At 40.0% G+C, this 288,358-nt stretch overlaps 1 protein-coding gene across 2 annotated transcripts; it reads right to left on the bottom strand.

The window, feature by feature from the left end:
- Positions 1–92,989: 92,989 nt before the first annotated feature.
- On the bottom strand, positions 92,990–222,724 carry CYYR1 (cysteine and tyrosine rich 1). Of its 2 annotated transcripts, none has more exons than XM_049858476.1 (4): positions 222,308–222,724; positions 216,361–216,463; positions 114,286–114,443; positions 92,990–95,605 (listed from the first exon to the last, which is right to left on the bottom strand). In XM_049858476.1, exons 1-4 carry the CDS (start codon positions 222,378–222,380, stop codon positions 95,475–95,477), a joined length of 465 nt encoding a protein of 154 aa, XP_049714433.1. In that variant the 5' UTR covers positions 222,381–222,724; the 3' UTR covers positions 92,990–95,474. The 2 variants fall into 2 exon arrangements, with proteins under 2 accessions (XP_049714433.1, XP_049714432.1); XM_049858475.1 differs by having other exon boundaries at positions 92,990–95,608; positions 222,308–222,722.
- Positions 222,725–288,358: the final 65,634 nt, after the last annotated feature.

The raw sequence follows: 288,358 nt of genomic DNA, 5'->3' as shown, positions 1-288,358 counted from the left end.
GTTAACAAGCAATTCCTAAAACAGGTTTTCTAAATTCATCTTTCATGAACCTATACTTGGTATTACAGATATCTGTTTATTCTCTCCTTGAATGTCACAAAAAAACACTCTGATCCTGTATCGCGGCAGACAATTTAACAAATTCAATTGTGTTTGTTCTACATCTGCTTTTTCTTTGCTCTGTTTCAAGGCAGAATCCAGGCTTTGAAATTTCTTGGTGCATGAATGTTAGCCTGACAGAAAACATAGCAACCTGAAATCCAAAGCTGTTTTTCAGTTTCATATAAAAATCTCAGCCCTTTAGAAGAGATGATGGGAAGAACCTCGGTGTTGATGAGGAGAGGGGGAGAAGGCTGGGAAAGAGCTGAGTCAGAATGGGAAGACAGAACCACAAGCCTGTTACAGTCTCGAGTGTAAACCCAGCACGGAGAGTGACAAATCCTCAGAAAGGAATGGCCAAGTGGTTCCCAGACTCACTCGAATCTCATGCCCTCAGTGACTATAGGGAAGGGTTTTCTTTATTTACCAGCAGCAGTTATCCTCAAGTCGATTCCGATTTACAGTGACCCCACGTGTCAGAGTAGAGCTGTGCTTCATAGGGTTTTTAATTACTGACTTTTTGGGGGTATTTTGCCAGGCCTTTCTTTTGAGGTGCCTCAAACCTCCAACCTTTGAGTTAGCAGCCAAATACATTAACTGTTTGCGGCACCCAAGGTCTCGGCTTTCCTCAAGGAGACGGTAATAAATGTGCTCAGAAGCAGAGTGAAAATCACCTTTGGAGGGCATTCCTAGTAGCTTGTCTTTGATAAGAATATAATGTCTTCATCTTATCCTTATTTTTGCCTTATTAGTGCCTTATCCATGAATTTGTATGTGTGAGTGCTGTGTATGTCTTGGGGGAGGGCTTGGAGGATAGGGACAAACCCAAGTGATAATTCCAATGGGAAGGGCCTTAGAACTGAAAATAAATTGTTTTAAGGAAATGAAGATGTGATATTTCTCCCATACCAAAGTTTCTGGACTACTGTCATATCCACCAGAGTTGACCATTAAGGATTACACATAAAGAATCAAGTCTCCTGGCTATAAATGGAAGCCACTGGTTTTCCAGGAAGATAAACACATCATGTTTACCTCCCAAAAAATTACCTGATGTCAAGTTGGGCATCTAAAATATCTGTTAACTACTCTGCCGATGGAGGTGTCATTTTTGGTATCTTCACCTCCTAGGGAGGTGTAGTGAATGTTATCCGCCCCCCCCCCCCCAAAAAAACAACTGTTGTTGAATTGATTCTGACCCACAGTGACTCCATAGAGATTCCAAGGCTGTAAATCTCTACAGAAGCAGACTGCTACATCTTTCTCCTGTGTAGCCACTGGTGGTTTTGAACCACCAACTTTTCAGTTAGCAGTCAAGTGCTTTAGCCACTGCACCACCAGAGCTCCTTGTGGTGAATGTTACTCTTTGCCAAATCTCAAAATGCACTGATTCACTTTTAACAAATGTTTACAGCCAGTATTTACATGTCTACTATACATCAAGCACTCACCTATGTTCTGGAATATAAAGACAAAAGGTATATCTTCCTGAGGTCTTGTGCAGAGAGTCTATTTCACTCCTAAATTCCTTATCCTATGAGGGACAACCTTTGTCTTTAATGGAGACCAGCCAACAGCCCCCCAAGTGGAATGTTTAGCCAAGGGAGTGTTTATCACTCCCACTCCTCTTGAAGATAAATTTGAACCTGGGCAGATAATGATTCCCATTTGCCACCATGCTGTTGGAATGCATTTAACAGGCATGATGAATAAGAAATAAGACTTTTCCCCAGAAATCAACAAATCCTTATATTTCTATATGGGCTTACAGATCTCCATATAACATGGTTTCAAGTAAACTTACATAATATGGACCTGCCATCTCTTAAATATATGCTGTACTGGCCAATATCTTTGCCAAATAGCTCTTAGACAGAAGTGATTATCACCATCTACAAACAGCTTCTGGTGTTTTCCTGTCTTTCAGCAATTTTTTTTCCCAACAATTTCTACATATACAATTTAGTGACATTGATTACATTCTTCATTCCTTTTCCAAATTTTTTATTCTCCATTAACATAAACTCACTGCCCCCAAGCTTCCTATCTAACCTTTTGAGTTGGCTTTGTCAATTTGATTCCATATATATAGTTCCTTAAAAGAGCACAATGCTCAAATTCTGTCTCAGCTATCTAGTACTGGTATAAAAGAAATACCACAAGTGGATGTCTTTAACAAAAAGAAATTTATTTTCTTATGGCTTACAAGGCTAGAGGCCTGAATTCAGCGTACCTGCTCTCAGGGAAGGCTTTCCTCTCTGTGTGCTCTGGAGGAAGGGCTGTGTCGCTTTTCTGAGCCGTGTCCTCCTTCAGACCTCTCTCTGGCCCTCAGCCTCTCAGCCCCTTGGTCCCTCAGCCCCTTGGTCCCTCAGCCTGGTTTCTGCCCTGCTTCGGAAAGTGTTACAAAGCTCTTTAGCTTCTCCAATAAGTGCCCAGAGGCACCCCACTCTACAGGAAGCCTCCTGCCCAAAGGCACTCAGCTCTCTCTCTCTCCGTGAGTTGGTTCTCACACTGGTCCCCTGGTTCCGCTGCTGCCTTTTCTTTGCTGCTGCTTCTCACCATCCTTCACCATCTCCAATGTTATAGTTCTCTCTGTCTCCTGGTTCTAGGAGGACCGTGTCCAAATGACATACTCCGCTCCCGTTTCTTCTTCTTGGTGGTATGGAGGTCCCCATACCAAGTTCTTTACTAATGAAGCTAAACTATCATTTGGTTTAAAGAAGACTTCAGGGGATATTTTCGATTTAAGGATTAAGGTATAAAGATTATCTCAGGGCAATAGTTTCAGGGGTTCATCCAGTTTCAATGGCTCCAGAAATTCTGAATTCCAGGAGCATTTTAAATTCTGTTCCACATATCCCCCCTTTTGATCAGTATTATTATAAAAAGTCCAGTAATGGTAGCCAGGCACCATCCAGTTTTCTTCTGATCTCATGACAAAGTAGGCAGTTGTTCATGGAGGTAATTAGTCATGTATTTCTTTCCTACTCCTATTCCTGACACTCTTTCTTTCTCTGTTTCAGCAATCTTGATAGCACACCCAGTATGTGCCAGGAACTGGATCAGGTGGTGAGGGTCAATGATGAAGGCCATCCTTTCTACTTTTGTTAGACTTAATATCTTTTCTTGGTTATATCAGCATTTTCTCAACTCCTTTCATTTAAAAAATAAATTTGATTAAAAAATATTTAATTATGATTCAGCAATACAGTAACTTGAAGTAAAGCTTGCAGATGTTTTGTCAGTGGTATTCTGAGCCAGGCTTTTGCCCTGAAGACTTTTTCACTCTGCAGCATTTATTTTCTCTGTTTCAAGATGCCTGCAGCAGAAAGAACAACTTGGAGATTAAACATCAGTGTTATTCTAAAAGCAATCATCTGAAAAATTTAGATTCTCTTTACAATGACTGCCTTGAAAAATGAAAAGTTCAGTCACACAATTGGTTTTTTAGTCCAGAATATCAAATAGTTTATTTGACTGACTTTCACTAAACTGTTTAGTCACCGTTGAATAACATGCCTGTAGGTAGGACAGTTTGAAAAATTGTTTTCAAAGCATTTGGGACTCACAACTCTTTCACCCCAATTTTCAGCATGGCTCCAGGGCCATCCATTTAGCTATCAGGGCATCTTCTAGACATTTCCACACAAAGGAATGATCATTCTTCTCATTCACTGAGTTCTCACCCGAGTGGCATTTCAAGGTCACACAACTACTTATTGCAAGAAAACAGGTTTCACTTTTCACTTTTTAATCCATGAGTTTTCTCACTGAAGTCACAATCAGAGGTCAAAATGTTTTCATTCCATTGTTCAGCATTTTCACTCACCTACTTTTTTTTTTTTTTTTTTTACAGTGACTGTCCAAAGGTAACCTGGACACTGTTCACAGAGAAACAATGATGATGTAGTACATGACACTATATATATTTTTTGTGGTTAGGTGCTGTCAAGTTGGTTTCAACTCAAGCAAGCCCATCCATGTACAACAGAAAGAAACACTGCCCTGTCCTATGACATCTTCACAATCATTGCTACTTTTGAGCCCATTGTTGCAGCTGCTATATCAATCCATTTTGTTGAGGGTCTTCTTCTTTTTCTTTGATGCTCTGCTTTACCAAGCATGATGTCTCTCTAGGGACTGGTCCTTTCTGAGAACATGTCCAAAGTATGTGAGACGAAGTCTCATCATCCTCGTTTCTAATAAGGAGCGTTCTGTCTGTACTTCCTCCAAGACAGACTTTTTTCCTTCTTCTGGCAGTCCATGGTTATTCAATATTCTTCATCAATACCATAATTCAAAAGCATTGATTCTTCTTTGGTCTTCTTTATTCATTGTCTAGCTTTCGAATGCTTATGAGGGAATTGAAAATATCATGGCTTGGGTTAGGTGCACCTTAGTTCTCAAAGTGACATCTTTGCTTTTCAACACTTTAAAGAGGTCTTTTGCAGCAGATATGCCCAGTGCAATACGTCCATCATCTTATTTCTTTACTGCTGCCTCCATGGGTGTTGAATTGTGGATCCAGGTAAAATGAAATCCTTGACAACTTCAGTATTTTCTCCATTTATCATGATGTTGCTTGTTGATCAGGTTGTGAGGGTTTTTGCATCTGAAATATTTAAGAAATATTACTTAAATATTTTTACTAGATTATATATATATTTTGCGTATGAAATATCTTCAGTTCCATTGTTAGCCATGTTAGGACACGCTACTGTTTCGCACAATATCCAGTTAAGAAACAACAAACTCAAAAGGACCATTGAAGAGAGTTTAACAAAGAGTGTATTTATAAGAATGTAGACATCCCTGGATGGCTCAAATAGTTAAGTGCTCCATGACTAGCAATAACGCTGGCAGTTCCAAACCATCCAGAGGTGCCTGAGAAGAAAACCCTGGCAATCTGCTTCTGAAAGGTCACAGCCTTGAAAACCCTAGGAATAGTTCTACTCTGCACACATGGGGTGACCCCCACACACAGTGGTTTTCTGGTCTGCCCTGATCAGTTGAAGATCAGGCCACTATGGCCCACGGGGTTTTCATTGACTGACTTTCAGAAGTAGATTGCCAGGCCTTTCTTCCTAGTCTGTCTTAGTCTGAAAGCTCTGCTGAAACCTGTCTAGCACCATAGAGCAGAAAACCCTCCAATGACAGGAGGATAGTGGCTGTATATGAGGTGCATTGGGTGGTGTTATAGATTGAATTGTATTCCCCAAAATTGTATGTCAGCTTGGCTGGGCCATGATTCCCAGTATTGTGTGATTGTCCACCATTTTGTCACCTGATGTGATTTTGCAATGTGTTGTAAATCCCATCTTTATGATGTTAATGAAGTGGGATTAGCGGCAGTTATGTTAATGAGGCGGGGCTCAATCTACAAGATAGAATTATATCTTGAGACAATCTCTTTTGAGATATAAAACAGAGAAGCAGGCAAAGAGACTTAGGGGACCTCATACCATCAAGAAAGAAGTGCCAGGAGCACAGTGTGTCCTTTGTACCTGGGGGCCCTGCACTGAGAAGCTTCTAGTTCAGGCGAATATTGATGACAAGGACCTTTCTCCAGAGCCGACAGAGAGAGAAAGCCTTCCACTGGAGCTGACACCCTGAATTTGGACTTCTAGCCTGCTTGACTGTGAAAGACTAAACTTCTGTTTGTTGAAGCCATCCACTTGTGGTATTTCTGTTATAGCAGCACTAGATGACGAAGACAGACGTGAACCAATGTCTCCAGCATGGAAGGAGAGATTTCTACCACTGAACCTTCACTGTGTGTGCTCCTATCATCAGCCCTTTGCTTTAGGCTCTTCCTGTAGTGGTGAAAACATACCTCCCAGGATATCTCTAGGCTTTCCTTGACTTCTGTCCTCGTTGACTGAAAGCAATAATCCAGACAAGGTTGCATCTTTGTGCAACTAGAAAACAACACTGAAGGCAATTGGTGGAGAGGTGCACTTGCCCAGTAAAGGAGTCCCGGGTGGGCAGAACATCTATGTTGTTGTTGTCAGGTGCCATAGTGATGCCATGTAACAAAATAGAACTGCCACATAGGGTTTCCTGAACTGTAATCTTAATGGGAGCAGATCACCAGGTCTTTCTCCCGTGGAGCCACTGGGTGGGTTCGAACTGCCAATCTTTCAATTAGCAGCCGAGTGCTTAACCACAGTGGCACCAGGGCTCCTTAGAATGTCTACTCTATACATGCAAACTTGTAGACAGAATCTTCCCCATCCATGAACACTTCCAGGTTCTAATTTCAGGGGCTGAATATATCTTTTACCATGTAGCAGAACACAGTACAGCATCTTCTCTTTGAAGAGACCCTATGGAGCAATTGGATAATTGGCATAGATAGGCTGACTCTGAAGAAAATTGTGAAGTAGAGATTTGTTTACAAATATGAGTCTTTGGAAGCTCCCATCAGAAGTCTTCTACTTATCCATCTTTTTTCCTCCCCTTCTAGCTTCCTCTATCCATTGCTGTTGAGTCTATTCTGACACATACTGACCTTGTAGGATGGAGTAGAACTGCTCCATAGGGTTTCCAAGGCTGTAACTTTTACAGAAGCAGACTGCCATATCTTTCTCCCCTGGAATGGCTGGTGGATTTGAACCACCGATCTTTTGGTTAACAGCTGAACACTTAACCCCTGTGCCAGCAAGGCTCCTTATATCATCTTCTACTTCATTCGTTTCTCTTTAACACTTCTAGGATTATTCTGAGACCTTTTCCTACTTGGCTTTACTGTCACAAGAATGCTAAGATGTTAGCTGAGGTAGTAGCTGACAAGATTTAATCAAGGATGACATTAAAAATATTTCTGACACATAAACTTACCAATCAGTAACAGCCAATCAGAATCTATGATTGATGGAGTTTCCCTACTGTAAACCCATTGCCATAGAATTGATTCTGACTCATAGGCAACCCTGTAGGGCAGAGTAGAACTGTCCCATAGGGTTTCCAAGGAGCAGCTGGTTGATTCAAATTGTCGACATTTTGCCACCAGGGCTCCTTCCTACTGTAACAAGAGTTAGTTGCTGAATCATTAGGAGATGAGAGTAACGGGGACAGAGCTTCGGCAGCTGAGGTAGGGCTCTGGGTTGGGGGATACTCAGGGCACAAGTTGATTTTTAACATGTTGGGAAGTATTTCAATAATTGTTATAGTTATACCAGTTCTTACTGACTAAATACCAACCTGGGATAGTTGCCGCCGGCATTATTTGTTGTTTTTGCTTTAAGTAAACTCTTGACAATTGTGGCCTTGAATCTTATGGATCAACCCTTATATCAGTCCCTCAAATCACAAAAGAGGTCAGAAAGTCCTAAGCCTGGGCCTAAATTCAATTATAATCATAGCCTACTATAATGGGCTGGGTTCTATAACTTAAGCAAAAATCAAGATTTTCACAAAACGTTTGCATCTAGTAGACAAGAAAATTAAATAGGGATGTATTAACATACTTATTACTGCAAGTCATTATTTATTATACATTTTGACAGCAAGGTGGCTAAGCACTTTGTAATCACAGGCTATAACCTTGAAGAAAATGGATAGCAGACGTCGTAGTTGGTATGTAAGTAGTCCATGATTTTTCTATTCATAATTTTTTTCAACTGTGGCACTTTAAGGCACAGTACTGCTAATTTTTTTTTTCTGGCATCATTTGTAAAGTCTCCTAAAAGCCATCACATTCGAGAGCAAAGTCTAGACAGTTATTATGATACAATCAAAAGGAAAGCCAACAAATAAAGAGAAGGAAATTGAATAAAAGAGCTGATTGAAATAAAAGTACAGTTTATATGAGGCTTCTTTTTAACTTTGTATTTTCCAAATTTTATTTTTTGGAAGACTCAAATCACACTAAAATATTTTAGCACTGGGTGTCAGCTTTATTTTACAGCTCTCAAGAGGCAAAAGTAAAGAGTCGAACTTATTTCTCCACCGAAATACTTTAGCACTCTAATTAAATAAATATTTTAGAAGAACATTTACATAGTTTTCTTGTCAGTGAGGGGGGCAATGCTCTATTTCCCTCAAGCCAGACACTGATATTAGTGTTGAAGAAGGGCAAGTCAGCCATTGTTAAGTGAATGGTTTTGTCAAGTCTATCTGATTTGATGAAGTCAATGTTTTTATGGGAACTAAAAATGTGAAGTGCACATTAATCCAGTTCCTATACACTATCTTCCCTTTAACTTGCTGGAACTCTGATTTCAGTTTTAGAGCCATCCGTGGTTGTCTTTTGCCATTCTGCATGTGGATAGACAATTTCTCAGGGTGCAGTTAAATATGAAGAAATTACGGTGTAAAGGGATCTGAAAAAGCTAATCCATAAATGATAACATCTGTGAAAAGTATGGAGAAAGGGAGACAGACTCATGCAAATTAGTCACAGGCTGCCAACACGGAAGTCCAAGTTACAAGAAAGCAAGCTGAATGGGAAGATGATTTACGGAACGCAAATTCTTCCCTGTCAAAGGGGTAGGAAGGATGAATAATTGGGGTAGTCAGGTGCTTTTTGGTGGCATGGCAGGGAGAAAGCCACTCAATCAATTCTGGAGAAAAACAAAATTGAACAAAACAACTCAACATGAATGAAAAGTCTAGTTAAAACTTTCAGATCCTAGATTCGAAGTGACTCAGTTTGTTAACACGTAATTCCATCAAGCCATCTGTATCATCTGGGAGATTGTCTTTTCTTCACAGAGATCCTTGTTTTTGTTGTTTTCCAGCCTCCATATTACAACCCCCTCTTTCAAATCACTGCCTGATGAGTGTCATAGCTATCCTTTTCCTGGAGGTGGGCTCCAGTCCTTTATACGGGAAAGTAAAAAAATTTGGCTAAGTATGAAGAGATTTAATTTCACTAAAAGCTTATACAGAGGTGGTATTCTCATATTTAACACAAAGGCTGCCTTCTGGACGATTAATGTAACTTTTATATCCTCTTCAATTTGGCTCTAAAATACCTCTTTCAATTACCATAATTCTCTGATTGATAACTTTTAACTTTTTCTGATGAACTTTTTAAAGTGTAATAATTTTTCACCGCTTCAGACTAATGTTGAGAAAGTTCTTCCTTATGTCTCTGTTTTGGTAGAAATTCCAAAATAATGTGTCCTGGGTCTTCAACATGTTACTTTTAGGGTCACCTTGATCATGTACTGCAATGTTTGGACCATAAGTCCCAAGCAAAGGATTAAGTTGGGGGCGGTAGCATCCGCTCATGTTATTTCTGTATCTTGGATTGTCTCTTATCCTTCTTACACCCACCCACCTTTCCACCTCTTTCAAGATCCAACCCAAATCTCATTTCCCACTTTAAACCTTTTTCTAACCACTTTAGTGAGCCCTGGTGGTGCAGTGGTTAAGAGCTTGGCTGCTAATCAAAAGGGCAGCAGTTCAAATCCACCAGCCACTTCTTGGAAACCCTATGGGGCAGTTCTACTCTGTTCTATAGGGTCACTATGAGTTGGAATCGACTCGAAGGCAAGGGGAACACATGAGAAATGAAAAATGGCCCTGCTGGCAGCTCCCAGAAAAATAGATGATCAATGCATTCGCAGAATATATGCAATGTTCAGACAGGGCTGTTCTGTGACCATTTTGGAACCAGACAGAGACAAGGCCACTCTGCAAACAAAAACATCACTGAAGATCTCGCTCTTCTGTCTAATGTAAGTGATGATTTCTTCAACACCCATGACAACTCTAACCTCAATTTAACCTTCTTCTGGCCTCCTAGATAAAAATCGACAAGCTTATCAGTCATGAAACTACTTTACTTCTTGACAACTTACAATTTAAACCTCTTTCTTACTTCCTTAAATCCCCGTCAGAACCCTCCAACATAAATCCACATCATATGAGGAACTTCTCCCAGTTACTTCTAAATGTCCTGAGATACCCGCGATTCCTCTGGAGTGTGACTCACCTAGGGGGCAGCAAGCTTAATAATGAAAACTTTTTGACCACATGTCTATTCCAGGAGCTGTTTGGTTAGTGGTTCTTCCAACTTTATGTTCCTTGCACCATTCTTCTATACCGTTAATATCTATTCCTCCAGAATTTTGTCTGTATAAATTAGGAAAATCATGTAATTCTTTGGAGAGCAGCGCACTCTTTGTGGGCCATATTTTGTGCCTCACCTTTCAGAGCTTGCTGGGACTTGGGTCTAGTTATAGGTCTAGAAGCAAAGATGGTGGTACAGGTGGGCCCTGAGAACAATAAGCAGTGTCTTTTAAGGCATCTGCCTCAGGGGAGGCCATTAAAGTTTCCTTGGACAAAGCTCAATTAACCTTCTCAGATGGTGGTAGAAGCGCTGCTTCTGCTGGCAAGGAAGACTTGGAAGAATTTAGGGGTTCAATGTCCCCAGCTTCATCAAGAATACTCATAAGTCCTAATTCTAATTTTCAGGATCCTATTTCTTCTCAATTAATGCCCCCCCTTTAACATCAGACACCCTCAAGTTGGGAATTTAATTTTTGTTGCATTTCTGCCACTAGTAGGATAAGACTCTGGGTTCAATTTTCAGCAATTTCAACTCTGTGGCTATAGGAGGTAAAGTTTTCTTTCAGGACACATATAGCAACTTTCAGGTCATTTATGCTGCACCTGTGCGGGAATTTGAAGCCCTGAGCTCATCCTTTTCTTTCCACACTTTGTCCAGTAAAATTAGGAGCAACCAGCCAATGTCATTATACTTGTCAGTTTGATAGAAGTGTCCTAAGGTATCAAATACCTGGTCACCTAGAACACTGTTCCTTCTAACTATTTGGTAAGTAGTAACTAATGGTGGTATTTTGCACATATCTATTGCTATGTCACACCCAGTGCCCTATTCACTACTGGAAATTGATTTACTGTTGCCTTTAAATTTAATTAGGTTAGAGAACCAATTTCAGAAACTCTAAAACCAATTCAGAAAACTCATCCTTAAGGTTCTATTCCTCTAGAACCACTCCTGGTATCAAAATCTGTATTTGTCAGAGTTATTCAGAGAAACAAAATAAACAGAATATCTACCTACCTACTACCTACCATCCATCCATCCATCCATCCATCCATCCATCCATCCATCCATCCATCCATCCATCCATCCATCCATCCATCCGTCCGCCCGCCCGCCCGCCCGTCCACCCATGCATCCACCACCCACCCACCCATCCACCCATCCATGTTTCTTTCTTTCTATCTATCTATCTGTCTGTCTGTCTGTCTCTCTGTCTCTCTGTCTATCTATCTATCATCTGCTTGCCCGCCTGCCTGCCCATCCGCTCATCTGCCCACCTGCCTGCCTGCCTATCTATCTATATCTATTTGGAAACCCTGGTGGCGCTGTGGTTAAGTGCTATCGCTGCTAACCAAAGGGTTGGCAGTTCGAATCTGCCAGGCACTCCTTGGAAACTCTATGGGGCAGTTCTACTCTGTCCTATAGGGTCCCTATGGGTCGGAATCGACTCAACGGCACTGGGTTTTGGGTTTTATCTATCTATCTGTCTATCATCTATCATCTGTCTATCTATCTGTCTGTCTGTCTAAGAGAGGCTTATTTATTTATTTTAAGGAATTGACTCATGTTTTTGTGGAGGCTGGCAAGTCCAATATCCATAAGCCAAGCAGACTGGAAACTCTGGCAGTGTTAAGTCTGAAATCTGTAAGTCAAGCAGTATGTCTATGCAAAAACCTTGAGGAAGAATCACTTTCTTCTCAGGAAACCTCAGTTTTTGCTCTTAAAGTCTTCAACTGATTGAATAAGGCCTACCCACATTATGGAGGGTAGCCTGATTTACTTAACATCAACTAATTATAAATACTGATGAGACCTACACACTTTCACAGCAATATCTAGACTAGTGTTTGACCAAACAACTGGGCACGATAGCCAAGCCAAGTGGACACAAAATTAACCATCACACCATGCTACCTTAACCTTCCAGGGGCATGCATTTGAGCAAAAAAAGGCATTCTCTTCTGTTCTAGTGTGGCTTATTTTCCTTCCCACCTAGACCATAATGTCTTTAAATCCAGAGATCATGTTACGTATTTCTCTAATATACCCCTTAGCTAGATCTAGTGTAACATTGAACACATAGTAGGCCCTCAATAAAAAGTCACTGATTGATTGAAACTCATAAATATTTCTCAGAGAAGATGAATGGAAGATACCATTTTAAGACAGAGGAAGTTTTTTTTTTTTTTTTTTTTTTAATCTTTGTTCCACAATCCCAATACTAGAGGCTGTTGTTACTTTAATTCTTCAGGGAGCTTGATATCAAAGCATTTTCCATGCTTAGCAATTGTTATGGTTAGTTTTATATGTCAACTTGGCTAGGCTGTAGTACCCAGTTATTTAGTCAAATACTAATCTAGGCTAGGTGTTGCTGTGAAGGTATCGCAGATTTGGTTAACGTTTACAATCAACTGACTTTAAGTAAGGGGATTATACTTGATAATGTCGTGGGTCTCATTCAATCAGTTAAAGGTCTTAAAAGCAGAAACTGAGATTTGCCAGAAAAGAAGTTCTGCCTCAAGACTGCCGCCTAAAATTCTGTATGAGTTCCCAGCCTGTTGGCCTGCGCTATACAATTTGGACTTGTCAGTCCCCACAATCATGTTAGCTGATTCCTTAAAAGTCAGTCAATCAACCCATCTCTCTCTCTCTATCATCTACATAGCTGCTATTGGTTCTGTTTCTCTGGAGAACTCTGACTGATAAAGCAATACTTTCACATTTTTCTTTTCTTCCTATGGTTTCTGCATTGGAAAAGGTCAGAGGCTCATACTTCATTCCCTGTTAGCTTTCTGGAATTTTGTGGGTATTTAAAAAATGCACGTCCAATGTACGGCAGATGCTATGACACATCATTTATGCACCCTGAAGAGAAGTCTCTGGGTGGCGCAAATGGTTAAATGATTGACTATTAGCTTAGAGGTTGATGGTTCGAACCCACCCAGAGACACCTCAGAAGACAGGCCTGGCTATCTGTTTCTAAGAGGTCACAGCCTTGAAAACCCTGTGGAGCAGATCTACTCAGCACACCCGGGATTGCCATGTATCAGAATTGACTTGATTGTAAGTGACAACAACGCCCTGCGGGTGATCAAAAGGGTAGCTGCATGGCTGGAGGGGCTCCTCAGAGCCCCACAGGGCTTCTCAGGGTTTCCTCTTGTCTTAGGTTCCTAGTGTTGTTGTAACATAGATGCCACAGTGGGCGGCTTTAAAGAAGAGAAATTTATGTTTTCAAAGACCAGGAAGCTAGAAGTCTAAATTCAGGGCATCACTGTAGGGAAAGGCTCTCTCTCTGTCCATTCTGAGGGGTTACATCCTCCCCACTCCACCCCACCCCCAGTTCCTGGATTCCTTGGTGATAGTCACATGGCATCTCTCTTCCTCCATCTATGCTTCCTTCTTTGGCTAATCTGCCCTTTTGAGAACTCAGAAGTGATTAAGTTTAGGACACACTCTACACTGATATAGCCTCATCAACATAACAAAGAAACCCTTGTTCCCAAACGGAATTACATTGCCTTACATAGGGGTTAGGATTCCAACACATACTTTGGGGGGACATAAGGCAATCTATAACACCTCCATAACTGCATTGATTTCTGATAGCCAGCCTCTCCTCAAAGCAGAGTAGACCGTTTATTTGCTTTTGTAATACTGTGTATGATCTTATTCACACACATCATTACAGCCCTCAGGTTTGCTTCTTATGCTACTGGGAATCTCTGACTTCTGCTCGTGTTCATGCAAAGATAGTTCTTTCCCTTTAACCCAGGAACCCTGGGATGTAGTGGTTAAGAGCTCAGCTACTAACCAAAAAGTTGGCAGTTTGAATGCACCAGCCCCTCCTTGGAAACCCTAGGAGGGCAATTCTACCCTGTCCTACAGGGTTGTTGTGAGTCGGAATCTACTTGATGGCAACGGGTTTGGCTTGTGGTCAAGCCTGGTTCTAATGATCTTAGTAGTCACTGGTTGATTCCTTGAACCTTCCTTTCTTCTCTGGAACTAGGAGCACAGACCTTCCCCTAATCAGCATCAGTTTGACTGTGATGTCCACAGAGGCAAGCAAGGGACTCCATTTGTGCCTGAAAGTGTCCTGTCAGATAAATCCCAGGGCACGCCTTGGCTCGAGGCCTCCCTCCAGAGTTTTCTCAGCAGGACAAATTTGATAAATCACCTCAGCAAATCCCATCAGCCTTGCCCGATTTGGAACTGTGTGTGAAGATAGTTTATAGGGGCTATAACAACAGAAATGTCCTCTCTGCCCATAGGCAAATAATTTCTTCTCTGCTCCAGTCCAGTACTATTTCCTTTAATCTTCTTAATGTCTAGGAAACTGTGCTGCTTCTGTTCTTAAAGCCAGCTTTCCCCCTAAAGGTTAATGTGCCAAATTGAAAGTAGGCCCTCACTTTTTGCTCTTCTAGGCAGGCACCCTATTTACTTGAGTTTCATTTGTCATCATATTAAAATTGCTTAGCGTTGAAACACATGGTTCTTATACTCTGATGGTCACCAGACATTTAAACCTGGACCAGATTAAGCTAAGATCCCACGTTGCTTCATCAAAGGGCCCACTGTGGTCAGTGATTCCTTTAAGACAGAGCCAAGCTGGCCACCTGAGCCTTGCTCAGTGTCTAGCCCCCTGGTTGTTGTTGTTAGGTGCTGTCGAGTCGGTTCCGACTCATAGCGACCCTCTGCACAACAGAATGAAACACTGCCCAGTCCTGAGCCATCCTTACAATCGTTGTTATGCTTGAGCTCATTGTTGCAGCCACTGTGTCAATCCACCTGGTTGAGGATCTTCCTGTTTTCCGCTGAGCCTGTACTCTGCCAACCATGATGTTCTTCTCCAGGGACTGATCCTTCCTGACAACATGTCCAAAGCATGTAAGACGCAGTCTCGCCATCCTTGTTTCTAAGGAGCTTTCTGGTTGTACTTCTTCTAAGACAGATTTGTTCATTCTTTTGGCAGTCCATGATATAGTCAATATTCTTTGCCAACACCACAATTCAAAGGTGTCAGTTCTTCTTTGGTCTTCCTTATTCACTGCCCAGCTTTTACATGCATATGATGTGATTGAAAATACCATGGCTTGCGTCAGGCACACCTTAGTCTTCAAAGTGACATGTTTGCTCTTCAACACTTTGAAGAGGTCCTTTGCAGTAGATTTACCCAATGCAATGCATCTTTTGATTTCTTGACTGCTGCTTCCATGGCTCTTGATTGTGGATCCAAGTAAAATGAAATTCTTCACAACTTCAATCTTTTCTCCATTTATCATGATGTTGGTCACTGGTCTAGTTGTGAGGATTTTTGTTTTCCTTATGTTGAGGTGCAATCCAAACTGAAGGCTGTGGCCTTTGATCTTCATTAGTGAGTGCTTCAAATCCTCTTCACTTTCAGCAAGCATAACTCAGGTTGTTAATGAGTCTTCCTTCAGTCCTGATGCGCCTTTCTTCTTCATATAGTCCAGCTTCTTGGATTATTTGCTCAGCATACAGGTTGAATAGGTATGGTGAAAGAATACAACCCTGATGCACACCTTTCCTGACTTTAAACCAATCAGTATCCCCTTGTTAAGTCCGAACAACTGTCTCTTGATCTATGTAAAGGTTCCTCATGAGCACAATTAAGTGTTCTGCTATTCCCATTCTTCACAATTTTATCTATAGTTTGTTATGATCTACACAGTCGAATGCCTTTGCATAGTCAATAAAACACAGGTAAACATCCTTCTGGTATTCTCTGCTTTCAGCCAGGATCCATCTGACATCAGCAATGATATCCCTGATTCCACATCCTCTTCTGAAATCAGCCTGAATTTCTGGCAGTTCCCTGTTGATATACTGCTGCAGCTGCTTTTGAATGATCTTCAGCAAAATTTTGCTTGCGTGCACTATTAATAATATTGTTCTATAATTTCCACATTGGGTTGGATCACCTTTCTTGGGAATAGGCATAAATATGGATCTTTTTCAGTCAGTTGGCCAGGAAGCTGTCTTCCATATTTCTTGGCATAGACGAGTGAGCACCTCCAGCGCTACATCCATTTGTTGAAACATCTCAACTGATATTCCATCAATTCCTGGAGCGTTGTTTTTCGCCAATGCCTTCAGAGCAGCTTGGACTTCTTCCTTCAGTACCATAGGTTCCTGATCATATGCCACCTCTTGGAATGGTTGAACATTGACTGATTCTTTTTGGTATAATGACTCTGTGTATTCCTTCCATCTTCTTTTGATGCTTCCTGTATCATTTAATATTTTCCCCTGGAATCCTTCACTATTGCAACTCAAGGCTTGAATTTTTTCTTCAGTTTTTTCAGCTTGAGAAACACTGAGTGTGTTCTTCCCTTTTCGTTTTCCATCGCCAGCTCTCTGCACATGTCATTATAATACTTGACTTTGTCTTCTCTAGCCGCCCTTTGAAATTTTCTGTTCAGTTCTTTTACTTCTTCAGTTCTTCCTTTTGCTTTAGCTGCTCGATGTTCGAGAGCAAGATTCAGAGTCTCCTCTGACAACCATCTTGGTCTTTTCTTTCTTTCCTGTCTTTTCAATGACCTCTTGCTTTCTTCATGTATGACGTCCTTGATGCCATTCCACAACTTGTCTGGTCTTCGGTCACTAGTGTTCAATGTGTCAAATCTGTTCTTCAGATGTTCTCTAAATTCAGGTGGGATACAGTCAAGCTCATATTTTGGCCCTCTTGGACTTGCTCTGATTTTCTTCAGTTTCAGCTTGAACTTGCACTTGAGCAATTGATGGTCTGTTCCACAGTCGGCCCCTGGCCTTGTTCTGACTGATGATATTGAGCTTTTCCATTGTCACTTTCCACAGATGTAGTCAATTTGATTTCTGTGTGTCCCATCCGGCGAGGTCCATATGTATAGATTTTTAGCAGCTGCTGCAGTCTGAAATTGATCAAACATGCAATCAAGATGCATTGATAATTACTGGTAATAGGAATGCAAAAGTTAGAAACAAAGAAGAAGGATCAGTAGTTGGAAAATACGGCCTTGGTGATAGAAACAATGTCGGAGATGGAATGATAGAATTTTGCAAGACCAATGACTTCGTCATTGCCCCCTGGACATGGCTGCTAATAACCCAGTGGCTTACTCATTTGACTCTTGCTTCTGCTGGACTCCCAGATCTCAGTCCCTGTTGGTGCTGACTCAGCTGGGTTTCTGCTGTATTGGTGTTTCCCCCCATATTTCCGGCCGGGTTTTTTCTTCCATTTCTCCCTACATGGAGTCTCCTGTTACTTCCACCCTTCATTGTGGTTGTTAGTTGCCACGGAGTCAGCTCTGACTGATGGAGGCCTTCTGTGTAACGGAATGAAGCGTCGCCTGGTCCTGGGCCATCTTTATTATTGGTATGTGTGAGTCCGTTGTGGAGACCTTTGTGTCTGTCCATCCCAATGACCCTCTGCTTCAGCAAACATGATGTCTCTTCATTGACTGCCCTAAACAAGACCTTGCTTCAGTTTTCAGACCTCACACCAGGCAGCTGGCATTTTCATCTCTGAGTACTGCCTTGTTTAGGGGAAGAAGGTGCTAAAAAGGGCCTCCCAAAATCTTTAGTGACTCACTGTAAATAGATTCTACTTCTCTTCATTATTTAACCAGTGCCCCGGTTCTTATTTTAAGAAACCTACTTTTCTGTTTAAAACAGTTACTGAATTTAATAGAGAAAATTTACAGTTCTGCCATACCTGTTCAACTAACTTCTGTTGTCTTCTTGGATGAAGACGGGTTTTACTCTGCTACCAACGCTTGTGATGAAAAGGACCTGGGTACCTTAATAGGATGTCCACTGCCTGCAGCCAACCCTCCAACCCCGACCCTGGAGTCTACCATTTCCACTATTTTTTCTTTCCAGAATCATTTTCTTAACATTTTATTGCATGCATTTATATGGGTGTATGCCTGCACGCACGCGCGCACACACACATGTATTTGCCCCTCCATTATCCAAGAATAGAGGATTTATAATGAATGCGATTGTCTTTTTTTTTTTTTTTTGTAACTTAAAGGTAATCATTTATATGGTACGTGGATAACCAGAACATAAAAATTTAGCTCTAGAGATTATTTTTATTAGTTACCATTTTTCTCCCCTACCACATTTTCATGGAATTGGTTAGTTTCATTCATAAAGAGGGTATGTATTGGTGAGATTCTTAAGATAGTTAAATTGCCTTTTTGGTTATCCTCTTTATATTCACTATTAACGTCTGGATTCAAATGCTGTCAGGAGTTTATGGAGGTTTAAAAAAGAAATACCCAGCAGATATATTTCAAAAGAAAATGGGGTTGGAAGAAAAGCACCTCTGATCCCCTCCAGCTGTGTGGTCCAGTTAGTGTGATGTTGTTCCGGTCTCTCTGGTTCTCTGGACCTTAGTTCATTATGAACAAAACTAGAGATTTGTACTGGATGACTCTGAGATTCCTTTTCGGTTCTAACATTCTCTGTCTCTGATGATGACCAACATTTTGAAATTTGGAGTTAAATGTTTTAAATCACATTCAAACGTGTTGTTACAATTCTTTTTGTTCAGAAATATTTTTCTTGCACCCTACTTATTGAATTGCTTGAGGGAAGGTCTTCTAAATGAAATTCAGTTGGGAGAGGAGAAAGGGAAGGAAGAAACAGAATAATTCAGTTATTTCAAATAATTACATGACTACTCCACAGATTGTAAACAGCTACTCTCCAGTGGGCCCTGAATGCTGGGAAAAAAAAAAGCTATGGGAGAGTTAAGCTAAATATTGACTAGAACTTCCTGGTTCTAAAGTGAGTCGAGTGTGTGTAAGGATTCTACTCTTGATCTTTTCTACTACAATGACCTCATTACAAAGGATTTCTCCACCTGAAATGATGACCATGTGACTTTGACCTTTAATCCTCAGAATCTTTCTTAATAATATGTTTGGTAGAGCATTTTACACATGCACATACATATATGTGCATACGTATTCATGTGTGTGGAGCTCTGGTTGTGCAGTGGTTAAGAGCAACGGCTATTAACCAAAAGGTTGGCAGTTTGAACCCACCAACTGCTCCTTGGAAACACTGTGGGGCAGTTCTACTTTGTTCTATATGGTCGCTATGAGTTGGGAGCGACTCGATGGCAATGGGCTTTTTGGTTTATGTATGTGTGTGTGTCTATATATGCATGAAAAAAAATCCAGTGCCTTCGAGTCGATGCATACACACATTATATGTCTCTGTTTTGCTTGCTGAATTACTCTAAATACAACATTCTGTTATTTATTCTAGTTGGAAATAGAAAGCTTTCTGGAGAACAGAGAGTTGGCTTTTGTAGACCTTTATTTTCCATATCAATTCTTCTTCTACACTTGCTTCTAATCTGGATCCAGGTAGATTTCTCTTTTTGAACTTCTGATAACTGAGAACATTTGTTTTTGTTTTTCTGTGTTATCTCTTCAGACCTTATAATCAAGGTGAGAATGCCTACCTGACACAGGGATTAATCATTAATCCCCGTAATAGGCCTTTCCATGAACCAGTCTTTCTCTTTCCCAGACACTTTCTATCTGTCTGGACATGTTTCTTTCAACAGCTGTCTAGAGCTTTTAAGGATTTTCTTTTTATACTTGATTTATCTCTGCCTGCTATTGTACTCCTTGTGACCACCCACAGCGTTCTTTTCCCTTTATCCCCATACTTCCACCGCCCTCCCAGCCCGCTGCCCTCTGCCCCAAGCTCAGGCCTTGGCCTTCAGCTCAATTCACATTTTCTTGCCTCACTGACTTCTCAGACATTCAGTCATAATTTTAACATTTTTAAACATCATATTTATAATTAATGTTATTTCCACCTAACACTAGAGCTGGTAGTGTTGTTGTCAGTTGCCGTCAATTTGATTGTGACTCGTGGCGATCCCATGGGTGCAGAGTAGAACTGCTCCGTGGGGTCTTCAATACTGTGATCTTTAGGAAACACATCATCAGGCCTGTCTTCTGAGGTGCCCCTGGATGAGTTCAAACAGCCAACCTTTTGGCTAGTAGTCAAGTGCTTAATTAACCATTTGTGCCAACCAGGGACTCCCCCAAAGTATACAATAATATATTTTGGTCATATATCTATGTATTTTAGGAAGAGCTATTTCTCCCATAGACTCTGAAAGAGCAAAATTTTCTTCAGTACTGAAGACTGATTATCTAAATGAGATAATGTTTTTCAACCTAGCTTAGAGCTGGACGTCTAAAATGTACTCTGTAAATCATAGTTCCCTCTCTCCCTCATTGTGGAATTTTCATAAATCACACATGGTGAATTGAGGGAGTCTTTGCTCAAGAAGGTGTTCTTTCCTGAATCTCTTGTATTATATTGTTGGTGTTTATTCTGCTTATTTTCCAGGCCAGTAAAGGTACAGTGTGAATTATTTAGTAATCTTTCAGCTGCATGTGACAGAAACCAAAAACAAACTGTGTTAAGCAAAAAGAAGCATGGGAAGATAATATGGGGTCTCTAGGTGGAGGATCCCCACGCTTCTGTCAGTTTGTTGTACTGTGGTGGCTTGAGTGTTGCTGTGATGCTGAAAGCTATGCCATAGGTATTTCAAATACCAGTAAGGTCACCCATGGTGGACGGGTTTCAGTGGAGCTTCCAGACTAAGACGGACTAGGAAGTAGGACCTGGTGGTCTACTTCTGAAAAAATTGGCTGGTAAAAGCCATATGAATAGCCTCGGAACATTGTCTAGTATAATGCTGGAAGATGAGCCCCTCAGGTTGAAAAGTGCTCAAAATGTGACTGGGAAACAGCTGTTTCTTCAAAGTAAGGTGGATCTTTATGACATGAATGAAGTCAAGCTTTCGGAACCTTCATTTGCTGAGGTGGCACCACTCAAAATGAGAAGAAACAGCTGCAAACATCCATTAATAATTAGAACACGGAATGTAGGAAATATGAATCTAGGAAAATTGGGAGTTGTCAAAAATGAAATGGACTGCTTACAGATTGATATACCAGGCATTAATAAGCTAAAATGGACTGGTACTGGCCATTTTCAATTGGACAGTCTATGGTCTACCATGCCAGAAATGACGAAAGGAAGAGAAATGGCACTGCATTCATTGTCAAAAAGAACATTTCAAGATCTATCCTGAAGTACAACGCTGTCAGTGATAGGATAATACCCGTACATCTACAAGGAAGACCAGTTAATATGACTATTATTCAAATTTGCACAACAAATGTTAATGCTAAAGATGAGGAAATTGAAGATTTTTACCAACCTTTGCAGTCTGAAATTGATCAAACATGCAATCAAGACACACTGGTAACTACCAGTGACTGGAATGCAAAAGTTGGGAGCAAAGAAGGATGAGTAGTTGGAAAATATGGCCTTGGTGATAGAAACAATGCCAGAGATTGCATGATAGAATTTTGCTAGGCCAACCACTTCTTTATTGCAAATACCTTTTTTCAACAATATAGATGGCAACTATACACGTGAATCTCACCAGATGAAATACACAGGAATCAAATTGACCGTAAAGATTACAGCCTCGGAAACCATATTGGGTGGTTCTTCTCTGCCCTATAGGGTTAGTATGAGTCAGAATTGACACAAAGGCACACAACAACAATACACGTAAAGCACAAATTCCTTTCTTTTGCTCCTTTTACAAATTGTTCTTTTGTTCTTCTTATAGTAAGTGCACCATAAAAAGTCAAAAGGATAAATCTTCCTGGAATTAATAAAGAATCACTTGTTAGGATGAAGACCTGAAGATCCTGGTGGATAAAAAGAGATGGAGGCAAGGATTCCATCTAATAGGGAGAACAGAAGCAGAGATATCGGGCAAATTGTTTGCAGAGAGATGAAGACATTGACTCTGTACATGGGAAGTTATAACATCTCTTGCTGCAGGACAATGGGGAGCGATGAGCTTTCAAGAGCTGAAGATAAAAGATTCTAGAATTTCAGCAGAGTAAGAAACAGCTTTGTTTTCCCTTATTTTCTGTCTTCCTATTATCCCTGTTACTCCATTCTTTCCTACTTCCTTCCCTTTCTCCCTTCCTTCCTTCCTTTCTTCTTCCCTCCCTCTCCCACCCTCTCTTTCTTTCATTCTACATGCACTGAACACCTACTATGTGCCAGGCACTAGGCTGGATTCCAAGATGAAGACATAGACCAGGTCCTTAAACCTATGGAGTTTATGGCAATAGCTTGAAAGTGGTGGTGGGAGGGAGGAGGCAGTCAAGTGCAAGACAGTCAACCTAAGGAGCACAAATAGAATTCAGTGATAAAAGCATTGAGGTAGATATACCCAGATGTAAGTATACTAGGATGTTACTCCCATAGCATGTGGAAAAAAAAACATGTGGAGGAACCTCAAAATCAGACTGTGGGGAGAGGGGACATTTCTCTGAATTGAATTTTGAGATTAGAGCTCGGTTTTAAAGAATGAACCATAATCAACTAGCTGATAAAACATAGAAAGGCATTCTAGAGAAGACAGTAATGTTGATACACTGAGGATACAGCAACAAGGCATGCTTAATCCCATTGCTGTGAGTCAGTTCTGACTCATAGTGTTCCTACAGGATGGAGTAGAACTGCCCCATAGAGTTTCTAAGACTGTAATTTTTATGGAAGCAGATTGCCACATCTTTGTTCCACAAAGTGGTTGGTGGGTTTGAACCACTGACCTTTTGGTTAGCAACCAAGTACTTCACAATTGTGCCAAGTATACTTAAAACAAACAAACCCGTTACCATCGACTTATAGCGACTTATTTCAACATATAGCGACTCTATGGGGCAGAGTAGAACTGCTCCATAGCGCTTTCAAGGAGCAACTGGTGGATTTGAACTTCTGACCTTTTGGTTAGCAGCCTGAACTCTTAACCACCGTGCTACCAGGTCCCCAAAGTGCGCTTAAACCAACCAACCAAACAACCAAACAAAAAAACAAAAACAAAACATTGCTGTCGAGTCGATTCCAACTCATAGCGACTCCATAGGACAGGGTAGAACTGCCCCGTAGGATTTCCAAAGAGCACGTGGTGGATTCAAACTGCCAGCCTTTTGGTTAGCAGCCATAGCTATTAACCACTACACCACCAGTGTTTCTGGAGAGTATGCTTAAAAAGGGAACCATTATTATCTCCATGTATCTGGAAAAGAGACGGCAAGTGTTTAAGGAGATGAGGCTGAAGGTAGAAAACAGCCAGAGCACAAAGGTCATAGATGCTAAAATGAGGAGCTTGAACTTATCCGGGGTGCTCTGGAAACTAATTTTAGAATTAGAACTAGGAAAGTAAAATAATGGATAAAACTTTTATTAAAGAAAGTTAATATTAATAAAATGAGTTTATTTATTAAGGGTTTATTATGTACCAGTAAATGTTTTCAGAGCTACTTAAATAGCACTTAATTCTTCTAATAATCCTCTGCAAAGAGAATTATTAGGCTCATTTATTAGACTCATTCTAGAGATTAGAAACTTGAATTTAGAAAAGTTTTCCGTAGAGACATGACTAGTATGTAGTCAGAATTCATGGACCTCTGTCTGACTCACAGAACTGGAGCTTTAACTAACCACTATTGTAAACCCTGGTGGCATAGTGGTTAAGAGCTACAAGCTGCTAACCAAAAGGTCAGTGATTTGAATCCACCAGGCACCTCTTGGAAAACTTCCAGGTAAATGAGATGGTACTATGGAGTTGCTATGAGTCAGAATCAGCTCGATGGCAATGGGTTTGGTGTTTTGGTTTTTTATAGTAGTGACTAGAATAGAGGTTGAAGGGGGAGAATGGTACTGTGGATGCAGGGAGATGAGTTAGCATATTATCTCACTAAACCTGCAATAAAATGAGGAGTGTGTTAACTAAAACAATGGCAGTGGAGACTGAGGGAAGAGACAAACTAAGAAGATAGAATTTGTGGGTTGGTGACTAACTGGAAGAGAAGTAAAAGTAGAGTGTTTAGGATGGCTCTGGGATATATGGCCATGGTAACTTCGTGGAAGGTTGGGCCATTCCCAGAACTATAGAAGGATCAGTCTTGGGAGAGATAGTAGACTTGTTTGGGTGTGTTGAATTTGGGGGGCTTATAGGACATGGGCAGTTGTATATATTGTTGTTGTTAGCTGCCGTCGAATCAGCCTCTCACTCATGGCTACACCACTCTCAATGCAGGGGGACCATTGTGATCCATAGGATTTTCACTGACTAATTTTTCAGCAGTAGATAACCAGGATTTTCTTCTTAGCAGTTGTAAATGCATCATTGAAACCCAGTAGAGTGTTATGAGTTAAAGGACAACTACTAACACATAAATATGGATGATAGGGCTGATGTATAGTTGGTAGATAGATTAGAACAGAGGGCTTACAATAGAGTCTTGGAAACATAAACATTTACTAAGTTCAGAGAGGAAGAAAGCATGCAAAAAAGACTCTGTAAGGGAACAAAGGGAGAAGTAGGAATAAAACTAGGTTGGAGCGATAACCCAGGAGCTGATGGAGACCTGGTGGTGCGGTGGTTAAGAGCTCAGCTGCTAACCAAAATGTCAGCAGTTCGAATCCACCAGCCGTTCCTTGGAAACCCTATGGGGCAGTTCTACTCTATCCTGTGGGGTCACTATGAGTCAGAATCGATGCGACACCAATTGTTTTTGGAGGAGGGAGTCCAGGTAAATGAGGTGGTCAACAATGGAAAATATCACAATAAGAACAAATAAGGACAGAAATATGTCTTCCTTATTTGATGGTATCAGGGTCATTGTTAAATTTATCAATAGAAATCAACTTGTTAAGGAAGCTAGACCCAACTATGGCAGATGGAGAGTAGATGGAAATGGAGCAGCCAAAGTGAAGGCTAAAGGCAGTGTGGGATGGTGGCTAAGACAAGATGGCGGTCACGGAAAATATTTTCAAAATAGTAGAAAGTTTAGCATATTTAGATGCAAATGAGAGAGAACAATTAGGGAGACTGAAGATACTTGATGTGATTGTTAAGTCTGTGTGTCAACTTGACTAGGCTATGATTCTCAGTGCCTTAGAAGTTAAAAAAAAAATTTTTTTTTTTTTTAGAAGTTATGATGTATTTTGGCAATCATATGATGATGTGATCATTTCCATGGTAAGATTTAATATAATGTGATCACCTCCATAATGAGATCTGCTGTGAGTAGCCAGTCAGTTGAAAGGGTGTTTCCTTGTAGGGGGGGGATGTGGCCTGCATCAAATATAAGTGGACTTTGTGGCAAGGCTCTCGGGTTTTTTCTGGCTCTGGATCCTGCAGCTAGTTCCTGTTTGTCTGACCTCCAGTTCTTGGGACTTGAGATAGCAGCTTAAGTGCCGTCTTACCTGCCAATCTTGGGATTCGTTGGTCTTTGCAGCCTGTGAGCCAGACCCTGCTATCCAGCTTGCTGATCTTAGGTTTGAGCCCCTACAGCTACGTGAGTCAGGAGAAGCCTCCAGCCTGATCCATGTTCCAGCCTCTACAGTCACATGAGCCATTTCCTTAATATAAATCTCTCTCTACATATTTATGCACTTGACAGGTTTTGCTCCTCTAGAGAACCCAGACTAAGACACATGGGGGAAAGGATGGTTCAAGGAATAATTTCACAGATGATTTGGGAGAAAGATGGATGGACTCCAAGGAAATGATAGAAAAATTATCTTTGGATAATGATTATGCTGAGAGACAGAGGTAGAATATTGGTTTGTTTCAAATGAACATGTGAGAAGGACAGACATTATTTATATCCTTTTGGTTTTATTTAGGCTTACAACCTAGACAAATACTGTTACCTCTTTAAGTAGAAAAGAATCACAGAAGTTTGTAGAATAGAAGTTCTTCTGATCTTAATTCCCCACTAGTAAATGATGTTTTTTCCCCACTGAAGTAGATTTCTTTTACAGAAAGTTGGTATTAACAGCCCCAGCCATAATGCTGCCAGGAGAAATTTTGAGCTGGGTTAGGGTGCGTGTCTGACATAGTGCTGTATCCAGAGTTATTGACAATGTAAAATTGACTTTCTATTCCCTTAAGTTTTATCCTTCTTGCAGAAGCAGACCAAATCCTCTATTCTGGTTTCAGTTCCCTTTGGATGAAAGACAAAATAATGTGATATTTCAGGCATTTAAATACAAGAATCAGAAAACAATTTCTTCCTTTTTTTTTAAGTAGAGGATGGCACAGGCATTTATAATCATATGGAGAGACCAGGGTGAACATTCTCATCATCTTGTGTTCAAATGTAAAGACCATAAACAAGATGGCAATCATTGGTTTTGGAAGCATTTAATTGCCAGGGGGCGGTGGGGAGAAAGTGGAGATGGTGGTAGGTCGGAATAGATCAGGAAGCTTTGTCAGATGGAGTTTTTAATGCATTGAGGACATTAGAAGATATAGAATCCCTGGTTGGCTCTGCTCCTTTGGTATTTGTATGAGGACTTCAACTTTCCCAAGAGCAAAAGGGGCAAGATAAACTTTCTCCCCATCTGAGTGCCAGTGGCTTCACTTTTAGGCAGAATCAAATGGCTTGGAACCAATGGGGTTTGCTTATTCTGCAAGAGGTTCATGTCAACCCTACCTAGAATCTATGCTCATTCGGGTAAGGAGGACTTAGACCAGTTGGGCACCACTGAGCGGCTAAGCACTCAGAGAAATCTCTACTGCTGGCTGCTGCGGTTGATTAAGGATAGTTAAAAAGCTGCCCCTCACTGACCTAAACCTGTAGGCCTGTCAATCAGTGTTTTGATGCCTTTAGCTCAACTTGACAAAACTATGTGAGTTAAATTGTTTGTCACATTCTAGAACTGAGGATTGTCTATCCTCATGCTTTCTCAAGAAGCCCAGAGCACCAAAACCACAAGTTGCTTTCGTTCTTGCACCACCCTCACTGATTATTAAGGATAACAACTGAAATTTGTGGTATGCCTTTTGTTTTACAAATCACTTCCCCATATGTTACCTTATGTGAACCTCACAATAGATTTGTGAGGAAGGTAGTTATTACTCCCAATTTAGAGATAGAGGTAAACAAGGCTCAGAATGCTTAAGTGATGTGACCAAAATCACAGAATCGGTAAGAGGCAAACGTGGAACTTGGTTTTCTGTCTTCCGTGGCTTTATTCTGTCTGTAGTTGCTCCTGTCCCATTGTCAAGAATCTTTCAGTATTTTTTTAGCAGTCATTGAAGTCAGCCAGTTCCTGGAATTAGGAGTTTCAGTGCAAAGAGCTTGGGAGGTTGATGGACAATGGGTTTCTTAGCATCCTTGAGGTCAGATGCAGTAACGGTAGCACTACAGGTGATCCCCAACTTGCGACTGGGCTTCTGCTCCAAAGACTATTCTGTGGTAAGTGTTCTGATGTAAGTCAGGTATATCATTTTTTTTTTTAATTTCAGTATTATTGCCTTTTATTATCAGTATCTTTATGAATCCGATCTTCATGTGTGTTGGGGGTTGGCACGAGAGTGATAACATCAGCAAATTAAGAGCTGCAACATAGTGTGTAGTATGTATTACTAACAATAAGATGTATCAAAAACAACAACAAAAATACAGATGGCCAGTTGTAAGTGGGTTCCTAACTTGAGTATGCGGTATGTAAGTTGGGGACTACCTGTGAATAACTTTGTCATCCTAGGGCATCTTGTGCCTCAAAGTAATAAAATTCTGTCAGCTCCAAGCTGACTTGCTCTTAGGTCTCAGGAAGGTCTAACAAATTATATGTTAATGTAAGTGATAGAAGCTTAAATATTTTTACATACATTACACAAAAATGTATAAAGGAGAATGAAAATAAAAATAATTAGAGTAATAATCAATAAATTACCAATAAAGATATTTCTATAATTGAAGCATAGAATTTTCATAGGTCATACTCCTAAAGGAAACAGGGTTTTACAATGAAATAATCGTTTAACATGTGGTCATTAAAAATAAAGTATTGGTTAAATAAATAATGGTACATCCACACAATGAGACACTACCAAAACCAAAACCAAATCCACTGTCTTCGGGTCAATTCTGACTCATAGTAATCCTATAATACAGAGCAGAACTGCCCCATAGGATTTCCGAGGCTGTAAATCTTTACAGAAACATACTGCCACGCATTCATCCTACAGAGCAGCTGGTGGGTTCAAACCACCAATCTTTCAGTTAACAGCCAAACACTTTGTAACCGCTGTGCTGCCAGGATTTCTATGAGACACTACAGCGCATTTAAATTCGATAGTATTGGAAACACCTAATGAAACAGAAACACATGCACAATATATTGTGAGGTTAAAAAAAAAACCCAGCATATATAATAATATGAGTGTGTGCGTAAATATGTACGTGGACGTTAAACTTGACCTCGCCCAAAGAGAAATTCTGGCCTTTGCTCTTGGCTTCTGGACCCTTGAAAGGTTATACCTGATAGGAGCATCTTTTTTTGCCAGGGGTCTGTGTCATATTGAATAATCTAACAATATAATTTAGTGCTAACCATGCCAGAAAGACCAACAGTGTGGCTTAGGGTGGGGGCTTTGGGTCAAATGGTATCAGTTGACCTGTAGACTAAGATCAACCACCTAGGTAATCAATCAATCAATCAATCTTGTCCTGCAATAGAGCTCCAATAGAAACTCTGAACACTGAGGCTTAGGTGAGCATCCCTGGTTGGCAATACTCTCTGCATATTGTCAACATCAATGGATTCTGAGAGAATATTGAATCTTAGCTCTACGGAGAGAGAGCAACAGAAGCTCCTGTTTGGTACTCTGCTGAACTCAGCCTTATGTTCTTCTTTCCTGGGCTGATTTTAATCAGTATCCTTTCTCCATAATAAACAGTAAATATTATAGCTTTCGATGAGTTTGGTAAGATCTAGCAAATGATAAATCCTGATAGTGATTCTGGGAACCTCCAAACTTGTAGTTGGTGTTAGAAATGAGGCCAGTTGTGCGGACTATGCCCTTTAACTTTGGTTGGCTTCAACTCCCAGAATGTGTGTGTGTGTGTGAATGTGTGACAGAGAGGGAGAGAGATTGGAAGAATAGACACAATATCTCAACAGTGGCTACCTCTGGGTTCAGGGGTGTGCTGGTTGGCTTATATATGCAGTAGGCAGTGATAGAGTTAGGAGTGCAAAAAGACTGTTGGGAAGTAACGCCTGTCAAAGAAAGGAGGAGAAAGAAGAATTAGGCAGGGAAACTACCAGACTGCAATGGAGTCTTTTTGTTTTTTTTGCATTCATTTAAAAAATGTTTATTGCACACTGACTACATGCTAGGTACTGTTGTAAGTGCTCATGATACAGCAGCAGATAAAACCAAACAAAAATTCCTGTCCTCAGGGAGCTTTGCTTCTAGTAGCGGAAGATGAGAAATAAATAAAACACATAAGTGGAGTTTATTTTCCTGTTGTTTGATTTTTTTCTGCATATTCCACTTTTCAACAATGAATAAAATTGAATTTTTTTGTCTTTTTTTAAATAATTTTTATTGTGCTTTAAGTGAAAGTTTACAAATCAAGTCAGTCTTGCACATGTAAGCTTATATACACCTTACTACACTCCCATTTACTCTCCCCATAATGAGTCAGTCTGCTCCCTTCTTCCAGTCTCTCGTTTCATGACCCTTTTGCCAGTTTCTAACCCTCTCTACCCACCCCTCTCCCCACCAGACAGGAGATGCCAACACAGTCTCAAGTGTCCACCTGATACCGGTAGCTCACTCTTCATCAGCATCTCTCTCCAACCCATTGTCCAGTCCCTTCCATGTTTGATGAGTAGTCTTCGGGAATGGTTCCTGTCCTGGGCCAACAGAAGGTTTGGGGACCATGACCACCAGGATTCTTCTAGTCTCAGTCAGACCATTAAGTCTGGTCTTTTTATGAGAATTTGGGGTCTGCATCCCACTGTTCTCCTGCTCCCTCAGGAGTTCTCCGTTGTGTTCCCTGTCAGGGCAGTCATCGGTTGTGGCCGGGCACCATCTAGTTCTTCTGGTCTCAGGATGATGTAAGTCTCTAGTTCATGTGGCCCTTTCTGTCTCGGGCTCATAGTTACCGTGTGACCTTGGTGTTCTTCATTCTCCTTTGATCCAGGTGGGTTGAGACCAATTGATGCATCTTAGATGGCCGCTTGTTAGCATTTAAGACCCCAGATGCCACACTTCAAAGTGGGATGCAGAATGTTATCATAATAGAGTTTATTATGCCAATTGACTTAGAAGTCCCCTTAAGCCATAGTCCCCAAACCCCTGCCCTTGCTCCACTGACCTTTGAAGCATTCAGTTTATCCTGGAAACGTCTTTGCTTTTGGTCCAGTCCAGTTGAGCTGACCTTCTGTGTATCGAGTATTGTACTTCCCTTCACCTAAAGTAGTTCTTATCTACTAACTAATCATAAATAGCCCTCTCCCACCCTCCCTCCCTCCCCCCTCTCGTAACCGCAAAAGAATGTGTTCTTCTCAGTTTATACTATTTCTCAAGAACTTATAATAGTGGTCTTATACAGTATTTGTCCTTTTGCATCTGACTAATTTCACTCAGCATAATGCCTTCCAGGTTCCTCCATGTTATGAAATGTTTCACAGATTCGTCACTGTTCTTTATCGATGCGTAGTATTCCATTGTGTGAATGTACCATAATTTATTTACCCATTCATCCGTTGATGGACACCTTGGTTGCTTCCAGCTTTTTGCTATTGTAAACAGTGCTGCAATAAATATGGGCGTGCATGTATCTGTTCGTGTAAAGGCTCTTATTTCTCTAGGGTATATTCCAAGGAGTGGGATTTCTAGGTTGTATGGTAGTTCTACTTCTAACTTTTTAAGAAAATGCCAGATAGATTTCCAAAGTGGTTGTACCATTTTACATTCCCACCAGCAGTGTATAAGAGTTCCAATCTCTCCGCAGCCCCTCCAACATTTATTCTTTTGTGTTTTTTGGATTAATGCCAGCCTTGTTGGTGTGAGATGGAATCTCATCATAGTTTTAATTTGCTTTTCTCTAATGGCTAATGATCGAGAGCATTTTCTCATGTGTCTGTTAGCTGCCTGAATATCTTCTTTAGTGAAGTGCGTGTTCATGTCCTTTGTCCACTTTTTGATTGGGTTGTTTGTCTTTTTCTGGTCGAGTTTTAACAGAATCATATAGATTTTAGAGATCAGGCCCTGGTCAGAGATGTCATAGCTGAAAATTTTTTTCCCAGTCTGTAGGTGGTCTTTTTATTCTTTTGGTGAAGTCTTTAGATGAGCATAAGTGTTTGATAAAACTGAATTTTTATTTAGAAAAGAATTAAAAGTTTTTATTTTAATATATGGCAATTAGTAATCTTAACTGTTAAGCAATTGATTACTTACTAAATATCCAGTTCAGATTATTACGTGCAGATTCCTATAATAAACACAGTCCATCATAATTAATCAAGAAGTTATTATTCCTTTTGTGAAGGTGAAAGAAATGACTGGGCAAGGCCATGGTAGCAAAAGTAATGCTTTTCTTGGGACAACCCTACCCAATGACTGAGCAAGGAAGTGGTACAAAGGACTGAGCCATTTCCACCCAATGTCCACTTTTCCAATGGGAAATCTTTGCTTCTGAGCTCCCCATTGGCCTAGCAGTCAATGATTGTTCTGCAGACTTAGTTGCTATTTGTCAGCTTGATATTGGTATGAAATAGACATCAACTTTAGATATTGCTAACTTTAATTTTACCCTATATCTCTACCACAGTGTAAAAGCAATACAAACGGATCATTGTAAATATATCGACCACAATGCATAGACCTTGGGAAACATCACTTTACTATCTGTTGAAACAATGTAGTTCTTGTAGCAGGGTTAAGACAGTGGTGGAGACTTCCAAGGCAAGAAAGGATGGAAGAAGCCCACGCAGTAGGCTCATATCATCCAATAATGCTTGTAAAGAATTGTCAGATCCGTACATGAAAGGGATCTTCTAAGAACAAGATGCAAGTGAAATCATCAGAGTAAAGGCTCTTTTAGGTTTAAATTATTTATGGCTTATGTACCTGGATCCTGAGCATTTTGGTGTCAAGAGGGCTTCATTCATGAAAGAATAAAGATTTCCTAATTTCAATGAGAAGAAGGTAGGTTAAGGGAGACAGAAAATTACAGAGAGAATAGTAGACCCAAAGGCTGAGAGAAATGCAGGGCGCTTGGCTTTTCTACATCTGTCAGGACTAACTGTACTGTGGTGTTGGAAATTCATCCATGCAAAATTACTTGAGTAAAAAATTACTTTCTCCTACAAACTCACAATATAGAGGATCAATAAACTGCCAGGAGATAGAAAATACTGAGTAATCACATGTATCAAACCAAAGCTATTGCTCTGTATGTTTCTGAGACTCAGCGTTATATCTAATTAAGCAACTGAACTGATTTATGGACTATAACATTTGCTTTAAAAGTGGAATTTGAAGGGCAAATCTTTTTTCTCTGGACTTCACCTGTGTAAATAGGAATCTTCTGTCACCAGTGTCGAGACTCAATAAAATCTACAGTTAACAACTCATCTGGGCTTGGATAAGGCTAAACCAATCAAAGGCTAATTTACTAAAACTTGCAAAGCCTTTAAGCTCTCGTAACCTTATGGGGATTTAAGAAGTTCATTATTCTTTATCCAAAAAAACATTTATTGCATGCTGACTACAGACTAGGCACTATTCTAAGTGTTTGTGATATAAAAAAACTAAAACCAAACCCATTGCCGTTGAATCAATTCCAGCTCATAGAGAGACTATTGAACAGAGTAGAACTGCCTCATAGAGTTTCCAGGGAGCGCCTGGTGGATTTGAACTGCCAACTTTTTGGTTAGCAGCTGTAGCACTTAACCACTATGCCACTAGGGTTTCCATTTGCGATAGAGCAGTCAATTAAACCAAACAAAATTCCTGCCTTTAGGGAATTTAGCTTCTAGTGGGAGAGGATAAGCAAAAAATAAAACAAAAAAGTGAATTAGTTGGCAAATTAGAGGTATATTAGAGGACAATAAGAGCCATGAATTAGAATAAAGTAGGCGTTTTAGTCACCTGTAGCTGTCGTAACTGAAATGCCACAAGAGGTGGCTTTAAAGAACAGCAGTTTATTTTCCCTCAATTCGGAAGGCTAGAAGTCTGAATTCAGGCTATGCTCTAGGGGGAGGTTCTTGCTTGTCTCTTTCAGCTTCTAGTAGCTCTTAGCAAGCCCTATTGTTCCTGGCTTTTAGATACAGCTGTCTACATCTCCTCTTTACCCTGTGTGTATCTCTCTGTCTATTCTGCTTTTTTTATAACTCAGAAGTGATTAGGTTTAGGACCCACCCACCACTGGTATGACCTCACTAATGTAACAAAAGCAACCCCCCCATTTCCAAACAGGGCCATGTTGACAGGTATAGGGATTAAGATTTTAACATATTATTTTGTGGCCACACAATTGAAGCCATAAAAGTAGGGAAGATGTGTAGGGAAAAGATGGTGAGGAGGAGTGCAGTTTTAAGTCATTAGAACAGGAAAGGCTTCATTGAGAAGGTGACATTTGAGCAAAGACTTGGAGGCATTGGAGCAAGCGGTACACACATTTCAGAGGAAAAGGCAAGTGCAGAGGTCCTGTGTCCATCAGAGCAGGAGACAGATGCCACAGGCAAAGTGGGTATTTTCAGCAGAGCTGAAAACAAAGTGATTACAGAAATGTGGGTGGGTTTTAGGGAAATGACAAGGGACAATACAGTATTCAGGAGCCGATTGGTGGGGTGCTATAGTCATCACTAGGCCTGCAGACATGAGCAGTAAATGGTTATTAGGACTTGGAATCAGAGACAGCTGTGTGGAGAGTCTGCCTGACAGGAACCATGACTTCAGGTTGAGGGATGCAGCAGCCTGCACCAACAATGCAAGAAGGAAGTGGAGGAATAAGTACTCTGACCTCATTCTCTTCCCTCCCTCAGATCTTCTGCTGGGCTTCCCATTGGCTAGATCCAGCTGGAAGCCAGAGGACCAGGGAAACCATTGAGGTAGGTTGTAGAGGTCCTCCTTCCAGGGCACAGAGGAGGGTGGAGAAAGGTGGGGAGTGTACATGGGGGTAGGAGATGGGGGCAGATAGAAAACACCTTGCTCAAGCCCTGAGGCAAGATCATGGCTGGCATGAAGATAAATAGCAAGGACATCACTGTGATTACAGAGGAGCGGTCCAGGAGAAAAGCACAAGGAGATCAGATCAGAGAAGTAGCAGGAACTTAGAATTTGATGGACATCAGTAGGTTTTGGAAAGGTCTTGAATTTTACTATGAGTTAAACAGTGAGCTGTTGGAGAACTCTGTGTGGAACAGTGATGTGAGCTGGTTTTGTATTTATAAACTGACATAACTGAATACTGAGTTAAGGATGGGCTGAAGTAGGTCAAGGGTAGAACCAGGGAGACCAGTTAAGATACCATTGCCTATTGCCTGATTCAGGCAGTGGAGATGGTGGCTTGCGCAAGCGGTGGCAGCAAAGACTGCAAGAAACGGTGGGTTGTGTGGTAATTCTATGGTTAACTTTCTTTTTTTTTTAAATAATATTTGATTGTGTTTTTGGTGAAGGTTTATACAGCAGTTTAGGTTCCCATTCAACAATTCCTATGCAGATTTTTCAGTGACATTGGTTACATTCTTCACAATGTGTGAACATTCTCAATATTTCTGTTGTATTTATTCTATAAATCTAGTTTCCCTGCCCCCTTACATTCTCATCACATTTGTTTTAAATTGATTATTGACAACCTGGTCTCACATAGATGCTTTTTTAAAGGAGCACGCTACTCACGGATGATATCCTTTATTTTGTATGTGTTTAACTTTTTGAGGAACGGCCAAATTGTTTTCCACAGTGGTTGTACCATTTTACAATCTTACCGGCAATGGATGAGGGTTCCAATTTTTCCATATCTTCTCCAGCTTCTGTGGTTTTCTGTTTTATTTGTTCTTTTACTGTAAAACAAAAAAAACAAACCTGTTGCCGACGAGTCATTCCTACTCATAGCAACCCCATAGGACAGAGTAGAACTGCCCCACAGAGTTTCCGAGGAGAAGCTGGTGGATTCGAGCTGTTGACCTTTTGGTTAGCAGCCAAATGTTTTATTGTTTTAATTAATTAATTTATTTATTGTGCTTTGAGTTAAGTTTACAGACCAAGCCAGTCTTTCATACAAATAATTACACACCTTGCTATGTGCTCCTAGCTGCTGTCCTCCTAATGAGACAGCATATTTCTCCTCTTTTTTTTTTTTTACCATGTATTCCCTGTGTCCATTCAACCAGCACCTGCCCCATTCTGCCTTCTCATCTCACCTCCAGACAGGAGTTGCCCACATAGTCTCTTGTGTTTACCTGGGCCAAGAAGCTCACTCCTCACCCATATCATTATCTATCTTATAGTCCAGTCCAATCCCTGACTGAAGAGTTGGCTTTGGGAATGGTTCCAATCTTGGGCTAATAAACGGTCCAGAAACCATGACCTCCAGGGTCCCTCTAGTCTCAGTCAAACCATTAAGCCTGGTCTTTTCACGAGAATTTGAGATCTGCATCCCACTGTTCTCCTGCTCCATCAGGGATTCTCTATTGTGTTCTTTGTTAGAGTAGTCATCAGTGGTAGCCAGGAACCATCTAGTTCTTCCAGTCTCAGGCTGATAGAATCTCTGGTTTATGTGGCTTTTCTGTCTCTTGGGCTCATCTTTACCGTATGTCTTTGGTGTACTTCATTCTCCTTTGTGCCAGGTGGGTTGAGATCAATTGATGCATCTTAGATGGCCACTTGCTAGTGCTTAAGATCCCAGATGCCTCTTACCAAAGTGGAAGAGCAGCCAAACTCTTAACCGCTAAGCCACCAGGGCTCCTCTTTTATCATAGTGATCTTAAAAACAAAACAAAAAACCCGCTGCCTTTGTGTCTATTCTGACTCATTGCAACCCTATAGGATAGAGTAGAACTGCCCCATAGGGTTTCTAAGGAGTGGCTGGTTAATTTGAACTGCCAACATTTTGGTTAGTAGCTGAGCTCTTAACTGGGAAGAATTTCTATTTCATTGTGTGTCTGTGTGTTTAATAATAAGATTTTAATGCGTTTTAGGTGAAAGTTTATACAGCAAATTAGTTTCCCATTTAGCAATTGTATACAAATTTTTCTGTGACATTGGTTACATTTTTCACAATGTGTCAGCATTGTCATTGCTTCCATTCTGTTTGTTCTGTTGCCAATATCTCATTGTGGTTTTGATTTGCATTTCCCTGAGGACTAATGATGTTGAGCATCTTTCATGCTTGTCCCAAAGAATTAAAAGCAAGAATGCAAACAGATATTTGTACACAATGTTCATTGCAGCACCATTCACAATAGTCAAAAGGTGGAAACCACCTAAGTGCCCATCAGTGGATGAATGGATAAACAAAATGTGGTACCTACATACAATGGAATATTACTCAGCCATAAGAAGAAATCAAGTCCTAATATGTGGTTCAACATGGATGGACCCTGAAAACATTATGCTGAGTGAAATAAGTCAGTCGCAAAAGGACAAATATTGTATGATTCCACTTACATGAAATATCTAGAATAAGTAGATGTGTGGAAACTAAAATATATTAGTGGTCACCAGGAGTGAGAGGGAGGTGAAAGAAGGAGTCATTGCTTAGGGGACACTGAGCTTCTGTTAAGGGAGATGGAAAAATTCAGAAATGGATAGTGGTGATGGTTGCACGTGATGAATGCAACTTTACCATTGAATTACACAGGTGAAAGTGTTGAAATAAAAAATATTTTGTGATTTTTCTCTCTATATGTATACCACAAAAAAAAAAAAAAAAAACAGAAATAGTGGGATACTGGTTACATTTTAATAGTACCAAGCCAAACCAAACCCATTGCTGTTGGGTTGATTCCAACTCACAGCAACCCTATAGAACAGAGTAGAACTGCCCCATAGGGTTTCCAAGGAGCTCCTGGTGGATTTGAACTGCTGACCTTTTGGTTAGCAGCTGTAGCTCTTAACCACTATGCCACCAGGGTTTCCCTTAATAGTACAGCCAATGGGATTTGCTGATTGAATGTGGACGTGAGACAGAGAGGAGACAAACAGTAAAAGGTGACTCTGAGATGGAAGAACAGAGTCACCATTGATTGATATGGAGAAGGTTTTGAGCAAAAGTGCTTTTTTTTTTTTTAGGGAAGTTCAGCAATCAGTTTTAGACATATCTAATTTGAGGTGTCTGTTAGGACATGGTGAGTAGGCAGCTAGCTGGTTTTATGAGTCTTGAGTTTTGGAGGAAGAACTTGCCAGGTTGGAGATACTTTGTATATGTTGGCATATCATTGTTACTCTCTTTAGTTGCTTTTGAGTAGTCTCCTGCTTATGGTGACCTTTGTTGCCTGATCCTGTACCATGTTTATGACTGCTGATATTGTTGATGTATAGATGGTAACTAAAGTCATCAAACAAGACGAAGTCACCAGGGAGCAAATGTGAAGAGAAAGGAAAGGAAGCCCAAGGACTGGGCCTGGAGCACTCCAACACTAAGGAGAAATCAGCAAAGAAGTCTAATAAGAGTTGCCAATGTAGTAGGGAGCAAAAAATTAAGAAGAGGAGAAGGTGATGTACTGGAAACAAACCGTTGGACTTTGTAGCATGGAGGTAATCAGTGACGTTGGCAACTCCAGTGTTTGGAGGTAGTGAGGCAAAAGCTGATTAGAATTAGTTTAATGAGAATGGGAATGGAAAGATATGAGATGGAAACAATTAGGATAGATTTCTATTAAGAGTATTTTGTTGTAAAGATGAGCAAAGAAATAAGGTAGTAATTGGAAAGGGAAACGAGGTCAAGAGAGTTTTTTCTTTTGAATAAGAGATAGAATGGCATGTTTTAGGAAAGTGAGAGTGGTCCAGTAGAGAAGAAAAATTGATGATAGGAGAGAGAGTGAAGAGAACTTCTGGACCAATGTCTCTGAGGAAGCAGGTGGGAGGAGGCAGTTGAGAGAAAGGAAGGAGACAGAGGATTTGGCCTTAGATGAGCGTATAGATAGTTCATTCACAGATGTTTTCAAACTTGGCTGCATATCAGAATCACCTGGGGGAGATTATAAAACTCCTGATGTCCAGGTATTACTTCCTAAAAATTAAAACAGATTATCTTGGGAAGGACCCAGCATAATTAAAAAAAAAAGTTTCCCAGATGGCTCTTAAACTTTAGCATGTATCAGAATCACTTAGACAGCTTGTGAAAACACAGATTGCTGGGCTCCACCCCCAGGGTTTCTGATTCAGCAGGTCTGGGTAGACTTGAAAATCTGAATTCCTAATATCCCAGGTGATGCTGATGCTGCCACAGTGGGGGAACACACTCTGAAGGTCACTGATATATAGTAATAAGAGAAAATTCACAGTGTATGGGTGTAAATACTGGTAGGTGGGTCAGTGTAGTGGTGGTGGGAACTTTGAAGTTCTCTTCTGTTTGTTTAAGCAATTCCTGTGGAGTTAAAGAAAAGGCCATCATTTGGGAGTGAGAGTGCATGGGAAGATGTTACAGACTTGAAGAGAAGGTATCCTATTGTCATTTGGTAAATGGTAGCATGAGTGGAGGAGTCCCTGAGTGGCACAGGTGGTTAAGCGTTTGACAAGCAATAGGTTGGAGATTCTAACTCAGAGGCACCTTGGAAGACAGATCTATCTATTTCCAAAAGATCACAGCTTTGAAAATTCAATGGAGCAGTTCTACTCTGCACACATGGGGTTGACATGAGTCTGAATCAATTTGACAGCAACCAACAACATGGTGGAAAAGGAAGACAAGAGAAAGGTGAGTAACAGTGGACAGTAGGCAAGGTCAAAGCCATGAAGATTTCATCGGAGCGGAGGATTTTGGAGGTTAGAAAAGAGAAATTAAAGGAGGCCTGCATTTATTTACAATGACAATGTCTGGGCTATGATCATGTAGTCTGTGGTTGAGGAAGGGTTGAGATCAAGATTACAAAGGAAAGAAGTTTAACAAGTTGAGAGTCCAGGTTGTTGGAAAGATACTGAAATCACTAAGATTAAATTTAGAAGTAGTTTTGGAGAGAGAATAACAGTAAGTTGGCAGCTAAGGTTGTGGAGAAACAAGGAGATTCAAACCTTGGGGTTTTAGGAAAGAGAGGGATAATGGTCTAGAAGTGGCAATGAGAAGCAAGGGGACACTTCCCCTGCTCCCAACCTGGGTTATGGGGAGTATGGGTGAAAACATAGCATCTCTTGAGAGGGGTCAGGGGAAGTGTACACTCAAGGAGATTTAGGTTTCCATTAAGATTAAACAGGTCAATAAAACCCAAGAGGAAGGTCTCAGGTGGTTGGGTGTGTTGGTGATGTCTGACCTGAGTTTCAGAGGATAGATATAGTGGAAAGGTTTCAACAGTTTTTCTGGGGAGAAGTCAGAGATTTGGACAGAACCAGAGATATGAGAGTTGTGGGGGATTAGAAGGCAAGAGATGAGGAATCACCTAAGAACTGTAGCTTCTTATAGTGACTGATATAGATAGTGGGAAGGGCCATAACTAGATGAATCCTGGTGGTTCATGACAGAGAGTAGGGTTGAGTCTGTGAGTGTTGGAGGTAGTGAACGAAGTTTGGAGGCCAGGGAGAAGTGGTCTTATTCTAAGTCTCTCTGTTTCATTAACACGTAATCTTGGGTGTATGGAGAAAACCAAAATCAAACCCATTGCCAGTTCTGACTCATAGCAACCCTAGAGGACAGAGTAGAACTGTGCCATAAGGTTTCCAAAGCTGTAAATCTTGACGGAAGCAGACGGACACATCTTTCTCCCTTGGAGCGGCTGGTGGGTTCAAACCACAGACCTTTGGTTTATCAGCTGAGCCCTTAACCACTGTGCCACCAGGAGTCCTTGTGTATGGACAGGGAAGGTATAATTTGGAGTGCATAGGCAAAGATATTTTAATTATAGGAAACAACATTGTAAATGTCACCAGACTAAGGAAAAAGAAATTCAAAACAATTTCACAGAGAATGAATACAGCATGTTGGAGAGAGTTAACTCCTTATTTCTGGTATATAAAATATAAACAGTGAAATAAAAATGTAGAGGAAGTCCAACAGCCTACTTGTCTCTTAACTGATTTCGGTTTAATTTTTCTGGCTCCTACCATTTTTTTAAAAAGGTGTTTCATATCCAAATTGTGCGTGTAGTTGCTTTGCTTTGGCACTATCTTTTTTTGGTCAATCTGGTGGTTGAGATTGCTTGTCAGAACCATAGTCTGTACGTCATGTTGGAGCTTTTGTTTTGGTGTTCCTTTAAACTTTTAGTTTCTCTGGATTTGGTGGGGCGAAATGCAGTCTGACTAGCATTTATCGAGGGTTTTTGTGTGCACAGTAATGGGTTATGTCCAATGGGAGATGCGAAAGAACTCTAAGATGCTTGGCAACTTAGATGAAACGAAATGTTGCTTTGTGTTTCTCAGCATTTTTTCCTGCTGAACATTCCCAGATAATAACAAAAGTGTATCTTGAGTATAAACAGCCATTACTAAAATTCAAATTTATAATTTAAGAAAAGGCCTGTATATTTAGAAACCCTACCTAGGAACATTAAGGGGGTTGTAGGCAAGGAACTTATTTTATAGTTGTGACTAGAGGTCTAGAATATCTCAACAGCCTTCCCCTTCAGCTACTGTCCCATATCTCTGTTCTTTACAGCAAAAGCCCTGGAACACGTTTTTTATACTAGTTAGCTACATAATCATTACCTTCTACCCTTTCTCATACCTACTGTACCCAGACCTTGTCCCTATCCTACATGGAGACCCTCTGTGCTCTCTGTGTTGTCAGATTTTAGCTCCCATCTTGAGCTCCATGTGATCAATTCTTAGCTCTCAACTTGCTCTCTCTCCACACTTGACCCAGTTGATTTTTCCTTCTGTTGTCACATTCTCCTGGTTTACCTCTGACCCCATTGGCCATTCCATATCAGCTATGTTTCCTGGCTCCTTTTCCTCTTTCAGGTCTGCCAACTGTTGTAAAGCCCCAGGGCCCAGGCTTCAGCTTTCCTTTTCCTCTTGTTATGGACACTTGTTTCTTAGATGAACTTATCCCATATCATGGCTTTAACAATTATCAGTAGGATGATGTTTCTCTAGTTTGTATTTCTACCTCCAAGCTCTCCCTGAACTCCAGACCCATATCTTCAACTATTTCACATCCCTACTGAAATAAAAAAAAAAAAAAAAAAGTTTTTTTTTTTTTTTTATTGAAATGTCTGGTGTGGGTAACTCACATTTACCACGCCCCAAGCTAAACACTGATTTATTCCTCCCTCCCTCCAGTTTCCCCATTTCTGTAGATGATAGCCCCAAACACCTGGTCACTCAGCCTCAAATCTTGATGATTCTTTTATGCCCAAGATCTTCCTTATTCATCATCCAGCTTTCACGTGCATATGAGGTGACTGACAACACCACGTCTTGGGGTCAGGCGTAATTTAGTCTTCAAGGTGACATCTTTGCTTTTCAACACTTTAAAGAGGTCTTTCGCAGCAGATTTGCCCAATGCAATGCATCACATGATTTCTTGACTGCTGCTTTCATGGGTGCTGATTTGCAGATCCAAGTAAAATGAAATCCTTGACAATTTCAATCTTTTCTGTTTATCATGATGTTGCCCATTGGTCCAGTTGTGAGGATTTTTGTTTTCCTTATGTTGAGGAGTAGTCCATACTGAAGGCAGTGGTCTTTGATCCTCATCAGTAAGTGCTTCAAGTCCTCTTCACTTTCAGCAAGCAAGGTTGTGTCATGTGCATAAGACAGCTTATTAATGAGTCTTCCTCCAATCCTGATGCCCCGTTCTTCTTCATATAGTCCAACTTCTCAGATTATTTGCTCAGCATACAGATTGAATAGCTATGATGAAAGGACACAACCCTGATGCACACCTTTCCTGACTTCAAACTATGTACTAGCCCCTTTTTCTGTTGGAATGACTGCCTCTTTATTTATGTATAGGTTCCTCATGAGCACAGTTAAGTGTTCTGAAATTCCCATTCTTTGCAATGTTATCTATACTTTCTTTTGATCCACACTGTTAGATGCCTGCCTTTGCATAGTCAATAAAACACAGGTAAACATCTTTCCAGTATTCTCTGCTTTCATCCAGGATCATCTGACTTCAGCTATGATATCCCTGGTTCCATGTCATCTCCTGAATCTGGCTTGAATTTCTGGCAATTCCCTGTCCATATACTGCTGCAGCCACTTTTGAATGATATTCAGCAACATTTTACTTTCATGTGATATTAATGATATTGTTTGATAATTTCCTTATTTGGTTGGATCACCTTTCTTGCTAATAGGCATAAATACAGATCTCTTTCAGTAGGTTGGCCAGGTAGCTGTCTCCCATATTTCTTGGCATAGATGAGTGAGCACTTCCACCACTGTATTCTTTTGCTGAAACATCTCAGTTGGTATTCTGTCAATTCCTGGAGCCGTGTTTTTTGCCAATGCGTTCAGTGCAGCATGGATTTCTTCCTTCAGTACCATCGGCTCCTGATCATATGTTACCTCCTGAAATGGTTGAACATGGGCCAATTCTTTTTTGGTATAATGACTCTGTGTATTCCTTCCATCTTCTTTTGATGCTTCCTGCATCACTTAATATTTTACCCATAGAATCCTTCAATATTGAAACTCGAGGCTTGAATTTTTTCTTCAGTTCTTTCAGCTTGAGAAATGCCAAAGGCGTTCTTCCCTTAAGGGCAGCTGGAAAAGAGGCAAGATTGGGTTATGTTAAAGATGATTAGGGTGGGATGCAACACCGTTACTCAAGTTACATCCCTGATCAGATGTAAGGGGAGTTTCCCTGGGGTGTGACCTGAATCACGTTTTACTCACAAGAGATAAAAGGAGAGAGAAGTGAACAGAGAGATAGGGACCTTATGCTACCAAGAAAGAAGTGACGGGAGCGGAGTGCATTCTTTGGACCCGTGGCCCCTGTGCTGAGAAGCTCCTAGACCCAGGGGAAGACTGATGACAAGGACCTTCCCCTAGATCTGACAGAAAGAGAAAGGCTCCCCTAGAGCTAGCACTCTGAATTCAGAATTCTAGCCTCCTAAACTGTCAGAGAATAAATTTCTGTTTGTTAAAGCTACCCGTTTGTGGTATTTCTGTTACAACAGCACTAGATAACTAAGACAGATAGCAAATGACGCATAAAAGTGACCATTTAATACTGCCATTTTGCTTATTGGATGAGATTCAAATTCTGGTATGTCCTTCCTTTTGCTTCATATTTTTCCATTCTTGTGCTTGACCAAAAACTGTCTGCACAACAAGCCTTGTCATGCCTGGATGCTGCAAGTCATACATTAAATGTTTATATTATGGATCTTCACCTTAACTTTCATCCTACTTCCGTGCAGATGATAATGAGCCTTACCTCTGAAAACTGCTTTAAAAATTCTGTTGCAAGCCTGGTACTGGTACAACAACAGGCACATAGACCAATGGAACAGAACTGAGAACCCAGATATAAATCCATCCACGTATGAGCAGCTGATATTTGACAAAGGACCAGTGTCAGTTAATTGCGGAAGAGATAGTCTTTTTAACAAATGGTGCTGGCATAACTGGATATCCATTTGAAAAAGAATGAAACAGGACCCATACCTCACACCATGCACAAAAACTAACTCCAAGTGGATCAAAGACCTAAACATAAAGACTAAAACGATAAAGATCATGGAAGAAAAAATGGGGACAACCCTAGGAGCCCTAATACAAGGCATAAACAATACAAAACATTACCAAAAATGATGAAGAGAAACCCGATAACCGGGAGCTCCTAAAAATCAAACACCTATGCTCATCTAAAGACTTCACCAAAAGAGTAAAAAGACCACCTACAGACTGGGAAAGAATTTCCAGCTATGGCATCTCAGACCAGCGCCTGATCTCTAAAATCTACATGATTCTGTCAAAACTCAACCACAAAAAGACAAACAACCCAATCAAAAAGTGGGCAAAGGATATGAACACACAGTTCGCTAAAGAAGATATTCAGGCAGCCAACAGATACATGAGAAAATGCTCTCGATCATTAGCCATTAGAGAAATGGAAATTAAAACTACCATGAGATTCCATCTCACACCAACAAGGCTGGCATTAATCCAAAAAACACAAAAGAATAAATGTTGGAGAGGCTGTGGAGAGATTGGAACTCTTATACACTGCTGGTGGGAATGTAAAATGGTACAACCACTTTGGAAATCCATCTGGCGTTATCTTAAACAGTTAGAAATAGAACTACCATACAACCTAGAAATCCCACTCCTCGGAATATACCCTAGAGATACAAGAGCCTTCACACAAACAGATATATGCACACGCATGTTTATTGCAGCTCTGTTTACAACAGCAAAAAGCTGGAAGCAACCAAGGTGTCCATCAACGGATGAATGGGTAAATAAATTGTGGTATATTCACACAATGGAATACTACGCATCGATAAAGAACAGTGACGAATCTCTGAAACATTTCATAACATGGAGGAACCTGGAAGGCATTATGCTGAGCGAAATTAGTCAGAGGCAAAAGGACAAATATTGTATAAGACCACTATTATAAGATCTTGAGAAATAGTAAAAACTGAGAAGAACACATACTTTTGTGGTTACGAAGGGGGAGGGAGGGAGGGAGGGAGGGAAAGGGTTTTTTATTGATTAATCAGTAGATAAGAACTGCTTTAGGTGAAGGGAAAGACAACACTCAATACATGGAAGGTCAGCTCAATTGGACTGGACCAAAAGCAAAGAAGTTTCTGGGATAAACTGAATGCTTCAAAGATCAGCGGAGCAGGGGCGGGGGTCTGGGGAACATGGTTTGCGGGGACTTCTAAGTCAATTGGCAAAATAATTCTAGTATGAAAACATTCTGCATCCCACTTTGAAATGTGGCGTCTGGGGTCTTAAATGCTAACAAGCGGCCATCTAAGATGCATCAATTGGTCTCAACCCACCTGGATCAAAGGAGAATGAAGAACACCAAGGTCACACGATAACTAAGAGCCCAAGAGACAGAAAGGGCCACATGAACCAGAGACCTACATCATCCTGAGACCAGAAGAACTAGTTGGTGCCTGGCCACAATCGATGACTGCCCTGACAGGGAGCACAACAGAGAACTCCTGAGGGAGCGGGAGATCAGTGGGATGCAGACCCCAAATTCTCATAAAAAGACCATACTTAATGGTCTGACTGAGACTAGAGGAATCCCGGCGACCATGCTCCCCAGACCTTCTGTTGGCACAGGACGGGAACCATCCCCGAAGACAACTCACCAGACATGAAAGGGACTGGTCAGCGGGTGGGAGAGAGATGCTGATGAAGAGTGAGCTAATTATATCAGGTGGTCACTTGAGAGTGTGTTGGCAACTCTTGTCTGGAGGGGGGATGGGAGGATAGAGAGAGAGGGAAGCTGGCAAAATTGTCACGAAAGGAGAGACTGAAAGGGCTGACTCAATAGGGGGAGAGCAAGTGGGAGTACGGAGTAAGATGTATGTAAACTTATATGTGACAGACTGGTTGGATTTGTAAATGTTCACTTGAAGCTTAATAAAAGTTAATAAAAAAAAATTCTTTTGCAGTTAGGTGGCACCACGTCTTGGTATTATGCATTTATTTTATGCTTCCTTACACACTGTTGGAGCCCTGGTGGCTGAGTGGCTAAGAGCTCAGCTGCTAATCAAAAGATCACCAGTTCAAATCCACAAGCTGCTCCTTGGAAACCCTATGGGGGGCTGTTCTACTCGGTCCTATATGGTCGCTATGAGTCAGAATCAACTTGACGGCAGCAGGTTTGGTTTTTGGTTGGAACACACTGTTGTTGTTGTGTGCCATCGGGTCAACTTTATACTCATAGTGACCCCATGTAGCAGCGTAGAACTGCCCCGATAGGGTTTTCTAGGCTATACTCTTTACAGGAGGAGATCTCCAGGTCTTTCTTACACAGAGCTGCTGTGAGGGTTTGAACTGTCAACCTTTCCCTTAGCAGCTGAGCACTTAACCTTCACACCATCAGGCCTCCTTCCCAACATACTATGCCTATTGTAATTATGTCATTCTTAACGTTGTCCCCCATACATGCATATACCTGTGACTGTTTGGGTCTTGTTTCAACTCATTTGTAATGTTCTTTTTCCTGCTGCTGTCTATAGGACTTCAGTAGATTTCCATTTCTTCTATAAAGCATTCCTTAGCAGTCCCAGTCAACAGTGACCATTTATTTCACTGCACCAAGTACTGAAAAGTATAGATGACAAGCCCTTTGTAAATGTTTATTGAAAGAATCAAAAACTCATCAAGCACATAGCACATTAGTACATTAGATTTGGTAATTTTTTCTTCTCCCCAATTCTAAGTTTCACGAGGACAGTAGTAATTACGTATACAGCAGAAAACCAAAAAAAAAACAAAAGCAAAAAACATTACTGTCAAGTTGTTTCTGACTCATAGTGACCCTATAGGACAGAGTAGAACTCCCCATAGGGTTTCCAAGGAGCAGCTGGTAGATTTGAACTGTTGACTTTTGGTTAGCACCCAAATGGTGAACCACTGTGCCACCAGGGCTTCATACAGGGCAGAAGGATCTTTTCAATGGAAGACTAATCTTAGGGCCCAACCCATATAATTATTCTAAAGTAATTTTTTAAATGAGTTTTTATTAAAAAAAAATCACACCATGGCAATAATTTACTAATAGTCCACTTGGATTCAAGGGAAGGATGCATGGTGGAAAAGTGTTAGAACACATCCTACTGGATGCATGATCTGTGGTCAGGTGCTGGAGTTTTGATGTCAGTCTATAAGCAACAGGGGACCACTGGAGGACTTTGAACAGAGAAGCCTGATGACAATTGAACTGGAGAGTGAAAGGCTGAAGGAAGGAAACAGGTAAAAGAGCATTGAGAGAGCTACAATTAAAGATGATAAGAACTTGAGATAGAGAAATGACAATAAAAGAGGAAGGGGGAAGAATGGAAATATGTTTAAAAATAGATTTAGTGGCCAATTGGGTATAAGATATGGGGAATAGGGAAAACTCCAGGACAACTTAGAATTTTAAATTAAAATATTACAAATATTCCAAACTCTCCAAATTTCCCCATCTCAATTTCCTCTTCCTCTCTGTTTTCCCTTTCCTGAAAGTGTTGAGAAAGTCATACAGCCAGAGCAATGGCTTCAGGATTTGTCTCCATTAGATGAAGACTTTGACAAATAATAAACATTGTCACTGTATTAAGTAGACATTTAAAAATAAGGTCTATTCTAATAATTTCTCAGTGTATAACTGAGTGACTTTAAATTCTATACACCAGGATAAGAAGACTCACTTGGCCAAAAATTAGACAAATTATACAATTTTGAGAGGAGAACAAAGTAAAATGCAGAATGTGGGAGGGATAGAAAGGAGAACAGGGGAAGAGATGTTGGTAACTTCTCAGTGGTATTGATCCAATTGTGCAACCTTCTGCCAATGATGAACCTGAAGTATCTAACAACTGCTCTTAATGAATAGTGCTCCTGTCCTGCGCCGCCCTCACAATCGTTGCCATGTTTAAGCCTTTTGTCACAGCCGTTGTGTCAATTCATCTCATTGGGAGTCTTCCTCTTTTTGGCTGACCCTCTGCTTTACCAAGCATGATGTCTTTCTCTAGGGACTGATCCCTCCTGATAACATGTCCAAAGTATGTGACACGATTGTCTCTTGTATTCCACCTCACACACCGGAGCTTGGACGGCAGCAGTGAGAGCCATTCTGCAAAGTGAGTTGAGTCAAATTTCATTACCAGCCGACTTGCCATAAATTTTCAGTTGCCCCAGGCTCTCTCCTTCATTGTCTCTGACTAGACAAAACAAGTCTTGGATACGTATTTGGTGCTTTTTAAATGTCTAGTTAGGCACTGGGGTACTGGCACCCTGAGGTGCCAGTGAGGAATATCTGGTCCAAACCCTGAGTGAAGTATAACTTTTCTCTAGAGCTTTAAGAATGAAGCTGTAATGGAAAAACAGATCTAGTCATTCCCCATTTCCATGGTTCCCCCCTGTTGTCAGTAGGTCACCTTGATGGTACACCTTTGGGTCCCAGTCTGACTCTGGTTCAGATAAAGCTCAGCTTTGCTCTGACTCAGCCAGCTGCTGCTCTGACTTGATTGGTTTCTTTAATTCTTCCCTTCTGCTCTGCTGCCCTGGTATCAGGGTCGATGCCTACTCTGCCTCTTCAGCAGTTTCTAGCTCCATGCATCTTCTGGCTTGCTGCCCTACAACCACTCACCTCTCTGGTACAACCGATTAACTTGCCTGTTTCTGTCCCTTGTGCAACCCCAGATTTCCCAGTCCTCATGACAATCCTTATCCAGCATGTAAAAAACCTAGGTCATTTTGCTCTCTTAATTTAAAATTTGTCCCAGTGCTTGCTGCCATGTTTTGCCTCTCCTCCCCACATCATGCTCTCTGTAGCTTTTATCCCATCCATGTTTTGGCTCATGGTAAGGATCTTACTTTCCTCAATATTATAGTATGGCCACCATCTTCACCTTTTGGGGGTGAAGTCTTCTGTACGTTATTCCTGGGGCTTGCCACTAAGGATTAAAGTGGTCCAAAAGGAAATAGGAACTAATTCAAACAATTTGAGTACAAGTAACAGTTATCTAGCCAGCTCCAACTCATAGAGTCCCCATGTGTGGTGTGTCAGAGAGGATCTGTGTTCCATACGGTTTCAATGGCTGATTTTTTTGAAAGTTGATTGCCAAGCCTTTCTTCTGAGGTACCTCTGGGTGGAACCGTCTGCCTCATGCTGGAATCTCCAACAGTTAAGTCAATGGGAGAATGGGGAAGCCAGGATGGAGAGGAACCAGGGATGGTTGCAGACAAAGGTGGGTGACAGCTCTAATTATGATGCTCAGAGGGATATGACCATCTCAGCTTGATCTGTGCTGGTACAGATTCCCTCTGAGGAATGGGTGGGGTGTTTGGAACAGTGAGGGGAGAGCCTAGTCTGGGGGTTGCTGCACAGCAGAAATATAAAGGGAATAGTGAACTCACTACCAGGTGGGAAGTGTGATTGCTTCAAAACAAGACTCCGGCCATCATCAAGGAATACAAGGGACAGGGACAGCCCCCATGGTGAGAATGGAGGAAGAATGTGGCAAGTCGTTATATAAGTAACTGGTAAGGGGGCTATAACAGGATTTCAGACTCAGGACAACTATAAATCTCAGTGGGTGAGCAGCCAGCCAAGGCTGTCCCCAAGGCCGTTAGATGGTAACAGAGAGTTAGAACCAAGACAATTCTAGGCTATAGTTTCTTATACAAGATCTGTCTTTGTTGAGATTGATTCAGTTATGTGGTGAAAGTGAGCCTTCTGATTGAAGGAGCTAATAATACCTCTAGGAGATTAGTGCTGTAGAAGAGAGTGACTGGTGTAGTATTAGGGTAAGATGGGGGACCAGCCATCCTGGTTTGCTAAGACTGAGGAGGTTTCTGGGACATAGGACTTTGAGTTTTAAAACTGGATTGTTGTTGTTGTTAGCTGCTGTCCAGTTGGCCCCTGACTCACGGCTACCTCGTACACAGTGAAAGCAAAGGCCGCACAGTTCTGCCTCATTCCCACAATGGGTTGTGGATTGAACCATTGTGATGTATTGGGGTTTTCATTGGCTGGATTTTGGAAGTAGATCACCAGACCTTTCTTCCTAGTCTGTCTTAGTCTGGAAGGTCAGCTGAAACCTGTTCAGCACCACAGCAGCACTCAGGCCTTCACTGACAGACAGGTGGTGTCTGCACATGAGGTGCACTGGCCAGGAATCAAAACCAGGTGGAGAACTCTACCACCACCCTGAAACTAGATTAGTCCCTGTCAAAGGAGGACAATCCAAGGAGAGCCAGGGTGGGCTGGTCATCCTATGAGGAAATGTAGTTGATAGTTTTAGTCAAGTACCTGCTCAGGTGTTGCTCAAGGTTAAATAAGCAAAGTAAGTCTCTATATGAGTATATATAAATTTGAAGTACATGGGCTTATTAGTACTCTTGGAGCAAAAGTAATATTCACACGCTTCTTACTGAGAGATATCTAATCATGGAATGTTAGACTTTCTGCATGGAGACGGAAGCTAGATGTCATTTAATCACCTCGTTTTTGGATGATAAAATTGAGAGCCAGAGAGATTAGATAAATAACTCATTTGGGTAGCTAGTCACGCCTTGCCTCATCAAATTCTCCTTTAATCTCTTGGCATGTAGGCTAGCAGTCTTTGCTAAGTTCCTTCAATCAGCCCGTTTCAGAAAGTTATAGTGAAGTCTACTGCAGAACTATTGGAATATTGGGTTGTACTGTTGCTATGACAATTGTTACTATAGCATGACTACCACTACCATCTAACTGTAGTAAGCGGGGAATGTCAGACAACATTTGTTTCAACTTCCATTTCTTAAGCAAGTGAAAACGAAGGACACCATGAGTTCGAGACATCCAGCAATACTTCTTGGGTACTAGATATCTCCTGAGGATCCCTACTGTAAATCTCTGAGGTGGATACTTAGCTCTGGGGTCAGTTCATTTACTCTTTCCTACATGTTGTCACCGTGATTACTGACTTGGCTATAAGTCATGTTCAGGTATTGCATTTCTGCAGTACAAAAAAAAAAAAAAAAAAAAAATAGAGTACTGCACAGTGAGCAAAGCTGTAAACTTTTATAAGAGAATATCATGCCTGCAGAGGGAGTGAAAATGACAAATAACTCTTTAAGGTTTAAAATAACAGATCGATTGCAACTGGAGGGCCAGTTTGGCATTTTTCATTCCGTATATTGTCACGTCCATGATGTCTAACATGCTCCGAGCAGCTCCTGGGGGTTGTCTGCTCCTGAGAGTCACAAATGGAAGGATGTTTTAACAAGTCCATGGATAAACGGGGTTCATACCTTAAAGGTACTTCAGATGACTGCTGGAGAAAAACAAATCCAGATTCTTCACCCTTTAAAATTTACTCTAGACGGAGCGGGAGAACAATGTAGAGCAAAATTCAAATTCACATGAAAAGACCAGACCTACTGGTCTGACAGGTACTAGAGGAACTCCTGAGACTACGGCCCCCAGACACCCTGCTAGCTCAGAACTGGGATCACCCTCAAGATCCACATTTCAGCCCCGGATTAGACAGGCCTATAAAATAAATAACAACACACATGAAGATTGTGCTTCTTAGTTCAATCAAATGTACAAGACCAAATGAGCAACACTTGCCCAGGAGCAAGGATGAGAAGGCAGTAAGGGACAGGAAAGCTGGACAAATGGACACAGAGAACCCAGGGTAGAAAGGGAAAGGGGGAGAGTGTTGACACATTGTGGGGATTGCAGCCAATGTCACAAAACAACTTGTGTATAAATTTTAAGGACCTTCCCCCAGAGCTGACAGAGAGAGAAAGCCTTCCCCTAGAGCTGGCATCCTGAATTCAGGCTTCTAGCCTTCTAAACCATGAGGAAATAAATTTCTGCTTGTTAAGGCCATCCACTTGTGGTATTTCTGTTACAGCAGCACTAGGTAACTAAGATACTCATAACTCCTAATAGCATCAAGTCATAGGAAGGGAAGCTGGTGTTTTAAAACTGAATGTTTTGTCCCCAGAATTCCAGGGAATGTTTTTCTAAATCACTGCGAAGCCTACCTTCTTATAGCAAATCTCCAGGTAATTCCAAAATGTCCTTTGATGATCAGTAGATAATCTCTCAGGGTAAATTTTCTTTTCTTTTTTTTTCCTACTCTTATGTAAGCTCCAAGTTCAATGTTACATAAGTGGTAATAACCAAGAGTTTCAGCCTTCAGTAAATATGAGGTCTATTAAATGCAAACTATGTGAGGTTCATTGTTTTGCTGTTTAATAAACTTTTAGCCTAAAATAGTCACCCTGTGTTTGCATGTACTTGTTAAAGACAATTAAAAATTACTTTCATGAAAATATCAAATTTAGGTGGTTAATAAACTCCCGTTGGGAGCTGGTAGATTGCTTTCTCAGACAGAGTAAGAGTTTTTCTTTATAATATATTGTTTTCAATAAAGAATCAGTCCCTACATTAACTGCCCCAATATTCATTATGAAGGAAAACATAATAAAACATATCTTGTCAGATGAAGAAGCTCCTGAATCAATGTTCAGAAGATGAAGTGGAGCTTCTGAATAAACAGATTATATTTTGTAGGGCAGCGCCAGCAGGCAATCTTAATTATGCTTTCCTCTTGCATGTGATAATATTTGCCATGAATTATTGTGGGCAAACATTGGGACGGCAATCAATGGCATAATTTTTCAGGTAGCTGCATTGTGTGGTGCTTCTTTGCTTTTCTACTGTGCTTAAGAATGCCTAGTCTTATCACTTTTTCCTCTATTTGTTCTGACTCATATTAGATTTTGTAATTTCATCAACAATAAAACCCTATCTAATCAATACGGCATAGACAGAAAGCAAGAAGAATATAGCCAATGGTTTGGCTATAGCACCAATGAGCAACAACTTCATTTTGGGAAATACAATCAAAGTTGAAAATCTTTATATATTTTCTTGTACTGTCACACTGTGAGTTGGAATCGACTCGAAGGCACTGGATTTGTTTTCTTTTTTGGTTTGGTTTTGTCATACTGTGTGCAACAAGCAATATAAACCTATCTTATAGCTTGCTTTTCCGTGTGTAAAAAAAGAAAAAAAAAAAGTAGTACTACTTTTAGAAGGATGCTGAAAAAAAATTGCCTACAGTAATAAAAAATACTACATTTGTGCTATGAACAACAAAATAAACAAGAAAATTGCCTACAGTAATATAAAATATTAAATCCACGCTACAAACAAACAAGAAAAAGAAGTTACTGGGCACAAACAGTTAATGCAGTTGGCTGCTAACTGAAAGGTTGGCGTCTACCCACGGGTGTCTTGGAAGAAAGGCCTGGCAATCTACTTCTGAAAAGTCAGCCGTTGAAAACCCTGTGGAGCACATTCCTACTCTGACACACGTGGAGTCACCACAAGTTGTAATCGGCTCAATGACAACTGGTTTTACAGGCAAAAATATTCCTGAAAGTGTTCAATACAAACCTACATTACGTGAATAAAAAATTAAAGGCATTGGGAGAGTTGATTATTTGAAATTTCATTGACTAACCTTCCTATGAAGCATATTTTTATATCTCATGCCTGCTTAAGGCACAGCAGAGGGCATCTGTAAAGGAAGCCACCGTGTTTATAATTAGGATGTACAAAGTTTTCATATTTTGCCCTCAGAAGGTTCTAGATCTTAGATGAACACAGTTCTCCAATTAAACATGAGGCTGAGGATTGGGATGAGAATAGCCCCCTTGGTTGGTAATTTGCTAGTGCTTTCCAGTCGGCTCTGGGTATCTGGGTTTCCAGTCTAAGCTCTGCCGTCCAAGCTGATCATTCTGTTTCAGGCTGCAGCCTCGGCACAGGCATGTCCAGTGATTTCATGGCAGAACAGCTCAACTTCACTGACTCACAGAGAATTTACCAGGACATATTAAATTCTGCTGTGTCCTGTGGAATTCCAGAATATTGCAGCATTCATAATTCTGGTATACCTTCATCACCATGCTTTTATGAGAAATTTTATACTTGCGAATAAATTAATATACTCTCCCCAAAGAAAAACAAGCCAAAACAAAAAGCAACTTGGCATTTATATAAGGGTAAGGGAAGGGAATCAACTTTTACTCAGTACTAACTTTTGTGCCAAAAACTATGCTTTTTTTTTTTTTTTTTTCATACATTACTTCACATGAGTGAACAGGATATGGTAAATTGATTTGATTCAAACCTAAAGATAGGCAGAGTTATTGTTGTGAACAAGGTAATTAGATATAAATGGAAAGGCCTAAAGACCATCTCTACTTAAATCATAATTTTGAGCTGGACCAGTGAAGCCAGCTAGCTCCAAAGGAGAAATATTCCACTCATGGCAATTACTCAACATGTGGTGAGGGCAGAAGATGGCATTCCTCGGTGTGGTAGGCAGAATTGTAAGATGATCCCTAACATTTTTGTGCCTTGGTGTGCCTGTTGCCTTATGTGGTGAGATGGTTAAGGCTGTGTGTCAACTTGGCTGGGCCATGATTCTCAATGGTTTGGCAGTGTTAGGAATAGAATTGTATCCTCCAAAAATATGTGTACCAATTTGACTAAGCCATGATTCCCAGTATTGTGTGATTGTCCACCATTTTGTCATCTGATATGATTTTCCTATGTGTTATAAATCCTATCTCTATGATGTTAATGAGATGGGATTAGTGGCAATTATGTTAATGAGATCAGATTGTGTTTTAAGCCAATATCTTTGAGATATAAAAGAGAGAAGCAAGAAGAGAGACACGGGGATCTCATATCCCCAAGAAACAAGTGCCAGGAGAATAGCTTGTCCTTTAGACCCAGGGTCCCTGCACTGAGAAGCTCCTCAACCAGGGAAAATTAATGACAAAGACCTTCTCCCAGAGCCAACAGAGAGAAAAAGCCTTTCCCTGGAGCTGGTGCCCTGAGTTTGGATTTCTAGCATACCAGATTGTGAGAGAATAAACTTTCGTTTGTTAAAGTCATCCACTTGTGGTATTTCTGCTGTAGTAGTACTAGATGACTAAGGCAGGCAGTTATGTAATGATGTAGTTTGGCAGTTATGTAATGATGTAATTTGGCCGTTATGTAATAATGTAGTTAACATCCATTTTGTGATATAATGTAATCACCTCCATGATGTGATCTGATGTGATCAGCCAATCAGTTGTAAGGGGAATTTCCTTGGGGGTCTGGTCTGCATCCAATATAAATAGATATTCTAGCAAAGCTCACTGGCTTTTACTGGCTCTGGATCCTGCATTTGGCTCATCATCATCTAACCTCCGGTTCTTGGGACTTGAGCCAGCACCCTGCCATCTGACCTGCCAATCTTGAGTTCATCTGCCCCTGCAGCTACATAAGCCAGAAGAAGCCTCTAGCCTGATGTCTGACCCATGGACTTGGGACTTGCCAGCCTCTACAACCACCTGAGCCATTTCCTTGAAATAAATCTTACCCTCTATATGTATATTTATACATCGTCACTGGTTTTGTTTCTCTAGAGAATCCAGCCTAAGACATATGGTAAAAGAGAGATTATTAGGGCAGGCCTGATTTAAATCTTGGTGGTGTAGTGGTTAAGAGTTCGGCTGCTAACCAAAAGGTTGGCAGTTTGAATCCACCAGGCGCTCCTTGGAAATTCTATGAAGCAGTTCTACTCTGTCCTATAGGGTTGCTATGAGTCAGAATCGATGGCAATGGGTTTTTTTTTTTTTTTTTTTTAAATCCCGAGAGTCCTTTAAAAGCAGAGTTTCCGCTGGCTGATGGCACAAGACAAAGTCAGACAGAGTCAAAGCACAGGAAGAATTCAGCATGCTCTTGCTTTCTTTGAAGATGGAGGAGGCCACATACATGAACCAGAGAGCAACGTCTAGTCACTGAGAACAACCCTTGGCTGATAGTCACCAAGGAAATGGAACCTCAGTCCTGTGGCTGTATGGAGCCGGATTCTGGCATCAATGTGAGTAAGCTTGGAAGTAAATTCTTTCTCAGAATTTCCAGATAAGAGAGGCAAACCCAAGAGACACCTTGATTTCAGTCTTAAAAGACTCTAAGAGAAAACCAAGTTAAGCCAGCCCAGACTTTTGACCTCAAAATTGTGAATAAAGGGTGTTGAGTCAGGCCTAAGTTCGAGGTAATTTTTTTTATGCAGTATAAAAACTAATACGCTGGTGTATTATTCAGCCCAATATTATCCAAATGAAAATTGGATAATATTGGGTTGAATAAGACTAAAACACTTAAGAGAAAACCAGTACTTAAAAAAAATTGGAAATTCACCTTGTTTCTGCTTTATGTCTCCTTAGGAAAAACCTAACTCTTGGGATTTCCAGCCTGGACTAAATGGAGACTGTTAAGGCAAATTTTGAGTCATTGTTTCAATAACAGCTCAGCAGAACTGACCTCTGTTCTTGGCCATGGACTGGACATGTGGAAGAATGAATAATCTGACTCGTCTTGTTTGCCCAGGTCTTCAAATTTTCCCATTAGGTCATCTTTAATGAACCACACGCACTGTTCAGTCTGCCTCTTTGCTTGTGGCAGATGATAGCAACAGCTCAGTTACAGTCTCTATACATAAATTTCTGAAATTGAAAAAAGGAAATGAAAGGAAAACACAAATTCAAAAATAATGCCAGGCAAGTTAAGTCCAATAGCTGATTAATCGTGAGTTTTACAGCCAAAGCCTGACATGGCACTAGAAAAACTTGCGCAGTTTTGTAAAGAAGTTTGCCAAGACCAAGGGATTCTTCCTCTGAAACGGCCTCACAAGAATCTGCCTGGATTTACCTAAATGTGCTTCTAGATCAAGGCTTCTGGGTAAATATCACCAAAAAGTAAAATGCCTTTGTCGTTATCATACTAGTTCAGTAGTATGATGTATGATATACACCTTTCCATTTTCAATATATAATCAACTTGAGGGCACCAGAAATAGCTTCTAACCACGTAGCTTCATTCCAACATTTCCGACATATGCTGTCTAAAATGCGACCAAGATAATGCGATGATTGCTTTCTCAAACACTAATGGTGTTTCCTTGATAAAAAGCATCCTTTACAGGCAGATAATCTGTAACAAGCTTGGCTTTCTCATGTGATTTCTCAGAGTGACAACCCTGCCATATCCAATTTAAATGTTTTTTTTTTTCTCCCAATATATATGACTGGAATCAGTCTGAGTATTTAGGTCTTCTCATGTCGAATAAGAGTTTCTAACATTAAGGAAGGATAATTTCATTTTTTAAATTAATTAATTTTATTTAATTAAAAAAATAGGCAATACAATCACTTGGTTCAAAATTCAAAAGGCACAAAACAATATGCATTGAAAATTCTCCCTTCAACTCTGTCTTTCTGCTACCCAGTTCCATTTTCTGGGAGCAACAAAGTCATTAGTTCCTTGGGTATCTTTCCAGAGGCATTCTATGCTGCATATACAAAACAAAAACAACATATATGTTATGCATAGAAGTATATATCTGTGTGTGTGTGCATTCCCTACCGTTTATAGAAATGACAACATTCTACATACTATATATATACACCACACAGTGCCTTGCTTTAAAAGAGATCTAATTTGAAGATTGTTCCAGATGAGTACATAAAATATTTCTTCATTTTTTAATGTTTGTATTGTTTCCATTGCATGGTTGTTCCATTACGTTTTTAACTGTCATTAGTTGCTGTTGAGAATGAAACATTTCCCAGTCCCCAGCCATCTTCACGATCATTGGTACGTTTGAGTCCTTCCCGTCAATCCATCTCACTGAGGGCTTCCCTTGTTTTCGCTGGTCCTCTACTTTACCTAGGAAAAAACCAAAAACCAAACCCAATGCCACTGAGTCAATTCCGACTCATAGCGACCCTATAGGACAGAGTAGAACTGCCACATAGAGTTTCCAAGGAGCACCTGGTGGATTCCTACTGGAGACCTTTTGGTTAGCAGCCATAGCTCTTAACCACTATGCCACCAGGGCTTCTGCTTTACCAAGTAGGATGCCCTTTTCTAGCGACTGGTCTAGATAACAATGTGTCCAAAGTAAACAAGTCAAAGTCTTGCCATCCTCATTTCTAAGGAACATTTTATTTGTGATTCTTCTAAGGCTGATTTAACTAGTCGTCTATTAATGGATGTTAGTTGGTATTCATTATTTTACAATCATTTAGCATGGTTCGTGTATATCTGTAAGATAATTTCCAAAGAGCACTTGTTGGGTCAAAGGGTGTGTGACTTGTAATTTTTGTAGATATTGCCTAATTGCCCTTCACAGGGATATGTGGATTTTTCTTTCCACCAATCACATGGATATGCTCCTTAGCAAGATGGTATTATCAAACTGTTAGACCTTTGCTAATATGCTAAGTGAAAAGTGGCATCTCAGGGTAGCTTTATTGGTATTTTTCTTCTTATGAATAAGGTTGTGTATTTTATTAAAGGTCCCTGGATGAAACCCTATGGGGAAGTTCTATTCTATTCTATTCTATAGGGTCGCTATGAGTTGGAATCACTCAATGGCAATGCGTTTGGTTTTTCTGGGTGGTGCAAACGGTTTACGTGCAACTACCAACCTAAAGGTTTGGTGGTCCAAACCCACCCGGTAGTGCCTTGGAAGACAGGCCTGGTGATCTGCTTCCGTGAAGATTACGGCCATGAAAACTCTATGGAACAGTTCTACTCCATAACACATGAGGTTACCATGAGCTGTAACTGACTTGACAGCAATGTTTTTTGTTGTTGTTTTTTGGTGCATTTTATTATGTTCAGAAGACGAGGGTCTAACAAGGGTATAAGAAGTGACATGGGAGCACATTTGCTCCCATCATTAATCATAAACATTCTTCAGAATGCTTATGGTACCAATAGGGCATGACACAGTGAAAGACAGGGAGATTACCCTTAACAAAGAATTTCAAATGAGGCTGATAAACTGTACAAATTACAAGGATCTGATGCTAGAGATAGTTATAGAGACTTTTAATCGTGAAAATCGCAAGAACTTTCTTTTGCTATTTTGTGAAGTTCCCATGTGTAGATGACATATATAATTAAAAAGGTGGCATCTTAGGCTTTCTTAGCTTAAGTTCTCCCTCTGCCCCCACCTAAAAAAAAAGCAGAGGCTCAGAGAAGGGCTTACATGAAGATATTTTATGTTGGCAAGTGATCTCAGAGAAAAAAAGTAGATGACTGTTGTTGTGTGCCATCGAGTAGGTTCTAGCTCACAGTGACCCTGTAGCACAGAGTAGATCTGCCCCGTAGGGTTTCCTAGGCTGAAATCTTTACAGGAGCAGATCACCAGGTCTTTTCTTTTGCAGAACATGTGGTGGGTTCAAACTGCCAATCTTTCAGTTAAGAGCCGAGCCTTAACCATTAAGCAACCAGGGCTGAAACAGAGAAGAAAGGAAAACTAATTGCAGAGTATGCTATTGAGCCAGTCATGGCAGTGGACACCTGGGGCTCAGTCTTGTTGGGGACTCCGATGAGCCATGTAAAATGTGCCTCAGAGTTGCATGGTGTTATGGAGACTCTATGGGGCAGTTCTACTCTGTCCTGCAGGGTCGCTACAGGTGGAATCGACTCTCCAGCAATGGATTTTGGTTCTGCCTTTCAGTGAGTTTGTGCACAGGCTGGTACAGTTGCTGTTTTCCTCCTCCAAATTCACAGCTCTTTAAAACATGTCTTGGAAAAATTCCTAGACGACTCCTGATAACTGGGTATTTCTAATGGCATGAATACCAAGTACTAGAATGCTGAGTCCCAGGATGTGAACAATTTTCCTCTTTTTTTTTAGGATGGATGGAACCTTCTGTCTAATGGTGCTATACTGCACAGTTACAAACTCATATTCCTGCAGCATCAAGTCTATGATCATTGGTGGACACACACACACACACACAGTCACATGGACAAACCATTGGTCAAAGACCATGATAGAAAATATTTGTCAAATGTCTCTTTTAATTATAAATGAGTTAAATCAGAGTCAGTTTCCATCTTGCACACACGGTAGTTTATAAGCATCAGAGTAAATGCTGCAAGTTCTTAAAGCATCTTGTCTTGGGTATTTTACAAATGACAAAATTTTACTAATCTCACATGCTCATAATAAAAATCCAATCTTCTGAGGTCTCTGGGGAAATAACTTGCTACTCTGTTTTCTGAGCATGTGACTTTTCTTAAAGAGTCTCTGCTTGGTGTTTTTGCTTTTGGTATGTCTGAAATAATCTGGGGGATATTCCTGTGTCTGAGGTGTCCAACGCTTTATCAAAGAGCCAGAGAAATATGCCTCACAGCTTCCAGGTTATTTTTGTGTTATGTCCTGTTGGGTTAGAGCTTTTACTTTGGTCATTAAAATATCAATTGGTTCAGTCAAGGGATGTTATTAGAAGAGTTTATTGTGACTGTTACATATAGTGCTTAAGGCAATTTCTCAGCCTCAGCAGCATTGACGTTTTGGGCCAGGTAATTTTTTGTTGTGGGGCCTGTAGAATTGTAGGATCATCAAGTCAGCGGTCTTCTGTCTCCATTGTGTTAACCCAAAATGTCTCCAAAAACCCAAAACCCAACCCATCGCCATCGAGTTGATTGCAACTCATAACGACACTGTAGGACAGAGTAGACCTACCCCATAGGGTTTCCAAGGAGCGGCTGGTGGACTCCAACTGCTAACCTTTTTGTTAGTAGCTCAGCTCTTAACCACTGTGCTACTAGGGCTCATTGTCAACTATCCCCTGGGGGGCAAAAAAGCCCTTAGATTAGAATCACTGGTTTAAGGAAATAACACACGGGGAAACACCTAGGGAGTGGTTTCTAGAGTTTATGTCAGTACCCGCTGGATAAACCAAAGATGTGTGTGATGGGTATAAAGGAAGGAAGTATGACTGTCAAAATATGGAAATAATTTCATGCAAGTTGCTGCTCCAGTCCTCCAAATTCTCATCTTCTGCCCTAGCTCCTCTCCATCAGCCATTTCCCACTTCCTCACAATCCCGAAACTCAAGCATTAACTCTGGCATAGCAAGAGGTCTCCAGGACTTTGCCTTATCTGTGGTTAAGCATTTTATCATCACTCCTCGGTACAACTGAGAAGAAACTATGCTCATAACACCTCCATTTACAGTTGAGTCCTTGAGCAGAAAGTCAAATTACTTTCTTTAGCTTATTGTCTTGATAGCCAAATGCTCTGTGTTCCCCTGTTCTAAACTTCATTCCTCTTCTCAAACGACTGAGCTCTCTTAACCACCGAACACATGTTAAAACATTTCTAGTTGAAGTTTAGGTTTAAGACAGGCTCCTCCTGATAATGAATGGAAGAATACCCTGAGAGAAATGGCTGGGCAAACTTACAATATAAAAATAGTTCCAGCTGAGATGATAACAAAAGCTTTGTCAAATTGCACATAATGGAGTCAGTGATAGCCAGTGCTTGGAATCAGTCCTCATGATACTTAAGTCAGGCATTGACAAACTGCTCATGCTCCTCTGTAGATTTAGAGACACGGATAAATACATTGCAACAATTACTGCAGATCTCTGCCTGCCCTCTTCATTGCGGGTCTGTCGAGCGCTTGAATATTTTTTTGTGGGTCCTTCGGGTTTCAGAAAATTCTATTTTGTTTCCATCTGTTTTCTACTTATTCCTTACTTTAAGAGTTATTGACCAATTTTCTGAAACTCCAAAAATCAAAATTTTCGTGAAAATACGTGAAAATAAATATTTTAATATTAATTTATGTAGAGTAGAATTTTAAATACTTTTTATTCTAAAATTCAATGGACTATCAAAAAAATACAATTAGAAAAAATGATAGTGCTCTTTTATCCAACAACCCAGAGATAACTTTTAATCTTTTTGTTCGTATCCTTCTAGCTTTTATATTGGTGCTGTTGCTAGCTGCCATCCAGTTGGCCCCTGACTCATGGCGACCCCATGCACGATGGAACAAAACGATGCCTGGACATGCACCATCCATCCCCGTGATCAGTTGTGGTCAGACTGTTGTGATCTGCAGGGTTTTCATTGACTGAGTGTGTCTCAGCCTGGAAGCTCCACTGAAATGTGTTCAGCATCATAGCAACACACAAGCCACCATGGGCAGGTGGTATGGCTGCACATGACAGGCATTGACAGGAGATAAACCCTGGTTCTCCCACATGGATGGCAGGATTCCTGCTTCTGAACTACCCATGTCCCCTAAATTTTAAATACAGATGGATGTTTTGTTAAAAGCAAAATGGGAGCACACTATAAATCCCACTTTTTCTACTTAATATAACGTGGCCATATTTTATAAAATAGTCGGGCACGATTCGCTGGTGGTAGTTGTAGGGCGCCAATAATTGCATGGATGCACCATCATGTATTCCTGATGCACGATTATGTTCATCTCACCTTTTGTGTTACAGGCAACATTGCAGCGACTCTTCTCAGGCATATGTCTTTGAGTACTTGTCCTGTTGTTTCTTTTTGGATTATTTCCTGAAAGGGAAAACCTGGGGTCAAAGGATATGCACATTATGCATTTTGATGTATATTGTCAAATGGCTCTCCAGAAAGATCTGCCTAATTTGTACCCTGAAAAAAAAAAAAAAAATCAAACTCGTTACTGTCAAGTTGATTCTGACTCATAGCAACTCTACAGGACAGAGTAGAACTAACTGCTCTGTAATGTTTCCAAGGAGCGGCAGCCATAGGCCTTAACCACTGTGCCACCAGGGCTCCAATTAGTACCCTAATTGGGGACAAATGTGGCGGTTTCCTCCATCTTTACCAGATACATATCTTTTGAAATAGGTTTTCAACATATTCAGAAGACCACTGAAATTCTGAAGTCTTGAATTGATTTAGTGTGACTGTAGAAAATTATGTTTTCTTAAGCCATGATTATAAAGTTAAACATTTTTGCAGATGAAATCAGCTTAACCCATACTCTGAGGCTGTCAGAAAGTTCACTGAGAGATGAGAGAGTGAATTTTATGCCTGGTTATAGAGAAATAAGACTGTATCAACGTACCTTGTTAGAATGGTGTCAGTTCTAGAGCTGAACTGATTTTGGTTTCAGTTTCTCCCTTAGAAACTTTGATAAAGAGTGGTGTTATATTTAAGGCATTGCATTATTTTTACCACATCCAATGACAAAGGAAAATCTTAGCCTCATTTTGTAGTGCTTCTTCCGATGGAGTTATTTTTGAATTCTTTTCCTCCATTTATTTTTTAGGCATCAGAGAGCAAGTGAAGCACAGTTTGGTGTTGGGTTTGATGTGAGATGGTTCCCAGAAGCCAGCCGACAGCTCTCATTAAAAAGATAGCAGGGCATATGGCCTAGCCTCTCCTCTGGTGAGTGAAAACTAGCCTAGGACCTGGATCTGGGCCTTAAAAACAAAGAAACAAGCCATTTGCCACCAAGTCGATTCTGACTCATGGTTACCCCACGTGTGTCAAAGGAGAACTGTGCTCCACAGGGTTTTTAATGGATGTTACCTTTCAGAAGTAGATTGCCAGGCCTTTTTTCCAAGGCACCTCTGGGTGAACTTGAACCGCCAACCTTTCAGTTAGCAGCTGAGTGCTTATCCATTTGTGTCTCCCAAGTGGGCTAAATCCGGACCTAACAACTGCTAATGACATACTGTACTGGACTTGAATTTTTCCGTTGTTAGCCACTCCTGTGAGTAAATTGTAGCAAAAGATAGACCAATATCCATAGCTATTTCCTTCTAGAAAGTTTATTCCTTGTGACTTTCACTCCTACCCTTTTCCTCCACTCCCCTACAAAGCCCAAAAGGACAACATCAATTTCACTTTTAGAACAAGCTTTATGAGTGGCCTCCCTGTGACTTTGGTAGGGGAATGGGATAGAAATCAACATTTACTGAGCACTTTGAATATTCTGGAAAACCTGGTGGAGTAGTGGTTAAGAGCTACGATTGCTAACCGAAATGTCGGCAGTTCGAATCTACCAGGTGCTCCTTGGAAACTCTATGGGGCAGTTCTACTCTGTCCTATAGGGTTTCTATGAGTCGGTATCACCTCGATTGCAAAGGCTTGTTTTTTTTTTAATATTGTGGAAACCCTGGTGGCCTAGTGGTTAAGTGCTACAGCTGCTAACCAAAGGTCCATAGTTCAAATCCACCAGGCACTCACTGGAAACTCTATGAGTTCTACTCTGTCCTATAGGGTCACTATGAGCCAGAATTGACAGCAATGGGTTTGAATATTCTGGCACCATATGAACTTTAATTTTCATAACAACAGGAGCTCTCTCTACTGTTTACTTATCACTGGCAGATGAGGAAGCTGAGGCTCAGGGAAATTATGTAAGTTCAATGAATTCCAGCAACTTCTAAGCAGCAGAACCAGGGTCTAGATCCAGCTCTGACTGACTCCAAAGTCCACAGGGAGCTCACTGCACATGCACACACATATGTACACATGTGTGCAATACATACTCATACATTTACCTGCGGTCACACTCATGCCTGCACAATCCCTGTCTCTCACACACACATACTCATTCACTCACACGCATTACACTAACGTCTCTTACTCCTTTAGACTAATCCCTGGAAAGTCTATGCCATAGAAAAGGAAAAATAAGCCACATCATCTTTTATTATCATTGAGCATGGAAAGGGGGCCAATGCATCATAGGGTGGGGATAAACTGAGTCAGAAAGGAAGATAGCTGTTGCAGATAAAAAATCAAAAAGTTATGATTTTCTTCAGGCCATATATTAAAAAAAATACTTCACTGTTTTTAGACAAAAGAAAATTGTTTAGGGATTTGTTGCTGAGGCTGAGTCCCACCCATGTGTGAGCCTAAGAGGAAAGTTGTGAACCAAGTCAGTTAATTGAAATATTCCAAAATGTGCATTGGAAACAATGATCGATATCCTTCTCAAGCATTTAGAGCTTTATAGACTCCCTCATCACCACCTTCACTCTTTTTTAGGGCAGTCAAAATATTCTATTTGTCATTGGCTTCGCCCAAGGGAATTGAATGGTTTGGTGATTTCAATACTGGGCTTAACGAATTTTCATGTTTGGAAGAGCTGGTGTGTTCTTTCATGCCACTCAGAAACATAAAGTTGGAAATTAGAAAGTCAGAAAGCAGAAGACATTGCTTTGTTGGAATGTAATCCTTCAACCCTTAAATCATTGTGTTTTGGCTCAGAGTTAGGAGGAAGCATTGCTATTTCAGAAAGAAAGAAAGTTTGATTGGATGGCAGAGATAGCAGTTCGTTTTTAAGTGTCCACAGAGTTTCTGTAAAATAAGAGTTTTATTCAGAGTCAAAGATTTGCAGACCAGAAAGCTACACAATGAAAGTACAAAAGAGCGTTTGGAAGAGGGAGCATAAACGCACTTCTTTTATCAGAACTTTGTTGTAGTGGTTAAGTGCTACGGCTGCTAACTAACTAAAGGCTTGGCAGTTCCAATCCACCAGGTGCTCCTTGGAAACTCCAAGGGGCAGTTCTACTTCACCCTATAGGGCGGTTATGAGTTGGAATGGACTGGAAGGCAAGTGGTTTGTGTTTTTTTTTTTTGTACAGGGTAGGGAAAGAGAAGGAGGGTATATTTGATTGGCTGACATTCAACATGCTCCGTAAGACTCATTTATCAAGAATTTCTGTTGGCAGGGGTACTCGACCTCAGCCAGGCTCCTGCGTCCCAGAGCTGGTTTCTTCTGCTTCCTGCAGCATTCTGGGTGGGCACCTGAGAATGTTGCAGAGCGAGTTATCTCGGTCAAAAACGTGGTCATAAGTCACTACTTTAAAAAACAGAAGCAGAGGCATAGGGCAGAACGGAGTCCTGTTTAGACCTGCGTCAGCCGTTTTAGTCATGTCAAGTACCTCAGTTTTAGAGTGCATTTTCACAGTTCCTTTGTCTCATCTTACAGAGAGAGCTTTTAGATGAAGTTGAAAAATGCCACAAACTACTGACTCAAGGAAAATGCTAATCTTATAATGAAAAATACTGAGTCTATTTTCAAATCCAAGGTCTTTCCTAGAATATTTTACGGGGTAAGGAATTAAAACCTGGCAACTGACAGGAGACATTGGATTTATTTGTAAATATTATTTTGTAATTGACTAATTTGGGGACTAAACCAAAATCTAACTCATTGCTGTCGGGTAGATACTGACTCATAGGGACCCTATAGGACAGGGTAGAACTGTCCCATAGGATTTCCAAGGAGCAGCTGGTGGATTTGAACTGCCAACCTTTTGGTTAGCAATCAGTCTCTTAACCACTGCACCACCAGGGCTCCAACTTTGGAAACTGGTGATTACTTATTTTTATAAATATGTGATGTATTCTCTAGATTCTGGCATCACCTCCACAGCCACCTGATCTTATGAATGCTTAAATGAGCATCAGACACACACATCAAATTACTCATCACTGGAAATACAGAAGACACTGAAAATTCATAGCAATAGACTAGAAACTTCTGCTTTTGGATGTGTTTTCTTATTAGCCGTCAAGTTAGCTCCAACTCATGGCAACCTTATGTATAACAGAACAAAACATCGCCTGGTCCTGCACCGTCTTCGTGATCATGGGTATGTTTGAGTCCCTTGTTGTGGCTATAGTGCCAGTCTACCTCACTGAGAGTTTCTCTCATTTTCACCAGCCCCCTACTTTATCAGACATGGTGTCCTTTTCTAGCAACTGGTCTTTCCTGATGACATGTCCAAAGCAAGTAACCCGAAGTCTCACTGTTTTTGTTTCAAAGGAATATTCTGGTTGTTTTTTCTTCTAAGACTGACTTGTTTATTCTCTGGCAGTCCACAGTATGTTCACTATTCTTCACCAACACCATAATTCAAATGCGATTCTTCTTCTGTCTTCCTTTTTCATTGTCCAGCTTTTGTGTGCATATGAGGTGATTGAAAAGACCATGGCTTGGGTCAGGCACATCTTAGTCATGAAAGTGACATTTTTTTTTTTTTTTTTAAATTAAAAGAGGCCTTTTGCAGCAGGTTCGCCCAATGCAATGCGTCATTTTATTTATTGACTGCTGCTTCCAAGGGAGGTGATTGTGGATTCAAGTAAAACGAAACCCTTGACAACTTCAATCTTTTCTCCCTTTATTATGATGTTGCTCATGGATCCAGTTGTGAGGATTTTTGTTTTCTTTATGTTGAAGTGCAATCCATACTGAAGGCTGTAGTCTTTGATCTTTATCAGCAAGTGCTTCAAGTTCTTCATTTTCGGAAAGCAAGATTGTGTCGTCTGCATATCACAGGTTGTTAATAAGTCTTCCCCTAATCCTGATGCTGCTTTCTTCTTCATACAGTTCATCCTCTCAGATTTTTTTCTCAGTGTACAGATTGAAAGTATGGTGAAATGATACAGTCCTGAAGAACACCTTTCCTGACTTTAAACCATCCCTTTGTTCTGTTAGTATGACTGCCTCTTGGCCCATGATAGGTTGTTCAGGAGTACAATTAAGTGTTCTGGAATTCCCATTATTTGCAATGGTATCCATAATTTGGTATGATCCACACAGTCAAATACCTTCACGAAGTCAATAAAACACAGGTAAACATCTTTCTGGTATTCTCTGCTTCCAGCCAAGATCTGTCAGACATCAGCAATGATATCACTTGTTCCATGTCCTCTTCTGAATCCAGCTTGAATTTCTGGCAGTTCTCTGCCAAGGTACTATTGCAACCGCTTTTGAATGATCTTCAGCAAAATTTTACCTGTGTGTGATATTAATGATATTGTACAATAATTTCCTCATTTGGTTGGATCACTTTTCTTTGGAATGGGCATAAATATGGATTTTTTCTGGTCAGTTGGCCAGGCAGCTATCTTTCAAATTTCTTGGAATAGACAAGTGAGCGCTTCCAGCACTGTATCTATTTTTTGAAACATCTCAATTGGTTTACCGAAAATTGTGGGAGCCTTATTTTTCACCAATGCCTTCAGTTCATCTTGGACTTCTTCCTTCAGTACCATCGATTCTTGATCATATACTACCTCTTGAAATGGCTGAATGTCAACCAATTCTTTTTGGTATTATGACCCTTTGTATTCCTTCCATCTTCCTTTGATGCTTCCTCTGTAGGTACTCCTTAAGTTTATTCTAAAGAAGGATGGTAAAATAATACTTCCCATTTTTACTTTGTATCTGTCCAAGGACATGCATGCTGTTGTTGTTAGTTGCTATTCAGTGGATTATGACCCACAGCATGCATAACCACCCCCCCCCCAAAAAAAAACACACACACACGAACCCGTTGCCGTCAAGTTGATTCAGACTCATAGGAACTCTATAAGATAGAATAGAACTGTCCCATAGGGTTTCCAAAGGGTGGCTGGTGGATTCAAACTGCTGACCATTTGGTTAGCAGCTAAGCTCTTAACCACTGTGCCACCAAGGCTCCATGGGCATACATCAAAACCCAAAACTCAAACCCAGTGCCATCAAGTTGATTCTGACTCATAGCAACCCTATAAGACAGAGTAGAGCTGCCCCATAGAGTTTCCAAGGAGGGGCTGGCAGGTTCGAACTGCTGACCCTTTGGTTCACAGCCGCAGCACTTAACCACTGTGCCACCAGGGTCTCCATGGGCATACACAGTGGACATTAAATATATCCCATAAATCACAATAACTTTAGGAGATGTGTGGGACAAAGAATTGTTTAGCCTTTTGTCTTTGGTTTCTCAAAATAGCCTGAGCAATTAAGGGGCTTTCATTTTATAAATAGCCAGACAACACTTAGACATGCGTAAATAAATAGAAGGCTACACAGGCCTCACCCTGGCAATAGGCCTCAGGAAAGGAGGGGGTATGATGTACTCATGCCTATTCATTGATTGGATTGATCATAATTATGCATTAAGGGCCCAGTCATGCATACTCATTGAGGCCTCAGTGACTAAGGGATCCTGGACCTTGGAGCCTCCTCTTGGATGCTTCCTTGTTTGGTGAGACCATCCATACATGGGAGAAGGTACAGCACATCCCTGGGGACAATGGAAACCTCCTGCCACCAGAACCTTTCCCAGACCTTACCTGATGCGTCTCTTCACTTGTATCCTTTCTATTTATAATACATGGGTAACTGTAAGTATACTTAATAGTCTCTGTGAATTTTGTGAGCCCTTATAGAGAATTAATAAGCCCACAGGGGGTAATAAGCCAGTAGGGGCTGGCAGGACAGAGTTAATTTGTGTAGACCCAGGTTTGGGTAGCTAGGTGATAGGGAAAGGCTGCATGGGCAGTCAGTGAAGATGAATAAAGTCCTTCTAGCTTGTGAACTAGTCCTATGAGACTAGAGAAGGAGAGAGAGGGGGAGATTGAGAGAGGGGCCAGCCGGTCTGAAGTGCAGAGAGTTGTGTAGACTCTTGAACTTACAGCTGGTACCCAATGACCTGGATCTGGGTGGTCAGGGATGAAGTCTGACCTACCTTGGGGTGGTTAGGATCAGAAAGGAATCACCATAGAAGTGCTGGCAACGAAGAAAGGAGATGTGGGAAGGTGAAGCCTGTATCCATTTCCAGGTGAGAACTGGATTTATGGTGATCCTTACTGTATGGTGGAGCTCTGGTAGTGCAATGGTTAAGAGCTCGACTGCTAACCAGAAGGTTGGCAGTTTGAATCCACCAGCAGCTCCTTGAAAACCCTATGGGGCAGTTCTACTCTGTCCCACAGGGTTGCTATGAGTCGGAATCGACTTAACTGCAATGGGTCGGGGTTTTTTGGTCTTACCAGCAGTTAGTGATAAAGGTGGGGTCTGCCCACCCTGCCCCGTTAGTAGCATGTCAAGATGAAAGGCCCCATATTACATGTCAGTTCTGGCAGAAAACTGGTAAGACATTTCATAAGGACATTCATAAGAACCAAAGACTTACCAGCCTTTACACTTTCATTATCTCATGCAACAGTTTGTGTCCCCATCCACTGGCTACAAAATGAATAAAATCAGCTGCGTATTTTTGTGCAGCATCATAGATATCATAAATATTCAGAAGCATAGACAGAAGCACACACAGAATCTGACTCTCTGGTCCTGGAAGTGACAGGCAGGCTGAGAGGAAATTTCAGAGGAAAGACTTAAGGATTTTCAAAATGCGAAAGAATTTATTTCTGAGTGTGACTCTGGCAGGCAGGCTAAGAGGGGCTGGATAGAGCTTGACCAGTAGTCTTCAGGCACTAGGGGACATTTGGAAGTCAAAGCCTCTTTCCTGGGAGCTGCAACTCCCTGCTTTGAAGTACTCCTCTTTAACTTCAGTACCACCTCTCTGCCAGCCACACCTACCTGCTACCCAACAACCCAAGTACACCCCGCAACTATCTCAAGATCTATTCTTCATGACAAGGATCCAATTCCAGCATTTTCTTTTTCTTCTATAGTCTATTCACAACTATTAGGGATGTGCTATAAAATGTGCTGATAAATTGATGCATGTTAAGACGGGACAGATAACCATGGCCTAATGTGAAATGGTCTCAGGTTGCATATTTGCTTTACCCTATGTTTCTCCGTTTCACAGCTTCTCTCACACTGTACTACTAGGCATCCCTATTAGGATAAAAATGCAGTTATATCAATGAAAGCCCTTCGAAATCTATAAAGCATTGTGTAATTGTTATATATTACAGCAGAAGGTTATAATCCCACAATTTTGTCATTTGAATTAAACACATATCACATAGTAACACCTTATATGAAAGAGGTCAGCAGTTCAAGACCACCAGGTGCTCCTTGGAAACTCTATGGGGTGGTTCTACTCTGTCCTATAGTGCTATGCTATGAGTCCTAATTGATCGATGGCAATGGGTTTATATGAAATGATGGGCTCACACATACCAACAATTATGTAGATGATGAAGGACTGGTCAACATTTCCTTCTGTTATACGTTGTCATAGAGCAAAACTCTCAGATTCTGTTCAAGTGAAACAAAGAAATTTATTGAAAGCATAATAACATTAGAATGGGAAGATGTTAGCCCACACGGAGTGAAAACCAACAAATCCAAGGTGCTGCTGCTTCCTGGGGACAGATAGAGGGTGGAAACCAGAAACTAGGGTACAATATTCTGATTGGAAGTTGTAAGATCAGGAGGCAGGACAACTCAAGGAGGGGGAGAGGGGGAGGCTTTACAGTGATTGGTTGGAAACACAAACGTGGGACATTTGGATTGGTCAGTTTCAGTACGTGCCTAAGGGGGTTCTACAGGGCAGTTACAAGGTAATTAACTTAAATATTTCCTGAGGGCTGCTGAGGGGACTTCTGATAAGGATCTTGTGTCAAGACCCTCCTTTACGAACCTTAAAAACATTTCTTTTGTTATGTCCATAAGACTGCCTAAGAGTTTGACAATGAAAACAATTCTTTGTTATATACTTAAGTCTGCTGGCATCAGGACCTTCCCCTAGCTCAAAAAGGAAACAGTTTCTTAGCCACAGGCTTTTAGCTCTGTACCAGGGTCGCTGATTGTTAAAGAAGTTAGCATGAGTCAAGATGGAGTCTGAACACAGGCTCAGACCAGCCATTTTACTTGATTTTAGGGCTCCTGCACGTGACTCTGGTTAATGCAGAAGCAGGAGTTTGTAACAAAATGGGGTCAGGCCTACTCCCAGGCCAGTCACCCTAAATATGCCAGGCACGTCTGTTCTGAAGCTCTCAATCAACATAAAGTTGCCATGAGTTGGAGCTGACTCAACGACAACTAACAACAACAAAATATGAATGTCATATTATGCCAAGCTTCTCCCTTAAAGTCTTCCAGTGACTTCCATTTCACTCAGAATGAAATCCAAAATCCTTGCTATGGCTTACACAGCTTTACATGATCTCAGTTCTGGTACTTAGGTGGCCTTATCTCTGACTTCTCTACTCTTTGCTCATTTGGCATTTTGGCTCCAGCAACAATGGTCTCCTGCTGGTGGCACTGAATCAAGGGTCCCCTGACCTCCCTCTTAAAAACAGCATTCTGCTCCCCTACACTTGCATTCTCTCTCCTTTTGCCTTGCTGTTTTCCCTCAGAGCTTTTTCACAATTCATGCTCTGTTTTTTCATCTGTTTATTTTCTCTTCCCGTCTATCATTAGAATGTCAGCTCCAGAGAGTTAGTTTTGTTCCCTGGTAAATTCAACACCTAGAACCATGACTGACACAACAAAAACAAAGCAAAACAAAACAAAATCCGTTGCTGTTGAGTAGATTCCGGCTCACAACAACCCTATAGGTTTTCGGGGAGAGTAGAACTGCCCCATAAGGTTTTCGGGGAGAGGCTGGTGGATTCCAACTGCCAACCTTTTGGTTAGCAGCGGTAGCTCTTAACCACTGCACCATCAGGGCTCCTTGACTGACATACAGTGGTGCTCAATAAATTTTTGTTGAACAAATAAAGGAAGATTAGTAAAGGTAGGCCTTTATGTTACCTATATGTTTACCTGCTTTTTATTGACTATGCAAAGGCATTTGACTGTGTGGATCATGGTAAATTATGGATAACATTGCAAAGAATGGGAATTCCAGAACACTTAACTGTGCTTATGAGGAACCTTTACATAGATCAAGAGGTAGTTGTTTGGACAGAACAAGGGGGTACTGATTGGTTTAAAGTCAGGAAAGTGTTTGTAAGGGTAGTATCCTTTCAGCATACCTATTCATTTATTCAATCTGTATGCTGAGCAAATAATCTGAGAGGCTGGACTATATGAAGAACAAGGCATCAGGATTGGAGGAAGACTCATTAACAACCTCTGTTATGCAGATGATACAACCTTGCTTGCTGAAAGTGAAAAGGACTTGAAGCAGTTAGTAATGAAGATCAAAGACCACAGCCTTCAGTATGGATTGTATCTCAACATAAAGAAAACAAAAATTCTCACAATTGGGCCGATGAGCAACATCATGATAAACATAGAAAAGATTGAGGCTGTCAAGGATTTCATTTCATTTGGATCCACAATCAACTGCCATGGAAGCAGCGGTCAAGAAATCAAAAGATGCATCGCATTGGGTAAATCTGCTGCAAAGGACCTCTTCAAAGTGTTGAAGAGCAAAGATGTCACCTTGAAGACTAAGGTGTGCCTGACCCAAGCCATGGTATTTTCAATCATATGCATGTGAAAGCTGGACAATGAATAAGGAAGACAGAAAAAGAATTGACGCCTTCGAACTCTGGTGTTGGTGAAGAACATTGAATATACTGTGGACTGCCAAAAGAGTGAACAAATCTGTCTTGGAAGTACAACCAGAATGCTCCCTAGAAGCAAGGGTGGCAAGACTGCATCTTACATACTTTGGACATGTTGTCAGGAGGGCTCAGTCCCTCGAGAAGGACATCATGGTTGGCAAAGTACAGGGTCAGCGGAAAAGCGGAAGGCCCTCAAGAAGGTGGATTGACACAGTGCCTGCAACAATGCACTCAAACGTAACAACGATTGTAAGGATGGCTCAGGACCGGGCAGTGTTTCATTCTGTTGTACATAGGGTCGCTATGAGTGGGAACTGACTCGACGGCACCTAACAACAACAACAACAACATATGTCATTACTTGTATCTTCTTGCTTACTGAACTGATGATTTGTGTTTTCATGAATGACATTTTATAACCGTAAAATAATTGAGCCTTGCTAAAACTAAGCAAGCAGACCACAGATTTGTAAACAAAACCACAAATGGAAATTTACTGTTGGTCACATTAAAAAAAAAGGAAAACTCTCAGGGCTAGAGGGACAAATGTTTTTAAGGAACAATCTTTAGATGACATGAACTATGAGCCTGACTTTAGCCAATGCAGATAAGCAGCTGCTTTTTTGCTTACAATGGTCCTGTCAGCCTTATGTGTAGTTGAAGACCCCATCTACTTCATCTGTGTTAATTCTGTACAGCAGCCTAGTCAGAAGAGTGGAGTGTGTGGAGGAAAAGGGCCAGGACTGAAGTGGAGTCAGAGGCCCGGGTGTGAGACTCAGGCCAGTTGCTTCCTCTGTCTGTACTTAGCTGAGTTCCTTTATCTTCCAGAACTTCCGCATTCCCACCTTTGAGATAACAAATTCAAGTTTAATGACCTTTAGTGTTCCGTTGTGTTGCTGTGATGCCAGGAGCTATGCTACTTGTATTTTAAATACCAGCAGGGTGGTTTCAGCGGAGCTTCCAGAGTAAGTAAGACAGACTAGGAGGAAGGACCTTGCTATCTACCTCCAAAAATTAATGAATGAAAACCCTAAGGATAACAACAGAATATTGTCTGATATAATGCTGGAAGGTGAGCCTCCTAGGTTGGAAAAAAAAAACAAAAAAAATTTTTTTTTTTTTTTCCTAGGCTGGAAGACACACAAAATACACAGCAGTAGCAACAATAGACTCAACTTAAACTATTGTGAAGATGGTGAAGGACCGGGCTACATATCACTGTGTTGTGCATGGAGTAGCCAGGAGTCGGCGCCAACCCGACAGCAACTATCAACAAAAACAAGTGTTCCATCTTAAGCTGATGTGTTTCACAGTACTTCCTGCAACTGAAATTGATTAATTTTACTGTGGCTTTTTTCATGGATGGGACACAGAGATTACTGCAATCTGTGAGTGAAGGGACCATGTCTGTCTTCTTCATCACTATAATTCCAGAATTTAGTGCCTGACACAAAATAGTTTCTCAATAAAAATATGTTGATTCAATAAACGCTTGAATGCATAAGTGAATAAGTAGATGAAAGTGATTCTAGATAGGTTGTCCACAAAGCTTCCTGGCTTACTTTTTGCTAACTTGCTGGGTAGAGGTTATAATTTCCATGCTGTGAAATATATCAACCTTATTTTATTCTTAAACTTAGGCCTGGAGATGTCAATGAATCCATTTTTGTAATTCCTGTTTTGTTCCATCCCCTCAACATAGATGGATGGATGGATGGACGGACGGACAGATAAGTAGATGCCCTTGAGTTGACTCCAACTCATGGTGACCTTATGTACTACAGAATAAAACATTGCCCAGCCCTACATCATCCCTGTGATTGCCAGCAAGTTCAAGACCATTGTTCCAATTCATGTCACTGAAGGTCTCCTTTGATGGCCTTCTACTTCACCAAACATGATGTACTCCTGTAGTGATTGATCCCTCCTGATGACGTGCCCAAAGCAAATGAGTCAATGTTCTATTGTGACCCACAAGGTTTTCACTGGCAAATTTTGGGAAGTAGATGGCCAGGCTTTTCTTTCTGATCTATCTTAGTCTGGAAGCTCTGTTAAGACTTGTCCACCCTGGATGACCCTGCTAGTATTTGAAATACTGGTGGCATAGCTTCCAGCATCACAGCAACACACAAGCCCACCAGTGTGACAAACTGAGAGATGAGTGGTGGAAATATAAGCAGGGGTGTGGCCATTTGATATTTTAATTTTGATGCTATCTCGCAATAATAGGGCCTGACTTACTGAAATCGATGCTCAGAGCATGTAAAAAACCAATGTTTTTATTTCCAAAGACATACTTCAAGCCCGGTGACATGTAAACAGTGCTGCCTGATTGGATTTTCCCCTAACGAATGGAGACCGTAAAAAGGACTTATGTTCAATATCAATTATTCATACTCTAGCAACTTGTGCATCTGCAAGTTACAACTCACCTCTTCACCAACCATAAAACGCAGCTTCACTCTGAATAGAAAGCAGGTTGCTGCTGGGTGAAAATATATCCTGACTTGAACAATGGATATTTGCATCCATCCTTGGGAAGCAGTGACACGTGGCCATTACTTGGTTGAAGCATAGCTGTCAAAGCAAAACTGCAGTGAGAGAGTCCAAAACACGACTTGAGATATTCTTGCCATTGAACCACCACTCTCTGAAGTTTGAAGAAGAGAATGGAGGTTGAATACTTATCAATATTCCCTTTTCTCTCAGGCCAGCACAGTTAACTGAGCAATTCATCACTGATGGCATGGGTTAGGGTCATAAAATGACTGAAGCTTTTAAAAAATAAGTAAAACTCATCTAATTATGGATTTTTACTCCTTGACTTGACTCTTAGGTACCTGAGGAAGCGAAATCTCAAAAAAAAATTTGGGGGCTCTGTCATGGATTGAATAAGGTCCCCCCAAAAATGTGTGTGTCAACTTGGCTGGGTCATGATTCCCAGTGTTGTGTGGTTGTCCTCCTTTTTTTGATTGTTGTTTTGTTAAGAGGATTAGGGTGGGATTGTAACACCACCCTTACTCAGATCACCTACCTCCCTGATCCAATGTAAAGGGAGTTTCCCTGGGGTGTGGCTTACACCACCTTTTATATCTCAGGAGATAAAAGGAGAGGGAAGCAAGCAGAGTGTTGGGGACCTCATACCACCAAGAAAGCAGCACCAGGAGCAGGATGAATCCTTTGGATCAGGAGTCCCTGCACCTGAGAAGCTCCTTGACCAGGGGAAGATTGAGGACAAGGGCCTTCCTCCAGAGCCGACAGAGAGAGAGAGCCTCCCCCTGGAGCTGACGCCCTGAATTTAGACTTTCAGCATACTTTACTGTGAAGAAATAAATTTCTCTTTGTTAAAGCCATCCACCTGTGGTATTTCTGTTATAGCAGCACTAGGTTTTTTTAGATAACTAAGAGAGGCCCAAAGATATTTGTGGAAGACAATTCTTTGTTTTTCAGGATTTTTGTTTTTGGTGCACTAAGTGGAGTTCCTGGGTTGTGCAAGTAGTTAATGCACTCAGCTGTTAATGGGAAGTTTGGCAGTTTGAGTCTACCCAGAGGTGCCTCAGATGAAAGGCCTGGCCATCTAATTCTGAAAAATCAGCCACTGACAACCCTATGGAGCACCATTCTGCTCTGACACACATGGGTCACCATGAGTTGGAATCAACTCAGTGACAACTGGTTTTAATGTCTGTAGCATCTCCCTAGGGATTATGTCAACCACAATGCCGTTACCACATGTTTCCAAAGACCCCCTGGCTGGGTGATGCTACCCCTCATAATGGTGGTAGTACCCATTGGAAAAGGTGGCATAGAAAATATGTGGAGGGGAGGGAGAGAGCTTCTTGAGGTAATTGCTTTGAGTTTAAGAACTTTGGGATTAAATCCAACTTCGCTCTTCTCTTACTAGTGCATTTGAACAACTCCATTCTACACCCTAATTTGTAGCTCTTTAAAAATCACTCAATAATCAATTCAATGTATGTTTCTTATTGAGTGCCTATAATGTCCCAGGTATTTGACTGGTGCTGGGTAGAGAACTATGTATAAACAGACATGGCTCCTGCTCTCGGAGCTTACAGTTTCCCTAACTGGGGAAAAACAACAACAAAAACAACAAAAAACAAACCTGCTGCCATGGAGTGGATTCTGACTCATAGTGAAAAGGGACAGCATACAGGCAAGTAAAAAAGCATATTGTTATGGACTGAATTGTGTCCCCCGAAAATGTGTGTCAACTTGGCTAGGTCATGATTCTCAGCATTGTGTAATTTCCATCATTTTGTCATCTGATGTGATTTTCCTATGTGTTGTAAATCCTATCTTTATGATGTTAATGAGGCAGGATTAGAGGCAGTTATGTTAGTGAGGCAGGACTCAATCTACATGATTAGGTTGTGTCTTAAGCCAATCTTTTTTAAGATATAAAAGAGGGAAGCAAGCAGAGAGATATGGGGGCCTCATACCACCAAGAAACAAGAACCAGGAGAATAGCCCATCCTTCGGGCCCGGAGGGTCTCCGCCCTAAGAAACTCCTCGACTGGGAAGATTGATGATAAGGACCTTCCCCCAGAGCTGACAGAGAGAAAAAGCCTTCCCCTGGAGCTGGCACCTTGAATTCGGACTGCTAGCCTCCTAGACTGTGAGAGAATAAATTTTTCTTTGTGAAAGCCATCCACTTGTGGTATTTCTGTTATAGCAGCACGAGATAACTGAGATGCATACATTTAATTGCCTCTTGTGATGAGTGTTACAAAAGCAGCACATAGGAAGTAGTGATGCAGAACAGTGGACAATGAGTTGCTGGAGATCTGCTTGCATCAGGTTGCCTGGGAAGCCTTACCTTACGGTTTGGTATTTAAACTGAGACCCAAAAGGTGAGAAAGTGTCCGCTGTGTTCTAATCAGGGACTGGCATGTATCAAGGCCCTAAGGTTGGAGTGAGCCTGGCAGTAACAATCTGAACCAACAATTGTACAGAGAAGGGGCATAGTGCAATGGATAAGAGCAGGACATCTGGGTCCCACTACTCAATTTTTCTATCATTATTAGCCATGACACCTGGGGGAATGTACTTACCTCTCTGCACACCAGTTTTATCATCCATTAAATGCAGACAATGTTATAATAAAATGAGTTAGTAATTGTGAAGAACTTAAGAGTTCTTGGCACATACTAAATGTTTGTTGAATAAAAGTAAAATAAGGCAGTGGAGTGGAGTTGGGAGGTGAAAAATTTAAATTTACATAGTTTGGTCTTCTCCCTTGTTTCCTGAGAGATAACACTAAACCTTTGGAATTTCCTGAGTAATTGAGGCACCTTTGTTATCTAAACAACACTTTAGGATTTGTGCAAATGACTGGGGAGATGGCTGTGCCACAAAGACCACCTGGTAGCTTGATAGCATCTGACCTCAGGAAGGGAAGTTAGCATGACTCAATCAGTCATGCCTATGCAATGAGGCCCCAATCATGACTATGTAATAAAGCCAGTAAAGGCTCCAAACCTAGAATCTCCAGGGGCTTACTGGTTGGTGAAAGGGATCCATGCACATGGGAGGGTAGCTAGCCCTTTGGGACATGGAAGCTTCATGTTGGGAACCCTCCCAGACCTTGTACTATATGTCTGTATCCTTTTTGCTATAAACATAGCACTTTCCATCAGTTCTGTGAGCTGTTCCAGTGAAGTGTCCAACACAGAAGACAAACAGGAGACAGCAGGTGAAAAGTGAGGGAGCCCAATGGGGACCCCTGAGCTTCTGGCTGGCATTCTGACAAGGTAGAGAAAAGCCTCTCAATCTGTGGCCAGCAGGTCAGAAGTGAGGATGTCGCATGGATTCTGAAATTTGCAGTTGGCATTTGCCTTTTTGGCATTCTGAAGGATGGTATCTTTTTAACTCTGAGCCCTGGCCTAGCTCCTGGTGACTAGAACCAGAGATACAAGTGCTGCATAAGTGGCTGGTGTCAGAACTGAACAGAGAAAGAAAAAAGTGAAAATTTGTCATATCCTCATAGTAGGTGACAGAAAAGTGATTGATTTCTGATTTTTTGAGATATCAACGCAGGAGTTGATATCTCAAAAAAATATCATTGAAAGAGGAGTCAAGTGACTTAAGTTTCCATCAAGGTCTGCTGCTAACAAGCTGGCTCATTAGCAATGACCTTGAATAAGTCTGTAATCATGCTGTGTCTGTTTTGTCACCCATGGCATGAAGGTGTTGGGTAGAAATATTCCTACAGTGCCTTATAGCTCTTAGAGTCTATGCCACACTTTTTATTGACTTGTTCTTTCTTGAAAGCTGCCTTGTATTCATTTATTAGCCTCTCATAGAATCACAGACCTAGCAATGATTTTAGAGATCATTTAGTCCAACACCCACATTTTATTCCTAAGAAAGTAGTGGTCCTGGAGACTTCTTCACTGCCCAGAGACTGGTTAGGGGTAGAGCTGACACTGGAACTCAGATCTCTTGCCTGCTTTTTTCAAATAAGTACGTAATGCAAACCAAAATTAGTTAAGAAGAGACCCTGGTTTATTTTTATATACTAAATTAAACAGGTGAAGAATTTTTTTTTAAGAACGAAGGTATTTCAATCAGAGCCACACCAGAAACAAACGGCACACTTGTTGTGGAGAACAGGCTTTCCAACTCTATTAAAGTAAAATCAAAGAGATTTATTAAAGCCAATATATCATTCGAATGGGAATTGTGAAAACCTCAGAGTCTGCAGCTCACGGATCCAAGGAAAGAGGTACAAATCACACAGTTATAGCACTGTAGGAGAAACTACAAAACATGGTATTCCAATTAGTTTGCAATGATTAAGGTCAATTAAAGGGAAGACAAAGCAAAGCATAATTTTTAATGTTATTAGTTACATTAATACAGGTGGAATACACTGACTGACTAAAAGACATAAATGCAAGGTATGTAGTCATGGAGGAGGTCTTATAACCGTCGTAAAACAATAATGTGATGGTGGCATGATGAATACTATCGGGAACAGGTTGTTAAACATACCTCACCAAGAGCGTAATATCTCCTAGAGAAGCCTAACACAAAAATTTTGATAAGGTTTTGTTATAGACCCTAGGACACATAGTATTCACATTCTTAACCTGAACACAAAGAAAATCGAACATTAACTTAATGATCAAGTTGGTTCCTAAGCAACAGGGTTTTAATCTATATGAAAAGTGACACTGAATCAAAGTGTTACAGCTTGAATTGTGCCCCCCAAAAATGTGTGTCAGCTTGGCTAGGCCATGATTCCTAGTACTGTGTGGTTGTCTACCATTTTATGAACTGATGTGATTATCCTATGTGTTGTAAATCCTAGCCTCTCTGATGTTAATAAGGCTGGGTTAGATGCAGTTATATTAATGAGGCAGGACTCAATCTAAAGATTAGGTTGTATATTGAGTCAATCTCTTTTGAGATATAAAAGAGAGAATTGAGCAGAGAGGACAGGGACCTCTTACCACCAAGAATGAAGAAACGGGACAGGAGGTGTCCTTTGGACTTGGGGTCCCTGTGCTGAGAATCTCCTAGACCAGGGGAAGATTGATGACTAAGGCCTTCCTCCAGAACCAGTAGAGATGGAAAGATTTCCCCTGGAGATGACGCCCTGAAGTTGGACTTCTAGCCTCTAAACCGTGAGAGAATAAACTTTTGTTTGTCAAAACCATCCACGTATGGTATTTCTGTTATAGCAACACTAGATGACTAAGATGCTTAGCATTAGTTCAGCCATTTTACTTTAAGTCAGATGCCTCTTTTAATTTGATAACCTATATCACACTCAAACTGGGTAATTTGAAGAGAGTTTAATGAAATGTGTGGGTAGAGTGTGAAGAGACCACAAGTGATAGTACAGTACCTCAGAGCTAGTATCAATGATGACGCTTTACTAGCCCTAGGCTGATCTACTAGGTGTGGAAGCACATGACAGGGAACTGCTAGAAATTCAAGTCAGATTCAGAGAGGATGTGGAACGAGGGACATCATTGCTGATGTTGGATGGATATTGGTTGAAAGCAGAGAATACCAGAAAGATGTTGTTTACCTGTGTTTTATTGACTATGCAAAGACATCTGACTGTGTAGATCATAAGAAATTATGGATAGCATTGAGAAGAATGGGAATTCCAGAACTCTTAATTGTGTTCATATGAACCTGTATATAGACCAAGAGGCAGTTGTTGGAACACACAACAGGGGGTTACTGCATGGTTTCAAATCAGGAAAGGTATGTGTCAGGGTTGAATCCTTTCACCATACTTATTTAATCTGTATGCTGAGCAAATAGTTCCAGAACCTGGACTATATGAAGAAGAATGTGGCATCAGGATTAGAGGAAAACTCATTAACAACCTGTAACATGCAAATGACATAACCTTGATTGCTGAGAGCGAAGAAGAGTTGAAGGCTACAGTCTTCAGTGTGGATGACACCTGAACATAAAGAAAACAAAAATCCTCACAACTGAACCAATAAGCAACATTATGCTAAACAGAGAAAAGATTGAGGTTGTCAAGGATTTCATTTTACTTGGATCCACAATCAACGTCCATGGAAGCAGCAGTCAAGAAATCAAATGCTGTACTGCAGTGGGCAAATCTGCTGCAAAAGAACCCTTTAAAAGTGTTAAAAAGCTAAGATGTCATTTTGAGGAGTAAATACCAAGTTGTGGTATTTTCAATCACCTCGTATGCATGCGAAAGCTGAACAATGAATAAGGAACACCGAAGAACTGATGCCTTTGAATTGTGGTTGGTGAAAATACTGAATATAGCATGAACTGCCAGAAGAATGAACAAATTTGTCTTGGAAGAAGTACAGCCAGAATGTTCCTTAGAAGTGAGGATGGTGAGACTTCGTTTCACATACTTTGGACATGTTACTAAGAAGGATCAGTTCCTGGAGAAGGACATCACGCTTGGTAGAGGGTCAGCGAAAAAGAGAAGACCCTCAACAAGATGGATTGACACTGTGGCTGCAATAATGGGCTCAAACATAGCAACAATTGTGATGATGGTGCAGGACTGGGCAGCTTTTTGTTCTTCCGTACATAGGGTTGCTATGAGTCGGAACGGACTGAACAGCACCTAACAACAACAACAAAGCCTGAATAGGCAAGAAGGAGGGGCTAAGAAAATATCTGTTTGGAGAAGGTATCCAGGGAAATTGAGACTTTTGGGTGAGAAGCACAGCCCAAATAAATACCCCAAGTAAATACCTCATCTTCACTCTTGTTTTACTTTCTGAGCTCCTGGTTGGGCTCCCATTGGCCCAACTCAACCAGAAAAAAAACAAAACCAATTGACCTAGTCCATGCAGTTCAGACTCCAGGGGCAGATATGGAGGGGAGAGAGGTGAAAAGTGGATGCAAAATATCAAGGGGAAGGTATGCAGGACAGAAAGGCTCAATGCAAAGGGTCATTTTACCTTTTATTTTTATCCGATGCTTTTTATATTTATAAGGTACTTTTAGGTTTTTTTTTTTAGGTAGCTTACACTGTGCTTTCCATCTGCTCAAGAATCCTTATATGACAAAGTGAATCATTCAGCCCTCATTTTGTTTCTGCTGACGTATCTCTAAAAATATGTTTTTGGAATACCAAAACAACAGTCAATTCATGTAAAAAATTTTGAACTAGCTTGTCTGTCAAATTGTTTGGTAAAATCAATCTATCAATTCATTTGTATTTGACCAAAGACTAGTTTCAGGTAAGTACTACTTTATGGCTACTTAATCTTCATTAGAAGAAATACGTTGCATCCTGTATGTAGTAGGGAAGATGGTTGCCCATGTTGAGCTTAAACTGGTCCCTCCTGGCAACCAGACATATGCAAAGAAGCAGGCCCACCAAGATTTTACATGCACAAGACTCCAAGAAGTCTCCTGGGCAAGGCTCATCCTAACGGAGAAAAGAGCCTGAATTATGTTCCCATAAAAAACATCCCACTTCTCAGAGAGGAATGCAGACTCTTTTTTTTTTTCTTTTTTAAAATAGTAAAACCACAATGAGCATCACTAGAACATGCCCTAAAGCTCTTTTCTCATAGGCCCACATCTAAGTTTGAGAGATGTCAGGTCAAAACGGAAAGAACTCTTTTCACTACATAACCCCTGAGATATTGGGAACATGAAGTATTGCTGCTTTGAGCCTAATGTCTTCGGTAAAAGAAAAAGGGAGGCATTCTCCCATTCTATCCCAGAATGCAACATTCTCATGGTCTGCTGAGGGATCAAGAGAATATAGGCAGCTGTAGCACATGGAGACTGCACCCTGCCTGTGGCACCTTGGGTCAATAACTTCAAGGACAACCAGGGCAGGCACAGAACCTGCTCATTCTCCAGGCCAGTGCTGCCACTGCAATGGTGGGCCGTGACATCGCAACACAGAAGCTGCTGCCGTGACAGCAATCCCATTCAGAGATCTTGATGGCAGTCCCCAGCAGCAGGGCAGTGCTAAGAATCTAGTGGGTAGCAAATAAATATCCAGCCACCCACTAAAGGGGAGCTGGAGGGAAAGAAACTGGAAGATGCAACCTGGTAGTTGAAAGACCGTAAGAAAACACCCTTGGGGATTCCCATATAATTATAGGTGGTACCTGGCAGAAGCCTAAAGTCCTGTAGTGAAAAATGAAGCCCAAGTTGGCAAAATATCATTTATTATATTGCCATGGCCTGAAGGAGTACCTTGGCGGCGCAGTGATTAAGTGCTCAGCTGCTAACCGAAAGGTCAGCGGTTCAAACCCATCAGCCACTCCATGGGAGGAAATGTGGCAGTCTGCTTCTGAAAAGATTTATGGCCTTGGAAACCCTGTGGGGTAGTTCTACTCTGTCTCATAGGGTCCCTGTGAGTCAGCATTGACTTGACAGCAATAGGTTCTTTTTTTTAGTTGATGGTCTGGAAAAACATGGGTTTCATAAATATTTTAATTTTGACATTCATGTGTATGCAGCTTTGTGCTGGGCAAAAATTATTTTATGTCATTGATAGAACCCCGCTATTTGTTCAGAATTATCTACAAGGCTACTATTACAGTTTTTCTCGTTTTAAAATTCTTCCATAAGTTTACATTATTATTATCTAGTTTAATATTTTAATGCATATATATATATATACAAGTTCTAAAAATTCTGCGGATCCTGAGCGTCTCAAAAAAAAAAAAAGTTTAACAGAAAATCAGCAAGTAATTTCACAGGAGTATTTAGATACATGCAAAGTAGGCAACCAATGTCTGTCGTTCCCAGTCACACTTGCCAAAATTCATAGCTGTCCCTACAAAATTAGTTAAAGGTTATACCACTTTGCATGGACCCTCTTCCTCTATCTCTTTTCCATAAATATTGACTCACTCATTGATCCGGGTCAAAAGGAAATACAAAGCATCTGTGGAAAATCCACCCTTGTTTCTAATGTGCAGGTGAAAATCAGGGCCTGAGAGAGAATTGGGTGAAGGTACCTACTGGGACAGAGATAAAAGAGTCCTTTCATTCTCTGTCTCTACCTGAGGTGTGCATAAAAATTGGAATCGATGAAGGCTAAAGGACCAATTGCAACAGAAGGACAAAGATTGTTCAAACAGGTGTAATCATCCACTTGGAACTTATGCTATGGACAGGCAGCTTCTGTGATCAGCCCCAATATTGCTGCAGGTAGCGTTTACAAGCAGAAAGGAAATATGGATGTAGCTCTTTATGGCTTTAAAAGTTGATTCTCGCTGAAATGTATTTTTAGGACTACAAAGGGATACATGTACAGTGTCTTTACCTAAATAATAAACCCTTTGGCGTCAAGTCAATTCTGACTCATAGCAACCCTATAGGACTGAGTAGAACTGCCCCATAGGGTTCCTAGGGTGCAGCTGGTGGATTTGAACTGCCGACCTCTTGTTTAGCAGCCGAGCTCTTAACCACTGTGCCACCAGGGCACCTGCACAGTAGAGATGATAATAATACCTGCACCATGGGGCTGGAGTGCTTGAGAGGTGCAAACTTTGGTTAACATGCTTGGCTGCTTGCCAAAAGATTGAAAGTTACACCCAGAGGCACCTTGGAAGAAAGACCTGGTTATCTACTTCTGAAAATCAGTTGTTGAAAACACTATGGAAGAAACTCCACTGACCTCACCCTTTTGGGAGCAAGGGAGAATGAAGAAAACTAAAGATACAAGGGAAAGATTAGTCCAAAGGACTAATGGACCACAACTACCACGGCCTCCACCAGACTGAGTCCCGTATAACTAGATGGTGCCAGGCTACCACCACTGACTGCTCTGACAAGGATCACAATAGATGGTCTTGGATAGAGATGGAGAAAAATGTGGAACAAAATTCTAACTCAAAAAGAAAGGCCAGACTTACTGGCCTGACAGAGACTGGAGAAACCCTGAGAGTATGGCCCCCGGACACCCTTTTAGCTCAGTAATGAAGTCACTTCTGAGGTTCACCCTTGAGCTGGAGATTGAACAGGCCCATAAAACAAAACAAGACTAAAGGAGCACACCAGCCCAAGGACAAGGACTTGAAGGCAGGAGGGGACAGGAAAGCTGGTAATATGGAACCCAAGTTTGAGAAGGGAGAGTGTTGACATGTCGTGGGGTTGTTAACCAACGTCATAAAACAATATGTGTACTAACCGTTTAATGAGAAGCTAGTTTTTGTAAACCTTCATCTAAAGTACAATCTAAAAAAAAAAACCTTATGGAGCACAGTTCTACTCTGACACAAACGGGGCTAGGAGAAGATGTAAATATGAATTGAATACAAAGTACTTGATAAGTGCCTGGTACAACTAACATGAACTATTATTATTATTGGTGTTGTTATTTATGATAAATTTTGAGGGATAATTCTATGGAGAAATAATCTTTTTTATAGTGGCATCACTGCTTTTCAGAACTGGGATAAATACTCTCTCTACATATTTCAACAGACCCTGAAAAAATGGTAATGTGCAAAGGAAAGCATTTTATTTTAGTAAAAATGCATTTGGCAAATCCTTTGGACACTGCTTTTGAAGTCTAAATACATTAGAATCCATTCAATGGAAATGTGATTAATGAGGCAATTTTTTTCTGATATTTGGTTGGTATTCTTTTTTTTTTTAATGAGGAGCCCTGGTGGCACAGCAGTTAAAGTGCTTGCCTGCTCACTGAAGGGTTGGCGGTTGGAACACATCTATTGCTTTGCTGGAGAAAGATGTGGAATCTGCTTCTGTAAAGACTACAGTCTTGGAAACCCCATTGGGTAGTTCTACTCTGTCCTACAGGGTTGCTATGAAAGAATTGACTCTATGGTAATTTTTTTTTTTAATTATTGTCTTTACGTAAAAAATGAGGTCAAATTTAATTTGAAAAATTATAACAGTGCCTCTTCCATATTGGCACATTGTCTTGCTCCCGCTAAACGAGTGAATCAAGATGAGAGTGTTCTCTTGCTTGAATAGACACGTAATAATACTGTGCCTAATGGTACAACCCAGCTGTATTTGGATTGACATGTATCGTCAATTAAGAACTACAACACCATGGCCTTTAGTCCTGTTCTCTGGCCCAAATCTTGCATTATGGACCCCACTTAGGATATGCTACACACTATAAACTCACTTCCTCTAATTCTTGAGGTTGTTTTAACATTCTTTAATGTCAAATATGAAGCCCTGGTGGCGTAGTGGATAAGTGCTAGGGCTGTCGATGGCAACGGCTCAATGTCAAATATCATTATTTCCTCAGCTAGTAAATTTGGTAAGTTATTTCATGTAAGTGCCCCCGGGAACTACAAATTATCCAAGGGACAGCCCTTGCTCCCAAACAGTCTTCTCGGGGAGACAGACATTTAAACAACTCTACAACAGGCACTGGTGGTATAGTGGTGAAGAGCTCAGCTGCTAACCAAAAGGTCAGCAGTTCGAGTCCACAAGCCGGTCCTTGGAAACCCTATGGGGCAGTCCTACCCTGTTCTATAGGGTCCCTAGGAGCCTGAATTGACTCAACGGCAATAGGTAATGGGCATGACAGGCAATAAACAATATACTAAACCAAACCAAGCCTATTGCCATTGAGTCGATTCCGACTCATGGCAACCCCATATGTTACAGAGTAGAGCTGCTCCATAGGGTTTTTTTTTTTTTTTTTTTGCTGTAATCTTTGTGGAAGCAGATTGCTAGGCCTTTCTCACACAGCACCGCTGGGTGGTTTACAACTGCCAACCTTAATGTTAGCTGCCAAATGCAAACTCTTTGCGCCAGCCACCCAGGGACCCTTAAAAGGAGATACAAATAGGCACAAAAAAAGGCCAAAAGTGGAAACAATTAGTTCCAAATGGAGAAATTACCAGTGTTGACAGAGGAAGGAAGGGGCCTGGCCCCCCCAAAGCATGGCAGTAGGGGAGTTTGTGTTCAGGGAGGGAGAAGGAGTTCAGTGGACTGGGACTTCCAATGCATTTCACAGCCAAAGCAGATGGAGTGGGACTCTCGCTACTGAATCCTTCTGAACTGCTTTCCAGTGGCTTCTCACTCAGCAGAGAAGGTGATACACAAGACGTGTGATAACCGAGATGCTAACAGGCAATACGCTACAAAAATGGAAAAATCAGATCATTTAGTTCTCTTTGGAGCTTCGTCAGAAAAAAAAAAAAAAAAAAACTACATTATTCAACTTTCAGGCCCAAAGACAGTGTGAGATTCATCTATCACACATGACCAAACGCGATTCCGGAAATAATTCCTCTGCCTCCTCGTCCTGCTTGGAAATGGCAGGTGGCACACCCCCAAAGGCTGCTCATGGCTGGGCTGAGAGGAGGGGCAGCAGAGCCGATACAGGAGTCAGAGTCTAACCGCGAACAATCTTTTCTACCAATTACCCCTTCCTGTTGCATTCAGAGAAAGCAAATATTTCCAACCCATGCTTCTGCAGTTCCAAACATTTCTTTGGATTCGTGTATCCAAAAGGTATTCAGGCACGGGGCATTGGCGGTTCAGTGGTAGAATTCTCACCTCCCAAGCGAGAGGCTCGGGTTCGAGTTCCAGCCAGTGCACCTTGTGCTCAGCCAGCACCCATCTGTCAGTGGAGCTTGTGTGTTGCTATGATGCTGAACAGGATTCAGTGGAACTTCCAGACAAAGAGAGCCTAGGAAGAAGGGTTCTGCAATCTACTTCCAGAGATCAGCCAATGAAAATCCTAGGAATCACAATGATCTGACCCACCACTGATCACGGGGATGGTAATGGGCCAGGCAGCATTTTGTTCCACTGCCCATGGGGTTGCCATGAGTTGGGGGGCAACTCTAGGGCAGCTAACAGCAACATTCAGGATTAGGTAGTTAGCAATTTGATCTACAGAACACTCAACTGGAAACATCTTGAAGCCTTTTCTTCATTAAGAATGTATGTTTGGACCAGAGTTGAAAGAAAGGTTAGAGGTGGCACCACGTTAAAACTTGCCCATAAAGGTATGCGGGCTTGCAGTTCCTTCCCTGCCAAGCTGCGCGTAGGCTTGAGTACAGCTCATAATTGACATTTACGAGAAACACGTCTCCTTTCAACGTCCCCTTAGGAATGCAGCACTTCCAGAGTCAACGTGGCCCTAGGAATGTTGCTGGCTCCGTTCTACCCTGGCCAACTTGATAAAAGCACCTTGATCAGAGCCAAGTGTGGAGCAGAGATTCTTTCAGGTGTTGTGCCCTGAGTTCTCGTTAGAGGGAAGGTGTTTTTCCTATATCACTGTCTTAGTTTCTTAGTGCTGTTGTAACAGAAATACCACAAGTGGGTGGTTTTAAAGAACAGAAATTTATTTTCTTACAATTCAGGAGGCCGGACATCCGAATTTAGGGTGCCTGCTCTAGGGGGAGATCCTTTTTTGTCTATTTCAACTTCTGGTAGCTGGCAATCCTTGGAGCCCCTGGACTTGTAGATCCATCTGCCTCAAGATTCTAAAATCAATGATTGATTTTTTTGGAGGTAGATTGCCAGGCCTTTTTTCTGAGGCACCTCTGGGTGAACTGGAACTGATAACATTTCAACTAGCAGCCTAGCACATTGATTGTTTGTACTACCCAGGGACTCCAAATAATGGACTTACCGTTGCTGTCATAGAGATCCTACAGGACAGAGTAGAACTGCCCCATAGGGTTTCCAAGAAGCAGCTGCTGGATTTGAACTGCTGACCTTTTGGTTAGCCGCAAGGCTCTTAACCACCAGGGTGAAGTAAAATATCCTTGCTGTGGTAGGCAGACTTTTAGTGTTCATGCTCTTGTGTAACTTCCCTCTTTTGGGTGGACTGGACCTAGTCACCTGCTTCTAGTGAATAGAATATGGCAGATGTGATGGGATGTCACTTCCAAAGTTAGGTTTTAAAAGTCTGTGACTTCTGTCTTGGTGGCATTCTTACTTTTGGTAGCACTCTCTGTGGATCTTCTTGTTTGATTGCTCTGGGGAAGCAAGTGACACCTTTTCCGTTGCTCTATGCTGTCGTTGTTGTTAGTTGCTGCTCAGTCAATTCCAACTCATGGCAAACCCATGTGTATAGAGAATTCCTCCATAGGGTTTTCAAGGCTGGGACTTTTTGGAAACAAATCACCAGGCATTTCTCCCGAGGTACCTTTAGGTGGGTTCAGACGGCTAACATTTTGGTTAGTAGTCAAGCTCGTAACCATCTGTGCCACTCATGGACTAAGTTGCCCTATAAAACCTGTTGCTGTTTAGTTGATTCTGACTCATAGTGACCCTATAGGACAGAGTAGAACTGCCCCATAGGGTTTCCAAGGATGCGTGGTGAATTCCAACTGCCGACATTTTGGTTAGCAGCCGAGCTCTTAACCACTGTGCCACCAGGTCTCCAGTTACCCTATACCAAAACCAAACCAAACCTCTTGTCATCGAGTCAATTCCGACACATAGCGACCCTACAGGACAGCATAGAACTGCCCCATATGGTTTCCAAGTAGGGCCTGGTGGATTTGAACTGCTGATCATTTGGTTAGCAACCATAGCTCTTAACCCCTACGCCACCAGGGTTTCCCTAGTTACCCTGTAGAGGAGTCCATACAGCAAGGAATTAAGAGTGGCCTCTAGACAACAGCTGGTGAGGAACTGAAACCCCCAGTCCAAAAGCCTGAGAGGAACTGGACTGTGTTAACAGCCATATGAATGAGGTTAGAAGCAGATTCTTCTCCATTTGAGCCTTGAGATGTGGCAGTGGCTATGGCTGACACCCTGAGTGCAGCCTCTGAGAGACTCTGAGCCAGAGGACCTAGCTAAGCCGGGCCTAGTTTCTTGAACCACAGAAACTGAGATACTAAATGTTGCTGCTTCAAGCCAATAAGTTTTGGGGTCATTTGTTACACAGCAATACCAAACCAAAACCAAACCTATTGCTCTCAAATTGTTTCTAACTCGTATCAGCCCTACAGGGACAGAGTAGAAAACTCTGCCCCCAGGTTTCCAAGGCTATAATCTTTACAGGAGTCCTGGTGACATAGTGGTTTGATCCTACCAGCTGCTCTGTGGAAGAAAGATGTGGCAGTCTGCTTCTGTAAAGATTACAGCTTTGGAAATCGTATGGGGCAGTTCTACTTTGTCCTATAGGGTCACTATGAGTCAGAACTAACTCAATGGCATCTTACAACAACAGTAACAAATGCAAGGAACGCCTGGGGCCTCCAGAAGCTAGAAGAGGCAAGGGAGGATCTTCTTTAGAGCTTGTAGAGAGAGCAAGGCCCTGCAGGTACCTTGATCTCAGACTTCTGCGCTCTGGAACTGTGAGAGAAGTTTCTGCTGTTTTAAGCCACCCAGTTTGTGGTTCTTTGCTAAGGTAGCCCTAGGAAAACAAGACGGTCCTTTTCCTCTTTCTGAAGGTCCTGAGCCACCTTGACCTGGACCATACCACACAGTGAGGTTGTACCAGAAGAGCATTGAACTTCAACAAGTTCAGATGTATCTCTTGCGGGTTGAGCCTGTAATCAGAACATCAAATACAGGTTGTGATTCAGACACTGGTGAAGAGCCTATGTGCTGACTGTTACCTGACCATGTGACTTTGGCATTCGGGCATTGTTGTTGCTGTTTTTTTTTTTTTTTTTTTAAAAATAAGTGTTTGGTTGTTTTAATCAAGTTAAAAATAAAGCAATAGCACTCAGAGCTCTAGTATTTGAAGGGCTCAGTATACAGTCTATGTGTGCTGGATACTACCACATCTATAACCAGAAGTTGGCGAAATGGCTTTGGCTGAACAAGGAAAGTTAGGAGTTGGGCAGGTGAGTGGTGAGCGCTACTCTCCTTTGGCGGTGGGACCCAGGCTATGAAACAACAGAAGCTGCCACCCCTGTGCTGCCCTGCAGGGAGATTTTGGCAGCCCTGCATGCTCTTATAGTGGCTTCTGTGGCTGAGCGAGGCTATTGCAGAAATGGGTTGAATCTGAGAACAGGTTGTACCTCCTTCTCACCAGCTCCTGGGCCAGCCGAGGTGTCAAGGATTGACTTGTGTCCCCCCAAAATATGTGTCAACTTGGTTAGGCCATGATTATAGTATTGTGTGGTTGTCCTTCATTTTGTGATTGTCATTTTATGCTAAGAGGATTCGGGTGGAATTGTAACACCCTTACCCAGGTCACATCCCTGAGCCAATGTAAAGGAAGTTTTCCTGGGGTGTGGCCTGCACCATCTTTCATCTCTCAAGAGAAATAAGGAAAGGGAAGAGAGCAGACAGGGGCGACATCATACCACCAAGAAAGCAGTGGTAAGAGCAGAGGGCGTCCTTTGGACCTGAGATTCCTGCACTGAGATGCTCCCAGACAAAGAGAAGACTGATGACAAGGACCTTCCTCCAGAGCCAACAGAGACGGAAAGCCTTCCCCTGGATCTGGCACCCTGAATTCAGACTTCTAGCCTACTGGACTGTGAGAGAATAAACTTCTGTTTGTTAAAGCCATTCACTTGTGGTATTTCTGTTATAGCAGCTCTAGATGACCAAGATGCCAGGGTCTCTCCTTTACCAGCAGCCCATCAGCTCTTGCAGCAGCTTCCCTACCTCTAGCCCTCAAGGGAGCCTGGATAGGTCCCTTAGTACTCATGAATTCCCCTGCAGGACACGCTTTACTTCCACTGCAAAGGTCTCCTCACATATCCATGGAAGAACATCACAATTAACCCACAAAGTCCACAGTTGCTCCTGGACAGCGTGACTGGAGCAGCTTCTTCTTCAACTTCTTCCTACCTCATTGTGCTTCACATAGAGAATTTTCTAGAGCAGCGCTGCCACCAACATAGCCACTAGCTACATGCGTCTTTGAAACACTTGAAATGTGGCTAGTGAAACTGAGGAACTGAACTTTTATTTAATATCATTCCAACTGCCCCATAGGGTTTCCAAGGAGCAGCTGGTGGATTCGAACTGCCCACCTTTTGGTTGATAGCCAAACATTTAACCACTTTGCCACCATAGCTCCTGAATTTAAATAGATAGACGGTGGCTGTTGTGTTGGATCGTGCAGTTCTCGAGGTTGTTATCATTATATTGTTCTTTTTGTTAATTTATTTTTGGCTAATTTTTATAGAACATTTTCTATGTGCCAGGCACTCTACTTGCAATTTCATGTGTATTCACCCAATTTTCACAAAACATGGTGAGGCCAATTCTATTATTTATGATTTCCAGAGCAAGAAGCTGGATCTCAGAGAGACTAAATGGCCTGTCTCAAACCACAAAAGGAAGAGCCAGCATTCAAAATAAAACTGATCTGGTCCCAGTACCGTGTTTCCTGTACAGCAACAAACAAACAAAACAGTTGCTGCTGCGTGGATTCCAACTCATTTTGCCCCCATGTGTGTCAGAGCAGAACCGTGCTCCACAGGGTTTTCAATAGCTGGTTTTTCAGAGGTAGATCGCCAGGTCATTCTTCTGAGGCAACTCTGGGTGTATTCAAACTACCAACCTTGTGGTTAGTAGTCAAGTGCTTACCTGTTGGCACCACCTAGGAGCCCCTCCTATACAAAGGAGTGAGGCTAAATCAGCAGGAATGGAGGGAGAGTGAAAAATGAACACAGGACAACTAAAATATAACCCTTGTTACAGTGAGTTCTTCCCTTTTATTGCTTGTTGTAAACACTTTGGCCATGGTAAATACATACATTCTTAAATAACTGTAATCTAAAGCTTTGACATCATATACTATTTCCCCCCGAGAAGCATCATCCATGAAAACCATCAGTGAACTCCAAAAGTCTATACTGATAATGTGCACATTCATGTTATGGTGAAATTAAATACATACAGTAAAAATATTCATCTATGGTAGGTCTATGGATTTGTGATATGCCTTAAGGGAGGCCATAAACAAGTCAAAGAAGAGAGATGGAGTGGATTGAAATGGCTCCTGCATGGGTAATGTTTGCAGGATTCAGGAGAAACACAGCAAACACTTATTGATGGCAAAAATGATAAGAATTCAACTTCCATGGGTGCTTTCTTTTCCATTTTTCTTAAGGAATTAAGGAGCATTTAGAAACAACCTTCTGAAATTCAAGGGGACCCTGACACTTTGAATTGTATAGCTTCAGTGTAACTGGGTCAGAAGAGAAATAAATTTAAAGCACATGTACTGTTAAAACTGTACTAACGTTCTCATGCAAGTCAGGGGCTCTTCCATAGAATAGGCTGGAACCCTTGAAGAATTTGTGTCTTCATAATTAAGACAATCATCAGTGCCTAGGAATCAAGTGAGCCATTCAAAACAAATGAAGCCTTCAGAACTCACCGGCATTTAGACTGTATTTCAGTCACATCAATACACTATTAAGTGTAGGGATTTGAAAATAAAATATGTTACTTATATTAGCTGCTAAATTTCAAACTAAAAAGATGGGAGCTATAATTTTTTATACCTGAAGACATTTCTTTTGATTGTTTTAGTCTGCAAAAATTCTTAGCAACATTTGGGGAATTTCATTGAATTATGGTGATGATATTGCTGAAAACTTTTTAGATTTAGTTGTAAAGTGACCCAAAAATCCCATTATCTATTCCCAACATTTGTTCAGTGTAAATACACAAAAGGACCCAAATAAAAAGGTAAATTTTAAGGTCACTTGCAGCAAAATATGGCACGTTAGAATTATTTATTAAAGCTTTTATACCCAAAAGTAGGCACTTCATAAACTGTGCATTTTGGTCAAAGGTATGTTTTTGATATCAGTATCTTCACCTTGCCATGAACTGTGCAACTTTTCCAAGGGACTGGATGATGAAAATTTTCCAGGAAAGAAATAAAAAATGTCTAAACTATATTTGAGTGGAATTCCACAGAAGGGTTCCAAACTTCTTTTTTCCCTTTTATTTTTATTATTTTTTTTGTAAGCCTAGTGTCTATCTTCATGGTAAAGGTCTGAGATTTTACTCCCCGATGTAAAATCCAGTGGCAAAATTTGGCGTCTTATCTTTTGCCTGTGGAACTTGATACGTTTTTTTCTTTTCACAGTTGGAATAACCTTTGTCATCCTCTAAATAAAGCTAGATGGTTTTAGGTGGCAGTTGCCAGCGCTGACATATTCTTGGCTTTAAGCACCTGTTGAGTCCTTTTGATTTTATTTTAACTCTCAAATTAAATGGATAAGACTCAACTATACCTGTGTTTTCATTTTTGGGAGCAAAAAAATTCACCCCATACCTACCTAAAACATGAACAGAACTTTTGGGTTCCAATAAGCCCATCTAACATTTGACTTAGGTGTCCCTTCTGGTACATTTCTCTACCAGATAGTCAGCCACGTTCTCTTTGCAAAGTCTTGGTAACAGGGAGCGTCACAAAGTAACCTAGTCAATAAGAAAGATCCAATGGTTAAAATGTTTTTTCTTATACTGAACGAATGTCCTCCTTGTAACTTCCATCCAGTGTTTCCAACAGTGCAGGGTACACAGGAGGCGCTCAAGCGCTCAGTATGCATTTATTAATGAATGAAAGACTGGTCATTTCCTGTTCTAAAATTTCAAGTTTCGCAGATGAAGTTGTTTCTGTAAGCCGAGCCATCTTCCTGTTCTACATGTGTCTTCTCTTTTCCAGGATCGATGTCGCTATTTTCTTCATCTATCCCTCAAGCAACATAATTTTCAGGTGTTCTGTCAATCTCATTACTCTTCTCTGAATGTGTTTATATCTGTCAGTAAATCTCCTAAAAGTTGGTACCCAGAGACCCAAGCATAATACTCTAGATGAGGTCAGGTCTGAGCAGGGTGGTGGTGGTGTGAGCTGCCGTAGATTTGGCTCCAACTCATGGTGACTTTATGTGTAACAGAACGAAACCTTGCCATCTTCATGATTGTTGGTATGTTTGAGTCCATGGGACTCAAACAGTGGACTCAAACTGAGCAGGGTAGAAAACCTTTATCTCTTAATCTGGACCTTTCACCTGAAATATTGCCTGACCCCAAAAAGTATTCTGTAGAGCAATTCTCTTCCATCAGTTTCTAAGTAGAGGCATTTTTGTTCCAGGCAAGATCACCAATGGGCATGTATTCTGCCCTGGGAGTAGGATTATTTCCTTGAATTCCCAGGATATGGAGGTGGTGGCGACCGCTGTACTGAAGCCTGTGGTGCTGGCGAGTAGGGTGGAGGCAAGTCCGCAGAGTATTCCATCTCATGCTCATAACTATAGGGCGGAGGTGCTACTGAAAAAGAAGAGGACAATAGCATCAGTCGTGCAGCAAATATTGAGCGTCTACTGTTTTTAAGATCCCTCCTGACAATGTGTCCAAAGCATGTGAGACGTAGCCTCGCCATCCTTGCTTCAAGGAACATTCTGAGTTTCAGGGGAAATCAGCCCCTGGAGAAGGACACCCTGCTTGGTAAAGTAGAGGGTCAGCGAGAAAGAGGAAGACCCTCAACGAGATGGATTGACACAGTGGCTGCAACAGAAGGCTTAAGCATAACAATTGTGAGGATGTTGCAGGACCGGGCAGTGTTTCATTATGTAGTACATAAGGTTGCTATGAGTCTGAAGCAACTTGATGGCACCTAACAAAAACAACACTGCTTTAAGCCACTGGGCTAGGTTCTTTGGGAGGGGATAGAATTTTTGTCTGTAAAAAAGCTTAGTTTTATCAGGTTAGTGATGTGTATGTATGAAAGGGTGAATGCTACAAAATGTGCCATGAGCCAAAATGTTTAGAATTGGTGGCTTGGGGAAAGTTTCTTAGGAATATGATGCTGATGGCGCAGACAGAGATGGGGCTAAGAGGCAATTTAAGCTTGAGAATAGGCTCATAAGCAGGAGGGCACTTTCTTTCAAGGAAAATATACACAAAGATGAGAAAGGAGAAAAGACACCAAGGAGTCTGGTCGTATCATCACAGCGGGCTTTGATGGTCACATAAGGAGCGTGTGATGTAGGCATGTTTGAATATGATAGTGACAAGACTGGTACTGGTGTTTGGGAAGATAACTCTCAGCAATGTGGACTGAAATGGACTGAAGAAAAGGTGAGATGATGTGATAGAATACATAAAGGGTTATCAATTCCTCCATGGGGGCGCCGGTAGTTCAGGGGTAGAATTCCTGTCTTCCGTGTGGAAGACCTGGTTCAACTCCTGGCCAATGCACCTCACGTGCAGCCACCACCCTTCTGTCAGTAGAGGCTTTCATGCTACTGTGATGCTGAACAGTTTTCAGCAGAGCTTCCAGACTGAGAGACTAGGAAGAAAGGCCTGGTGACCTACTTCTGAAAATTAAAAAAAAAAATTAGCCAATGAAAACCCTATGGATCATAACGGTCTGATCTGCAGCTGATCATGGAGATGGCTCAGGACTAGAGAGTTTTTTGTTCTGTTGTTTGGAGGGTCACCATGAGTCAGGGGCCAACTCCATGGTAGCTAACAACAATAACAACACGGCAATGAGGAAAATAAATAAACTGTGGGAGCCCTCGAATTGAGCTTCTTTTTTTGTGGGAGCCCTCGAATTGAGCTTCAATGCTTAGGTGATGACTGGCGATGTGGAGAAAGTGGTTGGAGGTGAAAGAAGGTGTCGAGGTATTGGCCGCCCGTGATTGGGAGGGTAGTGGCACCATTACAGAAATAAGGAAGCAGATTTGGGAATGGAGATAATGAGTAGAATCTCCCAAATCTTAATTGGGAAATTTTCTTAATGTTTTACTCTAATATATATTGGTATGTTTTTAAAGCACATTTAATACCCCTTATTTTTTATTACAACTATATGTAGATAACTATTCCACAGTGATCTCAATCCCACCTCCAGGGCTGGGGAAGAAGTACTCCTCGTGGTGGAATTTATCCATGATTTCAAAAGCCAAACATCTCAGCACCCTCCTTAGAGACCCTCGGCACAGCCACGGTGCTGCTGATACCCCAGGAGCTGAGGTATCTTTAAGATTTTGATTCTCCTTGGAAATTGTTGTGCTTTAATTGTGAACTGTGAATGTAGCTTCAGTCACAAGGCTAACAAAAACCAGTTGCTGCTGAGTGGATTTGAACCCCTTCCTGCTGTCCTCCGCACCGCCCCCCCCCAACTGGGTCTTAAGCTTTGAAAGTCTCCAGGGCTTTGAGCAGGCTCAGGGCAGAGGACACAACCCCGCAAAGAACACAGCAACAATGTTTACAGCTTCTCCACAGCTCCTTCAGAATGTCTCCCTGACCCTGGGAAGCCTGGCTGCCGCAAGCTTTGTTTTCTGTGACAAAGTGAGGGACTTCTATGGAGTCAAAACACTCATGCCTTCTGCATTACACCCACTCCTTTGCTTCCTTATGCCTGGGAGGACTGAGACAAAGAGGTTTATAATAAACCTCATCCAATCCAAGAGCTACCACCCTGCAGCCCCCATGTAAAATAGGAAGTTACAGCTGGATACCCATTCAACGCCTTCTTACGAGCTTGTGGTTCCACACTGTTTTCCTGTTGAAGCATCTCCCTGCCTCCCAGCGGACATCATTCTCTGTCATGAAGTCATAGCGTGTATTTACGCTTCGGTAACAAAGCGTTTCTATTTCCCCATCTGCAGAAAAACTGCTGGGACATGTTTCAAGGAGAATCCCTGTGGTTTATATAGCTGCATGTCGGACGTGAAAATCAGAGATAAGAAAGTGTTCTTTCGTTCATATAACTTTTGAATTTTGATAAAGTGATAATTCTGAAGAATGATATTTTGAGGACGACTCATTATGAAATAAACATGGAGTGTCTTGAATAATATTAATCCCTGGAAGGCATTTTGAAATAATACTGTATAATTGTGGAGGGTACTACTATTGTTTCTTTGCAGATAAGGTTTCAGTAAAAACAATGACAACAACAAAAACTCTTTGAGGTATCAGTTTTAGAATTCCTGAATAACCCAAGAGGTTTTGTTCTTTTTCACACATCAAATCATTTAAAAAAATATATAGATGAAGCTGGGGCTATGGTGCCTTTGAAATTCTTTCATAACTGATATTCCATTTTTTAAGTAAATATCCATTTATTCACAATATCTGATTATAAAAAGAGACCCTGAGTGGCAAAGAGTTAAGTGCTCTGTTGCTAACCAAAAGGTTGGAAGTTCTAGGCCACCCAGAGGTACCCTAGAAGAAAGGCCTGGCAATCTACCTCTGAAAATTCAGCCATTGAAAACCTTATGGAGTACAGCTCTACACTGACCCACATGAGTCTGTATGAGTTGGGCTCAACTCAATGGCAACTATTAACATTTTTACAATATTAAAAAGATTGGGGGTGCTATGAAATTCAGAGAAAGAATTTTGTGTTTTCAGCCCAGGCAGGCCAACATTTCCAAAATGAATGTGGGTGGAAGGTGCATGGTGTATAGAAACTATGCGACATTATAGAAAAAATGGTAACAGGAAAATAATACCTTTATATAATATGTAATATCTTTGTATATTAATATGAAATTTAATACATTTAAATAATATATGAATTAATATATTATGTAGTATATGCTTCAGTCATTTTCCATTTCCGTTTGAGTATTTATCTTTGCAGTCATATAAAACTATACAGTTTTCACCTTACTTAATAGCACAAGTCTTTTCCAAGCTGCTACGTAATCTTCATAAACTTTATTATTAATGGCTGCATACTATTCCATTGACCTCTTATTTTGAGATTACTCTTAATTTTTTTTAATATTATTATAAATATCTTCTCACACATAGACTCACACATAGACTTTTTATTATTTTGAAATACTCTTCTAGGAATTGACTAATTGGATCCAATAACTTGCATTTTGGCATTTCAGAGCACAGTATGAAACTATTTTCAAAAAGAATTGTTTCACCTTATACTGGTGGTAGCAAGGCATAGAGGAGCGCTGTCATTGAAAATTTTGCTCATTGAATAAATAAAAAAATACAGCTCTTTATTCTTCATTCCTTTGATTAATTACTAGGTTTGCCAGTTTCCCACATCTTGTCTATTATTTGTTCTTAACTGATAGTTCATAAACTGAAATCTTACTGAGAATGAAGATAAAATTAAGATAACGATTAAGATAACTAAGGTTACATAATTATGTATCTTTTCTTCTAATAGTAACTCTTTATCAAAATGGTATATTTTATTTTACTATTTTTACCAAACTTATGTTAAAATAGATCATTCTTCATCTTTTTCATCTCTTCCTTGTTGTTTTCAAGCTTATACTTTTGGCTTCTTGTTCAGATATCTGATCCATGTTCAGTTTATTTCTCACATTTCCATTTAAACTTGTATATGTAATGTTTCCTTAGGTGTATGTTATCTTATTTGGTGTATTTTTGCATCAACATTTCTTTTTTCTAAGCTCTTACTTTTGGTTAAACCAAATTGCCTAAATGTCTCCATTTATAGATTGAAATGTGTCCTCCCCCAAAATATGTGTTGAAGTTTCTGTGGATGTAATCCTGTTTGTAAATAGGGTTTTCTTTTTTATGTTAATGAGGTCATCCCAGAGTACAGTGGATTCTAAACCTAATCGCTTTCTGAGTTATAAAAAGAACAGAGTAGATACAGAGACACGCAGGGGAAGGGTAGAGGCCAAGGAATGCCAAGGAATTCACGGGACTACCAGCAAGGAAGGACCCTCCTCCCCTAGAGTCTGTACTCTGATTTGGATGTCTAGCCTCCAAAACTGTGAGACAATAAATTCCTGTTCTTGAAAGCTACTCTCTCGTGGTATGTTTTGGTTATCGAAGCACTACATAGCTAAGACACTCCCTCTTTAATAATCATCGCCTTTCCCGTTGTTTTATGACAAGTAAAATTCAAATTTACCTGTTCTCTTTCAATGACTTGGTTATCTCTCTCTATCTCTTTTTTTCCTTTTAAATTGTTTTGATATCAGATGGAACTGATGACCCTCATGACTTACTTTTTAAGATAATCGCTAATATGATTATTTCTTACTTTAGATGAAATTGAGGATTAATGTGTTCTAAGAAAAATTAGTGGGAATTATATTGATTTTGAAATAAAACTGCACGTTCATTTGGAAAGTGTTGAAGTGGTTGCAATATGTACTTCTTTCACTTTGTTTTCTTCTTGGTTAACCACTACGCCACCTGGGTCTCCATAAAACTCTATAGCTTTTTTTTTTTCCTTTATATAGTTAATGAGTTAAGATATATATGTCTTAAATCTCAGATCCACCACTTATGTTTTGTATAACCTAGGCAAATTTCTCAACCTATCTAGCTGAGCTTCATTTTTCTCACTGGTAGATTTCATGTGGTTTTTGAAAGTTTTAGTTTTGGAGCATCTAATATAATTTTCAGCACCTTATTAAGGAAAATATTAAGGAGCCTAACACTAACTGCAGTTAGTGTAAGGCTCCTTAATATTTTCCTTAATAAATTATTACTAAATACTTGTGCATTTTGTTGTTGTGTTTAGGTATTTCAGCATATGTTATACTAATATAATGTTGTTGGTTTTGGTTGGGTACGACTCATCGTGACCTAATGTATAACAGAATGAAATTCTGCCTGGTCTTTTGCCATGTTCATGATCAATGGTATGTTTGAGTCCATTGTTGTGGTGTTTCCTAATATAATAGCTATCATTTATTAACTGCCTGATAAGTTCTAAACAATATGCTGGGAACTTTGCATGCTTCACTTCTCATTCGTGCACCAGCCATACAGTGTAGACGACTGCTGCTGTGTATGACCACCACTGATTTCTATTTCTGTTTTTATCAATTGACTATTTTACGTTACCGAATTTTGTCATCTGCTGTCAGTCTCAGTCTCTTTAATTTTCTGTTCATAAAAAAATAATATCTGCAAATAATGATGTTTAGGATCTGCAAATTGAAATCATCTACACAACTTACTCTCTACTTTGACATCACTTTACGATTCCACTGCCTTCATCAACATAGCTTAATTATTTTAGGACAATCTTGCCCGGAAAGATTCATTCCAGAAAGTGTTTATTGTTCATTGCAGGGAACTTCTGAAAGACTCATCAACTCTTCTAAAGAAAGCATGAAATGACAGTTTCTACACCCGGTGGTCTTTTCTGTGTCCACTAATTCTAAACTGTTAAACCAGTTGCCATCAAGTCGATTCCATCTTACAGCAACTCTATAGGACAGAGGAAAATTGCCCCATAGGATTTCTAAGGCTGTAATCTTCCACAATGTTCCGCTGCTATTCATAAGGTTTTCACTGGCTAATGCTTTCCAGAAGTAGACTTCCGGGTCCTTCCTCCTAGTCTGTCTTAGTCTGGAAGCTCAGCTGAAACCTGTCCTCCATGGGTGACCCTGCTGGTATCCGAATATCGGTGGCATAGCTTCCAGCTTCACAGCAACACGCAAGCCCTCAGGGTATAACAAACTGACAGACATGTGGATATATCCCACCTGAATTTAGAGATCATCTCAAGAATAGATTTGACGCATTGAACACTAGTGACCAAAGATCAGATGAGTTGTGGAATGACATCAAGGACATCATCCATGAAGAAAGCAAGAGGGCATTGAAAAGATAGGAAAGAAAGAAAAGACCAAGATGGATGTCAGAGGAGACTCTGAAACTTGCTCTTGAGTGTCGAGCAGCTAAAGCAAAAGGAAGAATTGATGAAGTAAAAGAACCGAACAGAAAATTTCAAAGGGCAGCTCGAGAAGACAAAGTAAAGTATTATAATGACATGTGCAAAGAGCTGGAGATGGAAAACCAAAAGGGAAGAATACGCTCGGCGTTTCTTAAGCTGAAAGAACTGAAGAAAAAAATTCAAGCCTCGAGTTGCAATAGTGAAGGATTCCATGGGGAAAATATTAAATGACGCAGGAAGCATCAAAAGAAGATGGAACGAATACACAGAGTCATTTTACCAAAAAGAATTAGTCAATATTCAACCATTTCAAGAGGTGACATATGATCAGGAACCAATGGTACTGAAGGAAGAAGTCCATGCTGCTCTGAAGGCACTGGCGAAAAACAAGGCTCCAGGAATTGATAATATCAATTGAGATGTTTCAACAAACAGATGAAACGCTGGAGGTGCTCACTTGTGTATGCCAAGAAATATGGAAGACAGCTTCCTGGCCAACTGACTGGAAGAGATCCATATTTATGCCTATTCCCAAGAAAGGTGATCCAACTGAATGTGGAAATTATAGAACAATATCATTAATATCACATGCAAGCAAAATTCTGCCGAAGATCATTCAAAAACGGCTGCAGCAGTATATCGACAGGGGACTGCCAGAAATTCAGTCTGGTTTCAGAAGAGGACGTGGAACCAGGGATATCATTGCTGATGTCAGATGGATCCTGGCTGAAAGCAGAGAATACCAGAAGGATGTTTACCTGTGTTTTATTGACTATGCAAAGGCATTTGACTGTGTGGATCATAACAAACTATGGACAACACTGCGAAGAATGGAAATTCCAGAACACTTACTTGTGCTCATGAGGAGCCTTTACATAGATCAAGAGGCAGTTGTTCGGACAGAACAAGGGGATACTGATTAGTTTAAAGTCAGGAGAGGTGTGCGTCAGGGTTGTATTCTTTCACCATACCTATTTAATCTGTATGCTGAACAAATAATATGAGAAGCTGGACTATATGAAGAAGAAAGGGGTGTCAAGATTGGAGGAAGACTCATTAACAAACTGCTTTATGCAGATGACACAACCTTGCTTGCTGAAAGTGAAGAGGACTTGAAGCACTTACTAATGAAGATCAAAGACCACAGCCTTCAGTATGGATTGTACCTCAACATAAAAAAAAAAAAAAAATCCTCACAACTGGACCAATGAGCAATATCATGATAAACGGAGAAAAGATTGAAGTTGTCAAGGATTTCATCTTACTTGGATCCACAATCAACAGCCATGGAAGCAGCAGTCAAGAAATCAAAAGACACATTGCCTTGGGCAAATCTGCTACAAAAGACCTCTTCAAAGTGCTGAAGAGCAAAGATGTCACCCTGAAGACAGGGTGTGCCTCACCCAAGCCATGGTATTTTCAAGCACATCCTTTGCATGTGAAAGCTGGACAATGAATAAGGAAGACTGAAGAAGAGTGGATGCCTTTGAATTGTGGTGTTGGAGAAGAATATTGAATATACCATAGACTGCCAAAAGAACGAACAAATCTCTCTTGGAAGAAATGCGGCCAGAATGCTCCTTAGAGGCAAGGATGGCGAGATTGGGTCTTAAAAACTTTGGACATGCTGTCAGGAAGGATCAGTCCCTGGAGAAGGACATCATGGTTGGCAGAGTACAGGGTCAGCAGAAAAGAGGAAGACCCTCACCGAGGTGGATAGATGCAGTGGCTGCGACAATGAGCTCAAGCATAACAACGATTGTAAGGATGGCGCAGAACCAGGCCACGTTTCGTTCTGTTGTGCATAGGGTCGACTCGACGGCACCTAACAACAACAATCTTCCACATCTTTCTCCAGTGGAGCTGTTAGTGGGTTCGAACCACTGATCTTTTGGTTAGCAGCTGAGCACTTAACCACTGCTCCACCAGGGATCCTTACCCAATCCTAATCAAGCAGGTATTTAAAGACCTGCCTTAAGCAAGACTTCAGAACCTCATAAATATCTTGACCTTGTCCTTCATACTCTGAGATGTTGTACAGACTCTTTGAAGATAGTGCTCATGCTGACCAAAAAATAAAATCCAAACCCAGTGCCGTTGAGTCGATTCCGACTCATAGCAACCCTATAGGACAGAGCAGAACTGCCCCATAGAGTTTTCAAGGAGCACCTGGCAGAATCGAACTGCCAACCCTTTGGTTAGCAGCTGTAGCGCTTAACCACTACGCCACCAGGGTTTCGCTTTGTCTAATCAGCAGGTTGTCTTGGTGATATTTTGAGGAGCCAACCCTCAACATGTTCTTTTTTTCCCAAGATTTGTATTTCTTCGTTATAATTTCTCATTTTATTACATTATCCAGAACTTCAAAATAATGTTAAAATGTGTTTAAATACTGTGAAGTTTTCACCATCGTTTTATTCCATGTTATGACTGGAATTTCACCAGCAAGTCCTCATAAAATCCAATGTTGGCTGTTGGTTTGTAATGGAGTCTGTCTATGTTGTGTTGAGGTACACTTGCATTCCTTTGTGTGTGCGTGCGTGAGCTTGTGTGCCTGTGTGTATGTTTACTAAAAGGATGTTAAAAATGAATGGGTGTTAAACTTTAACAAATTAATATTTGGCGTCTATGGAGATCATATATTTTCTTTCGACCTAATTGATATCTTCTATTGTTCTGCTTTGGAGCTCTGATGGCACAGTGGTTAAGAGCTATGGCTGCTAAACAAAAAGCCAGCAGTTTGAATCTACCAGCTGTTCCTTGGAAACCCATGGGGGCAGTTCTCCTTTGTCCTATAGGGTCACTGTAAGTAGGAATCAGCTCCTTGGCAATGGGTATTATTCTGCAGGGCTGCATTACAGAGAAAAGCCTCCCCTAGTCACTGAATACAATTTATGTGTTGATACATTGGGGTTTTCTTCTTTATTAATGAATGATGTCTTTTTTCTGATATACTTATGAGACCAAAGTTATGCTGCTTCCATAGCATGAACTAGGTACGTTCCTAGTATTTCCTATTCTTTAAAACAGTTTAAATAGTGTGAGGGTAGATTGATCAGGTCATCTTCCTTGGCAATGGTGGCCCTCTGTGATCCAAGGGCAATGTCAGGGTTCAAGACATGGTTTTGTTGTATTAGAAAAACTTCAGTTCCACCAGTCAAATTCCAACCAATACTTAGCATTCACTACACATTCACTGTGGGCTGGAAACTGTGCTGGGCCTTTATATGTACCGTTAACAGACTATTCTCACAGCAATCCTAGAACACAGATGCTCTGATTATCCCTGGTTTATAGATATGGACCACCATCCATCATGTTTTACATGCCTCAGTCACTGTGAGAAGGACAAGCTCACAAATTACTCCTCTTTGTAGATCCTTAACTGTGGAAGGCTTTGCACATCTAACCTGATTAGTTTTCCCAACTCTCCCCCACCACCTTTCACTGTGCTCTGTGGACAACAAAGCGCATCATCAGAAATGGCCTCTGTATCTTCACCTCGCTTCATTCCCTTCACCACGTTACTGTGACTCAGATTATGAGGAAGTTATCTTCTGCTTGTGCCGATTTTCTCAGAGAAACAGGATCTGCTGAGAAATACTGCAGAGAGTGAGAAGGGCCGAGAGGCTTTTTGAGTTTTGAGAAGAGAGAAGAATGTATCAGTTATCACAGAGTAGAAGTGAATTCACTTCACCTTTCTACTCTAATTTAAATCTGATTTTCCATGAGAGGATGGCTTCCTTTGCAGCACTCCCAAATCAGAGCTGTTTTTTCTCTGCCACATCCTACAAACCACCAGGCCTGGAGGCGTGCTGCCTGTTCTCTGTGCTCCTTGCTGTCATTTTTCAAACCGCTGTCTATTCTCCCTCTATGAAAACCTCATCTCTCTTGTAGCACATGCCATGACGTTATGCTATGTTCTACTGTTCCTTGTTACCCATATCTGTGGTCCTTTCTGCCCCAAACCCTTGTTCACTGAAGATTTAGTATGGGGCCCCAGGGTCTTTCTCTTCCTCACGACTTCTGTTATCATTCTTGGTGATTTCAACATCCACGTAATCTTGCTCTTCAGTCCCTTGACTTTTTTACCTTCAATATTCCTTTTCTCCAACCACCCCATCTGTCAGTTTGTTGTACTCTGGTGGCCTGTACATTGCTATGATGATGTAAACTATGCCACCAGTATTTCAAATACCAGCAGGGTCACTCATGGTTGACCTGGAGGTTTCAGTGGAGCTTCCAGACTAAGGCAGTCCAGGAAGAAAGGCCTGGCGATCTACTTCCAAAACTCAGCCAATGAAAACGCTAATATTGTCCAATACAATGTTGGAACACAAGCCCCCGAGGTTGGGAGGAACTTAAAACGCACAGCGGCCACAACAATGGACTCCAGCATACTAACAATCACGAAAGATGGCAGAACTGGCCAAAATTTTGCTCTGTTTTATGTGAAGTTGCTGACTTGATGGCAGCTAGCAACAATTTTTTCTTCTCAGCCTTGTCATGACCAATCATGGCACTATTTTATATCCTAATTCATAAATCTGATCATCACCCTTGATTTTTCTAGAATACCTATTCTGCCAAATCTTGTATCTTACCTGGATTTCCCATTTACCGATGTCACTTTTTTAAAAACTTCAACTGATGTCACCTCTTTTGTGTCTTTGTGTCACTCTTTATTCAGTTTAGATTTATGGCCCATCAATAAAAAGACTCCTTTGCACTGAGCATCATCTCCCTTATCTCTTTCTCTCCTCATTGCCTGGTAAAACCTAACTCTGATTACATCCAACACTTGGGCTATCCTAGACCTGTACCCAAGAGCTGAACGGGGCTGGAGAAAAATGCACAATCATGCTGATTGAGTTCACGTGCAACAAATGACCATATTCTTAAGTATGGTGGATATGGGTGCTGTGTGAAAATTATACATTTCTTTAGGAATTTCACTCCTCCACTCTGAGACTACTTACTGTTTCATATTTTCTTCTCTGTCCTTAAGCCTCAAATACCTCCTTAACCACATTCACTCTCAATAGATGACATGCTTCTTGTTTCACTGATAAAACAGACACAGTTAGAAGGCAGCATCCTCATCATGTCACCAGCAAACCTGTAAGTTACTGCATCTCTGGCTATGTACTGTCTTCCCTCTGCTCTGGTAATATTGTCCCTGAACCCATCACAGGCTGGGCTCTCTACTTATGGATTGGATCCCATTCTTTCACTTATTCAAAGATACTGCTTTTTAGTAACCCCCTCTATCTTCTGAACCATTAGTTTTTCCTTTTATACCTGATCTTTCCCATTAGTATACAGGCAAAATTCAAGATACTCAGTGGGAAAAAAAGACTCTGACTCCATGCTCACTCCAATTTTCTCCTCCCATTTGTAGCAAAACTCTTTAAAATTCTACACTTGTTCTAGCTCTACTTCATCATAGGATACATTCATAAAGCTTTTTCGCAGCATTTATTTTATAAGTATAATTAATATGACATCTAAGAAGGCTTTATCACTTTCAGGAAATCCATAGTTTCTCTCCTGTTTGAATTCTCTGATTTATTCTGAAAAAATATTTCCTGAGAGAAGCTTTGACCACATTCATTGCATCTATTTTGTTTCCCTCCAGCATTAGCTGTATTTTCAAGATGAAGGCATCTTCCTAGTCACAACAGTTACAGAGAGTTGCTCCAGTATGAATTTTTGATGGGTAAAGAAGTTACAAATCAGATGACGTTTTCTTTTTTGTAATAGTACAAATATATGAGTTTTCTTTAGTATGAGTATGAGTTTATGGTGTCTAAATTTTTTTTTTTTTTTTTTTTTTAATGTGCAGTAGTTAAGAGCTCGGCTGCTAACCAAAAGGCGGCAGTTGGAATCCACCAGCCGCTCCTTGGAAACCCTATGGGGTGGTCCTACTCTATCCTATACGGTTGCTGTGAATTGGAATCGACTCAGCGACAACTGGTTTTTAATGAGATTTGAGGAGTACATAAAGGCCTTCTGACATCCAACATATATGCTGATAAGGTCGCCCTCATTTGTAAACTCAATGATGCAAAGTTCGATTTCCAAGAGCTCTTAAAGACTATAGGCTAGCTATTTTATAGAATGTTCCTCAATTTGGGCTTGTCAGAAATTTTTTCATTCTAAATTCAGGCTGTGAACTCCTAGACAGAATACTACATACATGGCCTTGTGTCATCCTCAGAGTAACACACCCAAAGGTGCATGATGTCCTCTGTCCCTCTTTGGTGACATTCATTTTGATCACCTGGGCAAGGTGTTGTCTGGCTTCTCCAATGTGTAGTAACTATTTTCCCCTTTGTAACTAATAAGAAATCTGTGGTGAGATACTTGAAGACCATACAAATATCTTCTTCCTCAGCAAACTCCCCCCCCACCTGAATTTAGCATCTATTGATAATTCTTTCAACCCACAACTTCCTTACATATTTATCAGTTGGCATTATTCTATAAGGAAGGGTCATTCCTTTCTCCATCGTTTATCTATCTAGCCATCCATCCATCTATCTATTTATCTTTCTATCATGAATTTATATACCTTAAAAAAATTTTATTTTTATATCTTATTTATATTTATATCTTTTTATCATCATTTTATATATCTTACTTTATTATCAGGGGACTCAGAATGTACTTTAATCTCATTTTTCTTGATAGCATTGACATCCCTTGTTTTCTTTTTGTCAGCACTTGATTTTTACATCTTGTCAAGCTTTTTGATTTTATTTTTTCTTTATTATTCTGTTTTAGGTGTGTAAGCATATCCAAGCCTATTGTTTTAAAAATGGTGAACATGTTCACTTTCCATCATTTACAATGATGTTCTGGAAAGTAGTAGAAATGCCTTGTATGAATTGACAAATAATTCTTTTTTTAAAAATTGTACTTTAGATGAAGGTTTATAGAACAAACTGTCTTCTCGTTAAACAGTTAGTACACATATTGTTTTATGACCTTGGTTAACAACCCCATGACATGTCCACACTCTCCTTTCTCAATCTGGAGTTCCCTATGACCAGCTTTCCTGTCCCCTCCTGCCTTCTAGTCCTTACCCCTGGGCTGGTGTGCACCTTTGAGGACTTGACAAATACTTCTTATCTTCACATGGATGATTTAAAAAAATCATTGCAATTAAAGGGGACACTTGTTCATTCTACCTAAAATGTAAACATGGTAGGGATGAAAAACTGAATTTTGGAAGGTCATTGTCCAAAAAGCTCAGGTGTGGCAACTGAAGGACATCTTTTTGTACTCTTATCCCTAATGCAGACTAATGATGTTGGCCGTAAGGTTCTCCACTGAGCACTTCCACTGAGGGATAGGATAACCTTGACTAAATTATTTCCTCCTCATTTATCTATCTAGCTGTCTGACTATATGGTAAGTTGGATGATTTCTCAATTGTCACAGTGTTAATTAATTAATGTGAGTAAAAACATTTTATATTTTCATAGACAAAAGATTTTGAAAGCATTTAATACTATTGTGTGTTATCTTCTTATCCTTTAAGTAAAAGCTTAATTAGTGATTTTGAGAAGGAAATGAGAAGCAATCAAGCACATTATGTTTTGGAAGACTGCGTCCTACTGCAGGAAAAATGCTTTTACCATAAGGTTCATTATGTTTCTTGCATTATTCAGTTCCAAGGGCAATGCATTTACTAAGAATGCAACACGCCGCTGTGATCAGCCAGTATAAATCGTGCCATGATAAAGTTTTAAAACCATGTTTCCGTGCACAAAATAGAAACCTCAAACCCAGGAAAACACAAAACCTCACAATAAAGTAGTGACATTTTATATTTTCTAATTGGGGCAGTTCTACTCTGTCCATTAGGGTTGCTACAAGTTGTAATCCACTCAGCAACACACAACAACATTCTAATTTTATTAAAGATTTAGACTTATAGAAAGGTGAAATAAAATATAAAATATTTTATAAAAATATTTTTAAACAATGGCAACCAAAAAAAAAAAAAAAAAGGAGAGAGAGAAAGCAGTTGCTGATATTACTCAGGTACAACCAAACAGACACTTCATGGGATTAGTTCTATTGATTCAAAGTCTTAGGGTCATGGCTTCATGGGACTATCCAGCCAATTGGCCCAACACTGATTTTGGAGTTTCTGTTCTACTCTCCAGTTCAATGAGTAGTACTTGGGGTCTTAAAAGCTTGTAGGTGGCCATCTAAGATACAACAATTGATCTGCATTAGCCTGGAGCAGCAGAGGAAGAAGGAGATCCAGGAGCTGGAGAAGGAACTGAACTGCAGGTCTAACTGCCTCCATAAACTACTGCCTCCTATGCCATGAGATCAGAAGAAATGGATGGTGCCCAACTACCATTACTGAATGTTTTGATCAAGGACTCAATGGATAAATCCTGGTCAAAAAGGGGAAAATGTGGGGCAGAACTGAAAATTTCTTACAGAGTCTAGACTTACTGAGCCCATGGAGGCTGGAGAAACCCCCAAATCTGTTGTCCTGGGAATATTTTGGAAGCTCAAACTGAAACTATCCCCTGAAGTCATCTGCAAACTAAATAACAGTTTAGCTGAGTTAATAAAGAATGCTTGCCTTGAGCCCTGTAGTCTTTTAAAGAATTATCTATATCAGGTCAAACTGACAACAGTAACTCTAAAGCATAGTTGAGTAGTTTATGATACAGTTTATGTAAGTCAATGGTGGTAAAATAATATGGGATGGGATAGTGAGAATGGTGACACAGTGTGAAGTATGGAACCACTGTCATTGAATTTTACATGTAGAAATAGTTGAATGGGGGTATGATCTGCTGTGTATATTTTCTCTGAAAATAAAATTAAAAAATTAAAAAAAATTTTAAACTTTTCTTTTAATTACATTTTCTTGATCAAACAAATGTATATCTTGAATGTTACCTACAGAATGACCCTCCCCCTTCTCCCCATTAATGCCTTTCCAATATGGAAAGAAAAGTAGAGTACAGTGAGGAGGATTAGGGTGCTGCAGGGAGGGGCACATCACAATCCTAACTAGGGTGATTGGGGTGAGCCTCATTCAAGAGGTGACCTTTGATCAAAAGCTTGAATTAAGTGAGGAAGTAAGTGTTCCAGGCAAAACTCCAAGGTAAGAGGATCCTCTGCCTCTGCTTGATGTTCCCCTTTCTTCTATTCTTCCACTGGGTTATGGGTAGGCCCAAGGAAAAATGGGGAGATGGGTGGGATAAAAAAAAATCCTATTTTTTTGTTATACTTTAATCCTAGTATCATTATACCAATTCCAGCAATATTCTTAGTAATTGGGAAGACTCATGAGTTCAAAATGCTTCTGTAGTGAATAAAAGCTACATATCCCAGGATGAAATTGAAGGTAAAGTCCCCCAAGCTACTGAGGTATGACTAAATCAGTCTTGTCATGAGTTGCATTCTTTATTAATTCAGTCATATTTGTTAAGTGCCTATTATGTGCCAGGCACAATGTTATATGCTTGGGATAGAACAGTGAACAGAAGAGAAAGAAGGTGATGGACAATAACCAATAGGCAGAATGACTAGGTAAACTATATGATATTTTGGAAGGTAAAAACCAGTATAGAATGAAACTAGAGTACAGTGAGGAGGATTAGGGTGCTGCAGGGAGGGGCACATTACAATCCTAACTAGGGTGATTGGGGTGAGCCTCATTCAAGAGCTGACCTTTGATCAAAGGCTTGAATTAAGTGAGGAAGTTAAGTGCTCCAGGCAAACCCCCAAGGTAGGAGGAGCATGTCCTGTGTGTTCAGGGAACAGCAAATGAAGGAGTGTGACTGGGCCAGAGTGAGCAAGGGGAGAGGAGAAGGAAATGTGGTCAGAGAAATAAAACGATGGGCAGATTCATGCAGGGCTTTGGAGGCCCCTGTAAAGACTCTGTCTTTTTTAAAATTTTAATACATTTTTATTAATAAAATCTTTTAAACAATCTTTCCTAAGTTGTGCACAGAGTGAAATAAGTGAAGTTATATCAGAATTGTCATCCACTTGTCAATACTTTGCTATGCAGATTAGTCTCAAGGGAAAAATATTACTCAGAAAAAGGTTTACTGAGAAATTCTCAGGGCTGGAAAGACAATTCACTTTATTTCTATTTCATAGTATTTAACACTTTGGATCTCAGAAGTATATATTTTCATCAGGTTTTGCCATTTTCAGCAGATGCACAAGCAAGAGACACAAAAGTTCATGAGAGACTATTTAGGTAGACACACAATGTAAGGAAAAATTCAGAAAGTTAGAGGGTTTTTCTCTATGTGAAGAAACTGGTAGCATTCAGTGGGGAAAGCCATGAGAAAAAAAGTAAAAAAAAAATTAGCATTAACATCTTTTAGTGGTAAAAGTATCAGAACTGTTCCTTTTCTGCATTTATGTCTCCCTAGATCTAAGCAAGTTTGCTGGCCTGTTTATATAGTATTCCTTCTTTGTAAGGCTCGTTAGTTTGGATTAAAAGGGGTAAAAGAGCTTTGGTTCTTACTCTAGGTGAGATGAGGAGCCACTGGAAGACTTTGAGCAGAGGAGTGATGAGACCTAGCAGCTACTGTAAAAGGATCACTCTACTGCATGGTGGAAAAGCAGTTAGGACAGTATCACACTAATGGCAGTGAGAGCAGATGGTGGCTCCCACCAGGGGAGTATTATGATAAGTAATTAGATAACTGAATATATTTTGAAGGTGGAGGTGACAAATTTCCCTGGTAGAGTACATATGAGTTTGACAGGATCACTCCCAGGTGTTTGGTCTGAGCAACTGGAAGGATGGAGGTGCTGTCAGTTGAGATGGGGAAGGCCATGGATGGAGCAAGATTTTGATGGAGGAAGACCAAATGATTGTCTCATTGTCAAAGGAAAGGTTGGAGTCTACCCAGAGTGGCTCAGAAGAAAGGGCTGGAGATCTAATTCTGAAAGACCACAGACATGAAAACCTTACGGAGCACAGTTCCACTCTGACACATATGGGGTTGCAATGAGTCAGACTTGACTTGATGGCAACTTTTTTTTTTTTTTTAATTACATATCCATGTGCAGATATTCAATAGGCAGTGAGGTGTATGAATCTGACATTCAGGAAAGAGGTTTGGGATGGAAATAGGTAATTAATACCCTAAGACTATATGATAAAACTAAAGAAGCAAGTATAGATACAGTATGGAAGAAGACACAAGACTTCATCCTAGGATGCTCCAATGTGAAGAGATTGGAGAAGAGGAAGAACCATCAAAAGAGGAATAGAAGAAATTGCCATTCTCATATTCATTTGAAATGTGCTCCCTTGAGTTGAAGATGGCATGGAAAAAGGGGAGGAAGGAAGAACTACACAGGGCAGATTGCGTGTAGAAGGCAGCCTGTCCTGTTCCTATTCTAGAGAGGGTGATAGGACAGGAGTGTGGATGGGAAATCATTCTCCTACTGGTGTGCTAAATTTAGAACTTGCTTGACTGCCTTTTCTATGTCAAATTGTACATGTATAGATCGGCTTAGAAAGTACTATTGAAATCATCTAATGAAACACAACACTTTATTGAGTCACATGCACTCAATGTATTTATATGCAGAATGTCTAGTGAGTTCTCAACAAAGACTTGCCACATTACTCATATATTACCTTTGCTCTTGGTTGGAAATTTTAATATTCTATTAAAGCTGTTCTCTTTTGCATAAAGGGGAGAGATCAGAGCTTTCTTCAATACTTTTTCTCAAGACAGATTTATCTATTAAATCAGATGCCAGGTTATTCAGACACATAATTTACAATTCTACACTTTCTCGAGAATTATTTGCCAGAATGTACTGGCATGGAGACACAGTGGGCGTGAAGTGTCTATCTTAACTCTGGGGCACTAGCAATTATAGTCTATGAGATAACCATTGAAAATACGAATATCTTCAAATATGAAATGGGTTTTATTACTTGTATCTAACCCATCACCAGTTGCCGTTGAGTCGATTCCGACTCATAGCGACTCTATAGGAGAGTAGAACTGCCTCATATGGTTTCCAAAGAGAGCATGGTGGGTTTGAACTGCCGACCTTTTGGTTAGCAGCCCTAGCTCTTAACCCTTAGGCCAGCAGGGTTTCTAATGTAATCTTTAATCAAAGCTAGGGCTTCAATCTACATTTACTTAAAGATACTCCATAAACTTGGAGATTATTCCAGTGAGAGTCTTTAATATTTTCTGCTGGTTTCCAACATTAGAGTATAACTAACAACTCTAGCTCTTCCTTTAGGAGGCATAGTCAGTTTGCTCACTGGGAAAGGAGGAGATGGCGTTGATGTGCGTGGTCCTGACGACGCCCACCCGGGTCCCGCGGTTGTTCTTCATGCACATACAAATGCATATGGCGATTCCAGCAATGACTCCCATGATAAACACGATTCCAAACACAATGCCGGCGATGGCGGTGCCCCTAGAGAGGAAAAGCAAAGTGCTCTTACTGAAGAGGCTCCTAAGGATTCTTCAGTCTTTTCACTATATGACCACGTGGCAAATGTTTCTTTACAAATGTCCTCAGGTATAATTTTTTTTTTTTAAGTAATTTCCTGACTTAGGTCAAGGAAGTGGTCTTCTGTATTTCAATATATAAGACAAAGTTGTAAGCCTTTAGGGAATTCACTTTCAGTACAGTTAGGCCATCATTCAGTTTCTGGTTTTAAAAATTAATGTGTTTATTCAGAGCACAATTCTACAGTTATGCTCTCTAAATAACAATAACTATTTTTTTTTTATTCTGCTGTGGAATGTTACGGTAGCCTTGCCAGTACTTAAACACCAAAGAATATATCTATTGGCCATTGACTATATGTATTCAATGAAAACTCAACAAATGCTAAAATACGAAATACAATTTAACATTGATTCCTGATTAAAACTCTTCATTAAGTAGAACAAGAATGTTTCTTCCTTAACAAAACAAATTAAAGAAAACCAAATATCCTCTTTTACTATTATCCAGAGAACTGTTCTGACAAATGAGTATTCCCATTATATTTAAGAACAATGTAAATAAAACCTCTATTCCTATTCATGTTATTTTTTTCTCTAGAAAACTCTAGCTCATGCACAAAATCTTAAAAAGAAAAAAATTATTGCATGAAATAATTGTCGTTATAATTATTTGTAGACAATATGATTTGCAGGAGTCTTTTTTAAAATTTGTCTGCCATTTTGGAAAATAATGAGGAAACCTTTATTGAAATGTTAATTTTGACCAGGCAGTATCATTTATAGCAATGTTACCTAAGGAAATACAGCTCATGCGTGCAAAAGTAATATAACAAAGATGTCCATCAAAGTGTTGTTGCTAACAGAAAAATATCAAAAATATCCTAAATGTGTATAAAAGGGGGATGGCAAAGAAGAAAAAAAAAATGATCCATCCGTAGAAGGAATCCTATAAGATAATTAAGAAGGTTGAAGAGGTGTACATGGGTTGAAGTGGAGCTTTCATAATATACAGTTAACTTAATAATATCACTACAAATGGAAAACCAAGTGTCAACAATACCAGTATTAAAGGGATAGCACTGCAGCAAAACTGTATTTTATGTATCAAATTTCTGAAAGTATATACAGGGGTCATCACATGAATATGGGAAAATAAAGAAAATTTTTCTTTCTAATTTATGTGCTCTCTAGAAGCAACCGTTTTCAACTCTCTCAGCTATTTCTTCTGGTACCTTCCTCCACATTTCTCAACAATATAGTTACATTTCTTTAAATTAAACATATATATATTCTTTCTTGGCTTCTTCTTATATTATTTGAGAATTTAAATCTCAGACTAATTTTACCTTTGGTTAAATCAGTCATTTGACTTTTTTTTTTTAACTGTCGAACTAAAGCACTGTACCATAGCACAACTTTTCTTTTGAAGGAATAAGTTTATTTCCAGGTATTTTCATTTTTCCATAAACCTATTGCTACCCCCTCTCCAAGTAATTCCTAGAAATCTTTCACACAATGATCATAACTTTTCCGAAACTCAGACACAATTAAAAAACACTTTATCAGTTGTGTTTTCCCGTATTCTCCCCCATAGCCTGCCAACTCTGGTGGACCCTCCGGAGTTGAGAGGTGTTCCTCTAGACCCATTGGTGGTCATCAGAGCTCCAGTTTTTAGACTCCGGTCTTGCTCTTTCTTGGTAAAATACACTGTGTGCCCAAGCACATCCTCAAATGGTTTGTTTTTTAAACAACTTTGCTGAGAGTTAATTTATATACCACACAATTCCACCATTTAAAGTATACAATTCAACAGTTTTTGGTATACTCACAGGTATATGAAACCACAACCACAGTCAATTCTAGAACATTTTCATCACCCCAAAGCTAAAGTCCATACACTTTATAGTGTTATGTTTTGCTCTCTTGGATGCAGTTTCTTCTTCTTTTTTTTTTTTTATGTTTTAGGTGAAAGTTTACATAGCAAATTAGGTTCCCATTTAAAAATTTTTATACAACTTGTTCCATGACATTGGTTGCATTTTTCACAGTGTGTCAGCATTCTCATTATTTCCATTCTGTTTGTTCTGTCTCCATTAATCTAGCTTCCCTGCACCTCCTTAGTATCTCATCTTTGTTTTAGGATAAATGTTGACTGATTGGTCTCATATAGTTGATTATTTAAGGGAGCACAGTATTCATGAATGATATTGTTTATTTCATACCCCAATCTAATATTTGGATGGAAGGTGGCCATGGGGAGTGGCTTCAGTTCCAAGTTCAAAGGGTATTTTAGGGTGATAGTCTCAGGGTTTCCTCTAGTCTCCGTTGGCCCAGTAAGTCTGGCCATTTTTACAATTTGAGTTTTATTCTACATTTTTCTCTCTTTCTATCAAGGGCCTTTTATTGTGTCCCTGGTCAGAACAATTTTATTGGTAGTTGGGTACCATCTAGTTCTTCTGATCTCAGGCTATATGAGGTCGTGGTGGTTCATATGGCCTATTACTCCTGTGGACCAGTTTCTTCTTTGAGTCTTTGGTTTCCTTCATTCTCTTTTGCTCTAGACAAGTAGAGATCAATAGTTGTGTCTTTGATAGCTGCTCACAAACTTTTAAGACCTGAAACAAGGGTGTAGAACATTATCTTCATGAACTAAGTTGTGCCAATTGATCGAGTTGTCCCACTAGACTATGGTCCCAAGCCTTCAAACCCAGTAATCCAATCCCTTGAGGTATTTGGTTAGGTCTAGAAAGTACCCATAACTGTGCCTCCTATGTGGTTAATTATATATATGAATCCATATGCAATGCACGTAAACATGTATATACATATACCCACAGATACACCTGTATGTGTACAGCTATATACTCACATGTGCCTTCCTATACAGACAAAGGCATACATGTCTACGTACGCAACCATACACGTATTTTTTGGTTATTATTATTGTTGTTACAAAATTGTACGCTATAGCATTTATCCAAAAATTCCCCTTACTCTTGCATACTTAGTAGTGTCTTCATTTACCCTGGACAAGTTACGCATGCTTCACCCATATTGGGTATTGCCTTTCCCATCACCAAAAATAACAAGTGTCTACTACTATCTATAGGGTCACTAGGAGTCGGAATCACCTCAACGACAACGGGTTTAATGTTAATGGGTACTATCTAGAAAGCGATTTCCCCTGCTTCCTCCTCCCATCCCTGGTAACCATCAAAGAACATTGCTTTCTCTGTGTATACATATTCTTGACTTTTTATAAAAGTGAGACCATAAAATATTTGTCTTTTTCTGATTGGCTTATTTCACTCAGCATAATGCCCTCCAAATTCATCCATGCTATATTTCAAGAACTCCTCATATTATTCTTTATAGTTGCATAGTATTCCATTGTATGTATGTACCACAATTTGTTTATCCATTCATCTGTTGATGGGTACTTTCATTGTTTCTATCTTTTTGCTATTGTGAATAATGAACATGGGTGTGCATGTGTCTGTTCCTGTGATGGCTCTTATATCTCTAAAATATATACCTAGGAGTGGGATTGCTGGATCATATGGTATTTCTATTTCTAGCTTTTTGAGGAAGCATTGTATTGTTTTTCATAATGGTTGTACCATTTTACAATCCCACCAACAATGTTTAAGAGTTCCAATCCCCCCTACAACCTCACCAGCATTTGTTGTTTTCTGCTGTTTATTTTTTTAAATCATTGCCATTTTTGCAGATGTGAGATGGTTATCTCATTGTAGTTTTGAAGATCTCGAGCATCTTCTCATGTTTGTTAGAGACTTGAATGTCCTCTTTGGAATAGTGTCTGTTCATGTTCTTTGCCCATTTTGTGACTGAATTGTTTATCTTTTTGTTGTTGAAGTTTTCTATATATTTTAGAGATTATACCCTTATCAGACACGTCATTGCCAAAGATTTTTTCCCCGTCCGTAGATTCTCTTCTTTTTACCCTCTTGATAAAGTCTTTTGATGAGCATAAGTATTTAATCTTTAGGAGGTCCCAGTTATCTAATTTATCTTCTGTCATCCATGCATTTTTAGTTTTGTTTGATAGACTACTCATGCCAGAATTAGGTCCCCTAGTCTTCACCCTACGTTACTGTCCAGGAAATTTATAGTTTTTGCTGTAACATTTAGGTCTTTGATCCATTTTGAGTTAGTTTTTGTGCATGGTGTGAGGCTTGGATCCTTTTTTCATTTTTCTGCATATGGATATCTTGTTTTTCCAGTATCACTTGTTAAAGAGACTGTTTCTTCCCCATTAAATGGACTTTGGTCCTTTGTCAAAGATCAGTTGTTCATATATGGATGGATTTACATCTGGGTTCTCAATTTTATTCCATTTGTCTATGTATCTGTCATTCAACCAGCACTAGGCTGTTTTGATTACCGTGGCTGTAAAGTAAGTTTTGAGACTGGGAAGTGAGAGGCCTCCTATTTTGTTTTTCTTCTTCAATATTCCTTTAGTTATTTGGGGCCCCTCCTTTCCATATAAAGTTGAGATTAGTTTTTCCATTTCATTAAAGAATTTTGTTGGGATTTGGATAAGGATTGCATTATATTTATAAATCACTTTTGGAAGTATTGATATCTTTATAATGTTAAATCTTCCAATCCATGAGCATGGAATGTTTTTCCATTCATGAAAGTCATTTTGGTTGCTGGCAGTAGTGTTAGTTTTCCTTGTATAAGTCTTTTATGTCTCTGGTTAGGTTTATTCCTAGGTATTTTATCCTTTTGGGGGCTATTATAAATGGTATTTGTTTCTTAATTTCCTTTTCAGAGTTGTCCTTACTAGTGTAGAGGAACCCAACCGATTTTTGTATGTTGATCTTGTTCCTGACACTTTGCTGAATTCTTCTATTAGGTCCATAACTTTCTTGTGGAGCTCTGGAATTTTCCATATATAGGATCATGTCATCTGCAAATAAGAATAATTTTGCTTCTTCCTTTCCAATTTGAATATCCTTTATTTCCCTTTCTTGCCTTATTGCTGTAGCTAGAACTTTGAATACAATATTGAAAAAGAGTGGTGATAAAGTACATACATTCTTGCCTTGTTCCCGTTATCAAGGGTAATGCTCTTGAGAATAATACTGGCTGAGAATAACATTTGTTGTTAGTTTTGCATATATGCCTTTAATTATGTTGAGAAATTTCCCTTCTATTCCTATTTTGCTGAGTTTTTTTTTTTTTTTTTTAATCAGGAAAGAGTGTCCCTGTGATGGCTCTTATATCTCTAAAATATATACCTAGGAGTGGGATTGCTGGATCATATGGTATTTCTATTTCTAGCTTTTTGAGGAAGGACCGTATTGTTTTTCATAATGGTTGTACCATTTTACAATCCCACCAACAATGTTTGAGTTCCAATCCCCCCTACAACCTCACCAGCATTTGTTGTTTTCTGCTGTTTATTTTTTTAAATCATTGCCATTTTTGCAGAGGTGAGGTGGTTATCTCATCATAGTGCCTTTCTGTGTCAATTGAGACGATCATGTGATTCTTTTCCTTTGTTTTATTTATGTAGTGAATTACATTGATTGATTTTCTTATGTTGAACCATCCTTGCATCCCTGGTATGAATTCCACTTGATCATGATGTATTATTTTTTTGATATGCTGTTGAATTCTGTTGGCTAGAATTTTGTTGAGAATTTTTATGTCTATATTCAGGAGGGATATTGGTCTGTAATTTTCCTTTTTAGTGGTGTTTTTTCCTGACTTTGGTATCAAGGTTACACTGGCTCCATAAAATGAACTAGGGAGTATTACTTTCTTTTCTATGTTCTGGGATAGTTTGAGCAAAACTGGTGTCAACTCTTACCTGGATGTTTGGTAAAATGCTCCAGTGAAACCATCTGGGCCAGGGCTTTTTTTTTTGTTATTGGGAGTTTTTTCTTATGATATCTTTAATTTTTTCTTTTGTTATGGGTCTGTTCATATTTTCTACCTCTATTTGTGTTAGTTTAGGTAGGATGTGTGTTTCTAGAAATTTGTCCATTTCTTCTAGGTTTTCAAATTTGTTGGAGTACATCTTTTCATAATATTCTGTTATGATTCTTCTTATCTCAGTTGGTTCTGTGGTAATGCCACCTATCTCTTATCTTATTTGAGTTATTTGCATTTTCTCATTTTTTTTTCTTTGTCAGTTTGGTCATTGGTTTGTCAATTTTATTGATCCTCTCATAGAATCAACTTCTTGTTTTGTTGATTCTTTCTATTGTTTTTCTGTTTTCTATTTTATTTACTTCTGCTCTGATTTTTATTTCCTTTTTTTCTGGTGACTGTGGGCTTCTTATGCTGTTTCTTTTCTATGTGTTTGAGTTGTTGTTGTTAGGTGCTGTCAAGTCAGTTCTGACTCATAATGACCCTATGCACAACAGAACGAAACACTGCCTGGTCCTGTGCCATCCCCACAACTGTTGCTATGCCTCAACCCATTGTGGCAGTCACTGTGTCAGTCCATCTTGTTGAGGGTCTTCCTCTTATTTGCTGACCCTCTGAGTTATAGGAATAAGCTATTGATTTTGGTCCTTTCTTTGATGTGGTTTTTTTTTGATGTGTGCATTGATTGTTATAAATTCTCATCTGAGCACTGCTTTTGCTATATCCCAAAGTTATTGGTATGTTGTGTTTTCATTCTCATTTGATTGTAAGAATTTTTTAATTGCATTTTTAAATTTCTTCTATTACCCTATAGTTAAGGTATTATTTAGTTTCCATGTGCTTTATTTTTAACTTGATCTTTCTGTTATTCATTTCTAATTTCATAGCATTATGATCAGAGAAGATGCTTTGTATTGTTTGAATGTTTTTTAATTAATTGAGGTTTGCTCTGTGGCCTAATATATGGTCTGTTCTGGAGAATGATCCATGTGTGTTGGAGAATAATGTTACTGTGCTGCTGTTGTGTGTTATGTTCTGTATATGTCCATAAATTCCAGTTGGTTGATTGTGTTATTTAGATCTTCTGTATCTTTCTAATTGTTCTGTCCATCATTGAAAGTGGTGTTAAAGTCTCCTGTTATTATTGTAGAACTGTCTACTTCTCTTTTCTTTTCCGTTAGCATTGGTTTTATGTATTTTGGAGTTCTGTCGTTGAGTGCATAAATATTTATTATGGTTATGTCCTCTTGGCGGATTGATCCTTTAATCATTATATAATGCCCTTCCTTGTCTCTAATAATGGATTTTGACTTGCAGCCTATTTTATCAGAGATTATTATTGCCACTCCTGCTCTCTCGACTGTTTGCGTGATATATTTTTTCTTCATCTTTTGATTTTTAACCTACTTATGTCTTTGTGTCTAAGATGTGTCTCTTGTAGGCAACATTGATGGGTCATGCCTTTTTTTTTATTTTTTTTTATCCATTCTGCCACTCTCTTGACTGGTGCATTTCAACCATTTGCATTCAGTGTGATTGTTGATAGGTATGAATTTACTGCTGCCACTTTGTTATGCTTTTTATTGTGATGTTAATGGTTTCTTTGTTCCACTTAATTTTCTGTGCTGAGTTCTTATGTATGGATTTTCTTTTTGTTTCATTTGTTGTTGATGATTTTATGTTTGCTGAATCTTTTTGATTTTCTTCTTTATTTCGTTGAGTAGATTTATTAATTTTCTTTGTGGTTATTTCAGAAATTTATCTTTCTCTTCCTAAGTTTAAAACATTCTGTTATATCTTGATATCAGCTTGACTTCACCATATGGAACTTCTATACCTACACCATCTATTCCTCCTTTTTGTTTTGAAGTTGTTATTATTTACAGATTGACATCTGAGGTTCCCTGTTTTTGCAACTTAATTTTACAGTTGAGAGTTCTTTGTCTGAGTTGGTGTCTGGTTGAAGTTCTCATGTGTCTTAATCTCAGGTTGTTGTCTGATGTTGTTGGTTCTCTGTCGAAGGACTCCCTTTAATATCTCTTCTAAGTCTGGTCTGGTTTTTACAATTTCTCTCAATTTCTGCTTAACTGGGAGTGTCCTAGTTTTGCTATCATATTTGAAGAGAATTTTGCTGGATATATGATTCTTGGTTGTCAATTCCTTTCTTTCAGGGTTTTACATATGTCATCCCACTGCCTTCTTGCTTGCACAGTTTCTGCTGAGAAACCAGAGCCTAGTCTTATTAGTGGCCCTTTGTAGGTGATACTTCATTTTTTATGAGATGCTCTCAGAATTATTTGTCTTTGGTTTTGGAAAGTTTGATTATGATATGTTTTGATGACTTTCTTTTGGGGTCGATCCTATATGGGGTTCACTGAGCTTCTTGGATGGAACCCTTTTTGTCTTTCATGATATTTAGGAAATTTTCTGTCAATAAATCATCAAAAATTCTCTCTGTGCTATTTTTTCCACCCCTTTTTCTTCTGGAATTCCAATTATGTGTAAATTCTTCCTCTTGATAGTGTCCCACCTAACTCTTAGGCTTTCTTCATTTTTCCTTATTTTTTCCTCTGGTTGTTTTTCAAAAAGATTAGTGTCAAGGAATTTGTTCTCAATTTTTCTGATTATTTTCTCCCATTGCTTCAATTCTACGTCTATGTCCTTCCATTGATTTATTTATTTCTTATATTTTATTGTCAATTTTGTGAATTTCTAGTTGTTGTTTCATTATAGTTTCTAGTTATCTATTTATTTTTATTTATTTTGTCATTTTGTTTTTGTATTGCTTTACTGAATTCTTCTAGGGTTTGTGTTTTCCTAATCTTTTTGAGTTGCCCATATTTAATTCTTTTGAATTCCTTATCAGATACTTCCATTACCATTTCTTCCTCAGAAAGGTTTTTCTGCCCCTTTGTTTTGCTCACTTATTTGAGGCATCTTACCCTATTTGTTCTTATAATTTGTTATTGTCTGCTGTCTCCAAGGCATTAATGTGTTAATTTATTTATATATTTCTTTACTGCTTGTATGTATTTTTTTGTGTGTGTGTGTGTGCTGATTTTTTTTTTTTTTTGTAAATTGTTTTGATGTATCTGGAGTTTTGTTTCTTCTCTTTCTGTTTGGAATGTCTTTCTTCCTTCATATTATTTTAATTGTTATGGTTTTGCGGTTCTGGTCCGTGTGTGACTTTGGTGGTGTCTGTTGGCTGGGTGTCATTTCCTCCCTCTAGTGGGTATGGTGGGTCACACCTATGTGTGAGTCCTCTGTGGTCAGGCTCGTATGTCTTCCTTACTAGGTTGAGTGGAGGTAGGAGAGTAGGTTCTTTTCCTGATATTGGGTGGCAAGTGTTGGGTGGACAGGGTCCCTCCACAGCCATTGTGGAACTGTGGGGTCCTTCCAGGTTGGTGCTAGCAGTTAGTGCATTCTCTGGAGGTCAGGGCAGGATGTCTCCGTATCCACTGTGAGGGAGTGCTACCCAAATGGATGGGGTAGGCTAGCTGCTCATGCACAAACTGGCATCTCAGTACACGGTGAGGTATCAAACAGTTTTATTACAAGTGCAGATGGCCTGCAGAAACTGTTTGGGTGTGTGATGTTGCAGCCAGGCAGACTTTGGATGTGGGCACCAGGATCTTCTGCTTGTTTGGCAGAGGTATAGATGGTGCCTGCCAGGATGTGACTGGAGTCACTGATGAGGTGATGTTTTCTGTCTGTCTGGTCACTGGGGCGTGGGTGGAGGGAGTGCTCTCACAGGTGGCTGGGTTGGGCACTGTGTGTGTGCCACCGGTTGTCAGGTGGTTGGGCTGAGGGTGCAAGGGTCACTGGCCACCAGGTTGGTGGGCCAGGTTTGTGCACAGGGTGCCCTGAGCCTCAGGGAGGGGCTGGTGGGCATGGCCAGGCTTTGGCCTACAGGTGTGAGTGCCTGTACTTTAGGAAGCGAGTGGTGGGTGTGACCAAGTGTGACCTGCCTGCACCTCAGGCAGGGGGTGGTGCACTTCAGCACATACCTCCTGTGCCTCAGGGATGAGTGATGGGCGTGGCTAGGCTTGCATACATCAGCTGGGGCTTCCTACATCTCAGGGAGGGGGTGTTGAGTGTGGCCCAGCTTGCACTTATCAGTGTGGCCCTCCTGTGTCACAAGGAGGGGGCGGTTGGAGTAGACAGGCTTTTGCCCTTCAGGGCAGGCCACCTGCTCCTCAGGGAGGGGTTGTGGGCATGGCTGGGCTTGCCTTCATCCTCTAGGGTCTCCTGCTACTCAGAGAGGGGTGGTGGGCATGGCCAGGCTTGAGTGGGTAAGTGCAAGCAGCCTGCCTCTGGGAGGGGGTAGTGGGTGAAGTCGAACTTGCTAGGGCAAGTGCAAGCAGATATGCCTCAGGAAGGGGGCAGAGGGTGTGGCTGTGCTTGTGTGTCAGTGCACAGGCCTCCTGTGGGGGGTCAGGGAGTGGGGGGGGGTAGGATTGGGCCAGGGCGACTTTGCCTCTTCAGCCTGCACCTCAGGGAACATACTAATGATGGCAGGTGGGGTGCCTGCCTGCACTGAGCTGGTTCTGGGAAGGGGTGCTCTAGTTGTTACTGTGTGGGTTGACTTTTCACTGGTGGCTCCTGTGTAAATGGCTGGGTGCCTCCACTGACAAGCGTTCCCTGCACTAATACCTGTCTCCCTCCCTTCTGGCACTCACCTGCCCCTGTGTTTCTCACCTTTATTCCCCTGCAATTGTGCATCCTTGTTTACACTTTCTCCTTCTAAGGCTCAGATAGGAACCCTGGTGGCGCTGTGGCTGCTAACCCAAAGGTCGGCAGTTCGAATCCACCAGGCTCAGATGGCTCTGTCTGCTTCTCTTGCTCTACAGGCGCTTCCCCATGGTTCCCCGATTTCAAAGCTAGACCACCCCACGCTTCCCCCTCTTAGGGGTGCCCATCCCTGGCTGCATCCTGTCCTACCTTGTTGTTTCTTTCTGGGGTTGTTTGCACAGAATCTCTGCCACCAGCTGTGCTTTCTTTGGAGTTGCTTTTCTGGGTTCCTCAGCCCCATCGTTCTTTGATGCCAAACCCAAGTGACCACACTACTCCCTGTTGGCAGGCAGGGTGCAGCGGTCGATCCGAGAATCTCTTGTTTTCCTGCTGGCATTGTTTTCTCTCTCCTTCCAATCGGTGATTAGCCTGTTTCTTCAACTCTGATGCTCTGGGATTGGAGGCCATTTAATGTGTCTGTTTTACATATTTCACAAGTCTTTGTTGTCAGGGGGTTGTTACAGTGCCTGTATCTAGGATACCATATTGATTGAAAGTCTCTTATTTCTGATGATACTAAAGATTTTTTTTTTTTTTTCTGAAACTTTCCCTATTCTCCGTATTTCTTCTGTCTCTTCTAGGTTCCTCTTTATCGTTTATTTGGATCTCTCTCGTGTTTGAAGTTTTCCTCAAATGTCCAGTGGTCCTTGAATATCCTCCTACTAAAAAAAGAGACACTAAAAAGCTGTCTGGAAGTTCAGGGCGCAGAGCTAGAATTTCAGAGGTGAAATCCACTGTGGAGGGCGCCCCGAGGTAAGCTTTCATAGATGTTTTCTTTGGGACTGTTCATTTTTTTCCATAAAACAACCCTCCGATTTCTCACTTGGGAACCCTGAGCCTGTCTGCCAGTGTCCTGAGGCCTGGAGTTTTACTGGGAAAGGTATGAACTTTTCCCAAATCCTTGTGCTTTCAGTTCAGAGCCTGATTTTTTGATCTCCCATGACTTAAAAATTTCAGGTTTAAGTCTTCAGAAACAAAATCTTTGTGATTTGAAGGCATGACCTCTGAAGCCAGGCTGCCTGAGTTCCAGTAGTAGCTGGGTAACCTTGAGCAAGTCGCTTGATCTCTCTGTGCCTCAGTTTTCTCATGAAATGAAGGTCAGCTTGGTGTCTACTTGACCCTCCTTCCAAATTTCATGCCATGCAGTACTGGTGCCCATGGACCTATTTACGGGATAAGCATGTTTTTATTCTCCGTGGTATCTGAGCGTCTATCCTATATCTCTCTAGGACAGGTCCATAATCTCTCATCCAAATCTTTTGGGACAAAACGTGTCTCGTAAATCAGGAATTTTCAGACTGTGAACAGGGGAAAACGGTACATACCGTATATATTGTATGACATTCCCAGGGGTACCTGGGATGGCACCCTGTGCACAAACACTTTCACATTTCTGCAGTAAAGGTAGGAATTTCAACACCAAGTGGATTAAATAGAGGCTAGGAAAAAAGCTCCAGGTTCATTTAAGTCCAGTCTTGTCATTGACTGAGTTATATAAAACCAGGACTAGATTAAGGCACGTGGGGGCCGTAAACACTGATAGTCTGTGGTGCCTCTTTCTCTGTTTACTCACGCATTTGAATGGGATAGGTGAATTATACATATACAAGTATATGTATAAGCCCTGGTGGTGTAGTGGTTAAGAGCTCGGTTGCTAAAGAAAAGGTTGGCAGTTTGAATCCACCGGGTGCTCTTTGGGACAGTTGTATGCTATCCTATAGGGTAGCTATAAGTTGGAATAGGCTCGACGGCACCCAACAACAACAGCACGTATATATAAATGTATATGTACATATATGTACGTGTGTATGTATTCTAGCTATCCATGATGTAACTTCTTTTTAAACACGACTATAACATTTTTTTTTTTAACATTAGCGATGGAACACAAACGTGGTGTATGCCAATTTAGTAAAATGAGATGAACTAGATTATAAAATTTTTAATGGGGTACTAAGATTTTTACTGTATATCACATTTTCTACAAATATTCCACATATCTTACAACAAAGAAAAAGAGTCAGTAAGCTTAGTTGTTTCAACAATCAATGTAAAATTATACTGCTCTCCCACAATGAAAAATTGACTTTCGCCAATTTTGCTTTAAACAGTTCATACTTCAGTTTTCATGCTTGCTTCATAATAAATGCTATAATTATAAATGAACAAAGATGTCATATAAGAAAATTTAATTATCAGATAACAAATATTACTATATTTTATTTTTAGATAGGTCTTTCATCTCTAACATGTTATAATTAAAAACATTTCTTTCTGTTCATTGCTCTTACAAATTCTTCAATGATTTCACCACAATTAAGCTGCTGAACAATATCTACTTCCACATGGAATAAGGATAATGAATCAAGTGTAGCACCAAAAGGTGGTATTCAAGCCCACCCAGAGGCACCTGGGAAGACAAGACTGGTGATCTACTCCTCAAAGGTCACAGGCTTGAAAACCCCGTGGAGCAGTTACACTCTGCACACGTGGGGTCGCCATGAGCAGGAATCAACTTGACGACAACAACGACAACATTTGTATTTTTCAGAGGATATTTTCTCTCTAAGACTTTTCCCCATTCAGTTCAAAAAAACAGAATACCATTAAAAATTCCAAGAGACTCCTTTAAAATATTCCTACATACATTTTCACTTTGTCGTTAAATTCTGAAGGCAGAGTATGAAGCATATTTGGATGTGCTGCTATTAGTAATAAAAGAGTGACAGCTTCTAGTGACTTAATACATAAATCTTTTCAAGAAAAAAGATCTATCGGAAGAAATCTTTTGAAACAAGAAAACTAAAAATAATCTGGAAACTTCCTTTTTATGATAATTTTCAGGTCTAAGTAAGATTAGAGGGCTTAATTTATGTTCCAGAAATAATCAAGGGCCCAACTATTCAGGCACACAGAGCTTCCGTAGTGTGGGTTAAGAAAGCTGTTAAGATATCAAATTGGGATGTATTTATATTCATTAATTCCTGTTTTAAACGGAGGAAAGAAGAAAATTAGTCACATTTTGTTTCCTTGTTGGCAGTTCAGGCAAAAGTGCCTGCTCTTGAGGTCAATAATGAGGTTCCAACTAATGTATTAAATGAGCTTTTTTGATTAAATCATGATATTGGTGTCCTTGATACTTTGATACCCATTAGCAATTGCAAATTAGTTATTTAAGAAATGGCAAGTATAAAAGTTACAGCATTATTTACTCTGTTATTAATTTAAAGAAACAACGAACAAATCTGAACCTTCCTGCATATGAATAATTTGGTTTAGTCAGCTGTTACAAAGAGAGAGGTTATTAATTTGAGAAATTTGGCAACATAAAAATTAAAAAAAAAAATGTAGGTAATTTTTTTTAATAACGTTTTGCAGGGTTTGCATAATTTACTTTTTTAATTTTTATTTTGAAATCATTATAGAGAAACAAGAAGTTGTAAAAATAGCACAGAGAGGTCCCACATACCCTTCACCCAATTTCCCTCCATGGTTATGTCTTAGATGACTAAAACAATATCAAAACTAGGAAATTGATACTGGTATAAAGTATGTGTACAGTTTTATGTCATTTCTATAATGTGTAGATGTACATAACCACCACTGTAAGCAAGGGAGAAACTGTTGTGCCACCACGAATATTTCCCTTTGCTCTATCCCTTTAGCCACCACCTCTCTGCCAGTTGCCCGTACTGTGATGGCTTGTGTATTGCTGTGATGCTGGAAGTTGTGCCACTGGTCTTTCAAATACCAGCAGGGTCACCCTTGGTGGACAGGTTTCAGCAGAGCTTCCCCACTAAGACAGACTAGGTAGAAAAATCTGGTGATCTACTTCTAAAACTTAGCCATAGAAAACCCTATGGATTACAACAGAATATGTCCAATATAGTGCTGGAAGATGAGCGCCCTAGGTTGGAAGGCACTGAAAATACACAGTGGCCTCAACAGTGGACTCAAGCACAGCAACAATCATGAAGATAGTGCAGAACTGGGCAATGTTTCATTCCATTATACACTAGGTTGCCATGAGTCAGAGCCAACTTGATGGCAACTAACAACAATAATAAGCAAATTATTCTTTATGATTATTCGTTATAGTGAATGTTTCTTTAGGCAATTTAGTCCAAGAGTGGGCAAACCAAGGCCATGGGTCAAAGGTGGTCCATTAGTTGTTTTTTGTAAATAGTTTTATAGGAACAAAGCCACACCTATTTGTCTACATGTTGTCTGCGACTGCTTTAAAAGGTTCCTGGGTGGCATAAATGGTTTGTGCTTGACTCCTAATCTAGGGTTTGGTAATTTGAACCCACTGAGCAGCACCATGGAAGAAAGGCCTGGTGATCTACTTCTATAAAGATTGCTTTCATGCTTTATTGGCAAAGCTGAATGGCTGCGAGAGAAACCGCATGGTCCACAAAGCCTAAAATATTTATTATCTAGCATTTGACAGAAAAAGTATACTGACCCTTGATTTAATTCATATGTGAATAAACTAATGTTGCTTTTCCCTTGGTAAATTTCTCTAAAAAATTATGCCACTAATGATAGCATAACAAAAGAAACAATAGCACAGGTAGGTCAATGTGTACTGAAAATCTAACATTTCATGGCATTTTGGAAACTCTTTTAATTCCATTTATTAAAAATGTGTAACATTTGCTAGATTTGATTATTACTTCAAATCTCCAACCTTTTGGTTAGCAGCCATTTATACCACCCAGGGACTCCCTCCCAATAAAGTAGGAAAATATAAAAAAAGGTCATAGATTTATTTGATGACATATAACAAAACAGAAAAATTATAAAAAATATTTGTTAGAAGACACTTTTCACACTGCCATAACAGCTTCTAAGAGGTGCATAAAAATGCAGTACAACTTTCAGAAGGGTAAGTTCTCGAAAAAGTGAACACAATTTCTAAATAATAAATTTAAAATGAGTTTAACACTGTAAAAATAAATTTAAAGTGAAGCAAAAGCGTTTTTATCTTTTTAGGAAAGAAAGGAACATTAAGTAATCTTATTTATTTATGAAAATTCATGTATGATGAGCTTAAGCAATGAAAAAAATCCCATTCTAACTGCAGGCTGAAAAGAAAATGCACTCATGAGAAGAATAAAATTTGGCAAAATTCTTCATCAAACTATTCCATGTCCTCAGTAATCTCTTCTTTTGGCCAATGTATTAAAATGTTATGATACTTCTGTTCTTAATTTTTTAAAAGCAACATTTTATTCCAAACTTATTGGCAATTTATAAAGTATATAACTTAGTTAAACTATGCCTTGCTTAATTTTCAAATGAGGCATTTTTCTCTCTGTTGCTTTAATAAATCATTATAGGATAGTGAAAATAGAAAAACAAACTCAGTGGACTGTGGTTTTCAATATTAAGAATAAGGCTTTATTTCTATACTCCTATTAATAACAATTGCTGTCGAGTTGATTCTAACTTAGAGCGACCCTATAGGACAGGATTTCCAAGGAGCGGCTGGTGGATTTGAACTGCTGACCATTGGTTAGCAGCTGAGTGCTTAATCACTGCATCACCAGGGCTCCATTAATAACAATAGGAATCCTGAACTAGCAGTCTATGTATTAAATAAGAGAACTGTAATTTTTACACAAATAATGTGTGCCTTCTATGTTTGTTTGCCAACTGAGCCCTCCCCTCTCGAGGTATTTTTGTCAGAGCACTATGCTAATTTTTTTTCTTTTTACAGCAACATGTAAAAAAAAATTGAAATAGCTATAATTACTAAACATTTTCCCTTTTTCATGTGTATAATGCTTATGGAGCTTAAACGTAGTGACCCATATGATTTTCCTAATAAATCTATATGACTTGTCAAAAAATACTATAAAATCGAAGTATGCCGAAGATACTCATTTTATGTTCCTACATTCTAGTCCCTCCCTTTTATAACTTCACTTAATATGTCCTCTTTCTTGGGACTTTACAGGTAACTTCTCTCTGTTATCTTCAGAATAAGGAAATTGGAAAGTAATGTCTTTCTGAAGAAATACTGACAGTTGCCTACCTCCATATTTGTTCTCTGTTTTCCTTAAAGAACTCTTGATGGTTAAGTAGGTATTTAGACACCTGAAATAAATAGACATCTTCTAGGTATCCTTAAAAGTAGTCTTTCATGTGATAGAGCTCTGGAAAATAAATTTTAAGGGGAAGTTTTTTATAGCATCTCTCAGGAAACTTCCTTAAAATGTGACCGGAACAGGCTTATTGCCCGTTTCTTCATCTAATCCTCCATCCTGTTTTCTGAGACCTGTGTGTGATAACTGAGCTCTAGTCTCTGCATTGGGTCATGAGGACAAGGCCATATTTTAGAGATGGAGGAGGGATGAGTTTGATGTGTGAATTCCCAATACCTACATTTGGTTGTTGTTATGTGCTGTCAAGTCAGTTTGGATTTATAGCGACCCTATTGGACAGAGTAGAACTGCCTCACAGGGTTTCCAAGGAGCAGCTGGTGGATTTGAACTGCTGACCTTTTGGTTAACAGCCAAGGTCTTAACAATTGAGCCACCAGGGCTCCAAATACCTACACAGAGATGGTATATCAGTCCTGAGTTCCCATCTTTGGATTTTCTTTTCATGACAGAAAAATAAACTAGTTATTTTAATCCGTGTGTTGATATACTGCACCATCTAGTCTTACCTGATATAACTCCTTTGCCAAGATCATCACACAGTGTAAACAAAAAGAAATCTTCAAGATAGAAATCGCAGTTTTAAGGCGCATAAGGTACTCTGAGATTTCCCTAGAAGAGTTCTCCCCAAATATACCAGAACCAAGAACGTATGAGTCTGCATCCAAATTCTATTAAACTAGGATCATTCATCTTGCTGTCATTGTTGTCGTTAGGTGCCATCAAGTTGATTCTGACTCATAATGACCCTATGCACTATAGAACAAAACACTGGCCAGTCCTGTGCCATCCTCACAATTGTTGCTATGCTTCAGCCGTTGTTGCCGCCACTGCGTCAGTCAATCTTGTTGAGGGTCCTCCTCTTTTTTGCTGAACCTCTACCTTACCAAGCATGATGTCCTTCTCCAGGGACTGATCCCTCCTGATAAAATGTCCAAAGTACGCTAGACGAAGTCTTGCCACGCTTGCTTCCGAGGAGCACTCTGGTCATACTTCTTCCAAGACAGGTTTGTTCGTTCTTTTGGCAGTCTATGGTAAATTCAACATTCTTTGCCAACACTACAGTTTAAAGGCATCAATTCTTCTTCTGTCTTCCTTATTCTTCGTCCAGCTTTCACAAGCATGTGAGGCAACTGAAAATACTGCGGCTTCGGTCAGGTGCACCTTAGCCCTCAAGGTGACGTTTTTGTTTTTCAACACTTTAAAGAGGTCTTACTTTGAATTAAATTTTATGACTCAGTGAGAGACCTTCAAAAAAATCTCTGCATTACCCAGACTTCAAAACAGTATACAAAAGGAGAATAAAAAAATGGTCTTGAATGTGTTGTGAATCGTAGGGTGACCTATATAATAACACTTTATCACTATTCAATGGTAAATGATTTGATTGATGAAGGAAGCAAGAATAATTCAAGCCAAAAGGTACCCTTTGAGAACTGGTTGGTTTGCACTTATCTTCACTGATCAAATTTACTGAACAAGAGCCAGGTTGCTACCTGATTTTATGCCAACTCATACTCATAAAGTGAGTTCAAGGAACATCAAGTGCTCATGATTAAATAATAGTAATATTAATAATGGCAATTGAATGTTCTTTTCCACTTTGCTATATGGTTTCATATATATAATAGAGAGCTAGATTTCATTTTTACTTAGGGAAATGCGAATGTAAGCAAAGATTCCTCCAACTTTATTATTGGATATGTTCTGTTTACTGTGTGAATTCCAAATGCTATTATTCAATTAGCTGTCACAGTAGCTTTGAGGTTGCTCAACAGAACACACTGTATGCTAAAATCTAAATGTAGTAATTTGTAGTTACAGAAGTTTCTAGAACCTTTTGTTACAGACATGAAAGTGATTCATTTTATTGCTTCTCTCACAGCAATATTTGTAAAAGTAGTAGTGACCCACACTTAGATAGATTTAATTTTCAAGTTGCCTTAGTTTCTTAGTGCTGCTGTAACAGAAATACTACTAGTGGTGGCTTTAGTGAACAGAAATTTATTTTCTCACAGTTTAGGAGGCTAGAAGTCCAAAGTCAGGGCACTGGCTTTAGAGGGAGGCTCTCTCTCTGTCAGCTCTGGGGCAAAAACGTTGTCTCAGCTTCTGAATTTCTGAACTTAGAAATATAAACATAGATGTACGTGAAGAATGTGGTAAACAGTCTCTTGGGACGAGTCAGTTAATCGGTGTAACGTTTCGTAAAGATAATGTTCTACATGCTAGTTTGGTGAGTAGCATCTGGGGTCTTAAAAGCATGCAAGCAGCCATCTAAGACACAACTATTGGTCTCTACTCGTCTGGAACAAAAGAGAATGAAGGAAACCAAAGACTCAAAGAAGAAACTAGTCCATAGGACAAATAGCCCACAGGATCCACGCCTCTTCTAGCCAGAGACCAGGACTAGATGGTGCCCAGCTGCCACTACAGACCGTTCTGACCATGGATACAATCGAAGGTCCCAGATAGAATGGAAGAAAAATGTAGAACAAAATTCAAACTCCTAAAAAAGGCCAGACTTACTGGACCAACAGAGACTAGAGGAACCCCTGAGGCTATCACTCTTTGAACGTGGAACTGAAGCTACTCTTGGTGGTCATCTTTCATCCAAATAATACATTGGCTTACAAAATAAACAGTATCACCTGTGAGTAATGTACTTCCTTAAACAAAATCAACTATATGAGACCAAAGAGCAAACATTTACCCAAAAGCAAAGATGTAACAGCAAAGAGGGTAAGGGAAGCTAGATGAGTGGTAACAGAACAAACTGAATGGAAATAAGAATGTTGACACATTGTGAAAACTGTAACCAATGTCACAGAACAATTTGTATAAAAACTGTTAAATGAGAACCTAATTTGCTGTGTAAACTTTCATCTAAAACACAACAAAACACTAAAAGAAATAAATAAGAGTATGGTAAACAACCTTTCCATTAAATCGACTTTGACCAGGCTGCGATAAAGGAAGACATAACAGTCAATCTCTGTAAACTAGCCTTAAGGCGTAAGTCTTAACAACCTCCCTAATCTCTAACCTTGAAGAAAAGATCTACCATTCGCCTAATCTCTAACTCTGGAGAAAAGACATATGTCCACTGGTTTTATTATTTGGAGCCAAGGTGACAAACTCTAAAGTTCTTCCCACTCACTAAGAGAAAGCAGAGGCAAATACTGAGAGCCTGCTGAGATTCTGCCCACTGCTGCCAACCTCAGACCCTAGCTACGAGGGATCTCCATTGAGTCCCAGCTATGGCTGAACTTTCTTCCTGAGACCTCGCGTTAAAAGTAAACACCTAAAGTCTAAAGAGTTGGACTCTAACCATTGAACTAACATTATAATTGTAAATTGTGATTCTCTGGCTCTAAATGAATATTGTGAGGTCTTACCTGGCAGTAAACTAAATGAGCTTATACATGCCAAACCTGAGTATCTCTCTATTAATTTTCTAAGATAAAATCCTACATGACACTAGGATATAAATAGGATGATGCATGGTTCTTGCCTTCAACAATTTTAGAACCGCATCCAGGATAGTAAAACAAGAGAGAGATTTTGAAGGTCAGCTCTCTCCAGGCATAGAAGACTAAGACAAGAAAACAATTAAAAATTTTGATCATATTCAACAAAAGAGAACTGTATTTTTAAAATACTAGTAAGTATAATAAACTAAAGAGAATAACAATGCTTTCTCAATATTCTTTCTTGTTTTATTTGTTTTGTTAGTGCCATCGTGTCTGTGCCAACTGATGGCAACCCCATATACAACAGAGCAAAATGCTGCCCATACTGGCACCATCTTCATGATCCCTTGTATGCTTGAGTCCATTGTTTGGCCACTATGCATTCTGAGTGTTTTCCAACCTACGGGGCTCATCTTCTATCACTATATTGGACAGTATTCAGTTGTGATTCATGAAGTTTTAATTGGTTAATTTTTCAAAGTAGATTGCAAGGCCTTTTTTCCTAGTGTGCCTTAGTCTGGAAACTCCATTGAAACCTGCCCACCATGGGTGACCCTGATGGTATTTGAAATACTGGTGGCACAGCTTCCAACAACATAGCAACATGCGAGCCACCACAGTTTGACAAGCTGACAGACAGGTGGTGGAATCTCCTTCTTAGTTGCATATGAAGAGTTTTTTGACCCAGAGGGTGCTTTTGTGAAATTGAATTCAACCTACTTGTTTCTCAGGCGAGAAAACCAAATCAGAATTTGAATAAAATAGTTGCCTAAGATCTTCTTGCTAGTTTCACGTGTGGGTTAAGAATGCCCATAGTTCCACTACAGACCTGTTTATATTTCAAGAGACTGCCTTGCTCTCATTCTTTCATCCATGCAACCAACGTTTATGGTGTCTCTTTGCTAAGCCAGACACGCTACTAAACACTAGGACTATAAAGACAAAAAGAGTCTAGTTAGGAAGCGGAGAAAGAGAAGAGAGAAAGGATTTCTGGAAGGTTTGGGAAACTGAAGCTCTGAGACCTAGTAACTGATTGAATTGGGAAGCAGTGAGAAGCAGGATGCAGAATGTTTTCCATGTGGGCGTCTGCCACATGCTGCACGATAAACCATGAAAATGTGTAGAAATAAAAAATAAATGAAACATGCAGTCAGAAACTAGATTTAAATACATACAGCCACTGCACACAGGTTCTCCTAGCTTCCAAACCTACAAAATGCTCCATAACATGTAGACATAATACTCGCATTTGTAATGCCTTGGCACAGTCTGCCTGTTGAAGTAACCTTTGCTAAAACTTCCCACTGAGCTAACTACCTTCATTTACTTATAGTCATCACTTTAGACTGGGCTTTCTTTCTTTTTTTTTAATGGACTTTTTTTTTTTTTAATCATGTTTTTAATGGGAAAGAAAAATCACAAATCTTTTTTTCCTTTTTTTTTTTTTACAGTGACTATATGTATTTCTGGAGCCCTGGTGGCACAGTGAAGAGCTTAGCTGCTAACCAAAAGGTCAGTAGTTTGACTCCACCAGCCACTCCTTGGAAAACCTATGGGGCAGTTCTACTCTGTTCTATAGGGTTGCTATGAGTCTGAATCGACTCGGCGGCAACAAGTTTGGTTTTTCTTTTTTTTATATGTATTTCTATTGAAAGCTCATTTGTTGAGATTTAAGCCTTGAAAAAGACTTAAGAAACTGAATCTCATTATGAAAAATTAGAGTAATCCGTGTTCTTTTCCATCCAGTCCAGGATGAAGAGCTTCAGATAAATATGGAGGCTCACACAGTTACTGGTCTAGCAGAACAGCAGCCACCTTCCAGGCCTAGACATTAAAGGATTTAAAAAGGTTACCTAGGACTGTTGGAGGTTGTCAACTTTTCCAAATTAACCACCGAAGCAGGCAACAGGCCTTGATGGTGTAAAGGACTCTTGGCAGTCAGTAAGCCTATGTGTTGCCTAACCCAATGCTTTCTCAAGTGGCTCTGCCCAATGTTTGATTATACATTACAAATTGGCCTGCCCACCCAAACAACTACAATTCTCTTCCTAGACCCTAGCAGAGTTCCCATCCTCTGGCCACCAGAAGCCTGCAATTGACTCCCATCTGCTGGGGAGGTGTCATGTTCTAGCCCTACCAATGGTTTGCCCTGTTCTGACATTCATTATCTGTACACAACTCTTACCAGCCTGGAACTGCCCAACCCAACAGCTGCCACCTGATTCTATCTTTCTGGAGGACTTGTTCACCACCTCACCTGTGCCAGCCTGATGTGGTTGATTGGAGCTGTCACGCTCTAGCCTCCTCTTACGATCTAGCCTTGTGCTCATTTTGGTGACTTTCAAAGTCATTCTGAAGCAATACATTTTCATCTTAACTTCAGTATCATTCTTCTTCACAGTAGATCAGTCTCTACATAGCTTCAACGAGCTTCTGAGTTTTATATCTTACACTTATCCACTGGAGAAAAAACTGATTTCAACCATACAACCCCAGGGAAGGAATGTGCTTGGCTCAGTTTGGGGGCCGACCTCTAGATCAATACATAGGGCCAAGGCCAGGGTTACTGCAACTGGCCCAGGTGAGGTCAGATGCCTGTCCCCACACCTACTATTTGTAACCAGTAGGGTGACACATGGGAAAATAGAGGCAGATAATGACACAGAATATAAACTTTGCATACGTGGCTTTATTAGGATTTCAGGTCCAAGTCAGGCTCTATACATGTGAACCAGAATTATGAAGAACTATAGAGTCACCGAGTCAGAATCGACCTTACGGCAATTTTTTTTTTTTTTGGAGGGGGGTTAAGGGCAGATATAGATGAACACTCCCAAGTCTCACTTCCACTCGTCCTTCCCCTAAATATGTAAGTGGTGCCACAAAGCCAGAAAGGCAAGTTTGCAGGTGTGGGCCATGAGGATTTCTAGTTGCCATCTGTTCTGTCAGACTTTGTTTAAAAAAGATCATCTAATCTCAACGTCATAAATTATGAAACAGCAAACATTTTCCAATATCTACTCTGGCCAAGATACGAGGTAGGAGACTCAAAGAAGAAGGAGACATGAGGGCGACACACACGTATGACTGAAATTATAATACCCAGCATTAAGTGCACACGGGGGACACACAGACAAGGGTGAATGACAGCAGAGGGGACAGAGCCTTATCCAAATGTGTTAGTGTGTGTACGGGCATGTGTGAGTGTGTGAGAGTGGACTGAGTGTGTGTGTGCACAGAAAGGAAATGAATATGCATGTGTGTGAGAGAGACAGAGAAACAGAGGGCAAGAGAGGCACTGTGTGTGTGCGTGCGTGGGTGTGCGTGTGTGTGGGAGGTGCCTGAGGGCGGATTCCTGAAGGAGTGTGCCCATTCTGATCCGTAAAGAAAGACTGTCGTTAGCTGCTTTAGGGTAAGCTATGCCTCATGGTGACCCCACGTACCACAGAACAAAACACTGCCCAGTCCTGTGCCATCTTCATGATTATTGATACGCTTGAATCCACTGTTCTGACCATAGTGTATTTTCAATGCCTTCTAACCTAGGGAGTTCATCTTCCAGAACTTTACCAGACAATATTTTGTTGTGATCCATAGGGTTTTCATTCACTAATTTTTAGACGTAGATCACCGGGCCTTTCTTATTAGCCTTAGTCTGGAAGCTCTGTTGAAACCTGTCTACCATGGGTGACCTTGCTGGTATTTGAAATAACAGTAGCATGGCTTCCGGCATCATAGCAACACATAAGCCACCACAGTATGGCAAATTGACAGGAAGGTTGTGGAAAAGATGACCGTTGTTGTCAGGTGCCATGGAGTCGGTTCTGACTCATAGCGACCCTATAGAACAGAGTAGAACTGCCCTATAGGGTTTCCAAGGAGTGGCTGGTGTACTCAAACTGCCGACTTTTTGGTTAGCAGCCTGAACTCTTAACCACTGTGCCACCAGGCCTCTGATAGGACAATTAGGGATTAGTTAATCAAAGGTGATCGAGGATATTAGAGTAGAAGCACATTTCAGATCAAAAGAACAACTTATAAATGCTATAAAAACCAAAAAACCCATTGCTGTGGAGTCAATTCCAACTCATAGCTACCCTATAGGACAGAGTAGAACTGCCCCATAGGGTTTCCAAGGACTGCCTGGTGGGTTTGAACTGCCAATCTTTTGGTTAGCAGCTGTAGCTTTTAACCACTACACCATGAGGGTTTCCATAAATGCTATAGAGATGGAATATAGCAGAGTGTGTTTAAAGGATCATGCAAAGTTGAGAGTTGCTGGAGTAGAAAAGGGTAAGTGAGCCTGGAGAGGGGATGAGGAGTATATCAAAGGGTCTTCAGTGACACCGTAAGGAACTTGGACTTTTTATTGTACTTGATGGTGGAACAAATAAAAGCTGTAAGTATGGTTAGGTCTAAGAGTAGTGTGGGCAATGGATTTGATGGGTACCAGGCTGAACCCAGGTGCCCTTTTAAAAGACCATGATAGCTGTCTGAGGTGAAGAGAGGATGAGGGACTGAACTCGACAACTGTAGTGGGGCTGGGAGTGGGGAGAAAAGAGTTCAAGAACAATACACTGCTACTACTACCTGCTGCTGTCAAGTCTATTCCGGCTCATAGCAACCCTACATGACAGAGTAGGACGGCCCCATAGGGTTTCCTAGGAGCAGCTGGTGGATTTGCGCTGCTAATCAGCAGACCAGTTAAACACTGTGCTACTGGGGCTCCAAGAACAACACAGAAGATAAAATTATCAGTGCCTTAAAGTCATCAAGTTCAGACTCCTAATGGATTAGCACAACTCCGTGAGGTTGCCATGAGCTGGAATCAACTCGCTGGCAACTAATAGCAACAAAAAGAACAACAAATGCTATCCCCAGCCACCCAAAGCTCTTGGACACTTTCAGAATTTAAATGCCACAAAGTCTGGAGGCAGCTTGTTCCAGTATGGACCAACAAGCTGTGAGTATATGGCACCTTAGTATGACTTAGTTTATCAAATCTCTAATTGCTGCCAAAGAAAGGTCTGATGCAGAGGAAGGAGTTTTGATCCTTTATAGGAAAGAAGAGGAGGGTTGGGCCCAGGAAGGCGCCACGGGAGAGAACGGGAGACAAACTTTGTTTACTCTTGTTGCCCGCTGGTCTGACATTACCAAACAGTGTTTTCCAAAGATGGTTATGTTTATGAAAGGCGTATCTACTTTTTAATACTGTATTGTATAAACTTTTAGCATAATGAGCATCCACAGATAGGAGGTTTGCTTTATTTGTATGATCAATGAACTCTTAATTTCCTTCTCTGAAAGCAATGTCCTTAAACCTCTGTAAAATACAAAATTAAAAGCAATAGTCTTTAAGTTATTCTTAGAATGCTTCACGAAGTCTGATCTTTGGATCCAGGTCTTTATACAGTTAGAATCTAATTGGCTCAGATGATGCCCAAGGTTCCCTTCAGCTCCCCAGTACCACAACTCATTAGCAGGAATTCCATTTTAATAATACAGCTGCTGCAGGTCAAGAAAGGGAAGGGAAGCAGAGGTGGAAATCTCAGCCTAATGAACACTGAAAAAAACATTAGAACTGAGTTAGATTTCAGTGTGATGATTAATTACAGTTCACCTAGAAAAAAATTCTATGAAATATTGGCTGATTATAACTTAAGCTATATTTATTTGCACAATTCTCTCCCCCAACACCACTCCCAGTTCTAAGGGGGAAAGAGAATCTCTCTTTCCAATAATTTCTACAGCTCATTTGTTGTCCATATAAGCAATCTCAAGTCTGTGGAGATGTAATAAGCACCAAGGTAGCGTTTAGCATTTTATGTAAGAAATTATAATTGCATTACTCTTTTATTTTATCTAGCCAGCTGTTAATTTTTTTTCTACATCTTTGGACACATGCAATTATAGTTTTATTTCAAGGATCTTGGTAAAAATGGCTGTGCCATGGCACAGTAGTTGGTGTGGAAGATACCTTACATATTTTTTTTTTCTCTTAAGGGGATAAAAAATGTAAAAAATCAGGTGGATTATGTGTATTTTTAGGCAGTTGTAGTAATGTGTTTGAGTCGTTTGCTGTATTCTTTGAAATTCCGATAGTCCAGGGGAAATTCACTTTTACCGTCATGCTACCCATGACAGGTTCATTCCATCAGAGGGCTATCACACCACACTTTTCTCTCTTTTGTATGTTTCAGAAGTCAGGCACCCTTCATCTGTTCCATATATTACGACACTGAAGGAGAGGGGGAGAGTTAGCCAATATAGACTGAGTAACCAGGCAGAATCGTAGTGTTGGCGAAGAATACTGAATACACCATGGATTGCCAGAAGAATGTGTCAGTCAGTCTTGGAGAAAGTACATGCCAGGATGGTCCTTAGAAGGGAAGATGGCGAGACTTTGTCTCACTTTGGACACATCGTCAGGAGGGACCAATCGCCGGAGGAGGGCATCATGGTTGGTAAAGCAGGGGGTCGTGAAATAGAAGGGACCCTCGATGAGATGGATTGACACAGTGGCTACAACAGTGGGCTCAAACAACTGCTGTGAGAATGGTAGAGGACTGGGCAATGTTTCATTCTGTTATACACAGGGTTGCTCTGAGTTGGAGCTGACTCAATGGCACCTAATAAGAAAAACAACCAGACAGATAAGACAAATTATTGTCTGGACCATCACTATAGATTAGGGTTTCATCTCATAAAGTGAATGTAGACTGGACAGAGAGATGTAGTAACAAGGAGATACACCCAACCCAAACAACTCCTTGCCATTGAGTCAATTCTGACTCACAGAGACCCCACAGGACAGAGCAGAACTGCCTTATAGGGTTTCCAAGGAAAGCCTAGTGGATTCGAACTGCCAACCTTTTGGTTAGCAGCTGAGCTCTTTACCATTGCACCGCCGGGGTAACTAGAGGCTAATATTTCCATAAAGGTGCCTAAAAGCTGCTTAGGAGTTTTCTGTCTCAGTCAAAATTAGTTCAGGAGGTGCAGGACAGAGCGCAGAGGCAAAAAAAAAAAAAAAAAAAAAAAAACCTACATGGAACTGGAGAATGGGGTGATTTAGCAGCACTTTCTCACCAAAAAAGGGAGGGTAATTTAAGTCAAAACATTTCCATCTGCAGAGATTACACGGAAGAACTATTGTAACAAATGTTGCTATTATTTTCTTCTCAGTCCTCATTCCATTTCATATTCTCAAAGCATTCCACTGGATGCATTTACAATTCAGGAAGAAATCACAGGTGTGCCAAATGAATATTCAAACTAGAAAACTTTTATGATTGGTAAATAGACAAAACCAGTAAAACATTAACAAAATGTTACAGAAGTATAGTAGCTTAACAAATTGTGGCAATCTTTTCTGTTCATAAAGAGCCATTAAAAGCTACGTTTGGCTCTATAAAAATATGCAGATTAGTGTTTCCCAAATGGGGAGAAAATTTAGCCTAGCAACCTGGAAACTGCCAGATTGGTTCGGACCCAGTATTTATCCAGCTCCACATTCCACTGCTCACCTAACCCATAATTCTGCAAGGTGGATGAATTTCCTACCAGACGCAGATCTTAATGGTAAGTTATACCTTACTTTCCTTTAGTTACTTATAGTTGTTACTCATACATTTGTCCTAATCATTTTTGGATCACTAAGGTGTTTTTTTTTTTTTTTTTTTTTAAGGTGTAGTGGAATAACAAGCTTAAAAACACCTGCTGGTAATGAAAGGTATTTATTAAGCCGTAAAGTATTAATTACGTGGCTCTGATGAGTTAGAAAAGTTACCAAAGAGCATACAACTTAGTCTAAATTGCACCGGTGCCAAGCTTTATATTTTTTCTTCTTTACTTGAAATCGAAGCAACCATTCTTAACCATTTTGACCCGCCCTTAAAATATTCTCACATTTGGTGGGTTAATTTGTAAATGGGGGCAGTGGTGGTTCAGTGGTAGAATTCTCGCCTTTCACACAAGAGATCCAAGTTCAATTCCCCACCAACGCAGCTCCTGTGCAGCCACCAGCTGCCCTTCAGGTTTGCGTGTTGTTATGATGCTGAGCAAGTTTCAGTGGAGCTTCCAGATTAAGACAGACTAGGAAGAAAGGCCTGGTGACCTACTTCCAAAAGTCAGCCAATAAAAATACTACAGACTATGAAGGTCTGACCCACACCCTATCATAGGGGAACTGCAGGTCTCATTCCATTGGCATGGGGTCGTCCTCAGTTGGGGGCTTACTGGACAGCAGTTAACAACAACAGCAACCCTTTTCTACCCAGTGCATGCTCAACAGGGGATCCGCATCATAAAAATTCCAGGGGGACAACACCAATACCATATTTTATGTAAACAGATTGGGACTAAGCCAATCAACTCACCAGTTCATGATTTCAAAGACTGTCTCATCAATCCTGTCTCACTCAAGTCATAGAATGTAAAATAAGCCCTTTTATGAGAATCTGGACTTAATTCTGTAAGGACGAAAAGGTCATTTTTAAAGAAACAAATCAGCTAGCAGGAGTGCTATGAGAAGCAGGTCTATAAAGAAAAAGGGTCCTAGAATCTTTTGGCTCTATTCCATAAGTCTCACCCGTTATTTTCCTTTTCTGTCACTAACAGATAGTGTGCTTCTTCCATTACTCCCTCAGGGCAGGCCTAGTACTATGTAGGGTTGAGAAATATGATTTGGTCTTTTGTCATTTTAAATTCAAGCTATTAAAATGCCATGGACTCAGTGAAGTATGGTTCATGTCCATGTGACCAACTTCAGAAGGAGTCACTCCTCTCTCCTAAAATAATATTCAAATAATATAAAGCTAGTTAATCACTTTTTGGGGGGGGCCCTCCAGTTTAGAATCAAAGACTCTAACTGTAATGTTGCAAAACACCTAAAGAATGCATGTTCTACTTTTCCACATTGAAAGACAAGTGAACACCTCCGTTCAGAGCACCCATGTGTAAATATTGACTTTACGCCCTAGATGGTGCAAACAATTTGCACTCAACGGCTAACAGATTGGTTGTTCAAGCCCATCCAGCAGCACTACAGAAGAAAGGCCTGGCAATCTGCTGCTGTCAAGATTACAGCCAAGAAAACCCTATAGAGCAGTTCTACTCTGTAACACATGGGGTCATCATGAATCGGAATTGACTTAACGGTAATGGGTTAATTTTTTTTTTTAATTGAATTAGAAAGTCTCAATGGAGTCTCAAATTGAGCCCACATATTTCAGTTGTATCATATATTTTCATTTGGCTGGAAATTTCAATCAGCTAAATTTGGCTTCAGCTCTATAAAATTTCCATCTTTTGTGTTTGATAAGATCTTGCAGAAGAGTGAGAAACCTCTCTGCAAGCATTCATCAACTATGGATGAAATACCTACAGGTGTTTTTCTAGGAGCTGGGGACACAACAGTGAGGCTGAAGGCATTGCCTTTGACATGTATCAGGAGAGAAAGACAACACAAGTATTTGATGTTTATTCAGGAAGTTATAGTTAAAGCGAGATCTGGAAGGTCAGTTAGTCAAACAAAAAAAGGAGCTCCTGAGTGGCACAAATGGTTAAGTGCTGGGCTGCTAACCAAAAGGTTGGTGGTTCAAATTCACTCAGAGATGCTTCAGAAGTAAGGCCTGGTGACCTGCTTCCAAAAGGTTACAGCCTTAAAAATCCTAAGGAGGAGTTCTACCCTGCACACGGGGTCATCATGAGTCAGAACCAACTTCATGGCAACCAAAACAAACCCTTTGGCGTCCAATCAATTCCAGCTCGTTGCGACTCTATAGGAGAGGGTAGAACTGCGCCATAGGGCTTCCAAGGGGTACCTGGTAGATTCAAACTGCTGACCTTTTGGTTAGCAGCCGAAGCTCTTAACCAGTACACCACCAGGGTTTCCAAAAACAACAGCAATTCAGGAAGAAGGGAATACGTGGGAAGGGGAGAGCCAGCAGTGCACATTTTAAGACAGAAAAGTTCAGGATGGCAAGCAGGCTGCCTTGGGTGGCGCAAATAGTTAAGAGCCTAGCACCTAAGCAAATGCTTGGCATTTTGAGTTCCCCCAGAGATGCCTTGTAAGAAAAGACTGGTGATCTATTTCTGGAAAGTCACAGCCATTGACAACCCCAGGGAATGCAGTTCCACTCTGACACACAGGGTTGCCAAGGGTTGGAACTGACTTGGTGACAACTGGTTTGGTTTTGGTATGCAGAATTGACAATGGGAAAAAAGGGGCTTGACTAATGGTTGCAGGTGAGTTTGAAGAGTTAAGCAGGGACTAGCTCAGAAAGGGCCTTTTGAGCCTTGTTAATATGGAGCTTGTAAAGCAAGGGGAGGAGTGGTGTGGATAAAGCTGTAGTTCAGGAGGATGTCAGTAGAATAACAGGTTGCAAGAGGCAAGGATGGAGACAGAGACCCAAGTTGGGAGGCTACCGCAGTAACTGAAATGAGGAAAGGCACTGGTGAGACAAGAAGACACTGGAGGAAGGAGAGAACACAGTGCATTTGGGACACTGCAAAATCCAGTAGAGTAGAATGCCAAAACATCAGTGAGTAAAACAGACTGGTTGGAGAAGGATTATGTTCTTGAGCCACGGAACGTAAAATTGGAAAGGGAGGGAAAAATGAACGGGATATAATATTTTCTTAGCAAATCAGGGGTCTACGACACTGCATGATAGAGGGAGGGGGAGGGCGAGGTATTTCGGTGAATTTTATGTGTCAGCTTGGCTAGGCTACAGTGCCCAATAGCTTGGTCAAACGCTAGTCTAGGCTCTTATGAAGTAGTTAGATGTGATTCAATCAGACTACCTTCCATAATGTGGGTGGATCTCATCCAATCAGTTGAAGAATTTAAGAGCAAAAGTGGAGTTTTGCCCAGGTTATATTTTGACTCCAAACTATACATACACAACTTGTCAGAACCTCTGTCTTTACTCTTCCAGTCACTTGACCATGGGATTTTGGAACCTAAGGACGCAGGAATTTCTAGCCTGTCACCTGACCTTTCAATCTTTGATCAAATCTCTTTTGATCAAAGAGATTTGGAACTTGTCAGTTACCACAATTGTGCACACTAATTCCTTAGAATCTCTATCAATCTCTCACTCTCTCTCTCTATATATATCAAGAGGCCATTATTCTAACAGAACAAGGGGATACTGTGTGGTTTAAAATCAGGAAAGGTGTGTGTCAGGGTTGTATCCTCTCATCATACCTATTCAGTCTGTCTGTATGCTAAGCAAATAATCCGAGAAGCTGGACCATATGAAGAAGGATGTGACAACAGAATTGGAGGAAGACTCGTTAACTACCCGCGATATGCAAATGACACAGCCTTGCTTGGTGAAAGCGAAGAGGGCTTGAAACACTTACTGAAGATCAAAGACTACAGCCTTCAATATGGATTGCACCTCAACATAAAAAAAAAATTCTCACAACTGAACCAATAAGCAACATTGGTATTTTCAATTGACTCATATGCTTGTGAAAGCTGGGCAATGAAAAAGGAATGCCGAAGATGAATTGATGCTTTGAATTATGATGTTGGTGAAAAATATTGAGTATACCATGGACCGCCAGAAGAATAAACAAATCTGCCTTGGAAGAAGTACTGCCAGAATGCTCCTTAGGTGCAAGCATGGTGAGACTACGTCTCACATACTTTGGACATGTTATCAGGAGGGGCCAGTCCCTGGAGAAGGACATCATTATTGGTAAAGTAGATGGTCAACAAAAAAGAGGAAGACTGTTAATAAGATGGATTGACACAGTGGCTACAACAATGGGCTCAAGCATAGCAATGATTGTGAGGATGGTGCTAGACCGGGCAGTGTTTTGTTCTGTTGTACATATGGTCAGTATGAGTCAGAACCAACTCAATGGCACCTAATGGACACACACACACACAGACAAATATGAAGCTTACTGGTTTAGGAAATTTACTCCTCGGGCAAATACAGGGCAGAGAATTTAGGATCCTGTGGACCAGATGTGGGCCATGTGGGATAGAGAGCCGTCTGGGAGCACAAGAGGCTGCAAGTATGAGTCTGAGTCTGTGTAGAGTGCATGATGGATTGCCAAGCCTAGCACAGGGAAGATGTGACAGTGGTCACCTGCAGTAGAGACCAGGAAGGCCAACAGGCTGGTCGGAGGGGAGGCTCTGCCCAAATTCTGGGGGCTTTTGTCAGAGAGACTAAGAGGAGTCTTTTAAACTGCCTATGAGGAAAAGGATAAGCTTTAAACATCTTAACCGGAGAGCAGGAAGCCAGCTTAGGATGTACCAGTCACAAGCTGAGGACGACCTTGCCTTCTGCCCTCATGTTTTCTCGTTCCTCCTGCTGCTCTCACACTGGTGAGCAAGCACTGGGAGGAGGGGAACTGCTGGGATGGGGGGGAGGTTAATCAGCCACACTCCTTTCCTAAAGCAGGTGACACATCAACTACTGGCCTTAGTTGCAAGATGGGCAGATCTCCTGCATGGAGTTTGAAATGTTTACTGAAATTTTAGACATTTAAAATTTTTGCATGATAGTGTTTTGAGACTTAGAAAGTTTGAGGAGTTAGAATGAGCAGAAATGAGATAAATCTGCCAAATTTTCAGTCAACAGAGGGATCAAGCTTCCTGTAAAGAGGTTGCTGGGGTAGAGCTGTGTTTTGTATATCTGTCGAGCACCAAGTTTGTTCAATACACTCTGCATATTCAAAGACAAGGAAGGACACTTCCTTTAAGAAATCCTGTTGTTGTTGGTTGCCATGGAGTTGATTCCAACTCATGGCGATCCCACGTATGCAGAGTAGAGCTGCTGCATCAGGTTTTCAAGGCTGTGACCTTTTGGAAGGTCGTTTATCTTCCCAGGCACCTCTGGGTGAATTTGAACCACCGATCTTTCAGCTAGTAGTCGAGCGCTTACCTATCTTCACCACTCAGAGACTACTAGTGAGCGATATATTTATTTCCCTGGAATAGATTCAATACGATAGGATTGGTAAGGTCAGGTAACAGGCTAGAAATTCTTGCAGTCTTGTGTTCTAGAAATTCTGTTCCAAATAGAAGCTCCACCAATTCCCCATTCTAAACTTAGGATATGCAAATCATGGCATGCAATGTATTTGGTTCATTTTATTACTCCTTATAATTCCCAAAGAAGGTTCTAGAAAGTTGAAGAAAGTACACAGCTTTGTAAAGTACCACACAGAAATTCCATTTATTTTCCCTGGCTAAGAGAGAGGCCTGTCACAATGTAAATACAAAAGACCTAGGACTGAGAGCTGGAATTAGAAAGACTTTTCTACTATGTTCATGCGGACTCTCTCTTTCCCCTGACTCACCATTTAATCTTTTGGTCCCATTTTCTTCATCTGTACAGTGGAGATAATGGGTCCCAATTTCATTTTATGTTATCTCCGTGGGAGGATTCTCACAGTTACACCGAATGAAAATCTGACCAGTAATACCCACTTATCTGCCTCTCTGAAGTGTTGTAAGAATTAATGACGGTCTGCAAAGTGCACTGAAGATGGAGAGCACCCCATGAGAGACAGCCGATGAGTGTTGTTAAAAGTGTCAATGCATGAGTATACTTTAATGAATGCACCAAAAAAAGAAAAAAAACAAAAACACACACACACACACACACACACACACACAGCAAAGGCTCTTGCCTCAGTGCCCTAAGGTAGAGAGAAATAAGCATAATTTCGGTGGAGAAAAATAAGAGCAATAACAAAGCCCCACAATCCAAAACCATCAAGACACAAATAGTGAAATATTCTTTGCATCATAAAAAATTCAGCTTAAGTTCTGAAAACAAAGCAGTGATTTATGCACCCAGGAGCTAATAAAATCAAGCAATCTATGCCTTTTTTTTTTTTTTTTTTATGCCTTAGTAACTTAGAAGAGTCTGTGTAGGAAGGCAATGGGCTAAAGGACAGACATGTTCATAAATATACCCAAGACAAAAAGGTCAAGATCAAGGACACTCTCCTCCCAAATTAAAAATGCAGCGTGGGCAGAGTTCATTTGCAGTGTATAAACTTGAGAACTCCTTTTTTTTTTTTTTTCCATCTTGCAAAAGAAGATGAAATGAAGAATGTTATTGTTTAGGAGGGTAGTTAGGGAGCCAATGAAAACGCACAACAAATTTAACCCTGGTTGGCTGCTAATATACAGCAGTAAGAGGAATAAGCTATTTAGAAATATAAACCTTGTTTCAAAGAAAGTTAAAGTCACTGTTTCCTTCCTGTACACTAATTATTTCCGCAGTTAGAGAATAGAGAAATTATTTTGGACATACAGGAATGAGGCACTAGCGTTCCTGTCTTTTAGAGGGCTCTGATTCCTTGCATACTTAACAACAGGTGTCCTTAACTCCATTTACAATATATTGAACCCCAGCTATTTCATTTCATATCGTCTGTGTATATGTTGAAATACATCTGTGAGCTATAAAAAAAAAAAAAAGAGCTATAGCTAACATTAAATCTAAGACACGACGTTTTATTTAAGTTCCCTGATCTTTATTTAATACCATATGTGGTGCTCTGTTCCTGCAGGTGAATATTTTGATGATGAATTTTTTTTTTTTTTTATTCCTTGTTCACATGGGCTAGTTTATTTTTGCCAAGATGTCTACATCCTGCCCCACAGCTGTGGCCTGAGTGGAGTTACTGTAGTCAGAGTGTCTGCTTTGTACTCACAATGCGATCATTCTGGAGGTAGATAGGACAAGAAAAATAAAAGTGGGTGGAACTCATAGTGGGCTCAGTGTATTTTTTTTTTTCTTTTTTCACAAGCCTCAGTTTTGGAGCAGGAGCTGCATTGATGTCCACACACACACACACACACACAAAGTCAGTCTCTATGATCTAAAAAACCAATTGCTATCGAGTTGATTCTGACACATGGCGACCCCATGTGTGCAGAGTAGAACTGCACTCCGTGACATTAGGTCTAATTTCCACAGGAGAATTTTAACACCATTTAAAGCACTTGGAAATAATACTACAATGAACAGAATATGTGGGAATCTAGTTTATCTAGGATAATACTGAGAGAATTTGGAATCTTGTGTGTGCAAGTGTGGGGAGGATAGTTCAAATATTTAAGTGCTGCCTTCTTTAACCATTTGTTTGCATCTTCAAAAATAGTTTAAATACATGCTCAAAATTAAAATTAAAAGTCTATTTTGAGAGTATGTTATTGGGAATTACCTTTTATTGTTAAAAGATGTATTTCGTCTGAATATGATCAATACAAATCCCGAAAAAAAATAACTAAAAATCCCATAGTCTAATTTAAGAAAATAATTATGGAGTAAAATTTTTCTTTTTAACTCCTTTCACCAAGTCGCTAGAATACATACACATACACATAAATTAATAGACCTCAAATATGTTTACATTTTTTCTGAATTCTTTCTTTTTCCAAAATCACCATCTCATCTTATTTCTGTTCACTTTTTTTGTCCTCGGCGGTATCTACCTGGAAACCCTGTTGCCTGGAGACCATTCCTGAAGAATGTCCACTGCTGGGGCCTCTTGGAGATTTTTTTTTTTTTTTTTAATGAGGCGCTGGAGTCCTGGTGGCTTGGAGGTTAAGAGCTTAGCTACTAAATGAAAGGGTGGCAGTTTGAATTTATCAGCTGCTCCTTGGAAACCCTATGGGGCAGTTCTACTCTGTCCTATAGGGTCTGTATGAGTTGGAATTGATTTGATGGCAACAGGTTTGGTTTTTTTGTTTGTTTAATGAGGGGCTGACAGCAGTCATCAGCTTGTTCCTGAGCAAATAACATTTTAAAAGTTACAATAAAACACTCACCTGGATATTACCTATTCAGCTAATCATAACAACTAAGGTACAGAATGCAGAAGAGTAAAAAAACAATAGCTCTGAAATTCTAAATTGTACGAATTATGTGAAAAAGAGGTGGGTCAAAAAATAAAATCCGTGCTTCCTTTGTGGCAGAACCCTTCCAGTCCTCCCACATTGCTTATTCTTAGTTTTAAAGCTATTGTAAAAGGCTCTGCTATCTGTGTTTTTAGCTCTATTATTTGTCTATCATCATTCTGTCAAGCTCCCAAGAGTTGTGAAGCAGCCAGATTCGGTGAGACGGTATAAACACAACTGGGAAAAAGTCAGCGATAAAGGGGACAAAATGCAGGCCTAAGAACTCCTAATCGACTTGGGGCACTCTGAGTAGGGTCCAAGGGTTAAACACATCGTGACAGCGTCCAAGAATCTCACTGCGCTACGGCAGAATACAACGATCAAAAGGAGAGATCAAGAACAGATTAACATAAGGAGGAAGGTGCGCTCTGCTCGGAGAAACTAGGGACGTATTCAGGCTGTATTTTGTGTTTTTGAAAGACGGTTAACATATTTTAGAAATGTTTAAGCTCAGAGGCAAAGAAAAATTCTGGAATCTGGAAAGTTCACGGATGTGAATTAAAACACAGCTCAGAGATGAAATTAGAAAAAAATGGCCCCTTTCTGGTATACTTTTGTGGTTTTGACCATTCATTACATTCTGTTTTTATATAATGGGCCAGGGGTCAGCAAGGTATGGCAGATTATTTAGAATTAATATTTTCTTGAAAAATTATCCCCAAGCATGAAAAAAAAAAAGAACTTGAGTTAAAAATAAAGTTGTGACCAGTGTCACAAAATTGTATGTGTATTAATTTTTTAATGAGAAACAAATTTGCTCTTTAAACCTTTACCTAAAGCACAATAAAATAATTAAATAAATCAATGAAGACGAGCTTTTACATGAGCATAAGGAGAGGCTGGCAACCCTGGTGGCATAGTGGTTAAGTGCTATGGCTGCTAACCAAAAGGTCAGCAGTTCAAATCCGCCAGGTGCTCCTTGGAAACTCTATGGGGCAGTTCCACTCTGTCCTATAGGGTCGCTATGAGTCAGAATTGACTTGGCAGCAGTGGGTTTGGTTTTGGTTTTAGAGAGAGACTGCTGGGAGGGGTATATTCCAGAGATTTTAAGATTGCACTTTGATAGCACACAGATCTACATTTCTACCACCTTTCACAGTGTGACCGGGCATTAGCTGTTCAACATCACACACACACAAAATAAACTTCAAAAAAACTTCTTTGTAATAAAAATGCATATACTTACTGTACCTAACTCATAACGTTGCTATAAGAATTAAATGAGATGGTGTGTATAAACAGTGCCTGGAACATTGTAAGTGCTTAATACATATCGGCTATTATCATACTCGTTATTATTACGTTAAATGAAGGCTATATGGTCACAGAATTCTGAGACTGAGTTAATGAGGGCTGTCATAGAGCCTTATAGCTAATTATGAACTATTGTTTAAGAAAATGAGAGGAAGTTCTTGTCTGCATAATGCCATACAAAGAGGACATTCTGAATAAAAAAAAAAATAATAAACTAGATTAATATGAAAAAACAAACAAACAAAGGTTTTTAATGCTTTTTATAGAGTGAGAGAAGAAATTGAGGTTGGGATGCATTAAAGCCCAAACCAAACCCAACTGCCGTCGAGTCGATTCCAACTCCGACTCATAGCGACCCTATAGGACAGAGTAGAACTGCCCCATAGAGTTTCCAAGGAGCGCCTGGTGGATTCAAACTGTGATCTTTTGGTTAGCAGCTGTAGCACTTAACCACTACTCCACCAGGGTTTCTTGGGATGCATTAAAGAACTATTTCATCTTGGGAAAAGTATAAAATCAAGGTCTTGCCCCATCTCTTTCTTATCCCTTCTTTCTTGAAGTATAATTTATGTAAGGAAAGCACATAAATGTTAAGTGTGCTGACTGATGAATTTGATGATTTTATGTATGCACCCCGGTAACCACCAACCTGTCAATGTATAGAACACACCCATTATCTCAATAGGCCCCTCGTGCCTGTTTACACTCAATCTATCACCCACTCCCAAAAGGTGCTTACTCTTCTGACCATGATATGAGGCATCAGATTCTCTTCTTTATCTAGTAAAAGGACCCTGGAGAATTTTGAAGCCTGCACTCTCTTCCCCAGCTAGACTTGACTCCTAACCCATTAATTTTACTTTACTGTCTGTGTCACCTTGCGTCTAGCCTACTGCCATGATATCACCAATATGTCCCTATCCTAATTTACCTGCACTATGTTGTCCAGCCGTGGATCTTTTTATGAATATTCTTCTGATATTCCGGGGGCTTTCCCTCAACTATTACCTCAATATGGTTTCACTGCATTTTTTGTTGTTGCTTACAAACCCTATAAATATTATTTTCTCAACCATTATTATAGTTTCCAAAGCTAGGTAAGGAAGGAGGAAAAGAGCTTTAAGAAGACCTAAAAGTGATCTGTAAGGGCAGCTACATTCCCAAACTCAACTTCTCCAAAGATTTTCTGGGCGCCGTTTCAGAGTTACATCATGACCGAACCGCTGAACGAGCTCAGTGGTCTTGGTATGAAGCAGCTCCCCACCTGTTTCCACCATCGGCATCTCCTATCCCTATATCTCACCCTGGATACCTGACCCAGGTGCGTATGCTGTGAATTTTTCCAATCTATGGGACAGAAAAAGACTCAATCAGTCCTTGGGAACTACCTAGGGTCCCTACCTGTCTTAGTTACCTAGTGCAGCTGTAACACAAATACCACAAGTGGGTGGCTTTAAAGAACAGAATTTTATTTTCTCACAGTTGTGAAGGCTAAAAGTCCAAATCAAGGCCTTGGCTGTGTTGATTCCTTCCTTGTGAGTAGCCCCAAGTGTTCCTTGGTTCCTTGGCATGTAGGTGATGCTCACATGTCTCTGTGTCTATTCTGGTCTTTTTATAACTCAGAAGTGAATACGTTTAGGATCCACCCTACCCAGGTATGGCCTCAACTGATTGATCACTCACATTACGTTAGATTGCATTATGGAAAACAATTGGTTCTACCTAAAGCCAACTGAATTGATCACATGTAACTACCCTATGACAGCAATTAGATGAGCATTTGGTCAAACAATAGGGAACCACAGCTCAGCCAAGTTGACACATAAAATTAACCATCATACCACCCAATCAGGGGAAATGCTCGGCTGCTAAAATGACCCTGGCTCCTCATTTGACCACTCTACGAGCATTTATAGAACAAGGGATCTGGGTTCATAGCTGAACATAGAGAGATTAGAAGAATTTCTAATATCACCTTTGTCAACAGTGCTAGTGAGTTCTGAGCTTGGATCTCCCCACTCACTGTATGAAAGTACAAAGAGTATAATAATGCAACTTAAAAAACGATTCAAATAGTAGCTACTACAACCCTCAGTCCACAGGTTGCTGTGGTTCTCACTTGAGCAATGCTCAAGGTTCATTTTTACTTTCAGCTTTAAAAAATTCACACTCAATTTTGACATAGAAGACATATGTCTCAGTTCTTTACAGTTCCGATCCTGCAAAAACAGATGACTCAGCCACCAGTTATAACAGCATATTATCACAGTATTCAACCAAACATGCTTTATGCTGACTAGAGAGGGGTTTTAAGTTGATGAGGCAAAAACAGCAATATCCCATCTCAGAACATATGCTATCCTGTAATAAGAGCCAAATATAAATACTAAACAATGCTGTATCCCTGAAATACAATACCTTAAAAAAACAGGCATTTTCACTTCTCCTATTACTTGACTATTAATTTGAGAATAGCCACTCTCTTCAGTGAAATCTGTCTTTACAAAAATTTCAGAATTCAGATCATTCCATGAACCAAGAAACCAGAGGCTGTTTTTTCTTGATGGGTTTTTCTTTTACAGCCCAAACATCCAATGCACAAGAAATTGAGGTCAACCTTAAGAAGAACAGTAATAATTTAACAACGATGGCGGTGAGCCAAAAAAGAATTACAAAGATAAATCAATCTGCAGCTGTAATAAAATGACCCCCCAAAAATCCTGTGTAAGAACAAGCACAAGATTAAAATACTGTTTATTTTCAGGTACCCAACACACTGTTAGAAGTAATGACTACATTTTTTCTCATGAAAGCTATGACCACATAACACCATTACCTACCCATTAAGCGTCACAGGATGGCTGTTGGGATACAGACGTCCTCTTCCTAATGTTAACACAAAGCAATGGAGCCAGAATGGTATGTAGACTTATTAATTCATTCAACATAGACTGAGCACTGCCTCTGTCATAAAGGCTTGGCACATAAAGAGTTGTTTAGTGCAGGCAATAGATGTAAGCTGTAAGTCACCACTGAAGTACAGTTACATCTGAGGGGCCCCGGAAGTGTGGTTAGGGAAGACCATAAGATGTCATGACACATAAGCAGAGGCTGTAAGGAAGAGAAGGGATTTTCCAGTTAGACAAGGAAAGAGAATATTCCAGCAGAGGGCATGACACACAATGTCATAGAGGTGTCAAATAGCTTATAATGTTTGGAAAACCACACGTAGCTTGGTGTGGTTGCAGAAAATATTGCAGTCTAGGAGTGATGAGATATGACTTAAAAAAGCAGACTGGAGCTAGCTCATGAGGGACCTTAAATCCCAGAGAGCTGAACACATTCCCTGCAGGGAAGGAATCTAAAACCAGATTTGTGTTTAGAAAGATGATTCCTATAGCAATGTGCAAGGAAAAGAGAATGGGGTCACTGACATCCTTAGGGGGCTGTACCAGAATTTCAGGTAAGAGGTAATGAGGCTCAGACTTGAGGTCGTGTTGCCATGAGAGAAAAGGATGGATTTGAAAAGTGTGCTGGAGAAAATTTGTTGAAAGCATTACCAGTCTCTGTGGTTTCTGCCTTGAGATATTGTGATAGTGGGGGTTTCCTGAACAGAGGAAGGGAAGACAGTGATACAATGGCAAAGGGTCTAGGGTGGGTAGATTTCTTTACTTTCAGAGATTGTGAGCCAAAGTTGTCTTTTGAGTAGAAATGACAAAATAAAATTTATGAGATCAATGCATTCACTATTGCCTATGACCCCACAAGCTCTGGTTTGAATCCTACTAGTATCACAGGAGATGTTATGAAATTATATCCAACTATTTTTGATGATTTACAGTAGAGGCACTGGAGAATAAAGACTCTTCCTAGAATCCCTTTGATAGCTTATTGGCAAGCATTTCAAATCAGGAGGCTACAGCCTAGGGTATCATTGGGAAACTTAGACAGAAGCCCGACTGTCGTCAATATAATGTGTGCTGTGAGCTAACATCACCAGCATTGGTCTGGTGAGAATTACTTATATAATAGTTCTGTAAGTCACCTCAGGGTTACTGATGATGACAAAATGTTAATATTAGTAATGATATACTATCTGTCAGAGCCCTAGTGGTACAGCAGAGCCCTGATGGTGCAGTGGTTAAGAGTCTGGCTGCTAATCAAAAGGTTGACAGTTCAAATCCACCAGCCACTCCTTGGCAACTCTATGGGGCAGTTCTACCCTGTCCTATAGGGTTGCTATGAGTCAGAATGGACTTGATGGCAATGGGTTTGGTGTTTTTGTTTTCTATATTCAAAGACGCCTTGTAAATAGCAAATCTAATATTTTGAATATATTTAATGTAAAATACATAATACTGATATTAACATATGCTTTGAGTCCTTTGGGAAATTCAGTGGAATCCTACAACATTAGGGTAGAAGGAGTCAAATCCACCCATCCCAATTCCCTACCAAATTTATAAACTGCCCCATGGAGATTTTCTTATTAATTTACAGCAGCATACCCTTTGTGATCTATGAGAAAGCTTATTCCATTTGTGTATATCTGTGTCTGATAGAAAAATATTTTCCATATTAAGTAGATATTTGATTCGGTAGGACCTCTATCCATTATTCTAGTTCAAAGGATGCTTCTTGCTGCTTCTGACCATACTGTACATACACATGCTAAATATTAGGGACATCTCCACAGTCATTTAAAGGTCACAGATTGCTAGTCTAAAATACGAGAGACCATAAACCAGTCAGTCCCAGGGTAACCAATACACTGAAAAAGATCCAGATGAGAATCTTCTAATTGAACTGTGTCATGGAATTTTCCTGCCTAGTCATTGGCCTACACAGTTCTACTGTGATGAACAAAGGGAGAAAATGGATTCAATAACACCAGCCACAGATGGCTACCCAGAGCCATGTGCTGGAAGGCAGACAGCGTATCAACAAGGAGATAAAGGTTTCTGCAACAGAAATTCACTGAACCAACGTTGGTGAAACATGCCCAAGTGCTGCTTTTAATATGGGGGTAATAGAAAGCACAGTGAATTTTATGAGATGTTTTATGTGAGGCTGTGATAAAATACAGCCAGCTTATCCCAAACTGAATGTTCCTTTGTTTCCCTTTGCCGAAAACTTACACTACTGCCCCCACTGAAAGGTTCAGTTTACTCCCCCCCCCCATAAATTATAACCTTGAGAATTCTTGCTTTTCTCTAAAGACATTTCTGCCATTCTCTTTTATAAAAAAAAAAAAATTCAGACAGCTGGTCACAGTGCCAAGCTGATGGTAGTACATTGTGTAGATGTTTTAGAATAAAAAGTGTAGAAAGAAAGCTGTTTGCATGCACATGCATACACACACACACACACACACACACACACACACACACTGCTTGAAATGTGGCATTAACCTCAAAAGCTGGTCTCCTATGTCCCATCTCTCTACCCACTAATCTATTTCTTATAAGATTAGACAGTATCATGGTTGTCTTTAAGAAACATTATCAATGGTTTTCCACTATGGCCCCTGTGTCATGTAACTCTGGGAGTGTCATTAACATTGAATTTATTTGAGGGTTCAGCAAACTACAACCTGAGGGCCAAATCTAGCCTGTTGCCTATTTTTGTATGGTCCTTGAGCCAAGAACAATTTTTCTACATTTTTAAATGTCTTGAAAAAATCAAAAGGAAAATAATATTTTGTGACATGTGGAGATTAAATGAAATTCAAATTTCAGTGTCCTAAAAGTTTTATTGGAATACAGCCATGCTCATCTATTTGCATATTGCCTAGGACTTCTTTTGAAGGTGGAGAAGAGTAGTTGCAACAGAGACCACATGACCTGCAAAGCTTAAACTATTTACTACCTTGCCCTTTACAGTGAAAGGCTGCTGATGACCAGAGTATATGAATGGGACCCCTTGGAGTGTCAGTGGACAGCCCTGATCTCTAATACCCACCATATTTTATGCTTTGCCCCCAGCCAGGCATTTAATGTCTTCCATGATCCAGGTCCAGATGAGATTCCATCTATCTAGTCTTCTCACTCACTGCTTACTCTTTCCTCATCACCCTTTTAACCACCTCTGTATCTTTGTTCTGGGCGGCGCAAATGGTTAAGTGCTGGGTTACTAACCAGGAAGTTGGTGGTTTGAGTCCACCTAGAGGCACCTGGTGGTGCAGTGGTTAAGAGTTCGGCTTGCTAACCAAGAGGTCAGCAGTTAGAATCCACCAGCCACTCCTGGGAAAGCCTATGGGACAGTTCTTCTGTCTTATAGGGTCACTATGAGTCGGAATTGACTCGGTGGCAACGAGTTTTGTTTAGTTTTTTTTAGAGGCACCTAGTAAGAAAGGTCTATAGGGTTGCTGTGAGTCGGAATTGATTTGGCAGTAATGGGTTTGGGTTTTTTTTAGCAAGAAAGATCTAGAAATCTACTTCCAAAAAATCAGCCATTGGAAAACCTTTGGAACACAGTTCTACTCCACTGCAAATGTTCTTTTTTTATGTGTTTGTGTGTCTTCATTCACATGCCTTCCCTGTTCTAGCTTTGTTTTCTACTTTATCTGTCTGTGGATATCTTACCTACTGTTGACAGCTCAGCTCAAATGCCACTTTCAGAAATGTGTCAACCTAATATAATTCTGTGCTTCTACGAGTTCTACATCTACTTCTCTAACATTCCATATCCTGCCCTGCACTGTATTTAGTCATACACATGTATTGTTTCCCCTACTATGTTATATGATCCTTAAGTATAAGACCTTGTCTTACTTATCTTTTCAGCCATAAGAATGCTACAAACATGGGCAGGCTTGATGCAGATATCTCTGTACTGAGAGGGACCAGAACCAGGAGCCATGCCAGGCCTCAGGAAACACACAATCACATACTTCCTTTAGTTGCAGGGTTCAGGGGAAATTCCAGTGGTGTAGCAAAAGATCCAACTTAGCGCTCTAATAAAGCTGCTGTGGAGAGGGTGGCTCAGTTCCATAAAAAATAAACAAGAGCTCTGAAAGGCACAAACCTAGTGCCCAATTCAGAAGCAGTCAAGACTCTGAAGACCAGTCAGGCCATAAACATCAGTGAGATTCATTACAAGTAGCAAGAGCACGTTAACTAGACAGAGATCCAGGTCCAGTGAAAAATGGGAATTTGACAAGAAAAACATAGAGGCTCAGTCTTTAGAAAGACTGGGACTCTAAGGAGGTGACTGGGCAAGAGTCTAAAGATCAGAAACTACACCCAATATCAGAGCTAGATTACTATCAAGAGGGTGACCTGAGCTGAGTCCCAACCATTGGCTGGTGGTGGTTGCCGTTAGGTCGATTTCGACTCATAGCGATCCCATGTGACAGAGCAGAGTTGCCCCATGGGGTTGTCCACGCTGTAATCTTTACAGAAGCAGATCACCAGGCCTTTCTCTGCGAAGTTGCTGAGTGAGTTCAAACCGCCAACCTTTCAATTGGCAGCCAAGCACTTTACCACTGGGTACTATCCAATACTACCACCCATTGCCATCAGGTCGATTCCAACACATAGCGACCCTATACAACAGGGTAGAGCTGCCCCACAGTGTTTCCAAGGGTGTAATCTTTACAGAAGCAGACTGCCACATCTTTCTCCTGTGGAGCTGTTGAGTGGCTTCAAACTGTTGACCTTTAGGTTAGCAGCCAAGTGCTTAGCCACTGTGCCACCGAGGCTCCTTAACCATTGGGTAGGGACTCTTAAGTAACTCTTGCCTAGGTTCAGATTTAATCCTAGAGTCTCTGGAGTAGAGACACAGGAAAGGATTAAGTGACCCCAGCTGTGGGGGAAGGCAAGAGACACAGACGAAGGGACTACAGAGCCTGGAAACGGCCAAGTTAAAGGGAACTAATCTATCTTGAGTACTGAACACATGTCAGGCCTGTGGTAAGGCTTTAACTTACGAGATCTCTTTTAACTTTCACAGTAGCTCTGGAGGGAACAGCCTAATCTCCATTTTAAATGCCAGTTGTTGATGAATTGATTCTGATTCATGGCGACCCCACGTGCGTTGGATTACAACTGCCTTCTGTAGGGTGTTCAATGGCTGATTTTTCAGAAGTAGATCACTAAACATTTCACCAAAGTATCACTGGGTTAACTTGAACCTCCATCCTCCTGATTAGCAGGTGAATGGGTTAACCATTTGCACCACCCAACCCCATTTTACAGATGAGCGAATTGTGGCTTAGAGACAGTAAGTAATTGGTAGAGCTGAGACTTGACAGCAGGCCTAAGTGAATCCAAGTCAACTCCACCTGCCCCACTTCTTCAATAAATGTTTATTAAATGAATAATGAAAAGAGAAAAATTAAAACTACAGTCTTCTTATAATACAAGGTGCTATACTCTGCAGCACTCATCTTTTTTTCCCACGTTTTTAGTTGTAAGTTACACGGCTTCTGCCTCTGCTATCTCTGATACATTGAGGACACAACTCATGCATACTTTGTGCCCCAAGTGCCAAACGGCCCATGAAGCAATCTAGGAATACACTGGAGGCTCTAGGCAATTGCTTTGGATTTCACACCCTCCAAGACTTCCACAAACTTGTCCAAAGTTCCTTGCCAGCCTTATTTTATTTTGTTCAGTCCTCTTGTTCTTCCGAACAACCTTGCACATCTTTCTCCCTCCATGTCTTTGCTTGTGCCTAAAACAACAATATCCAAACCCTGGTGGCACAATGGTCAAACACTTGGCTGCTAACCAAAAGGTTGAAGATTTGAACCCATCAGTGGCTCCTCAGGAGAAAAACACTTGGTGATCTGTTCTTGTAAGAATTACAGCCTAGGAAACCCTATGAGGCACTTCTACTCTGTCATAGAGGGTCACTGTGAGTTGGAATCAACTCAGTGGTGCGCAACAAAAACAGCCCCATCACAGTCCTAAAACGCTTCCAGGTCCATGTTAAAACCTGTCATAATCTATTCAAAAATTAACTCTCTCCCCCATTCTTATTGCATTTTTTTCTATACCGTTTATATATGGCTTCTACACTTGATCTCAAATAATACCTGTGTACATACTATTTTTTTTTTTTACATACTATAAGCTTTAGAGTGTTCACATACTTTTTTTTATCACCCATGGTACTGCACAGTGCCATATATATAAAAAAAATTGTTCAAAAAACATGCTATAAATATTAAAGAACAAATGTACAAATGGAATTTCACTTTCTTAGCCTTCTCTATTTTTATGGGCAATTTTTCCCAAGAAGTTTATTCCCACATTCATCCTTTTCTTCTGACTTGTTTTTTTTTTTTTTTTTAAGTTAATGTAATTCTTTCTGGTCACTGGAATTCTTTAGAATGAAGCAGTTGCATGAAATGGCAGAGGATTAGGATATTTCAGGTAGACTATGGGTCTAGTTTTCACTGCTTGTGAAGCCATTGTGAAGCTACAAGCCTAAAAATATTTCCCATTATTAGTAGTATATACAGACTTACTGGAATACGATCTGTTCTTCAAAGTCTTAGATGAAATACACTGATTTGCATCTTAGGATCATATATCTTTCCAAGTAGTTCTAGTTAAATAACTTCATAATTCCTTGAACTACATAATTTACACCATTGTGACAGCCTGAGCATTCACAAGGGCCATTTGAAAGCCAATTTGGACTACAGGGCAAAATTGATATTTAGGACATTTTCAAAGCATATCAAAAGAGACTTTTCTTCTCATTTGATAAATATGAATGTGTGTATTAATGGATGACTGAAGGGCACTAAAGTATGGAAAAAATATAATCAGAAGTTTCCAGGGACTATACAAAAATTCGCCATTATTTAAAGCTAAAAATCTGAAATACAATCTTCTGAAATTTGTACCTTAAAAATACCGATGGCAGAATATCAAACTGAAGCATCATACTAGATAATAAGGTCCCTAGCTTTGATAGGTTTACAGAAGCCTACCAAAATATAATCAGATTTTAATTATCTGTGTAAATAGATGAAAGTAGCTGTGTGTATTACCTAAACAGTCAAACTAAAAGTCACTTATATTGGCTTCTAGAATATGTTTTATACCTTAAGCTATATTTAAGGTAGAGGCTTTACTTAATACTAAAATTACTGTCCAAAACTAGCAAGTAATGGAGGGATTCTAGAGAATAATGAAATGTTTAGCCAGGATTTAAGAATTTGCTTGGATAATCTATCCAATTACAATTTTGACCAAGATCAAGGTTAAAAAATAATGTTCCTATCAATAAAGTGAATTACTTACAGAAGAAACATAACAGCCCTATACTAGGATGATCTGAGACTGCTGTTTCTAGACTCCATTTTTTACTTTTCATGTCATTGTAACTGGTTTTAATTTGATATTACTTTCTAATCTTTCAAGTACAGCTGTCAGATAAACAATTATTTCCCAGAAGTGGTTTGCAACGGAAAGAAAAATGCAGGAGAAAACTTATTCATCCATCTGGATACATTTAGTTTATATAAAAATACGTCCTACTTCATTCTTTCATCTAAAAGGGGAAGACCCAAATGGATTGGGAATCAGACACATGAAAAAATTTTTGATGTACTGGGGTGGGAGAGAGAATCCCAGGATTTGAGATAGCCCAGACAAATCTTCACTAAACCTACAAGGGACCCCAGGAAACAAGTCTAAACTCAGGGCATCAGCTCCAGGGGAAGGCTTTCTCTGTCAGCTCTGGAGGAAGATCCTTGTCATCAATCTTCCCCTGGACCAGAAGCTTCTCCATGCAGGAACCCCAGGTCCAAAGGACATATTTTGCTCCCGGCACTGTTTTCTTGGTGGTATGAGGTCCCCCATGTCTCTCTGCTTGCTTCTCTCCTTAATATCTCAAAACAGATTGGCTTAAGACACTATCTAATCTTGTAGATCTCATCAATATAACTGCCGCTAATCCATCTTATTACATCATAGTGATAGGATTTACAACACATAGGAAAGTCACATCAGATGACAAAATGGTAGACAATCATATGACACTGGGAATCATGACCTAGCCAAGTTGACAGATATTTTGGGGGGACACAAGTCAATCCATGACAGCTATTAACTGAAATGTTGGTGGTTAAAATCCACCCAGGAGTGCCTCAAAAGAAAGACTGTGATCTGCTTCTGAAAGATCACAGCCTTGAAAACCCTATGAAGCACAGTTGTACTATGACTGGAATCAAATTGGAAACCTGTTTTTTTTTGGTGAGCCTGTGTCTAGGTTATGAAAACAGAAATCAGCTCCTATGTGTCTGCAGCCATCTGGGATTCCAAACTTAGATACCTGACCCTAACTTCTTGGCCCTACGGCTTCAGTCTCCTTATTTGTGAAATGTAGAAATTATACTACTTAGTTCTTTACAGCTCCACACTTTACCATGCTCCCAGACCACTCTCTTCCTAAAACTCAGCCTTCTGACAACCAGCATCCGGTTCAATTACTTTTGAGCCTAGTTTCTCACCAGTTGACCACCTTAAGAAAGGGACAGGCCTAGGATCAGGGTGTCACTCTGACTCCAAAATTACACAGTGATTTACATTTTTTTGGAGTATATCACTGAAATCCTTACAACAGATGTCTTCCTCTCAAGTTTAATAAAAAAATAGCTGGGGCCAAATCACTCATGTTCCTTTGCTCATGTTTATCTGTGATCAATGGCAAGCATTTCAATAGAGTTCCTAAAATTAGAGGTACAGTCTGTTTTTAGAAGGCAGGCCCATGTTATCTTACTCATTTTTGAATCCCCAGAATTAATTAACATATGAATTTTGGGTTGTGCAGTTAATTATTCATTTGGTTCAACAAATATGTACTGAAAGCCTACTATATGCCAGGTACTATTTTAGATGTTTGATATATATCATAAATAAGATTTCTGTCCTTGAGGCGATTACATTTTAGACGGGATGGGAGGGCAGACAATAAACTATAAACATAAAAAAATAAGTGAACTATAAATATTGTCAGAATGTATTAAATTTTACTAAGAACAAAATAATAGATAAGCAAGATAGGGAGAATCAGGGGAAGGGATATTGGTGAGTTGAGATACAAAGACTTTGAGGTAGCAAAAGAGTTGGCCAGGCAGACATCTGGAGAACAACATTCCAGAAAGACAGCACACAAGCAGGGGCCCTAGGTGTATGGGATACGTTCAATGATAAGCAAGGAAGTCAACGTGGCTGAAATGCCACACATAAAGGGAGGAATGGCAGGAGATGAGGTCAGAGGTTAAGGGGTCAGGTCATGCAGGGACTTTTAACTCATTTAAGGACGTTGGCTCTTACTCTGCATGAAAATGGAGAGTCACTGAAGGTTTAATAAAGTATGCAATTCAGTGGCATTTAATACATTAACAATTTTGTGCAACCATCGCTCCCAAAGGAAACCCCACTCCTGTTAAGCAGTCACTACACAGTCCCACTATGCCCAGCCCTTGGCTATATTCTGTCTCTATGGATTTAACTATTCTAGAAGTTTCACATAAATGGTATTATGGGTCGAATTGTGTCTCCCCAAAATAAAAAAACCAACCAAACCCAGTGCCGTCGAGTCGATTCCAACTCATAGCGACCCTATAGTACGTGCTGTAAATCCTAACCTCTATGCCTGTGATTATAATCCCGTCTGGGAATGGGTTGTCATTGTTATGTTAATGAAGCAGGATTAGGGTAGGGTATGTCTTGAGTCAGCCTCTTTTGAGATATGGAGGAGATAAAACAAGCAAGCCAGGAAGCAGAGATGGGAGGAATAGACACCATGCCACAGGAAGATCACCAAGGAGTCAAGGAGTAAGGACCTTCCCCCAGAGCCAACAGAGACAAAACTTTGCCCTAGAGCCAGCACCCTGAATTCATAGTTCTATGCTCCTAAACTGTGAGAAAATAAATTTCTGTTTGTTAAAGCCCCTCATTTGTGGTATTTCTGTACAAGCAGCACTAGATAGCTGAGACAAATGAACTCATACACTATGTGACCTTTGGTTTCTGGCTTCTTTCACTGAGCATAATGTTTTCGAGGTTCAACTTTCATGTTGTATGCATTCCATATTAGAGCATGTATCGGTACTTTACGCCTTTTTTATGAATGAACAATGTTCCCTTGTATGGATACAACACATTTTGTTTATCATTCATAAGCCGATGAGTATTTGAGTTGTTTCCATTTTTTGGAAACAACTTAGAACAGTGCTACTAAGACATTCATGTACAAGTAATTACTTAAATTCTTTTGGGGGTGCATCAAGGAGTGAAATTGTTGCTTCATGTGGTAATTTTATGTTTAACTTTTTGAAAGACCACTAAGCTATTTTCAGTGAGGCTGTGCTATTTTGCATTCCCACCAGCAATGTTTGTGGGTTCTAATTTCTCCATATTCTCACCAAAACTTATCATATTTAAAATTAATTAATTTTTTATTATCACAGCCATCAGTGTGAAGTGGTATCTAATTGTGGCTTTGGTTCACACCTCCCTAAGGACAAATGAGGAGCCCTGGTAGTGCAGTGGTCAAGAGCTCAGCTGATAACCAAGAGGTCAGCAGTTCAAATCCTCCCCTTGGAAACCCTATGGGTCAGTTCTACTCTGTTCTATAGGGTCACTATGAGTCAGAATCAACTCTATGGCAAGGAATTTGTTTTTGACTGACTATGATGTTGCACTGAGGGTTTTAAGCATAGGAGTGACACGATCCAACCTCGAGTTTTTGAACGGAATCACTCTGGCTCCTGTGCTGAGAATAGACTGTTGAGATGGAGGCTAAAGTAGGGAGATCAGCTGGAAAGCAAAGGCAGTGATCCAGGTGAGGGATATTTTTATGAAATTAAGTCAGCATCCCTGGTTCCACTATGAAAATGTCCCCCCATTTATGAACAGTTTGATCATAGAATTTAGTTTCTTTGATCACAATGAATCTTTTGCTCTCACATTTTGACTTTCCAGAGAAAATACTTTCATTTTACCTGTTATAAAGTTTTAATAGTGGGATGGACCATAATTTATTTCAACCCCCACTAATGAGTACCTACTATACATGCGGACACAATGATGATACAAGGAGGTGATGGAGCCTTTCATGAAACTAGCCCAGACCAAAGTTGCTTTATATGTTTACTAAAGAAAGCAAGGTTGACAGATACAGCACTGCCCAGAAATTTACACCTGGAAATATGCTCAGGTATTTTCTTAGTTCTTAAATTTTGTAAACAGGTGTCACACTAACTGCAATAACAGATTCCAGTAAAAACCACAGACTAACCCATCTGAAAGGAAAAATTCAAATTAATGTCACTTAATAATAACAGATAATGGCCTCCTTCCATTAGTTCTGACTCTGACCAAGGTATACAATTTCCATTTTTTTTTTTTTTTAAAGAATTTCTGATAGGCTGCTACCTCTACTGAAGTTTTGAGTGTGTCTGATTGCAAAGAAAATGGTCAACAAAATATGGTTGTGTTGGTTCCTGGATACACGCTGTAGACTCCAGTCTACCTTGTCATAGCCCATCCACAACATGTGCTCTGGGCCAAAGGCAGGACAACCATATTTCAAAGGAGAAAACATTAGAAAACAGATGAAATGTTTTTTCAAGCAAATTCAGTCCGTTTCTTTATCAGGCTAAGATGGTTTTTACAACGTGTTTTCTCCCTCTCTCTTTTTTTTTTTTGGAGCTGTACTGTCTCCCCATTAGCTGTTTTGCCCTTCGGTAAAAGGACCTGTGGTGGTACAGATTGAAAAGGTTATACTGCCATTGGTGTACAAATAAATTCTATCGAAAGAGAAAATTCACCAGTAGTTTTACATGGATGTTGTATTGTTCCATGCGGTGTTCTGTCAAAACTATATGCCTTCTACAACAATGATCTCACTTTTATTTTTTTAGTACATTTAAAGCAACCACAGTATTACATACCTACCCTCTTTAAAACAAAACAACAAAAACAGCTGCTGTCGAATTAATTCTGACTCATGGTGACCAGATGTATGTCAGAGTAGAATTGGGCTCCATAGGGTTTTCAATGGCTGTGTGACCTTTCAGAAGCAGATCACCAGGCCTTTCTCCTGAGGCATCTCTGGGTGGATTTGAACTGACAACCTTTTGGTCAGTAGCTGAGTGTTTAACAGTTTTTGCCACCCAGGTTCTCCTTACATTCACTATAAGACTAGCAATTGCCAATGTGAGCAATATTCCTGCTATACAGAAGATTTGCTGTGAGACAAACACAGCCGATACCCTAATCTAGTCTTGCTGTATTTTATGACTGGGTTTTAGTGAACCTGAAATGCCCTAAAATTATTTGCAAATTTGTGTATTGATGTAAATTTCTGAAGTAATTTAATAGCTTTTGTCACAACTTTAAAGACATTTGTGGCCTCTCTCCCCTTATAAAAAAATAATTTAGAAAAATCCACACTGACTTAGAAAAATGAATGAACAAAATTTTAAAACATTATTGATACATCAACAGTTTGCTCATAAAATTTAGCTTCTTTGATCAAAATTAACCTTTTGCTTTCACATCTTGAATTTCCAGAGAAAATATTTTATTTTACTTGGGATAAATTTTAATAGTGGATGGACCATAATATGTTTCAGCCATTGTTTATGAGTACCAACTGTACACAGAGGTATGATGATGATACAAGAAGATGATACAAAAAGGAAAAGACCAAGTTCCTGCTCTTGAGAATCTCACAGGCTGTCAGGAGAGACAGAGACACAGTCAATGATCACACACCATGAAAACCACTTTCAGGGAAATGAATTCAACGGCAGTTTTATTGCCGGGATAACTGAATTCTGCCAGAGGTTATAGGACCTAGAAGGATGACTATGTTTTTCCAGGCACAGAAGGAAAATGAGGGGGTTCTGGGCACAGGGAACAATAGGCGTTAATGTGCGGGCCTTTAGCCAATCTGAAACGCAGACTCTGTAAGGGGCTTGGGTGAAGGGACCTCTGGAAAGGTAAGGTCAGACAGCAAAGAGCCTTGGGACCCTCCTGAGTGTCTAGACTTGTGCCTGTATCATGACGAGGATGTTTGGAATGTGTTAAAATGGGGGAGAGATCCAACCTGAGTTATTTTAGACACTCAGTTCTGGTGGGCGAGATGAGAGACAGAATGAAAATAGGGAGACCAACTAGAAAGCTGCTGAAAAAGATAATTTATGGATATGGAACATATCATCAGAACATATTTTCCCAATAGAAACAAATAAAAGAATGCAATTGTTCTTGCCTATATTCCAGAAAATTCCTAGGTTTCTCTTTTTTTCTAACTTCCCCCATCCAATCTATCAGCAATTACTATTGATTTTTATCCCCCCAGGTGGTAAAGGTTGGCAGTTCGAATCCACCAGGTGCTCCTTGGAAACTCTATGGGGCAGTTCTACTTTGTCCTATAGGGTCACTATCAGTAGGAATAGACTCGACGGCAATGGGTTTGGTTTGGTTTTTGGTAAAACATAATCTGAATCTATCCACTTCTCTTTATTCCTGTGCCATTACCTGAGGAAAAAAATCCTATCCTTGCTCTCCTATTCCCATGCAATAGCTTCCAAGTAGCATCTCTGCTTTCTCTTCTGTCTCCCACAATTTGTTCTCCACAAGGAAGCCAGAGTGACCTTTTAAAAATAAAGTACAAATCAGTCCATTCCACCCCTCACTTACAACCTCCCCACGGCTTCTCACTACACTTAAGATTCACATCCAACCTCCTTATTATGGTCTGCCAAGCCCAATGGGATTTGGCCTATGTCGAATTATCTTGCATTTCCTACCCTATTACTCCTTCACTCAACCACGATGCTGTGGGCACCCCAGAATTCTTCCCATTCCTGGACCACTCCACATTCTTCACTGCACTGAATCTCCTGTCTGAAATGCTCTTCTCCTTCACCTCAGCATGGCTGACTTCTCAGCCCCCAGCTCAAATACCACCTCATCAGAGAAACCTTCTCTGACCACTTCAACCTACTGTAGCTGCTGACTGTGGTTCATCACACCATGCCTTCAGTAGTTTTCTTGGGCATTTATGTGCTTATGTGCTTAATATCTCTATCCTTCTTCTGTTGCCTGTCCACTCCTTCCCTCGTGCATGCTCCATGACAAGGAGGGAATCTTGACTGCATGGTTCACGGCTCTGTTCTGGGCACCTGGAAGAGTGTCTACCACTGTGCTGTCCAACATAGTAGCCATTAGCTGCACGTGGCTAGTTAAATTTTCACTAAAATTAAATACAATTAAAAAATTCAATCCCTCAGTCACACCAGTCACATTTCAAGTATTCACTGGACACATGTAGCTTCCGTACTACGCAGCGCAGACATAGAACATTTCTCTCATCACAGAAAGTTCTAGCATATAGTAAACAACCATTATATATTAGCAGGATGAACAGATAGTTGAATGAGAAAATGCAAAGCACTGTCACCTACCTCAGCTAGATCTTACTGTAACTTGTGAGTCACTTCACGAAAACTAACCAAAACTCTGTATGTATTATTCACAAAAAAAAAAAAAAAAACTTTAAGATTCTAGAACAGTTAATTCTCAGGAATGCATATCCAACACATAAAGTTTTTTGCCAACACTGATTGCTGTGCTCCCAGCAAGGATGGCCCCAAGGCTAGCCCCACTGAGGGGATGGGCAAAAACCGCATCTCTCTTACTGTTAGGATAGTCAAGTAGATAAGGAGGAGATGTATTCTCTGGTCATCAAAATGGAGGGAAGGGGAAGGAAAAATATCTTTAGTTCCTGGGTAAACAAAGAAGGAGAAAGGGAGGAAAAGTGACCAGTGGTCTCTTCTAAAGTAGTGTTCAAAGGTAGGGAAGTGAAAAGCAGATGGACTTGTGGCCTATCTGCCCCAGCTATAACCGGGTAGAGTTCTCCATAAAATCAAGAAAGCAGAGTTTTGATAAGTGAGATGGCAATCTGATCACATCATTTCTGTTAGGGAAATATGTTCTAAGGCCAAGATAACTGACATTAAAACAAATATATGCATATGTAAATGTATTTCTATTTGTACCTTGGGGGTTGCCTATGCTTGTTATCAATCATAAAGATGGTGCAGGACCAGGTAACATTTCATTCAGTTATTGCGTAAGGTCACCATGAGTTAGAGCTAACTCGAAGTCAACTAACAGTAGCAATATACTTGTTATGTTTTAAACGTTTCATGTACTGAGAGTTGTTTTCTGCTTTTGGTATTCTTACAGCTAGAGCAACGTATACGTGTGTGTATATGGGTATGTATATTATAAATGTACTCTCTCTTTATATATGTATTCTTTAACCATCTTATTTCTCAATATATGTTTGTGGCTAACATTAAACAAGATTATTATTAAAAAGTGCTGGAATCCACTAGGGTATCCAAATTCACTACTCTTGAATTTTATTCAACAATTTCAAAGTCAGTTTGCATTCAATGTGGCCACTCCAATCACAGCTGATGTTAAAAGATATTTGGCCTGTATATGTGAAATCCTAAGCCCCTTTCTTCAGCAACAAACTCTATAAGAGGTTCCAAAACAAAGCACCCAGTGGTGGAGAAAGGAAAGCTTAACTGGGATTTAGACAGTTAAACCTACAGAGCTGGGTGGGTTTAGATGCTTGGGAACTGAAGCTGCTGGTCATCCACCTGGAAGTCGGTGTAACTCAGCAATACTTTGCTCACTCTTTCTTCCTCTCTCCTTTTCTCTCTTTTGCCCTTTCTCATTCTTTTGTAATTTTTTAAATTTTCTGAAATTTAAAAAAGTTTAAAAAATGGATAAACATATGAAGGATCACTCAACAACAACTATGTACCTCTAATCTAGTGCCTGAACTTGCCTAAATTCCCAAGGGATGAGAATCGTGATGGTGCCTGGCTACCATTACTGAACATTTTGATTGAAGATTCTGTATAAGAATCTTGATCAAAAGAGGAAAAATGCAAGATAGAATTTCAAATTTTCATGGACTCCAGACTTTCTGGAGCCACAGAAGCTAGATGAACCTTCAAAACTATTGCCCTGAAATAATCTTTAAATCTTAAACCAAAAAATATCCCCTGAAAAAAAGTCTTCTTAAAACTAAACAATAGTTTAGCTTCACTGGTAAAGAATGTCTTGAACACTGTGCTCTTTCAAAATCTATCTGTATGGGATCAAACTGACAATAGCAACTCAAAAGATTTGCTATGGGGGGGCAGTGAGTTTATGTTTATAGGGAAAGAACAACTCAGAAAAGGAGATGAGAATGGTTGCACAACTTGAGGAATGTAATCGATGTCACTGAATTGTACTTGTAGAAAAGTTGAATTGGTATATGTTTTGCTGTGTATATACTCGACAACAACAACAACAACCAAACAGGATTAGGACCAGCACAAAGCTGGTTCCCATGAGGTGGAGGTCAGACATACCTCTCTCCTCCAACTTCTTCACCATTTCGGACACCAACCATCAACCCCATGGCACTTGTTACTTCTCTACTGGATTCGATAATTCGCTGTAATGGCCACTCAGAACTCACAGACCATACTCACAGTTATATGGTTTATTAGGGAAGTAACAGGCTACAACTCGAAATCTGGATCAATTTCATCAATCAGGACAGCTTCCAACCAGGACAGCTCTCAGCTCCTTCTTGGCCACGATAGCCAACAACCCTTCTTGACCCTGTCCCAAGCAGGCTGGCCTTGTCTGTCTTCAGGTTCCCAGCCATAGGCCTTTCTGCTGCTAACTGGCTGAACTCATGGTCAGTGTAGCAGCCCACTCAGCTACTGCTCTCTTAGCAGCAGCATTCTGCCGTCACCGTCTGCCCCTCTAGGCCTCCAGCCTGCTTGAGCAAGTGTTACAGATCCTTTAGCTCCACCAACTGGTGCCCACAGGCACCCCACTCCATCAACAAACCTCCTACCTGAAGGTGTTCAGCTCTGTTTCTATGTGGCTAGCAACCTCACGGTAGCTATATCTCTCCCCTTCAATGTTACAGCTCTTTCTTCTGTGTCTGGGAGGTTATCAGCATACGAACCCCAGGTCCAAAGGAAGCATTCTCCTCCAGACTCTTCTCGATAATAATAAGGTTACCCTTCATCCTCTGTAGGATTGGCGCTTATATAAGTGTAGCAGGATAGCAAAACTGACCAATCCCCCAAGTCACTCAATCCTATTGGGTGGTTTTACCCATCACTATTTGCATAGTGGAGCCCTGGTTGGTGGTTCAAATCCACCAGCTGCTCTGCGGGAGAAAAATGTCACTGCTTCTGTAAAGATTACAGCCCTGTTAACCCTATGGGGCAGTTCTATTCTGTCCTGTAGGGTCGTCATGAGACTGAATCAACTCAACAACAATGAGTTTGGATGTTTTCTTTTTTTTTTTTTTGCATAGTAGTGACCAATCCCTGCAAGTGGGTAAAATAGACAAAACGCTGGGCAAACTGAGGCCCAACCAATCGTTTTTGTCAGAATTACAAACCTGAGGCCAGAAGGGCCACCTATAAAGAGAAACCCACTGGCTGCAGCACTCATCATCAAGAATAAACAGCCATGAACATATTGTCATTTTGCCTCAGATATTTTCTTTCTTTCTTTCTTTGTAAAGGTAAAACATTACAGATTGTAGTGGATTGAGTACTGCCCCCCCCCATTCACGTCCACATGGAGTCTCAGAATGTGGCCTTATCTGCAAATTTCGTCATTGAAAATGTAATTAAGGATTGAGATGAGACCATGCTGCATTAGTGTGGGCCCTAAATCCAATGAAGGCGTTCTTATAAGAGACAGAAAAGAACACAGAGACACAAGGAAGAAAGCCATGTGAAGAAACAGGCAGAAATTAGAGTTATTCTGTCGTGAGCCAGTGAAAGCCAGGGGCCACCGGAAGCTGGAAGAGGCAGGGAAGACCCTCCCCTAGAGACTTTGGGGGGAGTGTGGCCCTGTGGACACTCGATTTCAGATTTTGGTTCGGGGTTTAGTAGGTGGATGAGCCTACCCCAAGCCATTAACAGCCTGCAGGCTCAAGCAGTGATCCTGATTCCAGTTCCCAGTTATGTGGATCTCCCCAGCATAAGTACAGGATTTTTCATATCTAACTTCTAGCTGTTCCTGCCTTCTTCCCTCTCCAGAGGCATCTCTTCCTTTATTTATTTATTTTCTGATCATAGAGGTATTTATTTTATTTTTGATCTCTACTATAACTTTTTAATTTAAAAATATTGTTCTTGCTTGTTTAAAATCAAAAGTTGCCATCGAGTTATTTTTGACTTATGGTGGCCCCGTGTGTATCAGAGTAGAACTTTGCTTCATTGGGTTTTTAATGGGTGTTTTTTTTTTTCATAAATAGATCACCGGGCCTTTTTTCTTAGGTGCCTCTGGGTGGACTCAAACTGCCAAACTTTCAGTCAACAGCCAAGCATATCAACTGCTTATGCCACCCACTTATGGGGTATTTAAACAGTGAATTTATAGCACCATGTAAGAAGCTCCTTCCTATTTTCTGAAAGGTTCTGCTTATTAATGAAGTCTGTCCTAGGCTGTCTGATCCCCACGAGCTTCTATAATTGCTGCCTATATATAAACCACCTACTTAACACTGCTAACTTTGTGGGTGGTTCCCATGGGCCCAAAGTGGGTTTTTGTTTGTTTGGTTTTTGCTTTTTTTTAGCTTGCTAAAAGTTACTTATAGGCAATCTCTACTAAAAAATTGTTTTACAAAAGATCCACTTTAAACCTCTAACTTGTAATGCATAAGATACTTCCATGTTAAGACTGTGACAGCCATTTTGAATTATAATTTGTCTAAAGTATATGATAATTGGAGCCCTGATGGTGCAGTGGTTAAGAGCTTGGCTGCTAACCAAATGGTCAGCTATTTGAATCTACCAGCCACTCCTTGAAAGCCCTATGGGGCAGCTCTACTCTGTACTATAGAGTCACTATGAGTCGGAATGGATTTGACGGCCACAGGTTTCGTTTTTTTTTGGTTTATATAATTACAATTGTATGTAAAATAATTCAAAACAGTGTGTTACTAATGAAAAAATGAATTCCAAATTCCATCTAAAGGATACCAGAAACATATCTTTTCACTTTCGTATCCTGGTGTAAGAATCAGAAAACCTAGGTTCTAATTGCAGGTCAGCCATTTATTGGTTAAGTCATTGTGTGAGCTCTATGGATGGTTCATCAACTCTTTAACTCTTAGTTTTATAATCTTTAAAAGGGTATAATAATTCTTGTCTTTACTTTGGTTTTAAAAATAAAACAAAACAAAACAAAAAAACCCACTGCCGTCAAGTCAATTCCTACTCCAAGAGGTCGGCAGTTCGAATCCGCCAGGCGCTCCTTGGAAACTTAAAAATAAAAGGAAATAAAAAAGCATTTTAAAATTTCAGGAACCCCACTTAGTGACACACCCTATGTACTCCAAACACAATAGTCTTGTTAATTCTTGATATCTCTCTCAGAGAAGACAATCCTTTCCTTGCATAAAAGAAGCCAAGAGTTTAGGTCAATCACTCATAATGAATTAGAAAATAAAGCAAGTCAGCCCTAAAGGTGAAGAGGCTCTGGGTTCTTCTAGTTTTCTTTCCAAATGTATGAGTTTGTTCATAGCACGAGTGGTCCAAAGTCAGGGAAGGGCTGCCCTCATGTAACTCTATTCTGCACAGGAAACATATAAAATAGCATTTGTAGCAAATTAGAGCCAGAGCAAAAGCCAGAAAAACGGCCAGTTTCCCTTTTTCTTTTTCCACAAGCAAAATATTACCAAAAGAGGTAGTTCCATCAAAATACTGGGGGGTTGGAATTTGGAATTAATCTAAAGTAATTTCTAAAACATGATGGGTTTTTTCAGACATGAGGTTGTGTCTCAGGGCAATTAGGAGGCAATAATTTTTTTTATTTTCATTATACTTTATAATATTTAATTTGTATTGAATGTATGTTTTGTTTTAAAATTATATTTTAATTAGTAAAATTATCGAACTTCCATAGCCAAACAAAATCAAGTCAGTTTTCTTTTTACTCAACAAATGTACAAACCTTAAAGTTTAGAAAGTCAAACAAAAACCAAAAAAGCCTCTAACAGCTTCCTATAATCTCCCTGAATTTAGAAATCTTTAAATTATATTCATGAATAGACTTGTTTTCATCATTAAGTAAAAAAGGCCTAAGTTGGGATGAATATATTGTACTTCATTGCTGTTTTTGTACATTTCTTTTATTTGGGGTGTATTATTTTATAGCTGGCTGAATCATACATAAAGAAACTGGAGCTCATCCAGGATGCTGCCAAATTGAAAGCTAAATTCAAGTTTAAGGTATCAGAGTCTTTTACAAGTCCCAGGAGAACATTTTGTTCAAATAACGTAACAACTCAGTGATCCAAAGTCTATGTTCATCTGTTGAGTCTCTAGAAATGATATTTTACAAAGCAAAAGGTGACAAGGGTTAAAGGCATTGCTTTTTTTTTTTTTTTTTTTTTTAGCTCAACAAAGGAATAAACTGTTGTGCAAAAATATCATATGGAAACTTCAAGAAATCAACTATAGCAATTATAACAGAGACCGAGTAATAACAAGGACAGAGAAAAAAATCAGTGACAATTAAAATGAGATTTGGCCAACTGGCAATCAAACACAAGCCAAGCTCTCTACAGAAAGCCTAGCTTGACAGGCTAGAAGTAGAAATATTTATGTTATGCCAAAATATTAGCATTTTTGATAATAATAAATTTCTACTTTTCACATAAAAGGACTGCACTAAAAGCCTTTAGTTTCTTTGAGAGATGCCTGTTAAATAATATTTTCCAGAAATCTGTTAATGCGACTTTGGAAATAAAATGGGAATAAAAAGTGAAAGGAAAATCTAAAGATTTAAAAGATACTGCCATTACTTTTATATTCAAAGAGAAGCAATTTTCTGATCAGAAATCAATTTAACTTATTGTTACTAAGGAATCTGGTTACTAAATTTATGTGTGGCCATCAGAGAAAAGAAAGAGGACCATTCAAACAAATCTCTTATGAGATTTTCCACAAGGGATATTCTGGGTCAGGCAGGCTAAAGCTATCAAGTGTCATTGGTTTAGTACCTATTTCACACAAACCTAGTCCATTATTAGCAGCACACCAAAAACTAAAAAACCAAACCCACCCAGTGCCATCGAGTCAACTCCGACCCATAGCGAACCTATAGGACAGAGTAGAACTGCCCCATAGTTTCCAAGGAGCACCTGGCGAATTCGAACTGCCGACCCTTTGGTTAGCAGCCGTAGCACTTAACCACCACGCCACCAGGGTTTCCTAGCAGCACACAGGGGGGCATAAGAGAAAAAAATCCTTGTTGTGCTCCATAGGGCTTACGTGGCTGTGACCTTTTGGAAGCAGATCGCCAGGCCCTTCTTCTGAGGTGCCTCTGGGTGGGTTTGAAATGCCAACCTTTTGTTTAGTAGCTGAGCACTTAACCATCTTCCTCACCTAGGGACCTCAGAGGGGTGTAAATGAGATTAAAACAATTACTGAATACTCACCTCTATGACCATTTACATAGATAATTCAAATATATTACTTTTTTTTCATGACAATCCAATAGATGTGTATTGTCATCGCTATTTAACATATAAGAAAAATAAGGTTTGTGGAGGTTAGCAACTTGCCGAAGGTCACCTAGCTAATTAGTGGCAGAGGTGGCAATTTGAATATAAGTGTTTCTAGTTCAAAAAAGCATTCTATGCCTGTCTATCACATTCTATTTTATTACATATCTTCTTTATGTATATTTTTAGAAAAGTATACAGAGTTTTATGCAATAATTGGTCTCCTGATAAACTGGGTGGAACTGAACTTTAAAAAATCAAGTCCTGTCTGTCCCATATCAACACATATTAAGAGGCACTCACTATTTTAATGAATTCCATGCGTATCATTCGTAAAGTCTGCAAGCAGTGAGGAAAACGGGTGTTACAGATTGAACTGTGCCCCTCAAAAATGTGTTTCAGCTTGGGTAGGCCATGGTTCCCAGTATTGTGGGATTGTCCACAGTTTTGTCATCTAATGTGATTTTCCCATGTGTTGTAAATCCTACCTCTACGATGTTAACGAGGCAGAATTTGAGGCAATTATGCTAGTAAGGCGGGACTAAATCTACGAGATTAGGTTGCATCTTTAGTCGATCTCTCTCTTTTTTTTTTTGAGATATAAAACCGAAAAGTGAGCAGAGAGACAGGGAGACAACATACCACCAACAAAGTAGTGCCAGGAGCAGAGTGCATCCTTTGGACCCAGGGTTCCTGCACTTAGAAGCTCCTAGACCAGGGGAAGATTGATGACGAGGACCTTCTCCAGAGCTGACATAGAGAGAAAGCCTTCCCCTGGAGCTGGAGCCCTGAATTTGGACTTTTAGCCCTCTAGATTGAGAGAATAAACTTCTGTTTGTTGAAGTCATCCACTTGTGGTCTTTCTGTTACAGCAGCACTAGATAACTGAAACAATGGGCAACCACAATTTTTATCTAAATTTTAAATACAAATGTTCACTATTGGCTTTGCCTAAGATGGATTAAATTTGTTCAGGAGATAGTTTTGTTGGATCTAGCAGTAGTCATTAGTGTGGTATGGAATTCAGTGCATTTTTGTGGACTTGGAGGCTCGCTGGACCAACAGCAAGGTGGGTACAAAGACAGAACAACCCTGAAGGCATAGGGGAGCGTGGTTTGCAACAGCCATGGACAACATCATCAGTCTCCATTTCACTTAATTTAAAATTATCAGCTGCAGGTAGTGTTCTTTTTGACAGAGGTCACTGTGGTTCGATGCTATTAAGTACTTAGTTTGCTAGATGATTGACGGGCAGAGGTCTATTGGGAGAGGTTAAAGGGTTAGCCCTTAGACCTTTGGTAACAATAGTTGATCTTTCTAAAGCCCCTTTCTTGACAACTTTCTGCTATTGCTACCCAACTCCTCTCTTCAAATGATTATGAACAGCTGTGCTGAAACATAAAGAATGCATTAATATGAATACTGGCACATAAGCATTGGTAAACAAAACTTTACAACTATAGCAAATATGCACTAATGGAATCACCTTACTAGAAAAGCAATTGGGCCTTTTGATCCCGGTTCTGAAGCCCCACCCAGTAACTGACCTTATTTGGCTTAGCCGGGGGGTCTCGACCCAGTAGTTGACTTTTACCGGGATTGGCTGGAGAGCCCTCCCCAGTCTGACTTTTACATGGTGACTGATAAAATCCCTAGAAGAAGGAGGCTCAATTGGGGTCTTCTCATCCTCAAAAGCCTGTAGGTGAGCACATCCTTTGGACAGGGACGCCTGCGCTAAGTACCTTCCAGACCAAGTAAACCTGAGATGGCAACAGAGGCAGCATCTGCAATGGAACCAGAAGCAGAGACAACAAGTAGACTAGGACGGTGGCAGCAGAGTGTAAAGATTAAACCCTGGGCGAGATGTGTAACACTCTGAGAGCAGAGGTTGCCCTGAGCAGGATGTCACTCACAGAGCTTGCTCTGCAGAGGCCACCTGAGAGTTGTCCTGGAGCTGGCCAAGAGGAGCAGTAAGCCAGCTGAGAGGAGGCACCAACAGCCACGCTCACTCAGTGATGTCATTGAGTTTCCTGTTTGAAAGTTTCCTGATGGTTGAGAATGAACACTGATTTGGGGGAGTATAAGTAGGTCTTCTTTGAGGCATAAGTGGGTCCCTTTGAGAAAGTGAGGCCCCGTGCCGGCACCCCTCCCAAACCTTGCCCTATGCATATCTTCATTTCTGTTTATATCCTTTGTTTAAATCCTTCTCTGTTGCATTAAAGTTGTTACTGTAGGTACAGTGTTTCTGTGAGTTCTCTGTGACCATATTGCAATGAATCATCGAACCCAGTAGAGAGACAGTGCCATGGGGGGACGGCTGAGTCAGAAATGGTGGAGAAGTTGGAGAACGGGGGTATCTTTGACCTTTGTCTCATAGCTTTGTGTTGATTCTTATGGCCAGGGTTATTTCAGTTAGTGTCCAAGAAAGTTCTATTTTAGGAAATAAATGAACGGTCCTTCCATTGGAGGCTAGAGCAAACCCCTGATACATGATTTGGATTTGGATTGCACTGTGAAATTTAGATTTGTCATCAGCCACTCTGCAAGATCTGAGTTGAGAAACCACTTAACAGAATTTCAGCTATTGACAAGCAGCCTGCATGAATGTTTTGCCCATCAGAAAAATTATTTTTTATGGATAAATTAAACTGATACCTAAAGTTAAGTATCTTGTTATTTTGGCCACATTACATGCAGCACATTCAAGAACTGTTCGTGAAAAAACATCAACTAGTTTGTTGCTGTTATTGTTGGTCGTGGTGGTGGTGGTGGTGGCGTGTGTGTGTTATTCAATGCTTGGTATTGGTTTTGCGAGTGAAAAGACTAAAGGTGAATGTTAGTAAACACTAGCTTACATACCATAACCAATCAAAGCCACGTACTCTTTCATGGCAAAAGGACTAGAAGCATTTTTAAGAACTCAGGAATCAGATGTGTTCATTCTTAAGACTGATTAAAAGCATATAAAATTTGTTCTTAAATTGAAATTGCATCACACACTTAGTGTTCCAAGCACACATAGCATGTTATTCACCACTATTTCTAGCACTATGTCAACATTTATTTCAAATGGCACTATGTCAGCATTTATTTCAAATCAATTTAAGCAATCTGTCAACCAGGGTCTCAAAATCATGACCCTGAAAAAAATATTTTGCCAATATTTCACTAATACCACTAGCTATGATGTATTGTTATTTCTTTGTTTACCTGTCTGCCTTCTCCATTACAACTCTAGGAGGGCACACAGGTCTTATGTATCTTATCTTATACAACAAGGGCTTACTAAAGGGTTAATGTTGAATATGTGGACCTATGAATCTGAGTTGTTGCCTTCTCACGTCATCGTACTCTGTTTCAGACTCAGCGACCATACATTGTGTCTCTACTACATACTAACGTGCTGGGTGTTGTCCTTTGGCCCCTGGTGATCCACTCTCCACCATTCTCCATCCTGCTCAGCGATCAGCGAGGTTGACCCATAACGACTGTAGCAGTAGACCACTTTGCCCTCTGATTTCTGTTTGGCTTTGGCCCATGGAGGGCCCAAGTTGGGAGGAAAGTGCGAATGAAACACTGCCTCCCCAGGCTCCCCATCAGGTCATTTGCTGCAGGTGGGTTTCTTCCTTCTGAAAGCCATAGCTTCTGGTCAGGAGGACTTCTTCACACAGCTACTCTCTCTCTGGATTTTGGTTGCTGTTCCCTTCCCTCATTCCTTCCAGGCTTAGGGATCGTAAAGGCTCTCTGTCGCTGCTAGCCTGGAATACTACACCATTTTTTGTTGGTTTCTTGAATCTCTGCCTGTGTCTTTGCACAAGGTCCTTTGATTAACGTCTCTTCAATTTCCAGTTTGAGTGTGTCATCTTCTTCCTGCTGGGACCCTGCTGCATAGAGGTAGGTGTCATAATAGTGGCTTGCATATACCTTATGTTATTAATTTTTTTCCTTCCACTTGCAAGGAAATATGACTATTTCCATTTTACAGAATAGCTGTGACAGAAATATATCCAACCTGGAACTTTCATCATTTCTCTTTATTTATTCACTTATTTTGTTTCCTATCAGTCATCATCAATTTGATTCTGACTCAGGATAGCCCTGTATGTATCCGAGTAGAACTGTGCTCCATAAGGTATTCAATAGCTGATGTTTTGGGAAGTAGACTGCCCGGCCTTTCTTCCAAGGTGCCTCTGGGTGGACTTGAACCTCCAGCCTTTTGGTAGAAGCTGAGTGTGTTAACTATTCACACCACCCAGGGCCTGCTAGTGCCACATCCACCAGGATGGCACAGAAACCACTGCCCGAAGTGAACGTGTCTGCTGGATTAAAAAATGAGTCAGTTTGAGACAGCTCTTTGTTGTGTGAGGACAAATAAGATAAGGAGGAAAGTCAGAAAAGAAAGGATGGAGGAGGGTCAGCTCAGAACAACTTTTCTGCGATAAAGAATTGTACTATTAAGGTTTTGGAGCCATGGTGGTGCAGTGATTAAGCCTGCAGCGCTAACCAAAGGGTCAGCAGTTCAAAACCACCAGCCACTCCTTGGAAACCCTATGGGGCGGTTCTACTCTATCCTATAGAGTTGGTATGAGTCGGAAGCTACTCAGCGGCAATGGGGTTACAGGTTTCTCGTATTCTGGGGCTCTGGTGGTGCAGTGGTTAAGCATTTGGCTGCTAACTAAAAGGTTGGCAGTTTGAATCCACCAGCTGCTCCTTGGATACCCTATGGGGCAGCTCTACCCTGTCCTATAGGGTTGCTGTGAGTTGGAATTGACTCAATTGCAATGGGTTTGGTTTTTCTTGGCTATTTATATATATATATATACACACACACACACACACACATATATACACACATGTATCTATATGTATATATATTATATATCTCCTTTTTTTTGTAAATTAAGAAATGACATACATTATCAAAAGAAAGCAAAGTCAAATTATAACGTTTCAAAATCAGGTATGGCAGGAACTTGTGACTTCCTTTCTGACAGTGTAAGTGAGCCACATTAGTACGTTTTAAACACTGTTTTCTCCACACTTCAGAGATTTTCATTGTCAGGAGAGCAAGGCAGGAGGCACTCTAATGTGATTAGAAAAGGCCTGAAGCTTTACTCTTAAAATTCAATACTTGGGTGGAAAGAAAACGATAACTTTTTCCCTTTGATTTTTTCCTTACTATTTTTATAACACTAGCGGCCCTGAGACCCCCAAATGGAAATTCACGTTCTTCTTGATGTTACCTGCACACTGCTACATCACAGCCATTTAACTACATCTGTTTCCATCTGGGCCTCGCTCTCTATTCTGCATTCCCCCAATTACTACACCATTTCTGTACTCTCTAGACTTATCTGCAGCTTTCTTGTTGCTTCATCCCTGGTTCACTCACTCAGTAAACAGTTATTGAGCACCTACTGTGTGCTAGGACCAGCAGCAGATCCTGCTCTCTTGGCCATGCCTGACTAGCAAGGCAGCCAGGGCTCAATCACTCAAGTTTGCAATTGTGAACACGTACGTTCTGTGAAGGAAAAATACCAGTATACCAGTATAGGAGCATTGAACAAGGAGACCTTACCTGATATGTGGGCTCAGAAAAGTTTTCCTAGAGGAATGAGATTGGAGGGGGCTGTGAAGGATGAGTGCAAGTTAATTAACTAATTGAAGGGTACAGGAGGCTTGGGGAAGTGTTCATCAGGTAGAAAGAACTGTGTATGTAGAGACTCAAGAGACTGTGAGCTGCTAAAATCAGTTAAGGCCATGTGCAATGTCTGATTTAAAACCACAGGGCTCCAAGTACTTCAGTAAGATCAAGGCATAGATCTCAAGGGCTTAAGTCGGCTTCCTTTATCCTGGTCCTCTATGGGGAAATCTCCTTTGGTTCACACCTCAAAACACACAGAGAGCAGACCAAGGGAGGTGGATGGTAGAGATTCTAGTTCACATTGTGTTCCAAACAACCTTGAGCTCTCCTTGCTGGATCCATGCAAGGTTTCTCTATTACTCAAGCTGCATGTTCAGCTGTGTCGGCAGGAAAAGGGGTTTTTATCTTTTGTTGACACTCGGGGACCCAGACTGAGAGGTTTCACAGCAGTACAGAGAAGAGCACATGCCAAATAGTTAACCAGCTCTGAAAGCTTCTCTACAGGAGGACTGCACATTTCAGTGGCCAAAGTAAGTCACAGGGCCATGCCCAACCTTGAACTAGGGCAGGGAGGGGCAGTTCTACCGAAAGGCTGAGAAGTAGAAGGCTAGAAACATTTGGTAAACAGCAGGAATGATCCCCACAGAGATGAAACTTCCTTTATCAGATACTGCAGTGCATGGAAAGAGCAAATTACTGATGCTCCGCCTAGACCCAATCCATCTTGTAACCTCTCAATTCCACCACCTGTCTGTCAGTTTGCCATACTGTGGTGGCTTCCATGTTGCTATAATACTGAAAGTTATGCCACCAGTATCCCAAACACCAGCAGGGTCAGCCAGGGTGGACAGGTTTCACTGAAGCTTTCAGACTAAAACAGACTAGAAAGAAAGATTTGATGATCTACTTCCAAAAATTAGCCAATGAAAACCCTATAAATCACAATAGAGTACTGTCCACTATAGTGATGGAAGATGAGCCCACTCGGTTGGAAGGCACTCAAAACACACTGTAGCCACAACAATGGACTCAAGCATACCAATGATCGCGAAGATGGCATAGGACCAGGCAATGTTTTGTTCTGTTGTACGTGGGGTCACCACAAGTTGGAGCCCACCTGAGGGCAACTAATAACAACAACTGAATTCCAATCACGTGTCGCTGCACAGGGGAAGGGGCCACCGCAGTGGGTGAGAGTGTGCAGAAGAGGAAGGCAGAAGGCATTTTCCAAGAGGAACAATGTTCTGTAAATGGAGAACAGGTACAGTACATAAAATAACATTTCCATCTCTGACTTTTACTTAAAGTAATTATGTCCTCAACATTATTTTCCAACCATCTGTTGAATTTTTTTACTGAAACTATCTTAATTTAACTTGCAAGAAGAGGTCCTTGTTCTTTGTTCCTTTTAAAGAAGTGTACTGGTCTTGTTTTGTGGATGCAATATAGTCTCTTATTTCTCTTAGGATATTAATTTTGATGTGTCTTTAACAGTTTTTTTTTTTTTAATTTTCTCCCCATTTGATCTCTTTCTCCTATTTGTTCCTTATTTAATTCTGTTTTGTTTTGTTCTGTGTCCACTTTTCATGGTTGAGGCATTCTTCAAATGTCTGGTCTTCCTTAGCTGTCAAATCATATTGAAGAGGGAGGTCCCCCCTAAAAAAAGATTTGGAAGCATGAGTGTGGCTTATCAATTTGTAAGCCTCACTGCAGGACTACCACTGTGGAAATCATTCATTTTGTTGGGGCAATCTCCAAATGCCAGTGCCCACATTTCAGAAATCGTGTGTATGTGTGTGTACGTGTGTGTGCGCGCGCGTGTGTGTGTGATGGCAGTCTGGTGAAGCTATGGATCCTGTTTCAGAATAATGTGCTTAAATGCATGAAACCAATTACATTAAAATCTGGTCATCAAATTATTAAAAAGTTAAATTTGTGATATAGTAATACCTGCTCCTTTATTAATGCATTATGTAACAAGCTTTAGAGTTGTGTCTAACAGCTGCTGAAACTTTGAAGTTATCATGACTGTAATGCTCTTTTGAGATATATATATAGTAAGTAATGTGATAAGAAAGCAATGGCGATTCTTATCGGTGGCAAAGTCACAGGTACTTCTAACGTGATTATGGATGTTGCCTACTTTGTACATTACAGAAACAGTAACTTTCAGAGGTTGTGAAAATAAAAATGAATTATTTTTCTCATTCAAGTTCACAGAACTTCTGGTTAAAAACCCCTGCTGTAGGGCTTTACTTTGGGATGGATCGGTTTCTCCAGAAGGTAAGCCACCAACCTCCAACCAGAAGTATATGCAAGCCTCGCTGCCAGCCTTTTGAAAGGCATGAAGGGAACAAATCTTACTCTTCAGTGGGAAGATTTTCCTTTAACCCCTCTGATTTCAGCACAGTATCTCTCCCTTCAATCTCAGCTATACCTCATATCTCTATATTCTATGGTGAGCTACAGCTGTTAACCAAAAGGTTGGCAGTTCAGATTCACCAATTGCTCCTTGGAAACCCTATGGGGCAGTTCTACTCTGTCCTGTAGGGTTGCTATGAGTTGGAATCGACTCAATGGCAGACGACAACAACAACAAAAATAGACCCCACAGTTTCTCTTGATGGAGCGGGGCTGGAGAGGGAATACCGTGTCTAACTTTTCTTTGAAAGATGATCAATCAATACTCCAGTTTTCAGTTCCATTTTTCACACACCTGCCTTCTAAAACATCAGTCGTTTCCAATCCCCAAGGCATTCTGTAGTTTTTGTGTGGAGGTGGCTAGATTTTTGGCTTTCTGTCTCAACAGACCGTAGTCTAAGTCAGTTATCGATAGTTAAAATATTTCCCATATTTAAAAATATTACTTCTGTTGTCTGCTGTATTCTTTATGTCTTTTGTGGTTTTTTAATTCCTTTACCGTCATTGCTTCATGAGGTTTCAGGGGAAGTACAGATATGCATTTGCACTCAGCCTATGCTGTTTAACTAGAAGTTTTGGTGCGTTCATAAATAACATTTTATTATGTCTGTGAGTCACATCCTTTTTTTCCTGTACTAACAGCAAATCTCCTTCCTCTGATTTAATATAAAAGTGGAAAAACAATGTTGATACGCAATACCACTTTCAGACAGACATCTATTTTGTGTTTTAAGAATGCAATTTCTTAGAAGTACTTTTTTTCTTAGGCTCACTCTAGATGCTTTTAGGACACTAGATTACGAGTTCCTCAGAGGCAATGACTGGGACATGGGGGGTTTCTGCTTCTGCTAGTAGTATAGTAGTTCCTAATGATACAGCCCTGCCACAGATAACGACTATAAACTATTGAAGGAAAAAAAAAAAAAAAACTACCTAAAGTCACTGGAAAGAAACCCAAAGCAGGGATAACTAGAAGTGAGTTGGAATATATCGAGCTGGGTTAGTTTCCTGTTGTTTAGACTTTTTACCTAAGAGCACACCCCAGTCAGATCAAGCAGATCAGCTAAATCTTGGATAGAAACTCCTGCAGTTTACTGACCTGAAGGACCAGAATACAGAGTTCGGGACTGCCAAAGCAGCTGGAAAGTGATGGGAGAAATCTGAGAAAGGAGAAATTGCACAGGGGGCCACCAAATTGTGTACATAAACTCTGAGAAAATCTCTGGATAGCCCTAAACTATGCACACAGGAGCAAACTCCCAGCAGTCCAGCTAAGACTGAAAGAACTAAACAAATATTTCAGCATCTACCCACTGCATGGATGACAAAAATTGGAATTTGAGTCTTGCCCAGTTAATTACCTAATCAAAAAAAAAAAAAAAAAAATCAGCACTTGGGGAAATAAAAGAATCCAGAGTTTCTACCATGTATCAGTCACAATGTCCAAAACAGAATTCAAAATTACTAGATACATAGTCAAGAGAAAAGGTGTCTTAGGCTGAATTCTCAAGAGAAGCAAAACTAGTAAGGCATATGTAATTCTGTCTTAGTTATTCAGTGCTGCTAATACACAAATACCACAAGTGGGTGACTTTACATGGATGACAAAAATTGGAATTTGAGTCTTGCCCAGTTAATTACCTAATCAAAAAAAAAAAAAAATCAGCACTTGGGGAAATAAAAGAATCCAGAGTTTCTACCATGTATCAGTCACAATGTCCAAAACAGAATTCAAAATTACTAGATACATAGTCAAGAGAAAAGGTGTCTTAGGCTGAATTCTCAAGAGAAGCAAAACTAGTAAGGCATATGTAATTCTGTCTTAGTTATTCAGTGCTGCTAATACACAAATACCACAAGTGGGTGACTTTAACAAACAGAAATTTATTTTCTTATAGTTTAGGAGGCCAAAAATCAAACAAACAAAACCAATTGCCTTCGAGTCCATTCTGTCTTATAGCGACCCTGTAACTATGAGTTAGGAGGCTAGAAGTCCAAATTCAGGGTGCTGGCTCTAGAGGAAGACTTTCTCTCTGTCACCTCTGGAGGAAGGTCTTTGTCTTTTCTGAGCTTCTGCTACTGGGTGATCTTCATGTGGCTTCACATCTCTCTTACCCCGTCTCTGCTTCTTTCACTTGCTTGTTTAGTCTTTTTTATATCTCAAAAGTCATTGACTTAAGGCAACCCCTACACTAATCCTGTCTCATTAACATGACAAAGACAATCTAATGCCAAATGGGGCTATAACCACAGGTTAGGACTTACAACACATATTTTGGGGGGACACAATTCAATCCATAACATTTCACCCTTTAAAAAAAAAAAAAAAACTGCTGTTGAGTAGATTCTGACTCATAGCGACCCTACAGTACAGAGTAGAACTGCCCCATAGAGTTTCTAAGGAGCACCTGGTGGATCTGAGCTGCCAGACTTTTGGTTAGCAGTCATATCTCTTAACCACTACGCCACCAGGGTTTCCACCCTTTGGTCTTCCAAAATTCAGATACTTGCCAGTTGGAAAAAATCACCCCATTGCATTATCCCAGGTCTTAAATCAACTACGAGTCCAAAATCTCATCTTCGGAGTCACCTAAATCAAATACGGGTGAGACTTTAGGTGTATTCTACCCTGAGGTAAAATTCCTCTTCATTTCTGAACTTGTGAAATCTAGACTACAAGTTATCTGTTTCCAAAGTACAGTGGTGGGACAGGCACAAGGTAGAAATTTCCATTACAAATTGAAGAAATTGAAGGGAAAGGACTACAATGGGCACCAAGCAAGTCCAAAACCTAGCAGAACAATTTACATTAGCTCTTAAGTCTTGAAAATAATTCTCTGTTCTTTGGGACTATCTGGGCAATGGCCCTGCCATCCAGACTCTGGATGTTGGCCATGTCCTCTGAATTCTGGCTGGAGGCCTCTCGGCCCTGGGCTTTAGCTTCACCTTCCAGGACCACTGGGATGGCAGCTCTGCTCCCTTGCTTTTTGTAGCCCCATATTCCTAGTCCATCTGAGTGGCAACCCTACACCTCAGCCCCAGCAGGCCCCATTCTTTTGCCTCTTGATTATGGTAGCCACAGCCCCTCAGCTTTGGGCAGCAATCCCATCCTCCTGACACACCTTAATGGTAGCTCCGCATTCCAGAATCGAGTTGGTGAAGATCCGACTCTTTGAAACCTAGGAGGCTGTGGCCCCACTCTTTGAGATCCAGGAGACTGTATTCCCACCCTTTTGAAACTGAGAAGGCCCTGTTTCCCACGCTCCTTCCAACAGTTCTGCTGATTTCTGAGCTGCTCCAGGGATGGCTCTTTTCTTCACTTGGAGGACAATTGACGTAGCTCATTTGGTCTGTTTTCTATTTGTAGAATTCCAAGAGACAGACAACTTTCTCTCCTTTTGTTCTTTCTCTGACCCCTTCAGTCTAAGCTGATGGGTTTTTGGCTGTGGTAGTTGGTTAGAACTATCAGTCACAGGCTTAATCTCTTTATAAAATGATTGTGTAGTCACATCCTTGGAAAATGTTCTAGGACACATGTCCTTAGTTTGTACAATAGAATTTTCCTAATATTAAGTTTCATTTTCATTTCATAGAATAGGTCAACACAACTGGACTGAACCAAAAGTCCATTTTTAAGTCCATCTCTTTCCTGTTGCATTTTACTGTAAGTGGCAAGCAGAAACCATGCAACCCCTTTAAAATCTTGCTTAGAAATCTCCTCAGTCAGATATCCAAGTTCATTATTTACAAATTCTACCTTCCACCAAACATTTGAACGTAATTCAGACAAGTTCTTTGCCACTGCATGAAAAACATTGCCCTTCTTCCACTGTCCAATCACATATTCATCATTTTCTTTTAAAGCCTTACCAGAACCACATTTAACATCCATACTTTTAGCAATATTCTGTTGCTGGCGCCATATGTATTCTCTAAGATGAGAGAGACTTTCTCTATAGCTATCGTCACTTCCTTCTGAGCCCTCATGAGAATAGCCTTTGATATCCATAATTCTACTAACAGCCTCTTCAAGGCAATCTAAGCTTTTACCATTAAAAAAGGCACCTTAAAACTCTTTATACCTGCCCATTGACAGATGAATAGATAAATAAATTACAGTATATTCACACAATGGAATACTATACATTGATAAAGACCAATGATGAATCCATGAAACATTTCATAACATGGAGAAATTTGGAAGACATTATGCTGAATGAGACTAGTCAGTTGCAAAAGGACAAATAATATGTAAGACCACGATTATAAGAACTGGAGAAACAGTTTAAACAGAGAAGAAAATATTGTTTGATGGTTACGAGAAGGGGAGGGAGGAAGGGAGGGAGGGAAGGAGGGAAGAAGGGAGAGCAATTTTCACTAAATAGATAGTAAAGACAAGTTTTATTTTAGGTAAAGGGAAAGACAACACACAACATAGAATAGGTCAACACAACTGGACTGAACCAAAAGCAAAGAAGTTTCCTGAATAAACTGAACGCTTCGAAGGCCAGTGAGGCAGGGGGAGGGGTTTGGGGACCATGGTTTCAGGGGACATCTAAGTCGATTGGCATAATAAAATCTATTAAGAAAGCATTCTGCATCCTACTTTGGAGAGTGGCATCTGGGGTCTTAAATGCTAGCAAGCGGCCATCTAAGATGCATCAACTGGTCTCAACCTGCCTGGAGAAAGGAGGAATGAAGAACACCAAAGACACAAGGTAATTATGAGCCTAGAGACAGAAAGGACCACATAAACCAGAGACTAAATCAGCCTGAAACCAGGAGAACTAGATGGTGCCTGGCCACAACTGATGACTGTCCTGACAGGGAACACAACAGAGAACCCCTGAGGGAGCAGGAGAGCAGTGGGATACAGATGCCAAATTTGTGTGTAAAGAACAGACTTAATGGTCAGACTGGGACTAGAAGGACCCCAGAGGTCATGGTCCCCAGACCTTCTGCTAGCCCAAGACAGGAACCATTCCTGGGGCAACTCTTAAGATAGGGGTTAGACTGGAATAAGGGATAGAAAATGGTACAGGTGAAGAACGGGCTTCTTGGATCAAGTAGACACATGAGACTGTGTTAGCATCTCCTGTCTACAGCCAGAAGCTGCCTGAATGGACATGAGGAGAAAGAGTGGAGGGAAGGAGTGTGCTGTCTCATTAGAGGGAGAGCAATTAGAAGTGTATAGCAAGGTGTGTATAAATTTTTGTATGAGAGACTGACTTCATTTGTAAACTTTCACTTAAAGCATAATAAAAATTATTAATTAAAAAAATCAAAAAAGAAAAAAAAACTCTTCACACCTCTATTACCCAATTCCAACACCCCTTTCACATTTCAGGTTTCTGCTAAAGCAGCACCCAACTCCTCGTACCAAATTTCTTAGTCTGGGTTCTGTGGAGGAGTAAAATCAGTGAAGTGGATATATAGAGAGAGAAAGAAAGATTTATTCCAAGGAAACAGCTCATGCACTTGTGGGGGCTGGTGAGTCCTAACTCTGTGGGTCAGGTGTCCGGCTGCAGGCTTCTCCTAACTCTCATGGTTGCATGGGCTGATGAACCCAAAATCAGCAGGCCAGGTGGAAGGCTACTTGCTCATGGTATTGTGAGAACTGGAAAATCCCCAAATCTGCAGGTCAAGTGGTAGGCTGCTGGCATACATGACATGAACTGGAGGTCAAAGGATGATGAGGCAGATGCAGGACTGAGAAGGAAGCAAGCTTTGCTAGAACGTCCATATATACTGGATGCAAGCCACGGCCCCAAGGAAACTCCCTTTATATCAGATCACAAAATGAAGGATAATTATGTAATACTGAGAATCATGGCCTAGCCAAGTTAACACATAACATTAACCATCACAAAAGTTAATAAATAAACCTAAGAAACCACACATAACCGCAAGGAAGGCTGGGAAATGTAGTGTTTATCCTGAGCAGTCAGTGATATAGCCTGTTACAAATTATATTACTATAGAAAAAGTAAGATCAAGTGTTAGAAGACAAGCAGTGATCTGATACATCAATCCTAGCCTTCTGTCAACAAAAATTCTAATCACAACATTTTACTATTAAAGCTGAAGTATTTTGAAATCATCAGTGAATTTAGAACACTCTTCTACTAACCCGCTAAGCAGAATATAGAGAACGTTCTATTCAGCTGCCATTTTTACTTAATGGAATTATATGCCAATAATCATTTTTAATCATCAAAACCCTAAAGAATGTACTTATGTAACTTACTGCTAAATCCAGAGCACTTAGAAAACTAAAAACCTACACTGACCAGAATTTATGAATCATGTGTCAAAACAGAAATCGTAGAAAAAGATTTGTGCCTGATCAAATTTCAGATTTTAGCATATTGATTCATAAATCTGTCACTTGACTCCCAAGGGCAATAAAAGGACTTATAAACAAAAGCTTATTTAGGATTTATTAGCCAAATGTCTATCATAAGAACGCAATATTTATAAATCCTTTTTTTCTGGCTTACAAAGCTAAATTCTCTAAACTCTTTGCGGTCACAGTCCATATCACTAATGACACTTTTGAACAGTATAGAGTACAATGTACCCTAATGAAGCTTAGGATATGCTGATTAATTATAATGTCAGAAGGAAAGATAATTTTTTAATTATTTAACATAATAATAATTTTATATAATAAAGTTATATAATAAATAGTTATAGAAATAAATTTTAAAGAACTTTATAATTAAAACAATATCTATGTATATATTCTTATATTACAGAGACACTGACTTAAATATTTAGAAAATAAGATTAATTATAATTCGAAAGTATAATGACACTACAAGAATAATTTAATTATACACCAAGGCTGTTTCAAAAAATCAAAAACCAAACCCACTGCTATCTAGTCAATTCTAACTCATAGCGAGCCTATAGGACAGGGTAGAACTGCCCCAAAGGGTTTCCAAGGAGTGGCTGGTGGATTTGAACGGCCAGCCTTTTGGTTAGCAGTTGTAGCTCTTAACCACTGCGCCACCAGGGTTCCAAAGCCATTTCAGAACAGGTTAAATAGTTCAGAACACTTTGAAAGACAAAATTTCTCTACTATATATCCTGGACTGCACTTAATTCGTGTCTTGGCAAGTATATTTAATCTTAAAATATCAAAATTGTATATGTTGTTACAAATAAAATGTATTTTGAAATATTTTATTCTTAAGCTTAACTTCTCTGATTATCACATCCTGATTTTATGTTTGCTCTCCACCTGCGGGAATGCTGTTTTTCAAAATATTCACATGGCCGACGTCCTCATTGTGTTTAGGTCTCTCTACTCGAATATCGTCTATTCAGAGCTGTGACCATCCCTTTACTGTTCATCCCTGACAGTTTTGTGAAAATAGCACCCTTGTCATGTCCTATTTTGTAGGATGATTTCTTTTTCTCCCTAAAAAGATACTAATATAAAACTGGAAAGTTTATTTCCAAGATGGCCAACTTCGTCAGTGATAGCACCGGCAGACAGTTGAGTTGTGTGATGGTTTCTACCTTCTGCTTCATAAGATCATTGTTTCCAATAAAACTAAAGATGATTTATATGATTTAAGATAATTTAAATGAGTGACCAAATAAAGTATTTTCTTAGATGGGACATGGAATTCACTGTCCATGCTGGATATCACAGATCTCTAAAAACAAAATGAACCAGGAGGAAACAGTTAAAACAAAATGCGAGTTCAGTAAACGTATCAGGAAAACCATTTTTAATTTTCAGAAAAATTTGGACTAGTATGTCTTTAGACCCTAATACTCTTGATATTGTCTTTAAATACATTAAAAAAAAAAATAGAAAGTGTGTTCATACTTAAAAAAAAATCTTTCTATGATTGAACTGGTCTGGTTACATGTGTCTCTCCTTCCTCGTCCCAATAATTGTACTGATGATGATAGTAACAACAGCATATGTTTCTGCTATAACATGATATACTCACTTCTGAGGAAGAAACGTCAAGCTCCACAATATCATGAACTAAAAGTAAAAAGGCTTAAGGAAAAAATAGGTTTTCCTATAAAAAAAAAAAATATACACAACTTGCTAGCCAAAGCCAGCAGTGGATCTATTTTTGTGGCATCAAAGCTTGTGAAATTTTGAGGATCCTTTCTTAAGGAAAATAAGATAACATTAGACTAACTGCCTGACACGAACTCAGAATTGTAAATTTCCACATGTCTGATGATGTATTTTGCTGCAAATTCTTGGAGCTCTTCTTCACATGATAATAATTTTTAAATATTTTTTTTTTCTAAACAGAGAAAAGAAAAACAATACTGTCTTTCCTCTAGCATGTTGCAGGGTCATTTGCTCTTTTTTTTATTCTAGGTTTAAAGTTCCTTTTAGCATCACAGCTTGTTAGTCGTAATGTCTTACAAACATTATATGACTGTAAAATCTGAGAAAACTTCTATCAGGTCTCTTTCATATACAAGTAGAAATATCGTTGTTAGCTGCTGTAGAATTATCCCTAACTCATGGTAACCCCACGTACAACAGAATGAAATACTGCCTGATCCTGTGCCATCCCCACGATAAGTTGCAGACTGGACCATGGTGATCCACAGCGTTTTCATTGTCTGGTTTTCAGAAGCAGATCAATCACCAGCTCTTTCTTCCTAGTCTGCCTTAGCCTGGAAGCTCCACTGACACTTGTTCAGCATCATAGCAATCTGAAAGTCTCCACTGACAGGAGGGTGACGGCTAAGTATGAGGTGTGTTACCTGAGAATAGAATCCATGAGAATTTTATCACTGAACTATACTGCCTGTATGTATTTATAGTTGTTGTTGTTAGTTGTTGTAGACTCAGTTCCGACTCAGACTCATGGTGGCTCCATGCATCACAGAGTAGAGCTGCTCCATAGGGTTTTCATGGCTGGAATCTTAACAGAAGCAGGCCACCAGGACCTTTATTCCACGGTACTGCTGGGTGGGTTCAAACCACATCAAAAAGCATTTGCGCCACCCATATATTTGTTGTTGTTGTCAGGTACCGTAGATCAGGTTCTGACTCCTGGCGGTCCTGTGTACAACAGAACAAAACACTGGCCTATCCTGCGCCATCTTCACAATCGTTGCTATGTTTGAGCCCATTGTTGCAGCCACGGTGTCAATTCATCTCTTTGAAGGTCTTCCTCTTTTATGCTTACCCTCTACTTTGCCAAGCATGATGTCCTTCTCCAGGGACTGGCCCCTCCTGAAAACATGTCCAAAGTACATGAGACAAAGTCTCACCATCCTTGCTTCTAAGGAGCCTTCTGGCTGTACGTCTTTCCAAGGCAGATGTGGTTGTTCTTCTGGCAGCCCATGGTATATTCAATAGTCTTCACTAAGGCCGTAATTCAAAGGCATCAATTCTTCTTTGGTCGTCCTTATTCATTGTCCAGCTTTTCCATGCATATAAACGTGCCATCAGGTTCAATCTCACTCATAACTACCCTATAGGACAGAGTAGAGCTGCCCCATAGGGTTTCCAAGGAGCAGCTGGTAGATTCGAACTGCCGGCCTTTTGGTTAGCAGCTGGGCTTTTAACTGCTGTGCCACCAGAGCTGTGCATGCATATGAGGTGATTAAAAATACCACGGCTTGGGTCAGGCACACCTTAGTCCTCAGGGTGACATCTTTGCTTTTTAACACTTGAAAGAGGTCTTTTGCAGCTGATGTGCCCAACCCAATATGTTGTTTGATTTCTTGACTGTTGGTTCCATGGGTGTTATGAATCCACCTAGAATGAAATCCTCAATAACTTCAATTTCTTCTGTTTACCATGATGTTGCTTATTGGTTCAGTTGTGAGGACTTTTGTTCTCTTTGTGTTAATGTGTCATCCACACTGAAGGCTGTACTCTTTGATCTTCATCAGTAAGGGCTTCAAGTCCTCTTCACTTCCAGTAAGTAAGGTTGTGTCACCTGCATATCACAGGTTGTTAATGAGTCTTCCTCCAATCCTGAGGCACAGTTCTTCATATAGCCCAATTTCTCGGATTATCTGCTTGGCATACAGATTGAATAGGTGTGGTGAAAGGATACGGCCCTGACACACACCTTTCCTGATTTTAGACAATACAGTATCCTCTTGTTCTGTTCAAATGACTGCCTCTTGGTCTACGTACAGGTTCTGCATGAGCACAATTAAGTGTTCAGCTATGTGTTGTTGTTATGTGCCATTGAGTCGATCCTGAGTCGTAGCAACCTTATAGAGCAGAGGAGAACTGGTCCATAGGGTTTCCAAGGAGTGGCTGGTGGATTTGAACTGCAGACCTTTTGGTTAGCAGCTATAGCTCTTAACCATGGTACCAGCTGAGCTTCATATATAATTTACCTATATATTTAGTCCTTATTGTATAGAGGTTCCTGGATGTCACAAATGGTTGGCTAGACTACTAACATAAAGGTTGGTGGTTAGAACATTCTCAGTGGTATATGCCCTGATGGCACAGTGGTTAAGAGCTCAGCTGCTAACCAGAAGGACAGCAGTTCAAATCCAACAGCTGCTCCTTGGAAACCCTATGGGGCAGTTCTACTCTGTCCTGTAGGGTTGCTATGAGTCCTAATTGACTCCACAGCAATGGGTTTAGATTTTCCTTTTTTTTTTTTTTTTTGGTTTTAGGGCCTCTCCTAGACACAAGGAAGGGCCCCATAAGAGGCTGAAGCCCTGAAGAATGAACTTCATTATTGACACAACATATTCTCCTCTGCCTAGAGCACTACAGCAACACTAATGGAAACTTCAGGAAAAAACTTGCTCAGCTCAGGCAGGAAGCTCCATGCGGCTGGAGGCTGCCTCAGAGGATATTAAAAGGCACAAAAACAATCTAGTGGAAAAGACAGCTCCCCAGCACTGAGAGCACGCAGATGGAAGTGGCCCTGGGCACGGGAGGAAGTGCATTCTGCCACAAGTCAATTGCTGAGCCAGGCTGAGGGTGCATTTTTCTGGTGAGAGAGTCCTGGGTGCAAGCAGTCTTTTTTCTCTTAAAATAGAACAAAAAAGGGCCCTACTTTTGCAGCAGTCAAGCTACGGGTTTCCAGTTTATGCCAAAGATCGATTCTATTCCCATTTTTCTGGCTCCCCTTGTCAACAAAAAATCATGTTTGAACCAACACCATTTCCCTGTGGTACTAATCTAGCACCTTTCCCTGATTTATCCATCACGTGTGAGTTAATCGATGTAATGGGAGCATAGATAGGAGACAGGACCAGACTACCCAAAAAGGCAAGGTACGCACAGGCCCAATCGTGCCTTCCCACTAGTTTGCAGTGCACAATTTCACCTGTCCCCTGCCACGTCAATGAGGTGGTGAAATTCATGTGAAATTGCTCACCACAGATTAGCAAGTAAATACAATCAAGCCGGCGCGTACCTTGCTCAATGCAAGCTGGTACATACAGTGCTTATGGGTTAAGCTACCCCTGGTTGGCAAGGAATAAAACCAAAACCAAGCCCATTGCTCTGAAGTTGATTCCGACTCATGATGACCCCATCTGTGCAGCGTAGAACTGCTCCGTAGGGTTTTCAAAGCTGTGAACTTTCAGATGCAGATTGTCAGGCCTTTTTTCTGAGGGTGGGTTCAAACTGACAACCTTTCTGTTACGAGCGCTTAACCGTTTTTGCTGCCCAGGGACTCCTTGGAGGGTACTGGATGGTACCTAATAATTACTGAGTGCCAACTGTTGTTCTAAGCGTTTCGTTAAGTATTAACTCATTTAATCTCCATAACAACCCGAGTGGATTCTAATGTTATCCTCATTTTACAACCCTATGCATAGAAGAAGCAAAACTTTTTGTAAATTCGGCTGTTTAGGAGCCTACTGAGGCCTCATTTGTCTGCCCTCTTTATGCCATTACTCTGATCAAACATAAATGAATCTTTACAGCATTTTACTTTCAATACTCCTGAATGTATTTAATATAGTAATTTGAATCATGTAAGTCTACATAAGTGTGAAAAAGTTATAGTTCATGAAATGAATGTTTGATTATATTTCTTAATTTGATAACTAAACAGGATAATGTCGTTAGGTGCTGTCAAGTCGGCTCCAACTCATAGGGACCTTATGTAAAACAGAACAAAACACCATCTTCACAATCATTGGTATGTTTGAGCCCATTATTGCAGGATAAAAACCAAAACCATACCTATTGCCATTGAGTTGATTCTGCCTCATAGTGACCCTACAGGTCAGAGTAGAAATGCCCCAGGGTTTCCCAGGCTGTAAATCTTTACAGAAGTAAACTGCCCTATCTTTCTCCAGCAGAGCTGCTGGTGGGTTTAAACCACCAACCAGAGGCTTAACTAAGGTATGGGGGTAGGGCGCGTGCCTTGGGCGCTGCTTATGAGGGGCATTATTGAGCAGTTTCTATTTGCCATCACATGAGACATCACTCAGCAGTTTAAAACTAACAGCCATAGACGTTATTTTCTGTAGACAGGCCTCTTCTGCTGACCTTTCGGTTAGCAGCCCAAGCGCTTAACCATTGAGCCACCAGAGCTCTGCAGGATAACAACCAAACCAAACCTGTTGCCATTGAGTCTATTCTGACTCGTGGGGATAGGGTGGTAAATTCAAACTGCAGACTTCTTGGTTAGCAGCCGAGCTCTTAACCACTGTGCCACCAGGGCTCCCTGCAGGATGATACAAGTCCAAAATTAAATGTTTTCTAGTATGGTTTATTTAGACCAGTGTGGTCCAAGGACCACTTGTTCCAAAATCTCCTCCTGGGGGGTGGTTATTAAAAATATAGGTTTCCTATCCCTGTTTTGGACCTACCCATACTATACCCATTGCCATCCAGTCGATTCTGGATTCTGACTCATAGTGACCCTGTAGAAGAAAGTAGAACTATAGGGTTTCCAAGGCGGTAAATGTTTACAGACGCAGACTGCCAGATCTTTCTCCCATGGAACAGCTGGGGAGTTTGAACCACAGACCTTTCAGTTAGCAGCCAAGCACTTAACCACTGCTCCACCAAGGCTCCTTATTTTGGACCTACTGAGCCTGAATTTCTAAATTAGATCCTGATAATACAGATTTTTAGCAAGCACTCCCAGGTGATGTGCAGGCATACTAAAGTTTGGGAACCCCTCATTTACACCAGTTAAAATGCTGCGAAACTTCCAGTCTTCTTTCCGCCGAGTAGGCATAATTAACGGCTGGTATTTACAATCGCAAGGCATTTAAAAGCTTGAATGTGATTTAAGAAATGAATAAATGTGTTTTTGTTTCTTGTACGTTAATTTAAGCTTAAAAGTATTATGTGAAACAAATGATGCAGTACAGGAAAGGAAAAAAAAACAACAAATGACAAGCCTCTGCAGATCTTTAAATCAGACCTTCAATTAATTGAAACACCTGGGGGTTAGCTTCCTAATATAATCTGAAAAGCAGAACAGATTTTACTGGCTGAAAATCATTTCGGGATAAGCTCTTTCCCTTATGAACTAATTTCTTCCAGCAACTAGGAAAAAAAAAAAATGAATTTCTGGGTCTTGCAGTTCTCTGTGAACTTTCCCTTCTCATAAATATTTAGATTAAGAAGAAAAGAGCCAGGATCATTCTTTTAAAAAGCTTAATGAATTTTTTAAAATGTATGAACATAGTTGGGGAAGTCTGCCACTGATTAAAAAGCCTTGGTTTTAACATTACGTTTTTCCTTCCAAAATTCTCTTCCGTGTTTTATGAAACAGTGTCTCTCTCTCACTAAACATAAGTTGAAATTAATTATTTTAGTCATTTTCATCCCAAGAATTAATTATCTGCACTCTTCATTTCATTTCTCGTGTCTTTGTCTTTATTCAATGGCACCTACAGGGCCCACTGTCTCCATAGTATGTTAAATTAATATTTCTACCCCCATTGCAATGGGTTTTTTGGAGCACTACAAAAAAGCACATAGTTGGTCCATCTCCTCAAAGAGCCCATTTCTTGGTCGGGATGTTCACACAGGTACAAAATGGCAGGACATGTCTGGTTTTAGATTAGGTTTAGAGATACATGAGTGAATTTGCAGTCCACTAACGTGAGGTGCCCTGGTAGCGTAGTGGTTAAGCGTTTGGCCAACCAAAAGACTGGCAGTTGGGATCCACCAGCCATTTCTTGGAAACCCTATGGGGCAGTTCTACTCTGTCCTGTAGGGTTGCTACAAGTCGGAATTGACTTGATGGCAGCGGGTTTACAGGGATGTGACTCATAACTAAAACAAAAGAAAAAAGAGTGGGAAAATGCAAATACTTTAATTTTATTTCAGAGGACATACCTATATTGTTCTCTTTCCCTGTGAGGTGTATTTTAACAAACAAAATTAATGAGTTTATTTACTGTCGGTAAAATCAACTGCCAAATTCTTGAATTTCTCTTTTGGATTTGTTCTAGGACTAAACATGTTAGGTATGATTTTATTAATAAGCATTCTTTTCATAATAAGGCCCAGAGGGAGAATGGGTGTTTACCACCAGATTTCGATAGTTGAACAATTATTTGGCAGGCTGATATTACTGCAGCCAGGAAGGTAGTATTTCCTGCCCTGCACTTCTGTTCTATTCCACAGTCAACTGTAGTTGGTGCAACCATTTGTTTGTTTTGTAAAAAAAATAATTTTTTTTTCAAGAGGTGAACAAGCAAGGAATGTTTTCATCTCTTTTAAAAAATGTAACTTATCATACGGCGCGCTAATGAAATGGATGCGCACATTTTTTCTTTCCCTGCCAATTGTCACGGTGCCATGGATTTGTCCCCATGGTGGTGTCAATACAGGATGGTATGTGCCTTATTTTTTAAGAATCCATATCATATCAACCATTTCAGTGCAACCTGTAAGAGTGATTTTTTGGTCAAGCACAAGCAACTGTTCATAGATATTACTTCGTAAATATATTAAATGTCTATAAAAGAATTTAAAAGATTTGTCCAAATGTCTCCATGTAAGAGTTAACACTTCCTGCTCTAGAGCCGGGTTTCTCAGCCTCCAAGTATTGACTTTTTGGGCTAGAAAATTATCTGTCGTGGGGGTTGTCATTTGAAGCTTTATTGCTAATTGTATACACATTTAGGATTATTATGTCTTCTTTGTTGACTGACTCTTATAATTATGTAATATCACTCTGTCTCTGGTAATATTCTTTGCTTTGGAGTTTACTTAGTCTAATATTGAAATAACTACTCCAGATTTCTTTTGGTTAGTGTTTGCATGGTATATTTTTTTCCCTCCTTTCACTTCTAACTTACCTATATCATTATAGTTGAAGTGAGTTTCATGTAGATAGCTTATATTTAGATCATTAAAAAAAATCATTCTCTTTCCTTTAATTGGGGTGTTTAGATAACTAATGCAATTATTGAAATGTCTGGATTTAGGCTCATAATTTTTTATTTCCTTTCTTTTTTCTCTCTGTTTTTCATTTGCCTGATTCTCCTTTCCTGCCTCCTTTTTGGTTATATGAACATTTATTAGTATTCCATTTTTATTTATTGTGCTTTGGGCTATATATGTCTGAATAGTTTTTTTTTTTTAATGGATGCTCTAGGGGTTACAAAATGCAAACTTTACTTCATCATCGCTTAGAATCAATTTATACCACTTTAATTGGAATTTAGAAATTTTATCGTCTTATGGATCTCTTTACCTTTCTTCCATGATGCTATCGTATTATATATTACATCTACATAATTGAAAACTCCATCAGACAATTCTTTTATATAATTCAAGAGTCAGAAATATTTTAAAGATCTCAAGAGGAAAAAAATAATCTCCCTACCTAGATATTTACCGATTTTGTTACTCTTCCTTCCTTTATGATACTGGAAGCTTCCTTCTGGTACCATTTGCTTTCTTTCTAAAGAGCTTACTTTTAGCAATTCTTTTATATCAGGTCTGCTGCCTAAATATTTTAAAAATTCTCCTTAATCTAAGTATGCTATTATTTCATCTCTAGTCCTGAAGGATATTTTTCCTGGATGTAGAAGTCTGGGTTGACAGTTCTGTTCTTTCAGTACTTTAAAAACATGCCAGTTTTGGGCCTCCATGGTTTTTGACAAGAAACGTTCAGTCACTCAAATCAGAGCTCTCTACAGGTAATGTGTCTTTTGTGAGGGGAGGGGGCTAGTTTCCAGATTTCTTTTGCTTTAATTTTTAGTATTTGAGCATGATGTGCCTTGGTGTGGGTTTCTTTGGGTTTTATCCTGTTTGGGGTTTGCTGAGCTTTTTGAATCTGCTTTATCTCTCCAAACTTGGGGAAGGAGCCCTAGTGGCCCAGTGGTTAAAGTGCTTAACTGCTAACCAAAAGGTCAGCAGTTCAAACCCACCAGCCCCTCTACGGGAGAAAGATGTGGCAGTCTGCTCACATCAAGATTATAGCTTCAGAAACCCTGTGGGGCAGTTCTACCCCGCCCTACAGGGTTGCTATGAGTCAGAATTGACTCAGCGGCAGTGGTTTTGCACTCTTTCTTCTCTCATTCTGGGACTCCACTGGCATGAATGTTAGAACTTTCGTTGTCCTCCCACATAGCTCTATTCTTTATTATCATTCTTATTTTCTCTGTTCTTTACATTTTAGAATTTCTGCTGATTTGTCTACACGTTCATTGATTCTTTACTCTGCCATCTCCATTCTGCTACTGAGCCCATCCACTGACTTATTTTTTTAAACTTGCTTACTGTTCTAAAATTTCGCTTTGGCTCTTTATATCTTCTATTTCTTTTTTGATACTTTCAATTTTTTAACTTATTTCCAATAATGTTTGTCTCTGTCAGATAATTCCAACATCTGTGCCATTACAGAATTAGTGCCTGTTGATTGGCTTTTCCACTGTGAGTTCAAATCTTCCTGGTTCTTTGTATGCTGGATACTTTTGAACTGTATCCTGGACTCCCGGGCTTTTTGCATATTATGTTATGAGATTTGAGTTTTGTTTAATCCTATGGAGAATTTTGGTATTTTTGTTTCAGCGGGCAATCAAAAAGGTTGAGTTTAGGCCACAAGTTCCTGCCAGTATTCTGAGGACTGTGGTCTCAATGTCAGTCCCATTTTCAAAGCCTTTGTGTTCATTTTTGGATCTGTTCTATGTTTGTGTCACTGACTGCCAGTCTGGGGCCTGGGTGATCATCTCTCTTGAATTCAAAACCTTTTCAGAATTGTCAGGACCTCAACTGATCCTTGCTATGATGGATGCCTTTTTATTCAGCATGCTATTTGGCATTTATTTACTATCCTAAAAATACTTTCAATCTGACAACTGTTGCAAATGTGTGTTGTGTGCAATGTCATCAGAGGGAAGTCTATGGCATGTTGTTCAGAGTCAGATCCATGTAAGTGTAAACTGGAGATGAGCCCAGGAGATCACAACCAATTTCAGGGGGTTACTCTCCTTAGCTGTTCTCAATCTCCCCAATACTTTCTGGTTTCCTGGGGCTCCCCTTTTTCATTCTCTGGCCAGAAAGACGAGGTTTATTTACCCCAATCTTTGTGTACTTCCACAATTGAGAATTGAGCTCAAATCACAGTGGAACAATGGGAGGATACTGAGAGGAAAACAAAAACAATGAGGATTCACCCCAGCCTCCTGGCACTACATCACTCTGATCCGAAAGGAAGTTTCCTCTTAGTGTTTGAGGCTCCTGTTGGGTCCTATTGCTGCCACTATTACTGGGCTGAAGCCGCAAGATCACTCAGGGGCTGAGCACAAGAGCAGAGAAAAAGAAGAAATATCTGGGTACTTCCCCTACTCTGAGTGTGAAGAGACCCCTTTTTTGTTTATTTAGCCAGAACAAGAGAGCTTCTCATGCATCTCTCTCGGTCTACATCCTGGAGCCCACTTCTGTGTCCAATCCAGGGTGGTGTAACTAGAGGGAAAAAATGGAACCTCACCTTGAGCTGAATTTCGAATCTGTTGTCCCTCACTTTACTATTTGTTTTTCAGAGTCCTGAAATAGCTGTCCTCTATTTCCTTTTCATAGTCCTGAAAAGTGTTTAGTTTTTTTTCAGAGTCCTGAACTAACTGCTCTATACATTCTGTCCAGGTTCAATAGATGTTTTTGAGTGGGAGGCAAAGGGTAGAGGGCGCTTACCCCATCTTTCCCAGAACTGGAATCAACCTTCCAACTAAATTCAAGGAGACAAAAATTGCTTGATCACAAACACCAGATGAAACATATAACTAAAAGAAGCTGGCTGTTTAAAGCCAACAAGCTGAATAAAGAAGACACCCATTTTAGAATTGTTAGACCTCAACTGATTCTTGCTGTGATCGATGACTTTTTATTTAGCGTGCCATCTGGCATTTATTTGCTACCCTGAAAATACTTTCAATCTGGTGACTGTTGGAAAAATCGGTTATGTACGATATCATCAGAGGCAAGTCGTTGCCCTTTTTTTATTCTTGTCAGTCTTACGAGCACTGTCTTATATTGAGGGAACTGCTGATTAACATGTTTGTTTTTTTTCTCTCTCTCTCTCTAAAAAGCCTGGTCAGGGCGATTCTAACATTTTAGATACAATGGCGTGCTCAGTTCTCTGGGGTACCATGATCTGTCTGCTGAAATGGCCCGCAGTTAGGGTACTGTTTCTGCATCAATTATTAACACACTATCAATACAGAAGTTCCAGGCATAGGCACAAGATCTATTTCTGCAAATCTGTGAATAAAATACGTTTTGACAAGGGAATTCATGGGAACCCTATAATGAATCCTTTGTAAAGCAAATATTTACCCCCCGATTTTGGTATGTGTTTTTCATACATCAAGTTTATATGTTTCTCTTTGTACTTCTTTTCCTTATTTTTCAGTCGACTTCTTCATCTCACTTACACATCAGCTTAGGGGAGCGTAGCAGGTTTGCATACCTGATGCGCAGGAGTTTTCGGGTTGTATTATGCTTTCAGCCACCGCAGGGCAGCAGGACACAGTACTTAATTAGCTGCCTTTGTGGTTATCAGACCACAATCACATTTAATTAAGAAGGCCATTTATTTCGCTCCAGTCTAGGCGTGCTCTCCTAAGGAGTGATGTCCTTGCTTCAGCAGGTGGTGTTCTCCTGCTGACGAGGTCCAGAGGACATGGAGATGGCCTCAGACCAGGAGTAGTGTCTGCGGCTCAGTCATGGGCTTTCAGAGGGACCAAGGGGAAATCACTTTGCTCCCCATCTCTTTCCTCCTTTCCCCAAATTCAGATGTTGTCAAAATCCACTATCTTCATTGTTGTTAGGTGCTGTAGCGTCGATTCTGACTATGGTGCTACATAGTAGAACTGTCCCACAGGGTTTTCTAGGCTGTAATCTTTATGGAAGCAGATCACCAGGTCTTTCTCCCATGGAGTCTCTGGGTGGGTTTGAACCGCCAACCTTTCATTTAGCAGCTAAGCACTTAACCATATGCACCACTAAAACCAAACCAAACCTATTGCCGTCCAGTTGATTCTGACTTATTGTGGCCCTTTAGGACAGAGTAGAACTGCTCCATAGGGTTTCCAAGGCTTAATCTTTATGCTGAGTCAGCACTGGGTTTTTTGGTTTAATCTTTACAGAAGCAGCTGCCACACCTTTCTTCAGCAGAGCAGTTGGTGAGTTCGAACTGCCCACCTTTCAGTGAGCAGCTAAGCACTTAACCACTGCACTACCAGGGCCCCTTTTTAAGCCACTAGTGACTGGTGTCACAGTGGTTTAAGCGTTCAGCTACTAACCAAAAAGTGGGCAGTTCAAATCCACCAGCCACTCCTTGGAAACCCTGTGGGGCAGTTCTATTCTGTCCTATAGGGTCACTATGAGTCAGAATCAACTCAATGGCAACGTGTTTGGTTTTTTTGTTTAATATCTTCAATAGTGACAGGAAGTATTTGTAAAGTCCCTCTAAGTGCTTCTTTGTACATATATATCCTTCAGCCCAACTCTGTGAAAAAGACAAGTTATCACTAGTATATTCTTTTTACAAATTAGTAAATCAAGTCTCAGTGACCTTAGGAAAGCTAAGTTCACACAGCATAAAAGAAGAGGAACCCAAACTCAATATCTGCCAATATAAATACCCGTGTTCTTTCCTTTGCAACCTCCTATCACTAGTATTGTGGAAACCCTGGTGGTGAAGTGGTTAAGTGCTATGGCTGCTAACCCAAGGGTCGGCAGTTCGAATCCACCGGGTGCTCCTTGGGAACTCTTTGGGGCAGTTGTACTCTGTCCTATAGGGTCGCTATAAGTCAGAATCAACTTGATGGCACTGGGTTTGGTTTTTTTTTTTTTGGTTATCACTAGTGTTGCTGTTGTTTGCTGCCATCAAGTTGGCTCTGACTCATGGTGACCTTATGTATAACTCAAAATGTTGCCCAGTCCTGTGCCATCTTCATGATTGTTCATATGTTTGAGTCCATAGTTGTGGCCATTGTGCCAATCCATCCATCTCATTGAGGGTTTCTCTTATTTTTGTGGATCTTATACTTTACCAACAATGATGGTCTTCTCAAGTGATTGGTCTTTCCAAAGTAAGTTAATCAAAGTTTTGCTATCCTGGTTTCTGAGGAACATTCTGGTTGTATTCTCAGTAGAGAATCACAAAGAGTTGTTTCCTATTTAATTCCTCCTGGCAAAGAACAACAGGGTCTGTCTACTTAGTGAAAGCAGGGGGTTTACTCGCAGTTGCAACCTCAAAGTAAAATTTTCATCATTTGTTTGATAAATTCAGATATTTTCCTCTTTTGTAATACTTCAGAGGCAGATCCTGTATTGTTCATGCTGCTCGCAGAGAAGCAATGTTGTTGTCACCACTTTACAGCTGGGTATTTGGAACCACAGGTAACATTTATTTTTTGCAAAATACAGGATAGAGAGATATAGTCCTGCTCACCTTCTGACAGTGTGAATTCACACAGAGATATAATTGAAGTAATTTTTCATGGTCTTTTTTTTTTTTGCTTTTGCCAGATCTACGAAAGGTATCGAAAAAAAAACAAACATTCTTCTTGTTACCTGTAAAGTCTTCCTCTTCCTTCCCCTCTCCTTAAGAATGAATATAGGAACTACAAACTGTGTTCGTTTCTGAGTCACAGAGAGTCACTATGGGTTAAATGGCTAAGGCTTTCACCCGTGGCAGTTTCAGATGGAATCCTGTTACACTTTATGAGGTTATCATTGTCCTATGAAATTGTCATTAGTTGTGGGTGTGTTCATGCTAACATCTATGCAGTTGGGAGCCATTGTGCTCTGGGCTGCAGCAGGCAGCCAGAATTCTTCCAACAAAATGGTATAAACATCACTGTGTGTATCACTCTTCCCTCCTTTATTTTATCAATAAAGCATTTTACCTCCAGAAATTATGCAAGTGAATAGAGTTACACAGAAGCTCGGAGCCCAAATGGTCAGATCATCTTGCCTCACTGATAGAGCATGTTCACTCCAGAATCATGACAAGAGGTTAAATCATTACAATCAAATTGGCCTTTGAATTCTAGCCCCTACCATCAGATTGTAATTTATCATTAAAGGTGCCAAGAGAAAGTGATGGCTGGTTCCATAAAAACCACTCTTTTTACTTTCTAATGATACCTACCTAATCTGTAGTCTATGAAAGGACAGTCTCTGGGTCAGTAACATATCCAAATTATGATTTGATTTTCCTAAGCAAAATGTTTATCTAGATGATACATATTTAATCAGAACCTACAAAATGTCAGATTTTTCCTATTTTTAAATGACATTCATTCATTTATTTTGACAAGGATTTAAGGAGTTTCCCATTATGGACCATTCAGTCTGTTAGTCCCTGTAGCTTCAGTCGTGAACTGACTTAATCACTCCTTGTCCTTTCAGGATCTAGAATGTGGAAAGCCAGACAGATAATTCAGGATGTGGAAAAAAAAAAAAAAAGGGTGGAGAAAGGATAATGTTATGGCAACATATAGCCCAGAATTTGAGGTTAACAAAAGGACAGTGGTGATTTAGTGATAGAATTCTCACCTTCCATGCGGGAGACCTGGGTTCAATTCCCAGCCAATGCGCCTCATGAGCAGCCAGCACCCAGCTGTCAGTGGAGCCTTGAGTGTTATTATGATGCTGAACAGGTTTCAGTGGCACTTCCAGGCTAAGGTGGTATGATGGTTGAAGTTGATTGCGTGTCAACTCGGCTGGGCCATGATCTTCAGTGGTTTGGCAATTATGATGTAGTTTGGCAGCTTTTTAATAACGTGATCATCTCTACAATGAGATCATCTATATAATGTGATCACCTTTATGATGGAATCTGTTGTGGGGGACCAATCATTTGAGTGGGGACTTCCTTGGGGGTGTGGCCTGCAACCAATATGAATGGACTTGTTGGCAAGGCTCACTCTGGATCCTGCATCTGGCTCCTGTTCATCTGACCTCCAGTTCTTAGGACTTGAGCTTCCAGCTTACCTGCCGTCTTACCTGCCAATCTTGGGATTCGTTGGCCTCTATAGCCTGTGAGCCAGAGGCCTCCTATCTGACATTCTGATCTTGGATTTACCAGCAGCTTGGCTACAAGGGGACAGGAGAAGCCTTCAGCCTGACTCACAAACTTTTTGGGACTTTCCAGCCTCTTTATAACTGTGTGAGCAAATTCCTTTATATGTTGTTGTTGTTGTTGTTAGGTGCCATTGAGTCGGTCCGACTCATAGTGACCCTATGCACAACAGAATGAAATACTACCAGGTCCTACACCATCCTTACAATCGTTATGCTTGAGCTCATTGTTGCAGCCACTATGTTAATCCACTTCATTGAAGGTCTTCCTCTTTTTTGCTGACCCTGTACTTTGCCAAGCATGATGCCCTTCTCCAAGGACTGATCCCTCCTGACAACACGTTCATAGTATGTAAGACGCAGTCTCACCATCCTTGCTTCTAAGGAGCATTCTAGTTGTACTTCTTCCAAGACAGATTTGTTCATTCTTTTGGCAGTCCACGGTATATTCAATATTCTTCGCCAACACCACAATTCAAAGGCGGCAATTCTTCTTCCGTCTTCCTTATTCATTGTCCAGCTTTCACATGCATATGATGTGATTGAAAATACCATGGCTTGGGTCAGGCGCACCTTAGTCTTCAAGGTGACATCTTTGCTCTTCAACACTTTAAAGAGTTCCTTTGCAGCAGATTTACCCACTACAATGCGTCTTTTGATTTCTTGACTGCTGCTTCTATGGCTGTTGATTGTGGATCCAAGTGAAATGAAATCCTTGACAACTTCAATCTTTTCTCCGTTTATCATGATGTTGCTCATTGGTTCAGTTGTGAGGATTTTTGTTTTCTTTATCTTGAGGTGCAACCCATACTGAAGGCTGCGGTCTTTGATCTTTATTAGTAAGTGCTTCAAGTCCTTTTGCGTGAGCAAATTCCTTTATATAAATGTTTCTATATATATTTATACGCTGCACTGGTTTTGCTTCTACAGAACCCAGACTAAGACACGTGGTGGACTAGGAAGAAAGGTCTAGCCATCTACTGAAAACCAGCAAATAAAAACCCTATGGATCACAATGGTTCATTGGAGAGGGCTACTCTGAAGGTTAATAAACTAATATATTTTGGGCAGCTGAGCCAGAGCAAACATTAAAAAAAAGGTCGTTCTCTTCACTCTACCAATCCCCACCACCACCAATCACACTTTCTTTTAAGGTAGCTCCTAAAAGCTGGAATATAAGACCAAACATAAATTTATTTTGCTTGGGTAAAATCAAAGTAAATAAAGATGGAGAAATCTCACATAAACTGCTTTGTTAACGACAACATATTCAATTCAGACTGAATGGGAATACTATGAATCCTACATTTAATATAATATAAAATACAAAAAGACCAAAAGCCAAATCAAACCCGCTGCCACTGAGTAAATTCTGACTCATAGCGACCTTATAGGACAGAGTAGAACTGCCTTATAGGGTTTCCAAGGAGCGGCTGGTGAATTCGAACTGCTGACCTTTTGGTTAGCAGCCGAGCTCTTAACCACTACACCACCAGGGCTCCAAAAAAACACAAAAAGCACACAGAAGATAAAAGTATTCATTGTCCCAGCCACCAAAACCCAACCAACCCCATTGCCACTGAGTCAATTTCAACTCATAGTGACCCTACAGAGGAGATGTGTTCAGGCTGAACCGTGACAGGCAAGTCAAATTTGATAGGGACGAAGAAATTTGGAAGGGATGGAGAATACTTTTCAGGTGGCTGAAATACCATGAATCAAATGTAGAAAGGTGGAAAATCAGTGCATTCCTGAATATCCCTGGGAGCCATCCTTAGCATGCTGTTCTTCTTACACCTCTCTTCAGGACACCTCATTCATTCACACACACCTTTTTAACTAGCACCTCTACGCTTTTTCCTCCCATTACTGTATGTTATGATCTGAGATCTCCATTGAGCTACAAGTGGCACCTTCCACCAACTGAAGGCCCGCTGAATGTGGTTCATAGCCTACAGGTCCCTCAACTCAATATATTAGAAATAGGATTCATCTCTCTCTCTGAACCTTCTTGAATATCCCCGTCAGTTCCTGGAACACCATCCACCCACTTACTCAAAGCAAAAACTTCAGAACTAATTTGGACTGGTTCCTTTTCTTTAAAGCACCAATCTCTCATCCTACATTCTATCAGCCCTCAAGTCTTGTTGAGTCTGCAATCTAATTACCTGTATTATTCCATTTTTTATCAAAGGACATTTTTAAATAGCACCAGCCATCACTAGCTAAGTGTGTTTGGAGGACCAGCAGCTTCAGCATCACCTTGGAGTTGTCTAGAAGGGCAGAATTTTGGGTCCCAATCCAGATCCAGAATCAGAATCTGGATGCTAACAAGGTGCCCCAGTAATTCCATTACAGTCATCACCAAACGTTTTAACTGTTTCTTTTTTTTTAAGAATTTTCAAACTTAATAATTACAGTGCATAATATAAAATATCCACATACTGTCCACCCAAATTTATCACATGCTAACAATTTGTAGTATTTGCTTCAGATATTTAATTTTTTAAGTAAATAAAACATTAGGGAGCCCCAATGGTGTAGCGGTTAAAGTGACTGACTGCTAAACAAAAGGTCGGTGGTTTGAACCCACCAGTGGCTCTTCAAAAGAAAGATGTGGCAGTCTGCTTCCATAAAGATTTATGGCCTTGGAAACTCTGTGGGATCACTATGAATTGGAATTGACTCAATGGCACTGGGTTTGAGTTTTGTTTTTTTAAATATTGTAATGAGACTTGAAGGCCCCCTCCCCACTTTTCTCCCTAGGGGGACCAACTCTTCCCACTTAGCCTGAGACTGTCCCTATTGTAGCGATGAAAGCCCCATATCCCAGGAAATCCCTGAGAACAATCCTGAAATTCACGTCTACCCTTCTCTCATTCTTATATTTATAAACTTGGTAGATAATAGAGTGTGCATTTGACTACCACACGTATATCCTTCCATAAATAATGGAATTATCGTATGTGTTTAACACAAATAGTATCGTGTCGGTCACATCCACCCTTCTTTAGTTTCCTTTTTTTCTCTCAACATTTTGAGATTTATATAATGATAGATTAATATGGACTGATTTATTTTAATTGCTGTAACCTATTCCATTACATGAATACATTTTAATCTATTTATCCATTCTTCTCTGATAGAAATTTAGGTTGCTTCAAAAGCTTTGCTATTTTAAACAATATGCCAAACAACATTATAAATGTTTCCTTATGCGCATTTTGGGCATTCTTTCCAGGGACTAGACCTAGAAAAGGTATTACTAGGTTCTAACATATGTCCCCACCGCTCATCTGTCATGTTGTTGTACTGTGGTGGCTTACATGTTGCTGTGATGTACATGAGGTCGCTATGGGTCGGATTAGAACCAACTCCATAGCACCTAACAACAACAATGTAAAATGCCCTCCTAACGTATGCCCATCTTCAGCTTTACTTAAAAAATAAATAAATAAATAACCTGTTGCCTTTGAGTTGATTCTGACTCATAGCAACCGTATAGGACAAAGTAGAACTGCCCCATAGAGTTTCCAAAGAGCGCCCGGTGGATTCGAACTGCCGGCCTTTTAGTTAGCAGCCTTAGCTCTTAACCATTACACCACCAGGGTTTTTCCAGGACCTATAGGGTTTTATAGGGTTGCTACAGGGTTGTTATGAGTCGGAATCAACTCGACGGCAGTGGGTTTGCTTTTTTTTGGTTTGTTTCTTCAAGTATTTGAATAGCTTCACATGTTTTACTCAAAACCCTCAGCTACTTAATGAGCATAGGACCTCAAATGCCATTTGAAAATATGAAATCTTTACCTTTTAACTCAGCTTTGCTTTCATGCATACCATGGCTCTAAAATCAGAGCTGTGATATTTATTAACTGTCTTTGCAAAACTGTGCATAATGCATCTTTCACGTTTCATTGAGAAGAAAAGAAACTTAATCCCACCAGGATCTCAGTTATTAGTTCTTCCTCTTGATTTTTCCCTGTGGGGATTTTATGTTGGCCAGATGGTCTTCTGAAGAATCCCCAGACATATCAGCATTTTACAAAGTCAAACCAGAAAAGCAAAAATCTATTTTTTGAGTTAGGGGATTAAATCCTGTAACTTGTTATCTGGCTCACTCCATCCAAACCAGTCAATACTTGGTCCATTTTCAATACTGCACAATTATTCTCCTTCTCACATAACAGAATACCTTCATTCTCAGAAAAGTTCTGTTTTTAATTTGTTCCATTAGATGCCAGTAATTAGCCACTCAATTACATCCTCTATGCCCTTGAATTCTGTCAATTCTGAAGCGTACTCTACAATCCACGTCTTTACCCTGAAGTTTCTTTCTAGTGAATGCCAATTACAGTTTATCAGCAGCAGAAATTGAAATATCCCTTTCTATATTCATCTAAGAATGTTTATTTTCCATGAAGAAGGATTGCTGAACGGAATGTTTGAGAATCAATCCAGTGGGAAACTGTTAAGTTCTCGAATTGGCCCCATCTTCATTTTTAAACATACTGACGCTTTGAATGTTCATCAGCTGCCCTCGTGGTCAAAAATCTCATAAATGGAAAAATGATTATAAGGTCATGTGTTCTGTCAGAAATAGCTCCAAAGAGCATAACATCTCAAACTGTTCATTCCAAATATTTCCTCTGTGGACTAAATAAATATAATTTCCATTTGGAACCTTCACACCTTTGCCCCTTGTCATGGTGGTGTCTAAGAATAAGTCCTTTCTACATAAAACCAGAGTCCCTGAGTGGTGCAAACAGTGACTTGCTCAGCTACTAACCTAAAAGTTGACAGTTTGAATCCACCCAGAGGCACCTTGAAAAAAGGGCCTGGCAATCTACTTCTGAGAGGTCGCAGCCAGAAAAACCCTATGGAGTATAGTTCTACTCTGCAACACCTGGGTTGCCATGAGTTAGAATCGACTTGACAACAACTGGTTGTATAAAGCCAGCCATCTTATTTCCAGAAAAATATCGAATTATTTTATGTTCAATACAACTATGTCCCAGTAAGGATCTCTCTTTTGTCTTCCCTACGTAACCCTATGTTATAGTCAAAGGTTAGCCTTTCCTCTCTAGCTAGACTGAAAAAAATGCATTTTTCCAAACTGATTATTTCCTTTCATATGCCTTTGCTTTGAACAAAGGAGTCTCTCTGTCTGGAAAGAATTTCCTTTCTTCTGTCCATTTATGTAACTATCCATCCTTCCTTAAAAATTCTTTTCAAATCCCATGTTTATGAGACCTTCCCCGAACATCTCCTTCTAAACACACACACACAGAGATTTTGTTGTTCTCCTTTTTCTTGGTCCTCCAAAACCACTTTGTACATTAGCTCACTGGATTGTAATTATTTGTCTACACCTTCTTCTCCCACTAGACTGAAAGGTCCTTGGTGTCAGAGTACACAGTTTGCTCATCTTTGGACCCCCAAGACAATCAATATGTATTTGTAAGTAATTAATATATTGAATAGTATACTCTGGTTACTGTAAAAACTTATTCTTAAATTCCAGAAGATCATGCTGTGATTCTTCTATATGGAAGTCAGTATCTGTGACCCTAATGATCGAAATAGGTATAAGTATATTTTTAAGTTTAATTTTTAAAGTTTTTCACGAGACAGAACTAAATTTTAAAGTTCCTACCAAGGGGGAGGGGTCTGAATTTATTACCAAAATTAACTCATGTTTAGAATAGAAAATATTTAAAAAGGAGGGACTTGAGTAAAATAAAACTTTTCAAATCAAAGATCTATTGAAAATTAGCTCCTGCGATCTCTTTAAAAACAAATGATTATAAATTGTTAATTGATGAAACAGCAGCTGAAGGAAACAGAATTAAGGGCTGGATGGTTATCTTTACTCCATTCTGATTATTTTAGTGGGTGACCAAGATAAGGATGCTGCTGAAAGGCTCAAGTTACCTTCCCTACTTACGGACAGTCTTGAAGGACCCAAATTATATTTTGTACGCTTTTTAGCTCATTTTAAATGGAGCCACGGCATTTTTTTATTTTGAACACAAACACAAATATAAACCGCATTTCAAAATTACTCGTTTATGCTAGATAACATTTCATCGTGCTGGATAACTTCTTCCTTATTATTTTTCTGATAACTACGAAGATCTAATTTTCTGTTAAGATGATTAAAATGATTTTTCTAAGAATGCACACGGATGCTTGAAAGAGAGGAAGCACAGTTTATGAATTCCAAAATAGCAGTACTTGAAAACATGTGCTCGAAAGAATCCTTGTAAGCATTCTTTGAATGATTTTTTTTCCTCCCTTGTCCCTCCAAGCCTCACACCCTTTAAAAAAAAAAAAAAAAAAAGGAAAAGAAAAAAAGAGCTTTGGGTGGAGTTAAGAACTCTTTTCAAATTTCAAACAATAACTGGAAATCCTGAAAAGGTACTCTCCTTTATCCAGTAAAGGAAAAGCACTTTAAAGCCTTTTTTTTTTTTTGGCCAAGAATTGTTTAGCAACAGGTTTAGTCAGTGGCTTCTATTTTGGACAGAAAGTTCAGTTACAACAACCTGAAAATATAATGCCATCTGTGTTTATTTTTCCCTCCAAAAACACAATTCTTTTTTTTTTCTTACATAACAGTACATGACCTTAATAACCCAGATAAATGTATCAACTAATTCTTTACTTGTACCAAATGGTGCAGTTAGCTAAAGATCTAAAATATCTACCATAATATATTTATTATAATAATATATACCTGTATATATATTCTGCAAATATGAAATATATAAAGAATGTTTGAGAATTTAAATTTTTTTAAATATTCTGACTAATAATTTTGTCTTCTGTTTATATTTCCCCGGGTGGAGGTAATGTGAGGTGAGAAACAGGGGCACATCACATAACCACGATATGGTTGGTGGTCAGAGAAACGGGCCAGAAACAGAGGACCACAGAGCCACAGAATCACTCACCCCAGGTTGCTGCAAATCTCTACCACCTGCCAAGCCCACTCACACATCTTCTCAGAACAGCAGTGTCTGATGTGTAGAGACCACTCAAAAATAAAATCTGAATTTTGTAATAATATTTTAGCAGCCCCGGTGGCGCAGTGGTTAAGAGCTACAACTACTAACCAAAAAGCTGGCAGTTCGAATCTACCAGCAGCTTCTTGGAAACCCTATGAGGGCAGTTCCACTCTGTCCTTTTGGATTGCTGAGTCAGAACTGACTCGACGACAACAGGTTTGGTTTGTTGGAAACCCTGATGTTGTAGTGGTTAAAAGCTACGACTGCTAACCAAAAGGTTGGAAGTTCAAATCTACCAGGTGCTCCTTGGAAACCCTATGTGTGGCAGTTCTACTCTGTCCTACAGGGTCACTAGGAGTCAGAATTAACTTGACGGCAATGGATTTTAATTATATCTTAAATTACTTTAAATGCTATGAAGTGATAAGAAATGTGAATCATATATACATATACATATCCAAAAAAACCCAAACCCACTGCAGTCGATTCCAACTGTTAGCAACCCTATAGGGTGGACAGCAATGGTATATATACATATACATACAGATACACACACACACACACACACACACACACACACACACACACACACCCCACCAGTGGCCACAGACTCAATTCCAACTCATGGAGCCCCCATATAGGTCAGACTAGAACAGCGCTCCTCAAGTTTTTCAATGGCTGATTTTTGGGAATTAGATTGCCAGGATTTTCTTCTGAAGTTCCTTTGTATGAACTTGACCATCCAACCTTTGAGTTAGCAGCCAAGCATGGAAACTGTCTGCACCACCTGGGGACTCCACATATATAATATATATACCATCTGTGTGTGTGTGTGTGTGTGTGTGTGTGTACGGTATTCTGAGCTAAGAAATTGCTATTAAAAACCATTCTGACTTCTCTAAGAAGGGAAAGAAAGCTTCTTCTCTTTTCCACTATGTGTCCCCTAAGGAGAAATCCAAACTAATTATTTTGCATTTATTTGCATTTCAAAGAATGCTTAAATTCCATTCACCAGCTGGCACTATAACTTGGCATTTCTTGTATAGCTCTGGTAGTCTTCAAGCATATCCTGAAACAGGAATCTTTCGGCCTTATTCAGAGACATAATCTCTAACACCAGCTCCAACTTTGATTCTAGAAATTGTATGCGGTGCCAAGTTTTCAATTCTCCGGAAACGGAGGGTGAGCTTTAAGCCTTCTCAACGGACACATCCCTAAAATAGCCAGGCACATACCACTGAGTGTCTAATCTTTGCTGCTTCCACTTGAGCCTTCACAGGGCATGGTAAACCCGGACAGAATAGCTCCCAAACCGTCCTGATGTTCACTCGAAAAATAAAAATAGAAGAGGACTGAGGCTAGACTCCTGCCACTATCTGAAAGTCAGGGGTGATTTTGATTCAGGAAATTCTTATGTTCCTAATTTTCTAGTTCTCAACCTCAATGTGTGTGTACAGCAACTGAGGGTTATCCTCCTCCAGACGTACAGCCCTGGAAGCGAGTATTGCTTCCCCATTTCCCTTTGCCCAGAAGCAGCTCTAAAATAAATTCTTAATTTTTGCGCAGAAATGTTGAACACATCCGAGCATATATGTCACTGTTTTTTGTTGTTGCTTATTTATCACTTTACATTGTTCATGCCTGCTGTTTCTTGGGCTCTGGACTTGCTTCCTGAAGAACAGAGGAATTAATTGCTTTATCTGCGTTATGTAGAGAACTAACATTTCATATCTCATCTTTTTTATTCATCATCTCTTTTCCCTGACAGGTACTAGATGCATGAGGCAAATTAACATACGGATGGCAAAATAAACTGACCACAATTCAATAATAAATTTTAACTTACAAATCCTTCAACAAGAGAGACAAAAATGTAGGAATTGCAAACATATGAAAAAAAAGATCAATAATATGAATATGGTCTACTTAAAACACTGTTATAATACATAAAATTAAGCAATAAAAAATACTTCTTTTAGAACTTGTTAGAATTTCTTTTGCATGTTACTTTGTATAGCTTGTCAAATAATGTAACACACTAAATACAGATGATTGTTTAATACCTCTAGTAAAGATTCTATGTCAATAACCAATCTTAAAATCTCTATTGCCCCATACCTATAACTTAGTAGCTTTTTTGGAAACAAAACCAGGCTAGGGAAAGACCATCAATATTGCCAAATTCCACCAATACTCACGAAAGGATGTTTCCAATGTAGGCGTAGTAAGGGCAACAGTAGGGCGCGGTCCCGTGACAGCAGTAAGCTGTGCAGTCCTTGCCACACTGAGCAAGGCAGCCATCTACAAAGCAAAAACCCCATGTGTGCAGTTACAGTTCTGAAATCGAAATCACAGCTTCAGGAAAAAGTCTTCTAGTTCATATCTCAATGGGCCGCCAACCGACATGGAGTGTGTTTAGATTTTCATCTGACATATTCATGTAAATGTATACACTAGTCTGTCTTTCCCATTAGACTCTAAGCTCCTAAAGGCACAGAAAGGCCTTTCGTTCTCTAATTTATACCTTAAAAAAAAAAAAAATCCAAAGCAAACACGTTGCCATCGAGTCAATTCCGACTCATAATAACTCTACAGGACAGAGTAGAACTGCCCCATAGGGTTTCCAAGGAGCAGCTGGTATATTCTAACTGCTGCCTTGTTGTGGTAAGCAGCCATAGCTCTTAACCACTGTGCCACCAGGGCTCCAATTTATATGTTCAACAGTCCCAGAATAAATAATTTCCAACTTAATACCTGATGGCAGTATCACCTACTGTATAAATTATATAATACTTTAGCTTTCCCTTCAAAGTCAAAATAGAAAAGTGAAAAATGTTATATGTATGTCTACATGTCCATATAATTGTGGAGCGCTGGTGGCATAGCGGTTAAGAGCTCAGCTGTCAACCAAAGGTCGGCAGTTCACGTGCACCAGCTGCTCCTTGGAAACCCTCTAAGCAGTTCTACTCTGTCCTCTAGGGTCTCTATGATTTGGAATTAACTCGAGGGCAACGGGTTTGGTTTGGTTTGATTTCAGTCCATGTAACTGGCTTATTGAGAAAGGGAAATTTAGATTTTGCTTTTAAATCACCTCTCTCTGCAACGATGATCCTTTAGCAAGGAACGTGATCAAAGCTGGCAAGGTTCATTTTCCTTTATCAATAATACATGGCTTGTGTGGAACAAGGGGGAACGTTCACATTTTCTTACTCTCAATTTGATTTCTACCTCATATATTAGCAAACCAGAACTTTTTGCAGAGATTTTTCCTCTGCATTGTGGTGAAAAAAAAATGAGAGAGAAAAATAATTACCTTCATAAGATTCAGTAACTATATTTAAAATTCACTTTGAAAATATGAAGACAGAAGCACAATCTAATTATCCAGAACCAGGGGAGAAGCTAATATATTTTTACCTTGGCCCTGAATGCTTTCTGCAAAGTTTTTTCAGCTATTTCTTTTATAGTTTTCCCAGTGATTTTCAATAGCTCTGTATGTATATTTGTGTGTGTATATATATGTATGCATATATATACACATATGCATATTTATGTACACAGACATTCTGTAAATTAGACATTGCTATTGTTAGCTACCATTGAACTGGCCTCCAACTCATGGCAAGCCCATGTACAAGTGAATGAATCGGCTGCCCAGTCCTGCACTATCCCTGTGATTGGATGAACATTCTATTATTGTGACCCATAGAGTTTTTATTGGCTGATTTTCAGAAGTAGAGCACCAGGTCTTTCTTCCTGGTGCTCTTAGTCTTAGCTGGAAGCTCCTCTGAAACTTGCTCAGCATCACAGCAACGTGTGAGCCTCCACTGACAGATGGCTGGTGGCTGCGCATGAAGTACATTGGCCGGAAATCAAATCCTGGTTGCCTGCATGGAAGTGGAGAATCCTGCCACTGAGCTGCCACTGCCCCCTAGACACTGGTGGTGTTAGTTGTTAGTTGCTGTCTAGTCAATTCTGACTCATGATGGCCCCGTGTGTGCAGAACAGAACTGCTCCATAGAGTTTTCAAGGCTGGGACCTTGAGGTCAGCTGACCTTTGGGAAGCAGATCTCCAAGCCTGTCTTATGAGGCTTCAAACCTTCAACCTTTCGGTCAGTAGACTAGTGCTTAGCTGTATGTACCACCCAGGGATCCCAGACATTGTTAAGGCTACTTAATATATTCAAATACTTAAACTGGTTGGTTTTTAAGGGCTTAGCAGAGACTTTCCTTTCATCGTGAGATAGTTGATATTCCCACTTGCTCTGTCACAGCAGGACAACCAGAGTATACATAGCTTTAAAGGTGCCATCTGAATGATGCCCAGAACAGTGAGGTCTTTTTAAACACTCCATGGATATCCAAGATTCAGCTATTACTATTGTACTCGAGTTACTGTTATGATAAGCACATGGTGTTTTCAAACTATTTGTGAGTCAAAGGTACAGGAAACCAAGCCCAAAATCTTGTAGCCAAGCAGCTAGATCATACCTGAAGCAAACATCTTGATCATGTCACAACCTGTTCATTACTTTTATGATATTTTCCTGTGTTCGTGTCTACTTCCCGGAATTAGGATACTGAAAGGGCAGATTTCATAGTACGGTGAATATATTCACAAGCACGACATTTCCAAACTCAGGTTTCTACCACACTTCAAACCTTATTTTGACACACAAGTGGTTTTCTCTAGAGCACTTGAGACGAACTCGGTGAACGTTAGAGTTTGGACTTTTTAAGGCCATTTTCTCACTGTTGAAGGGATGACACACTTCAGTGGTCCCAGAAGATACATAATATTACCTCTAATCTCTATATTCATATCCCTGAAAAGCAGCCAGGTCTAACTTTCTTCAATGACTTAAGGGCACGAGCTAGAAGCCGGTTCCCCAGCCCACCTCCCTTTTGAGAAAAGTGTAGGCCAGGAAAAGCAGCAGCTGCTTCTAAGCACTTTTTCTCCCCTCAGAAACGGCTCTTGTAAGCTACAGCTAAGGACACCAGAGGAAGGAAAAGGAGGGGACAGACTCACTGGCTGAAGCCGGAAGGTAAAAACCTTGACCAAATCCTGTCTTTGTGCAGTAGCAGTTGGACAATAATATAAACATTTCATTGGGTCTCTTTCCAAAAGTGCTTCCACAGTAAAACATGATGCTTCTGGTGGAGAAACCTCACTCTTTTTTGCTTAACCTGGATTGAATGCTTTTGCCTGGGGGAAATAAGGCAGATTACAGACAGTGCATCTGCTTACTTTCCTGTCCCATTAAAGTCAGCAACGCATTTAACAGGGCATCTGGGCTATTTTTATTTTTGCTGGGTTCCCACATCTAGCCCCCAACCCCCTGCTTCCAGCTGCATCATTTAGTCCCAGCCAAATGGAATTATTTACAGTTATAGATAAACCAAGCCAAACCCACTGCCATCCAGTCGATTCTGACTCACCACACGATTTTTGCCTTTGCTCCCTCTATATCCTAGTCCATCTCCCTATGTCCAAGGCTTTCCAGTCCTTCAAATGTCTAGTGCCTTAAATCCTCTTCAATTCAATTCCACTGAACAAATGTTTACTGAGGCCCTATGTGCCAGGTGGAGCCCTGGTGGCACAGTGGTTAAATATTTGGCTGCTAACCAAAAGGTCGGCAGTTCAAATCTACCAGCTACTTCTTGCAAACCCTCTGGGGCAGTTCTACCCTGTCCTATAGGGTCACTATGAGTCAGAATCAACTTGACAGCACCTGGCTTTTTTTTTTTTTTTTTTTAATGTGCCAGGCATTTTGCTAGTTTCTGAGAGTATTATACTGAGCAAAACAGACTCCATTCTCATAGAGCATCCTTTGAACACCTATGGGACGTGACCGTACCTCTTCTATGACATAACCCTTCATACATTAGAGTAATTTACAGGCACCCGTATCTCCCCACAAAACTCAGAGCATGGCTTCTGTTTTATTTATCACTCAACATGAAGCATTCAATAAATATTAGTTAAATGAATACGGCAAGCATAAAAATGCCTCTGGCATAAAAAGTTCAGGAATTAACCCCAAAACACTTATTGGTTAAGCATTTCTTGTCAAAGACAATAAATTAATCTAGTATTGGCTTGTAATTACTTTGTAGCTTACTAGGGAGGGACGGGAGTCCCTGAGTGGCATGAACGTTAAGCATTGGGTTGTTAACCAAGGTGACTGGTTTGAATCCACCCAGGAGGGGCTCAGGAGAAAGGCTTGGCAATCTACTTCTGAAAGGTCACAGCCATTGAAAACCCTGTGGAGCACTACTATGAAATACATGGGGTCACCATGAGTTGGAATCAACTCAACAGCAACTGTCCTTTGTTTTATTTTGTTTTAGGAAGAGATGCAGATAGAATGAAGAAATGGAGTGAAAACTTTCTAAATGCCTACATTGCTGCTGTCCAACTTTGCTGGTTTCCTAAGTCCTAGGGGGTTGCGGACGGCAGTGGGTTTGGTTTGGTTTTTGGTTAGGGGGTTGAGTACCTCGCTTCGGAGGAGCAGGGATAAGGGAAGGAAAGGAGTGCAAATGAGGAGCTTTCAGTTCATTGCTGGGAATAAAACCGTAGACAAAAAGAACAAGAAATAATTGTGGTTCAACGGAGTGCTTGCGTGAGAGACAGTGAAGGTATTAAAGAAAGCTTTATTTACTGCGTACGACTGTCTTATTTTCTGTTTCCTTTTGAGAAGCAGAGGGGGTAGAAAGAATTATCAATGAACTAATAAAGAGATTTTTCTATAAAGCTAATACTAATGTGACTGATTCTGTTAGCCCTCCAAATTCTGTAAACCTTATACAATTGAAGTGAAAGAAATAAGCATTGTTAAGTAGGGATTAGAATGTGGATTCTTCCCATCAAATAGTTGGAATTTCTCTTATATGCATTTCTGTATTAGGAAGTCAACGTTTTCCTTACAAGAAAAAATCTTTAAAATGACAGCTTAGAGACAGTCGTAAGTTTACATTTTAATAAACATATTGAAAACTTCTAGAGAAGTTATTGTGATGCATTTCTGGCAAGGTTGAATGAAAAATTCAATTATTTTTAATGCTCAGATAACAATGTTGAAGGATGTCTTCATTTCCATCACAGTATCTTTGCGAGTATCAAAAAGTAAGTCAAAGTACTCTGAATAAATTTAGTATTGCAAGGTCATGGGTAAGCCTGTGGTTTTTGTCATGTCTCACAGTTAGACACAAAAATGTTTTACACAGAACTTAGCTCTTAGCTTGCACTGTTTTTTGACTATAAATAGATGCAAAAACACATATGTAATTAACTTGATGCATGAATAACCAATGAGAGGCCATTGGGGGCTCTGCATCAATCACAAAACAAGAAAACCCCTTTGCTTCAAGAATTATTAGCAATTCTCACCGAGAACAATTTGAAGGAAGGAAAATGAGATGCTCTCCACCTACAAACAAGTGCTTAACCAAATCAGTGAACACAGGTTAGACTCTGGGTGAATTCATGTCTCTCAAAAACCTTATATTTAAACTAGAGACGTCCTATTGTCCAGAGCTGCACACTTGTGAATCATCTTCTAAAGAATACAAACGAAGGGCTAAGGCTGTTTATTTCTAAAAGGGAAAAATCACTATGTTTAGAAAGTGCAGGGTGAGTCAAATGGTGGGTCGCCTCTACTGAAATGGGAAAGTCACCAAATTAGTTGATTTTAGGACTTCAGCAATATCTCTGAACTTCAGGTGCCTATTTAAAGTAGCTTTCCTCCCAACCCTCCCCCCTCGTCCTCACCCTCAAGGTTCTCTTTGGGTAGCGAGAGACAATTAGATAAATTGTACTCTATCCAGAAAGTAGAATCCTCCCAACGTGGGAATGGAGTTTCCAAGTTGCTTTGCCAAGAGAGAAAGGAAAAGAAAAGCAAAAAAGGCCAAGATAAAAGAAATACATGGAGAGGCGAGAAGAGGAGATGAAAGAAAGGAAACAAAATACAAGCGCGTGGAGGTCTGGACCAGTTAAGCGCTCTCGCGTCTGGTCTGCAGGGAGAGCGCGATCCTCGGCCTCCCCGACGGCCCCGTGCGTCTCGCCCTCACCGCGTTATAAAGCCGGGGAACCCCCGCGGCAGCCCGCAGCCCACTTTCTTTTTCTCACCGTCCTATTTCACCGACCTGCGTAGACAAAGAGCAGGATCAACTTCGAAAGCAAGATGCCTGAACGCCCGGGCAGCCTCGGTGCGTCCATCCAAGCCGGTGGCCGGAGTTGCGAGCACGGACTGACGGACAGATGGACGCACTGGAGAGAGGACAGGGGGCAGAGAGAGAGCCCGGAACGGGGCGGGGGTGGAGGGGGTAAAGGGCGGTCAGGTGGAGAGAGCCGCGCTCCTGAGAGGGGCGTAAAGCGGAGACAGGGCCATTGCCCAGGGCGCCTTCGGAGGGACCCCGGGCCGGCCGTAGGGGCTTCGCGGAGCCGGGGAACTCGCTGGCCCCGGCTGGGCTGCGCTGGGGGCTGAGGTCTCTTTGTCTCTCCCCACCGCGCTCTGGCATCCTTGGCCACTCGGCTCACATTTCATCTCTTCGGGTGGCACCGACCCCGGGCTTGGGGGCGGGGGTGGCCCTGACTCCTCCCTGCTTCTTCTTCCCTTCTAAAGAGTGATTTTCTGGGAGGAACTTTTTCTAACCCTCTGCTTTGGCGTTTGCTGTGGGGTTAGCCAGCTCCTTCTTTGCTCTGCACTCCACTCCACTCCCGTTTTCCTTTTTAAGCACTAATGGTTGAAGAGCTTTGCTTATCATCTTCAAATAAGTGGAAGGAATTCTCAGGGCTAAAGTGAAGAAAAAGGAGCTTCAGGTAGTACAGAACGTGTTTTTAGCATCTTTATGGAAAGCTAATAAAATGTTTGTTATTTGTGAAACACCTGAAACATTCCCTGTAAAGTCAGGAAAAAGAGAATGAGTACTGTCATCACTTTAGTTAGGAATATTTTGGAATTACTGGCCAATGCAATCAGATAAGAGAACGAAATAGAATTATAAAAATTGGAACAAAATTATCACTTGCCAATAATATTCTTGCATAGCTAGAAAACCAAAGAGAATCAGCTATAAAGCTGTTAGTGTTAAGTGACATATTTAGAAAAAATCAATATTTCTTTTACACAGAAGATGTTAATTTTAATGAAATCCAGCTTATCAATTTTTTTTTTCCTTTTATGGGTCATACTTTTTGGTATTATATCTAAAAACTCATTATCAAACCCAAGATCACCTAGATATTCTCCTATGATATCTTCTAGAAGTTGTATAGTTTTGAAGTTAACATTTAGGTCTGTAATCTCTTTTGCATTAATTTTTGTGAAAGATGTTAAAACTGTCTAGATTCATTTTTGGCTTTTGTTTGTTTGTTTGTTTTTGCATGTGGGTGTCCAGTTGCCCCAGCACTATTTGTTGAATTGCCTTTGCTTCTTTGTCAAAGTTCGGTTGACTTTATTGGTGTTACCTATTTTCCACCTGAATTTGGATAGAATCTCAAGAATAGATTTGTTGCACTGAACTCCAATGACCAAAGACCAGACAAGTTGTGGAATGACATCAAGGACATGATACATGAAGAAAGCAAAAGGTCATTAAAAAGACAGGAAAGAAAGAAAAGACTAAAATGGATGTCAGAAGAGACTCTGAAATTTGCTCTTGAATGCTAAGTAGCTAAAACAAAAGGAAGAAATGATGAAGTAAAAGAGCTGAAAAGAAGATTTCAAAGGGTGGCTCGAGAAGACAAAGTAAAGTATTATAATGACATGTGCAAAGACCTGGAGCTAGAAAACCAAAAGGGAAGAGAATGTTTGGCATTTTCCAAGCTGAAAGAACTGAAACAAAAAAACCACGCCTCGAGTTGCAGTGTTGAAGGATTCTACAGGGGAAATATTAAACAATGCAGGAAGCATCAAAAGAAGATGGAAGGAATATACAGAGTCACCGTGCCAAAAAGAATTGGTCAACGTTCAGCCATTTCAGGAGGTAGCATATGATCAAGAGCCAGTGGTACTGAAGCAAGAAGTCCAAGCTGCACTGAAGGCATTGGTGAAAAACAAAGCTTCAGGAACTCACGGAATATCACTTGAGATGTTTCAACAAACAGTTGCAGTGCTGAAAGTGCTCACTTGTGTATGCCAGTAAATTTGGAAGACAGCTACCTGGTCAACCAGTTGGAAGAGATCCACATTTTTACCCATTCCCAAGAAAGGTGATTCAACAACATGTGGAAATTATCAAACAATATCATTAATATCATAAAAACAAAAAACATACACAAGTAAAATTTTGCTGAAGATCATTCATTCAAAAGAGGTTGCAGCAATACATCTATCTACAAAGAACTGCCAGAAATTTAAGCCAGATTCAGAAGAGGATGTGGAACAAGGGATCTCATTGCTGATGTCAGGTAGATCACAGCTGAAAGCAGAAAATTCCAGAAAGATGTTTACCTATGTTTTATTGACATGCAAAGGCATTCGACTGCGTGGATCATAACATTATGGGAAACATTGCAAAGAATGGGAATTCCAGAACACTTATCTGTGCTCGTGAGGAACCTAAACTTAGTCCAAGAGATGGTCCTTCGAATAGAACAAGGGGATAGTGCATAGTTTAAAGTCAAGAAAAGTGTGTGTCAGGATTGTATCCTTTCACCATACTTATCATTCTGTATGCTGAACAAATAATTCAAGAAACTGGACTATATGAAGAAGAATTTGACATCAGTATTGGAGAAAGACTCATTAACAACCTGCAATATGCAGATGATACAACCTTGCTTGCTGAAAGTGAAGAGGACTTGAAGCACTTACTGATGAAGGTCAAAGATTACAGCCTTCAGTGTGGATTGCACCTCAACATAAAGAAAATAAAAATCCTCACAACTGGACCAATAAGTGACATCATGATAAATGGAGAAGAAATTGAAGTTGCCAAACATTTCATTTTACTTGGATCCATAATCAGTGCCCGTGGAAGCAGCAGTCAGGAAATTGAATGATACTTTGCATTGGGCAAATCTGCAGCAAAAGATCTCTTTAAAGTGTTAAAAAACAAAGATGTCACTTTAACTACCAGTGAGCGCCTGACCTAAGCCATGGTGTTTTCAGTGATCTCATATGCATGTAAGAGCCAGACAATGAATAAAGAAGACTGAAGAAGAATTCATGCCTTTGAATGATGGTGTTGTTGAAGAATATTGAATATACCTGGACTGCCAGAAGAAGGAACAAATCTGTCTTGGAAGAAGTACAGCCAAAATGCTCCTTAGAAGCAAGGATGGTGAGAGTTATCAGGAGCGACCAGTTCCTGGAGGAGGACATCATGCTTAGTAGAGTGTCAGCAAAAAAGAGAAATACCCTTGATGAGATGGATTGACGCAGTGGCTATAACAATGGGCTCAAGCATAACAAGGACTCTGAGGATGATGCAGGACCAGGCAGTGTTTCATTCTGTTGTACATAGGGTCACTATGAGTTGGAAGTGACTCAATGGCACCTAACAATGGCTACAATTTTATTTGTGAGCTCTTTATGCTGCTCCATTTATCTATTTGTCTTTTCTTTCACTGATACCACACTGTCTTCATCACTGTAGCCTTATGGTAAATTTTAAAGTTGGGTAATGTCAGTTCTCTGACTTTGTTCTCTTTCAGTATTGTGTTGGCTATTCTGGTGAAGGAATCATGAAAGGCACTGTTAAGAGCGTGAAAGACAAGTCACGGACTGGGAGAAAATATTTGTATATCTTAAAACTTAACAATAAGAAAACAACCCAATTAAAAATGGGCAAAAGAAACCTCACCAAAGAAGATATATGGATGGTAAATAAGTATATGAAAAGATGCTCAACATCATAAGTCATTAAAAAAAAAAAAAAACCAAACCTGTTGCCGTTAAGTCAATTCCAACTCATACCAACCCTATAGGACAGAGTAGAACTGCCCCATAGGGTTTCCAAGGAGCGACTGGTGGATTCGAACTGCTGACCTTTTGATTAGCAGCTGTAACTGTTAACCACCGTGCCACCAGGGCTCCAGTTATAGGTCATCAGTTAATTGCAAATTAAAACAACAATGAGATACAATTACACACCTATTAGAATGGCTATAATATGAAACACGGACAACATCAAATGCTAGTGAGGATATGGAGCAACAGGAACTCTGATTCATTGCTGGTGGGAATGAAAAATGGTATAGCCACTTTGGAAGACAGTCTGGCAGTTTCTTACAAAGCTAAACATGGTCGTACCATACAATCTAGCAATCATCCCCCTACGTATTTACCAAAATGAATTGAAAATTTGTGACCACACAAAAATCTGCACATGAGTGTTTATAGAAACTTGTCCAAAATTGGAAGCAACCGAGATGTCCATTCATACAATGGGTTATTACTGAACTATAGAAGTATACATAGAACTATAGAAAGAAATGAGTTATTAAGTTATAAAAAAGACATTGAAGAACCTTAAAAAAGAATTGCTAATGAAAGAAGCCAGTCTGAAAAAAACTACATATTGTATAAGCCTAACTATATGATATTCTGGAAAAGGCAAAGCTATAAAAAAAATAGAGATAGTAAAAAGATTAGTGGTTGTCAGAGGTTCAGGGGGAGTGTGGAGGGATGGCTAGGTGAAGCACAGGATATTTTAATAGGGCAGCTACTCTGCATGATGCTATAAGGATGCATACCAATGGTGGACAAATGACAAAATGCAAAACCCAGAGAACTATACAACACAAAGAGTGAACCCTAATGTAAACTACGGGCTTTAGTTATTAATAATATATCAATGTTGGTTCATCAATTATAATACATGTACTACATCATGTAAGATGTTAATAACAGGAAAAACTGTGGGTGGGGAGGAGAGAGGGCATATGGCAATGCTGTACTTTCTGTGCACTTTTCCTGTAGACATAAAACTGCTCTAGAACATAAAATTTATTTTTGAAAAATGAGTAGTTTACTTTGTGCAAATAAAAGTAAGTTAGAAAGTCCTAGTACTCAATTTTATGTATAAAAAAGACATGAATAAGTGAATAGAAGTATTTCTCCTTGACTTAGAAAATTCAACATCGTAAAGACAACAAGCTTTCCTAAATTAATCCATAAATCTGCAAATGAAACCAATTTCAATAGTAACACTGACAAATTTTTTCAAACCACTTTGCTACTAAAGTTTATGTAGAAAATAAACTTGTAAGCATTTCTGTTGAAAAATCAGAGTAGTGAGTGGGATTAGCCTCAACAGATATTAAAATATATTACAACATCTCAATAATTAAACCCTTTTGATTAACACTAGAATAGATAGGCTTAATGGAACAGAATAGAAAACCCAAGAAGTAGACCAAAATATCTCCAGTAATTTAATTTATGTTAAAACAGTGGAGGAAATGATGGGTAACCTAGTAAATTGTGTTGGGACTATTAGTAGACATCTGTGTAGTCTTATCTCCTTTCAATGAAATCTATTCCATGTCAATTCAATATTTAAGCTTAAAGATGAAATTATAAAAATATTAGATAAAAGAATCAGAGGATGACATTTAAATAATCATGGAATGGGGGGAGTTTTCTAAGCATTACAAAAACTCAGAAACCATTAAAAGATTGATTTGACTACATAAGAATTATAACTTTCTTTTTTTATTATACATAACAAGTCATGTATTCAACTGGGAAAAATAGTTACAATGCATAGGCTAGACAAAAGCCTAATCTCTTAATATATAAAGAGCTTTAAAAATTCAATAAGAAAAACAACCAATAGGAAATTAGCATATATATATATACACACACACACATACATATACATAAACCCTAGTGGCATAGTGATTAAGAACTACGGCTGCTAACCAAAAGGTCGGCAGTTCAAATCCATCCAGTGCTCTAGTCTGTCCTATAGGATCACTATGAGTCAGAATCAACTCAATGGCAATGGCTTTCGTTTTGTTTATATATATATATATCTTTTAAACCTTTAGAATATGCTCATTCTTACTGCCAAGAAAAGAAAATCAAATTGACCATGAGACATCACTTTTCATGTACTACAGTGACCAAAAAATGAACTATATCTTTTAAGGAGAGCAATGTGGGAATACGTATCAAAATTCAGATACACACACACTTTATTCAGCCCTCCTCTAGGAATGCGTTTTGCTATACATATACTACTCTACTGGTATAAGAGGAGAGAAGGATGTATCACCTCCGAAAATAAACATAATCCGAGCTTCTTACTGTATTCTATGACTCAGTAAATGGCAGAATCACCCATTTTCAAACTAATCTATCACTAAACAAAAAAAAAAATTTTTTTTTTTTTTTAGCACCACTAATTGTACACCTAAACATCACTCCAATCTTCCACATTTTATCTTCTCCCTCTGCTCTAATCTAGGCTCATAGCTTCCATTATAACCATTTTCTCTCCCTCTAGCAATCCATTTGCTATGCTGAAGCTGCGATATTTCTTCTTAAACTACAGATTTAATTACCTCACTCACCTATTTAAAACTCTTCAGTGGCTTTTTGTTGCCCTTAGGTTAACATCCCAACATTTAATCCATGGCTTTCAAAAACCTTCATCACTAGATTGTGTAATAGATTCACAAGATAGTGAATCAGGTGCGATGTGGCAAAGAGGAGTCAGGGAAGCCATGGAAGGTAACTAGGTTTATTATATTCACAATTCCCAGAGATAGGGAGGCACAGCTCACCATGATGCAGGGCCAAAAAAAGGGGGTTGCATCTCGGGACAAGGTGAGAACAAGCTAGAATTGTAAGAGAGGGGCTTAAGTACGGCAAGTAGAGTGGGGTGGGCTCAGTTTCTCGTATTTCCTTGGGATTGAGCACGTTTAGTAATCCTGCATGCTTAGGGGCGATCAGGCTGTCTGGGCTATCAGGATAGGTGCATAGGAGCCCAAACTTATGAGAACCTGATAAGGTGAGTAGCTGGAGAATGGGCTTAATCAGCAGCTCAAGGAGGGGAATGGATCCACCTCCAGTCAGCGTCTCAGCACTTTGTCAAGGTAGCATTTTAAGAAAATTATATCACACTGGGTCCTGTCACTTTCCCACCCTAAATGCAGCATTCTGCTGGGGAGCACGATTTCTAAATAACTGTGAAGAAGGTGGGAGCCTGAGGGAAACCCCAGATATATTGCACAAGGTGTTCAAGTCCTAAAAGAAGAAGCTACAGGTGTAAGTCAGTGTTCGTAGAGCTGGAGAAGGGGTAGCGAAGGTTCTTGGAATGGAAAGCTGCTGCCTCTGCAGATGAGACTGGGTAAAAGTGTCTGGGGTGGGGGCAGCAGCTGGCGATGGAGGTGGGGCCCACTCCAGGCCACTTGTTGCCCACTGCTCTGGTAGAGGCTGGCTGCTGCCGTAGATGCTGGGAGGAAGCTACAAAGTTGGTCTGAGTAACCTCTCCCAGCTTATATCTGAGAACAGAGAGCCTTCTCCTCATATGGTCCAACAGATTGGTCAAGCAAGCTTGCCTGCCAGTTCACCATTGCCCAAGAGATCCCAGCTTGAGGCACTCAGGTGCTTTGGAAACTCAACTCAATAGACACAAAAAGGCAAAGAAAGATGTCAAGCCATTTAAGGAAATGTTGTAGTTTAATGAAAGAATTTGAAGGAAAGATAAAAGGATATATGTGTATATATATATATAAACCTGTTGCCATCAAGTTGATTCCGACTCATGGCGACACTACATGTTACGGGGTAGAACTGCCCCACAGGGTTTCCTAGGCTGTAATCTTTACAGGAGCAGACTGCCACATCTTTCTCCCTCAGAATGGCTGGGGGGGTTCGAACCGATGACTTTTCTTTTAGCAGCCAAGTGCTTAACCATTTTGCCACCAGGTCTCATTGACACAGCATTAGAGGGCATAAGGGAGGTTATGGAATTTAAAATAAAACAAAAATTTAAAAAATAGTCACAGATAAAAAATGACTTAGACTGTTGGAAGATTGAATGGACAGCATATTTCATAACAGAGGGAAAAAATACAAAGATGTAGAGACAATGAATAAAAATGTAAAAAACACAGATACATGGAAAAGAACTCATATGGGGATAATTGGCAGAATAGAAGCAGTTTTAAAAGAAATGAAAAGTGTAGAAGCTAACATAAGAGTAATAATTAAAAAAGATTTTGAGCTAAAGTAAAATTTGAATTTTCAGATTTAAAATCATGAGCTCCAAGAAAAAATTTTGAAAAGAGCCATGAATATATACACATCTTAGATACCTATGTGAACAAGCATAAATTTAAAAATCATTTAAAATGTCAGATATAACAAAGAAATTTACTTAAAAAAAGGAAGAAAGAAAATCAGAGAGGCATCACACTTCTCATTTGCAATTCTGGAATTTAAAGGAGAGTGAAAAAAATTTTACATCATTGAAAGATGAAGCCCACAGTCAAAGAATCCTATTTCCAAATCAGATCCCATTAATATTTGAGCCCTTGAAGATGTTTATAACAGTGTTAATTATAGTTTTAAAACATATTTGATTTAAATGTATTTTAAACACAAGATTGGAAACATGAAAAAGAGCCTCCATGTCCAATAGAGACAGACAGTTACGTAGACTAGGATACATGCAAATTTGGGAGTAAAATCCAACGTTTTAAAATGATGTTTATCACACAGGGAAAACCCTTATGATAAAAAAATATATAATGGAAAATTTGGGGTACAAAGGGATCTCAACAATGGAAAAATGCTGATAACGTTTACTTCTATTAAACTCTTTTCCCACAACTTTCCTCTTGGATAACTCTCTTTTAAAATTTCAAAATAAATGCTTCAAAAAAATGCTTTTTTATATTCAATTTAAAATTTAAATTAATCACAGCTAAGACCTTTTTTTTTTTTTTTTAAGACCTTATGTGATAATTACAATGATGTGATCTATGGATCTATAGATATAAGAGGCATTTTGGGAAGAAGCAAGGTCAGCAGAACAGCAGGCTTTGCTTAAATGTCGCCTACGAGATGAGGCCTACTCTGACCACACTTTTTAGGATTGCATCCGGTCCCTTCTCCCTCCATACATCTGATCCCCCACGTCATGCATGCTCCATTTTTCTCTTTTACGTAGTATATTTCATCTTCTCACCTACCGCATAATTTATTGATTGATTACGTTTACTGTCTGACTTGTCAGTGGGGGACTGAAAGCTCCATGAGGGCAGGAATCTTTGTCTTATTCACTGCTGTATCTCAAATGCCTAAAACAGCGCCTGGTACATAGCTGTTGTTATTAACCGTCGTCCAGTTGACCCCTGGCTCATGGCAACCCCATTCACAACAGAACGAAATGCTTACCCCGTCCTACGTCAACCCCGTGATTGATTGAGGATCAGACTGCTGTGACTTATAGAGTTTTCACTGGCTGATTTTTGGAAGTAGATCAGCAGGTCTTTCTTCCTAGTCTTTCTTAGTCTGGAAGCTCTGCAACACACAAGCCTTCACTGACAGGTGAGATTTGGTTGTGCACAAGGTGTATTGGGCAGCAATCCAACCTGGATGAAAGGCAAGAATTCTACAACTGAACCACCACTGCCCCACTAGGGACTCGAAATATTTGTTGAATAAATAAATGAATGAAAGAAAATTTTCATTTAATACACAGAAAGACAAGTTATGCTTAGTAGGAATTAGGAAGAGAGTTCTAATTATGTGAGTTATAAGACTGAAATGTGTCCATTAAAGTTAGTGTGGAATCTTTTTTTTTTTTTTTTAGTTATTGATATTGGTATAAAAGCATATAGATAGTTGATGTGTCTTTTCTTAGAGTCAAAAGAATGTTTTAGCTCCTTTACTACAATTTAAGAATGCACTTTGAAATGAGACAAATTATTAAAAGAACAGAGAAGAAAAATTTTATTTGGCATTAGCCAGACACTGTGGAACAGTCTCATACATTGTTTGTAGGTGTGTAAATTGGTACATTCTGTCCAAAGAAAGTTTTAAGATCTAAGATACTGAAAATATTTATACCTTCTGACCTAATAATCTTCTGTCTAGTTATGTATTTTAAGGAAGCTGATGATGACAAGATTGGAAAATAAACATTCAACAAAAGGGAATAGGTAACTGATTTTTGTCTGTTTATAATTAGAAAATTCAAAACTAAAAGGTAAGAGCTCTGATCTGATGCAAAATCAATAGGAAATAGTCAATCTGTTGGTATAGGGTTTTCATTCCATCATCATTCCTAAACCCTACATATGTTCATATAACATACTTCATATTAAAAAGCCATTCTGAAGAGAAAATATAATGAAAAAAATATTCATCATATGTATGAAAAAATAAATTACCTAGGAATTAACTTCTTATAAATGTCTAGAGTCTATGTCAAGAAATGTATACAGTTTTGCCAAGGAAAATCAAAGAATAGTTAAACATATGAAGCAGCACACTATGTTCCCAGATGGAAAGAATTAAATGAAGTCAATTCCACCCAAATTAATAAACCAAAAAAACCCATACCCATTGCTATTATGTTGATTCCAACTCATAGCAAATCTTTAGGACAGAGAACTTTCCCATAAGGTATCTAAGGTTATAATATTTGTGAAAGCAGAATGCCACATCTTTTTCCCACGAAGCAGCTGGTGGGTTCAAACCACCTACCTTTTGGTTAACAGCTGAGTGCTTAACCACTGTATCTCCAGAGCTCCTTACCCCAATTACTAGAGAATATAACTCACATTATTCTGATCATAATCCATTTAGTATTTTTTAAAAACTTGATAAGTAATTACAAATAAACCTGAAGTAATGGTGAAAATTGCCAAGTAGATTTGGGAAAAAAAAAAAAAATGGAAAAAGTCTCACAGTAACATGTATTCAAAAAATCAAATAATGAAACAGTGTAGTTTAGCACAAGAATAGGCCAAAAATACTCCAAGAAACTGAACAAAACAGAAAGCCCACACCCTAGTAAATGCAGACCTATAAAAATTCAACACTTTGGGATTTTAACTTTCTTGAGAAACAAAAGATTATTTAACTAATGAGATTGCAATAACTGATTATTTGTTCCCAAATAGACTAGGTCACTACCAAACATTGTACACCCAAATTGAATCTAGATGAAAGATGATATATAAAAAAGTAAGCTATACGCCTGATCTCTAAAATCTATATGATCCTGTCAAAACTCAACCACAAAAAGACAAACAACCCAATCAAAAAGTGGGCAAAGGATATGAACACACATTTCACTAAAGAAGATATTCAGGCAGCTAACAGATACATGAGAAAATGTTCTCGATCATTAGCCATTAGAGAAATGCAAATTAAAACTACGATGAGATTCCATCTCACTGCAACAAGGCTGGCATTAATCCAAAAAACACAAAATAATAAATGTTGGAGAGGCTGTGGAGAGATTGGAACTCTTATACACTGCTGGTGGGAATGTAAAATGGTACAACCACTTTGGAAATCTATCTGGCGTTATCTCAAACAGTTAGAAATAGAACTACCATACAACCCAGAAATCCCACTCCTCGGAATATACCCTAGAGAAATAAGAGCCTTCACGCAAACAGATATATGCACATCCATGTTTATTGCAGCTCTGTTTACAATAGCAAAAAGCTGGAAGCAACCAAGGTGTCCATCAACGGATGAATGGGTAAATAAATTGTGGTATATATTCACACAATGGAATACTACGCATCGATAAAGAACAGTGACAAATCTGTGAAACATTTCATAACATGGAGGAACCTGGAAGGCATTATGCTGAGCGAAATCAGTCAGAGGCAAAAGGACAAATATTGTATAAGACCACTATTATAAGATCTTGAGAAATAGTATAAACTGAGAAGAACACATACTTTTGTGGTTACGAGGAGGGGAGGGAGGGAGGGTGGGAGAGGGTTTTTTACTGATTAATTAGTAGATAAGAACTGCTTTAGGTGAAGGGAAGAACAATCCTCAATACATGGAAGGTCAGCTCAACTGGACTGGACCAAAAGCAAAGAAGTTTCCGGGATAAACTGAACGCTTCAAAGCTCAGTGGAGCAAGATCGGGGGTTTGGGGACCATGGTTTAAGGGGACTTCTAAGTCAATTGGCAAAATAATTCTATTATGAAAACATTCTGCATCCCACTGCGAAATGTGGCATCTGGGGTCTTAAATGCTAACAAGCGGCCATCTAAGATGCATCAATTGGTCTCAACCCACCTGGATCAAAGGAGAATGAAGAACACCAAGGTCACACAATAACTAAGAGCCCAAGAGACAGAAAGGGTCATATGAACCAGAGACCTACATCATCCTGAGACCAGAAGAACTAGTTGGTGCCCGGCCACAATCGATGACTGCCCTGACAGGGAGCACAACAGAGAACCCCTGACGGAGCAGGAGATCAGTGGGATGCAGACCCCAAATTCTCACAAAAAGACCATACTTAATGGTCTGACTGAGACTAGAGGAATCCCGGCGGTCATGGTCCCCAAACCTTCTGTTGGCCCAGGACAGGAACCATTCCCGAAGGCAACTCATCAGACATGAAAGGGACTGGACAGTGGGTAGGAGAGAGATACTGATGAAGAGTGAGCTAATTATATCAGGTGGACACTTGAGACTGTGTTGGCATCTCCTGTCTGGAGGGGGGATGGGAGGATAGAGAGAGTTGGAAGCTGGCAAAATTGTCACGAAAGGAGAGACTGGAAGGGCTGACTCATTAGGCGGAGAGCAAGTGGGAGTACGGAGTAAGGTGTATATAAACTTATATGTGACAGTCTGACTTGATTTGTAAACATTCACTTGAAGCTCAATAAAAGTTAATAAAAAAAAAGTAAGCTATAAAGCAAATAAAGCATAGATGGATATTTGACCTTGGAGAGGGGAAATATTCTCTAAGAATCAAATTAAAGAAAGAAATAATAACAATAATAAAATAAATGTTAGAATGTCTAAGAACCTATATGTTAAAATATGAACTAAAAGGCAAATTATGAATATGTAAAAAATATGTGTTAAAGGGATGGTTCTATATGTATTTAAAAGTATAAACAACATGCAATCATCTGAGCATGTGATAAAATTTTACCATACATTTCATCCAGCCTAAGTATATTTGAAATATATAAGGAAATGTTAAAAATCTGTGTGGGGGGGGGAGAACACACTAGCAGAAAAAATGTGCAAAAAGGCAATATAGTGAACAAAGTTTATTAGTGGTTTCCAGGGGCGGGAGGGAGTGGGAAAGAGGAGTTATTACTTCTGGAGCATTGAGTTTTTGGTTACAATAAGGCAAAATCACATTGATTAAGGGTAGAGTTGCACAATTAATGTAATTGCTATCAATAAATTGTATACTTGTAAAAAGTTGAAATGGTGAAAATTATGTGGTATATATATTTACAGAAACAAACAAAAGCAGCCACGGAGACTGCTTATGTACAATGAAACACCCCATGGGATTTGGTTTCTTGGTTTGGACATCCCAGTTAACTGGCCTAATATTGTGTTTAGGGCTTCTGGTCTACCTCCTAGTTTGCTGTGTAGTGCCTTGGGTCTTAAAAGCTTGCAAGTGGCCATCCAAGTTACCCTAATTGGTCTCTATTCACCTGGAGCAACAGAAGAAGAAGGAGAGTCAAGAACCGGAGGAAGGAATGGAATGTGTAACTAATTGCTTCCATAAACAACTGCCTCCTTTGCCATGAGACTAGAAAAACTGGATGGTGCCTGGCTAACATTACTGAACCTTTTGATAAAAGATTCTATAGAAGAATCCTGATCAAAAGGGATGAACTGAAGAACATAATTTTAAATTCTCATGGAAATCAGATTTTCTGGAGCCATAGAGGCTGGATGAACCCCTGAAACTCTTGTCCTGATATAATCTTTAATACCTTAAACCTTAAAGCAGAAGTATACCTTGAAGTCTTGTTAAAATCAAACAATAGTGTAGATCAAGTTCTTCTAAGCACTATCTATATAGATAATTTTTGGGTTTTTAAAAATAGATTATCTAGGTCAATCCCCGCATTTTATAATGAGAAAACTAAAGCCAGAGATTTTAAATTACCAAGTCAGTTAATGGTGGGGCAAGAACCCACACTGAGAATACTGTATCAGATTTTGCTACAATTGAGTGTGCCTGAATTTGATGATAATCACCTTGAGTTCTCCTTTCCCATGCCTTCTTACTTCAAATAACTTATTTCATCATATAGTCAGCCAGATCAGTATAACTTTTTGCGTTCTTTATCCATTAATAAGTAAAAGCATTTTGTCTATATCTAAGTTTTCTAATTGTATCAGTTCCTCATGTTCCTTAGAAGATGCTGTGGATGCCAAGCAATAAAGATACTCATACAGACACAGGCAGGAAACACAGAAGACAACAAGGTGAAAGAAATGAAGAGCAGAGGGAGACATATTTCAGGATTTAAAATTATAAACAACATATGATTGTCTGAACATGTTGGGATAAAATTTTACTATATACTTCATCCATCCTAAGTATACCTGATCACCTTTAAAAAATATCTTTCTAAGAATTTTTCAGCATTAAAAGTTTTTTTTTTTTTTTAAGTTTCAAGATAAATCAAAACTACCAACAACTTCAAAGGATTTTGCCATGATGTTTTAACCCTGGTAAATATTAGAGGTTCTCATAAAGTTGAGTGGGATGTAGTTTATGGTCATTGGTGATGAGTTCAATGTAAATCGTGTTTGTGTAGCAGGCTTCCCAAGGGATTGACAAATAATGTAACCTCTCTTTGTTCACTGGCTGAAAGATACTAAGTGCTCAGTTAATACTCACTGAATGAAGAGTGAGTGAATAAAAACCAAACTGATTAGGAAATAAGGAGAGTGTTCTTAAAAAACAATATTAAATTACCAATTTCTATTTAGGTATACTCTTCTTAAGAATTAAAATCTTCTGTCAGTTAACATCAGCCATACTGCCAGGAAATGACTGAGATAGGATGAAAAACTTATCTTGTGTGAAAAGGTCAACAAAATGTAGAATAAAATTGGGAAAATAGATTAAAAAAACCAGTGTATCTTCCAGTGGACTAAAAGCACAGGCAACTGTAATAGAGGAAACACATTTCCGAAGAGGACTGTCAGACTGGGAGATTCTCTGTTAAACCCAAACTCTTCAATGAGTCACAGAAAGAAAGAACACATGAGGTGATGATCTTTCTTTATAGGAAGATGTGGGAAAACTGTTGAAATAGGCTTGAGTCATATAAAAGCTAAATGATAGATCATTCTTGTTGCCAGCTGGTGTCGAGTTGGCCCCCAACTCATGGTGCTCCATGCACAGTAGAATGAAATGTTACCCAGTTCCCCAGGTACATTGGCCCAAAATGGATCCTGGGAAGGAAAGAATTCCACTGCTGAATGATAGATAGATAGGTAAGTAGAAGATAGACAGACAGACATAGATACTACAGAGAGAGACATTGAATTACACGGAGACAAATGTAGGTAGATTGAATTATATATGACTCAAACCTAATGTTGAGTTAGGTTTGAGTAACAGATTAATAGGTAGATAGGATTAAAAATAGACTGAATTATCTTGAGAAAAATAAAAATTTATGTCCTTAACCAATTCTGAGGGGGTAATCACATCATGGAGCCCTGGTGACAGAGTGGTTAATTACTTAGCTGCTAACCAAAAAAGATTGGCAGTTCGAATCCACCAGCCACCCCTGGAAATCCTATGGGGGCAGCTCTACTGTGTTCTATAAGGTTGCTGTGAGTTGGAATTGACTCAAAAGCAACAGATTTGGTTTGGTCAGGTTTTGGAATAACCTCACGACTCAAATGCAACATTCAAGGTGTAGAAAGAATATTGACTCTTGTTATGTGCCAGCCTCATTTCTAAGTTCTTTAAAGGTACTAGTTAATGCTCTCAAAAACCCAATGAGGTGGATACTATTATTATCACCCTTGTTATATAGGTAAAGACATTTACCCAGAGTGGGTATGTTACTTTGTTCAAGATGGCACAGCTAGTAAGTGGTGCCTGGATAGCGTAACTCTGGAACCTTGACCCTTAACCTTTGAAGCTAAATTCTTTTAAAACTGGTAGCTTGTTTGGTTTTGGTAAAGTCTAAAATTCTCAGTTTGGCCATCTCTAAAACAGGGGAGAAAATGCCTGCCAATGACCTTCCTTGAAAGCAAGTGTTTCAGTTAGCATCAACAAAGCTTCATAGGGCATCTCCTCTGTTCAAGATTCAGTACCAAGTGTGGGAGGGCTTAAGAAAATGACCTCCCTTAAAGCTTCTCGGGAGAGCAGTGTTATACAAGTAAAAAGTGCTATTCTTGTAGGATTTTTTTTTTCCCAGAAGTCTATGTCAGACAATAATAACTTACCATTGACAATGAATGTTTTTATTACAGTTTAGAAAATCATCTTCACATATGTGATATCTCATTTAGTCATCCTGATAACCCTAAGGAGCCCTGGTGGTGCAGTGGTTAAGAGGTTGGCTGCTAACCAAAAGGTCGGCAGTTCAAATCCGCCAGCCACTCCTTAGAAACCCTATGGGCTACTCTGTCCTACAGGGTCAGTATGAGTTGGAATGGACTCCATGGCAATGGGTTTAAAATCTTAAAACATGTTATATGTCCATTATTATTATATCACTATTATTTTAGTGTAGAAGCATGGTTCTCAAAGTTTGCTATGCATCAACCTTACCTGGAGGGCATGTTAAAACACAGATCACCAGATTATACCTGCTGAGATCCCCATTCAGTTTCTGGTGGGGAGAAGTGGTGTTTGAAAATAGTTCTAAGGTGCCTTTCTCTTTTTTTTCAATTGTGATTTAGGTGAAATTTTACAGAGCAAATTAGTTTCTCATTAAACAGTTAATACACAAATTGTTTTTGCCATTGGTTGCCAGCCTCGCAATGTGTCAACACTCTCCCCTTCTCCACCCCAAGTTCCCCATTTCCATCCGCCCAGTTTTCCTGCCCCTTCCTGCCTTCTCATCTTTGCTTTTGGGCTGTTGTGCCCATTATCTTCATGTACACGATTGAACTATGAAGCACATACCTCACGTGTGTTACTGTTGACCCTAAAAAAACAAAAAAGCCTAACTCATTGCCATCCAGTGGATTCTGACTCTTTGCAACCCTATAGGACAGAGTAGAACCGCCCCATAGGGCTGGCCCTCTAGGCCTGTCTAATCTTTGGTTGAAGGGTGAACCTCAGGACTGACTTCATTACTGGGCTATAAGTGTGTCTGGGGGCCATGCTCTCAGGGTTTCTCCTGCCTCTGTCAGACCAACAAGTCTGGTCTTGTTTTGTGAGTTAGAATTTTGTTCCATGTTTTTCTCCTACTCTGTCCTGGACCCTCTGTTGTGATCTCTGTCGGAGCAGTCGGTGCATGTTCTCTTATTATGAGAGGAGGTGAAGGCCTTTTCATATGTTTAAAGCTATTAATATATTCTGTGAGTCATACATTTAAGTCTTTTGACCATTTTTTTATAGGATTTTGATGTTGCTTTCTACAATTCAAATAGTTTTTTTTGTATATTAGAGATATTAGCTATTTTTCTGTAATATATGATGCAGCTATTTTCTCTCGGTTTAACCTTTGCCTTTTGAATTTATTTACAGAGTGTATGCTACGTTCATGCAATTGATTTAATTACGAGAGGTCAAATTGTTAATTTTCTTTTTTGGTATTTGAATTTTAAAGTCATGGCTACAAATGTATAGATATCTATAGATAGGTAGGTAGGTAGGTAGATAGACATCTTTTCCTACTGCCAGATTATAGGGGAGCTTACCCTCTATGATAATATTTGTGTGGAGCCCTGGTGGTGCAGTGGTTAAGAGCTCGCCTGCTCATCTAAAAGTGGACAGTTTGAATTCACCAGCAGCTTCTTGGAAACCCTATGAGGTAGTTCCACTCTGTCCTATAGGGTTGCTATAAGTCTGAATTGACTCAATGTCAACGGGGTTTTTTTTGGCTTAATAATACTTGTATAGTTTCATTTTATTTATTTAGATCTCTGTGTTATTAGGGGCTTAATTCAGTAGGGTAGCAGGATATCAAATTAACATGCAACAACCAATAGCATTTAAGTACACAAAGAATAACCAGTTAGGCAAGATGATGTTTGTTTTGTTGGTGAGAGATTACGTGGGGAGATTTGAAATCAGATAGCCACCATTGTTCTCCAGTTAGAGGTCTGGATACATTTGTTTCTAACAGCATCTTTAGCAGAATTAGGAATTCAAGTGGATGATATATACTTTGTGCTTGTAATGGACAGAACAATGTAGAAAACCAGTGGAATACCTCTTTGTATTAAAAAAAATGAAGTGAAATTCTCTCTGTAGTGATAAACGCAAGTATAAGTGTGGCTTGCATTATGAACAATTTTATTTTCTGGGCTGATAAAAATACTTCACCCTGCTCAGAGGAATCTCCAGAGAAATCTTTCATTTTACTAAAGCAAGGCTCCCAATTCATGTTGTTCTAAAGAGATGTTACATGAATTTAAATTTTGAAATTGGGAAAGTTTTTTAAGTATCATCCAAACTCCCAACATTTTTTTCCTTCCTTGAGAGAGGAAAGATATATCCTCTTTTAGTATTTGTCTCAGCTTACGTAACGCCACATAGTTGAGCATCGTGTCTGGACAATTTTCTATTCTGCTTTTCCAGTTTACATTGTACCTTAAGCATTTTCTATGTTTATACAGCCTCCATAATCATTATTTTCAATAGCTGTTCAGTATTCCATCAGGTTGTTTTAGCATATTAATTTCCAGTTGCCATTGAGTAGATTCTAATTCATGACGACCCTCTGTGTGTCAGAGTATGACTGTGCTCAAAGAGTTTTCAATTTCAATGGCTGATTTTTCTGAAGTAGATTGCCAGGCCTTTCTTTTGAGGCACCTCTGGGTGGACCTTGAACCTCTAACTTTTGGTTAGCAGCCAAGGCTCTTAACTTTGTACCGCCTGGGACTCTGTATTTTGCTGAAAACAACAAAAAGCAAGTTCACTGCCGTCAAGTCAATTCCAACTCATAGCGAACACTTAGGACAGAGTAGAGATGCCCCATAGAGTTTCCAAGGCTGTAAATCTTTATGGAAGCAGGCTGCCACATCTTTCTCCCGCAGAATGGCTGGTGGTTTCAAGCTGCAGACCTTGTGGTTAACAGCCAAGGACTTTAACCATTGTGTCACCAGGGCCCCGGTGGTACAGTGGTTAAGCATTTGACTGCTAACCAAAAGATAGGTAATTGAAATCCACCAGCTGCTCCTTGGAAACCCTGTGGGGTAGTTGTACTCTGTCCTATAGGGTTGCTACGAGTCACAATCGACTTGATGGCAGCAAGTTTTTTTTTTTTTTTGTTATTGTTGCGATTGTCTTTTTACCGATCTCATTTCTGCTCTGGCTTGTATACAATCAGTTTTCCAGACGTTAGCCTAAATAATCTTTGAAAAATAATAGCAGATTCTAACACTCTACTGAATGAAACTCTTTCATGTATTCCATTTGCACTTTGAATAAAATTCAAACGCCTTACCAAGACCTAGTCAGCTGTGTACTCTTTGGTTCCCATCTGTCTTTCTGACTTCTTACCACATTTTCCTCCTTCCCCACTATGATCTGGCTACAGAAGCCTCCTTGGCGTTTCTCAGAAGTACTGATCTCAGAACCCGAGCACACGCTCTTCCATCTTTCTGCATCAGTTCTCTCCCCAAATCTCTACTTTCAGACCTCACTTAAAATGCTACCTTCTCAGAGATAGTTTCCTTGGCCATCCTCTCTTATTCTCAATCAAAATGCTGTTGGTTTAACATGCCTGCCAGGTAATTCTGATGCATATTAAAATCTGAGAATCACTGGTCTAGAAAATTGCTGTCCAAAAAAAAAGATGTGAGCCACATACGTAATTTCAAATGTTCCATAGTCACATTAAAAAAGTAAAATGAAAGAAGTGAAATTAATTCTATGTCTTACTTATCTCTAGCTATCCAAAATGTTATTTCTGCATATAATCAATATAAACAAATTAGGAAGATATTTTACATGTTTTTTTACACTGTCTTGAGGATCCTTTGTCTATTATACTTACAGTCCATCTCAATTTGGACACTAAATTTTCATCAGAAATACCTGATCTAGATTTAGATTGCATAAAATTTACGGCTTAAAAAGTAGACTCACATACTCAAGTTGTTCCAAATATACTAAAAAGTTTTTCTGATAACTGGATGAAGTGTCTGTTTATAAGTTTAAATGAATTAAAATAAAATGAAATGAAAAAAAAATTAGTCCATCAGTTGCACTAACCACTTTTCAAGTGCCCTGTAGATGTATTTGTCTAGTAGGTATTGGGCAGAACGAATCTGGAAAATACCCAAATTATGTCTTGAGGCTGCTCCACTGAGGACCTTGGGCATCAAACACTGCTGTAGGAATGACCACTATGGCTCCTTCTCTGGCCTGGATGGCTTTTTGCAACGCCACCTAAAAGAAAAGAAAAAACTCTGCAGTGCCTCCATCTTCATGATACTTTCTTCTGTGTTTAATCTGTCGCCAGTGCATCTGATAGGAAGAGCCTAAGCCACGTGCCCGTGTTCTAATTGCAACAGATCCTGGAATGTTGCATTTCTGACATCCTCCTTGGGGAAGCAGGCCTCCTTGGGCAGAAAATTTGCAAAACACAGAAGAGTCCTCAAAAGGTGTTGGGCAGTCAGAGAGGTATGGTAAATATCCACCAAGCTCGGCTGCTAACCAAGAGGTAGGCAGTTTGAATCCATCAGCCACTCCTTGGAAACCTTACAGGGCAGTTCTACTTTGTCCTATAGGGTCGCTGTGAATCAGAACTGTCTCAACAGCAATGAGTTTGGGTACCTTCCCTAAAAGGAGCTCTGGTGGTACAACTAGTTAAGAACTCAGCCACTAACTATAAAGGTTGCTGGTTCTAATCCACCCAGTGCCTCCAAAGGAGAAAGACCTGGTGATCTGCTTTTATAAAGATTACATCCAAGAAAACCCAATGGAGCAGTTCTACTGTGTCATGTGGAGCTGTTATGAGTCAAAACCAACTCGTTGGGACCTAACAACAACAACCTTCCCTACAATGTAACTCCCAAAGGCAGGCACCATGCCTATTCTGTTCGTGGCTACTTCATCCAGAGCATTAAACATGATTGGTTTCACGTGGGTGTGCAATAATTTTTGGTTTAATAGATGAATTTACGATTCACACTAGAGAATTTGAATGAAGAAATATGAAACATATGTTAGTTTCCACGTCTGGGGAAGTCAATTTCTATCTAACTTACACTGTTGGAGAAAGACATATACTTATCTATTTGCTTTTAACCTCTGCTACTGCCAGGATTTTATATATATATATATATATCTCCCATGGATTTCTCTGAAAGATAAATTAAAAATGGACCATGAGTGATAGCAGAGCTGAAGGATAGAATGACCTTGAGTACACAGCGAAGGGAGATGCAGCTGGTGATTTCACAAGACATGTCAGTCAGGGAGCTTGCTTACCACATACTCTTTAAAGTGAAACTGACTTGACTGCAGCCCTGCTCAGGACAAACTGCAGGTAGGTACTTTGGCAGCAAATGACCTTTTTTCTCTGGTAGCCTTATTGATTAGATCAGGAAAGGGTATCTATCCAGGAGTAGTCAATACTTAGACTGGCAAGCAGTTTATGGCATTATTTGTAACAAAAAGGTAAATTTGGCCCATCAGATTACATTTCTTGGGAATTCAAATTAGGAAACATAAAAATAATGAGGTAGGTAATAGTGGCAGCTGAAAATACAGGAGTATGATATCAAGAGGGATCAGATGTTACAATGCGCTGTTTGCTGGCCTAAATTAATGGGGGAGGAGTTAGTTGTAGTAGAATCAATTCCTACTCAATGGCAAGCTTATATATAATAGAATGAAATGTTGCCCGGCCCTTTGCCATCTTTGGTAGGTTTGAGTCCATTTTTACAGCTGTTGTATCATTCCATCTCACTGACGGTTTCCCTTGTTTTTGCTGACCCTCTACTTTACCAAACAAGATGTCCTTTTCTTGTGATTACTCTTTTCCTGAAATGATGAGAGCAAAAAAAGCCAGCCGGAGTCTCAGCATCCTTGCCTTCTGATTGTATTTCTTCTAAGACTTATTGTTTCTTCTTTTGGCAGTCCACGGTGTGTTCAGTATTCTTTGCCAACTCTACAGCTGGAACACGGTGATAATGAGGGAGAAATAACTGTGACTAAACAGAAACAAGGAAGTAGAGAAAAAGTTAAACCTATGTGTATGTGTGTGTATGTATATATGCTTATGGTTTCCTTCTCTTGGAGTCCTCTCCTAAGGTCTTCATATGGCAAACTTGTAATTATTTTGGGGGTTTTGGCTCAGATGTCACCTCCTTAGTGGTGTTCCCTGGCTTCTTAGTCCAATCTTGCCTCCTTTCCTTCCTCCCCTTCTAGCATTCATTTTTAACAAATTACATTTTTTTGTTTTCTGTGTAGCACTTGGAAACCCTGGTGGCATAGTGGTTTAAGTGTTACGGCTGCTAACCAAGAGGTCAGCAGTTTGAATCCACCAGGCTCTCCTTGGAAGCTCTATAGGGCAGTTCTACTCTGTCCTATGGGGTCGCTATGAGTGGGAATCGGCTTGACGGCAGTGGGTTTGGTTTTGGTTTTTTGACATAGCACTTATAACTATCTAAGTTAGCTTATCTATTGATTGGTTTACTATCGATTCCCCCCACATCAATATAAACACCACAAGGTTGTTGTTGTTATTGTTGTTAGGTGCCATTGAGTTGGCTCCAACTCAGAGTGGCCCTAAAGGACATAGTAGAACTGCCCCACAGGGTTTCCAAGGAGCAGCTGATGGATTTGAACTGCCAACCTTTTTGTTAACAACCAAATGCTTTGCCACTATACCACCAGGGCTGCACCATAAGGTAAAATATAAAAAGTAGGGGCCCTAAATATCACATACGCAGCTGTATCTTCAGTGTCCTCTAAACCATTACCCCTTCCTTGTTCTTGGACACTTGATGTAGTGTTTACTTTGCCCCAAATCCAAGAATGAGACTCAGATCTAACCAGAGAACGGCATCTCCCCAAGCACACTGATTAGACTCGTAAATCGTGGCCATGCATAATTCCAATGAGACTTTTTCTAAGACCTCTGGAAAAGACTCACTTTTCTTTCAAATACTCTTTGAAGGTCAAAGGATATAAAGTTCTGCCTTACTAGGTAGGAAATGAGAAAAAACAACTCTTTTGACACCAAAGGAGTAAGCCTATCTGAGAATGAAGCCGGCATGGAGTAGAGCAGTGCAAGGAGATGGAAAAAGAGAAACTTGACATTGGTGCTATTGCTTGAGTCCCTGACACGAGACTTGCCTCTAGACTTAGCAATTATGTAAGCAGAATTTTCCTTTATATTATACAAGCTTGGATAGGCTTTTCTTCCACTTTAGAAGACTTGAGATAGAGAAAATGAGCTAATGTTAGGAATATTTCCCATTAACAGGGAGGACTTACTATATGCATGTATCTATCTACCCCCAAGGAGCCCTGGTGGTGCAGTGATTAAGCGCTCAGCTGCTGATGTACTAACCACTCCAGGAGTTAAATTTGGAATTGCAATAAATCTAAAGTTTTATCCTATCTAGTCCCCGGATCTTTTTAGAGGTTCCAATTTTAGTTCAGAATTTTTTCCCAGACCTCTACCTCCAAGACTAGACCAGCTGTATGTCCTCTTCAAGGTGACTCCATTCACTTATGCTCTGATTTCCATCTTTTTTATCTCCTAATTATTGTCCTCCTAAAGAGAATTTGTTCTGCATGTAGCTCTTATTCTGCATTTTAGGATCTCTTTCTCTCCTTTCTGGCTCTTTTACTCAGTATACAAACATGACTGCAGATGTTGTAAACTGAGAAGCTCTGTTGTCTCTTTGGTAAGTTTAGCTTGCGCATAAGCTTTTGGCAAAGCTATGTCTCTACAGATTTTGTTGCTTCTTTGAGAGATGTGTTTCTGTTTTATGAATATATTTGTAATATAGTCTGCTTGTATACTGTAATTTATTCTTTCAGAGTGGATGCCTTTCTTGCTTTAGCAGCTGTTTTCTGGAACGAAGGGCTCAATGAAGAGGACATCAGGAAAGAGACATAGATACAATTTTAAACTTACACTAGGAAGAAGCCAGAAAAGGAGGGTAATTGCGTTTTGTGAGTGAACTGGATTCTTGATTTCCTAGCAATGGTTTGTCTAAGACTGAATGACCTATAAATGACCTCTGGCAGGGTTAGCATGTTCAGATATGACTATCCTGTTTGGAAGAGAGAAAAAAGCCAATCTTTGTAGGGAAGTCTCTAGGTAGTTCAAATAGTTAACACACTGGTGGTTAACTGTTGGAAGGCTGGCAGTTGGCATCCACTCAGAGGCACCTGGAAGAAAGGCCTGGCAGTCTATTTCCAAAAAATCAGCCATTGAAAACTCTGTGGTGCACAGTTCTACTCTAATGCACACAGGTTCACCATGAGTCAGAATCTACTTGATGGCAACTGGTATTTCCTCTGTGGGGGTGGGTGTCTCTAAGGGAAAAGATATTCTCTCAACCAACTTAAAAAACAAAATAGAGATTTTGTGACAAGACGACAAAGATCATGGTAAGATGAAGGAGAGACTTTTCTCTCTGTTGAAGTCTTGAGACAGTGGTTACTATACTAGGAGGTGTGATTAAGTCAGGACACTCTGTAGAGGTATGAATTGGCACTGCCAAGTTGAGTGTGGCCAGAGAGCATCTAGAAATCTTGCAAAAAAAACTCAAAAACCCACTATCGTTGAGTCGATTCCAGCTCATATCGGCCCTGTAGAACAGAGTAGAAATGCCCCATAGGGTGTCCAAGGCTGTAAATCTTTACAGGAACACACTGCACGTCTTTCTCCTGTGGAGTGGCAGGTGGGTTCAAATAGCCAATCTTTTGGTTAGCAGCCGAGCACTTTAACCACTGCGCAACCCAACCCATTGCCGTCGAGTTGATAAAATCTTGCATATTGTTGTTGTTGTTAGGTGCCTTTGAGTCGGTTCCGACTCATAGCAACGCTACGTACCACAGAACGACACACTGCCCGGTCCTGCACCAACCTCACAATCTTTGTTATGCTTGAGCCCATTATTGCAGCCTCCGTGTCAATCCATCTTGATGAGGGTCTTCCTCGTTTTTGCTTCCTCTTCCTCTACTTTACCAAGCATGATGTCCTTCTCCAGGAACTAATCCCTCCTGATAACGTATCCAGGTTATGTGAGATGGAGTCTCGCCATCCTTGCTTCTAAGGAGCGTTCTGGTTGTACTTCTTCTAGGACAGTTTTGTTCGTCCTTTTGGCAGTCCATGGTGTATTCAGTGTTCTTTGCCAACACCGTAATTAAAAGGCATCAATTCTTCTTTGGCCTTCCTTATCCATTGTCCAGACTTTGCATGCACATAAGGCGATTGAAAACACCGCTGACTGGGTCAGGCACACCTTAGTTTTCAAGGCGACATCCTTGCTTTTTAACCTTTTAAAGAGGTCTTTTGCAGCAAATTTGCCCAATGCAATGTGTCATTTAATTTCTTGACTGCTGCTTCCATGGGTGTGGATTGTGGATTCAAGTAAAAAGAAATCCTTAACAGCTTCAATCTTTTCTCCATTTATTAGTCCAGTTGTGAGGTTTTTTGTTTTCTTTATGTTGAGGTATAATCCATTCTGAAGGCTGTGGTCTTTATCTTCATCAGTGAGTTCTTCAAGTCCTCTTCACTTTCAGCAAGGAAGGTTTGTGTCATCTGCATATCGTAGGTTATTAATGAATCTTCTTCCAATCCTGATGCCACATTCGTCTTCATACACTCTAGCTTCTTGGATTATTTGCTCAGCATATAGATTAAGTATGGTGAAAGGCTACAACCCTGACAAACCCCTTTCCTGACTTTAAACCATGCAGTATCACCTTGTCCTGTTCAAATGGCTGCCTCTTGGTCTATGTACAGGTTCCTCATGAGCACAATTACATGTTCTGGAATTCTCATTCTTTGTAATGTTACCCATAATTTGTTATGATCCACACAGTCGAATGCCTTTGCACAGTCAATAAAACACAGGTAAACCATCTTTGTGGTATTCTCTGTTTTCAGCCAGGATCCATCTGACATCAGCAATGAGATCCCTGGTTCCACGTCCTTTTCTGAATTGGGCTTGAATTTCTAGCAGTTCTCTGTTGATGTGCTGCTGCAACCGCTTTGGAATGATCTTCAGCAAAATTTGACTTGTGTGTGATATTAATGATATTGTTCAACGATTTTTGCATTTGGTGGGATCACCTTTCTTGGGAATAGGCATAAATATGGATCTCTTCCAGTCGGTTGGCCACATAGCTGTCTTCCAAATTTCTTGACATAGACAAGTGAGCACTTTCAGGCCTGCATCTGTTTGTTGAAAAATCATGTATAAACCTGGAGAAGGGGCCTGACCCTGGGGCTCTGGGACTATTTATGTACAATAGAGATTGATAGTTACTCTCTGTGTTGAAATTTCTCCCCATTATCACTGAATCTTCAGGAAGACATCAAGGGATCCAGTTTTGTGGCTCAGGACATATTGACATGCTTAGCATAGTGTCAGCCATGGTGGGCGACAGTCCAGGATGGCTGGGCCTGGCAGAGTGGGGATCTTATGATGAAGCAGCGGTGTCCAATTTCATGAGGAGTCCGTCATGTTTGAGAAAAGATCATGGGAAACTCATAGCCATAACTGGAAGATCATTACCTCTCTAAGAGGGCAGATATGGCTCAGAGTCATGACACATTGGGGCAGTCAAGGACAGGTGACCTTCAAGGCTAGTGAATACAGCACTACCTTTAATAAACTTCATTTTCCTTCCTGTCTCAGAAGAAGAAATTTCTCAAACCTGAGAGGAAACCATGGTAGCATAGTGGTTAAGTGCTACTGCTGCTAACCAAAAGGTCTGCAGTTGGAATCCACCAGGTGCTCCTTGGAAACTCCATGGGGCACTTATACTCTGTCCTATACGGTCTCTATGAGTAGGAATTGACTTGAGGGCACATAGCAGCAGCAACTAAAAAATAAAGCCCGGGACTAAAAATGGTTAAGTTGGGTGTCTACATTTGAGCACATTTGAGGAAATAGTTTTGTGGTAAGTTTTTGATTAGAAATGAAGCAGAGTAATCTGTAAGGCAGGATGGTGTAATGGGGAAAGCATTAGAGTTGATGCCCAAAGACCAGGATTCTGACCGAAGCCTACGTCAGCTTCACCACTCTGAGATCCCATCTTTTTGACAGCACAGTAGGCACCTAACATCTTCTCTGCTTGTGTATCGGTGAGAATAAAATGAAATACATGAGAAAGATGTAATGTAGACATTTAAGGTGTTATTTCTACCATTGAATGGTCTCTTATATCCCTTTAAGTCATGACTCCCTGGCTCTGTGGCAGTTAGAAGCATACAGAAATATATTAAACTGTTAAATATAACCAGTCATCATTTTTCACATTAAATTGAGAGACTGGTATAAAAAATATTTTTGATTGTATATATGACTTTCTAAAACTCAAAGTTGAAACTTAGTATCAACAATATTATGGAACTTGGGAAGTACAGCAAAATAATGACAGGCATTGTCATCCATAAAGCAAGCATTTCCAGTTTTGCAATTGTGGCAGTTCTGGCGTTCTGTATCTGATTCTTTTAGGCACATTATAATAAAGTGTACATGGACTCACGTATGTCCCCCAAAAGGTAAAACCTTCTAAGCAAAAATTATTGTTCAGAAAGTGGTTGCCGTTGGTACTTGCTGTTGAGTTGTCTCCAACTCATCGTGATCCCATGTACAACAGAATGAACTGTTGCCCAGTCTCGTGCCATCTTCATGACTGTTGATATGCTTGAGTCCATTGTCATGGCCACTGTGTAGTTTTGAGTGCCTTCTGACCTGGTGGGCTCACCTTTCAGCACTATATCAGATAATACTCTGTTGTGATCTGTAAGGTTTTCATTGGCTAATTTCCAGAAGTAGGTCACCAGGCCTTTCTTCCTAGCCCATCTTAATCTGGAAGCTCTGTTGAAACCTGTCCACCAGTAAGCCACCACAGTACAACACACTGACAGACGGGTGGTGTGGAAAGTGGTTATAAAGACATAAAAGTAGACATTATTATACATTTTCTAAAACTGAAGAAATTAGCAAATCTAAAGTATGTTAGCAATGCATAGCATAGTGACAAATCAAAACCCAATGCTAGCTAATGGCAATAAAAAAGAATAATTAGCCAATTTATTATGATTTCTTCAGAGCATGGTTTAATTAAAGAAAAATACTGATATATAAATAGTTATGCTTCAATTCAGGTATGGAAATGTTGACTGTAATTGATTCCCTAGTATGAAAACATAATTCATGATACTAAAATGTGGAATGTTTTCATGTGTTTCAATTATTATTATGAAAGTCCAAGGTTGTATCCAAACCCACATAAACAGAGGACAATTTAGGAATATTCTAATCATGATACAGAAGTGCAACAAAGATGACTACCTTAATAAAGAAAGGTTTTACTGATGTCAGAGTTCTTGGGTGGTGCAGACAGTTAACGTGTTCGGCTGTTGTAATAGACTCTGTGGCAGCGGTTTTTTTTTTTGTTGGTGTTGTTGTTGTTTTGTTTTTTAGTACATAGGAGTCCTGGTGGTGCAGTGGTTAAGAGCTCGGCTGCTAACCACAAAAGGTTGACAGTTTAATTCTACCAGTTGCTCCTTGGAAACCCTATGGGGCAGTTCCACTCTGTCCTATAGGGTTACTATGAGTCCAAATCAACTCGATGGCAGTGGGTTTGAGTATATACATATATGCACACACACATATATGGAAACCCTGGTGGCACAGTGATTAAGAGCTATGGCTGCTAACCAAAAGGTCAGCAGCTCGAATCCACCAGGTGCTCCTTAGAAGCTCTCTGGAGTATTTATACAGCACAGAGATTCAGCAGTCTCCCCAGGTAGTATGGCATTTTATGTCAGTTTATTTATAAACTGCAGACAACCTGGGGAGACTGCTTAATCTCTGTGAACCTCAATATCTTCAGTGGTAAAATGAAGGAGCTAAATTTGTGAAGGCCAAATTCCTTTCCATCTCAAAAAAAAAAGTATATGTATACGCAGAGAGAGAGAGAGAACTTTTCTTTGGACATAAACCAGTTTGGATTAAAAACATTTTGTGACATGACACAGTTTAGAAGCCTTCGTGAGAGCAGAGCTCACGGAAACCTGCAGACAGCCCACCACCAGGAGTGGTTCACAAGAGCCTGATGAACAGCCCCTGACTGTTCCCAATTCAGTGAATTTTCATGACTTTAGTAAGGAAAATTCTCATCAAATCCATCAGGAAAGCAAAGGAAGAGGATAATAAGGTGAGGAGATGCGCGTCGTTAAACTGCCAAGTAACATGATGGGTTCAAACATGGTGCCCACATTGCTGATGCACGCATGACTTTTACCACATGAGGGACCAGGCTGGCCTAGATGATGTCATTCCTTACATTTATGATTATTTGTGAGTCTTTTGCTGTGGATTCAAGTTGCGTACCTTTTGTCCAGTAAATGCACTTAGTATAAATGTAGTCTGAATGATCATCTTGAGCCCTAGTGTCATTACAGATTGTTATCGACTCTAAAGATGGCTGAAATTTGATTAGCTAGCTCCAGAAGTACAGTATAATTTCAACTTAATTGGCATTTCAGGAAGGCATGTGTTGACCAGGTATCCATTTTTCTGGACCTGCATCCAGTCCACATTCAGACTGCTTGTCCCCACTCTATGTCTACAAAAGAACAGGGAATGAAAACTAATTTTAATATTATGCCCAGCAAACATAATTAAGAAAGTATGTAAAAAAAATTAAAAAGCCGAAAACTTCATAATACAGTTCAAAGCTAAAAGGAAACGACTTTTTAATTATATGCTCATTTGAGCTATGTGCCACAACTTCCCAAGAGAGATACCTGTTTTGAATCCAAGTACTGACTTCAGTACTTCATTATTACACCAAGGGATGATGATATAAAAGGCAATGAAGTCACCCTCATGCCCTCTCACCCTCCTTCCTTCTTCTCTGAGGCTGGACATAGAGTATGGTAAACATATGACTCTCGTTATTCTCAACCCAACATTCTCTTCCTAAGGATGTGTTTGATATTGGGGCATTGAGTTGGGGAGGGAGCTAAGTATTGAACAGCTTCTTATATGGAATCTCAGTCATTCCTACTGTTTTAGTTTCATTTGACTACCACTTTTGCTTTCTCAGCCTTTTTGTTTTTCTCTGGGGATAGAAGATTTGCTTCGTGAACAAGTGTTTTGACGGCCTCCTCTTCACCTTGTTAGTGAGGGAGAGATTTCCATGCTAGGGTCGTGGGGATGGCCAAAAACACAACACATGACACCAGACATATGAGGTTTGATAAACAACAGTTTATTAGTCTCAAATACAGCTTAGGGGAGGGGACACTGCACTGTCTGCAGGACCACACAGAGGTTGTACTCGGGAACAAAGTAAACAACCAGGGGTTATGGGAGGGTGCCCATTGGCTCCCAAAGAAGGATGTGGTTGGCTTGTTTGAATAATTCCATGGGTTGGCAGAGAACTGAAACCCACTATTCAAAGATCAGTAGGAACTCACCTGGTCCATTTGATAAGGATTTTTTTGTTTGTTTTGGCAAGGGAGCTTATTGGAGAGAGCAGAGGACGGAGGAGAACCTGCATTTAGGTCCTGGAGGTCCTCCTGGTTTCTTCTGGATATGAAGACAGCACATAATATTGGGTCTTAATTTTAAGCCTTACACCACAGCATGTGGCTAGATTTCTTTCAACTTTCTCTGCCCATTAAGTCCATTCTCACTCGTCTGTCAGTTTTCTAGCTCGTAAAATTTTGTTGACCCATCTGCTCTTGTGTCTCCTACTGCTCTCTTTACCCTTCTGGGATTATACCTTTTACCTTCTTTCAGAAGGCAAAAAATAAACGTCTTTCCTGTTACTTTGGTTGGATTCTTGAAAGCAGCATGAGAAAATGCATCTGCGCAATCTGCCATTCTTAAGGAGACGGCCCTGAGATAGTATATTGAACAAGGAGGATCCTTTATTTCTGTTTCACTTATGCCTTGAAATGTACCTATCAGGTTATCAACCAGGGATCAGTTCATCTCCATCAAGGCATTAGTTGACGGCAGCTTAAAATATTAGCCTATATAGGAACATCGCATATATTTTTTTAAAGGTTTTTTTTTGTAATTGTACCTTAGATGAAGGTTTACAGAACAAACTAGCTTCTCATTAAACTGTTAGTACATATATTGTTTTATGACATTGGTTACCAATCCTACGACGTGTCAACACTCTCCCTTCTCAAACCTGGGTTCCCTATTACCAGCTTTCCTGTTCTTGCCTGCCTTACAGTCTCTGCTCCAGGGCTGGTGCACCCCTTTAGTCTTGTTTTGATCCATGGGCCTGTTCAATCTTTGGCTGAAGGGTGAACCTCAGGAGTGACCTCATTAATGAGCTGAAAGAGTGTCAGGAACCATACTCTCAGGGTTTCTCCAGTCTCTGTCAGGCCAGTAAGTCTGGTCTTTTCTTTTTCTTTTTTTTTGAGTTAGAATTTTGTTCTACATTTTTCTCCAGTTCTGTCTGGGACCTTCTATTGTGATCCCTGTCAAAGCAGTCAGTGGTGATAGCTGGGCACTGTCTCATTGTGCTGGACTGGTGGAGGCCATGGTAGATGTCGTCCATTAGTCCTTTGGACTAATCTTTCCCTTGTATCTTTAGTTTTCTTCATCCTTCCTTGTTCCTGAAGGGGTGAGACAAGTGGAATATCCTAGATGGATGAACACAGGCTTTTAAGACCCCAGACGCTACTCACCAAAGTAGAATGTAGGACATTTTCTTTATAAACTATGTTATGCCAATTGAGCTAGATATTCCCTGAGATCATGGTCCCCAGAACCTCCATCACAGCAATTCAGTCCCTCAGGGAGTTTGGATGTATCTATGGAGCTAGCATGGGCTTGCCTTGTACAGGTTGTGCTGGCTTCCCCAGGCTGGAACATTGCACATATTTTTTAATATCCCTAAAGGCATATATTCTCTTCTCAGCAAGCAAAACAATACAGAAGGGTACAAAGAAATAGTGGAATTTCTTTTAATGTGGACTCTAAAAGACCAAAAAAACTTTCAAGATTACTAAGGTATAAATAAATCTTGATGGAAATTTCAGGCTGAGCCTGTTGTTTGGGGCAGATCTTTCATTATCTCCATCTGGTCTGATGAACCTGGCTCAATTCAGACAATCAAAGAACCTACTGCTTTCTGAGAGTTAAACAGATAATATAGTACTAACCGATAGTTTCCCGTTACAGACAAATAACAGAACGAATCAAAGCAGGATAACAGGAAGAAGCACACTTTTTTTTTTTTAACTGTACTTTAGATGAAGGTTTACAGAACAAACTAGCTTCTCATTAAACTGTTAGTACATATATTGTTTTATGACATTGGTTACCAATCCTACGGCGTGTCAACACTCTCCCTTCTTGGCCTTGGGTTCCCTATTACCAGCTTTCCTGTCCCTTCCTGCCTTCTAGTCCTTGCCCTTGGGCTGGTGTGTCCTTTTAGTCTCGTTTTGTTTAATGGGCCTGTCTAGCCTTGGCTGAAGGGTGAACCTCAGGAGTGACTTCCTTACTGAGCTAAAAGGGTGTCCTGGGGCCATGCTCTTGGGGTTTATCCAGTCTCTGTCAGGCCAGTAAATCTGGTATTTTTTTGTGAGTTAGAATTCTCTTCTACATTCTTCTCCAGCTCTGCTCAAGGCTCTATTGTGATCCTTGTCAGAGCAGCTGCTGGCGGTAGCTGGGCACCATCTAGTTATGCTGGACTCAGTCTGGAAGAGGCCATGGTAGCTGTGGTTCATCAGTTCTCTGGACTAATCTTTCTCTTTTAAGTTGTCTTCATTCTTCCTTGCTCCCACAGGGGTGAGGCCAGTGGAATACCCTAGGTGGTTGCTCACAGGCATTTAAGACCCCAGATGCTACTCCCCAAAGTAGAATGTAGAACATCTTCTTTATAAACTATGTTATGCCAGTTGAGCTAGAAGTTCCCCAAGATCATGGTCCCCAGAAGCCCCAACCCAGTAATTCCTTCCCTCAGGAAGTTTGGATGTGTCTATGGAGTTTCCATGACCTTGCCTTGTACAAGTTGTGCTGGAGAAGCACATTCTTCCCCCCCGCATTTTAAAGTCAGTATTTTTACACTGGGGTCACTTTTTAATTGATTAGCCTAAGTGACATTTCTAAGTACTGTTTACCCACCAAAAGATTTGGAGAAAAACCTATTTTCCCTCAAAATTTCAAAGTATTAGTTCAAACTTAAAAATGTATTTTTAAGAGCACTTCAGTTGAGAACAAAAAGAGGGTAAGAACATAATCTGATAGTCAATTGTGTGAAGTCTCTGAGAAAAATTACTAAAGCAGCTCTCTTTTGAACATGGCTGAAAGCCTTGATAGCTAGAGAGATACTGGAACCAACACAAGAAGTAAGTTCTTTAATGTGTTCATAAATCCGTGAAGAAATAAAATTTTGTGTATGTTACTTCTTCATAAAGTATACAGAAAATAAAACAAAGCTTCCAAATCCCAAGGAAAAAATAAGCAGTAATTAAAAATCTATTATTCAACAGTGAGAACAGCAAAATTTATTTTTATGGGTCTGTGGAAATAGTGGAAGCATTTTTTAAAGCCACGCATGTAGCAATATTTACTATTAGCTTGGTGTACAGAATACTCTCAAAGAAAATTTTAGAAATTTTGTCTGATGTTAAATCTTTCACAAAGAAGTTGTCATAATGATATCCTTAAGACTTCTTTGGAAAATCTTTGTTCAGGCTTTTATCTTGTTTTACCTTAAAAATAAAACATCTTAGGTTACATCTTTCTAGGATCTAAGATTAAAAAGAAGTTTGCATATTTAATTGTTGTTGTAGCCACCATGGGGTCAGCCCCCAGCTCACGGTGGCCCCATGAACAATGGAAGGGAACACTGGTGGTCTTGTGATACCCCCATGATTGGTTTTGGATTGGACCATTGTGGTCCACAGAGTTTTCATTGGCTAATTTTTCCAAATTAAATAGCAAGGCCTTTCTTCCTAGTCTATTTTAGTCCACTCAAACTTGGTTGCATCATAGCAAACATGGAAGCATCACAGACACAAGGATGGAGGCTACACACAGGGTGGATTAACCAACAAACAAGGTACGAACGAGTTCACTTGTGCTTACTAATCCGTAGTGTACAATTTCACATGGGTTTCACCACATCACTGATGTGGTGAAAAGCAGAAATTGTTTTTCTAACTGGTTCATTCACCCCTGGCTGCATGTGAGGTCCATAGGCTGGGAATTGAGCCCTGGGGTCACTGAGAATTCTTCCGCTGAACCACCAATACGCCCCTGCATATTGACCACACTCACTTGATGACTGTTGGCTGGGTGCTGGGCTTAAAGTACTGAGACACAAAAACAAAAGTTCTGATTTAAGTGCAGAACTTGCCGTATTATCTGTGTGTCTTAATCTTATCAGAAATTATTTCTTTAACTGCCTTCAGGAGTGAACTGAAGGAGGAAGTGAACTGGTGAGGAAGGAGGGGCAGGAGGGTCTAAAACCTCTACAAGAAAGCAGAGGAAACTTCTCTCCCCTGGCTGCATTCTCTCGCCTCACGGATAGAATCACACACAGCTATGCATCTCCACTCTTTCCACGATGTTTCTGGTAACTGAGAGACTATATGTGTGGGTTATTGCCTCTTCATGTAAACAAGTCCATACAGGTCTGTATCTTTTGCTATCAGACAAATTTTAGCTCTTTTATCCATAGTTGTTGACTTCTTTCTATCAAGTGTATCACCATTTCATGATGTCAACAATGGACTCCCAGATTTGGAGTATTCAAAGTATCATAGAAGTTTATCAGAAATAATGCTGCTTTCCATAAGGGCAAAAGCTTAGCTTCTAAAATGCTGGAAAGGTTATAAACTTATACTTTCAAGCTGATATGGGAAGTACTGCTAAATTTTTCTATTAAGATCTTGCTCTTCTACCCTTTCTTCAAGATATTTCTTGGATCACTTTGCATTAATTTGATCACTGAGGAAATGCTGGTATAATCTTGGGCAGAGAGTGACTTCCACGGTGTTAGACCTCTGTAGTCTCCAGGGGAAGTCTTTGGTGACCTCTTTCTGCCACAGCAGGATCTGGAGCTGGCTCCTACACGGCTGGTTGAGTGCGTCTCTTCCCAATTTTGCATTCAGCAAAGGCAAGTTGGTAGTGTGAAATTAGCCATGGTGGGAGTGCTTGTTGTTAGGCACCACCAAGTTGGCTCTGACTCATGGTGACCTTATGCATAACTGAGAAAAACATTGCCTGGTCCTATACCGTCTTCATGATTGTTGGTATGTTTGAGTCTGTTGTTTAGCTATTGTATCAATCCATCTCATTGAAGGTTTCTCACATTTTCGCTAACCCTCTACTTTACTAAAGGGCATCATGATTGGTAAAGCAGAGTAGTGTTCACACCATTGGAATTGACGAATGCTACAAATTGGGGCTTGTATTGCCCTCTGCTCCCTAAGTAAGTTGTTAACCATTTATCAGCATACACAATTGTCCCTGAATTATCTATATATTCATACGCACTCCAATCAATTTAAATGTGTCATGATACAATGTAAGTAGTATAAAGGATCCATCTGAAAATGTCTGTTCAAAGCAATTTCTCCAGTCCTGAGAAAATACCAGGGACTTTTCAGTGGTTGCTCAGCCTCTCACTCCTCATGTTTAGCTATTTACAATGCTGATTCACAGACTCGAAAACCTGGCAGTCTAGATGCTGCAGTATTTCTCAAATGTTTTAGCTTAAACTCTCTTTACTGTAGCATACTTTCTCAAGAACTCCCCCTGCCCAGGGATTTATTGAATCATATGTTCAATTCTGAGTGGCTTAGTACAACGAAAGAAAAAGTTTTACTATTGTAAAATATTTCAGACATAATACAAGACCCAAGGTATATTACCATACCCTCCCGTGTATCCACAGTACAGCTTAAGAAAAAAAAAAAAAAATGAAGCTTCCTACCTATTTCACATCTCCCTTTTAATTCTGTAGATGTGACAGTTACACTGCGTATCAGTTTATCGTTTCCATATACTTTTTAATATATTTTCTCTACAGTATGTGTTCTCTATTCTTTCATTGCCTTAAATATTTAAATAAATGATACAGCACTCTTTTAAGTTTGTTTTTTTGTTATTGCTCAGTATTTTATTTGTGAGCATTATCCAAGTAGACACAAGTAGTCCATGTTCATTGTTTTTCATTGCTATATTAAGGCTATATCACAATTTATCCATTCTTCTGTTGCAAGGATATTCATGCTGTTTTGACTTTTTGAATTTTATGAAAAATGCTACTGTGAACATTTTTAAATTTTGGTGGAAGTATACACAGCCAAAGATACACTTTAACAATTTCTACATATACAATTCAGTGACGTTGATTACATTCTTTAAGACGTGCTACCATTCTTACTACCCTTTTCCAAGTTTTTCTACAATAAACTCACTGCCCCCTAAGCCTCCCATTCAGTTGTTCAAGTTATTGTTGGCAATTTGATCTTGCATAGATAATTCTTTAAAAGAGCACAATGCTCAAAGCAGACACACTTTACTAGTAAAGAGAAGTTTTTTTTTTTTTTTTTGGTTCAAAGAAGACTTGAGGTGGGTAGTTTTGTTTTAAGGCTTAAAACTTAAAGATTATTTCAGGGCAATAGTTTAGGGGATTCATCCAGCTTCAGTGGCTCCAGAAAGTCTGGATTTCACAGAGAATTTGAAATTCTGTTCTTCATTTTCTCCCTTTTGATCATGACTGTTTGATCAAAATGCCTGCTCCGAACATTTTTGTAGATATCTCCTTGTGCTCACATCTGAAAGTTTGTTTAGAATATGTAACTATGGATAGAACTACTAGTGAGTAGAAAGTGGACCTCTTTCAGAACATAAGAGATCTAGTGACTTTACAATCTCCCCAAAATGTGCTACCCTTAGACTTAAATTTTGGCTAGTATGATATGTGTGAAATTTACAAAGAAGTTTTAAGTAAAAACATATTAGATCAAAATATTATGAAAAACAAAATAGCAGCAGAGTCCAAAACTGGAAACAGCCCAAAAGTACCTCAACAATTGAATGGATAAACAGACAATGGTATATTCATCTAATAGAATACTAATCAGCAATAAAAAGGAACAAAGTGCTGATAGATGAGAAACAAATAAACCACAGAATAGTGATGGAAAAATCAGTGCAAATGTTGACTCAGTTAATTGTGGGGCTAACGGGAAAGTGTCAACATTCTATGTAGTTTGAGTTGGGTGTTGGTTTTACAGGTATAAATATTTGTCAAAATTCATTAAAATACACATTTAACATCTGCATATTTTATAGAGTATAAATTATACACAAAATCTTACAAAAGAATATGGGAAGAAAATAAAATTGCAAAGATCAAATAAAGAAAACCATGGACAGTGTGAATAGTCACAGCTTTTTCCCACTGCCACATTAAGAACGTCATGTGTTCTTTGAGCAGCTCCAAAGGCGTGCCCTTTTATTTTACTGTTATTTTTTAAAATGTATGTTAATCAGTACAATGGACGCAACTGCAAAGATTTAGGGAGAAAGAATTTTGGGGATCTGGGCTCACAGAGAAGGAAGATCGGGAACAACCACCTTTCTTGTTGTGTAAGATGTTAAAAGAGAGATTTTAACGCATTCTGCTTAGATTTTAAAATATAGTTCCTCTTTAATACTTTCCAAAAGTCTTGGTAAAAATTTAAATTGTCGAATTTCTCTTGGATGTTGCAATGATGCGTCACCTAAATGTCTTCTCTTGAGTGAGATACACCAGGCAACAGTATTTTCTGAGACACAATGCTATTATATGTTGCATTTTAATACATTTTTATTGCTATTCTTGAGGCACTCGAGACAAATTTTAGCCTCTTTTCAAATAATAAGTGACATCCAAGGGCCAATTCATTTTAAATTAATTATACACCTACTCCTCACTTATTGACTACCTCACTATCTGAAATTTCACATTTACAACAATAGTAAAAAACCTACTATTCAACTATTTTGCGTATTAATTACGTATGTCTGGTAGTAAGGAATGCCAAGTTGCGAAGCGAGAGTAATACTAGCTGTGATGGTTAAGGTTACATTTCAACTTGGCTGAACCATGATGCTCAGTAGTTCAGCAGTTATGTAATGATATAATCTGGCAGTTATGTAATGATGTAGTCATGCTTCATTTTGTGATCTGATGTGGTCATCCTCCATTTTCAGAAAGTACAAATTTTTGCATAATGCCTGGTCTTTGGAACCTAACCATGTGGATAAATAAGGATTAGGTATACAAGAAAAGTGTGATTTAAAAATAAATAAATGTAATAATTAAAACTGACTATTTTGGAAGCCAGATGTATATAGAATAATAAGTGATATGGTATTGGAAATATACAAAAGCAGCTTTCATCATCTGCTACTGGGGAATCTTACAATTTGTATTTTTAAAATAAATTTGTGTCTTGTTTGTAGATGAACAATTTTTTAAAAAAAGTTGCCTTTGAGTCAATTCTGACTGATGGTGACCCCATGTGTTAGGGCAGAACGGTGCTTCATAGGTTTTCTATGGTTGACTGAAAGTAATTAGATTGCCAGGCCTTTCCTCCACAGCACCTTTGGGTAGACTTGAACCTCCAACCTCCCAGTTAACAGCTGAGTGAGTTAATCATTTGTACTACCCAGGGACTCTAGAGGAAAAAAATAGGAGAGGCTATTATAAACTTATTTCGATCATGGTTTGCAAATACTATTTGTGGGTTTAGACAATCATTATTTCCAAAAAGGCAAGCCAAATTAGAGGTAATCCACCCTGGTGTTTTATCTTTTTAACATTGATTTTTTTTGAACTGGAAGAACCATTTAAAAATTCCAGTTAAGAATTTTAATCAACTGAACCTGGTGAAAATTACCTTAAGGCAAACTTTCAGATTTTTATTCTTTGTATGCTCCTTATTATCTTCAGTTCAAAATCATTGTTCCTTATGCTTCCTGATTTTATTCAACAGCCTAATAGGGTATAAATTATACTGGATACAACAACAAAAAAAAGGCAGTAAAAAATATGTATCAAAACTTCATACCCCTCAAAATTATCCTGGTGTCTACATTCAAGTTCCGTTGGGTAAATAAATATGCAAGCCATGCTCAGGGGCATAACAGGCCCATTCTCTTGCTCTCCACCAGCTCACACCATGTTCTATTGCAAAGAGAAAATATTTAAATTTTGTCTTATGTGCAGTATAGAAGTGGAGACGATTGTTACAAACTCTCTGGACTGCTTTGGCCCACTCCTGGTCATTCACAAAGCAAAGGTTGTAAAAAGCTGATTAGGTTCATACTCTCGATATTGAGCAAGATAATAATCAACTCTATAAATGACATCCTTTGCCATTCAATTGATTCTGACTCATAGTGACCCGTTAGGACAGAGTAGAACTGCCCCATAGAGTTTCCAAGGCTGTAAATTTTTATGGAAGCAGACTGCCTCATCTTTCTCCAGTGGAGCAGCTAGTGGGTTTGAACCACTGACCTTTTGGTTAGCAGTTGAGAGCTTAACCATTGCACCACCAGGGCTTCTTCATAGATAATACACTCCATTGATTTCATGAGTTATGTAACTTCATTGTGCAAAGACCATGGCATTGTACACATAATCCAAACGAATGTATTTATGTATTATCCAATTGATCAATAAGGAGATGGCTTATGTGTCTTACATATCTTATATGAACCAGTGATCAGTGATAATAAAATGCTAAATATATATATAAAAATATATATGATAAATAGGACTTTATGTTCATTATTTATAGGTGGTTGTTCATGTAAGTTTTCAGTTTATGTGAAGGAGAAAAATAGCCACTTACTAAATGCAGGCTTCATGGAGAGTTTGGGATATAGGCAAGGAGGTGGTGTCACATGGGACAGGTTCCCCAGGGAGCAGGCTTGGAGACAGACCATGGCTTTCAGGAAGCTGACATGGGGAGTGCTTTTGGGATCAATTCTACTGAGAGAGTGAAACCAAAATAACCAGTTATCATCTAATCTTTCCTGATTCGTGGCAACCCCATGTATGCCAGAGTAGAACTGTGTTCCATAGGATTTTCAATGGCTGATTTTTTTCAGAAGTGTATCAATAAACCCTGGTGGTGTAGTGGTTAAGTGCTACGGCTGCTAACCAAAAGGTTGGCAGTTTGAATCCGCCAGGCGCTCCTTGGAAACTCTATGGGGGCGGTTCTACTCTGTCCTATAGGGTCACTATGAGTCGGAATCGACTCGGCGCACTGGGTTTTTTGGGGTTTATCACTAAGGGGATTTCTTCTCAGGAGCCTCTCAGTGGACTTGAACTTCCAACCTTTTAGTTATCAGCTGAGTGAGATAACTGTTTATACTATCCAGGGACCCCTGAAGAGTGAAGGAATTGGGCAGAGGGGGAAGTCGGGCTCTGACAACCTGGCAGGTAACTGGAGCTGGATGGCCCTTCAGAGTTGTCCCAAATTGGGTCAAGGGGCCAGACTTCATACCTCATAGGCACCAGTCATTGGATTCCGTCTACCCTAAGAAGGGGCAGTGACTTTCACCAGGAGGCTCCCTTTTGAAGAAGGCAATCACATGGAAGTGGGAGAACCTAGTGGTGGGGGAACCAATACATCAGTCCTGCAGGGGGATCCATGTACTGCCCCAGAGTGCCAATAAAAGCGAGTTGAGAGAAGTAAAGATAGGCTGTTTAGTGGGTAAAGAGATGCAGAGAATGGGACAGGAAAGTGAGGAGTGAATGAGTGATAGGTAGGTAATGTTGCCCTGGGGGGCATTAATGGTTCAGTGGTAGAATTTTTGTCTTCCAGGCAGGAGACCCAGATTTGATTCCCAGCCAATGCGCCTCGTGTAAACCCATCAGCCGACTGTCAGTGAGGCTTGCTTGTTGCTTTGATGCTGAGCAGGTTTCCGTGAAGCTTCCAGACTAAGGTGGACTAGGAAGAAAGACCTGGTGATCTGCTTTCAAAAATCAGCCAGTGAAAACCCTATGGATCACAACGGTCCAATTTAATCGTACATGGGATTTCTGACTCCATGGTACCCAAAAACAACAATGTTGCCTTTATGAAGAAGAAAATATGTGAGTTAGAATCTAGTATTATATTTCTCAGTCCAAAAGAATTGTGGCCAAATGAGATTTTATATACACACCCATATTCAACATTCTGGTGTTAGTCTGGAAATATGATAGTCTAGAAATTTTGGTTGACCTGAATATGGTTCAACATGTTAAAAACACTTTTTTTCTAAAGAAATGTCATTTTGTATAAAATCTATTGCTTTAGTATAACTTCTGGTCTTCGGACCTTTGACTAAATATCTGCTATTTTCATTATGGAACCTTGGTGGTGCAGTGGTTAAGCATTTAGCTGCTAACCAAAAGGTCAGCAGTTCAAACCCACCAGCTGCTTCTTGGAAACCCTATAGGGCAGTTCTACTCTGTTGTATAGGGTCACTATGAGTTGGAATCGACTCAACAGCAACGGGTTTGGTTTTGGGCTTATTGTCATTATGGAGCGCTGGTGGTGAAGTGGTTAAGTGTTTGGTTGCTAACTGAAAGGCTAACAGTTCAAATCCAGCAGCTGCTCCTTGGAAAACATATGGGGCAGTTCTGCTCTGTCCTTTAGGGTCACTATGAGTCCAAATTGACTTGATGTCAATGGGTTTTTGTTTTCTGGTTTCTTATTGTCAGTATTTTTTTTTTTTTTAATAGCTATCTATCCTCTGTGTGTGTGTGTGTATATATATATGTATTTTTTTTTTTTACTTGTGTATCACAAGTTCTTAATGAAAATTTTTCTTTACCCTCTAACCTTGGAGGTCATAATGACAATTACATACCCTTCTTACTAGTGCGTAATACATGAATACTGCATAATAGTTATTGAAGTCTTTCACTTATCTTCCACATCACTTTTTTTATCTGCTATGTAGAGGAGAAAGATTTAACACAGAGATGTATTCTTGCACAGTGATGACTTGATTGTAAACCTAGGTTGTATATGTATAAATGGGAGCTTAAAGGAGCCAGATTTTGGGATAAACAGTGCATTAGATCTGGATTCTACTCTTTGCCAGGCTTGGGTTCCAGTCCTTGCTCTGCAATTTATTTTATATGAGAAGTTGAAAAAAAAATCTCTTAGCCTTTTCATGACCAGTGGGATATACAGTTGCCTACCAAGATTTTCTTCTTCTCAGGTTCACTGGGAAACTGCATTCCCATTGACAACACATGCTGGCACAAGACAGGGGCCTTTTTGACTGTTAGAAACCCAAAAAAATGGGTATGTGTCACACATAACTGTTTCTACAGGGTGTTTTATGAGGTGTGTGCATTTTCGGTAGAAAATGGAGAAATTTTGAAAAAATTTCGGAGGGCCACAATTGTCCCAGTGGACTTGGAGGGTGTAGAGGACTCTGGGGAGGTAGGACTAGTGGGGAAATGTATGTCCCTCTGGACCCGAAGGGTAGGCTTGTGGGAGGGGGCAAGAGAAAAACGTCCATACTACCTATCAAAAATTCAACAACACTCAACAATTCAGCATGTTTCCACTAATGAAAACATGTGGTATTTACAAAAAACTCAAAGCAGAAAATAATTGGGTTTTCAAAGGGTTCTCTCCTGTCCCCTCAGACCCTACCAGGAATCTAGAAGGGCTATCTCATTTCCCGTTTCGTCGGGCAGTGACTTCTCTATAAATTCTATTCTCCCCCTTCCCAAAGTAAGATTCATCTCCCACCTGACCTGGAGCCTGGTGGTCATGGGTGAAAAAGGATACTTTGAGTAGTATTTAACACATATCATCCTCACAACCAAAGCATGCTGCTGAATCGCCTCAAACCTGAAGGGCAAGTTGCTGCATCTTCTACTAAGAAGGAGAAAAAAAGCTTGGTGGCAATGTATCACATTGGGGGTGCTGCTCTGACCCATGTACAGGGTGACACTGTGGGATGCTGGGCTTAAGTGTGGCACAGAGAAGCTTTCTCAGCAGGTTTTGCAAGGCAAGCAGCTCTGCCACTTGACCCTTTTGAACCAGGAGAATCAATTTTGCTTGAACTTTCTTTAGGGGACTCGATTGTTCTGTGGTTCCTCTAGAAAGCCCCAGTAGGAGAATCACTATGAGGCCTCTAGGGCAGTGTTTTTAAACTGTGTGTTGTGACCCCTTAGTGAGTTGTGAAATCTATTTAGCAGGTCTTCAGCAGCAATAAAATAGATATATATGTGAAAGAGACTAGAATAGAAGAGAAAATGCCAGAGTACAAAGCCTGTAGTAAAGGCAAAATTTATTGAAATATGTTTATGTTGTTCAAGTTCTTCTGAGTTTGTTGTATTAGATTAGAAATTAAATGCATTGCTTACAGTGTCTTGAGGCCAAAATATTTGAAAGCTACTTCCCTAGGATGTTTGAGTAAAGTCATGTCTGCTTGGTCAAATAACGTGTTTCCTTTTGAGAAGTAGCTCTTTGCTTGGCATTGTTGTTGCTGTTGTGTGCCATGGAATCGACTCCAACTCATAGCGACCCTATAGGACAGAGTAGAACCACCCCATAGGGTTTCCAAGGCTGTGATTGTTAAAGAAGCAGATTGCCACATCTTTCTCCCAGGGAGCAGCTGGTGGGTTTGAACAGGCAACCTTTTGGTTAGTAGCCAAGTGCTTTACCACTGCACTACCAGGGCTCCTTTCACTTGGTATTAAAACCAAACCAAACCAAATCCGTTGCCACCAAGTCAATTTTGACACATAGCAACCCTATAGGACAGAGTAGAACTGCCCTATAGCATTACCATGGAGCAGCTGATGAGTGAATTCAAACTGCTGGCCCTTTGGTTAGCAGCCAATCTTTTAACCTCTGTGGCACCAGGGCTCCTGGCTTGACATTAAAAAAAAAAAAAAAAAAAAAAAAAATTAGGCACTGGAAAATAAAGACCCGAGTCCCTGCTTGATGGTAACACTAGAGGACCATATTACCCTTCATGAAGTGGGTATTACCTGATCCAACAATTCATAAAGTAGGGCCTGGCCAGCCTCACTGTATCATCACCTGAAAGTGGCATATATGGGATGAGGCACTAACAGAACCAGAGAACACAAATAAGTAATGGGAATAGGTTATTCTCATTCTCAGCATATGTTCTGCTGCTGAAATGCTACCTCTCCCATGACCCACAGCTAGTCACAGGGGACTTCCATTTGACCTGTTGATAGAAGAAAATGAAGTGAATAAATCCCGGTTTACAGATGGCTCCTAGTAAAGTTCGAAAATTGTCTGTAAATGGATGGCTGCAACATTATAACCGGTCAAGGGTGATTCTGCAGGTTAGTGGAGAATGGAATTCTCTTCAGTAAGCAAAGCTTTCCACTGGGTTGTCCATTTTTTCTGGGAGAAGAGATGGTCTGAAGTAAAAGTTACAATTATTTCTTTGGTTTGGCTGGTTGGTCTGGGATTTGAGAATTGGTGACAAAGAAGGTTGGGGAAGAGGTACGTGGATGAGCCTAGAATATAAGGGCATTTGTGTTCCATGTGAAGGCTCACACAAAGGTTCTTTCTGAAGAGATAGTTCTTAATAACCAGATGGGCAAGATGACCTGCTCTTTGTGTATCAGCCTGTCTTGTTCTCTAATTGCCTCTACACTTGTTTAATGACGTTAAAAGTGGCCGAAGCAAGCAGGAATGTATGACTTCGATAATATGGACTTCCCCTCACTAACGCTTATCTGACCATTGGAGGCCCAACTGGCTACCAGCAGAAACCAAACCGGAGCCCCTGTGGCAGATAATGTTTATCACCTATTCAAGAGTTAAATCCTGAAGGAATATATAAAGATCTGCCTTTTCTTCCTGCCCTCTGATGTGGTCATAGCATAGCATGAAACTTGGAACTGGGACAGCCATTTTGCCACCTAGAACGGAGAACGATGAGACTCACAGAAAAACTGACCCAGAGCTCTATCCTCTTTGAGCTGCTGAGTTAACCAGTCCTGGATTGTTGTGTCATGAGAGGATAAACGCTTTTGTTTAAGTCACTTTTAATTGGTTTCAGGTGGTGACTCTAATAAATTGCCACAAATTTGGTGATTTAAAATAACACACATTTATTCTTTTACAGTTCTGGGAGTCAGAGTCCAGGGTCTGTTTCACTGGGCTAAAATTAAAGTTTCAGCAGGACCTTGGTCTCATCAGCTTCCTTGTCTTTTCCAGCTTCTAGAGATAGGTATCTAGAGATACGTTCCTTGTGTTTCTTGACTCACGGCCCCTTGTTCCATCTGCAAAGCCAAGAGAATAAAGTTTTGTATCATTGTCACCTTGCCTCTGTCCATGTAGTGACATCTCCTTATAAAGACCCTTGATGATTATGTTTAGGACCTCCCCCTGGATAATGCAGAACAATCTCGTGTCTCCAGATCCTAAATTTAATCACATCTGCAAAATCTCTTTTTGTCCTATGAGGTAACATTCACCGGCTCCAGGATTTAGGCCCTGGATATCTTTGGGGGCAGATATTCAGCTATTACAGTGGGCATTCTGTTGCATGTAGCTGAATGCTTTCTAATGGATGTTGCTTCTGTGATTAGTTGCTGTTGAGTTGATTTCAACTCATAGTACCTACATGTGTGTCAGGGTAGAACTGTGTCTGTAGGGTTTTTAAGGCTGTGAACTTTCAGAAGCTGGTCATCAGGCCTGTCTTCTGAGGCACCTCTGGGTGGCTTCAAACTGCCAACTCTTCAGCTAGTAGTTGAGTGCTTAACTATTTGTGCCACCAAACCACCTTTCTAACTGATATTCCCTCCAAAATGCAACCATACATGCGGTGAGTGGGAGATTGATATCCACAGGCTCTCAGGCCCAAAGTTGATTATTTTAGATTCCTTCCATCATGGAAAGCACCCTGGTGGTGTAGAGGTTAAGTGCTACATCTGCTAACCAAAAGGTTGGCAGTTTGAATCCACCAGGCACTCTTTGGAAAGTCTATGGTGCAGTTCTACTCTGTACTATAATATATAGGGTCGCTATAAGCTGGAATCGACTCCACAGCAATGAGTTTGGTTTTTGTTTTTTTCCGTCATGGAAGGAAATAGTTTAACTTCTTTGATTTATGCTCTCGTTCTGGATATGAATTTTCTGTTCTTTTCCACCACGCAATAAATGCCTTCATCCTTGAACATATTGAATGACTAAAAGCTTCATCACAGCACGTATGCAACACAGCCAAATAACTCACTTTAAAGCTAAAAAAAAGGTGAGGTCTGAGGCTGACGTGATTCACTAGTCTTATCACAACCCCTGTAAGAAGCTGCTGGTCCTACAGAATAAAAAGCAGGACTATTGTGACCTAGTTATGTACTGGAAGGCTATCTTTGTAGATTACAGTGTGAACCAGCAGTTAAGATATCCTGCCAGTTCTCCCATTGCCAGGATATATTGATCTTGAGAGCAGGGGGTCAAAGTGAAAGTAGCAATTCTATATTTATTATACTCAGGTAAAAAATGTTGCTTCTGTTCCCCAATTCTGAACTCTTTTGGTTTAGAGTTTTTTGTGATCAAGGAATAAAAGCTTTCATCATGAGACATAATAGTTTCTTTGAATTAGAACTCAAAACTAGCCATTTCAGACTCTTCAGTCACTGGATGAACATCCAAAAAGAAAAGAGAAAAAAATAACATAAAATAAATGATAGTATAACTTGGGTGATTTATTCTGACTATCAAAGGGAGACAGGATTGTAACTTTCATCTTTGTTTCTGACTGTGTATCTTAGTTATCTAGTGCTGCTATAACAGAAATATCACAAGTGGATGGCTTTAACAAGGAGAAACTTATTCTCTCACAGTTTAGGAGGCTAGAAGTCCAAATTCAGGGCACTAGTTCCAGGGGAAGCCTTTCTCTCTCTGTAGGCTCTGGGGGAGGGTCCCCTGATCTAGGAGCTTCTCAGCACAGCGACCCTGGGTCCAAATAATGCACCCCACCCCCAGTTCTTCTTTCTTGGCAGTATGAGGCCCCTCTCCTCTCTGCTCGATTATCTCTTTAATATCGCAAAAAAAAAATTGAAGATACAACCTAATCCTATAGATTGAATCCTGCCTCATTAACATAACTGCCTCTAATCCTGTCTCATTAATGTCATAAAACCTATTGCCATCAAGTTGATTCTGACTCATAGTGACCCTATAGGCCCCAGCAGAACTGTCCCATAGGGTTTCCAAGGAGCGGCTGGTAGATTCAAACTGCCAACCTTTTGGTTAGCTGTGTAAACTCTTAACCACTGTGCCACTAAGGCTCCATTAAGATCATAGAGGTTAGGATTTACAACCCATAGGATAATCACATGAGATCACAAAATGGTGGACAGCCACACAATACTGGGAATCATGGCCTAGCCCAGTTGATACATAACACTGTGTGATGTGTACATGTATACATTGTATGTACACTCCCTTCCTCACGTGCTGTGGTTAAATTTGCAAGTTAGGGCATACATTGAAGAACATTGTTGTAGAACTGTGCCAGATCTAGAAAAAGAATCGCAACAACCCAGAGATCCTGGAATCCTAGACTTAGTGATGGAAGCCCTAGTTGCCTCCTCGAGAAGGGCTGAGTGTTTTTTTCTTTTTTTTTCTTCACTATAAAAGAGATATTTGCATTATGTCAAGTGGGACCATTTGTTTTTGGAACTGCAATAGGACTGGAACACTATGGGTGGATATTGGGTAGCCAAAGGGGTAGGCCATAGTTGACTTTCTTTGGGACTGTTTACCATTTAAACTTACTTACTATACAGGGTGAAGAAGGAGTTGGTGAAGATAGTGCCTTTCCCAACTCTTTGGCTTAGAACTCAGACATAAGCTGAGTTAGTTTCCTCTTTCTGGACTTTTAAATCCAGGGAGCAATCAAAGAACATGGGGCATAATTTAGAATCCATTCCAGCAATGCTTCTAGCTGCAGCATTTGGAACACTCATTGGCCTGAGGCCATGGTACCAGTGTCAGCATTGTGCGTTCAGCCCAGAAGTATTGGTGGCGACAGGGGTGATGGTAGAGGTGTCCAAATGCAACTTTCGCTGTGGTCTGACTTTGGCTTCAGCCTTGGCTACTTCCATGGTCTCCTCCGATGATGTTGTTTTTATTGTTGTAGCCGTCAAATTGATTCTGACTCATGGCGGCCCCATGTGTGCAGAGTAGAACTATTCCATAGGATTTTCATGGCTGTGCCCTTTCAGAAGCATATCGCCAGGCTTTTCTTTCGAGGTGTCCCTGGGTGCGTTCGAATCACCAACCTTTCAGCTAGTAGTTGACCACTTAAGTGTTTTCACCACCCAGGGATCCTTCCTTTGATGATACCTAGTGATTTTCCAAACATTAAAATATTGATCTTTGCTTAAATCCAAGTTTCTGAATTCAGTGTTATTATCTGCAATTTACAAATGAAGAAACCAAGTAACAAAAGAGTGAAATATTTTGACCTTGAGATTAGACATCTGGTAAGTGGTTGAGGCAGGAATAGAGCCCACATCTTATCTGACCACACCCTTAACCACATCAGATAGCCCCTTCCCATAAATGGCATAACAGGCTCTATTCTTTCAGAAGATGCTTGAACGTAAATTCACTACAAATTTTCTATTTCCCTCTGAAGTGATCGTGCAGACTACTAGATTTTTTGAAACCAATAATTCTGACACATATATTTTGTAGAAGTTATGGTTTCGGCTGGTAGGTTCAAAGGATGAATTTGCGGTGAAGCATAAAGGGATATTAGGCGGGAGGATGTTCGGGGTCGTGGCCGCTTGAGTCTCCCAAGGCCTTCATGGGAAAAGATCTCTCCTTCTGGTCATAGTATTCTGTCTGACCAGGGTGAGATACTGCCAGGTTGCAAGTAGTCCTGAGTTGGGGCTTACCAAGCCACCCATTCCCTTACCGTCACATTTAAATAATTACCTTAGATGGATGCAAACCTACTTTTGGTAAGACTCATCTCATGGCTCTAGCATGCGGCTTCCAAGTACAGTTTCTATGAAAACTGAACAGAGTACAAAGAGAATATGGTGCCAACTGTTAAGGCATTAGGCTGCTAACTGAAGGGTTGAAAGTTCAAGTCCACCCAGGAGTGCCTTGGAAGAAAGGTCTGGCCACCTACTTCTGAAAAATTAGCCATTGAAAACCCTATGGTGCACAGTTCTACTTTGACCCAGATGGGGTTGCCATAAGTCAGAGTGAACTTGACTGTGTTTCTTTTTTTTTTTTTTTAATGTAGCAAATAGTATTTGGAGGTCAGGCACAGACCCTTACAGACCTTGTTTCCCAAGAGACATAGATGGTTACATAGTTGCAAAGTCCAGGGGCATGATACCTGGTCATTATAATACACCTTGTGGAAGGCCAATGGAGCAGACGGCACTTGAGACATAGTTAGAAACTGTGCCGTCAAGTCAATTCCAACTCAGAGACCCCAGAGGACAGAGTAGAACTACCCCACAGGGCTTCCAAGGAGTAGACAGAGGATTCAAACTGCTGACCTTTTGGTTAGCAGCTGAGCTCTTAACAACTACACCACCAGGGCTCCAACTAGCAACAGAGGTACAGGTATTGTTAATACTGCTATGGAATATTGCCTACCTTCATAATTGAAAGAAATGCTAATTCTTAGTTAGAGATTAATGGGAAAAAAATGTATTTTTCAAATCAAGTCCACATAACCCCTGAATTCTATTCACTAACCTTTTAGATAAGGGACCCAAATAGATTCTGAAGACAGTGTTTCATAAGAAGGCTACTGTTATAACAAATACTAAACTTTTTATATCTTATTATCACTTATTTGGAGCCCTGGTGGTGCAGTGGTTAAGAACTCAGCTGCTAACCAAAAGGCCGGCAGTTTGAATCTACCAGCTGCTCCTTGGAAACCCTGTGGGGCAGTTCTACTCTGTCCTACATGGTCACCGCTATGAGTTGGAACGAACTCAATGGCAACGGGTTATTGGCTATATCTTCAAAGTATAATACGTATATACATATTTATATGATCTCAGTTTTCTATAATTTGGGGGAAATTTGAAATGTTTATAAATTTGTGGTTCAACAGTGATTCAAATACATTAAATTAGCTAGAAATTATATCCCTCATGAGACAGATTGACCTTCCTTGCCCTCTAGAGTTAATAATCTGAAGGGAAAGATAAGGCCTTCCTGAAACCTAACAAAATATAGAAGTACAATAATAACAGAGGTTTGATATACAAACACTCTGCTGATAGGGTAAAGAAAGGCTGAGGTTGTTTGGCAAAGATTTTAGCTGTCATAAAGTTTGTACTGCTGCTTTGAGAAGAAGGCAGGATGGCAAGACAAACAAAGCTGTTTCACATGATACTGGTTTCAGAGGTAACCTTAAATGGCAAATTTATGTATCAAAGTAAAAGAAAAATGATAACTATTAAGCTCACAGGCTATTCTGGAACTGTGTATTGGTAACCTTATAGAACAACGTTGCAAGAGATAGGTAGTCCAGATGCATTCAATAGGTACATTAAAATAAACACTTTTATTGCTGTTGATCCTTTAATATAACAGGAAGTGTTCCCGTATATAAATTTTACATACTTAAATAAGGATAACACAAAAATTTGATGTTAATGTATTGCTTTAACATATTTGTATAATCTCTAAAAGCAGTTTGTGTTTGGGAACTCAGTTTACTCAATGGCTGTGTAACCCTTTAGAATTCTTAGCTATTTGTCTAGGTTGCTGTATTCTCATTCCAAACCCACTCACTGCTGCGAGTTCATTCCAACTCATAGCAACCCTATAGGACAGAATAGAACTGCTCCATAGGGTTTCCAAGGCTGTAAATCTTTATGGAAGCAGACTGCTACATTTCTCTCCTGGGGAGAGCCTGGTGGGTTCAGACCACTGACCTTTTGGTTAGCAGCTGAGTGCTAACCACGGTGCCACCAGGGCCACCTGCATTCTCATTTGAGTTGGCTATTTATTGACCCGAAAACTATTCTATGTACCAAAAGTTTTTTTGTGGACAAATAATTCAACTGTCCCTAGAAAGTTGTAAACCTTAACCTGAAAACCTATATTTTATAACCAGAAACTGTATAATTCATATTATACATCTTAATAAAGTATATTTCAAGATTAGTTTATGCAGCTATTGCACAATTTCTTCCTAGTGCATTACTTCCATGTCTTAATCTCCTAAGGCTGTCCTAACAAAATACCACAACGCGGGAGATTTTAAAGAACACATACCTATGCCTTGACACATCTCTGTCCCTAAAGCTCCTTTTGAATGCAGGTGGACCTGTGTGAGGGCATAGAATAACTAGGGTATGGGAAAAGTGATAATATGATTCTCAGTTTTTCCATAAAAAAATAGCAAAATACAGCAGCTCTGTGACTTATGAAAATAATGTTGCTATGGAGACTGTCTTTATGAATATCAATGTAAGTGATGTAGCGACATTCTTCTGATCTTGACTGCCCATGAGTTAAGACTACTTCTCGTCCTCCAGGCCTTTTTATTCCTTGTTGAATATGCATCTCTGGGGCAGCAGAGCAAAGTGTGTAAATCCGTATGACAGTCGTCTTTTTCCATAACAAAGCACGGAGGTAAGACTTTGGCGTTTCCAAGGAGAAAGATGCATTTACAGGTCGTAAGGGGAATAAAGAGCTTGGCGTGCTTGCTGTGCAATGAGGGAAAGGGGAAAAAGCATAAGAAGTCTGAAAATTATTTTCCCTGTTTTTCACAGCTTTTCATATGGAAATACTGCATAAGTAATATTTAAGCATATGAATTTGATCTCTGTTGACTTAAAAGAATTATAGCATACACTGAATTAAATTTCTCAATAACATTTTTTCTTTAATTTTACTTCAATAACAGATGTCCTGTTATTTGCTTCCGTAAACAAATACCAACTTATCTTTCTAAATGTTATTGCAACCTAGGTTGTATCATTTAGAAAAACGAGGGCAAAATTCAAAACCTAACCTAACCAAAAAAAACCAAACCTAACCAAGGCAAAAACCAGTTCCTTAAATGTGAAGATCTACTGACCAAGCCGAGAAAAAATAAATATCCTTCCCTGATTAGGAGTTTTTATAGAGTATCTTACTTTCATTTACGCAGTTAATTTTTATAATATGATTCCTTTTGAAGCTGGTTGTTTGATTAATACAAAAATAGCACATTGAGCATTTTCTCCTCTCAACTGTCGTGTTGTTGTTAGATGCCACTGAGTTGACCTCCAATGCATGGGGGACCCAATTCATGTCAATGTCACACACAACTGAACGAAACACTGCCCGGCCTTGCGTCATCCCCGTAACTGGTTGTGGAAGGGCCATTGTGATCCATAGGGTTGGCTGATGTTATGGATTGAATTGTGTCCCCCAAAATATGTGCTGGAATCCTAACCCCTATACTTGTGGATGTAATCCCGTTTGGGAACAGAGTTTTCTTTGTTACGTTAATGATACCATATCAGTGTGGGGTGTATCTTAAACCCAACCATTTTTGAGATGTAAGAAGAGCAGATTAGGCACAGAGACAAACAAGCACAAGTGGGGGAAATACGATGCCACCTGGAGATCGCCAAGGAACACTGAGGCTAGAGAAGCTGAGATAAGGATTTTCTCCTAGAAAGGACAGAGGAAGAGACTTCCCCTAGTGCCACTGCCTTGAATTCAAACATCTAGCCTGCTAAACTGTGAGAAAATAAATTTCTGGTCACTAAAGTCACCCACTTGTGGGATTTTTGTTACAGCATGTCTAAGACACTGAGACAGCTGATTTTCAGAAATAGATTGCTAGGCCTTTCTTCTTAGTCCATCTTAGCCTGGAAGCTCTGCTGAAATCTGTTCAGCGTCATACCAGCAGGCAGACCTCCACTGAGAGACAGGTAGTGGCTGAGCATGAGGTGCACTGTCGAAGATTCAAACCCTGGTCTCCTACATGGGAGGCAAGAATTCTACCACTGACCTACCACAGCTGTTACAGATAGACAGAGTGAGAGAGAGAGAGATTGAGAGCTTTTTTTTAAGGAATTGGCCATGTGATTGTAGAAGCTGGCAAGTCTGAAATCTGTAGGGAATTCTACCACTGAACCACCACAGCCCCCCTGAGCTCATAGTGCCTTGTACATATGTTTTTGTGTGCTGGCTATTTAGGGTAATAATTTGCTTCCCTGTCTGTCTTAGGCTGGGTTCTCTAGAGAAGCAAAACCAGTGAAGCATCATCTACCTATCTATCTATCTATCTGTCTGTCTGTCTGCCTGCCTGCCTGCCTGCCTGCCCCTGCCTGCCTGCCTATCTAATCTGTCTATCTGTCTGTCTATCTATCATTTATCTATCTATCTATCTATCTATCTATCTATCTATCTATCTATCTATCTATCTATCTATCTATCTATCTATCTATCTATCTATCTATCTATCTATCATCTACCTAATCTATCATCTATCAATCTGCCTGTCCATCTGTCCGTCCGTCCATCTGTCCATCCACCTATCATCCATCCATCCATCCATCCATCCATCCATCCATCCATCCATCCATCCATCCATCCATCCATCCATCCATCCATCCATCATCTATCAATCTATCTATCTATCATCTATCTATCCATCTATCATCTATCTATCAAGGAAGATTTACAAAAACAAAATGGCTCATGTGGTTATAAAAAAAATGGAGGCTGAAAAATCCCAAGTCCGTGGGTCAGGCTGGAGGCTTCTGACTCACACAGCTGCAGGGCCTGATGAATCCAAGGCTGGAAGGTCAGCTGCTAGCTCAAGTACCAAGAACCAGAGGTCAGATGAACAGAAGCCATCTGCAGGATTTGGAGTGAGCAAAAGCCCGTGAGCATTGCTGAAAGTCCACCCGTATGAGATGCAGGCCACACTCCCAAGGAAACTACCTTTCAACTGATTGGCTACTAACAGCAGATCCTATCATGGAGGTGGTCACATTATATCAGATCTCATTATGGAAGTGATTATATCATTACATGACTGCCAAACTACATTATAACTACCAAACCACTGAAAATCATGGCCCAGCCAAGTTGATACACAACCTTAATGATCATACTGTCTACCTGCACTCTAGACAATAAGACATCTGGACACTGGATCTGTCTTCTCATCATTCTTCTGCTCCCAGCACGAAGCATACCAAAAACCAAACCCATTGCCATCGAGTCGATTTGGACTTACAGCAACCCCACAGGACAGAGTAGAACTGCCTCATAGGGTTTCCAAGGAGTGGCTGGTGGATTTGAACTGCCAACCTTTTGGTTAGTAGCCAAGCTCTTAACCACTGATAAATGGGATGTACTCAATCTTTTTTGAACAAACACAAATCAACTTCTGTTAAAGATTTGGTGAATTCTTCCTGTCCTTTTTCAAAAGATCTCTTTAAGACATTTGTTTTTGTTACTGAATTGAACATATACCTTAACCTCTCAGGTTTCTATTTCATAGAATAAGTGTTATTAATCCATAGGTATTAGGATCTCATTTAAATTGTACTTTAGTAAGTTTTACAGTAGTTTAAAAAAAGAAAGAAAGAAAATATACAACAGATTAAAACATGTTGGGAATATAGAAAATTTCCTTTATATATGTAATATTGGAAACCCTGGTAGCATAGTGGTTAAGTGCTATGGCTGCTAACCAAGAGGTTGGTAGTTCAAATCCTCCAGGCATTCCTTGGAAACTCTATGGGGCAGTTCTACTCTGTCCTATAGGGTCTCTAATAGTTGGAATCGACTTGATGGCACTGGGTTTTTTTTTGTTTTATGTGTAATATGGCACCATAAATGGTCTGCGTGACACACATTAAAGAATGTACAAAACACTGTTTATCTTCAGGTAAATTAAGATGACACTAGAAAATTGTTAAGAAACAGTGGGGGAGACCATGGATTGGTTTGTAAGGGATCTTCATCATGTATATGGCTGTTGATTCCTGAAAATTCCTTCTCCCCAGGGTTTTTAAGAGGACCAAGTCCTGGTGGCAGTGGTCAAACTCTTGGCTGACAAAAGGAGACTCTGCTCAAAGGACAGGTGACCTTAACAATGTGGATGGAGTAAGGCTTTCGGGATCTCCATTTCCTGTTGCGGTATGAGTCAAATGAGAACAGGGGCAAACATCCATTAATAATCAGATTGTGAAATATAGAAGTATGGATGTAAAAAATTTAAGTTGTCAAAAATGAAACTAAATGCTTGAAGATCAGTATCCTAGGCATGAGTGAGCTGAAATGGACAGAAACTGGCCATTTGGAATTGGGAAATCATGTGGTCTACCATGTCGAGAATGACAAATTGAAGAGGAAGGGGGTTACATTTATTGTCAAAAAGAATATTTCAAGATCTATCCTGAACTACAACAGTGTCACTGAAAGGATAATATCCATATGCCTATAAGGAAGACCAGTTAATAGGACTATTATTCAAATTTATGCACCAACCACTAATGCCAAAGTTAAAAAAAAAAATCAAGGATTTTTACCAGCTTCTGCAGTCTGAAATTGATTGCAGTCAAGATGCATTGGTAATTATTGGTGAATGGAATGTGAAATTTGGAAACAAAGAAAAAGTAGTTGGGAAATATGGCCTTGGTCATAGAAATGACACTGGAGATTGAATGACAGAATTGTTGATGACCAACAACTTATTCATTAAAAATAACTCTTTTCAACAACATAAATAGCAACTGTACCTGTGGACCTGCTGTTGTGTTGTTAGGTGCCTGCGAGTCTGTTCTGACTCATAGTGGCCCTATGTACAACAGAATGAAACACTGCCCTGTCCTGCACCATTCTCACAATCGTTTCTACATTTAAACCCATTGTTTCAGTTACTGTGTCAGTCCATCTCATTATGGGCCTTCCTCTTTTTCGCTGACCCTCTACTTTACCAAGCATGATGTCCTTCTCCAGGGACTGATCCTTCCTGACAACATGTCCAAAGTATGTGAAATGTAGTCTTGCCATCCTTGCTTCTAAGGAGTACTCTGGCTGTACGTCTTCCAAGACAGATTTGTTCATTCCTTTGGCAGGCCATGGTATATTCAGTATTCTTCTCCAACACCACAATTCAAAGGCATCAATTCTTCTTCAGTCTTCTTTATTCATTGTCCAGCTTTCACATGGACCTAGCCAGATGGAATACATAGTCATCAAACCATTGACATCTGTGGAAAGAGATGATGGAGAAGCTCCATATCCTCAGTCAGATCAAGGCCAGGGGCCAATTGCAGAACAGACCATCAATGGCTCATATGCGATTTCAAGTTGAAGCTGAAGAAAATTGAAACAAGTCCATAAAAGTCAAAGGACAACCTTGAGTATATCCCATCTGAATTTAGAGACCATCTTAAGAATAGATTTGAGTCACTGAACACTAATGACTGAAGATCAGACAAGTTGTGGAAGGACAGCACAGATGAAGAAAGCAAAAGGTCAAATTAAAAAGACAGGAAAGAAAAAATCAAAATGGATGAAACTTGCTCTCTAATGTAGAGTAGCTAAAGTGAATGAAAGAAATGATGAAGCAAGAGACCTGAAAAGAAGATTTCAATGGGTGGCTCAGGAAGACAAAGTAAAGTATTATAATGACATGTGGAAAGACCTGGAGTTAGAATACCAAAAGGGAAGAACATACTTGGCATTTCTCAAGCTGAAAGAACTAAAGAAAATATTCAAGCCTATAGTTGCAATTTTGAAGGATTCTATGGACAAAATATTGAATGATGCAAGAAGCATTAAAAGAAGGTGGAAGGAATATACACAGTCATGGTAGCAAAAAGCATTTTTTGATGCTCAGCCATGACAGGAGGTAGCATATGATTAAGAACCAATGGTATTGAAGGAAGAAGTCCAAGTTACATCGAAGGCATTGGCAAAAAACAAGGCTCCAGTAATTGACAGAATGCCAACTGAAGATGTTTCAACAAACAGATGCAATGCTGGAAGCACTCACTTGTATATGACAAGAAATTTGGAAGACAGCCACCTGGCCAAAGGGTTGGAAGAAAACCAATACTTTTGTCCCTTTCAAAGAACGGTGATCCAATGGAATCTGGAAATTATCTAACAATATCACAGGCAAGTCAAATTTTGCTTAAGATAATTAAAAAACAGTTGCAGCAATACTTCAACGGGAACTGCCAGAAATTCTAGCTGGATTCAGAAGAGGAATGAGAGATATCATTACTGATGTCGATATGTCTTGGCTGAAAGCAGAGAATATCAGAAAGATGTTTATTTATGTTTTATTGACTACTCAAAGGCATTTGGCTGTGTGGATCATAACAAATTATGGGTAACATTACAAAGAATGAAAATTCCATTGTGCTCATGGAGAACCTGTACATAGGCCAAGAGGCAATCGTTCAAACAGAACAAGGGGATACTGCATGGTTTAAAATCAGGAAAGGTGTGTGTCAGGGTTGTGTCCTTTCACCATACTTATTCAATCTGTATGCTGAGCAAACAATCGAGAAGCTGTACTATGTGAAGAAGGATGTGGCATCCGTACTGGAGGAAGACCCGCAATATGCAGATGACACAAACTTGTTTGCTAAGAGTGAATAGTACTTGAAGCACTTATTGATGAAGACCAAAGTATAGATTACACCTTAACATAAAGGAAACAAAAATCCTCACAACTGGACAAATAAGCAACATCATGATAAACAGAGAAAATACTGAAGTTGTCAAGGGTTTCATTTTACTTGGACGCACTACCAACGCCCTTGGAAACTGCACTTAAGAAGTCACATGATGTATTGCATTGGGCAAATCTGCTGCAAAAGACCTCTTTAAAGTGTTAAAAAGCAAAGATGTCACTTGGAGGCCTAAGGTGCACCTGACCCAAGTCATGGTGTTTTCAGTCACCTTATATGCGTGTGAAGTTTGGACAATGAATAAGCAAGACTGAAGAAGAATTGATGCCTTTGAATTATGGTGTTGGAGAAGAATATTGAATATACCATGGACTGCCAAAAGAACAAACAAATCTGTTTTGGAAGAAGTACAGCCACAGTGCTCCTTAGAAGTAAGGGAGGTGAGACTTTGTCTCACATGATTTGAACATGTTATCAGGAGGGACCAGTCCCTGGAGAAGGACATCTAACTTGGCAAAGTAGAGTGTCAACCAAAAAGAGGAAGACCCTCAATGAGACAGAATGACACAGTGGCTGCAACAATGGGCTCGAGCATAATAACGATCGTGAGGATGGTGCAGGACTGGGCGGTGTCTCTTCTGTTGTACTTAGGGTTGCTATGAGTCAGAGCCAATTTGACGGCACCTAACAACAACAACGTGCTCTGGGAGGTACACAGCAAACAACATGTAAAAGAATCCTTATCTTCAGATAAATCAAGATGACTTTAGATAATTATTTATGAAAATGTGGGGAGAACATGGATTGTTTTATAGGGGAGCTTCATCATGCACTTGGCTGACAACTCCTTAAAATTCCTTTTCCGCAGGATTTTTAAGAGCAGTGAGGCAAGATGGCTCAATGGTTAAGTGCTGGGCTGCTAAGGTAGTGATTCAAACACACCCGGTGGCTCCATCAGAGAAAGATCTGATGATTTGCCCCATAAAGATTACAGCCTAGAAAATAGTATGAGGTATTTCTACTCTGTCACAAGGGTTGCTCTGAGTCAAAATTGACTCAAAGACACCTAATAACTACAACATTCTCTGCTTATCTGCTCTCAGTTTTTTTCTTCATCCATTTTCTTGTTCTGTTTCTCCTCTGTACAGAATCTCCCAGAATTTTGCTCAAATCTATTTCCATTTCCCTTCAAATTCTGAATTCTCTCTTTCAGTACTGCATCCATTTTTCTGATTTTTAACTGCACATAGGAGTACCTGGGTGGCGCAAATGGTTAACACACTCAACTGCTAACTGAAAGTTTACAGGTTTAGATGCACCCAGAGGTGCATCAGAAGAAAGGCCTGGTAATCTAGTTTAAAAAAACCCAGCCATTGGAAACCCAGAGCAGCTCGAGTCTACTCGGACACACATGGCATCACCACGAGTTGGAGCTGACTTGAGGGCAACTGTTTTTTAACTACACATACGCTGATGACCTAAAAATCTGCCACCATGAGCTTTCCCACAGCTCCTAAAACTGAACTCATCATCTTCTCTGTCCAAAACTTTGCCTCTTTCATTTCCATTCCAGACAGTACTTAGGAGATCTCCATCCACCCAGCCACCCAAGCACAAAACGAGAAAGTCATCTCAGCCTTAGCCTTGTTTCTTAACCTTGTCATCCAAGTTCTCCCAACTGATCCTTCCAAATATTTCTGGAATCTTGCCTTTGCTCACTGTCATTCCTCTTTGAGACTCTCATTGTCTCTCACCTGGACTTTTGTGGTAAATCCCTAACTGGTCTCTATTTTCAGGCTTGAATTTTTGAAATCCATCCACCATAAAGAGTGATCCAAAAATAACACTGACCTTTAAAACATCTATCTAGGAATCCTCATTTCCTTCTCTTACTATATAAGGTTCCCCATGACCCGACCATTGTCCATCTCAAGAGCTTCCTTTCCTTATTCTGTGACCCCCATTTTACTCCTTGCACTTGCCATCCAAGTAAAGAATTCTCTCATCTATTCTCTCATCGATTCTCTCATCGATTCTCTCTTCCTGGAAGGACTTTCTTGTAAAACAAAAAAAAAACTAGCTTGTTCTTATTTGTTCTTCAATATTTAACCAAGATGTTGCCTTCTTTCTGAAACCTTCCACCTTTCTTGGATTAAGACATCTTGCTCTGTGATCTTAAATTGCCTTAGGAATTCCTGTATCTTATCATTTATTATATTAAATTAAAATTATATTAACTTGTATCTTCATACTAGACATTGAATTCCTAGAGGACCAAAAACAATATTTCTTATTCACTTATCGTAGTGTCTGATGCATTAAAAAAAAAAAAAAAATGTTGCCATTGAGTTGAAATCAACTCATGGTGACCCCAGGTGTGTCAGAGCAGAGCTGTGCTCCGTGGGGTTCTCAATGGCTGATTTTTCAGAAGCAGAACACCAGGGCTTTGTTCTGAGGTACCTCTGAGTGGACTTGAACCGGTTAGCAGCCAAGCATGTTAACTGTTTGTGCCACCCAGGGACAGCTGATGCATGTTGTTGTTTTTGTTAGGTGCCATTGAGTTGGCTCTGACTCATAGCAATCCTATGCACAACAGAACAAAACATTGCCCAGCCCTGTGCCATCCTTACAATTGTTGCTATGCTTGAACCCATTGTTGCAGCCACTGTGTCACTCCATCTCCTCGACAATTTTTCTCTTTTTCACTGACCCTTTACCAAGCATGATGTCCTTCTCCAGGGACTGGTCCCTCCTGATAACCATGTCCAAAGTATGTGAGACGTAGTCTCGCTGTCCTTGCTTCTAAGGAGCATTCTGGCTGTACTTCTTCCAAGACAGATTTGTCCATTCCTTTGGCAGTTTATGATATTTTCAATATTCTTCTCCAACACCACAATTCAAAGGCATAAATTCTTCTTTGGTCTTCCTTATTCATCGTCCAGATTTCCCATGCACATGAGGAGATTGAAAACACCATGACTTGGGTCAGGTGTATCTTATTCTTCAAGGTGACATCTTTGCTTTTTAACACCTTAAAGAGATCTTTCACAGCAGATTTTCCCAATGCAATGCGTCTTTTGATTTCTTGACTGCTGCTTCTGTGGGTGTTCATTGTGGGTCCAATTAAAATAAAATCCTTGACAACATCAATCTTCTCTCCATTTTTCATGATGTTGCTTATTGGTCCAGGGTGTGAGGATCTTTGTTTTGTTTATGTTGAGGTATAATCCATACTGAAGGCTATGGTATCTGATCTTCATCTATAAGTGTTTCAAGTCCTCTTCACTTTCAGCAAGGAAAGTTGTGTCATCTGCATAACACAGGTTGTTAATGAGTCTTCCTTCAATGCTGATGCCCCATTCTTCATATAGGACAGCTTCTCTGATTATTTGCTCAGCATACAGATTGAATATAGGTGTGGTGAAATGATACAACCCTGATGTTCACCTTTCCTGACTTTAAACCATGCAGTATTCCCTTGTTCTGTTCAAACGACTGCCTCTTGATCTATGTACAGGTTCCTCGTGAGCACAATTAAGTGTTCTGGTATTCCTGTTCTTTGCAATGTTATCCATAATTTGGTATTATCCACACAGTTGAATGCCTTAGCACAGTCAATAAAACACAGGTAAACTTCTTTCTGGTATTCTTTGCTTTCAGTCAGGATCCCTCTGACATCAGCAACGATATCCCTTGTTTCACGTCCTCTTCTAAATGAAGTTTGAATATCTGGCAGTTCCCTGTCAATACACTGCTACAGCCACTTTTGAATGATCTTCAGCAAAATTTAGCTTGCACATGATATTAATGATATTGTTCAATAATTTCCACATTTCGTTGGATCACCTTTCTTGGAAATACATGTAAATATGGATCTCTTCCAGTCAGTTGGCCAGATAGCTGTCTTCCAAATTTCTTGGCATAGAAGAGTGAGCACTTCCAGTGCTGCATCCCTTTGTTGAAACATCTCAGTTGGTCTGCAGTCAGTTCCCAGAGCCTTATTTTAGCCAAAGCCCTCAGTGCAGCTTGGACCTCTTCCTTCAGTACCATCAGCTCCTGATCATTGTTACCTCCTGAAATGGATGAAGATTGACCAATTCTTTTTGGTATAGTGGCTCTGTGTATCCCTTCCATCTTCTTTTGATGCTTCCTGAGTCGTTTAATATTTTCCCCATGGAACCCTTCAGTATTGCAACTCAAGGCTTGAGTTTTTTCTTCAGTTCTTTCAGCTTAAAAAATGCAGAACGTGTTCTTCCCTTTTAATTTTTTATCTCCTGGTCTTTGCACATGTCATTATAATACTTTACTTTGTCTACTTGAGCTGCCCTTTGAAATCTTCTGTTCAACTCTTTTACTTCATCTTTTTTTCCTATTGCTTTATTTGGGTTAGCTACTCAACATTCAAGGGCAAGTTTCAGAGTCTCTTCTGACATCCATTTAGGTCTTTTTTTTCTCTTCTGTCTTTTAATGACCTCTTGCTTGCTTCGCCTGATACATAAAAAAACCCATTGCCATCGAGTCGATTCCAACTCATGGCGACCCTATATGGCAGGGTAAAACTGTCCCATAGAGTCTCCAAGGAGTGTCTGGTGGATTTGAACTGCCGACCTTTTGGTTAGCAGCTGTAGTACTTGGCTACTATGCCTCCAGTCATTATGAGTTGGAATCAGCTCAGTGCAAGGGTCACCTGATGCATAATAGGAGTTAAATAAATGTTTTTAATCTGAACTGGGTTTAAATGAAGGGGGAAAGTTTTGGTGTTAATATTTATCATTGTATATTAGTGTTTTGTGCAATCTCTAGCAAAAACAACTATGATTTTTTGAGCATGTTATATTGTTTGTGACTTTGCTAGGTGCCATACATATGATATAAAACTTCTATCCCCACCATAAACCTGGGAGAGGTAGGTATTTTTGTTACCATTTCAGAACTGAGCTAAGATACCTGTGTTAATATCACACACAGGTCTGGAATTTATACACAGACATAAATTCTGTTCAATATGGCCTCAAATGGGGTAATAGAACCTTATGTTCTAGCCTCAAACTAAGGTAGGCATCTTTGAGTTGTGTGTGTGTGTGTGTGTGTGTGTGTGTAAGTTATTGGGGTAATGGTGTCAGTGACATTTCTGTCTTTGTTTAGTTGAGTTTGAAAACTTAAACATACAGTCTCTCCTCCAAAGGTGAGCCTTCTGAAGTATTGTTATAATGTGTAGAAAAGGGGGGAGTAGAGATGGTGTGAAACACCAAACTAAACTTGTATGCGCTTCTGTGGTCATTTAAATAGTTTCTACACCTTTGGATACCCTCCCACGGAAGTTTGCTGTAAAGACCTTGGATTAATGACTCTTTATGGATGTTAAGGTACCCTGGTGACTCAGCGGTTAAGAGCCCAGCTACTAACCAAAAGGTCAGCAGCTCAACTCCACCAGCTACTCCTTGGAAACCCTCTGGGCCAGTTCTACTCTGTCCTATAGGGCCACTATGAGTCAGAATGGACTCGATGGCAGCGGGTTTTTTTGGTGTTATGGATTTTAAAGCCCAAGGCTAAAAATATCTCTGCCATTTTTGGAAACTGGAAGCCTTGAGAAAGAGGAAATCACTGTACCAATTATCCTACTCTTTCCTCCTTAAATAAATATTTAAATTAATGTTTTCATTGTCTATCTGTAGAATGATGTATAATAGGAAACAGTAGCCATGACTTATATGCCACACTTTTAAAAAGCATAGTTTCATTTTGAAAAGTACTCATAGTCTTACTATTGAAAATAAACATTTTCTATAGAGTATTTTTGTCATTAATTTTGTATTTATATTTTATGCAACTGTGCACTGCATATAAAATAGTGCAGAAATTGTTACAGAGGCAAACAGAAAGCTAATGATGTGGAAGTAATTCAGATCATCTTCTGTTAAAATTCTAGCAGTTAGCATTCAACTGAATACTGAATATTGGCAATGCCCTGTATTTGAGGGCTTTGAACTGCAAGATTTCAAAATAAAATTGAAACGTAGGATGCGTACCTGTGAGGATTTTCTCTCCGCCTCAGTCTTAAGGTAGGACACCAGTCCAATAAACTTGGTTAGTGACTGCACATTTGAACATGCTGTTTTGAAGTGATAAGATAAAATGCTTTATCTCACGAAATACTAATCTTCTAAAAAAAAAAAAAAAAAAACCTTCTAGTGATCATTATTTACCCATTGCCAAACCTGTTGCTGTCGAGTCGATTCCAATTCATAGTGACCCTACAGGACAGAGTAGAACTCTTCCATAGGGTTTCCAAGGAGTGCCTGGTGGATTTGAACTGCAGACCTTTTGGTTAGCAGCTTGAGCTCATAACCACTGCACCACCAAGGCTCCTCCATTATCAACTTTAGGAGAGTATAAATATACTTTTGGTAATTATCTATAGTGATATATACATAGCTCTAATTTATGTATTTTTATTGTTTTTTTATTGTACTTTAGTTACATGTTTACAGAACAAACTAATTTCTCATTAAACAGTTAGTACACATATTGTTTTATGACATTGGTTAACAATCCCATGACATGTCAACACTTTCCCTTCTCAACCTTGGGTTCCCTATTACCAGCTTTTCTCCCCTCTCCTGCCTTCTAGTCCTTGCCCCTGGGTTGGTGTGCCCATTTAGTCTCATTTTGTTTTATAAGCCTGTCTAATCTTTGGCTGAAGTGTGAACTTGGGAATGACTTCATTATTGAGATAAAAGCTTGTCAGGGAACCATACTCTCGGGGTTTCTTCAGTCTCTGTCAGGCCAGAAAGACTGGTCTTTTTTGTGTGTGTGTGTGAGTTAGAATTTTGTTCTACATTTTTCTCCAGCTCTGTCTGGGACTGTCTATTGTGATCCCTGTCAGAGCAGCCGGTGGTGGTAGTCGGGGACCATCTAGTTGTGCTGGACTCAGTCTGGTGGAGGCCATGGTAGTTGTGGTCCATTGGTCCTTTGGACAAATCTTTCCCTTGTATCTTCAGTTTTCTTCATTTTCCCTTGCTCTTGAAAGGGTGAGACCAATGGAGTATCCTAGAAGGCCACTCACAGGCTTTTAAGACCCCGGATGCTACTCAACAAAATAGAATGTAGAACATTTTCCTTGTAAATATGCGATGCCAACTGAGCTAAAAGTTCCCCAAAACCATGATCCCCACAACCCTCAGCCCAGCAATTTGGTCCTTTAAGGAGTGTGAAGGTGTCTATGGAGGTTCCATGACCTTGCCTTGTACACGTTGTTCTGGTTTCCCCAGTATTGTGTACTGTCTTACCCTTCACTAAAGTTACCACTTATCTATTGCCTATTTAGTGTTTTTCCATTGTAACCATCAAAGATTGTTTCTTTTTATGTGTAAACCATTCCATGAGTTTTTACAGTAGTGATCTCATGCAGTATTTGCCCTTTTGTGACTGACCTACTTTACTCAGCATAATGCCCTCCAGATTCATCCATGTTATGAGATGCTTGGCAGAGTCATCATTGTTCTATGTCATTGCGTAATACTCCATTGTGACTAATTTATGTATTTTTAACTGCTGTTTTACATTACTTAATTATTGTGTGACTATACCAGAATTTATTTATTCATTCATCTGCTCGTGGTGAAACATTTAGTTATTGTTTGTTTGTTCTGCTAGAAACAGTGATGCAATGAACAGTCTCCTAATCTGGAATGCATTTCCTTATACAAAGTATCTCAGTTCCTATAGATAATATACCTTGATGTAAAATTGCTAACTCAGGGGAGGGTGTGTGCATCTTCAATATTATACGGCATTGCCAAATTGCTTTCCAAGTTGGCTGAGGCAGTTTACACACCCATTAACAGCATAGGAGAGATCCATTTGCTCTACAGTTTTGCCAACAACCATGAGAGTCAGATTTTTTCTTTTTAATTTTGCAAAAAGCTGACTTACACACAGAGCAAACAAGACCAAGAGGTCTTTCTTGTCTTACTTAAACTACTCCAGAGCAGAGGGAAAGAAGGAAAGCTTCCTAATTCTCTCGTGTAATCAACATAACCTGAATTTCTTCTTTCCCTGGAATCTACATTTTTATAGCCTCCCCATCTTTTTCGTACGCACACTGCTTTGAGAACCATTTCTACAAAGTGTAGATTGATACATTTGGCTGCATAAAACTTTTAGTGGGGCAAAAAAAAAAAAAAAATTAACAGAGTGTAAACACAAGCAACAAAATG

The sequence above is a fragment of the Elephas maximus genome, chromosome 18 (genome assembly GCF_024166365.1).
Source record: "Elephas maximus indicus isolate mEleMax1 chromosome 18, mEleMax1 primary haplotype, whole genome shotgun sequence".
Lineage (NCBI taxonomy): Eukaryota > Metazoa > Chordata > Mammalia > Proboscidea > Elephantidae > Elephas > Elephas maximus.
This window is presented reverse-complemented; position numbering and strand designations above follow the sequence as displayed.

Bases quoted from the DNA above. Each gene is read 5' to 3' on its own strand.
- CYYR1 (XM_049858475.1), bottom strand. From the start codon at position 222,380: ATGGACGCACCGAGGCTGCCCGGGCGTTCAGGCATCTTGCTTTCGAAG. The intron at 216,464-222,307 runs GTCGGTGAAATA...TTTGCTTTGTAG, and splicing joins CCTGCTCTTTGTCTACGCAG to ATGGCTGCCTTGCTCAGTGT. The intron at 95,609-114,285 runs GTGAGCAAACTG...CTTCTTTTTCAG, and splicing joins CGCCATCTCCTCCTTTCCCA to TAGCACCTCCGCCCTATAGT.